General features: G+C 42.0%; 1 long non-coding RNA gene across 1 annotated transcript; it reads left to right on the forward strand.

Annotated features, from left to right (window-relative positions):
* The first annotated feature begins 134783 nt into the window (after positions 1-134783).
* LOC149452346 (uncharacterized) lies at positions 134784-148234 on the forward strand. Its single transcript, XR_016314883.1, has 2 exons — positions 134784-135346; positions 145765-148234. It is a non-coding gene; the product is annotated as an uncharacterized LOC149452346 (long non-coding RNA).
* The last annotated feature ends 140124 nt before the right edge of the window (positions 148235-288358 follow it).

Raw genomic sequence — 288358 nt, forward strand, 5'->3', positions numbered from 1 at the left:
CTCATACTGTTCGTCTCCTTCTCTTCTACGTGCTCCTCCCCTCTTCTTTTCTCTTTCTGTCCTTTTCTTTTCTGGTTTCTTTTCCTCTCTCACGTGGAATAGCAGGTCTCTTCCTCTAGCCGTTTACTCTTACTATCTTCTCGGTCCTCCCCCTTTTTTTTTTTTTTTTTCTTGTCTCCCTTCCCTCCCCCCCCCCCCCCCCCCCCCCCCCCCCCGGGCGCTGCATCTGCATCTTTGGTCACTCGCAATACTGATTGGTAAACATGCCATCCCCCACCTCAGTCTTGAGACCAAGGTCCCTGAAAATCCTCTCACTCAACACCAAGGGTCTGAACACACCCGAAAAGCGCTCCATGTTGCTCTCATATCTGCATAAACAAAAGGCAGATGTAGTCTTCCTTCAAGAGACGCACTTTCGTCAGGACTCTATTCCCAAGCTTTTTAATTTCCACTTTCCCATAGTCCACCATGCCACTAACCCTCTGGCCAAGTCGAAAGGGGTAGCTATTTTACTCGCTAGACATCTTCCTTTTACTATGTCAGAATCCCTTGCTGACCCTGAAGGCAGGTACTTATTCATAAAGGGTTCATTCGCCAATAGACCCGTCACATTTGCTAATGTGTACGCCCCTAATACCAAGCAGGTCTCTTTCACGCGCTCAATAACTGACACCCTAGCTGCTTTCCATTCGGGTGTTCTGATCTTAGGGGGCGATTTGAATGTCCCACTAAATCCTCTGCTAGACTCCTCCTCCGGAAGTTCCTTTTTACCGTTTAAGGCCCTCAAACAAATAAACATACAATTACAACACTTACAACTGCACGACTCCTGGAGAACTCTCTACCCCACGGTGAAAGACTACACATTTTATTCCGCACCACATAATAAGTACTCCAGGATAGACTATCTTTTTCTGTCGCAATCAGATCTCCCGCTACTCCATGCCGCTTCTATTGAAACAATGGTTCTTTCCGACCACCATCCCATTACCATGACTTTACGGTTCCCAGATACCTACACACGCTCGAAATATTGGCGCCTAGACGCCTCCCTTCTTGCAGACTCTGCAATCGAACAAGAGATCCGCACCAATCTGGTTGAATACTTTTCCTTCAATTGCTCCCCTGATACCTCCCCACTCACGCAGTGGGAGGCTCATAAGTGTGTCATTCGGGGCGTCCTCATAGCAGCTGCGTCGAAGCGTAAAAGAGATAGACAAGAGCGTTTGAGACGCCTCACAGATAAGATCCATTCATTAGAGAGGGCACATAAGCGTTCTCTGGCTGCGTCGACCCTATCCGAACTTACGTGTACACGTTCACAGCTTCTTACAGAATTGGGGAAGGTGGTTAAGAAACGGTTCATTCTCTCTCAAAAACTATACTATGAATTTGCTAACAAGAGCGGAAAGTTCCTTGCCAGAGCTCTCCGCGAGAAACGATCCAGTATGACGGTCCATAAAATTAGAGGTCCCGATGGCACCATGGCCACATCTAATCCTGATATTGCTGCCCATTTTGAACACTTTTATAGATCCTTATACAACCTTCCTTCTGAACGCCCACCTCCGCACATTGACGAATCCAGGGCCTCTTTGATTTCTGAATTTCTCCAGATCCACGGTCCGTCGGCTCTCTCGGAAGACCTGGCCAACTCTCTGGAAGCGGATCTGACCCTGAATGAGCTGCAGTGTGCTTTGAAGCAGACAAAACCTGGTAAGAGTCCGGGTCCCGACGGCTTCTCCGCAGCCTATTATAAATCCTTCTTGGATATCTTAGGCACCCCCTTTCTTTTGGCGTTTAATACTTTCTCCAAATCCCCCCTACCTCAACATCGTCTTTTGGAGGCCCACATAACGGTTATCCCCAAGGGTGATAAAGATAACACGCAGGTATCCAACTACAGACCCATCTCCCTGCTGAACGTGGACGTTAAGTTATTTGCGAAGATCCTGGCTAATAGACTTCTCCCCCTGCTCCCCTCCTTGATCAATTTGGATCAGGTTGGATTCATACCGGGAAGGGAAGCAAGGGACAATACCATTAAGGCCCTTAACCTTCACCATTGGATGTGCAAATCTAACACTTCTGGTTTTTTCCTTTCCCTGGATGCAGAGAAGGCCTTTGATAGAATTGCATGGGACTATTTGCAAGCGTCTCTGGTGTCCCTGGGTTTGGGGGAGAAGATGCTCAACTTCATCATGACCCTGTACACAGGCCCCACCGCTCGAGTCAGGGTCAATGGACATCTGTCAAACTCTTTTTCCTTAGGAAACGGAACACGTCAGGGTTGCCCCCTTTCCCCACTCTTGTTTGTCCTATCCCTTGAGCCCCTATTACGCAAAATCCGCTCGAACTCCGACATCAAAGGGGTCAGGGTATTGGACAGGGAATACAAGCTCGCTGCTTACGCGGACGACATCCTTCTCTTCCTTGCTGATCCGCACACCACTTTGCCTAATTTGCTAAAAGATTTTGCCCTCTTTCGATTCTTGTCTAACTTTAAAATCAACTTCTCCAAATCTTTCGCCCTTAACATATCCCTGCCCCCAGAATTCGTCTCTTTCTGTGAATCTCGTTTCCCGTTTCGTTGGGAAAAGGATTCCCTTTCATATCTCGGTGTACAACTTACCCGCAACCTCGATGACCTCTATGCAAAAAACTTCCTTCCCGCTCTCCGTTCTCTCCAAGAGGACCTCCATAAATGGCATCGTCCTTGTTTCTCTTGGTTTGGAAGGGCAGCAATAATCAAAATGAACATACTCCCACGCCTCCTCTATCTTTTTCAAACGCTGCCAATCCACGTACCTGTTGCTTTTTTTACATCTTGTAAAACAATCTGCTCACAATTCCTATGGAACCATAAGCGTCCGCGTATTGCTTTTTCCCAACTGACTCTCCCTAAACTTAGAGGTGGGATTGGGCTCCCTGATCTTCACCGGTACTACTGGGCATGCCACCTTACACGCATAGTGGACTGGCATGTTCATTCTACCTCTAAGGATTGGGTCCGCCTAGAAAATGCCTTCTCACCCTCACCCCTGGCATCGATTCCATGGTTCCTGCCAAAGCATACACCTCAAGAGCTCCTCACCCACCCTTTAGTGGGGCCCAGTTTAAATATTCTCCGCCTGAACTGTAAAACGGCATCTATCTCTGAGTCACCGAACTCCTTAACCTCCATTCGTCTCAATCCTGACTTCCCCCCAGGCATGCACAAGTCATTCCTATCTGAGCATTGGCCTCATGACCAGATTTTGGTTAAACACTTTATCCGCGATGGCAAAGTAAAATCATTCCGCGAACTGCTTGATAGCCTAGATAGCCGGGATTTTCCTTTCTGGGCCTATCTGCAGATAAGACACTTCTTGCTCTCACACAAACTGTTCCATAACTGGACTCGTCCCCTCACTCCTTTTGAATCCCTATGCTCTAGAGCTGAACCGCGCAAACATTTGATCTTGGAGATTTACCCTCTCCTTGTTGAGAGTAGGGCTTATGATTCTTTACCCGCCTGCCGTGCTTGGAACAGAGACCTGGGAAACAGCTTGACGGACGCCGATTGGGACCTAATATTCATGCATACTCATAAATGCTCCCTCAATGTTTCGACTCAGGAAAACGGTTATAAACTGGCTTCAAGATGGTACCGAACCCCGTCGAGAATCTCTCGTTTCAACCCTTCCGTCCCCAACAGCTGTTGGAGATGTGGAACTTCGGATGGGTCCTTTCTCCACATTTGGTGGTCTTGTTCCAGTATCCAACCATTTTGGCAGGAGGTCCACAGGCTTGTAGTGTCTGTGACCACCTTGTCCCTAGCTTTCTCTCCTGAGCAGTTTCTTCTCCATCACTCCTCCCTGCCCAGGGGACAATATCTCAAATCTTTAGCCATGCATATGGTCAACGCAGCCAGACTCTGTCTTCCCACTCTTTGGGGCTCCACCCGCCCTCCCCCCATACGCGATTGGCTGCTCCGTGTGGGTAAAATTGCGGAAATGGAAGAACTGATTGCGACTGCACTCGATTCCCCCACTAAATTCTCCCATACTTGGGCCTGCTGGACTCACTTTAAAACCACTCCTACGTACCGGTCCTTTATGGACCATCCAACCAACACGCCTGATTGAATACTAACCTCCATTGTATGTTACTTCACACTTTAGCTCATTCGGTAGGCGACTTCCTCACCTTCAGGGCTTTATCCCCACCTACCTGCTCCGGTTAATAGACTTATGCTCGAATCCACCCATAGAAGACCCTTGGTGTTGACGACAATACGAACCCAGTTCGCCCCCCCCCCCTTCTCCCTCCCCCCCCCCTTTTTTTTTTTTTTTTCTCTTCTATCTCTCTCTTTTCTTGTTCTCCTTTTCTTTCGTCTTATCTTCCTGTTACACGCCCAGTCAACCACTGGGTTCCTCTTTAGAGAACTTTAGGCATGCCATTGTCATACTTATCCTATTTACATCAGCGACCCTCACGACGATCTAATCTTACTTACAGGCACCTTCACTCTAGTAAAACAACTAGCTTCGTCCTTAACGGTTGTGCTGCATCTACACTGCCTCCTTCTGCGACGCTCCAATGAGAATTACATACTAAGGTGGTCCAACGCGATAACATTCCCATGCACACTACTATACTGCCTGAGTATTTCAGACTTCCCCGTCGTGGACTGGCACAACCATGTTTCATATGTGGTTCTTTGTAAGAATATTCCTACTATTTCCCGGTATGCACTGCCTAATGTTGTATATGACTATCATTCGCATTTCTTTTGTATTATTATGTAATAAACGTTTTTTTTTGGTAAAAAAAAAAAAAAAATCCCCCATTATTATCATTGTCCCAACCCTTGCAGCCCTTTCTATCTGTGAAAAGATCTGAGTCTCCACCTCCTCATTAACACTGGGAGGCCTATAACAAACTCCAATGATTACCTTTGTAGTACGCACCCCCATGTGCATTTCCACCCATAATACTTCAGCCTCATCACACTCTCCATAAACTAGGTCCTCTTTCACACTTGCTCTGTGATCACTTCTCACATAGAGACAGACACCACCACCTTTCCTATTCACCCTGTCTCTCTGAAAGAAGAGAACATCAAGAGCCAGGAATATTAATGGCCCAGGCATGTGAAGAATGGAGCCAAGATTCAGCAATACCAATTAAATCATAGTTTTCTTAATGCACCAAAGCTTCAAACCCACCTATTTTGCTTGGCAGACTTCTGGCATTGGTGAACAAACACTTTAAAATAATGATACCTTTTTCACATGTGTTTTGCATATTTTTTATTTTCATACAAATTGTATTGTTGTTTTGTAACATGGGGACCTACTTATCATCTGCCATAGCCTTCCCCCATCTTTCCCCGAATAATTATTACTATTAATAATTATTATTCATTTTATCTTAGAAAAGAAGGGTTTATAAGCCAATCCAGAAAATTATACATTCATTTCTCTACAAATTGCCACCCATCTGGGCTGATACAAACAACGCACAATATGCAATGTTCTAGGACAATTGTCAGTCATTGATAGCCAAAAGGGTCCCATTGGGACTTGTAAATGTAAGGCCAGTAACAATAAAGGAAGAGAGAAAACAAAAGCCAAAGTAAAACGTTTTGTCAGACCTGGTATCAGAGACTACCATGACCTGTGTGGAGGGACGAGCACCTTCCAATGTTCAGCAGGCAATAAGGGGGAACACCCCCCATGGCCTTTAGCTTACTATATCTGATAATGGGGAAAGAAACATAAAGGGAAAGGAATGAAGAAGAGAGGGAAGAAGGAAAAAGTGAAAAGAGAGACAGAAGAAGAATAGAGAGAGAGAGGGGGAGAGAGAGAGGACGCAGGGAGGAGGAACCAGTGGGCAGCCAGGCGCAGGATATAAGATGGGTACTTTTTATAGATTCTGCATGTTGTCCACCAACCAGCCTAAGACAGTACTGAGAGATTTCATCCAAGGATCCCAAGTTTTTCATAGTAGGCTATCCCATCATGAAGAATAGTGGTCAGATGTTCATTGACCATTATCCAGGTCAGCTTGACCTTCAGGAGGGCAAGGGAGACCGTGGGGGACCTCCAGGAGCGTGCAATGGATATTCTGGCCACAGTAACTATAAATGCAAACAGGCATCTCACATATTCGGGTATGCCCTCCACCGGCTTTCCCAGCAGGGCCTGATGTGGAGATTTGATAAGATTAACATGTGTAAGTGAATATATAAAGTTTTATATGTGCAAATCCAGAATCGCTTTACTTTGTTACAGGTCCACCACATATGGAGAACCTTTCCCTTCTGTCCGCAGCCATGGAAACAACTGGAGGAGGCCCCCTGAACAAAAGATGCCAAGCGGTAGGGTACCAAATACCACCACAAGAAAACCTTATAATTGGCTTAGATCAATGAAGTATTGATATCATTTTTGGAATTGAGCTGCGCCAATTTATTTCACTCCTCCACCTCTAATACTTCCCCCAGGTCTTGTTCCCATCATTCCATGTAGGGTAATTTGGTGGGATCCTCTTGTAAGATAGTGTATATCATGGATATATGACCAGTGTGCTTATCCAGAGTTCTACAGAAATTTTCCATTGGAGTGAATGAGGACAGGTGACTGGTGCATCTAAGAGTATGGAGAAAGTGGGTTATTTGTGAGAGGCGATATAGCTCCTTAGTGGGGAGGTGTCTCCTGAAATACTATCGCCAACCGAAGAAAACCTTTATTTGTCCACCATTCAAAAACGGAGGGGCTGAGTACCGGGGGAAATGCCGGATTGCCCAATAAAGGGGCTAAGGGAGTGTGGGGGGATTTAAAGCCATGCTTACTCGCCAATCTATCCCATAAGGAGAGGGAAAACGATAACGTGGCACACAAAATTGCAGGTCTGTCCATGGCTTTCAGCTACATCCAGGGCTGGACTGACAACTCATGGGGCCCCCCTGGGCAACAGGGGATCATGGGGCCCCTGTGTCCTCACCCACACTCAAACCACACCCAAAAAAGCCTATAAAAGGTAACAGGGGCATCTCATGGGGCTCCCTACTAACCCTGGGCCCTCAAGCATTGCCCGAGAGCCCGAATGGTCAGTCCACCCCTGGCCACATCATTTGGCTGACCAGGATATTAGGGACATGGGATGATTCCAAATGCATCCACAGGGGTCCAGAAATGTTTAGAATGATAGTGGATCAATAGGACCAATTGGGCAGCATAGAAATATCTAGATAGGCCTGGGACCCCCAATCCCCCCATCAATCTTGAAGCAAAAAGCATATGTCTGTTCACCCTGGGTCTCTTATTTCACCATATGAATTTTAATATCTTCTGCTGGAAAATACGTAAGTCAGACATGTTTATCATTATCGGCAAAGTACGAAACAAGTACAGAATTTTAGGCAAAGTGTTCATTGAGTACAACCTACCGAACCATGAGGGGGGATGGAGGGCCCATTTGCAAAGATTGTCCTGCAGTTTTTTATATAGGGGAGGATAATTTTGTTGATACAGAGTGTCCACGGAAGCGTGTCCGCTTGCCATTTAAAAGAGAAGCTTTGTTGTAAGGAATCATAATTAATAAAAATATTTAAAATTAAAAAATTGAACATATGTAATTATAAATATATTGATGGTTCAAAAAATATGTCACATTTACTGGCACCCAAATGAATCATGATGACTCAATATTGAAAGCCATAAATGTCAAAAATTCAAAAACCCATTAAATAGATAGCAAACCTTTCTGACTAAATATCAAAGTTAGACACACAGGATAATAATAAAATACAACAAAACTTAAATTTCAACTATTAGTAATGCAAAAAGAACAATTTCTAGAGCTGAAACTAGCTGGATATATCTGCTCAAGAGTTATACACCGTGCGGTTTTAATATTGAGTGGGACATTAACTGTTTCATTAATAATAGTTGAAGTTTCAGTTTGTTTTTTTAATTTTAAATATTTTTTATTATTTATAGTTTTTATTTTAAAATTTTATTCTATTTTATCATTGAGGTACCTGTTTTGTTTTTCAACACTAGATGGCGCCTTAATATAGTATTAGTCAGCTTTAGCAGACTGGCTTATTAGTGAACATATGGTTAACACTTGCTTTATAGTTTGTAACCACTTTGTGGAGCTACGATTTGGTTCTTCACACCCATAGTGGTTCACTATTGGTGTTTGGTTTTTCCAACATTAGATGGCACTATCTTTATTTTTCAATTGATTGACTGATTAATCAGCTTGCAGGTATATCTCCTGCACTCTTCTGCAATTTGTGGCCAACCATTGTGATCCTCTGGGGCTTCAGGTCCTATATAATGAACATGGAAAGGAGTGTGGGCGTGCCCCTGACGTAATTTATGATGAAATGTGTAGGGCGGAGCCACGTACACACATTACAACGCATGCACGACCAGCTGCCGCCCATTTTGGATGCTGGAGGAATTTGATCTTTTTATTTGTATATGCTCATTTATCTCTACTATCCTGTGAGTGCCACCATATTTGAAATAAATGTTATTCTAAGGATTTTACACTATGTGGAGCAATCTTCTTTTGCATGTTTTATACCACGTGTTTGGGTCCCAATTGGAGCGATATAGCTACCTTAACTAGGGATCATTGTAGGAGGATCTTTGGCATTTCTCCCTTGGGGATCGAGATGAAGATTTGGCTTTCCAGCCTTCCAGGTTGTTATACAAAATAATAGAAAATATGGTAGTGTGACAAGAGCAACACCACCCAAAAGAAAAGTGGTTACTTAAAGATCCACGCGGAGTAATATAAGTTCAATAGTTACAAAGAGTACTTTATTTGATCACATAGATCATAGGGAGGTTAAACACAAGCACGGTGAACATATCAAACAAATAAAATCATTTAAAAGCACTTGGCGTCCTCATTTCTGGGTGGTTTTGGCACATAGGGAACCATATAAGGCAATGGGGTTTTCTAGCTATATGATCCTAGATTTCCAAATAATTCAATCTTGTATTTAGATTAGCCATGTATTCTTCAGACGTATTCTTGGTATAAGCCAGGATATGTAGAATAGCTTCCTGGTGAGTGGAAACTAGAACAAAAAGATATGGTGAAAAAAAACTTAAATAGCACATAAATCGCACCATAGCTGCCCCATGCAAAGATTAACTAGTACTTTCATTACCTTCTCAGTAACTTGGCTCCATATAAGCTCTATAAGTCTAAACAGCAACTGGGTTCTGACGAAGTCCGCGGTGATTGGTGGATGAAACGCGCCAACGTAATGACGTCACTACGCTCGGCGTCTTCATAGGGTGCGGTGCCCACAAGGAGGGAAGGAGCGGCGTTGCTACAGCTCCATGCTAGGAAGGCACGAGGCTTTGAAAAATTACCATAAGGCTACTATTCCAGCAGTCCGCACATGGCAATTCTAAATAGAGCATACCTTCCACCGGTGGCAAGTTATTTTTGCTTATTTGGCTCAGTTAGCGGCAGTTGCTGTTTAGACTTATAGAGCTTATATGGAGTCTATAGGGAATGCTATATGTGCCTAGTACCCCTGTTTTTTCAGGGCATTTTTTGGAAATCCTCTCTGGAGGAATATATATACTCTATGTCACACAGGTGCTGTACGCTGTGATATAGTTATATCCTTAAGGAACCGCTTTACTATCTCAGTTTGAGCAATTTTTGGAAACCCTTCACTGGGTATATAGATTCAGGTATACAGTGCCTGTTATATATATAATACTCTTTTTGAAAATTCATGTATTGAGACTACCTGGCTTCCCACTTATATATACACTACTGAACAAGCAGAAAGGACCTGATCTTATTTCAAGTCGACGCAAAGTCCTCTTGATCTTCATTGATGGTAATATATACCTTTATTTTGTTGTTTTTTATTATTCAGGGATTCTGCTTGATGTTTATGATCTATATATTTTTATATATATCTCTAGAATCACCTGTTATTGTGGACTTTGTTTCACCTGGGGTGGTTACCCAGGAAGTCTCTACATTCATCATGCTGGTATGACAGCCAAGTTACTGAGAAGGTAATGAAAGTACTAGTTCATCTTTGCATGGGGCAGCTATGGTGCGATTTATGTGCTATTTAAGTTTTTTATCACCATATCTTTTTGTTCTAGTTTCCACTCACCAGGAAGCTATTCTACATATCCTGGCTTATACCAAGAATACTTCTGAAGAATACATGGCTAATCTAAATACAAGATTGAATTATATGGAAATCTAGGATCATATAGCTAGAAAATCCCATTGCCTTATATGGTTCCCTATGTGCCAAAACCACCCAGAAATGAGGACGCCAAGTGCTTTTAAATGATTTTATTTGTTTGATATGTTCACCGTGCTTGTGTTTAACCTCCCTATGATCTATGTGATCAAATAAAGTACTCTTTGTAACTATTGAACTTATATTACTCCGCGTGGATCTTTAAGTAACCACTTTTCTTTTGGGTGGTGTTGCTCTTGTCACACTACCATATTTTCTATTATGCATTTCCCGGTTTATAAATCCACACTTCTATGATAAGTGAGTCGGAGATAGTACTAGGACACAAATTATTTGTGTTATTACAGGTGGCTTTTTTCTTTTCTATTTTTGTGACATGTTATACAACATAGCACGATTTGCCACTCTTAACAGGGGATCATATCTCTCTGGTAAGCCTTTCATTTGAGTGGCTGGTGACACATCAGCTATGCTTGGATTTTTAAAAAATTGGATGAGGAAATTAATGCTAGTAAAACTAAATTGATTCCCTATAAGGACGATTCTGAATATACAAAACAATCTGAAAGTTTAAAAACTGCCCTGATAAAGGAGGGGTCTAATCAGGGGACAAATAAGAACAAATATAACAGGGATTTCAATGATTACAAGGATAATGTTGTTTTCAAGTGGAAACTAGATAGACTTTACAATTCTTGTGGTTCCAATGGAGACAGGGCCCCCCGTGGGTAATGCAAGCCTCAATATCGTCTCTGTGGCTCCTATCCCCTAAGTAAGAGGTTGGGATAGAGATGGGGGGACCTATCAATCTTTCCCTAAGGGTCATGATCAAGAGAGAGTTTATCAGCATTTACCCAATAGAGACTATCACCCTATAAGTTGGGGCAGTCATAATAGGAATTGTCCTTTTGGTCAATCAAATGAACACTCATTCCAACTATCCACACACTCCCAGTAGCAATGGGGATTGGTGTCACCCCCCCACCCCCCCCACCCAGAAGCAAGGGGTGGGTGAATGCAAGTAACCATAGAAATCCAACTTCAGAGGGGTATAATATAGGGACTTTTAATAGATTTACTCCGTTGGTAGGTGATGATAGGGACACGGAGCAGAAGGTTATAAGAAATCACCCATTATCTTCAGGCAATTTCAGACATCAGAGGAATCCTGATGGTGGTGTTGGATATCAGAATCAAGGTTTTCATTCAGCTACAAGACCGGGATACTAAAGAGGCTGAAAATTTGCCCCTCCTCATAATTTAAATACATTTCAAACATTTACCGACATTCAAAGGTATACAAGGAAGCATAATATTAAAAGATACCTAACTACTAATCCAGTTAGAAACCAGCCATGCATCTATTCCCAATTTGTTCACTCTAATTTGTCTAATGTCTCATTGTTTAACCCCCCAGGCAATGCACCTTCTAACATTTCAGATTTTCAGGATTTATTCCTCCAAAGATCTTGAATCAGTAAGGAATAAAAATTGTAAACCCCATAAAGACATTAGTTTAGGAATGGAAACCCTTTGTACTAGAAAAGATATAGTTATTCGTCCCACAGACAAGGGGTGGTGTGATCGTAATACTTGATAAGACAGCATATGACAATGAAATGGCCAGAATATTATCAGATGAAGATACTTATATGGTACTTAGGGGTAATCCTGAACTGCAATATAAAAAAGAGCTTAAGTCATAGTGGAGAAGGGATATAAAGTTGGCATTTTGTATAAAAAAGAGAAGGAATATCTTATACCATCTGCTCCCAGATTACCTGTAGTTTATTGCTTGCCAAAAATACATAAAACTATGGAAAAACCCCCGGGTAGGCCCATCATTAGTTGTATAGATTGCATCACAGCTCGAGCAGGTAAATACATTGATCATTTCTTACAGCCTTTGGTGGTGAGTGCACCATCATATTTAAAAGACCCTAAACATGTAATTAATGTATTAGAAGGAATTAACTTGAACTCGAGCTATTTGTTAGCAGCCGCTGATGTATCTTCTTTGTATACATCAATATTCCATCAATTGGGTTTTGAAGCAGTGGAATTCTTTAGGAGAAAGGATGGGTCTATTCCGGAATTACAGAAAGCTTTCGTAATGGACCTACTCCAGTTTCGTATGACTCATAACCATTTCTGGCATGGGGGTTCATATTATTTGCAAAAGAAGGGCGTGGCCATGGGGGCCAAATTTGCACCTAGCATGACCAACCTCTTCATGGCTAAGTGGGAGGAGAATGTGATTCTGTGCAATCTGAGGCCGGAATTAATATTCTGGAGGCGTTTTAATGATTTATATCCTTCACATTTGGGAGGGAGATGTGAATTCTTTGAATTCATTTCTGAGTTTTCTTAATAACAACCAAAGGAGTATAATTTTCAGCCATGAAGTAAGTTCTAGTTCAGTACATTTTCTTGATTTAACGATATCTATAGTTAATGGAAGGTTCACTACTTCCACCTTTGTTAAGAAAACGGATAGGAATAGCTATATCCCTCTTGATTCGTGCCATCACCCTTCATGGTTGTCAGCAGTGCTCAAAAGACAATTTTTGCATCTTAGACATAATTGCACCTTCAGAGACGAATATGAAAGAGAAGCCCTGATATTGAAATCAAGGTTTCTAGATAAGGGATACAAAGCAGAAGACTTAGAAAAACTGATATGTGAGATAGGTCGTTAGAATCATGACAATTTTATTAAGGATAAAGAAGTTGTTCAGGGTAGTTTCGATCGCTTTAGTTTTGCATTTTTCACTACCTTATTTAGTCAACATTATGATGTTAAAAACATCATTCGAAAACATTGTTCCATTCTAAAGAATGACTGCATTTTAGGTTCTATCTTACCCAAAAGTCCTAAAGTCATCTTTAGGGGTGCAGGTAAACTTAGGAATAAAGTAGCACCAAATGTACCAGATCCACCCATTAGGCCAGTGTTTTTTGCCAACTTGGAGGGTTATAATCTATGCAGAAAGTGCAAAGCTTGCCAGATAAACACCTTTAGAGTTAGGACAATGACTGAATTTACTGGTACACAGACTGGCACAGCATATAAGATATCATTCATATCATGTGCAACTAGACATGTAGATTACATGTTGAAATGTCCATGTGGTTTGGAATATGTAGGTCATACAACACATGCCCTCCATGTTTGTTTAATCAAACATACAGTATTGCTAATATAAAGAAGGGCTTCAAGGAACACAGTGTATCTAAGCACTATGCTTTGAAACATAATAATAACTCTGAGGGTACTAGCTTTAATGCCTTGGAGAAATATATCCCAGATTGGTGAGGTAGTAACGCAAAAAGAACAAATTCTAGAGCTGAAACTATCTGGATATATAGGCTCAAGAGTTATGCACTGTGGGGTCTTAATATTGAGTGGGACATTAACTGTTTCATTAATAATAGCTGAAGTTTCAGTTTGTTGTATTTTATTATTATCTTTTGTGTCTAACTTTGATCTTTGGTCAGAGAAGATTGCTATCTATTTAGTGGGTTTTTGAATTTTTGATACATTTATGGCTTTCAATATTGAGTTGTCATGATTCATTTGGGTGCCAGTGAATGTGACATTTTTTGAACCATCAGCATATTTATAATTACATATGTTAGATTTCTTTTTTTTTTTAAATATCTTTTATTTATATATATATATATATATATATATATATATATACAGTTGCAAGAAAAAGTATGTGAACCCCTTGGGATTACGTGGAGTTTTGCATGAATTGGGCATAAAATGTGCTCTGAACGTCATCTAAGTCACAACAATAGAAGAACACAGTCTGCTGAACATAATACTACACAAACATTAGATGTTGCCATGGTTTAATTGCACATAACATGTAAACATTCACAGTGCAGGGAGGAAAAAGTATGTGAGGCCCTAGCTTAATGACTTCTCCCAGAGCTAATTGGAGCGAGCCAACCTTGACTCCAATCAGTGTGATGATATTGGATGTGTTGCTGACAGCTGTCCTGCCCTTAAAAAACACATACCTGTTTTGGGTTTACTGGTTTCAAGAAGCACTGTCTGATGTGAACCATGACTCGCAGAAAAGAGCTCTCAGAAGACCTACGATCAAGAAATGTTGACTTGCATGAAGCTGGAAAGGGTTACAAAAGTATCTCCAAAAGCCTTGATGTTCATGTGTCCACAGTAAGACAGACTGTCTACAAATGGAGAAAGTTTAGCACTGTTGCTACTCTCCCTAGGCGTGGTCGTCCTGTAAAAATGGCTGCAAGAGCACAGCGCAGAATGCTGCATGAGGTAAAGAAGAATCCCAGAGTGTCAGCTAAAGACCTACAGAAATCTCTGGTACATGCTAACATTTTTGTTGACACATCTACAATAAGGAAAACATTAAACAAGAATGGAGTACATGGGAGGACACCACGGAGGAAGCCATTGCTGTCCAAAAAGAATATTGCAGCACGTTTGAAGTTTGCAAAAGAGCACCTGGATGTTCCACAGCACTACTGGCAAAATATACTGTGGACAGATGAAACCAAGATGGAGTTGTTTGGAAAGAACACACAACACTATGTGTGGAGAAAAAAAGGCACAGCACACCAACATCCAAACCTCATCCCCACTGTAAAACATGGCGGAGGGAGCATCATGGTTTGGGGCTGCTTTGCTGCCTCAGGGCCTGGACGGATTGTTGTCATTGATGGGAAAATTAATTCCAGAGTTTATCAAGACATTTTGTAGGAAAACGTACGACCATCTGTCCGCCAACTGAAGCTCCGCAGAGGATGGGTGATGCAACAGGACAATGACCCAAAGCATACAAGTAATTCAACAAAACAATGGCTGCAACAGCACAGAATACGTCTTCTGGAGTGGCCCAGTCAGAGTCCTGACCTCAACCCGATTGAAATGCTGTGGCATGACCTTAAGAGAGCGATTCACACCAGACATCTCAAGAATATTGCTACACTGAAACAGTTTTGTGAAGAGGAGTGGTCTAAAATTACTCCAGATCGTTGTGCAGGTCTGATCTGCAACTACAGGAAATGTTTGGTTGAGGTTATTGCTGCCAAAGGAGGGTCAACCAGTTATTAGGTCCAAAGGTTCACATACTTTTTCCTCCCTGCACTGTGAATGTTTACATGTTATGTGCAATTAAACCATGGCAACATCTAATGTTTGTGTAGTATTACGTTCAGCAGACTGTGTTCTTCTATTGTTGTGACTTAGATGACGTTCAGAGCACATTTTATGCCCAATTCATGCAAAACTCCACGTAATCCCAAGGGGTTCACATACTTTTTCTTGCAACTGTATATATATATATATATATATATATATATATATATATATATATATATAGTTACAATTTTACTCTATTTTCATTGAGGCACCTGTTTTGTTTTTCAACACTAGATGGTGCCTTGATGTAGTATTTAGTCAGCTTTATCAGGCTGGCTTATTAGTGAACATATGTTTAACACTTGCTTTATAGTTTGTAACCACTAGGTGGAGCTACCATTTGGTTCTTCACACCCATAGTGGTTCACTATTGGTGTTTGGTTTTTCCAACATTAGATGGCGCTATCTTTATTTTTCAATTGATTGACTGATTAATTAGCTTGCAAGTGTATCTCCTGATCTCTTCTGCAATTTGTGGCCAATCATTGTGATCCTCTGGGGCTTCAGGTCCTATATAATGAACGTGGAAAGGCATGTGGGCGTGCTGATGACATCATTTATGATGAAACGCATAGGGAGGAGCCACATACACACACTACCATGCATGTGTGTCCGGCCGGTGGCCATTTTGGATGCTGGAGGAGTTGGATCTTTTCATTTGTATATGCTCATTTATGTCTACTATCATGTGAGTGCAACCATATTTGAAATAAATGTTATTCTAAGCATTTTACACTATGTGGAGCAATCTTCTTTTGCATGTTTTATACCACGTGTTTGGGTCCCAATTGGAGCGATATAGCTACCTTAACTAGGGATCAATGTAGGAGGATCTTTGGCATTTCTCCCTTGGGGATCGAGATGAAGATTCGGCTTTCCAGCCTTCCAGGTTGTTTTACAACATAGCGCGACTGACCACTCTTAACCACTTGCCTACAGGGCCCTTATACCCCCTTCCTGCCCAGGCCAATTTCCAGCTTTCAACGCTGTTGCACTTTGAATGTCATGCAACACTGTACCTATATGAAATTTTTATAATTTTTTTGTGACAGATAGAGCTTTCTTTTGGTGGTATTTAATCATCACTGTGTTTTTTATTTTTTCTTAAACAAACCAAAAACCACTGAAAATTTAGAAAAAAAACGTTTTTTCTTAGTTTTTGTTATAAAATTTTGTAAATAAGTGATTTTTCTCCTTCACTGATGTGCGCTAATGAGGCTGCACTGATGGGCACTAATAGGTGGCACTGATGGGCACTAATGAGGAGGCACTGGTAGGTAGCACTGATGGGCACTGAAAGGCAGCACTCATATATGGCACTGATAGGCGGCACTGATATGTGGCACTGATAGGCGGCACTGACTGTCAGCACTGACGGGCACTGATAGGCGGCACTGACTGGCACTGATAGGCGGCTTTGACTGGCACTGATAGGTGGCACTGATTGGCAGCACTGATAGGTGGCACTGACTGGCACTGAGGGCGACACTGAAAGGCAGCTCAGATGGGCACTGATATGTGGCACTGAAATGTGGCACTGATGTGGCACTGGCAGGTGGCATGGATGAGCACTGAGAGCTGGCACTGATGGACACTGACAGGTGGCACTGCTGGGGCTACACAGATCATCAGGGTACACTGATCATCAGTGCTCTGAAGATCAGTGTACATGTCCCTTCCGAGGAATGCCAATTACCGACTCTCCTCTCCTCACGAGCTGTCAGCGTGACAGCTCGTGGGGAGAGAAATGCCGATAACCGGCATTTCCCTGTTTACATGTGATCAGCTGTGATTGGACACAGCTGATCACATGACCGGGCCAACATCTTGGGCTCTTTCCGTTGATTGGTGATCCGCTGTGTCCGAGGGACACAGCACATCGCCGATTGCCACGCTGCACGCTCCCGGAACGAGAGAACCACCTTGCATCCATCATTTTACTATATGGGGGGCGGGAGGCGGTTAACAGGTTGCCATATCTCTCTGGTTAGCCTTTCATGTGAGTGGATGATGACACATCAGCTATCCTTGGATTTTTCCTGTTTCATCACGGCCTTTGAGGAATCTTCTCTTTATTTGAAATGTTATGATGGACATTTTTTTCACAATTTTTTTTCATTATTGTTTATAATTTTGTTAAACGCTGCACTTTATATGTACACTAATTGACATGGTAAAGCCTGTAATTTTTTAGATTTCCTTTCATTTTATATTGCACCAACAAGATTTTAAACATACATTAGGTTTCATAAAATGTACACTTTACCATGGTCATACAATTCAAATATATACAGTATAGTGGGAATTGTGCTGGCAATTTTTTATAGTATACTCTTTTGCAGGGTTTAGTAATGTCCAGGCATGAAGAAGCTAATCGAATAAATATGTATGAAATTTTAATTGCAAGTTTACAATTATGAACTTGCTTAATTTGTTTGGTCTTTAATGGCAACTGAGTTGTTTAAGATTCCCAATTATAAAAACTTTTAATTAGGTCTACAATAAACTGTTTACACTGGTATTGCTTTTTTTCTTTTTTTACCAAAGCAGATTAAAAAGCAATATTAAAAAACAAAAACTGGAATTACCAGTGCTGTGTACTGTTCATTACATCACATAAATTAAACTACCAATAGATGACACACTGGGCTTGAATTACAAAAAATGTAGAGTGTAAAATTTGGTGCAGCTGTGCATGGTAGCCAATCAGCCTCTAAAGTCAGCTTGTTCAATTAAGCTTGGGGGAAACAAAAATGAAAGCTTTCTGGTTTTTATGCCAAGCTGCCCCAGATTTTGCACGCTCCAGTTTTAGTAAATCAACCTCATTGTGACTGCTTTGAAGGTACCCCATTAACTCCAGAAGATAGAAAAGACCCAGGGAGATGGTGCAGTAAAGTCCACCAACCATGTATTGTCTTCATGATTCCGTTTTTTTTTTTTTGTGGGGAGTTTTTAACGATTTGCACAAGAGTTGGGGCGTTTGACAAGAGTTGGAAAAACAGTCAAGTGTGAACGAGCCCATAGGCTTAGCTATAAGAAATTTCTTGTGTTTCCATATGTGTGTCTGGTCTTAATCATGAAAAAAAAAGAGTGAATAACAAGTGGTAGCCAATGTGACTACATACAAGTCTAGGTACACGCCTAAGCATTTTTCAAAAACGCACTACAGTCCATTTAACATGATTCCCTATGGGATATGTTCACATCTCCGTGTTTCCACCCTGTGCATTTTTTGGAAAGGGTCAGGGACTTTTTTTAAACACAGGACGTTGCATTTTGGTTCAATAAACTTTAATGGTGAAACTGCAGAAATGCATGTAGTGCGTTTTTGATGCGTTTTGCTTTTTATTCTGCCCAGCAACAAGTTGGAAAAAACAGCAAAACGCTTCAAAAATGCAAAAAGCGATTAACCAATTAAACGGAATAGGTGTGAACCTAGTCTTAAGCATTATATGAGGAAATACATAATATCCTTATACTTTTTTCCTTTTATTCTTGTATGTATTATTTTTTCTTCCTGCTTGGTGCTGAACATGAAATATTGTAGGGAAAAAAGAGCACATGAGTTTCAGCTTGGAATTGAAGCATAATGTTTACATTTGGATATGTAAATGTTTGTATGCATCTAGTTACATAGTTACTCTGGCTGAAAAAAGACAAAAGTCCATGCAGTTCAACCATTAAAAAAAAAGTTATAATCCTATACCCACAGTTGATCCAGAGGAAGGAAAAAAAAAACCAGCAACGCATGATCCAATTTTCTCCTGCAGGGAAAGAAATCCCTTCCTGAGAGCCAATCGGATATTCCCTGGATCAACTTTACCTATAAATGTTAGTAACCAGTTATATTGTGTGTATCTAGGAAAGAATCCAAGCCTTTTTTAAAGCAATATACTGAGCTGGCCAGAAACAACTCTTGAGGGAGTCTATTCCACATTTTCACAGCTCTTACTGTGAAGAAACCTTTCCTTATTTGGAAATTTGAATTTCTTATTGTGAAGAAACCTTTCCGTGTTTGGAGATTACATTTATTTTCCTCCAGATGTAAAGAGTGCCTCCTTGTCCTCTGTGATGACCTCAGGGTGAAGAGCTCTACACCGAGTTCACTATATGAACCACTGATGTATTTATACATGCTGATCATATCCCCCCTTAATCTCCTCTTCTCAAGAGAGAATACATTCATTTCATCTAATCTTTCCTCATAGCTGAGCTCCTCCATGCCTCTTATTACTTTGGTTGCCCTTCTCTGTACTTTCTGCAGTTCCCCAATGTTCTTTTTGTGAATTGGTGCCCAAAACTGAACTACATATTCCAGATGAGGTCTTACTAATGATTTGTACAGGGGTAATATGATATCCCTCTCTTTCTCTCTGGAGTCTGTACCTCTTTTAATACAAGAGAAGATTTTGCTCGCTTTAGAAACTGCAGCTTGGCATTGCATGCTATTATTAAGCTTGAGATCTACCAGAACTCCCAGATCCTTCTCCACCACTGATTCCCCCAATTGTACCCCCCCCCCCCAGTATGCATGATGCATGCATATTCTTAGCCCCAAGTGCTAATCTACAGGTGCTCTAAATCTGTTTTCAATCCTAGATTGCTCTGTTTACATTTATTATTCAAATATTAAGTAATGTGGGCACATTTCTTTGTTTGCTGCTCCCTGCTCTTGGGAGAGGTGTGCATTTGCTTTGAGAATTTTGAACAATGGGATATGATGGGCCACATTGTTTGGCACTTTGTTGAAACTACAGATTCAAGTAGGCATCTGGCTTTTGGAGTAATTTCTGTGAATTTTAGAGTTTTTAAAATTCTGAAATCTGCAGCTCCACAACAGCTGGAGTGCATGAGGTTGTCCGTTTACAATGTGATTAGCTGTCAATGGACACAGCTGATCACATGGTAAAGGGTCACAGTGATTGGGCCTTTACTGCAATACAAAGGACACAGCAATCACAGAGGGCACCCGATGCATGCCCTGTGGGTGCGCAGGAGGAGAGGATCTAGGAGGACGTCTATAAACACTCTCCCAGGACTAGCCAACCAACCATGCTGTAGCCATCACTGCCTGCAATCCAGTGTTGCATCATTTCCTCAATGCGCTGCATGATCCGTTTTTCAGCTATACAGTGGTCAGCAAGAGGTTGAAAAATTAGATATAGAAAGATATATACATATAGAGATAGATATGACATATGATATACTGTATATAAACATACAGTTATAGGTACAGAAATGTAGCTGTAGAGAGAGAGAGAACAGGAGATACACATATTTATGGGCCTGTGTATGCCACATACAGTATGAGTGTGCCATTGCTTCGTCTGCCTGAGCAGGTATTTGTGGATTTGTAGAGACATGTCTCAATCTATTCCCCCTCCTTTTCTTCCTCAGGTTAGTACACTAATATAATTAAACACAAGCATTTACATTGGGTCATTAAAATACTCAGCACCTTACATAATCTTCATTCATGTGAAGCCTAGCACTCAAGGAGCTTACATTATTTAATTATTGGTCCACACATACAGTACATACATACTTTGGCTACTATAGACAAAAGGAAATGATCCCATCAGCATGTCTTTAGAGTATAGGAGGAAACTTGAAAATCAGGCTAATATAACCATGGAACTATACAGAGATCATACATTTTTTTCAGAAACATTGTGTCAAAACACTGCAAAATATAAAATGAAATGATTAAGGTATTACTACAACCTGGCCAAGGGTAAGTTAAATGCAGGAAACCCTACTCCCAACCAGGGCTGCTGTTAGAAACGACGTGGCCCCTTAAAGCCAACCTGACAGCCCCCCCCCCAAAAAAAAAAAACACATTTTAATATGTTTTAGGTATTATTTATTTTACTTATACTTATTACAGGTACTTTCATGGCGCCATCAACTTACGCAGTACTTTACTTATATATTGTACATTCACATCAGTCCCTAACCCTAAAGGGGCATACAGTATAAGGTCCCTAATGCACATTCATACACATACAAGGGCCAATTTAGACAGGAGCCAATTAACCTACCAGCATGTCTTTGGAGTGAGGGAGGAAACTGGAGAACCCAGAGGAAACCCATGCAGGCACAGAGAGAACATGCAAAATCCAGGCAGGTGATGTCGTGGTTGGGATTCAAACTAACAACCCTAGTACTGCCAGGCAAAAGTGCTAGCCATTTAGCCACTGTGCTGCCTGGTAGTAATGAGTGATTGGTGTTCATTCATGAAAGGAAGGGGCTGGTAAATGTGACATATTTACCAGACCCTTCCTCTACTCTCCATCCTGAAGGATCCTATTGTGTGCTTGCAGCTGTCAGTGGGAAGGAGAGGAGGGAAGCTGGCAGCACTGTGGTGGTACACAGGGTAGTTTGGGAAACAGGGAGAAATGTATGGTGCACAGGGAGGGTGATTGGTGCGGTGGGGGCAATTACTGGCACTGATCCCCTGTATGGTTCTCTCTGCGGCAGCTGAAAGCCAGTGGGAGGGAGAGCAGAAAAAAAATAGTTTTCAGCTGCTGCAGAGAGAGCCATACAGGGGATCAGTTCCAGTAATTACCCCCCCCCCCCCCCCCACCACGCCAATCACCCTCCCTGCCCACATTTGATTCACCCAGCTGCCTGGGCCCTTTACATGAGGACTGGTAGTATCCCCTTATCCAAGGCCCTGCTCCCAACATTCACTCACTATTTAGTGCCTGGAGTCCAGTGTTGCATCCTCTCCTCAATGCACTGCATAATCCTATTTTCATGCTGCATGTTTAGTTTTAGTGCTAGAAAATTTAAAATATGGGTGATTTGATTCCTACTTCATGTGGTCTGTAATTTCAAAAATAAATCTTTGTGCAGGGAAGAGGTGGTGTCTTGTGGTGCAACATTGGATTTCAGACACAAATGAAAAAGTGAAGTGAACGGGATTGGGAGCAGGAGGTTTGTGTTTCACTTACTCTTGGACACCTTTTAGCAATAATCCAGAAACATAGACTATGCTATTAAAGAGACACTGAAAAATACATTAGCACTATATAAGCATCTTGTCATGGAAATAACTGTTCAACACAGGCAATGTGCAATAGATTAGCATACAGAGGGGACATGTTACGCATGTGTCACCACTGCGTGCAGCACTTTTTTTTTCAGTGCCTCTCATGAAACCTGTCTGAGTATTGAGGGACCTCCAGGATCCGAGAGCTGAGGGTTCATTTTCACTGCAGCAATCAGGTCACTCTAAATCGTGACATAATGATTGCAAATGTTTCTGGTGAGCACCGTTCACTTGTTTAAACAGGATTGCCTGGTGTAAACAAATATTCATAATGTTTTGTTTTTTTCAGCCAAAGATTACATTACCTTATAAACAGATAATGTATGTATATGCATATATTTGTGAATTACTCTCTGTGATATTTTTATTGTATTTATAGATATGAAAGCAGAGCAAGTTTACAAGTTTACTGTTTTAAATTCAGCTGATTACATAGGCCTAGGCCTGGACTGGGGAAAAAAAAAGCCCCTGGCATTTTAGACTGAACAGCCAATTTCCGAGGGGGGGGGGGGAGGTGCAAGGGCATTGTCAGGGACAGTTGGTGATGGAATATTCATGGAGTCGGTTCTCCGCACAGTAATATTAAGGGGCACTGTATTGATTGTAGTGCCCCTTTACAGCACAGTGCCCCCTATAATTTCAAAGAGATGGCCCAATCTAGCAAAGAGACCACCATCCAGCAAAGAGACATCCCAATCCACAAAGCGATGGGATGTCTCTTTGCTGGACAGGAATGTCTCTTTGCTGAATGGGAATGTCCCTTCTTGGACTGGGCTGTCTCTTTGCTGGATTGGGATGTCTCTTTGCTGGACCCAACTAAATAAAGAGACAGCCCAATCCAGCAAAGAGACATCTTATCCAGCAAAGAGCCCAATCCACCCCCGCTACAGACCTGTCAGTGTGCCCGCCTGGGAAGGAGAGAGGCTGATATTGTCCCTTCAGTGCAGCTGTGTGCAGCGGCAGGCCGAGGAGGTGTCTTTGTGTCCTCATCGGCTGTTCACTAGAGCCATCACTGCCACTCTTCCAGTCGGCCCTACTTTAGGCATAGCGGGAGGTGAGTGGTGGACACGGTCTGTGTTAGCTCTGTCCAGGCTGTGGTCACTGCTTACCTCCTGTTGTGCAGCCGGACATCAACAGGCTGCTCTTCTAAAGCCTGGCAGCCCCAGCAAATGCCCGGTGTGCCCAATGGCCAGGCATAGGCCCATGGTGTATTCAGGTCTGTAAAATACTATACACTGTACTGATCTGACTGCAGCATTTTTTACAGCAGTGAGCATTGTCCCTGAGGATTCTGCATGTTATGTTTTTAGGCTGTCTAGAGTAGGTATTGCCATCCCATGTGATCCAATAGTCCACAGTAAGCACTTAGGAAAGCTGATGACTGTGTAAAACCACAGCACACTAAGCAGTTATCAAACTGAATATTCCATGCAGATAGAACCCAAGATGCCACTAATAGTAGATAGGGACAAGCCAGTGGTGACATGTGGTTCTGGGTCTCAGAAATAGATTATCTCCATCAGATGAGGATGGCAGAAACTGGATGCTGGACTGATATAAGATGTGGGATCATGTGGATGAATGGCCGGATGGCCAGCAGCATAAGTGGATGTAAATGTGGATACCAGTGCAGACAGACCACTGATGTATGGCCGATCCTCAAGGACGTCACACTGGAAATGACGTCAGCAACTTGAGTGGATGTTACTGACTAGAAATGGATGTGTTGGACCACAAGCTAAGCAGAAGCTAGAACTGAGGCTTGGGCTGTTGTCAAGATTATGCATTTTGGGCGTGGCCCTTTGTCAAATCATGTGGCTTTAGATGGCCAACCAGTATTAAATGTGGAACTGAGCCAGGAAGGGATTAACATTAAAAACAATAAAAAGCACCCTAAAAAGAACCACATTACACAAATTAAAAAAGAGAAAATAAGTAAAAGTGGCAATAAGGTGCAAGAAGTCATACATGGATGGACTAAAGCCTTTTCAAGTATAAGTGTGTGTGTTCGTGTGTATGTGTATATATACAGTGTTCAGCATAAGTGAGTACACCCCAACAGATTTGTCAGAAAACCTTTTACTTTTCTTTCAGAATCAACATTTTCTATGGGACACTCTACTACAAAATACTCCCACAAATGAGGGCCATTAATTGAAAACAAGATTTGTTAATTTGCACACACAAAATAAAGTATTTTTCCTAACAACTTAATTCAAGATCATGTTGCAAAAATGAATACACCCCAATGAAAGTCTTAGGAGCAAAGCTATATTTTAGACAACAAAAGCCTAATTAACAAGAATTCAATTACAGGTGAGTCTAATTATTCATTAAACAGGTGCCCAGCAGACAGTTGATTATAAAAGGATGTTACTTAATAAAGAACACCCCTCCCATTTCATGCTGTCAGCAATGGCACCACATGGAAAAGAAATGTCAAAAGGCCTGAGAGAATATAATTTCTTTACACAAGAAAGGTGAAGGCTACAAGAAGATCAGCAAAGGTTTACTTATCAGTCAGAATACTGTAGCAAAAGTGATACAAAAATGTAGCTGCAACCATATCACAGAGATGTCCAGGCCACCCACAGATGTTAACACCTTGACAGGATTGTCCTCTGAGGAGAAGGGTTGAAGAAAGTCGCCATAAAAGTTCACTGCAGTTAGCTAAAGAAGTAGAAAGCCAACCTGGGGCAATTGTTTCCTGTGACACAATACGGCGTACTCTGCAGAGGAACAGCATGCATGGGTTTCATCCACAAATCTAGCCTCTCCTAAAGCCCATGCACAAAAAAGCCCGCCTAGAATTTGCCAGGGCCCATGCTGAAAAAGAAGACTGCTGAGACTCTGTACTCTGGAGTGATGACACCAAGATAAATGTTTTTGGAACTGATACCTTCAAAACTGTATAACGTCGCAAAGGTGAGGAGTACAAAGGAAAATGCATGGTGCCTACAGTGAAACATGGTGATGGCAGTGTTCTTCAGTGGGGCTACATGAGTGCTTCTGGTGTAGGGGAGCTGCATTTCATTGATGGTATCATATGCACTGCTCTACATTAAAAGAGAAGATGCTACCATCACTCCATGTTCTTGATCGTTGTGCACTTTTCCAACATGACAATGATCCAAAACACACATCTAAGGCCACTGCTGCATTTCTGAAGAAGGACAGGGTGAAAGTGATTAAGTGGCCAAGTATGTCTCCTGAAAGAGGTCGTTCTTGAAGAATGGAAAAAGATCGATGTTGCAATATGTCACCAACTTGTTCATTCCATGCCTAGAAGACTTGGCGGTGTCCTTAAAATTCATGGAGTCGTTTTTGTTGTGGGGTGTATTCATTTTGCACCAACTAATTTGAGTAAAACGGAAAATTTTGTAATCTAAATTATATTGTTAGCCTTACTGTCATGTAATGAGAGAAACAAATGTTCTATAAAACTATATATATATATTGTACATTCACATCAGCCCCTAACCCTCAAGAGGCACACAATCTAAGGTCCCATCTCACATTCACACATACACATACTAGGGTCAATTTAGACAGGAACCAATTAACCTACCAACATGTCTTTGGAGTGTGGGAGGAAATTGGAGTACCTGGAGGAAACCCACTCAGGCAGAGAGAGAACATGCAAACTCCAGGCAGGTGGTGCTGTAGTTGGGATTCAAACCAATGACCTTAGTACTGTCATGGGGAAGTCCTAACCATTTAGCCACTGTGCTGCGCGCAAATCACTTTTGTTAAATGAATTTCAAATATTATTAATGAGAACCTTTTATGTTATCCCAGGCTGATAGCTACAATATATATATATATATATATATATATATATATATACACACACACATACATAAAAAATATATCCCAGAAGCGTTGTATACAAAGCCAAAAAAGGGGGAAGGGGAAAGGAAAAAAACACATATTATCTCCTCATAGGATCTGTTGTTCCTTATACATATAAACTGATAGTAGAGCAAAAAAAGGATAGTGTTCCTATAAGGGGATATGTGAATAAAAATTGTTAAAGAGAGCCAACAATCTCATAAGAGATTTATGCACATATTATTATTATTATACAGTATTTATAGAGCGCCAACAGTTCACTCAGCGCTGTACATTACAAAGGGGGACAGAACATGAGACAGTACAGTAACAATACAATGCGATACACGAGGGGTTCGAGGGCCCTGCTCTTTCGAGCTTACACACACACACGCACAGTGAGATACACCTAGTGGGAGGTGTCATATAAAGCATTATGATTAGAGATGAGCGAATCAAACATGACGAAGTGGAATTCGTTCCGAAGATTTGGAAAAATTCTATTCGCGACGAATCCGAAGATTAGCAAACTTCGGATGCACGAATCGAATTTTCCCAAAAATGGCGGCGACATGTGTGGCGACGGAGAAAATGGACAGAGAAGATGGGGCTGGGATCTCTGGGAAGGCGCGCAGACAAGGCGCGCTGACCCATAATGCATTCATGACATGTGATTGCATTAGCCAATCAGCAGCCAGCCAGCACTGTGTAATGGTGGAGCTATAAATCGCGGCCATCTTAGAATTCTCCATTAGCCTCCGGTCATTCAAGAGAGACAGACCTGTGTGTATTAAGGGACAGAGTTAGGGCCACAGAGACTTTAGGGCCACAGAATCGTTACTCAGGGACACAGAATCGTTACTCAGGGACACAGAATCGTTACTCAGGGACACAGCTATCAAAGAATCGAAAATTTAAAGTGACATACACCCTTTTTTTTTGGTGGCTGTCGTGCACAGTTGGTGCTGCAGTTTGCCGATTGTGCAAAATAAACGGACTTTTTGCTTCACAACCACTATTGTACGTTCATAGAGTTAAATCCATTTACAAGCCGGGTGGCGGTAATATTTTTTGGGTGATTAGTGCATTCCAGTGACATAAACGTACAGTTTCCAGCCAACGGCAAGCTGCAATTGACCGATTGTGCTAAATAAACTGACTTTCTGCTTCACAACCACTATTGTACGTTCAAAGAGTTAGATCCATTTACACGCCGGGTGGCGGTAATATTTTTTGGGTGATTAGTGCATTCCAGTGACATAAACGTACAGTTTCCAGCCAACGGCAAGCTGCAATTGACCGATTGTGCTAAATAAACTGACTTTCTGCTTCACAACCACTATTGTACGTTCAAAGAGTTAAATCCATATACACGCTGGGTGGCGGTAATATTTTTTGGGTGATTAGTGCATTCCAGTGACATAAACGTACAGTTTCCAGCCAACGGCAAGCTGCAATTGACCGATTGTGCTAAATAAACTGACTTTCTGCTTCACAACCACTATTGTACGTTCAAAGAGTTAGATCCATTTACACGCCGGCTGGCGGTAATATTTTTTGGGTGATTAGTGCATTCCAGTGACATAAACGTACAGTTTCCAGCCAACGGCAAGCTGCAATTGACCGATTGTGCTAAATAAACGGACTTTCTGCTTCACAACCACTATTGTACGTTCAAAGAGTTAAATCCATTTACACGCCGGCTGGCGGTAATATTTTTTGGGCGATTAGTGCATTCCAGTGACAGAAACGTACAGTTTCCAGCCAACGGCAAGCTGCAATTGACCGATTGTGTACAATAAACTGACTTTCTGCTTCACAACCACTATTGTACGTTCAAAGAGTTAGATCCATTTACACGCCGGGTGGCGGTAATATTTTTTGGGTGATTAGTGCATTCCAGTGACATAAACGTACAGTTTCCAGCCAACGGCAAGCTGCAATTGACCGATTGTGCTAAATAAACTGACTTTCTGCTTCACAACCACTATTGTATGTTCAAAGAGTTAGATCCATTTACACGCCGGGTGGCGGTAATATTTTTTGGGTGATTAGTGCATTCCAGTGACATAAACGTACAGTTTCCAGCCAACGGCAAGCTGCAATTGACCGATTGTGCTAAATAAACTGACTTTCTGCTTCACAACCACTATTGTACGTTCAAAGAGTTAAATCCGGTTTTATTTTTGGGGTGCTTATTGAATTAAAGAGTATGTCAGACAACACGCAGAGGAGTGGCAGAGGAGGCAATGTTTCAGGAGCGAGCAGGCGTGGCAGCAGAGGAAGGGGTCGAGGCAGCACTAGTCGCAGCCAGAGGCCAGTGCTCCCGGTGTCATCCAGCGGTCGTGTCTCCACCGACAACCCTGCCGTCATCGATTGGTTGACTCGGTCGTCTTCCTCTTCCCAGGTCACCTCTGACACCTACAGCCAATGGTCGGTGGGTACGTCAGACACAACCGTTAGTTGGCATGGCCCGGGAGCAAGCCCACTGAAATCACGTGTCCTCGACCTGCCCCTGTCCTTTGGTGTTCCCTCACCAAGCAAAGTATCGCATGCTGTGGGCTCAGCCCCACTGTACAGTGAGGAAGAGCTAACAGAGGGCGGTCAGGAACGGGGGGAGACATCCGCCTCTTCAGCAGCCAGGCGAAGAAATACTGGCGAGGAGAGTGGCTCGGTAGCCGGTCTAGAGACAGGTCTGTCTCCTGACCCACACGCAGCCGAGGGGGCTAGTAGTGATGCGGAGACCCTAATTGATGATGATGAGGCTGATCGCACTTGGCAGCCTCGTCGTCATCAGGCTATTGCTTCCGCATCATCAGGAGAAGAGGGTGCCAGCTTGGCAGCGAGCAAAACAGTCGGTGGGTTGCCCAGGAGGCAGCAGGGTCGCAGCAGTGTCAGTGGAGCCAAACAGCCACGGAGTAGAGCACCAGCTCCACTGCAGCCTACCACCACGGCCAGTAGTGGTGCCGGTGTGCACGGAGAAAGTAGCAGTCAGCCAGTAAGGAGTAGTGGGGGCAAAGTTTCCTACTCGGCGGTGTGGCAATTTTTTGTCAAGCCGCCTGAGGAAGTAAACGTAGCCGTATGTCGACTATGTGGCCAGAAAGTCAAGCGTGGCCAGGGGGCCAATGTTGGGACTACAGCGTTGCGTCAGCATATGCAGCGTCGCCATTCGGTGGCCTGGGAAAACTGTGATAAAGATACGGCGGTTCTGCCTGCCCCAGCCCCCGCTCCATCACCCGCTCCGTTACTTGCTCCGTCACCCGACGTCAATCGCCCTCTATCAGCCAGTCAAGGCTCCAACACCTCTGCTGAGGGGAGTTGTCGCTCGTTGGCATCTTCCGCTCGTTCAGATGCTCCTTCTCCTGCTACTCCTCTTCACGGATTCCGTCAGCAGTCTTTCTTGGAATCCGTTTCCAAGAGACAACAGTTTGCGAGCACGCACCCGACGGTGCAGAAGCTGAACGTCCTCCTGTCCAAGTTGCTGGTGCTGCAGTCCCTCCCTTTCCAAGTGGTGGACTCAGCACCTTTCCGAGAAATGATGGCTTGTGCCGAGCCGCGGTGGAGAGTGCCAAGCCGTCATTTCTTCGCCAAAAAGGCAGTGCCAGCCCTGCATTCACATGTAGAAGAGATGGTGGGCCAGTCTTTGAGCATGTCGGTCTCTGCCAAAGTGCACGGCAGCGCCGACGTGTGGAGCTGTAACTACGGTCAGGGACAGTACATGTCATTTACGGCCCACTGGGTGAACGTGGTGCCGGCACAGCCGCACCAGCAACTTGGACAGGTCACGCCGCTTTTGCCTCCACGTTTGCACGTCCTTGGTCCAGCAAAGATGTCCGCCTCTACCACCTCTTCTTCCGCCGTGTCCTCAGCCGCCACCCCCGTGCCAAGTCCCATTACCCGACCGGCATATCACATGTGCAGGGCGCAACGGTGTCACGCTGTGCTGCACCTGGTATGCCTTGGCGAACGTAGTCACACAGGGGAGGAACTTCTGAGTGTAATGAACAGAGAAATCGACAGATGGCTGTCTCCGCGCAAACTGAAAATAGGAACCATGTTGACCGACAACGGAAAGAACATGGTGTCTGCTCTGCGTCAAGGAAGGTTGTGCCACGTGCCATGCATGGCTCACGTGTTCAATCTGGTTGTCAAGCGGTTCCTAAAATCCACCATCCCACTGCAAGAAATCCTTAAAATGTCACGTAAACTTTGCATGCATTTCATCCATTCCTACACCGCAAAGCACACCCTCCTTGAGCTGCAGCGGCAGAACGGAATTCCACAGCATCGCCTGATCTGCGACGTTGCAACAAGGTGGAATTCAACCCTACATATGTTAGACCGCCTTTACGAACAGCGAAAGGCCATCACCGATTTCCTGATGTTACAAGCGGATAAAGGTACTCCCCTGTGTAACTTAGATGTCAGCCATTGGCAGCTCATGCGTGACACCTGCCGCTTGCTCAGGCCCTTTGAGGAGGCCACGCTATTCGTGAGTCAGCAGGACTATGGGATGAACAACGTCATTCCTCTGTTGCACGTCCTGGAACAAATGCTGTTAACAATGGCTGGTCAGGGTGCGGTAGACGTGGCGCACAGATCTCAACGCCACATGACCCCTGTGGAGGCAGGACAGGAAGAAGAGGAGGAGGTAGAGGAGGACATTGGTGCTCAGGAATTATTGAGTGAAATGGGTGGTTTTTCCACTCAGCGGACAGGAGTGGAGGAGCAGGAGCATCTGGTAGAGGAGGAGGAGGAGACAGAGGACCTAGACGCACCGTGGCAGTATGCTGTGGAGATGGAGGCAGGGAGTCCCTCGCATTCCTTGGCACAAATGGCCCATAGCATGCTCGGTTGCTTGCGTAGTGACAGCCGAATAATAACCATCAGACAGAGGGATGACTTTTGGCTGTCCACCTTGTTGGACCCTCGCTACCGTTCAAAAATGGTGGCCTTTTTCACACCTGCTGAGAGGGAGGCCTTGATAGTCGTCTCCCCACACTGCTGCTGGGGGGACTTTTTAACCTAGGCCTTTGTATGGCCTTCAATTGAAGCTGCTTCCGCTCCGCCACTCTGCCATTGGACTCTTGATAGTCGTCTCCCCACGCTGCTGCTGGGGGGACTTTTTAACATAGGCCTCTGTATGGCCTTTAATTGAAGCTGCTTACGCTCCGCCACTCTGCCATGGGCCTCTTGGGTATCCCAGAAGCTGCTCAGCGGGTCAGGGCAATAAAGCTCCCGGTTCGCAGGTTGTTCCGTCTTATGGATGGAAGTACGACGGTATATGATCTTCTTCGCACCCACGGCATCACCTCATAGAATCTCTGCATTGCATCTGCAATCACAACGCTGACTTCCCGGATCGCCACTCAGCCATTGGACTCTTGATAGTCGTCTCCCCACACTGCTGCTGGGGGGACTTTTTAACCTAGGCCTGTGTATGGCCTTCAATTGAAGCTGCTTCCGCTCCGCCACTCTGCCATTGGACTCTTGATAGTCGTCTCCCCACGCTGCTGCTGGGGGGACTTTTTAACATAGGCCTCTGTATGGCCTTTAATTGAAGCTGCTTACGCTCCGCCACTCTGCCATGGGCCTCTTGGGTATCCCAGAAGCTGCTCAGCGGGTCAGGGCAATAAAGCTCCCGGTTCGCAGGTTGTTCCGTCTTATGGATGGAAGTACGACGGTATATGATCTTCTTCGCACCCACGGCATCACCTCATAGAATCTCTGCATTGCATCTGCAATCACAATGCTGACTTCCCGGATCGCCACTCAGCCATTGGACTCTTGATAGTCGTCTCCCCACACTGCTGCTGGGGGGACTTTTTAACCTAGGCCTGTGTATGGCCTTCAATTGAAGCTGCTTCCGCTCCGCCACTCTGCCATTGGACTCTTGATAGTCGTCTCCCCACGCTGCTGCTGGGGGGACTTTTTAACATAGGCCTCTGTATGGCCTTTAATTGAAGCTGCTTACGCTCCGCCACTCTGCCATGGGCCTCTTGGGTATCCCAGAAGCTGCTCAGCGGGTCAGGGCAATAAAGCTCCCGGTTCGCAGGTTGTTCCGTCTTATGGATGGAAGTACGACGGTATATGATCTTCTTCGCACCCACGGCATCACCTCATAGAATCTCTGCATTGCATCTGCAATCACAACGCTGACTTCCCGGATCGCCACTCAGCCATTGGACTCTTGATAGTCGTCTCCCCACACTGCTGCTGGGGGGACTTTTTAACCTAGGCCTGTGTATGGCCTTAAATTGAAGCTGCTTCCGCTCCGCCACTCTGCCATTGGACTCTTGATAGTCGTCTCCCCACGCTGCTGCTGGGGGGACTTTTTAACCTAGGCCTGTGTATGGCCTTCAATTTAAGCTGCTTACGCTTCGCCACTCTGCCATGGGCCCCTGTACCGCCTCCTCTTGCTGCTGCCAGGTCCAGAGTGTGTCATGGGTCCCTGTACGGCCTCCCATTGCTGCTGACTTCATCGCCAGACTCTGCCATGTGCCACTTTCAGGTCTCCTTACACTGTTGGTGGGTTCCATTTTGTCATAGGGTGCTGTATGGCCTTCCATTGCTGCTGCCTCCACCGCCACCCTGCGCCATGTGCCTCTGTCGTCTGCTCACGCTGCTGACGGCTTTCGCTTTTTAACCTAGGCCTGTGTATGGCTTCAGAATAATGCTGCCTACACCGCCACCCTGCGCCATGTGCCTCTGTCGTCTGCTCATGCTGCTGCCAGGTCCATACTGATTCATGGCCCCCTGTACCGGCTCCTCATGAACGTGGTTCAGCGGGTTTGCATCACTTAACGGCAAATCGTTGACAAACGCTGGGACGTTCAGTGTTGTGCGCATTAAGCCAGACACCAAAGGGCAGCACAGACCTGTTATTACTCGCTCAAGCATGGCTGAACAAAACCAGTCTCTACCACAAATTGGACCCAGACCTGCCCAGGGTCTCGTAAGTAGATTGCACGGAGGAGTAGAGTTCGTTATTGGAATTAACTGTGAGGGACTTTTAAACCTAGGCCTGTGTATGGCCTTCAATTGAAGCTGCTTCTGCTCCGCCACTCTGCCATTGGACTCTTGATAGTCGTCTCCCCACACTGCTGCTGGGGGGACTTTTTAACATAGGCCTCTGTATGGCCTTCAATTTTAGCTGCTTACGCTCTGCCACTCTGCCATGGGCCCCTGTACCGCCTCCTCATGCTGCTGCCAGGCCCGTAATCTGCCATGGGCCCCCGTACCGACTCCTCATGCTGCTGCCAGGCCCGTAATCTGTCATGGGCCCCCGTACCGCCTCCTCATGCTGCTGCCAGGTCCAGAGTGTGTCATGGGTCCCTGTACGGCCTCCCATTGCTGCTGTCTCCATCGCCACACTCTGCCATGTGCCACTTTCAGGTCTCCTCACACTGCTGGTGGGTTCCATTTTGTCATAGGGTGCTGTATGGCCTCCCATTGCTGCTGCCTCCACCGCCACACTGTGGCTCCACACTCTGGTTTTGGCCCCGTGACTGCCCAAATGAGTGAAGTGTGCGGTGATTCTAAGATCGACGGCACTCATCTGCATGTCATACTGACTGACAGTATTATTTCTCTTCCCCAGCAGACTCCAAGGGCATTTAAATTAAAGGTACAGTGTTCTGCACTAATATAAAGGCTCTCTGAAGCCTAGAAACACCCTTTTTATAAGTTAAATTTGCAGCGAATTTATTCGGCTCGAAGCGAATTTATTCGGCGAATTCGGCGAATCAGCCGAACCGAATTTTTGAATAATTCGCTCATCTCTAATTATGATGTTTAAATAAGTAAATGCATGTCCGATCCACACATCCTTAAAACATATTTCTATAAAACACAATGCACCTCCAAGTCTTCATTAAGGCCTTTGGGGGGACAAGGTTGTCAGCTTATAAATCCAGAAGGTTTCCCTTCTGCATAATAAGGCATATCTCCCATTAGCAGTCAGGGAATCTCTAGGTATACACTTAATGGCAACTACATTTAGTAGACCAACTTTTTTTTATTGTAATGAGAAGCAAAGTGACAAGGTATACTGTGCTTATTAAGGCCTTCTTTAACCACTTGCCTACCGGGCACTTCCCCACTGATAGTTGAATGTGAAAAGAATTGCCGGCAACAAATTTTTTTTTAATAAATTGCGTGAGATTCTCCACCATCCAAACCAAGCCTTCAGGGTCTGGTATGGATTTTGAGGGGAACCCCCATGCCAAAATAAAAAAAAAGGGGCACTCATTACTCATTTACATGAGGAGTGTGGTATCTAAGTTCCTTGTGATTGTTAGAGGGCTTCCACATTCTGATATGCCCCCATCTGCAGACCCCTACAACTACTAGACCAGAGTTTTGGGGAAGAGGCCCTTTTCCTCTTCAACAAGGTGTAATCCTTATGCTGAGGGGATTTTGTCCTGGTATAGTTCAGGAGGCCTGTTGCATGCTTGGATAAGGTTCTGGTGGGGTTTTTTTTGGAAAATCATGCTTTATTATTTTTTGCATGGGGTCCCCCCTTAAAATCCATACTAGGGCCAAAGGTCTGGTATAAAAGTTGGGGGAATTTTGTTTTCAGAAGAGCCTGGTATGAATAATGGGGGGAAAGGGGGGGGGGGTACACATGCTGTTTTTTTTTTTTTTGTGGGGATCTGGAATAAAGGTTTGGTATAGATTAAAGTAATCCCCAACTGCTTTGCTTTTCTAAACAGAATAAAGTGCCTTAGAGCTATCTTTTTGCCAGCAATTTAAGGATAGACTTTTCTTCGTAAATGTCAATTTTGCTCTAGTAGGTAGTGTTGGGCTGAATGTTCGACTTGAACACATGAATAATACGGGGGTTCAGTGGGCTGTTTGCCTGTCGTACCCCACAATGCACTACATCCTGACAGTGCATTGTGATTGGCCAAAGCAATGCACCCGTCACGTACCTCACTTGTGAGCCTGATGGCAGGAGGAAGGCCTCTTGTACAGCTCCGGTTCAAGGGCCACTGAAGGTGGAACAGCAACCAGAAGAGCACGGCGGGGTATGAGTGCCTGTTCGGTCCTGTAGTCTGTGCAGGGATTGCTGGCACTTTGCTGGTAGATGGGATGGATGGACCCGCTGCCGGCAGAGCAGGCTGGCAACAGAGTAGGCAGGGAAGCAGGCTGGTAGCAGACTGTATGCAGGGTCAGACAAGCCGGGTCGGTAACAGATGAGCGGAGCACACATGAACAGTAAACAGGAGAATAGTCAGGTCACAAGCCAGGGTCAGTGTTGGTGGGAGCAGATCAGGCAGAATCAGATGGTAGAGGCAGAGTCCAAGAAGCAAGCTGGGGTCAATCACAGGTAATCAGTCACAGGAACAGGATCAGGCACAGGAATACAGGAGGGGGAGCTGCAAATCAGACAGCACAGGCTAATAGTGCTGCTGAGATTAAATAGTCTGATTGGCGCCAACATTAGCAACGGGCTGTTGTGTGTGCATGTGCGCATGCGTGAAAGCAAATGCACACGACTATGAGCAGCAGAACAGGCCCTCGCACATCTGCGCCTGCGCCGCTGTGCATTATGGCTTTGGCCATTCACAGCACAGGATGATGTCACGGGATATTTAAGAATTGTCATCGTGGCTCAGCTGTCAGATGGCTGGAGCCAGCGCCTGGAGCGGAGCAGGTTTGTTTAATTTTTTTTTTTTTTTTCGGGGTGGTGGTGCGGGCATTGTCATTGATGTTGGATCTACTTTCGGGGGGACATATTTATTTATTTTTTAAAGACTGTCTCCTGCCTTTTTTTACACTACACTTTTTTTTGTTTTTGTGAATGAGTACCACATTCACATAGGAGGGGTGGGGTCTGGTGGGGCCATCTTGTTAAAGGGGGCTTCCAGATTCCGATAAGCCCCCGCCCACAGACCCCCACACTCACAGCCCAGGGTTGTGGGGAAGAGGCCCTTGTCCCCATGGTATGGATTTTGGGGGGTCCCCCATGCCATTTTTTTTTTAATTTTGGAGTGGGGGTTCCCCTCAAAATTCATACCAGACCCAAAGGGCTTGGGATGGGAGAGAGGACCCCACAACGTTTTTTTTTTAACTTCTTTTAATTGTCGGGCAATATCGGCAATTCTTTTTACATTCAGCTGTCAGTGGGGAAGCCAGTTGACAGCTGAAACAATAATGAATGTTTCACTACTAAAATACCACATGACTTAATAATATAACTCATGCAGTATTTTAGTAAGTGAGCGGTATCTTACCACATACTCAGATGTGGTAAGATACAACTCAGTAAATTGTTTGTGTTCAAAGTTCGTGGTCGAACATTCTGTAGGTTCTAATGTTTTACCACGAGCTGAAAACAGGGGGGTGTTTGGCACATCACTAGTAGTAGATTGTATAAATTTTATAGATGTGATACTTCATAGGCAGGGTCAGGTCAGGGGGTCCCTAAGCATGTTCTTCAATGCAATCGTACATCACTAATGGATTTAGGTGTCACTAAAATATCTGTTCTTTGCCAAAAATAGAATTTAACCACTTGCCGACTGCCCCATAGCAGATGTACTGCTACATGGTGGCTGTGCAAAATCACTTACTGTATATAAATGCGATTTTGCACTTCCTGATAATGGACTGTGCAAAGCCAGTGCAGTGCAGCACACATAAGAAACAGACAGAACACAGCTCTGCCTATGTAAACAAGGCAGAGCTGTGTCCTGTCAGCGGTGATGTGCTGGATATTCTTTCCCTGCAAAGCAGAGAATAGAATCCAGTACATTACCTAGTGAAAACAGCACACACAGTACACATTACACATAGCTAGGTACGCAGCTAACCCCTTGATCACCCTAGATATTTAACCCTTTCCCAGCCAGAGTCATTAGTACAGGGACCGTGTATATTTTTAGCACTGATCACTGTATTACTGTCACTGGTTACCACAAAGTGTCAGTGTCAGATTGTCCACCGCAATATCGCAGTCCCGCTATAAGTCACTGATCGATGCCAATACTAGTATAAAAAAAAAACCTCCAGTATATATACCATAGTTTGTAGATGCTATAACTTGTGTGCAAACCAATCAATATATTTTTTTACCAACAATATGTAGCAGAATACTTATTGGCATAAATTCGATTTTTTTTAAATATGTTCATTAGATATGTTTTATAGCAGAAAGTAAAAAAAAAAATAGTTTTTTTTCAAAATGTTTGGTCTTTGCCACCAAAAGAAAGCTCTATCTGTGGGAAACAAATGACATAAAATTTCATTTATGTACAGCATAGCATGATCATGTAATTGTCAGGTAAAATAATGCAGTGCCGTATAACAAAAAATGACCTGGTCAGGAAAGGGGGGTCAAGTGGTTAAAAACTGTTTCTTTGCTTTGTTAAATGTCCTTCAGGGCAGTGCTCAACCCCCTGTGCCATCTAGCATATCAGCTTAGAAAAGTATAATTATTGTTTGTAACTCCTATTTTGTCTACTATTGACTTAATTGTGGTTCAAATTCAGCCCCCAAACTTTAGTCATGTTCACCTAACCTGCCGTGAACCAAACCTAGGTATATCTGGCTCATCGCTAAACAGCAACTACAGCTTTTGCTGATACACACAAAAAGATTGGGTTGGGTCCTGACCTGTGAACACAGGTGGGTATACAAGAATATATAGCTGACCACACTGCAATTCACATTATTAAAATACAATCTAGCACTATATAGTAACTTACTTTTGCTACACAGATTGTAAACTCTCACTAATCTACTCCAACACACATGGACAAATAGCTTCTAGACATCCACCTTTTTAACACATAACAAAGTCCCCATTATTGTACCTTCTAAGCCAGCTGACATAAGTTGAAAGCAGGGGTTGACTGACAACTCATGGGGCCCTGGGCAATAGGGGATCATGGGGCCCCTGTGTCCTTGCCCAAACTCAAAAAAGCCTATGAAAAAGGAACCAGGGGCATCTCATGGGACCCCCTACTGACCCCGGGCCCTCGGGCAGTGCCCGAGTTTCCAAATGGTCAGTCCTCCCCTGGTTGAAAGGCCAAGTAGTTATGACCTGAGGAAGGGGAAAGCCCCCGAAATATGTCATCATGGTGATCAGCCTCTTTCCTTTGGTTTAACATGGCATCAGTGCTCTCCTAGACTTCTGTCACCAGCCAATGTTCGGGTGCTCTTCTGCCAGGTGTATAACACCACATTCGGTTCCAGGACATGTGACTTCCAGTGGCGAATGGTGGCAGTAAACACGAACATCATTCTTAGCAGCAAGATACTGAGTTAGTTGCTCCATACTGTCCGGGACCTCAGAGCTGGTCGCAATCGTGCACAGGTCTGCGCATGCGCGGTATGGCCGGCCGCACTAGCGTGCGAGCATTGGGACCTGGGCACCTGCAACGGCAGCGGCAGTCACGCATGCGCACTCGCGATCGTGGACGCACACCTGGCACCAATCAGGGCGCAGGTCGCCCTATGTAAAACAGGACAGGTCTGTGTTCTAATTGCCGTATGGTCTTACCTGTATCCTGTGTTTCCTGTATTGAGATTGCCTTGTTGCCGACCCTGCTTGACCCTGATTTGCTGATTGTCTCCTGTTCTGATCCCTGGCTTGTCTGACTATTCTCCTGTTTAATCCTGCACGCTCCGATCTCCTGTTACCGAACCCGGCTTGTGACCCGTTTATCCTTCTGTCTACTGTTTTGGTACCGTTCTGCCTCCACCGTTACCGGCTCGGCCCGCCCGACTCTGCTCTCGTTACCTCCTCACATCAGGCTCTCACCTGCTATACACCTCCGGTGGTGCTTCTACCACAGCTGGGTGAACCCAGGGGTCGCGACCTGGTCTCAGCCTGCTCCAAGTCCATCCCCACCATCAGGGGCCCTGGTGAACAAGCAGGTTGGGACTTAGATTCCGCGCCTTGGGGGATTTCCGTCTGTGGAACGCTAGAGGCTACCGCCGGCAAGGACATAACAGAACCATACGGCCATGACAGAGTCTGGAGGAGGACCTTCTCCCTGGGAAGAGATGTGCCAACACCTGGTGGGACTCACACAGGCCATGAAAACGCTGGAAGAAGGATATAAGCATCTGGAGGGACAGGTTCAGAGCTTGGCCACACTTGCCCCACAACATCAGACGCGGTGAGTGCCACGGGCTCAGCTGGACCTTCCACTGGAGCAGCATTTTCCATCCCTCCACCAGAACTGTGAGTGCCAACCCCTGAGCTGTTCAATGAGGATCGAGGAAAGTTCAGGGCTTTCCAGAACTCCTGCCAGCTAAATTTTGATCTGCAACCCCGGACCTTCTCATCTGAATCTGTGAAGGTAAGATTTATTATATCCTTGTTGCAGGGTGAGCCCCAGGGATAGGCTCATCGCCTGATGGAGACTCGCCACCCACACCTAAACTCTGTTGCCACCTTCTTCAAGGCAATGGCGCAGCTTTATGATGACCCGCATCAAGCTGCCTCGGCTGAGGCAGCCCTCTATTCCCTACAGCAGGGACACTGGGCTGCAGAGAATTATGCAGCTGAGTTTAGGCGTTGGAGTGGAGACACTCAGTGGAATGACGCAGCCTTGCGCCATCAATTCCGGTTGGGATTGTCTGACCCGCTAAAGGACGAATTGGCAAGAATAGGAGTCCCTGACTCCTTGGAAGACCTAATAGACCGGGCCATCCAGATCGATCGCAGGTTGTGGGAAAGGACACAGGAGAGGTCCAGCCAGGGGCAAAGAACCTCATGGATGCTGCCAAATGTACCAGTCTTGCCAAGGGTCAGTGTCAGCAATCGGAGTCCAGAACCGTCAGAGGGGGCTGAGCCCATGCAGCTCGGTCTGATGCGGTCTTCCCTCTCTATGGAGGAATGTCAGAGACGTTGATCGAACAATCTATGCCTATACTGCGGAGCAGCGGGTCACATGGTGCGCTCCTGTCCTGAAAAGTACAGTAAGTCCTCAGAAAGAAACTAATATATCAGGGATTGGGAATTGTTAGCCATCAAGGCAGCATTAGAAGAATGGCGCTATCTATTAGAGGGAGCCCTACATCCCATTTTGGTCTATACCGACCATAAAAACCTTGAGTATCTGAAGACAGCTAAACACCTCTGTCCACGCCAGGCCAGATGGGCACTATTCTTTGCGAGGTTTAACCTACATATCACCTACCGTCATGGGTCTAGAAACACAAAACCAGATGCTCTCTCCCGGATGTTTGAGGACCCTAGAGAGACACCTCAACCAGATACCATCTTACTGGCAGGTAGCTTCTTATTGCTCCAGTCTGAGCTGTTGTCCAAACTGCAGGCTGCCTCCACCCGGGTTCTTATCTACCTGGAATCTCATTACAGAGCAAGGAAGGTCTCTTTTTGGAGAAGGGAACAGATCCTGGTACCCAAGGAGGCTCAGTCCCTGGTTTTAGGCTATTGCAATGACCATCCACTGGCGGGTCACGTTGGGATACACAAAACCTTAGAATTGGCATGACACACATTTTGGTGGCCAAATATGGCCAAAGATTGTGAAGCGTACGTTAAATCTTGCCCTATCTGCAATCAAAATAAACCCACCAGAGACAGGACTTGGGGCCTGCTGCGACCCTTGCTAATACCTGACCGGCCCTGGAGTATGATCTCCTTAGATTTTATCATGGAAATGCCACCTTTGCAGGATCACACCGTGATCTTTGTAGTGGTAGACCGTCTTTCTAAGATGTCCCACTTCCTTCCACTAGTAAAGACACCATCCGCCTCCGAAACGGCACAGGTTTTCATTAAGGAGATAGTGAGACTTCACGGAGTGCCAAAGGATGTTGTTTTGGAACGGGGAGTTCAATTCACGTCCAAATTCTGGAAGGCGTTATGTGAGGGGTTGGAGATAAAGTTATCGTTTTCTTCAGTGTTTCACCCTGTGGTGGTTTATGTAATAATTTATTCTAATTATGTAGGGTGGTGTCCTTTCCCTTAAACAAAATATTGCAGTGCCTCCAGCCGTTAAAATACGGCAAATATTTAATGAATCAATAATTTGGACACCTTAATAATTTGATCACCACTTAATAATATACCTTGAGTTCTTTTTAGCCATTATGATTTCGTACCATATACACAAAAATTGCCTTTTTAATAAATAAAGAAATACATTTATTTATGTACAAAAATTATATATATATTAATACAAACGCAAAAGACTGGTGATAAATGTATACTTGTACATACAATCAAAAATATAATATACTAATTCTATATACCAAACAACAGATATAGGTAATGGTAAAGATTAAGATTTAAATTTTGTTATAAGTGATAACCTTGTAGTGCTTCAGGAAGTATTTCTATCATTCCGTGGCCATAGGAATGTCAGAAAATCTTCTCTGATAAAATGGCACTATAACCAACTACAAATTAATTAATTCTGCAAGATCTATAATTTCAATCGTAAATCAAATCATTTTTAGCAATAATCATATATATATATATATATATATATATATATATATCTTAATATATCTAAACACCCAATACAAATGCTATCAGTCTATGAAAAATAGGAAATATAAGATACAATATAAACTCTTAGCAGTCTCACCACTCCCCAGAACCTTGAGTTTGAGGATTCCCCCAGTGGGTTGTAGTTGGGGCCTTCAAATGGTCCTCAAGACAAAATAGCAGCTGGACTCCTTCAGCAAAATGGCCACAGGGAGCAAGTGAGAGATAGTGCAGTGGGTTGCAGTTTTTAGGACAAGTGTAGGAGTGTAGAGGTTCAGAAGTTTAGACGTTTAGTAGAAGTTTTTCAGAAGTTTTAAAAGATTGAGAAGTAGTATTAGAAGATATTTAAGTTTTTCATTGTCTTTTTCTCTGGGACTTTGTTTGATCACCTGGAGGCATTTCAATAGTGGTGTGTGTTTCATTGTTCTTCCAAGTTTCTCCCACTCATTGGGTTTTTGTCATCTATGAGAAGGTCACTTGAATTCCAACCAAGAAAGGTTAACCCCTCACAGACAGCTGGGCTTCTTACTTTTGGAATAAAATCATATTTTTAATGAATAGTCCCCCAAAAGTCACTACAACCCACAGACTAACGGGCAGACAGAGCGGACCAATCAGACACTCGAACAATATCTGAGATGTTACACATCATTTCTGCAAGACGACTGGCTGACACTTCTGCCAATGGCGGAATTCGCCTACAATAATGCGAACCATTCTGCCACCAATCAATCCCCATTCTTCGCCAACTATGGGTTCCACCCTACTTTCCTGCCAGACCTGGTTCCAGAAAACTCAGTCCCAGCAACCCAGGAGACCCTAAATTTCTTCACAAGATAAACTATTACAGGAAACAATGGCTAGAGCCCAGGAAGATAGTAAGAAGTTGTTTGGCAGGAGAAGAAAGGGGGAATTGGTCATACACCCCAGGGATCAGGTTTGGTTGTCTACAACCAACCTAAAACTGGCATGTCCGTCAAGGAAATTGGCACCCAAATTTGTGGGGCCTTTCCAAGTAGAACGTAAGGTCAATGAAGTGGCATTTAAACTAGCACTTCTCGAATCCCTTAAAATACATCTGGTTTTCCATGTGTCGCTGCTGAAACCTGCAGTACCAGATCCCTTTTTAGATCACAGATCTAGACCCCCAGAGGCCACAGACATTGATGGGGAAGAGGAATTTGAGGTAGAGGCAATTATGGACTGCAGGAAAAGGGGTGATCAAATGCAATACCTAATCAAGTGGAAAGGCTATGGGCCAGAGGAGAATTCGTGGGAACCTGCTCAAAATGTCCATACTCCCTGATTGATGCGCGAATTCCTTCGCAACCAGCCTCAAAGGGGGAAATGGGTGGGCATCCGGAGGCTGGGTGGGGCAATGTCAGGGACCTTGGAGCTGGCAGCGATCGTGCATGGGTAAGGCCGGCCGGACTAGCGTGCAAGCATTGGGACCTGGGCACCTGCAACGGCAGCGGCGGTCGCGCATGCGCACTCATGATCGCGGACGCACGCCTGGCACCAATCAGGGCGCAGGTCGCCCTATTTAAAACAGGACAGGTCTGTGTTCTAATTGCCGTATGGTCTTACCTGTATCCTGTGTTTCCTGTATTGAGATTGCCTTGTTGCCGACCCTGCTTGACCCTGATTTGCTGATTGTCTCCTGTTCTGATCCCTGGTTTGTCTGACCATTCTCATGTTTAATCCTGCACGTTCCGATCTCCTGTTACCGAACCCGGCTTGTGACCCATTTATCCTTCTGTCTACTGTTTTGGTACCATTCTGCCTCCACCGTTACCGACCCGGCCTGCCCGACTCTGCTCTCGCTACCTCCTCACATCAGGCTCTCAGCTGCTATACACCTCCGGTTCTACAACAGCTGGGTGAACCCCGGGGTCGCAACCTGGTCTCGGCCTGCTCCAAGTCCATCCCCACCATCAGGGGCCCTGGTGAACAAGCAGGTTGGGACATAGATTCCGCGCCTTGGGGGATTCCGGTCTGTGGAAAGCTAGAGGCTACCGCTGGCAGGGACATAACACATACTGGCCAGCAAAAATGTAATGTTATCATCTCTGGAGTCACAGTAACTCCAGCAGTCCCAGTCAATCACTTGAGCTTTCAGCCTATTCATCTTAAAGTGAATCAGGGTGAATTCTCAGTTTTTAGTAATTTCATGTAAGGGTGGCAGTTAATTTAATGGCACTTTTCCACTGTTGTGCTTTGCCTGTATTTTTTCTTTTACAATGGATTTTTTTATAGAATAGACAACGTCAGAGTAACAGTCAGAAACAAGAGCACTGACCAACAACAAATAAAACTTACAAGTTTTCTGGTGAATAGTACAAAAAATGCACAGAAGTATAGACAAGTGCAGCATATGAAGAGATAAAATAAAGCATCACAATTTGCAAAAATGGTGGGCAATTAGAGACCAAAGAATTGGTACACAACGATCAAAGATCAGCACACGATCCGCCTACAAAAGGCAGGAAAGGTGGAACACAGAGCCTCACCTGATGTACACTGGCATTCTGTATCCAGGACCCCCGAGGAAGTCCAACAGATAGATACGGTATTGCTGATGCAGTTCTTTTATTTACAAAAGAAAAAAGGTTATAATGAGCACAAATATCATGAAGACAAACAGAACAAATAGGAAGGGAAAGAAAGAGGGAGAAAAAAAAAGAGAGAAAAAGAAAAAGGGTTCCAGAGGATGCAGCGAAAAAAGTCTCATATCGATAAAAGGGTCTGATCAAATCTAGACGGTTGGGCTACATCAAGCCAGGGACGCCAGATCTGTAAAAACTTTGGATGAGTGTCTAACAACATCAGTTTCTCATTAACCATTATAAAATTCATCCGATTTTTGACTGCTTCGAAGCTGAGGAGGGGGGGTCTTCCAAGCCCTCACAATCATTAGTTTGGTAGGCATAACTAGATGCGATGCCAGCTGCCGCTCAGAACGGAGTAGGTCCACTAATGGTTTAAATAGTAATGCTTCATATGGGTTACATTTAATGTTTGTGTGAAACATAGTGCGAAGAAGGGCATAAACCCTAATCCACAGTCGGCAAACCTTGGGGCATGTCCACCAAATATGGGCCATGGTTCCTGAAAGTATTAAATAAAATATAACTGAATCCATTTTGTATACACTAATACAAGATGCTAGATGTTTGTACACTCTAACAAAACTGTCTATGCCAGCTTCATGTAGAAAAAAGTGTTTTTGCAAACTTTACAAAAAAGGAGATAAGCTTTACTCTCATTTCTGAAAAATTGTAACCACAGCTTGGGCGCTGGGTCAGATTATAGTCATGGTCTGGGCGTTAGACCAGATATGGTGTGACAGATAAGGCAGAAGAGTGCAAATGCAAACCTCATACACATAATTGTTGAGTTAAGGTAAAAATAAAGTACATGTATTTGATTGGATGGTCTGAGGGTGTGTTTGCCCAGAGACTACAGTATAAAAACCCTGATGTTATGCCAATAAAACTAAAGTGTATTGCAATCGCAACTGAGGTAACTTGAGTGCATTCAGTTTCCGAGATCTCGTAGCTGTGTCCAGGTGTGACCATTGGTATCTTGAGGGGGCACCCAAGGAACAGGAAAAGACCACCTACCTACTTGCAGTGTCTATTTGCTGACAACCCCGGAAGCAAATCGGGGAATATGCGGGGATAAAACGGGCCAAACGGGCACGCATGTAATACCATCTGTAAAGGACCTTATAGGCATTTTCTAATATAATTACATTCCTCGAACATTTGCTTGGATCATGATCTGCCAGTCTTGCTGATCCAGACTCCTCCCGAGTTTTGATTGCCATTGCTGATGATAAGAGCGAACCGGGGGCGTTCTGTAAGAAATATGTGCAAAGTAAACAAGAGAGATGAAGCCCAGGGCATGGGGTCTATGTCTGCAAAAAACTTTCAAAAGGGGTCAGCCCATAGGATCCTGAATGCGCATGTATTAATGTATTGATAAAGTGATGGAGTTGAAGGTAGCCAAAGTGCTCCCGCAATGGGATATTGTAAGAAGAAAGCATAGTAGGTGAGTATCTGGGTGGGAGAAAGCAAAGAATGTATGACGTGGAAGCAATGAGCTGGCCACCATGTAAGCTGTCCGGGATTGTCAAGGCCTGGGAGAAATAATGGGTTATGGAGCAAACATAGTAAAGGCAAAGGCAGATGGGGAGAAATGAGACCAGCATAATATTTAATAGAATCCCAAAGTCGAAGTGTGTGCATCAACATCGGGCTGAGGGGTGAAAGGTGATGAATAGGAGGAAGCCACAGCAAAGAAGAGAGTTGTATCGGGTGAGAATCCATCAGATCTACAGTAGCCCAAAAGGGGATATTGCAGGATGCGTGAAGATGAGCTAGGGGAGCAATATTAGCCGCTAAATAGTAAGACTGAAGATTCGGGACGGACAACCCTCCTGCAGTCTTACAGGCAAATAAAATCTGTTTGTTAACTCTAGGTCAAGAGGAGCCCCAGATAAAAGACAGAAGTTTCCACTGATGAATGCGTAATATATGTGAAGGGACAGGGACCGGTAAAACTCAAAACACGTACAATAATTTAGGGAGATAAGTGATACAAATCGCATTAATTCTACTGAACCATGAAAGGGGAAAATGAGTCCAGGAGGACAACATCTCTGTCAAATCCTTATAAACAGAGGGGAAGTAAGCCCGATAAAGTCCCTCATAAGACGGGGTGAGCTTAATCCCCAAATACAACAAGGATGAGAGCCATTGAAAAGGGAAAGAATGCTTTTGGGTCACCAACAATACGGTGAAAGGGTTACAAACATGGCCCTAGATTTGGCAGGATTGACGTGAAGGCCCGAAGGAGCAGCAAAGGAATCCAAAACCAAGAGTAGATTTGGCAGAGTGACCCCCGGATTCATAACTGACTACAATATATCATCAGCAAACAGGGAAAACTTATGTTGAGAGCCGGCAAAATCCAGTCCCTTAATATCAGGATGCATACAAATAGCTTCTGTCAGGGCTTCCAAAGCCAAAATGAATAGTATAGGGGAAAGCGGGCAACCCTGTCTAGTACCCCTACCAATCGGGAACATTGAAGACTCGAATCCATAATATTTAAGTTTTGCTTTGGGGCACGTATATAGCGACGAATTCCAACACAAGAACGAGGGACTGAAACCAAAATGGTGAAGGACCGACATGAGGTAAAGCCAGGATAAAGTGTCAAAAGCCTTATTGATGTCCAAGGATAAAAGCAGCATATCAATTTTGCGAATATGAGCCAACTGTTGCAACTGCAGAACTCATTTGATGGTGTCCTCCGCTTCTCTATGGGGGACAAAACCCCCCTGATCCTTTTTGATCAGCCGAGAAAGAAAGTAATTCAAACGAGTGGCTAAAATTTTACTTAGAATTTTCATGTCAATGTTAATAAGGGAAATTGACATATAATTCACCCAAGAAGAATAGTCTCGATCAGGTTTCAGGATCATAACCACATTAGCAGTCAGCGAATTGGAGGAAAAAGCCGAACCACTCTTCACCATGTTGAACATAGCGGAAAGGTGAGGAGCAAGCACATCAGCTAATTTCTTGTAATACAAAGCCGTGTATCCATCTGGGCCTGGGCGCTTGCTCGACTTCAAATCAGCAATACAATGTAAGACTTCTGATATTTGAATATCCCAGTCTATCAAGTCTTTATGGGCCTGAGTCAAAGTGGGCAAAGACAGGTGAGACAAGAAATAGGAAATAGCCTGGGGATCAGCCCGTGTGTCACAAGTTAGCTTGCAGCCTCTTGTGTGTTTATTCTTACCTCCTTGCTGCTCTTGATTCCTTTACATGTGTGTTTGTCTGTGCTCACCTGTGGGCATCATCTGCTATTCCCTGTGTTTTATGTCCTTCCATTTCATCACTTCCTGGGCCTCCTTCTAGCTGGCTTGTCTATTTAAGACATGCTCAGTCTGTCCCACTTTGCCTGAACAACTTTGTGTTGTTGGAGCTCCCGTGTGTTTCCTGTGTATCCTGTATACCGACCCAGGCTTCGTTACTGACCTTGCTAGTTTCCTGTATTGTCTATCTGTGTACCGACCCCGGCTTTATTCCTGACCTTGCTAATTTTCCGCCTGTCCTGACCTCGGCTTGCCCATTGGATTCCCTGTGTCTTCTCCCTTGCACCCTGCTCCCACTAGCAGTCTCCTCCACCTCAGCTGGGTGTACCTGGGGGCTGCAACCTGAGCCGATATAGAAGCTAGCTGCGATTCAAGCTGACGCTGTTTGTGTTGTCTCTCCCTCCTGCGCCTCATAGCTGTCTGAATAATATGGCCCTGAAGGACATCCTTGTAAGCTTCCCACAGCATCACTGAAGAGGAGACAGAACCCGAGTTAAGTTGAAAATATTCTTAGGATTTGCGCAGAAGATCTGCCTGAACCTCCTTCAGTGAAAGCAGGGAGTCATTCATAATCCAAATGGAGTAGGAAGGCTTACAGAGGAGAGATCAATAAACCTCCAATATAGGGTCGTGACCAGACCACGGTACCATGAGAATAGAAATGGAGCGTACAAGGGAGAGATGTTTACGTAACACAAAGGCGTGGTCAGTTCTAGAGTGGGAATGATGAGGATGAGAATAATGGGTGTAGTCTTTCCCCCCCGGGGTGAATTTCGCACCATACTTCTACCAAGTCCTGGGTTTGTAAAGTATGGGTAAAAGATTTAGCTGCAGCGGAAGGATTAGAGTCCTCCGGGGGGTACTTATCAAGGGTAGGAATTAAGACTGTATTGGAATCCCCCGCCACCAGAAGAGTAGCCCGCTGATGAGTTGCAAGAAGGGAGCAGACATGCGATGAAAAGGGTCCAGGATTGACAATGGGAGCATAATAGTTCAAAATTGTAACATCTACATTCTGAATCAAGCCTTGTAACAAAAGATACCTACCATTTGGGTCAGCAATGCCCTTCACACAAACAAATGGGGTATTTTTGTGGAAAGCAATAAGGACTCCTCTTTGTTTAGTAGGGCCAGTAGCTTGAAAAACCTGAGGAAAGCATGCATCAAAATACTTTGGGTTGGAAGTGGTAGTGTAAGGGACCGCCCGGCGGTACTACTAGCACTCCACTGAATAGGCGTCCCCAGCGCACGGAGTCTAAGTCCCAGGGTGCTTGTTCACCAGGGCCCCTGATGGTGGGGATGGACTTGGAGCTCCCTGAGACCAGGTCGTGACTACCGGGTGCGTCCGTCAGTGGTAGTAGTATGCGCAAGGGGCTCCCACGGGGAAGAGTCTGATGTGAGGAGGTCAGAAGACCCCACTGCACGGGATGGATGGATGGATGAGCAGGGTCAGACGGGCCGGGTCGGTAACAGAGAGGGCGGCAAGGTACAAGGCAGCGGGCATAGAATGGTCGGGTCACACGCCAGGTCAGCAACAGCAGGTCAAATCCAATAGGGGGCATTCAGGAGAGAGGTCAGGCAAAGCAAGGGTCAGAACAGGCGAAAACAGCAAGGTCAGGTTCAATCCGGGTCAATAACTTACAGGGTACAGGTTCACAGGATTCAGAATGCAGGAAAGACCAGAAGGCACTGAATGACAGCTCAGGGTCGTTTAAATATCCCGCCCTGCGCTGCCATTGGTGCCCAGCGGGCGGCCGCGGCTTCTACTGCGCATGCGCGAACTCGAACGCCGCGGCCGGCCCGGAACCAGTGCTCGAGTCCCTGCGCCGGGCGGCATACTGCGCCTGCGCCGGGACCAACGCGGCGGGGATCGAGGGGATCCCTGACAGGTAGAAAAATGAGTTTCCTGCAGACAGGCGATATCCACCTGGCGAGCCCAGAGAAACTTGAATATTTTCACCCGTTTTTGAGGGCAGTTCATTCCCTGAACATTCAGGGATAACCAGTTCAAAAGACATGGCAACCGAAAAGGAAGAAAAGCACCTCCGTCACGATCCCTGGAAACCCTGAAAAAAATTGGTGAAAACACAAAATACACAAGACAAGAGACCAGGGAGAGAAAAAAAGACAGGAAAGAAGAAAAAAAGCAAGAAACCATCAGGTATACATGTAATATTCATTTTACACAATAAGATCAGTACGAATAGCGTAACAACCAACTGTGGGGGATAAACCCACATAAAGGCTGAGAAGTGGGCAGGACAGCTGTCTAGACCACTCACCAGCTCGAAGGGGGACGCGGTAGTCCACCGAAACCACTCGGATTAACTAAAACAGGAAAATGTTTAGCAAACAACTTAGGCTAATTAACTCCATGATCAAGCTGTCTACAAATATTATTAATATTATACAGGATTTATATAGCGCCAAAAGTTAGCTCAGTGCTTTACAATATAACGGTAGACAATACAGCAACAATACAGTTCAATACAAGAGGGATTTGAGGGCCCTGCTCCTTGGAGCTTACAATCTAGGAGGGAGGGGCTAGTGGTACAAATGGTAGTAACTGTGGGGGATGAACTGGTTGGCAGAATAGAAGGTTCCAGTATTAGCTGAGGGCAGGATAGGCTTCCCTGAAGATATAGGTTTTCAGAGATCGCCTAAAAGTGAGCAGAGTAGGTGATAGTCTAATAAATTGGAGTAGAGAGTTCCAGAGGATGGGGGAAGCTCTGGAGAAGTCTTGGAGATGAGCATGGGAGGAGGAGACAAGGGAGCTAGAGAGTAGGAGGTCTTGGCTATAGGAGCTACGATCGGTTAGCAATACAGAGGTGGGGAAACTCCAGGACAGTCAGGGGCATGAGTCCACTCATGGGCCAGCTCGATAAACAGAGTCTCGCCCATGGCAGGAGACCCACATCCAATCCACCCCCGATCAGCAGCATGAATAGATATATCCAAATAGACCTAACACAGCCACAGAGCCGTAGACCTCAGTAAAGGAGGTGATATATCACATCGCCACTCAGGAGCTGGGAGTCAGCTAAAAAAAAGAAAAAGGAGCACCTATGGGCAATGTCGCCAACATTTAAAAAAAATGGAAAAATGTGAGCGCCCAACTGGATACAGAGTGTCAGCTTGTGGAGACTTCCTGGAAACGTTGAGCCTCCAGAGATCGAAGAGCTTGAGTGTTACTTTGACTTGTAGGAGGTGACTTGCTCGAGGACTGGGAGCCCCGCAAACGTGCAGGGACTGCAGTCTCCTCAGCCTGGGCTTGTGTCAGTTCCAATTTCAGTTCCTGAAAATGGTGGCGAAGATCCGTAGGAGAAGAAGCCTGAAACTGACGACCTTGATAGGAGAAAGAGAGCTTGAATGGAAAACCCCATCTGTATTTGATATCAGCGGACTGTAGACTTTGAAGGTAGGGCCTTAGGGTACAACGTTTAGCTATCGTGACTGGAGACAACTGAAGAGTGTTACCCTGGAATTCCAAAGTTGTTTGATTCCGAGCCACCTGTAGTAGGCGCTCTTTAGTACGGTAAAAGTGGAACTTAATGATAATGTCCCTGGTAGGGCCTTCAGTGGGTTTAGGGGCTAAAGCTCTGTAGATACGGATCTCAGGAGCCAGTTCTTAAAAGACAGCGGTAGCAGTGCCCTATAAGTTAGTAATCACTTCCAGAACCCCTTGGATGCAGAGATTATCTCTACGGGCCCTGTTCTCAACATCTTCCAATTTATCTTTTAAAGTATCCAACTCAACATGCAAATCCTCCACTTCCTGTTCGTGACCTTCCAAAACTTGAGTCACCAGACCCATATGTTGTTCTAGTTGATGAGCACAATTGCCCAGTTACTTTAGACCTTTTACCAGATCAGAGGACAGCTTGCGAGAGGCAGTTGTAATCTCTTCCCGCACAATGGAACAGAATTTATGCAATAAAGCTTCAGGATTGTGTTCAAATGCGCTGGTTAAATTAGAGGGAAGCTGATGCTGACTGTCCCCACAAGAGTCACTTGTAAGCCTCGTGGTGTCATCGGGTTCAGGGGGGTTGGGCGCCATCCTACTGAGTCTGCTTGCTGAACCTGGTGTTTAGGCTTTGAGCGCGGGGTGCATCTTGAGGCATAAGCTGGGTGCTACGCACGTACCTCCGGCTTTTTGTATCTGTACGGGAGGGTGTAGAAGCCCGATATGCTGAGGTGGATGTTCCAGTGGCATGGACCAGGGGAATTAAGTGACCATCAACCCTGTCTACACGCGTGCGTCCCCCAACGGGACTTCTTTTACATAGGGATAATCTTAATGGGACAGTTCATGTGTCCCAATATAGGCTTCAAATTGTAGAAAGGATTATCACAGCAAAAAAAAAATTAAAGGGTTTGGGGTAGGTGTAGGCCGCTCCACAGAGCCTCTGGGCCAGGCTGGTCTTAATCTCCCGCTGGGAGAGCTCACGGACTCCTCAGTGTGCAGGCCTCAGCAGGGTTCCAGGCCCCAGCACAAGTTTTAGGGGCAGTAAAGGGCACCATGTTCCCCCAGATGTGAGCTCACCTGCCCTGGGTGCTGTACAGGCCGGGTCCAGGCCTCGTATAGGCTGCAACAGGCTTCATAGGCCTCAGTAAGCTTCGATCCCCCGAATCCGCGGATGGGGGTCGGTCTGGTCTGGGTCCCTCCTCCAGTGAGAAGTTGAGGTCTGCGGGGTCCCTGATGTCGATGGATCCCAAGCTGGCGGTCACTGCTCCTGGAGATAGTGCCGACTGGGTCCGGGCCTCGCGCAGGCCGTGATAGTCCTTGTAGGCCGCGATCCGCTGGAGCATCAGGCGGGGACCAATGCGGCCCTAATCCGCCCACTGGACAGCTACTACTGTCTGTAGGGGTCCCCAATGTCAGTGGGACCCCTTTGTTCGTAGGATGGAGGCAACTTCTAGGGAGAGGCATCGGAGCTCTCTCCCCATACATCTGCTCCAGTCGCCATCTTGAACACACCTGTGCCTGTATTTTTTAAAGAAACCAAACCACAGATAAACAGAAAAGTCCGCATAAATACGTTTCATATATGAAACGATGTGGGTTTTTAGTGGACCATTGTATAAACCCATGCCAATTGAAAGTAAGATACATTAAATCTATAAAGGTTAACCTCTTGCCGTCCGCCTGCTGTTTATAAACGGCAGGGCGGTGGCACTCCAGGGGCGGGTTGCCGTTCATAAACAGCACCCGCCTTTTCTAGCTGTGCGCGCTCCCTGGGAGCGCGCACCACCGCGATCCGGTGCCCGCTGTGTCCTCCGGACACAGTGAAACACCGATCGTCGGACGGGACCTCTGTACGAGGTCCCGATCATGTGATCACTGATTGGCGAATCAGTGATCACATGCAAAGTAGTAAGCAAGATGTCACTTGTGACATCTTTGCTTACTACGTGTGAAATCTGTGAATGATCACAGAGGTCACATGGTACAAGGCTATTCACAACAGCCTTGTACCATGTGACAAGCTGTGACCAATCACAGCTCACTCAGTATTTCTCAATGACTGCAAGAATGCAGACAGAGAGAAAGAGAAATAATTGCTTTTACATCCTATTTGGGTGTAAAAGCAATCAGTGCAAAAAAAAAATCTTCACCACCCCCCACAAGTAGTACAGTGTCACCATGGTGACACTGTACTGCTAGGGTGACAGTATGTAAAAAAAAAAAATAAAAATAAAAAATAATAATATAAAAAAATAAAATAAAAATGTAAAAAAAAATGTTTAAAAATTATAATTTTTGGTTATAAACTAATTTGGATTTTTTTTTTTTTACTAAAAAAATAACGGAATAAATTTTGGCCAAGATTTATGATGAAATATTATTTATTTGCAAAATTTTATTTAAAAAAAACACTTTTTTTCAAAATTTTTGGACTTTTTCATTTACATAGTAAAAAAATAAAAATCCCAGCGGTGAATAAATACCACCAAAATAAAGCTATATCTGTCTCAAAAAAATGGTAAAAAATTCATATGGGTACAGTATTGCATGACCACGCAATTGTCATTCAAAGTGTGATAGCGCTGAAAGCTGAAAATTGCCCTGGACAGGAAGGGGGTAAAAGTGTCCAGACAGGAAGTGGTTAAGCACACAAAACACACACTTTAGGAAAAGAAGCAGTGGAAATTGACAATAATTTGTCCATTATTAACCAGACAGTTGGTGCTTTTTTAACCAGAACTTATAGTGATGGCTGGATCTGTGTACCTGAAAAGTACTTACACAGCTTCTGCTGAGCAGATTCCAGTATCTTAGAGAATGTCCATAAATCAATATGTGAAAGTCCAATATACAGTATATAATCCTTGTGTGAAAAAATATGTAACACCGTGAGCAATCCACCACCAAATAAATAAAATGCACTCACCAGAGCTAAGTGCTGATCAAATTATAGACCAGCCTTAGCGCTTTTGCTCTGGGAGCGAAGAAAACACGAACCTCCAGACTTTAGGTGCAATACTCTGCAGTGATAAATTCCAGCTGGAAGACACCCCTCTGTAGTATAGGCAGGTAATAAGGAGGAACACTCTGCAGCCACTCTCCCATGAGTGGGCAATCACCACAGCTCCATGTACATCGGGACCACAAATAAGGTGTCTAGCCGACACCAGCATCGATCACATAGGCAGGAAACAAAGCCGAAGCTCCGCTCAATTCAGCTGTCTCCTGACAATCTCAGGGAGCGTCCTGACATCAGCATCCGACTAGCCATGCCCCGAGAATGCTATCTAATTCTGACAAGCTTTGAATAGGATTTAGAAAATGGTGATTTCAAAATCAAAGATTCTTGTGTCTTTTTTTTCTGAACTGGTTTTGGGAGAATCTGCTTATGGAGGTTTTAGTGTATCCTACTATTGACCCAGAGTTACGGCTTACATGTGAGCCCAGTTAGGCAGAAGAATAGGCTTTCAAACATAGCTAAAATCACTCTGCACACTCCCTGAACTCTATAGAAGCACCGTCGCTCCCAGTTTTTTCTTAGTTGTGCAGCCCTACTTACTGACCAAAGCCCATCAAAGATTTGTTAGCCTAGTTAATATATGTAACTTTTGGATGGTATCTCTGTGTAAATTATTACAGCATTTGTATCCTGGACAATTTGGATGGAAACAGGCTAGCTGAACCAGAAAACTCAAAAGAAGAACAAAAACAGAAAGCTTGGGGGCAGTGTTGCTTAATATTGGCATGTATGGCACCTGTAGCGATGAGAGAATCTGAGTTAAATAGGCAGACAGGTTTAGTGAACACATTTAAAAATCAGAACATTGAAAACCTTTAATGTGAAACCCATTGAGGTCAATAGGGAGGAGAATTTTGAAAATAAATTCTTTCCATTTTTAAAGCTAATAGGTAAGGGATTACCAAACAAAGGACATGGGTAGCTGGGCACTGCAGGGGAGAAATGTATCAATAAAAAAAAAAATCTTTCAAAACCTACCATTCAGTAGGGAACAGCTCTTTTAGAAAGGCTTAAAGGACAACATTAGAAATACAAAATTCCATTGAAAAACATGCTTGGCAGATGCCTTACACCTAACTTTGAAGTGGTGCATTTGTAGAAGTGGCATTTGGAAAGAAAACAAATATACTGTTAAATTAAAATTCTTTGCTTGCTTGTTTTATTCTATAAAAAATGCCACTTGGATCCCTGAAATCAAACAAAAAAGTTTAAAATAATACAGTTTCTTAGAAGGGGAGCAACTGTTTTAATAAGGGTAAAGAGCAACATTAAAAATGAAGTTCTTGTGGCTCCATTCACATCTAGGCGTCATCATGATTTTGCCCACAATCCCAAAACGTTCTTCAAAACTGACAAATTGCATTATGCTTGTTGAAGTAGAAATTAATTTTCAATGGCACTTAAACACGGGTGTGATTCTGCGGCTAATGTTGCAGCATAATGAATCGTGCAACAATGGTGGCAGTATCACACCCAAGTTTAGATGCCATTGAAAATGAATGGTACCTGAACAAGCATGGTGCGAGTCATTGTCCCACCTTGTCCTCATTCTCAAGTAAGAGCAAATGAACAGATTCTAGCTAACAACTGTCTAAAACAGCCTAGATATAACAGCAAGTATCAAACTGGCTATTATGGGCACTAAATTTTTAGTCCCACCATCTTTTCACTTTTAAATTATAGAATAAAATATATATGAAAAAGATGTAATCAGAAAATTGGATATCTGAGAAACAATGATCTAGGTTTAGAAGTAAGAAAGAGCTATACATTGTCAATGCCAAATAGGCCAATTTACACTGTTTTAATGAAAAAAGTGAAAAAGAATTTATTATTGAAAGAGGTAACAAAAGCTTTGCATTTAGCAAAAGAGATTGGTGATGCATATTAATCTAAAGCTTAACTTCATTTGAGTATTTCTACAGAGATTCCAGAGAAAATAAGTTATATAATCCTTTTTTAATCAAAGAACATTTTTATAGAACTAAACCAAGAATATGACCAGGAAGTACTAGAATATTTTTCTTATTTTAAGAATTGTACTTTTGTGAAATTGACATTGAAAGAAAAAAATCTTAAATACATTTCAAAAGAAGTCTGTGTAGGCTTCACACAAATTGGAGCCGTTTTGTAAGACTTGTGTGGCATCCTCATCAAGCTGTTGCCATGCCTTTAGAACCATTTACAACTTAAGAATTTCTTTATTTGATGATTTCTTTACATAAATTGATAATAGGTTGATAAATGTGAAATGTTTCCATGCTGTACTTTTGAAGTTTTTACCGATTATATCATTTTTTACAGCCGAAAGGTGTATGCCACCAGGACCAATTTTCTAATCCAAAAGAATGAAGTGAAGTTTGACTTAAGGAAAATGTTAGAGCATAGCAGTTAGTGAGTAAATTAGGACTCACACAGGCGCTGAGGTCCATACAGCATTAGTGAGGCATTTGTTTACATGTCTGGAGCCACCAGGAGCTGCAGGCAGGCAGCCTATGTTGGTGAATGGAAATGCAGTGGCTGTATAGACACATCAGCACATCAGAGTCTGACAGGTACACAGGGATGCCAACAGTGTGCACATGGGGCTATACACCCACCCCTGCACATCTGTCAGACTCAAATGTGCAGGTGTTTTTTACAGTGGCCACATCTCCATTAACTAACATAGACTGCCTACACACAGCCCCAGGCAGCTCCAAATGCTTAAACAAATGCCTCATTTACACTGTACATGCCTCAACACTGAAGTGAATGAAGCCAAATTTACTTGCTAACTGCTATTTTGTAACAGTCTATCTACTTCAACCAAAATTAGACACCTCCAACAGTTAGCCCATTTAATTACAAAATGGATTTATTTGATCCATGCTTATGTCCATCAGAAAAAGATTTTACCTTTTTTTCCACTGTCTGACATTTCTTTTCATTAAGGATAAATGGCTCTTACAAGAAGCATCTATCCACAATATTACTTGGTCAGTCCATTGGATTGTCATACAGATATTTTTGCTCATCTTTGAAAGTTGTTTTCAGTTTAATGTATACCAGATGTGTTTATACTCTGTTGTGCACACAGTTCTTAATTACAGGAATACTAGTACAAACTGGGAAAAAACTAGGGATGCAGCACCTAGCCTCCCTTTTTAGACCAAATCAAAAAATTAGAAAACCTACGTAAATCCTACCTACTATATCCTTATCTGAACAGATATTGAAATGCAGAAAAGATCTAAGTACAGCTTTCTTTTGGCTTATGAAAACTATCTTACAGTTAATGTATTACTCTAAAGCAATAGGACTAGGGGGCGCATGCGCGGCCGGCTCCTGTATGGACGTGGAGTAACACTGCTCCGTCCATAAGCCAGACCCGACACGGCACACACCGGCTCTGAGGGACAACAACCCCACAGCACATTAGGGCAGAGGTGTACAACCCTCCCTACCTATGCCACGCCGACGGAAAACCCCGGGACAGCCCGGGAAACTGACTCTCTTCTTCCCTGCAATCCAGGCAGGGATCCAAGATGGCGCCGGCTGTCGGAACGGAGCTGACAAGCAGGGAGAGGATGACAGGGCACAGCACACAGATCCCAGGCTGCAGTATCCACTCTACCCAGGGGACCCTGGTGAGTCTTCTCCTCCCCTGACACCCACATCAGGCAGCCCAGCTAAGTCCAGACCACGGCTGGACACTGACAATATATCCATGTGCCAAACCCTCATCCATCCATCCCCTCAGCATCCCAATGATCTCCCAATAATTGAGTCGTTCCCGGTGTCTGACCAACCTATCTCGGAGATCTGCATGAAAAATATGCTCCTCTCACTAAGGCAGACGCTACATAGCGATTTGACAGCATCGCTAGCCCAAATCACTACCGTGATTCAGAACCATGACCACAGACTGCGCCATATTGAGACACGGATGGGGGAAATCATTACTGCCCACAATGACATAATTGATGCACACGCTGACCATACCTCAGACATCGAACAAATTAACCTAAAGCTGGCGGACCTGGAGGACCGCTCAAGACGCAGCAACATCAAATTTAGAGGTATTCCTGAACACATCACCAACGAGGCACTACTACCCTTTATACAACAATACATGAAATCTCTTATACCGTCTCTCTCAGATATAGAGATCGCAATTGACCGCGCTCATAGAATACCCAAGCCATCTTTCCTGTCAGCATCAATCCCTAGGGATGTTCTGGCGCGGATCCACTTTTACCATATAAAGGAGAAAATAATGTCAGCAGCCAGAAACCCTCCACCACTATCACCATCTTACTCAAATATCAAGTTATACGCAGACCTTTCTAAAACTACACTCCTTAACCGTAAAAAACTGGTTACTATCACCAAAGCCCTGCGGAATCACAGTATCGCATACCAATGGGGATTCCCCACAAAAATAACGGTCAGACACCAGGGAAGAACCTACACTATTAGAAACCTAGAAGCGGGCAATGAATTATTGAAAACGTGGAACATAATACCCACAGACCCCCAACAATCTTCTTCCTGCGATGCTCATCAAATGGAAGCAGGCTGAACATAACATTAGTACCTCATCCATCTTCCAACTACATACTTCCGTCACTCATCTCTACGACGTCCCATTATATCAAGATCTGGCGATCGGCCCGATTAAGGAAAATTATTTGGTTACAGAATACTGTTTGGCACGACCCTATAGATGGTCAATGCTTGTTTTCACCCCCCAGTTTTGAAGTTGAAGTAGCATACCATGCTACCCATGTTTCTTGCATTTTTTGCAAGCCTTTTTTAACCGTACCCGCACCCTTCCCTTCATGCACCATCAGTCAAATAGACATATCACCGGTTTCACTACCTCTACCGAATGCATCAAGAATACAGCTTCTGAATCCCCGCATAAGCCAACTTTGCATGACCCAGACCATGACAATCTATCTACTCAAACTATATCCGCTCAACGTAGATCAACGCGTTCAACGCTTTAAATACCAACTCGACCACCTTACACACCGAACAGAAAATATACACTATGATTAACATAACATCTCTAAACGTACGTGGTCTACACTCCCCTTCCAAAAGATCGATGCTTCAAAAGGAAATTCGGACATCCCTTGCGGACATAATTTTTATACAAGAAACTCACTTCGCAACATCCAAGACCCCCAAACTACAACTGCATCGATTTTCTACCATGTATATGGCCACCAATCCCAAGAAGCATAATGGCGTTCTTACAGCAATTAAGGACACAGTACAATTCAGCCATGTTTCGGAAGTAGCTGACCCCCAAGGTCGCTACCATATTCTGATCTGTAAAATTAATGACACTCTCTACACCCTAGTGAATGTTTATGGTCCAAACAACAATCAGACCCAGTTTCATTGGAAACTCTATAACATCATTTCCTCCAAAAAACAAGGCAGACTCATCATTGGCGGAGACTTTAATATTATCGGCAACCCTCTCCTGGACTCATCCTCTAAGAACAGATCCTCAAAACAAAACTTCAACCGTTTCCTGTTCGACCACGATCTTTATGACATCTGGAGGTGTCAACACAGCACCGAAAAAGACTACTCCTATTACTCCCCTGCCCACATGTCCTACTCCAGGATTGATTTCTTTATCACAGATAAGTGGACTTTACAACATCATCCAACGTCATCCAACATTGGCACCATCACATGGTCAGATCACGCTCCAATCAACATACTCCTGGACGACTCTCACCGTTCAGCGCTTCCTCCCATATGGAGACTGAACTCTACTATATTGAAGAATCCAGAAAATTTAAAACATGTATTAGATGCTCATAACCTATTTTTTTATCTAAATAACACACCTGACATCTCTATAACCACACTTTGGCCCGCCTATAAAGCATATATGCGAGGTATTCTCATACAACTCAACTCTCGAATTAACAAACAGAGATCTAAACAAATCGACCAACTCCTAGCTTCTATAAAACTAAACGAACAACTTAACAAACAAAACCCCAACACCACCACTTCTACATCCCTCACCTTGGATAGAAATCAGCTCCGATCCCTCTTACTGTACAAATATGACCTTAATCTTCAAAAATCGAAATCACAATTTTACTCCCTAGGAAATAAAGCAAATTCTCTCCTGACAAAAATAATTAAACAAAAACGCCTCAAATCCAAAATTCCCTCTATATTACACCCAAATACCCGTACCTCACTCACAAATCCTAAAGACATAGCCGATGCTTTCGCAACCTACTACCAAACCTTATACAACATCAGAGATGATCCAGACACACATCAACCAACAACAGAGTCCATACAAAAATTCTTAATCTCCACTAATTTACCCCAGCTCTCTCCATCACAACTTACCTCCATCTCCACTTCATTCTCTCCCAGGGAAATTGAGGATTCTATAAAAACCCTACCCTTACACAAGTCCCCAGGGAATGATGGCTTTACCAACGAATACTACAAAGCACTTGCTCCTCACCTTACGCCATACCTAGCTACTCTTTTTAACCATGCTGCATCCGCAGGTACATTTCCCAGTGAAATGCTCCAATCCATAATCACCACTATCCCCAAACCCGGCAAGGACCCCCAACTAGTTCAAAATTATAGACCGATCTCACTGCTGAATACAGATATAAAGCTCTACGCCAAATTGGTTGCCCGAAGACTGCTTCCCTACCTGCCGATGCTAATCCACCCAGACCAGGTAGGATTTGTCCCAGGTCGCCAAGCACCCGACGCAACAAGAAGACTCATCTCCCTTATCCACACACTAGAAAATAACAAACAACCCGCTTTACTTCTATCCCTTGATGCTGAAAAAGCATTTGACCGAATACAATGGCACTTTATGACACTTACACTCCAAAAGTTTGGAATCTCGGATTGGATGATATCGGCAATCCTTGCCCTCTACTCAAACCCATCAGCGAGAGTACTAACCAATGGCACACTTTCACAGACCTTTCATATCTCCAACGGAACCAGACAAGGCTGTCCCCTATCACCCATAATTTTCACCCTTCTTATTGAACCTTTAGCTTCTAAACTTAGAGAGGACGCGAAGTTCACAGGGATCACCCATCTCAAAAAAGAACACAAAATAAGCTTATTTGCTGATGACATAATATTAATGGTTACAAACCCATACAAATCACTCCAAACGATCCAATCTCATCTCCTACAATACTCAGAAGTATCATACTACAAACTTAACGCACCCAAATCATCTATCTTAAACCTCAACATATCTACTAAGCTTCAGAAAATACTTAAGCACCGCTTTCCCTTCTCTTGGGAACACCAAAGCATCCCTTATCTAGGCATTAAACTTACCACGTCAACAGATCAGCTCTATGCCTGAAATCATAAACGACTACTTGATTCTATCCCACAAGAACTTAAAACCCTACGTACATCCACATTATCGAAGCTAGGGAGAGTGGCCACTCTAAAAATGTGCATACTACCTAAAATTCTTTATACCTTCCGCACACTCCCTATACCCATTCCCAATATTTTCTTCTCCAAGATACAATCAGCTATCTCCAAATTCCTCTGGAACTCGAAGAAACCTAGGTGTACAACGAACTTACTTATACGCCCAATCTCTAGAGGAGGAGCAGGTCTCCCACATTTAAAATCATACTATAGCGCAGTACTTCTAGATCAACTCTATTTTTGGTGGCATCCAACTAACGAAAAAGCGTGGACTACTATGGAAACACTCCCACACCTTTCGACATCACCACGTGATATCCTGTTCTTACCACAATCCTCCCAACCCAAAATTATACACAAACATCCTTGCGTCCAAGCTTCCATACAAGCCTGGTACAACCTTTTATCAAAGACCTCCTCAGAATCAAAGGCAATCCTCACCCCAATCACAATACTTCATTATATCACTCCCTCTTTGAACCTTCTACAATGGGAAAAGCAAAACATATCTCATATACAAGACCTTTATACAAACCACAAACTAGATTCCTTTCTAACTATTCAACAGAAATTTCACCTTCCTAACAAAGAAATGTTTACTTATTTAAGAATAGCTCACTCCCTAAAAAGGACGAATATCCCTCTTCTCTTGAAAATACCTACAACTACATATCTGTTCCTCACCAAACCACAATACCCTAAGAAAGGAATATCGACCTTTTACAGGCTCATAACCAGTACATTGTTTCCCCTTAAAACCACTTCTTTATCCAACTGGGAAAAAATCCTCTCCCACCCAATACAACCCCACACATGGGAAAAAACTTTTACTATCACACACAGAGTGTCCAGATGTAGCTCCCACTGGGAATCTTACATAAAAATTTTGCACCAATGGTATCTCACACCTCTCAAACTCGCATTATTTTATCCCCAACATTCACCCGCTTGCTGGAGAAATTGTGGAGAAACAGGTTCAACCCTTCATATTCTTTGGTCCTGCAAATCCCTAAGATCGTTCTGGAACAGTGTGTTTCAACTGATCTCTACCATTGCTGGGGCCCAAGTGGCTCCAGACCCAGCCCTCGCTCTCCTACACATAGGAATCGAAAATTTTAGCATCGCATCCCGTACTATCATCATCCATATATTAGCAGCCGCCAAACTCAATGTCACTAGACTCTGGAATTCTTCCAAAACCCCTTCTCTCTCTACCCTTATAACGGATCTGAACTTTCAGTGCGATATGGAAAGAAGATCAGCCTTTACTAATGACGCCTCTCACCATAAATTTTCCAAACAATGGTCCTTATGGCTACACAACCCCAATTGCTCTATAAAATGATAACATAATCACAAACGAATAACATTACGACCCTATGTCCTAGACTGGTGCTTTCCCCCCCCCCCTCCCCCCAACCTCTGCCTCCCCCCTCCCTACCCTATTCCAACTTATAAAACGTTTCTCCTCTACCTAACGGCTCACACTGAACAAATGACACGTTGATACACTGGCTAATTGTTTATATACCCCTGACCAATTGGTGGGGTTGTATCTCTTATCTCTTACTCCCTCATTTAAGTATGTATATATTCTATGGTGAACCGTACTGATCTTTGTTTTGTATTGTGTAAAATCTTTCAATAAAAATCATTTGAAATAAAGCAATAGGACTAGCAAACTCCTTGCTTCTGAAATAAAAAATGGACAGTTAAAAAGAATAATATTTTATGTTACATAAATCTTAAGTTAAATTATTCAATCCTTATGATATTGATAATCAATTTCAAAATTACTACAGCTCTCCAAAGACCCTAAATCCAAACCTGGCTGCTCCTCAGCCTATACAGGCCTTCATTCCTAAATTTGTGCATACTCTTAATTTGTTCTCCATAGAAGATAGCGTTGTAGCTCAGATGAATAGGTCAATCCCTGATCTGGAAATCAACAAGTTCATACAATAATTACCCAATAATACATCCTCAGGTATTGCCAGTTTCTTAGCTGAGTATTACAAAAACTTCTCAAGTGTACTTACCCCATATTTAACTTCATTCTACAATAGGACTGCATTCTCAGGTCACCTCCATAAAGAAATGTTACAAGCTGTAATAGTCACATTACCAAACAGGGGAAGGAGCCCAACAATCTTTGAAACTTCAGGCCAATCTTCTTTCTTAATTATGACCTTAAAAATGTACAGGTATGTAAAAATTCTTGCCAATCGCCTTAATGCTATAACTCCACTTCTTGTTGGGCTTGGTCAATCAGTTGGTACCAGGTGAATAATACATTTAATTGGATATGTGTATAGACTCATAGAACACTTTCTTTGCTCCTGACTCTTCAAAAATGTTGTCATCTTTGTTTTTAGTTTTTATTGTTGTGATTATGCCATTTTATATCAGACCATCTGATCGAGTATACTCTTCTAATAACCTTTCTAGCATCTTTTATATTACAAACAGTACCTCTCAGTAGCTCTGTTGATTTTCTCTTTACTAGTAGAAGCATTCAATGTCACAATAAGAACCAATTCCTAAATTTATTGTAATACTATAGATGGTTACACCTAAATAAATTGTACTATTTGACAACGACATTATCCTTTCCTTGACTAAACTGGCTCATTTTTTACAGGCAGTGTAGGACTCTATGTGAACTAGGAGCCCCTGTTAATCTTAGTAAAACAGGAATTGCTAATTATACTGAAATACAAACTATCATGTGTGGGTTGCCCTGTGACCTTTAACCACCTCAAGTCCAGACATTTTCAACCCCGTCTAGTCAAGACCAAATTTCAGCTTTCAGCATTGTCATAATTTGAATGGCAGTTACTCAGGCATGCAACACTGTACCTGAATGTTTTTTTTTTCTTTTTGAGACAGTGCTTTCTATTGGTGATATTTATTCATCACTGAGTTTTTTTTTTTACTATATAAACAAAAAGTACTGAAAATTTTGAAAAACACATTTTTGTTATAACATTTTGCAAATCAATAATCTTTCTTCATAATTTTAGGCCAAAATGTATTCTACTTTTTTTGCAAAAATAATCCAAAACAGTGTATATTTTTTAGTCTTTGTGAAAATTATAGAGTGTACACACTATGGTATATACTGTATATTTGAAAATCGATCAGTCTTGTGCTGACTACTTATCTTACTTCTTGAGGTCCTAAAATAACAGGACAGTAAAAATACCCCAAATTACCCCTTTTTTGACAGTAGACAGTCCAAGTTATTTGATAAGAGGCATGATGATTTTTTTTGAAGTTGTAATTTTTTGTCAGTTTTTTGGAAACTGAAGACATGTTAAATAATTTTTTTTTTTCGCAAAGTTGTTGCTTTAACAGGTTATTTATTTCCTACAGCATAGGCTTAATTACAATTAAACCCCAAACACATTATTTTATGCCTCAGGAGTATGGGGATACCACATGAGACTTTTGTTTTTCCGCCTAGATGAATAGAGGGGTCCAAAATCCAAAGAGCGCCTTCAAGCTTTTTACATAATGCATCTAATATCCTGACTACCTATCACATTTTTGGAGGCCCTGGAGCATCAGGAAAGTGGACACACCTACACATGCCCCTATTTTGGAAAGAGAACACTCCAAGGTATTTTTTGAAAGACATGATAAGCCTCTTGAAAATTAAATTTTTTGCCACAAGTTTTTGGAAAATGTAGGAAAGAAAACGAAAATGTGTTCTGACAAACAGCATAGACAAACTTAAAAATGCACCCCAAAATACAGTCTGCTGCTCCTGTGAGTGTGGCAATACAACAAGTGTGAGACTTTTTCACAGCCTACTCAGAGAGGGGCTCAAAATCCAAGGAGCACCTTTCCAGATTTCTGGTGGCATACATCTAATATCATTACTACCTACCACACTTTTGGGGGCCCTGGAGCACTAGGACAATAGACATACCCACAAAATGACCCAGTTGTTGGTAGTACACACCCTAAGGTATTTTGTAAAAGGCATGGTGAGTCATTTCAAGGCTTCATTTGTTGCCACAAGGTTTTGGAAAATGTAGAAATAAAATAAAAATATATTTTTTTTAGACAAAGTTGTCAATTTAATAATATTTTTTCTTACACACTTAGAAGTACACCCCAAAACACATTCTGAGTATGGCGATACCACATGTGTGAGACTTTTTCACAGCCTAACCACAAAAAGAGGCCCAAAATCCAAGGAGCACCTTAAGGCATTCTAAGGGCATGAACTATGCATCTAATTTACTGACTACCTATGATATATGATCAGCTGGTATGGGATATGGTGATGATCAGCATGCTGTTATGAGGTATGGTGGGGATCAGGACACTGCTATGCTGTATGGCAGTGTTCAGGATGCTGTTATGGGGTATGGCATAATTTGCATGCTGGTATGAGGTATGGCAGAAATTAGGATGCTGGTATGGTGTATGGCAGTATGGCAGTTTTACTGGCAGCACTCGTGACATCCAAATTTTGATTTGGAACTGAACAAACCCCACATATCTAGGGCTGGATGGAAAGCAGTTAAAATAGTGATATCCACTGTACCATTTTAGGACACTACCTACTGAATTCTTACTTAAAGTGAAACGTTGCCCTAAAAGGGATGTACCACTTTGTGGTACATCCCTTTTCCCTCCCCAGCCCCCACCAAATTATAATTATTTTTGGGAGTGGTTACCTAGTTTTGATGGTATTTGAAGTTCACCCCCCTTGCTTTGCTTGCAGCCTTCTGGGATGTGTGCAGTGGGAAGCTGGCTGTGAAGCCGCAAGTTACAGTCAGCTTTCCTTAGTAAATATGCTGGTGCCAGGGACCTAAAGGCCTGAATCACCACCACAACGTGATTCTACCCATCTACTATCAACAATATGATTACTATAACCTCGCTAAATGTCCGGGGCCTCAACTCCCCCTTCAAAAGATCTTTACTCTCAAGAGAAATGCGCTCCATACAACCTGATATTCTATTTCTACAGGAGACCCACTTTGCGTCATCCAAAATTCCTAAACTCAACATTCTCCACTTCTCCAAAATGTACATGGCAACAAATCCCAAAAATAAAAATGGCGTCATTACAGCCATAAAAGACTCCCTACAATTCCAACTCATTTCTGAAACATCAGACCCACAGGGACGCTACCACATACTAATCTGCAAAATCAATGGTACCCCATACACACTAGTGAATGTCTATGGTCCCAACACCAACCAACTCCAATTTTTCAACAAACTTAATTCCATCATCGCTCAACATAGATAAGGCAGAATACTCATCGGCGGAGATTTTAACATTGGCAACCCTCTTCTGGACTCCTCATCCAAAAAAAGATCTTCAAAACAGTCCCTTAACCAATTCCTTCACTCCAATAACCTTTACGATATCTGGATATGTCAACACAGTACAGAAAAGGACTATACTTATTACTCTCCATCCCACTTACCCTACTCCAGAATCGACCTCTTCATCACTGACAAGTGGACCCTACAACACATCACTTCCTCCAAGATCGGAACTATCAGATGGTCAGACCATGCTCCAATCACCATCTCCCTTGATGGCAAACAACATTCCAAGATCCCCCGAATATGGCGTTTGAACGCGACCTTGTTGAAAAAAAATACTACAAACAACAAATACTAGATGCCCACAAGACATTTTTTTAACTTAACGATACACCTGATATTTCCATATCCATTCTCTGGTCAACCTATAAAGCATACATGAGAGGTATTTTGATACAACTAAATGCCCGAATTACCAAAAATAGAACCCAACAAATAGACGAACTCCTCGCCTCAATTAAAACAAAGAAAAAAAAAAATCGCCAGACCAAGTAACCTCCGCATCCCTCACAGCAGACAGAAACAAACTAAGATCCCTCCTACTATACAAATATGATCTAAATCTCCAAAAAATTAAAGCCAAATTCTACTCATTAGGTAACAAAGCCAGTTCACTATTATCCACAACAATAAAACAAAAACGTTTAAAATCCAAAATAGGAGGGAGCATGCGCGGCCGGCACTGATGGACGCTCTGATCTGAGAGCTCCGTCCACCCGCCAGCACTAACCCAGCACACACCGGCCCAGGGAGATAACAACCCCAAGGTGTCATCCCTGAAGCTTGCCCGCACCTCTCCAAGCATGCCCCGCCGACGGAAAACCCCGGAACAGCCGGGTAAACTGACTCACTTCTTCCCGGCCGTCATGCCGGGAATCCAAGATGGCACCGGCAGTAGCGTCCAGGGAGGCAGCAGGAGGCCTGAGGGGGACAACAATGACCAGCAAACAGATGCCAGGCTGCGGCACTCACTTTATCCAGGGGACCCTGGTGAGTTGTCACCCCCATTGTCCCCCACAACTAGTAGCCCAGCCAAGTCTCAGCCACGACTAGACCATGACTTTGAACCCTCACTTCAGGCCCTAAACCTTCCGCCTATGCCACCCCACGCACGCAGTATTGCCCGACATTGATTCGTTTCCAGTGTCGGATCAGCCGCTGACGGAAATCTCTATGAAGGGTATGCTGACATCACTGCGTCAAACATTATATAATGATATCTCCACATCGCTGAGTCAAATTACTGCTGCGGTACAGCGACAGGAAAGCAGAATTCGCCATATTGAAAGTAACATGGGTGACGTAATAATAGCACACAATGATTTGATCGATGCTCACGCTGACCACACATCTGACATCGAACAAATTAACCTAAAATTGGCTGACCTGGAAGATCGATCAAGACGCAACAACATTAAATTTAGAGGGATCCCCGAATCAGTCACTAATGAGACACTATTACCCTACTTACAGCAATATATCAAATTCCTTATCCCATCAATTCCTGACCTGGAGCTAGCAATTGATCATGCTCACCGCTTGCCAAAACCAACATTTTTGTCAGCATCTATTCCAAGAGATGTATTAGCCCATATACATTTCTACCATGTTAAAGAAAGAATCATGATGGCTGCCAGGAGTCCGCCCCCGGTTCCGCCATCACATGCTAATCTCCGACTATACGTGGATTTATCTAAAGCCACACTCCTCAATAGAAAAAAAATGATTTCCATAACCAAAGCTCTGAGAAACCACGGTATATCATACCAATGGGGTTTCCCCACAAAGCTCACAATACGGCACCTTGGTAGAATATTTACGATGAAAACCCTGGAAGCACGCCTGGACCTACTTAAAGCCTGGAACATCCTTCCCGCGGATGCACAAGGAACTGCATCTGCCTCCATTCAACATATGGAGGCATCATAACCAGGAAGCGGCACACTTTCTTCTTACACAATCGTACTCTTCTCCCTAGAGGCCTTTTTTTTTCTCCAACATACCATTTTCTGGCGATCGGCCAAAACTCGATGTTACCTGTTCAACATTTTTCTAATTGGCATGACCCCTTCGGTGGTCAAAGCCTGCTCTCACCCCCCAGTTCCCAAGTAGCAATGGATACTACTTGGTCTACTTGCATTTCTTGCAAGTATTTTTTTACTGTTTCTTGTATCCTTACCTTCCCCCTGTTGAGGCACCTTCAGACACGCACCTACAACTCCAGCTTTGAATACCCCGCACATGTATGGAACGCTCATCCTAATTCTCCAATCGAGCCTAACTCAAACTACAACAGCTTTACCGCCCTCTCTCTCATAGGAATACCTGTTAACCTATGATCCCTTCAAATAACGCTCCGACTAATTGTGAACCCAGAGAAAATACGTACCAATGATTAATATCACGTCTCTCAACGTACGAGGCCTAAACTCTCTGTTCAAGAGATCGATGCTAGCCAAAGAAGCCCGGAAATCCCAAGCCGACATACTCTTCATACAAGAATCACACTTCGCTACGGGAAAAACTCCCAAATTATTTCTTCACCGCTTCACCCAAATATTTTTGGCAACCAACATCCAAAAGAAGAATGGAGTTCTTACTGCCATTAACGATTCTGTTTCATGCCTCATCATCTCGCAAACAGCCGATCCACAAGGGCGCTACCACATCCTTGTATGCCAGCTTAACGACATAACCTACACCTTAGTGAACGTCTACGGACCAAACTGCAAGCAGATGCACTTCTATCATAAGCTCCACAAAGTCGTTGCCCGCCATAAACAAGGTAGACTTATTATTGGTGGTGACTTTAACATCCTGAACAACCCACATCTAGACTCATCCTCCAGCCAAAGACCCACTAAACTCAACTTTAATCAATTTCTGCATAACCATGACCTGTATGACATTTGGAGATGCCATCACGGTACTGAAAGAGACTACACTTACTATTCCCCGCCTCATCTGTCATATTCTAGAATCGATTTTTTTGTGACTGACAAATGGACCCTACAACACGTAACGTCGTCCAAAATCGGCACTATAACTTGGTCTGACCACGCTCCAATCAATATATCCTTGGACAGCAATCAACGCTCGGCAATCCCGCCCATATGGAGACTGAACTCTGCAATTCTGAAGAATCCAGAGAACCAGAAACATCTGCTAGAAGCCCATAATCTCTTTTTTGACATAAATTCCACCCCTGATATCTCTATCACTACACTCTGGTCAACATACAAAAGCTTACATGAGAGGTATCCTCATACAGCTGAATTCCCGTATTAACAGACAAAGATCCCAACAAATTGACCAACTACTAAACTCCATTCAATCGAATGAAGAGATCAACAAAAAGAACCCAACTCCCTCCACTGCCACGGCCCTAAACCGAGACAGAAACAAATTACGCACCATCTTACTCCATTACTACGATATTAACCTTCAAAAAATGAAATCCAAATTTTATGCTCTTGGTAACAAGGCAAACTCTCTTTTAAACAAAACCATTAAGCAAAAACGCCTTAAGACCAAAATCTCCACAGTCCAGCACCCCACCACACACACTCCGTTAACAAACCCACAGGATATAGCCTGGAATATTATAAACAAGTGAAATGAAAACTATCTACATAAAGAAAGCTTAGTGGAGCTGGGTTTTCTGTATAATTTAGTCTTGATTTTATGATCTTCTCCTAATTGTATCTCCAGATTCAAAAATGTCACCTGGTGGGGGTCACATTCGCTAGTGAACTTTAAGTTATACTCATTCTGAGCAAGACTAGCCTTCCGTGTTGCATCAGTCCATAGTATGAGGACATCATTGAAATATTGACAATATCCTGGACAGGTACATCGACAACGCCCCCTCTCTGCTTAAAAGTCATGCCTCCCAATCTCCCAGATAAACATTTGCATATGCTGGGGCACACTTGATGCACATGGCTGTCCCCTGAGTTTGACAAAAATACTGATTGTTAAAGATTAATTTATTGTGAGTAAGCAAAAAATGGAGCAACTCCAATAACAAATCCATTGTGTGCTTGCTTATGTAAAGCATGTATACTGGGGACTTTATTGATTACCTGCAATCCCTTGGAATGTGATAGAAATGAATATAATGCTTCTATGTCCAAGGCTAGCAACACTGTGTTGTCAGGAACCTTCAAATCATGTAATAATGATAACAAATGTAGGGTAGCCTGCACATATGAAAGACAATTGGTCAAAAATGGCTGGAGGATCCGGTGATTATTTCCCAAAATAATGGGAAATAATCACAGCTTCACAAAAATACTGAATGGATGTTGTTCATAAAAATGGTTATACTGTTATAAGCAACATAGTAGTGTGTAAAAATAAATAGATAAAAAAAATTATAAATCCCGAGCACCTTCTCAGAGTAGTACAGTGTCACTATGGTAAATAGGGGTAAACAGTGTCACTAAAGTAATAAAAAAGACATTTCTTTTTTAAGATTGAAGAAAAAATAATGTTTTTTTTTTTAAATATTGTCATCAGTAAGTGTACCACACCACCACTTTCCTACAGACTAAATATCATACACTGATTTGGGTTAATTTTACTAAAGAAATGTAGCCGTGTTAAGTTTGGCCTAAATTTATGAAGATAAATTATTTATTTACAAAATTTTATAGCAGAAACAAAGAATAATGCCTTTTTTCAAAAATGTTTGGTCTTTTTTTCATTTCTTTAGCAAAAAAAAAAACCCCAGGGGTGGTTAAATACCAGCAAAAAAAAAACCCTCTTTGTGTGAAAAAAATATAAAATTGTAATTTGGGTATGGTGTTAATGTCATGCTCTCCCCCTAAAGCAGGTATTCAGACACTATAGCTGGCTTCTGTGTTCTTCACTGATAGCAGCTCCCTTTCCCATAAGGCAAGCATGACTACCAGTATTAATTTGCCGCCAGGACTTCCACACAATGCTATAGTGCCTGGCTACCATGCCAGGACAGGTGCAAACTGAGCACAGCAAACAGGTACTTGCAGTTGGCAGACAGGCAGAGTGGTTCACTGGCAGTTCTGGTAAAAGGCAGGCAAGGTTCAGAATAGTCAGGGTCAAATCCATAGTCAAAAGGCAAGCAGCGTTCAGAGTCAATATCTGACCTGAGGTTGTCACTGAGGGAATCCAAACTAGCAGCCACAGGAACAGGGCAGACAAAAAGGGAGCTTGGAGCACGTGTAACAAAGGCAATATCACAAGCATTAGACTGCAGGCTTCGCTAGCTTAAATCAGGTTTGGTCTCCATCCAGAGATTGGCCACATCAATCACCTTGTAGGTGGTCAGACAGACAGGAAGAATGTATCACAGCCAAAATCAGGATGCTGGAATGAGATTAGCTGATGTGATGGAGCAGGAGCTCTACATGCTCCTAACAGTTGCATGACTGAGTAATTGGCATTCAGAGTGTGACAGTGCTGAAAGCTCAAAATTGGTCTGAGCAGGAAGGGAATGAAAGTGTTCAGTATTAAAGTGGTTAATAATGCTGTTTTTAACTAAAAGTGTACTTATCATTTAAGCCGATATTTGCCAGATTAGAACTCTGTTCAATGTCGAAAAGAAGAGAGAACTTTTAAAATTTGCGTGTATATACTTATTATTGAGTTCACAGTATCATATGAAAGAAATATACTACTCAAATAACACTGTATGATGTAATAATTAGGTCTTTAATTGTCTTGGACCCAGAGCTCAAATGATTTAACTTCAGCACATAAGCAAATAAATGTTCAACACAATCATAAAAATACCCATGCTAAATATCATAAATAATTGCTGGGTCATTGGTACTTAGGAAATGAAGGTTACTTTCATTTGTTACAAAGCTCTAAAAAGGATGAGTCTTTGAGTCTTCCTTTTTTCCTGAGCAGAAACATGGCAAAGAGACAGGTTTAAATTTATGCTTGTAATGATTGCTACGTGCCCCATTAAGACCACCTCTAAGTGAACTTAATTTGCTGCAGAAAAATGTACATGTCGACTTACTTTTCAAGATACTTTATTGTGCATCCTGCGCAGCTGTGCCTAACTGATTAAACCCTTGCAAAATTTAAATAGGAAAGCCATTATGTCGGCAGAATTATCTCCATTTGTCATTTATACATTTCCCGTGCAACTTGCGGAGTTTTGTGCTGCAATCTCTGCAATGATTCATTAACAATGCACAATTATGTACTTGCACATTTATTGCTTGTTTTCCTTTTTTGTAATTGTTCCCTTTGACCTTTGTTACAACTGTTGTAAAAATGTGTTTTAATCCCAGTAAGATGAAGAAATGTTAAACCTTAACTTTTATATTGCTTTTTAATGCTATCTGACTGTATTCACTGAAAGCCCAATTAGCCCGTTAATATATGAGGACATGAATGTAATTACCGTTAAGGTTGACCAAACTCATATCTCTACCAGATGTTAAAGGGGACATAGAGCAAATAATCTAACTGCAGATTTATCTAGTAAAGCAGAGCTGGCATAAAAAAGAAAAAAATACCTTTAAAAAAGAAGCACTGGCTCCATCCATCACAGAACAAAAAAATTAAAGCAAAATCAACCAAGTACAATTAATATTTCACAAAAGAATGACCAAAGGATAACTTTACATATATACTCTGTAACCCGAGTTGTTACAATGGTTTATTGTACTTTGTCTATTGTCATTGTTTCTTGCACAATTATGTATTCTGAATATGCCCAAAGCATGTAAGGCTTCATGCACATGGACATCTAGAAGCTGCAAGGTCTCCTAGCATAAAATCCTAAGTGCTTTCCCATACCTGGGGAACCGCAGGTGCTGCACACAGCTGCCAATGCAAGTGAATGTCTGTACATGGCCTTATTTTGCATAAATGCAGATGACCGCTGAAGTTTACCAGTGCATTCAGCATGCATTCCCAAAATGTTCCACTTTCCCATTTTGGGGAACACATCATTCACACATGTGAAGATAAATGCAGATGCGGAAGCCATCAGGGTTACATAAGTATGGTCGCATACAGTCATTCACATGCATGGGTGACTGTATGTGGCACCTGCAACTCCCCAGGCGCTGGGCACTTTGCAGCCTCTAGACATCTGTGCATGAAGTCTAAAGTTAACAGAACCCTAAAATGTAGGGGCCAGGGGCAGACTGACAACTCATGAAGCCCCCGGGAAATAGGGGATAATGGAGCCCCTGTGTCCTTGCCCAAACACAAAAAAGCCTATAAAAGGTACCAGGGGCATCTCATGGGGCCCCCTACTGACCCCGGGCCCTCAGGCAGAGCCCGAGTTTCCAAATGGTCAGTCCGCCCCTGGTAGGGGCAGATTATTTAATGATACCCATCTGTCTTTAACAACTTTCATTACTATGCTGAAAGAGAATTAATCACAGTGGTGGCAATCTGATTTTTCATTCTTAAATCACTTCACAGGCAAACCTATAAACTATCTATATTACATCCTGCTTTAGCTCCATTTACTTTATCTGAGGGTGACTATGAATGGAGAACCATTTGCATGAACCCCTGCAACACTGGAAAGTTACCACAGAGGTATGGGGGAAGAGGACAAAAGATCCTCTTTAATGCATAACTTATTATGCATAGCTAATATTCCAAAATATTTTCACTATTTTAAGTATTTCTCTTAATTATCCTGATAACAAGGACCTCAGCATGTCATAGGTTTTTATGTAGGTTAGTGCTGTACAGTTGATAAACAAGTGCAATATATTTTCCCCTTTGCCAAAGTGCCTTTGTTCCCATTTTAAGAGCCTCATCCCAGTATCCCATCCGAATGAAGATGTGGAAGTTTGTGAGGGGTACTTATTTGAATTTGGAAGTCCCTTTATAATATGTTGGCCAGTATTTTGGCCCAGGCTTTGTTTATAAAAAAAACCCAGCAGAGAATCATGGATGATGTCATTGACCAATAATCATATTTGGTCAATGATGTCATGCATGATCCCTGGATGGTTTATATAAAAACTTAAACTAGCCAGGGATCTGTCATATAGCAGCAGTAGTGCTACCACAGATAGTTAAGACTCCCAGCTGGTTTGCTTACAGACATCAGCCAGGAATTCATGTGGGAAAACTGAACAAATATGGTTAGTTTGTTTGATGGTTCATTCACCCAGTTTTGTTCAATCCCAACCTAAAGCTCACCCCTACTGATGATCACCTTAAGAGTAAAAGTAAATAAATGTAGGTAATCTGTTAAAATCCTAAATAAAAAAATTGACCTAAAACTAATATCCAATTAATCTGCCTCAGTACGAACATTAAGGGGTGTGTTTATCTACATGTACATTCGTTCTGTGTGAAATGGGGAAAAAAAAACAACATTTGGGAAAAAATGCCCTTTAGGCTATTTGCTCTTCTGAACCAATGCTCTTTTATTATGGTAAGTAAAAATTACTGCATTATGGTCACTAGATCTAAGGAGCATAGGAAATACATACGTCTTTGTAACAAGAAATGCAATGTAGCAATTCTTTAGGATGCTACAGGGAATTGGCAAACACATTTAGGAAAATAGTCACCTGAGCCTTCTGTCTAATTTGTCCTTTTGTTGCTGCTAACAAACTGTGTTGCCACTGGCCAATTTTTACCCACCCAAACCTAACGGCTGCCACTATAACTTTTATTTATTTATTTTGTAAAACAGCAGCATGAGCCTTCTATGTCTTCATTATGGTCTATTTTATTTTACTTCAAAGTGTGTTGCATTGTCCAATTTCTACTTAACTATATTTGAAGGATTAGGGGTCAGTGACACATATTCAGTAATCTTACATATTGGGTCAAATTACATTGAATAGTAATAGAAATAAATTTGGGTATGCTCACCAATTCTCCTGTCTGAAATACCATTAAAAACCCCCAAATTATCAATTAAACACCACAATCAGTTTCTCGATAAAAACACAGAGGTGATCAAAAACCACTGAAATAAAGCTCTTTTTGTGTAAAAAAAATGACATAAATTTAATTTATGTACAGCGTTGCATGACCGCGCGATTGTCAGTTAAAGTACACAGTTCCATATCACAAAAAATGGCCTGGTCATGAAGGGGGGGGAGCTGAAGTGGTTAATAAACTGTGTATTATTGTAATGTTCTAGGCTGGTGTGCCCTCATGTTGTTGTTTTGTAGCGCTGTAAACTAATTTGAATTGCCTTCTGTTGACAAAATAGCCATGCTACTCTCCTCATATACCCTTTATGCTTGGCCAATAAAGTAACAAATTAAGTCAAAGCAATTACCAATTAAAGTAGTAAAAATTGCAAAAGTCTGTAACCAATTAGAAAAATGGAGTTAAACATCACCTTCATTACCTTTCTAACATTTTTCCTTTTTTTCTTATGAATGTTAAATGTTTTTTAGAAAAATGTTAATGTATTTAGTGCACTGTAGCCCTACTCCAGGAAAAGCCACAATTTATTTTCACACCTGAAGATGACACACCTCACTCACCCAGCACTTACTAATACACATGTTTCAAAGAATTTATTAGACCAAGCGTTGCCTAAATAAAGAGATGATGAACAAGTAATAAAACAATTATGTTACTCTGAGAGAAGCGGTTAAACACCTGCATTATTTTGACTGTTCATAATTAAAAAAATTTAATTGCTTTTACATAGCAACAGTATATACTGTAAAGATTGCCCTAACCTTTTGTAACAGTCCCTGTTTTATCCCAATGGCCAGTAAATGATGAGAAAGAAAAAAAACCTGTTGGGGCCATTGAAGAAAGCACAACAGTTCCCACCAGACAACAAATTAACTTTTGTCTCTTACCAGACCTAGGGTACCCTATTCTGGATCTCCAGACATGTGCTTCAATTCAGTTCAAGGTCACTTTTTCAATCCGGCTAAGACAGTCCCTCTTTTCCTTTCTTCAATCACAAACTCCCCCTATATAAGTATGGGATTTTTTAGCAAAATGTGAAAAGCATCATTAAAAATGTGAAGTAGTTTTTATTACATAATATCTAAATAATATAAAACATGATATATTCCACCTTCCACACAGTATTGTTACAGAAATTGTATACAACGTGTCATATAAGTAGTACCTTAGTACCTATATTGAGTACCCGACGGAGACACAGATCCTTCTTCAGGGGTGACTATGCATACAATATGCAAACCAAATCAAAATAAATGACTGTGGTGCAAACATGCCTGATGTAAATTAATTAATTAGCCCCCTATGGGGTGTTACAGCTGCCCTTAAAAAGTGAAAGTGACACTTGTATATGAACTGATAGTGAATAGATATGTGCTGTACTTAAATATAATAAGAATACACTTTACAAACCCAAAGGGATAACAAAATAGTGGTAGTTTGTGAAGATTACCTGAAGATGCCGCCAGGCGAAGTGTGTATAGAAGAACAAACATGATTCTGTCATATCCGGGTTTTGATGACGTCACGTTCGGCCGGGACAGAAGCTTGGAATGCACGTTGGCCATCTTAATTGAATACACAGGTGATACATGCTGGTGCCGGCTTCTCAGGCACTGATTCAAGGAAAGTGTATCAAGTTTGTTTTAACTCTTGCTGTGGCATTATTAAATACTACACTTAGAACGGTTTTTGTGATTCCTTTGAGTGTTATGGTATAAACGGCAAAGATTACCTATCTCAATCCCTCCAATTATCGTTTAGGGAATATATTGGCAAATTTACATAAGTCCTACTGGCTATCCAACTATGAAGTGTGGGTGATGGTGACCATACATGGAGGAACCTCCAGAGTATATCTTGGTTTATAAAACACAATGCAATATATGACCACTGTAATGGGGTCATATAGGTCTGGTGAGTGAGCTATTCATCTGCCTTTGCACCGAGGTGTTGACACATGGATCTTTATGTCAACAATATTGAGTTTTAAGAAGAACTCTCACTTTTTGAGTTTATTCAGCACATGGTGGAAGCACAAGGACTTTTATGAAAATAGGAGTATATAGTTATTGATGTTATGAATTGCAGCATAATCATTGATTGGTGTTCATTCACAGACTACCACTATTTAGTTATCCTTTTGGGTTTGTAGGTTGAATTCATATTATATTTAAGTACAGAGCCTATCTATTCACTATCAGTCATGCATACGATATGACCAGATCTGTAGCTAGATTAAAAGTTTAGGTTTTTATACAAAAATATTTCTTCACATATGAACAATACAGCTGAAGTTTAATGGTACTCACAGCTCAATCAAGATAAGGAATTGTTGAAAGCAGCATGACCAAATAACTCCAAATTAGAATACCCCTGCTCAAAAATAAAGGAGTAGGAATGGGTCTCCACGTCCCCCTGGGAATTACAGCAGATAAGCACTGGGACTGCCTAGAAACCAGCAAAGGGGAGAGAAACAGAAGGTATGGCTTGTCTATGTCTATTATATATAAAAAAAAAGATATGGCAAAAAAAGTATTTTTCTCTTTCCCCCTTTTTTTGGGGGGTCACCCCTGAAGAAGGAGCTGTGTCTCTGAAACGTGTTGGGTACTTAATATAGAGTCTCTGCTTATATTACACATTGTTGTATACTATTTCTGTAACAATGCTGTAAAGAAGATGGAACATATCATGTTTTATATTTTTTAGATTTTATGTTATAAAGACTACTTACAATTTTGAATGTTGTTTTTCACATTTGCCTAAAAAATCCCATACTCATATAAGGGGAGTTTGTGATTGAATTTTGTAATACGGATTTTGGCAAACATATAGCAAACCTTCCACAATTTTTTCTCTTTTCCTTCCTTGCAAGCAATAGGAGTGCTTTGTAGAACAGTCTAATCTCACCAGGCATCCAAATCATACCTCATACCTTCCCAAGGAGAAGGTTCCCATTTCTGAGGCAAAGTCCTTTGTGATTAGCAATGTCTCTGAGGTGTCACCCTATTTGTGGTAAATGATAGCAGGGATCAATTCAGCCAGCAACTCTTTATGTAGATACATACACTATATTGCTAAAAGTATTGGGACGTCTGCCTTTACACGCACATAAACTTTAATGGCACTCCAGTCTTAGTCCGTAGGGTTCAATATTGAGTTGGCCCACCCTTTGCAGCTATAAAAGCATCAAATATTCTGGGAAGGTTGTCCACAAGGTTTAGGAGTATGTCTATGGGAATGCTTAACCATTCTTCCAGAAGTGCATTTATGAGGTCAGGCACTGATGTCAGACGAGAAGGCCTGGCTCAAAGTCTCCTCTTTAATTCATCCCAAAGGTGTTCTATCAGGTTGAGATCAGGCCAGTCAAGTTCCTCCACCCCAAACTCGCTCATCCATGTCTTTATGAACCTTGCTTTGTGCACTGGTGCGCAGTCATGTTGGAATAGGAAGGGACCGTCCCCAAACTCTTCCCACAAGTTGGGAGCATGAAATTGTCTCAAATGTCTTGGTATGCTGGCACCTTAAGATTTCCCTTCACTGGAACTAAGGGGCCAAACCCAACCCCTGAAAATCAACCCCACACCACAATCCCCCCTCCACCAAACTTTACAATTGGTACAATGCAGTCAGGCAGGTACTGTTCTCCTAGCAACTGCCAAACCCAGACATGTCCATTGGATTGCCAGATAGAGAAGCGTGAGTCATCACTCCAGAGAACACATATCCACTGCTCTAGAGTCCAGTGGCGGCATGCTTTACACTACTGCATGTAACGCTTTGCACTGCACTTGGTGTAGAAGCAGTCTGCATGACTAGGTGCTTGATTTTATACACCTGTGACCATGGAGGTGATTGGAACACTTGAATCCAATGATTTGGAGGGTTGTCCCAATACTTTAGGCAATATAGTGTATATCTGGCCATCCCAGCTGCTGACTTCTGACATACTCTATCACTTTCCTTGTACTTACTTTTTTATGACAACAGTAGCACCCACCTCTGGCTCTTTTTGGACATTGTCCTTGCCTACGCTGCTGCCTTTTAATAGAGCAGCACTTTACTCCACCCCAGAAGATTCAGCCCAAGGCTTAGCCCTATGACTGGCAAACCCATGAGTAAATCTCCCCCCAGTTCTTGAACGATCCTGTTCAATGGGATCATAACCACTTACATAGTTGGTTTCATCAAGATGCATCAAATTTCATAACCACAAGCTTCTCCTGCACACCTGTGTCTCGGTACACAAAATGGTTCCTGAAACCAACCTTAAATTTTACCATTCCAATTTTCCCTTCCATCCCTGAACCCATTTGCATTGATAGTGTTCTAGCTGAAATTGTCATCAGTGCCTCATCTAAACCTGCCACCTTGTATTCCTCTGATACTACCCATTGCCCCAATTTCCAAATAAGTAAAATACAGTTTTCACAATACTATCTCTGTGAGGTTACATTAATTACTTCTTACCTATACAGCACATGAGTTTGATTCCTGAATGGCTATTTCAGTGCTCAAGTTACCACCAGCCCCTGTAGCAGAGCTTCTTTGCTGAGCTGCCATCCTGGCTGACACCTCACCACCTTCTTTCTGTGGCTGCTCTCCTATATAATATGCTGCTCAAAGCCTTTATTACTACCTGCTCAACTCATCTGACTTGACCACCCTATAGGTAAGCCTCCTTCCTTCTCCACATGTCCTTTCATTAACCCTATTCTGTCTTCTGTTTAATGAGGCAGCCCCTACACTCAGCTTATTAATGTCTCGAGGTCTTACTAGTTGACAACAGTACTGCTGTTGCTTGCAGTGCAACCAGAGGAATTAAAATCTTTGTTCAAGGCATCTAAATGCTTTCACAAACAAAATATGCATGTATAAAGAAATCTTGTGACACCTATCTTCAATGGAAGAATCATAGTATAAAAATTGTACAAAACAGGATTTTTCTTAATCATTAGATAATTTGAATATGCTATTGTTTCCCCTAAATGAACTTTGCTGAATTGTTGACAAGACAAATAACCAAAAGGCACATCTTCTTTAAAAAAAACCCTCCCTTTTTACTGAATAATATTCAAATTTAAAACTAAACTGAACAACATATATTCAGCAGAACTTTAGAATAAAGGTCAAATTCACATGAATGGATGTGACTTGAAAATATACAACTGTTTCAGCGATTTCTAGGTTGCAAATGCCACCTTTTGATGTGCATGATGTAGAAACACATTCTGTGATTTGATGAGATGGCATTTCTTCTTAGAACATATCAAATTTGAAGAATAACAGTGGAAACAAAAAGCAAATATTTGACTTCTGTCATTTAATCTGAAGGCGACCCCAGAAAGTGGGCCAGCCATATAGATTTAAGATGAAAGAAAATGGGAGCACTTTTGCCTTCTGATAAAATTATAACCATTTTTTCCCATGTCTGAAATGTCTATATGAACTTTAAAGGTGTCAGAATCTAAAAAAAATTGTGAACTATACAGTACTTGGGATTTATATATCTGATATGAAAATATGCTCTAGGGCTTTATTGCCATGTGTTCAAAAACATGCCTGGTTGAATAACCAAATCTACAAAACTGAAAAAATATCTGAATACTAATTGGAAAGATTTTGCTTTTCTGTATTTTTACTCCAAATCAACCATAAGAGGCAACTCCTAAATTAAAAAGGGTTACACAACTCTAGCCCAGGGGTATTCAATTAAAATTCACAGAGGTCCAGTCAGTAAAATTTTATTCCAGCAGAGGTCCGAATAGCATGTTTGTGCAATGGGTCAGATCCTTCCCATCACATCCCCCCTCTCTTCTTAGGCTAGGTTCACATCTCTGTGGCTGGGGAACTTGTGTGAAATCACATGCGTTCCCAACTGACAGAGAAATGCGCTACACTTTAGCAGATGCATGGGAGTGCCTTTAATTCTTAATAGCACCTCCACACATAAAACACTACATGATAACCCTTTAAAAGTGACCTACTTCCGGTTCCGGCGCCACATTCACTAGTCGCGGGACATGCGGCTCTAGACACTCCTGCATATTAAGCCAGCTCCCTGCTCCTGGGACATACACTTAATGGCATAAAAGTGCCCCCCAATCTTTACCCGAACCTCTCTGCATGGACCGGTATCTGCTGCCGGCTCCACCTGACTCCCCCTCCTGCAGCCAAGATGGCCGACATCAGCAGCAGCATGGACACAGGGTCAGGTATGGCAGAGACAAAGGCACTGACTGCAGCAACACCAGCGCACTCTGACACTCACAGCTCTACAGAGCAGTATGAAAAAATAGCACAAGCTGTTGCTTCTTTATTTTTACCTACTATTACTCAGGCTGTGGACAGAGCAGTATCTCTGGGAATAGAACAGTTTAGAAAGGATTTGGGAGAACATGCTAAACGTATAACTGAAGTGGAACATCGCCTTTCAGACTTAGAAGACGAGGTCCAGTCTTTGCAAGCGGGCGCTCTTCATTCCAAATGCACACAACAAAGCATTCTAGAAAAACTTGACGACCTAGAAAATTGCGTGCGCAGAAATAATCTGTGTGTCGTAGGCCTCCCAGAATCCTACAACTCAGGCGCCCTCTTAGAGATATGCTCCATGCGTATTCCCGCAGCACGAGGTATACCCGCACCTTGTCAAGTGGAGAGAGCGCACCGCCTAGGGGCACCCTCAAATAATCGACTCACACCACGCACTATGTTTGTCAAATACCTTACCCATCTCCGGTCCGGTAGTTGTATATAAATGGCCGGACGGTGGCACTGCAGGATTGGGTGGCCGTTTATAGACGGCCTCCCCGCACCCTGCTTGTGCACACTCCCTGGGAGCGCGCAGCACCACGATCACGGACACAGTGAAACACCGATCATCGGACGGGACCTCTGTACGAGGTCCCGATCATGTGATCACTGATTGGCCAATCAGTGATCACATGCAAAGTAGTAAGCAAGATGTCATTTGTTACTACACTCCAGGATCTAGCGACCATCTCTCTTGATGCCGAAAAGGCTTTTGACAATGTTAATTTCACATGGCTGTACTTAGCTTTACTGAAATTTGGTTTTGCAGGCCCATTCACGCACTTGATCCAAGCAATGTCTTCGGCACTAGTAGCTCAAGTAATAGCGGCAGGCCGCATATCCAATCCCATGCAACTCCACATATGGAGCCTGGAACCATTAGCTCACTTCCTAATGTTTAATTCCCACCTTCATGGAATTCCAATTGGCCAACAAGAATTGCAATTCGCAGACGATATATTATTTTCAACTCTAATTCACCCCTAGATCTGCCCTATATCCCCGATACATTTTCAGATTTCCGCCATTGTTCAGGACTCCACATACATTTTACTAAAATTCTTCTGCTATATCAAGCTCGCCCTCCCACGTGGACCCAAAATCCACTTTTCAAACTTGCTACAAGTCACATCACATATCTTGGCATGAAAATAGGGAAACTTGCCTCGTCTCTATACACGCTCAATTATACACCAACAATCAATAAAATTATAGGAGAACTGGAGGTGTGGAAAGATCTACCATTATCGCTTTTGGGAAGGTCTCACCTCTTTAAGATGGTGAGCTTCCCGAAACTCTTATATCATCATCACACTATACCCCTCCTGCTAAGGCATAGTGACATAACAAAACTAAACAAGGCGATCTCCAAATTTCTATGGAGTGGACGACGCACTACACAAGTTGTTTCTTCCATGGAGTGAAGGGGGATCTGGATTCCCCAACATACGAATTTATAATCTCTTGTTTATTACATATCCACCTTGACTGGCTTACCCAGTCATCCAGATACTCCAGCTATCAACTTAAGTCCACTATGGTCCATCCATTTAATCTCACGGCCCTTTTACATTCAAATGTAAATTCACTCCCATCCCATCCAAAACATAACTCTCTCATACCTAAAACTCTCATCACATGGAGGGAACTCAGACACAAGCTAGGAGTTTCCCCATGGCTTTCTCAATTTCTTCCTATTCACCACAACCCTTCCTTTCTTCTTCCACAACTACATGCAGCTTATGAAACATAGGTTACACATGATCTCATTTTTGTAAAGCAACTGTTTGATACTTCTTCTGGATCTCCTAAGCCTCTTCATTACATCTTGCAAACCTTCAACTTACCCTCCCATCACTTTCTTTATATTCTACAAGTGTGGATTTATGTCAATTCAATTGCTCCAATCAAATCTACCAGATTTCGCACAATTATAATAGATGTATTGGTATGAATAAAAATTGTCCACGTGTAAGTGGTACCCCATATGGAAAAAGGATGACACCCAGTCCCAAACTATCTTGCCACTGCTCCCCATGTAGACTGGGCATCCGAGGGGCTCCACATGAGTATCTTTTCCCTCGTAATTCTGAAACTTATATGTATAGCCTATTGCCCTCTCACAGGTCTTATACATCTTGGCCCCATATCTGGCATGCTTGCTGGGGAGAAATTGTTTGCATACAAGGCAGCCAGAAAAACTAATGAGAAACTCATCAACACAGATGTTTTGCTGGGGAGTATAGACATCTGCAAATTTGTGGTTAAGGTGATTTTTTGGGGGGCTGAATTTTGTGGAACTGGTCAAATTCAGGGTCACCCGGAGGACGACAGAGTGTATTGTCGTTGAAATGGACAAATCGCATTATATTCTCATATCTATGCCTGGCCATGGAAACCGAGAACACGAGCATATAATGAATTGGGTCTATGGACCAATACAACCGCAATTTTTTTTTTACTTAGTAATGCCCATGTTGAGGATTACACCCAAAAAAACGTTAAGTTCGGAAACCGTAATAGGTTTCCATGAAAATGGTCTGGCAATGTTTGAATTTGGGTTGAAGGCAAAAAATTGTTGTGCATATAAATTGCTTTGATCCACAATCAATGCATCCAGATCTTTCTGTGAAAAACGGCTCAAAAAAATCAAGGGGAGTAGTTAAATTTGCTGTTTCCACCTGAATTCTGGGTTGGGGCAGTGAATGGTGGAAGTATGGGTGATGCAGAGTTTGTGGCCTGCCAATAAGGATTTGCAAGCACATACGGGAGGACACTAGGGGCTCTATGGGTCAGTGTGTGAATTCTTGGTGGCTATGGGACACTACTTGTGCTAGCCACTGCACCAGCTTGTACTGCATTTACAGGACTTGCCATGTCACCAAGTGATACTGGAGTGCTGGTATGTGAAAGACCAGGATGTACTAGGCCACTGGTGCTCACCAGTTCACCAAAAGGTATAGCGGCACTAGTACTAGCACTCTTCTGTATATGAGAATCATCATGCAATTGTAACATCTCTGCAGCCTGGGAAGGGTGTTGGGTACACCTGAGCAGGGACCCCTTCCCCATCATCTGAGCTATCTGTCAGGGTGCCGCTGCTATCGACAGGTTCGTATTCTGAAGCAGATCCTGTCAGTGAGTCTTCCGCTTTGCTCTCATCTGACATGCTCAGAATCCTGTAGGCTTCTTCACTAGAGTACCTTTTGTTGGACATTTTGGCCACTGAATTTATGGGTACCTAGTGCAACTCACTGGAAAAAGAGCACCTGGCTGTCAGGGACTGCTGGAACCACTATAACAAAACCTACCTACAAGTGCTAACAGAGATCAGGCTTGATTCTGCGAACACTGTGGTTTTGTGTGAAATGTATCAAGTGATAGTGTCAGGGCTCCAGGGTATGACCAGAGGTATGTGAACTGACGCAGGGAAACGCAGGCTTCAGATATGTTATAAACAATATAATTTATTAACACTAACAATACATAAACGCAGTGCAATACTAAAACATAACACAGTGCAAACGAACCAAACCAAACCACCCACAGATAACAATACATACAATGCAAGCGTCGTCAGGCAGGCCGGGTCAATAACAATCGGGCAGGTAGGAACAGGAGGAGCAGGCAGAGAGTAGTCAGGTCACGAGCCGGGTACAGCAACGGGCAGGTAGGTACAGGGGGTCAGGCAGAGAATGGTCGGGGTCACAAGCCAGGGATCAAACAGGAGAAGTCAGCAGAGGTCCGGATCAGGCAGGGTCGGCAACGAATCAGTCAGACAGGAACAGGAACAGGGATGCAGGTAACAAGATACAGGGGCCCAGGAAAAACACACACCAAGGCACAGACTGAAGGTCTGGCCATCCCTTAAATACACCTGCATAATCAGCTTCAGGTGTTTGGCTGGCTGCAGGGTTGAGTCTGATTGCTGAGAGCACCTGCTGCCCAGCCCTGGTACTGCAGCCCACAAGGCAGGTGAGTCCCATCATTTACCAAAATAGTGAAGTTGGTATATGGTATTTATGATCTACTGGTTGAGGCAGAGTGACAGCGGCTTTAAAATAGGGACGCATCCATATTAAGCGCAGGAGGATATTTACTATCTTATGAGTCCCACCATTACTGGCAAGTCCATTCCTGACAGTACCCCCCCTCAAGGAGCGGCCTCAGGACGCTCCAAACAGTCAAAATGTTCCACCGCCCGGGTCTGGTAACTGGCGGGATATCAAAGACTGGCACATCGGGCTGGACTCCGGGCAGCGGCACAACGGGCTGGACTCCGGCCAGCGGCACATCGGGCTGGACTCCAGGAAGCGGCACAACGGGCTGGACTCCGGGCAGTGGCACATCGGGCTGGACTCCGGGCAGCGGCACATCGGGCTGGACTCCGGGCAGCGGCACATCGGGCAGGACTCCGGGCAGCGGCACATCGGGCAGGACTCCGGGCAGCGGCACACCGGGCAGGACTCCGGGCAGCGGCACACCGGGCAGGACTCCGGGCAGCGGCACACCGGGCAGGACTCCGGGCAGCGGCACACCGGGCAGGACTCCGGGCAGCGGCACACCGGGCAGGACTCCGGGCAGCAACACACCGGGCAGGACTCCGGGCAGCGGCACACTGGGCAGGACTCCGGGCAGCAACACACCGGGCAGGACTCCGGGCAGCGGCACACCGGGCTGGACACCGGATCACCAGGCGGAGCAGCAGGCACCGGGCCACCAGGCGGAGCAGCAGGCGCCGGGCCCCCAGGCGGAGCAGCAGGCGCCGGGCCCCCAGGCGGAGCGGCAGGCGCCGGGCTCCCCGGTGGAGCAGCAGGCACCGGGCCACCAGGCGGAGTGACAGGCATCGGGCCCCCAGGCGGAGCGGCGGGCACCGGGCCCCCAGGAGGGGCGACAGGCATCGGCCCCCAGGCGGAGCGACAGGCATCGGGCCCCCAGGCGGAGCGGCGGGCACCGGGCCCCCAGGTGGGGTGGCGGGCACCGGGCCCCCAGGCGAGGTGGCGGGCACCAGGCCCCCAGGTGGGGCGGCGGGCACCGAGCCCCCAGGAGGGGCGGTGGGCACCAGGCCCCCGGGCGGGGCGGCGGGCGCCGGGCCCCCAGGAGGGGCGACAGGCATCGGGCCCCCAGGCGGAGCGGTGGGCACCAGGCCCCCAGGAGGGGCGACAGGCATCGGGCCCCCAGGCGGGGTGGCAGGCACCGGGCCCCCAGGAGGGACGGCAGGCACCGGGCCCCCAGGCGGAGCGGCAGGCACCGGGCCCCCAGGCGGAGCGGCAGGCACCGGGCCCCCAGGCACGACAACGGGCATCGGGTCACCAGGCATCAGGTCATTTGGCTCGCCAGCGGGCACCGCGTCATCTGGCAAGGCAGTGGGCACCGAGTCACCAGGCACGACAGTGGGTTCCGAGTCAACTGGCATGACCACGGGCACTGGGTCAGACATTGGGTCGTCTGGCTCGACAGCGGGCATCGGGTCACCAGGCATCAGGTCATTTGGCTCGACAGCGGGCACCGCGTCATCTGGCAAGGCAGTGGGCACCGAATCACCAGGCACGATAGTGGGCTCTGAGTCAATTGGCACGACAACGGGCACCGGGTCATCAGGTACCGGATCGTCTGGATCGACAGCGGGCACCGGGTCATCTGGCGTTGGATCGTCTGGCTCGACAGCGGGCATCGGGTCACCAGGCACGACAGTGGGCTCCGAGTCAACTGGCATGACCGCGGGCACTGGGTCAGACATTGAATCGTCTGGCCCGACAGCGGGCATCGGGTCACCAGGCATGACAGCGGGCACTGGGTCATCAGGCATGGGATTGTCTGGCTCGACAGCGGGCATCGGGTCACCAGGTATGACAGCGGGCACTGGGTCACCAGGCATCAGGTCATTTGGCTCGCCAGCAGGCACCGCGTCATCTGGCAAGGCAGTGGGCACCGAGTCACCAGGCACGACAGTGGGCTCCGAGTCAACTGGCATGACCGCGGGCACTGGGTCAGACATTGGATCGTCTGGCCCGACAGCGGGCATCGGGTCACCAGGCATGACAGCGGGCACTGGGTCATCAGGCATTGGATCGTCTGGCTCGACAGTGGGCATCGGGTCACCAGGCATGACAGCGGGCACTGGGTCATCAGGTACCGGATCGTCTGGATCGACAGCGGGCATCGAGTCAACTGGCCTAATAGGATCATCAGGCTGGATCAGTTCATCAGGCTGGGTAGAAACATCATGCTGGGTGGAGGCATCAGTCTGAATGGAGGCATCAGGCTGAATGGAGGCATCAGGCTGAATGGAGGCATCAGGCTGGGTAGAGGCATCAGGCTGGGTAGAGGCATCAGGCTGGGTAGAGGCATCAGGCTGAATTGTGGGCGCCGAGGCACCAGGCTGCACCACGGAAGGCAGGTTCTCAGATGGGAGGCTGACCGGTTTGGATACTGGCAGGATGGTATTGGTTGGAAAGAACTTTCGCCTTTTCCTGGTTTTAGTTACCGGAGCACTGTAAGTAAGCGCAGGTTTATAAACGGATGGAGCAGCTGGAGACAGAGAAGAGCTGGAGGATGGAACAGGGGAGAAAACAGTTGCTACAGAGGGCTTCTTTACAGGGTTAAAGGCAGGATAGGTGCAGCGAGTGGGAACAGGGTACTGACATGCGGTAGATAGCAGGGTATACTGGGCTGTAACTGGAGGTGCTGTTGGGAATGCAGGAATAGAGCTTTGAAGAAATAGATGAGAAGCAGGACTGGGTTTTTGCAAGCTGACTGAGGCTGGGTGTAACAAATCTGACCATGTCTGCAGTACGGGTTGAACAAAGCTCCGCTTACACAAAGCCTGTCTGGTCAAAGACTGCACTGCGTTTATACAATCCCTTAATATCTGTGGTGAACATGCAGCATAATGCTCCAAGAAGCAATCCACATCATCCTCTAATAACCATACCAGGGACTCTACCTGGTCTGCACTAAATGGTGGCAAAAAGTCATTCCTGCTTTCAGGGGTACCAGATGAAGCCAACGCTACACAAACCTGAATCAAAGGTTGCACCTCAGAGAACTCTGTGCCCTGATCTACTAGAACATGAGCGATCCGTATACATTCTAGCAGTTGATCCCGGGTATACTCCCTCAGAGCCTGATAAGCATATTCTCTGTCATCAAAAACCAGCAGCGACAAATACACAACCTCATCAAGATCCATCCTTCCCAGCAACAAGCCAAGATGGCTTCCCTGTGCAGCCACTTCTGGTCAGGATTGGCCTTGGTGTAATGTCAGGGCTCCAGGGTATGACCAGAGGTATGTGAACTGACGCAGGGAAACGCAGGCTTCAGATATGTTATAAACAATATAATTTATTAACACTAACAATACATAAACGCAGTGCAATACTAAAACATAACACAGTGCAAACGAACCAAACCAAACCATCCACAGGTAACAATACATACAATGCAAGCGTCGTCAGGCAGGCCGGGTCAATAACAATCGGGCAGGTAGGAACAGGAGGAGCAGGCAGAGAGTAGTCAGGTCACGAGCCAGGGATCAAACAGGAGAAGCCAGCAGAGGTCCGGATCAGGCAGGGTCGGCAACGAATCAGTCAGACAGGAACAGGGATGCAGGTAACAAGATACAGGGGCCCAGGAAAAACACACACCAAGGCACAGACTGCAGGTCTGGACATCCCTTAAATACACCTGCATAATCAGCTTCAGGTGTTTGGCTGGCTGCAGGTTTGAGTCTGATTGCTGAGAGCACCCGCTGGCCAGCCCTGGTACTGCAGCCCACAAGGCAGGTGAGTCCCACCATTACTGGCAAGTCCATTCCTGACAGATAGTGACCTACTGACACTGCACTTGCTGGTGGAGAAGGGGGGGGTATGCGTAGGGGCTAAACAGGGTGCTGGCAGGTGCTGATCCTGCTAACACTGCATTTTTAGGGACACTATGCTAATGTGAACGCTGGTATAGTGCTGATATGATCAAAGATATTGATCGGTTCAGACACTATTCTAGCAATGGACGTTTATTGTGTATGTAAGTGTGTTCCTGGCAATTAAGGGGTTAAATGTGATGAGTGATGTAGTGACGGGCAATGTGACGCAATCTGTGAGGGACACTAACTGACTCTAACTGATGCTAACGCTAGCTGAAGTCGCCGGTGATGCTAATACAGTCATCAGTAAAAAAAATCTGTACACTGTACTAATGACACTGGTGACAGGACAGTGAAGGGGTTAACGGCGGGGGGTGGAGATCAGGGGGTTAAATGTGTCCTAAAAAAGTGTTTTACCTGTAAAAACGTAGTGTTACTCACGTGGATCTGATTTCTTCTCTCTCTGGGACAGAATGTGCCCAGAAACAGAAAATTGCATCATTTCCTGTACCTGTGTAATTGTAAACACATGGACAGAAAGATCTATGATAGGGCACAGATCAATCATCAGATCCAGGCCAAACATCACTGGCCTGAATCTGATGATTGAGCTCTTGGGCACCAAATCACGGCTCCGGCCCGCAGTCACCATGGGAGCACGGATCACGTATATATACTGTACCTGATTTTGCACACGTGTGCCGCCCTGTAGCAGGATTTTTGCTATAGGGAGGGCGGAACCGGTTAACCACTTCAAGTCCGGACACTTTTACCATCTTCCTGCCCAGGCCAATTTTCAGCTTTCAGTGCTATCACACTTTCAATGACAACTGCGTGGTCATGCAACACTGTACCCATGTGAATGTTTTAGCATTTTTTTGAGACAGATAAAACTTTATTTTGGTGGTATTTATTCACCACTGGGATTTGTATTGTTTTTGCTAAATAAATGAAAAGTCCAAAAATTTTGAAAAAAAGTGTTTTTCTTATAAAATTTTTCAAATAAATGATCTTTCTTCATAAATCTTAGCCAAAATATATTCACTTATCTTTTTAGTAAAAACAAATAACCCAAATTAGTTTAGAACCAAAAATTATAATTTACATTTTTTTTTTTACATTTCTATTTATTTTTTTATATTATTTATGTTTTTTTTGTTTAACATACTGTCACCTTAGCAGTACACTGTCACCATAGTGACACTGTACTACTTATGGGGGGTGATGAAGATTTTTTTTTTTTGACACATTGCTTTTACTCCCATAAAGGCTTTAAGAGCAATCATTTCTCCTTCTCTCTGACTGCATTCTTGCAGCCATTGAGAAATACTGTGAGAGCTGTGATTGGTCACAGCTGGTCACATGGTACAAGGATGTTGTGAATAGCCTTGTACCATGTGACCTCTGTGATCATTCACAGATTTCACTAGTAGTAAACAATGATGTCAGCAAGTGACATCTTGCTTACTACTATTAATGTGATCAATGATTGGCCAATCAGTGATCACATGATCTGGACCTCACACAGAGGAACATGGATCACGGTGCTGCATGCTCCCAGGGAGCGCGCAAAGGCTGTAAATGAGGGCGCCGCACTGCTACCGCCTGACTTTTATGTACATGGGCCAGATGGGAAGTGGTTAAAGGTCTTAAAAAATTTTCCATCTAAAAATATGTTAACAATGCCTTTGATGTTAACCCATCAATGATCATGCCATCCAGCTTGAGATCCTGGGTGACATCATTGACTAAATATGGTTATATCTGGTAAATTACATCACTCAAGATCATCAGCTGGCTTTTTTTAAAACAGCAGCTGGCTGGGGATCTGTCCTTTTGCAGCTGTAGTGTGGTGGATTGATATTTTCGTGTAGCAGGTCATAATTGTTGGGTGACGGGACATCGTGCTGGCAAAATATCATGATTAATGCTGGGTCTACATAACTGGATAACATTATGGATATATACAGTATGTGGAAGCCAAGTGGGTCAGCCCTAACATCCAGCTTCAACAAATTTGCATCCATGGGGATCCAAACTTGTGTGCTGAGATTAATTGAGTTGTTATAAACATTAATCAGTGCTAGCTTCTGTAGAATTTCCAATAGATTTGATATAATCTAATTCCTCAAAAGTGATAAGTAAAACAATTTAATACAGGTTGAAAATCAATAATGCAGTCTGTGAGAAAAAGTTCAATAAAATAAAGTCAAATCTTTCACCAAGTGTTCAAGGTGTCCAATAAACTTGGAGGCTCACCAGAATTCATAGACCCCTTAATTACATATAGGTCAGAAAAGCTTTTCTCCAAAGAAATGAGAATGTCAAATCGAATATCCACCTCCTCATTCCAGCCGAAATGGTTCCTATTTTGGGTTTCCACTCCACTTTATCTCTATTTTAACCACTTGCCCTCCAGAGGATTTACCCCCTTACTGACCAGGCCATTTTTTGCAATTTGGCACTGCATGCTTTAACTGACAATTGCGTGGTCATGTGACACTGTACATAAATCAAATTTATATAATTTTTTCTCACAAATAGAGCTTTCTTTTGGTGGTATTTGATCACCTCTGCATTTTTTATTTTTTGTGCTATAAGCAAAAAACCCCGACAATTTTGGGAAAAAAAAAAATGTTTTTTACTTTGCTATAAAACGTATCCAGTAAAAAAATTTTAAAACATCAAATTTCTTTATAAATTTAGGCCGAAATGTATTCTGCTACATGTCTTTGCTAAAAAAAATCCCACTACATGTAAATTAATTGGTTTACATGAAAGTTATAGCGTTTACAAATGGCAGTATATGTACTGGAATTTTTTTTATACTAGTAATGGAGGCGATCAACAACTTATAACAGGACTGCAAGACTGCAGCAGGCATGCTGACATTGGGGGGGAACTGACTAACTGCCACTGACATCCCCAGTGACACTAATACAGTGATCAGTGCTATTAAAAAGCACTGACACTATACAAATGACACTGGGCAGGAAGGGGTTAACATCTGGAGTGATCAAAGGGTTAACTGTGTGCTGTGTGTTGTGTTTTACTAGGGAGACATGCTGTTTTGTTTCTCTCTGGTGTGCAGAGAGATACAAAACAGCATGTCCATGCTAACAGGAGAGAGACCTGTGTTATTTGCACACAGGTCTCTCCCCTGTCAACTTTACTCAACGATTGCCGAGTGCCGGCCAGGAATCGCTAGTTGCCAATAGTGGCTCAGGTAGGGCGGCGCACGTGCACCTCCCCTAACTGGAGATGCAAATCACGTATGTACAGTCAGGTCCATAAATATTGGGACATGGACACAATTCTAACATTTTTGGCTCTATACACCACCACAATGGATTTGAAATGAAACGAACAAGATGTGCTTTAACTGCAGACTGTCAGCTTTAATTTGAGGGTATTTACATCCAAATCAGGTGAACGGTGTAGGAATTACAACAGTTTGCATATGTGCCTCCCACTTGTTAAGAGACCAAAAGTAATGGGACAGAATAATAATCATAAATCAAACTTTCACTTTTTAATACTTGGGTGCAAATCCTTTGCAGTCAATTACAGCCTGAAGTGTGGAACGCATAGACATCACCAGACGCTGGGTTTCATCCCTGGTGATGCTCTGCCAGGCCTCTACTGCAACTGTCTTCAGTTCCTGCTTGTTCTTGGGGCATTTTCCCTTCAGTTTTGTCTTCAGCAAGTGAAATGCATGCTCAATCGGATTCAGGTCAGGTGATTGACTTGGCCATTGCATAACATTCCACTTCTTTCCCTTAAAAAACTCTTTGGTTGCTTTTGCAGTATGCTTTGGGTCATTGTCCATCTGCACTGTGAAGCGGCGTCCAATGAGTTGTGAAGCCTTTGGCTGAATATGAGCAGATAATATTGCCCGAAACACTTCACAATTCATCCTGCTGCTTTTGTCAGCAGTCACATCATCAATAAATACAAGAGAACCAGTTCCATTGGCAGCCATACATGCCCACGCCATGACACTACCACCACCATGCTTCACTGATGAGGTGATATGCTTAGGATCATGAGCAGTTCCTTTCCTTCTCCATACTCTTCTCTTCCCATCACTCTGGTACAAGTTGATCTTGGTCTCATCTGTCCATAGGATGTTGTTCCAGAACTGTGAAGGCTTTTTTAGATGTCGTTTGGCAAACTCTAATCTGGCCTTCCTGTTTTTGAGGCTCACCAATGGTTTACGTCTTGTGGTGAACCCTCTGTATTCACTCTGGTGAAGTCTTCTCTTGATTGTTGACTTTGACACACATACACCTACCTCCTGGAGAGTGTTCTTGATCTGGCCAACTGTTGTGAAGGGTGTTTTCTTCACCAGGGAAAGAATTCTTCAGTCATCCACCACAGTTGTTTTCCGTGGTCTTCCGGGTCTTTTGGTGTTGCTGAGCTCACCGGTGCGTTCCTTCTTTTTAAGAACGTTCCAAACAGTTGTTTTGGCCACGCCTAATGTTTTTGCTATCTCTCTGATGGGTTTGTTTTGTTTTTTCAGCCTAATGATGGCTTTCTTCACTGATAGTGACAGGTCTTTGGATCTCATCTTGAGAGTTGACAGCAACAGATTCCAAATGCAAATAGCACACTTGAAATGAACTCTGGACCTTTTATCTGCTCATTGTAATTGGGATAATGAGGGAATAAGACACAGCTGGCCATGGAACAGCTGAGAAGCCAATTGTCCCATTACTTTTGGTCCCTTAACAAGTAGAAGGCACATATGCAAACTGTTGTAATTCCTACACAGTTCACCTGATTTGGATGTAAATACCCTCAAATTAAAGCTGACAGTCTGCAGTTAAAGCACATCTTGTTCGTTTCATTTCAAATCCATTGTGGTGGTGTATAGAGCCAAAAATGTTAGAATTGTGTCCATGTCCCAATATTTATGGACCTGACTGTATGTGATTTTGCGCAGCCCTGCCACCCTGTAGCAGTACTTCTGCTATAGGGCTGCGGGAAAGTTGATAATCCTGTGACTGAAAGTGCATATTAGAAGGAAAATAATATCCCCATAGTGTAGTATCTTATACATCAAGGTGCATCAGCATTATGGTTGCCTTCAAAGGGCTGGTTGTATCTGTAAAACTATATATATTTATCCAGGGGTGTGCTATGTCCACATCTCACTTCCACCTCTCCTCAGCTCTAACCTCTGCACCACTCTTCCCCATTCCCAACCTCTGCGCATATCTCCCAACACAGCCTTCACTCATCTCATCTCACCTACCCGGACCGGCTCTAGTATCTTCCAACAGTGTATGTGTCTCTCTTTCTCAGTTCTCCTGGGCACAGATGGGGAATACAGTGCAACTTAACATGTGATGCCCCATCCCATGCCATGAGTGCAGGGTAGGTAGGGATCTTGAGAGCTTCTGAGAGGAAAGCTGTCCTTGTAAACACAAAAGGCTTCTGTGTTTACAAGTGACAGTGCTGATCAGGGAGTGGAGGGTAAGAGCTGGAGTTGGCAGAACAAAGCTCCATCACTTTCCAGCTGTAAAAAGCCCTGGGTGTGAGGGCCACATGAAATGGCCTGGCAGACCAGATTCGGCCTGCAGACCTTGTGTTTGACACGTGTTATACTACAATAACCCCAAACCTTGTTGGTTTTGTACTCACTTTTAAACTCCATTTCTTTCAAAATTTCCTTATGAATTAGTCAAATAGGGTGCTTCCCAGATAGAGAGGACTCTTTAGTATCTCCAAGTCAAAATAAGCATCATACATAGGCACCCCTTCACTAGTCCTTCCACATCACACAGGGACCTCCTCACTCTTTTTCAAAATACAGCAGATCCAAAAATACACTTGCACCAGTTTTAAAGAAGACTCATAGTGTAGTACATTGGACAATCAGGAATAATGCAAGACTACATTTACATACTGTATTACTACATACAATTTTAAAATTATGTGATATTACTGCAGCTCAGCAGATGCAAATAAGTGAGTCAAAACTGCATTCTAATTGAGAGTACTGCATTTTTAAACCAAGAACCAAAGGTATATATAAAAGGCTCACCTTACAAAAGTGACTGCCTACTTTTACAAAGTGAGTCATAAACACATTAAAGAGTGCTGTGTCTTTAAGCCAATCACTGGTGGTATCTATAAAAGGCTAATCAGAAATTATTCACCACTACTTTCAAAAAGTGAGTTAAAAACAGACATGTGCAGAATCAAAAAATGTGTTTTGTTTCGGATAAATTTGTCATGTTAATAATTTTGTTTAATAGATTCAGATTTAATTTCGTATAGTTTCATTTATTCATTTTAAAATGAGTTCCCAATTTTCACCTGTCAGTGGGTTTCCCCACTGACAGCTGAATGTAAACAAAATAATGTCAGCAATTTAAAATAAAGGAATAAAAAAAGTGGTTAAGAAAACATGGCATGGGGTCCCCCCAAAATCTATACCAGACCCTTATCTGAGCATGCAGCCCAGCAGGTTTGGAAAGGGGGGGATGAGTGAGCCCCTCTCCTGCTGAACCATACCAGGTCACATACCCGCAACATGATCCTAGACTGTGGTTCTTGGGGTCTGCAGATGGGAGGATTATCAGAATTTTGAAGCCCCCTTTAACAAAGGGGCCCCCCAAATCCAGCCCCCCCACCCATTTGGGTAAATAACGGTTGCAATCTGTTGGCTTGAAATACGTTATGGAAAATAAAGAGTCATTCTTCCAAAATATAATTAAATCCAAAAAATGTAATTCATCTCTATTGTACTGACAATCCAATTTGATATTATTTGGATTATGGTTTAGCTTATCCAAAAACTTAATCAGTTCTACCTCAGGACCTGCCCAGATTAAGAACAGGTCATCAATAAATCTTTTGTATAGCAAAATCTGTTTATGGCCATGGTTGAAGACATATCTGTCTTCCCATTCCACCATAAACAGATTGGCTATACTTGGCGCAAAACGTGCGCTCATCGCAACACCTTTTATTTGGGGAAAAAAGTCCCCATTATACCAGAAGTAATTGTGAGCAAGACAAAATTCCAAAGACTTCCTCAAAAAATACTTCTGGGTATATGGAATGTCCTCTCTTCTACTCAATGCCCAATTAAGGGCCAATAACGCATCTTCATGTTGAATGATGGTATAAAAGGATGAAACATCCGCTGTTACCAGGAAAACTTTAGGGATATTTCTAAGGTTAACTTCCTACAAAAGCTATAAGAGCTTTTTTAGATTTATTTATTTATATAAATGTTACTCACAAGATCATGAAATATTGCTTCCCCTTTAAAATCATGATGATGTCTGTTCTGATTTATCCGTGATGTCACTTCTGGTTGGCACGTTTCTTCATGAGACTTATTCAGCTTTTATTAACCCCTTCATGACAAAAGTTAAAAAAAACCTTAACACATGATCCCAGTTTTGCAACTTTGGCATGTGTTAGTAAGACTATTTAGCGTATCCAGGTGAATTATAACTTTTTCTTTCCAGGACAAATTGGGCCTTCATTTGGTGGCAAATGTTAATGTACACAAGTAAGTAATAGTACATTCAAAAAAAATATGCTGCATATTTCTTGCCATTACCATGACCCACTACCACCGTTTGTTATGATACCACATACAGTATGTGTTTATTATTTGTTGCTTGTACCTACAGTAGGGCTGAGAAATAACTGTGAGCATTTTACTTTTATTCTACCTAAACACACAGACTGTGACTCTGACAGTAAACAGCTTCATCAACAACCTCCTGATATGCTTTAATCACCCCTCAAGCAGCAAAAAAAATACAATTAATTGGGAGAATTGTTCAAAATGTATTAGCTACAATGTACATTTGCTACTAGAATTTAAAAAAAACACTGATGACATAGAAGTGTAAAATTATCCAGTATAAAGGCAATTTTAAATAGCAAGATTATGTCCAATTTACCAGAGACAAAGACTACAGACTGGGGCTTTACTACGAGATATTAAAATAGTGCAGAGGATACAGCAGTCTAAAATTGGCCAGCAGCAGAATCATTTTAATTAGGGCCATCAGCTGTCAGACAGACTGTGCTAAACCTTAAGGCTCTTATGCAAAAACAAGCATGTTTTCAGGCATGGGAGAATGCATACGCTTACCCGCATAGAAATGTGGACACAATGGCATGCACAAGGAGGTAAAGGTGCATCTACCACAGACACTGGCGCCTAGTGACCTATTTAAACCTAGTTTATTGTTGAATAGTCTTTCAGCTTGAGTTCCTGTTATTTTTTATCTTGAATGTGCTTAATCCTGTTATTGGCCAGCCTTTCATCTCACCTGCTTCTAGATAACCCTTACTTTTTTATAATTGCTGCTTACCTTTATTACAGACTTTTCCTGGACTATTGATCAAGATTTTGTCTTTTGATTTGAGGTTCACTACTTGCACATTGCCAACCTTTGCTTATCTCTGACTTTGATCCTGTATATGATTTGGTGCCTTCCTGTTCAGCTGTTACAGAACTCTGCTTCTGACCTGGCTCTACTCTCTACTGGATTTGGTAAAGTCCAGGTGCCTTTACCACCATGAGTTTGCTTTCCTAATACCAGTGCTCCCAAGTTCAAGCCATTGATTCCAGCTCCTGGCACCTGCACCCTTCCATCGTCTAAACAGCCCCAGCTGCAGCTTCCATAGGTGCTTGGACAGAAATTGTGCATGAGGCCACCCTCATCATTTGGAGCTTCTCATACAGGTATGAGACAATGTAAATAGCAATTTTTGATCAAAATTTAAAAGGGACAAAGGTAAGGGGTTTAACTATAAGAATTAAAAGACTTCAGGTGATACAGCAAAAACTGTAAAATTGACCAGCAGCAGGATAATTTGAAATGGCAAGGCTGGACTTCTCTGTAATGATTAGGACACTGTAGAAAATACAACATAAAACTGACCAGAAACTGGGTAGTTTTAATCAGGCATTCCTGCAGGTATTTGACTACAGGAGAAAAACTGGCCAAGAGCAAGACAAATTTAAATAGGAAGGCTAGGCTGAATTTACTAAAGACAAGGATAACAGGCTGTGATTTCACAACAATAACTAGAAAAGCTACAATTTCTGGGGAAATTGTGTGAAGTGTTCTTGCCTCCACCAGTGGTCTACAACTGGAGTGGGTGGAGTAACTGGGTGGAGTGATTGAGTAACTGTTGTGTGGTTGGAGTGGCTGGAGTAACTGTGAAAAGGTTTTGTCAGCTCCCACTCTAGTTTTGAACATTCCGCCATTCATTCCTATGGGACCAATTTCACCACAAAAATGCCAATATTTTGTGAACCATTCAGCAAAATGTTCCACAAAGTAATAGCACACCAATCGGGAACAATCCGCATGTTTTGGTATATTACTATCTATGTAGTGTAAAAACTGTGGGAGGAGTTAGGGTGGTAAATTTGGCTATAATAATAAGAATATATATGTGAGATAACAGTAAGTGGTCTTGCCATGCAAGAACACTTAATTAAAATACTGCATAGGATACAGCAATGTAAAACTTACCAGCAGAAGGGCAATTTCAATTGGGGTAACAGGTCTAACTGGTGTATGTCTAAATTGTATTTTAAAAACACAAAACCACACAATCACTTCTAGCACTTAGAGTTCTCCATGAAGCCTCAATGTACAACACACCATCAGTAGCAATTGAAATGATGTCCTTTGGGTAATCTTTGTCGGTGCAGCCCTCCTCAGATTGGGGATTCTAACAGATAACTGTAAAAGAGCTCAGAGGAGGGTGCAAATGCCTAGTGCATTACTGAAAGTTTAATGTGTTTAACAAATTTACAGCAAAATGGATGCTCACACAGGTACAAAATGTATTTCACTATGGGAGTCGTGTGACTTGACACACAAGTTGATATGTTTTGGGTGACGCACCCCCTTTTTCAGAACTAAAACACCCAGCGCAACCATCGCCATATATATACTCCACTCAAAACAAAGCTAAATTGTAAATTATAAAAAGAATATACATCCATCTAAATCACCAATTGAATGCCCATAAATCCTCAAGGGATGCAATTGTGTCATAATGTAAGAAATAAAATATAATAAATAGGTAATGTAAATATATATGGAGGTCTGCACCATACCTCCTACATTGTGGCCATCACAGATGTCCCTGCACCATACCTCCTACATTGTGGCCATCACAGATGTCCCAGCGACTCAAACCTCATCCCCAATTGAAAATGACTGACAGCAGGCCCAGACTAGCCATAGGGCCACCTGGATTTTAGGGGCGGCCGGGCGGCACATAGAGGAACTAGACCGTGCATTTCTCAGTTCCTCTATGAGCTGCCCGATCATCACTCCTATCCATCTCCTGCATGCCATGGGCTCTTGTATGCTCCGGCTGTGGCCTCCCCCCCCCATCTCCTGCAGCACTGTGGGGGATCTGTCAGCATATTCTGTCCCCAGTGTTGACAGTCCCCGCCCACCACAGATGGGAGAGGAGAGAGAAAGCTGGTTCTACCCCTCCTCCTCCACCCTCTCCTTCTGTGTCTGCCCCACCCACACTCCCCACTAGCCTTGTGTTCTCTACCCCCTTCTTTCTTTCTTTTGCTCTCTCTACTGTTTCCCTCCTTCTTTCTTTCCCTCCTCCTTTCTTTTCCTCTTTCTTTCCCTCTTTATTTTCCTCTTTCCATCTTTCCCTCCTTCCTTTCCCTCCTTCTCTTTCCCTCCTTCCTTCTCCTCCTTCCTTCTTTCCCTCCTTCCTTTCCCTCCTTCCTTCCTTTCTCTCCATCCTTCTTTCTTTCCACCATTCCTTCTTTCCCTCTTTCATTCTTTCACTCCTTCTTTCTCTCCTTCTTGGAAGTGCACTGAAAGTGCAAATGCTCTAGATCTGAGAGGAACATGCAAAGAAAATTTTAAAAATAGCATTTTTGCTTGCACATAATTGTATGATAGAAATCAGCAGAGCTTCCCAGTATTTTAGACCTAGAGAAACTGAAGTGCACAGCCTATTTGCCTTTAGTTTATCAACCCCCTTTGTTTCTTTTTTTCTCAACGGAAATATAAAATAATGATACAATTCATTGCATGGATGCTTTCTAAAAAGCTTGAAAAATATTTGAACACATAGTAAGAAGAGAGTGCTCCAGATCTGGTGCAATAACCTTTAATAAAATGTTAAAGACAAACAGATGCAATGTTGCACTCACATGTTAAGTACTTGTGACAGGCACGTCAATTGAAACACCACTGCTTCAAGCACTGAGCTGGTGGATGTTTAAGCCATCTTCAAAAGTGATCAAGGAAACATTTCTGGGATGTTGACTTGACAAAGGAGGCCATGCCTCCGAAAAGCATTGTCTTGGCAACCACCGATCCAGTCCACCCCCTGTCAGTTGTCAGCCTAGGCAGATTGAGGAGCATGGTGTTGTTTGTTCAGTCTTCAACCACAGCCAGCAGGACACTAACACATGAGTGGGGTCACCCCAGGTGGATCAACATCCTGGGAGTATTACCTTGATCACTTGGGAAGACGGCTCATACATCCACCAGCTCAGCGCTGACACAGAGTTTTGAAGCAGCAGTCTTTCAATTGACATGCCTGTCACAAGCACTTAACATGTGAGTGCAGCATTGCATCTGTCTGTTTTAAACATTTTAGTAAATGTTGCTGCACCAGATCCGGAGCGCTCTCTTTGTATTATGTTTTTACAGCTGCCTATTCCCATGGGTTTTGTGAGAATTGCGAGACTCAAGCCATCACCTTTAAAACCAATATAAGACTAGTATTTTGCACCTTGACCATTGGACTTAGGTGACAGTTGATGCTAGTGCAACCGCTGGCCTCTTTTTTCTTGAAAAATCATTGTCTGATTGTTAGGGGTCATGCCAGATTGCACTGTTTTCAGGCAATGTATGGCAACCCTTAGAGTAGACAAACCTGTAAAATATGAGAAGCTCACTTAGATCCATTTATGTTAAATAAATTAGGCAGATCATAAAATGTACTAAACTAGCAAAATTACTTACACAGCAATCATAATAAAGTAATGATTTTAAATGTACAATATTTGTAATCAGATCACATCAACTTTGAGAAGAGATGCTAAAAGTAACACATGGGCTTGTGATTTTCTTTGAAATGTTGTTAAAATGTCATTAAACTCAAAGCAATAAATGTGTACATCTTTAGCTGTGCCAAATGTCAGGCTATTCTAAATATGAAAACTGAGAGTGGCTGTGCATTAATTAAAAGCACACTGCTAATTTGTTGTTTCATTATACCAAAAAAGATGTTAAAAAAAAACGTAAAGATGTTGTAAAAAAAAAGTTATTACAATGGTGACATTTCCTGTATAGGAATTAAAGTGAAACTGTACCTTTGTCTATGCCTATGCACCACTAAGAGGGAAGAAGCAACCTTTTAAAAGTTTACACAAACAAATGGTTCTTTCCCCACCGCATGTGACATTGCTGGGTCCAACACCAAGCACAAGTGTTGTCACATGAGACAAAAAGAGTGAGTTGCATGATACACATTGCTGTGTATTTCTCTTCCTTAGCAATGGTGAATGGAGTGGAAGGAGGTAATGGTAAGGTAAGTATAAAGTGCTGCAACAGAAAACAGATTATTCAGAGATCTCCAAGCATGTTTTACTAGAGAGCTAAATAATGGTAGGACGATTTAAAGCAATGCTGGTTGAAAAATTAGTTGCAAAGAAAAATTTCTATTTTTACATGGAAGTTCACTTCTGGAATGCCCTACACAATGGGGTTTAAAAGCATTGTATATACTTTACTGGTTTAAAATACTTAGGCATGCAAACATCTCAACTTACTGAAATCACTTCTGTTGCACATTGCAAGCTGAACAGTACTTCAGCTCTATGCTGAAAATCCCAGTAAGCTGAATAACCATAAGTAGATACTGTATGCTAGCATAGGCTGTATGATACTTTAAAAGAATAGTGGGTGGGAGCCATTCAGAAATAATGTTAATAGCTAAAGCCATTTTTATGGAACGACTTTGACTTGGATGAGATATTCGCCTTGAGCTGTTTTTGAAAAATCTTGTTTGCGGGGTTAAGTCGAGCTCATGAATCACTGGGATGCTTGCAATTGGCTTTTTTTCTTAACAATGGTCTCAGGTTACAGCACTGTTTACAGTCATAGAAATGTGTTCATTAATTATTGATAATAGCTAAAGAATAGGAAACCATAGCAACTAAATAGCTTTCAAGTTTATTAGGTTGAAAATAGAGATGCTGAGAATGGGATCCACTGTTGAATTTGCTGATGTAGATTCTGCTTAAGCTGGCAAAGTTTCTCTTTCTTTCTGATTGAATAAACTTAATAGACTACAAAAACCATGGTTGTATGTATTTTACAGTAACTAATATGTTCTTTAGTCAGAATAAATATATAAAGGCCTTTAAAGGTGCACTATGGTAATTTTAGGTTGATTTTATTCTGAATTTTGTTATGTTTCCAAATTTTAAATGGGTGTTTTATATCTTTTCAACCCCTTCCCAACACGGTCTCCCAGCCTACTAAGTGGATCGAAATGCCAGAAGGCATTCCAATCTTGTGACTGCTGTGATGGCTGTCACACGATCAGAAAGCTCCCAATACCACTCATTACTGTGCTGGGAGCATGCAGAGGCCACATACTGTATATGCTCCAGGTTGGCGGTAAGTGGTTAATCTTTAATTAATCTGTAAACAATACATAATTCCACTCTGATGCTGCTTTATAACTCATTCTGGGTTTTCTAAAGAGAGCATTAGCATCTCTCTTTGGTATTGTCTCTTACTGATAGAACCTTTCTATAAGGGACATGCAGGAAATATTTAGGTACTCAACTTAAAAAAGAGGCATGCCCACTTTGTGTATCCTACAGGCCTGTTCTCACCCATTACCTCTGGTCATGCCAACGACAATATAACTTCTGAGACCAGATGCCCAATTTCATCTTTGGGGACACTCAAAGTTCCATCCCAAAAGATCCTCTATATTTAGTTAAATAAATATTAAAGATATTTAGTTATGGGTCGCCAACAGCCCAGCCTTTTTTAAATTGGCCTGAGAGACTCTCTTGTTGCTCGCAATAGATACATACAGTATACGTCTGTTGGTTGTACACAGAACCATACTCAAAAATGGACTTCATCCAATGGGCCAACAATCACGGACATCATGCATGAGCTGAAAATATTATTCTATAGATAGAGTGAAATAGTTCCATTTTGAGGCTGTATCTCTTTAACGTTTCATAAATAAATGGCAAGCATTCATTAACCTTGCCCTATCTAACTTGGAAGAAGACACCCTGATTTCCACTTTCCCTTTCTCAGAGACCTCCTGCCACCATCAAGTCATACTAGTAACTGGGTACTTCCTCAACCTGCCTACTCATCCAATAGTACATTTGAACCACATCACTCCAGCAGTCACATCTCTGACAATCAGGATGTTCCAGGATTTTGGTCTCTAACTTCCTTTCCATGGGTTATTGCTTATTAAAACTTTGGTAACTTCCCCTTCCCCTTTTTTCTTCCCGTATTCCCTTCTCATTCTTTCCATTCATATACCGGTTTCCCTCCCCCCTTTCCTTGATACCCTTGCTACAGTACACTTGCTTGAAAATTGTAATCTCACTAAAAGAACCCCAGGGCCTCTCTGACCAACTGGGTTGGCTGCGACCCCTCCCATGTCTCTTGCCCTATTGGAACACTATATAAAATGTCTGTGTTAATCCTGAAGACTGTATTGAGTATTGCGAATATGTTTGTATATGTGAAATAATTGCTTTGCTATGTCATTTCTAATTATTTTCAGCACCGTCATTATATTTACTGTGGTTTTATATATTTGTAATCTCAATAAACACAGAGGCATTAGTCCAACTGTTTCTATAAGGTTGTTTGTGTGTTGTATCACAAAATGCAGTGTATATTAGATTAGGATTTATCTAAATGGAAAATGCCACACATACAAAAAAAGTCTATCACTGTAAAAGTGCTACCCTATGAAGAAACCACAGAAAATGCAGAGTATAACAGGGGAAACTGTAAATGTTTAAACATTTAGTAAGAAAATGCAGCAGTATATGCCAAAAAAACTCTTAGTGAGTGCCCTTTGTTTTGTTCTATGAAGAATACTATCAGACCTACCGGTAAAAGCCCTCATGCCTTCTCCTTTTCCAATCATGTATAATTCACAAGCAAGTGCTGCTTGAGTGTGCAGGCAGAATCGAGTGTATACTCAAAATGTATTCCTTTCTGCATAATTATTAAGTGTACTGTATATCATCATTCTTCTCTGCATGCACACCACTGCAATATCTGCAATATAAAAAATTATAGCCATATCAATATATTTGCAGATGCTTTGCTAAAACAAAATGAGACTTAAGACTTGATTACATCAGTTTAGACTAGAAATAGTTACCTCATTAAAGTAAGATCCTCTACCCAGGGGCGGACTGACCATTTGGGAACTGGGGCACTGCCCGAGGGTCCGGGGTCAGTTGGGGGCCTCATGAGATGCCCCTCGTACCTTTCATAGGCTTTTTTGGGTGTGGTTTGAGTGTGGGTGAGGACACAGGGGCCCCATGATCCCCTATTGCCCGGGGGCCCCATGAGTTGTCAGTCCGCCCCTGCCTCTACCACAAGGAGGCTCTCGGTGACAGCAAGCAAGTTGTGCCTTACAAAAGAGAAAGACTGGAGCAATAAAAGTCTGTTTCCATCCTGGACATGATGATAATGCAAGAGTGGCTAAGCCTATTTCCTGAGCAATATCTTGAGGTGAGCAATACTAAGACTAAATGCAGAATTTAAGAGGCAATAGAAAGAGAGCAGTGATAAACCTGGCTTCTTGTAAATGACCTGCTTATTAGAGAGGAAGCGTTCAGGTTTGGTAAACTAGTGGAGTGTGACCCAGACAGTGTATGTGAAGAGTTTCTGGAAGATGTTATTGCAAGGCTTTAACACTGCATTTATTGTGTAATGCTAAAATTGCACCCTGCTGACTTTTCCCATAAATTTTTACATATTCCGATGAAGTGTTGGCAGTGCTTAGGTTCCCCATCAAGCAAGCAGTGAGATCATTCATTGCATACAAAGAGAGGCAGTAGAACCTAAGAATTATCAGTTTTGAGGCATGCAGTGTATCCACTTGTCTCTATATCCTGGACATAAAGTACTTCTTGACCTAGAAAGAGAGTGGAATGAACTGTTAGTGCAAATCCAAAATATCACATAAAGTACCGTTTTCTTACAAGCACAGTCAACTTGTGCATGCTGGAGAAATCAAAACCTCAATTGCTCCTTTACAGTTGAAATGAGGCAAATGCAGAAAAACATGTTTTCTCGATCTCTGCTGTCTTTATGCTATGAACTGAAAGTTTGTCATCTGTCTGAACATATGCAATTCAAGAAAATAAGAATCATCCAGGAAAGGCAGTTTCGAGAGGGCAGGGAGAATTTGGTTCTTAGTGATGCAAAAATTTCCAGAAGACATACACTCATTGGCCACTTTTTTAGGTACACCTGTTCTGGTACCAAAAAGCTTTTATTAGAAAGGTTTTAGAGCATAAAATGCATAAACAGTAAAAATAGCATGGTTCAAAATATAGTATATCAGAGTGGTTAACCCTTGCAGGGGTACATGAATAATTGAAAAAACACATCAATGTCAAAAAGTTGCTTGAAGCCAAAGTACTACACTGAAGTTCAGTAGAAATCACAGAAAAATCAAAGGTGGAAAACATGGCATGGGTTGTGCAACTTAACCCTTATTAATGCATGTTTAGGTGAGCGGTTGGGTGGCAGGAGCCCCAAGAGAGTTCCTTCACAAACCTCGAGTGGGGGAGGCCTGCACAGTTTCCACAGAAGGTTATAGGGGGTCAGGGATCTTTCACCACAGGGAATAAGTAGCTATAAGGTATGCCCCTCTAATGCCTGGGAGGGGCAGTAATAGAGTACCTGATCAAAAATGGAGCAGCCTTGTAGTGAAGCGAGAGACTGGCCGGTAGTCAAGCCACGGCTGCCAAATTGAGAGAAATTTGTTGTGTTTGTCCTCAAGCACCGCCATCAATTTTTCATTTATAGAGAATCCCTGGATCCTGCATCTGACTTCCTCAAAATTTAGAGAAGGTGACTTCCACACTTCGCTATATTTTGTTTTTCCATAAATAACGACAAAGTGAGGATGCGAGACCGCCGCAGTACATGGTGTTTAGTGGTCTATGGAGAAGGGATTCACCCGGATTTTTCCGGATCTTAAATTGTGTGACTGAGTAGATCAAGTTATATACTCTGGAGCATAAGTGATGAGCTACTGGGCAGGACCACCCGATATGAAACATGGTCCCTTCAGCTTTGACGCCTCCAAAGCAAAGTGGGCTATAGCTGGGAATGTATTTCACTATGCATGCCGGGGTGATATACCACCTTGTTAGGACCTTATATGCATTCTCTAGAGTTTGTATATTTCGGGAGCATTTTAAGATCGTCTGCCAGATCTGAGTCCAATCTTTGGATTAGAGGAGTGAGAACGTGGTGCAATTGCAAGTAGCAGAATAATTCCTTAGGAGGAATATAATGATTTTCCCTGAATTGTGTAAAAGTGCAGAGGTCTTTCACCGTCAACATAGTATGGACTGTCATAAAACCATTAGAGATCACCATGAAAAAGCAGGTTTATCAGTTATCCCTGGGGGGAACAAGGGGCAACCAAACAGTTGTAATAGTGGCAAATGAGGTGACATCAAACCAGCAGAATATTTGCAGCTGTCCCAAACTCCCAGAGTGTGGGCTAAAACCAGATTATGAAGTTTGGGTATTATTGTCAGTGGAAGCCAGGGAAGAGAGGGCAAAGGGATAGGATGGGAGTCCATAGTATTCATCATAGCCCAAAGGGGCAAGTCAGTGCCTGAGAAGTATTGAGTCAAATGAGTTACTGGTATTTGATCCACAAGATAATAATGTTGGATATGTGGAACCCCAAGGTACTCACAAATTTTAGGGTGGTATAGTAAGTGGCAGGCCAAGCGTGGGTGCGCCGAGGCTCAAATTAAGTGACTCCATGTGAGTAAACATATGTTGTAGATTTTGGAGCAAGGGTGGAATGTTAGCTTGGTAGAGAGTAACATGGATTGTGTGATAGATATACTTAAGTAAGGAAGTATGGTCACCCACTGAATTGGGATTTGATCTGCGTCTGAATAGCAGCCAGGAGAGTCATATTTAGTGCAGTAGACTTAGATTGGTTAACACGTATGTCTGAAAGTGTGGCAAATTGTCAGAGAAGTGTTGTCAGGTTTGGGAGGGAGGTGAGAGGTGACTTAAGGTATAACAGGATATCATTTGCACACAATGATGCTTTATGGTGGATGCCAGCTAACTCCAGACAATTGATGTCAGCGTGATTGTGAATGCGGATGGCCAGAGGTTTGAATACAAGCATGAAAAGGATTGGTGAAAGTGGGCAGCCTTGTGTAGTGTCCTCTCGTATAGGAAATAGTGGGGACGCAACCCGTTGGTATCGGACCATCATTGAAAGGGAGTTGTAGAGAGCGGAAACCCACCTTAGGAAGTCTTCTCCCAACCTCCACCTCTGCAAAACCAAGCATAGGTACAACCAGTACAAGGTGTTGAAAGCTTTACTCATGTCAAGTTAAAACAGCATGAGCTCCTGTGAGAGTTGGATAGTGATTGAGTAAGATAGTACATCTAATATTGTCCAAGGCTTGCCGACACAGTATGAAACCCACCTGATCCTTGTGGATCAAGGTTGGTATCAGCTGATTCAGGTGGGTAGCTAAAGTCTTTGGCAATATTTTGACATGGACATTGAGAAGAGATATGGGGAGGTAGTTTGACCATGTTTGGCCATCTCTTCCAGGTTTTGGGATCATCACGATGTGTGCTTTCAACATGTCAGCTGATAGTTGGTCTCCATTTTTAATCTGGTTGAAAGACTGTGTCAATATAGGGGCAACAATATTGGTGAACGTTTTATAAAACAATGCTGTGAAGCCATTGGGGCCTGTGCGCTTGCATGTTTTTAAATCTATTATAGTGCTCCTTACTTCAGCCTCAGTGATATCCGCTCCCAACATTGTTCTCTGGTTCTCTGTGATCTGCAGGACTGGGGCCTCATTCAGTAAAATTGACAGCTTGGCAATATGGTAGTGGAACTCATCTACAATATGTTTGGGGCTAGAGGTGCATATGTTTCACCAAGTTTTTAAAGTGTAGAAATGCTGCCTGGGTGTGAACAAACCTAGATTGTTGGCAAGCATGGAGCCAATCTTGTTCCCATTGGTGTAAAATGTCTGGCCTGACCAACACAGCTGACATGCAGCCTCATCCGAAAGGTAGAGATCAGTATGGAGCTTCTCAACCCTCTGCCTATTTTGGTAGCAGCTTCCAGTTCCTTTTCCAGAGTAGCCTTGTGTTGTTGTTGTTCCCTACGTCATCATGAAGCCAACTGAATGAGGGTGAGAGAAGATACAGAATGACTGTTATTGTGAAAAACATTCTAGATAATGTATTTTGATATCCTCCACCACTTGTGAGAAAGAGAGAAGGAAATAGTTAAGACTCTGCAAAGGTGCTCACAATGGGTGCAAAGGGGCGTTGTACTATGCGATCATCGGGTCATGATCTGAACAGGGAACTGTGGGAATGATTGTGGCAGAAATATGAGGAAGAAAGATAGGGGGCACAAAGATGATCAATATCGCAGTGACAAGAGTGCCAATGAGAGAAGTAAGTATAATCTTTGGACGTGGGATGAAACTTGTGCCAGGTGTCCCCTTAAATTGGGAGGCTTAGGCATTGTGGCAAATGTCAAGGAGGGTGGGGAAGAGGTAAGTGAGCCTGTTGGTGACTTGTCCATAGAGGAATTGAGAACCAAATTGGAGTATCCCCAAAGAAGCATGGGACCCTTTTGGTGAGCTTGCAACACTGAGAGTAGCTGAGAGAGAAATTATGTTAGCCTCTGGTTTGTAGGTACACCTGTTAAATTGCTTGGAAACACAAATTTCTAATCAGCCAATCACATTGCAGCAAGTCAATGCATTTAGGCATCTAGATGTTGAGAAGACTACTTGCTGAAATTCAAACTTAGCATCAGAATGGGAATTTAAGTGACCTTGAATGTGGTATGATTGCTGGTATGACGAAACGCGTTAGAGTGTGGCTATCCGGTGACGTCACCATGCATGCCGACTCTCGGCTCTGGACCACGTGATCGCAACAATGCCATCTTGGTTGCAGGCAGGCTGGTGAGATGCTGGATAGAGTTCGCTGTACTCTTGTGTAACAAACGCTGTTTTATTACTATTCATTGTGAGTGCGGTTTTAAGGGGGGAATTAATTGGAATAAATCTGAAAACGTTATTTGCACTATGACGATTATCTTTTTTACCTACATGGTTACTGTGGAGTATTACGGATATCTATAAGTTGTAACTCAGTGGTGGAGTGCTGGTTATAAACAGATATGCTGGTTCTTCACCAGTATCTGGTGAGTGTGTATTTTGATGGGGTGTTAAAGCACTGAATGTCACATTGGTGAAGGAAGATACCATAACTTAATTTATTGAGGATCATATTGGAATATATATGGACTTTTGTGAATGGACTTTATGAGGGTTTACAGTTGTGACCAAAATTATTCAACCCCCAATGCTGTAAAGGGGTTTAGGGACTATAGTGTACATTTGGAATTGTATTCAGAATCAAATCCTACAAGGACGTTGTAACTACCCAAATGCAACTAAAATGACATCAATTGTTTATGTAATACAGTAGTAAATGGTTCTTATGTGGTTTCTTCATTGCCACAATTATTCAACCCCTTAAAGACTACCACTCTGAAGAACAGAGGTTCATACAGGTGCTTTCCATCAGGTATTGAAAACACCTGTGGATGTCACCGAGCAGCAATCAAGCATAATAAGCACCAATTAGGCAGCTTTAAAATGACTGTGATACTCAGCTCCTTCTAGACATTTACTGGTGTGGTTACAAACATGGTGAAGGCAAGAGAATGGTCCAGGAAGACAAGAGAAGAGGTGATTTCTCTTCACAGGAAGGGCAATGGCTATAAGAAGATTGCAAAGATGTTAAACATACCAAGAGACACCTTAGGAAGCATCATTCGCAAATTCAAGGCAAAGGGCACTGTTGAAACGCTACCTGGTCGTGGCAGAAAGAAGATGCTGACTTCGACTGCTGTGCGCTACCTGAAGCGTAGAGTGGAGAGAAGTCCCCGTGTGACTGCTGAGGAACTGAGAAAAGATTTGTCAGATGTGGGTACAGAAGTTTCAGCCCAGACAATAAGACGCACACTGCGTAATGAAGGCCTCCGTGCCAGAACTCCCAGGCGTACCCCCTTGCTGTCTCCAAAGAATAAGAAGAGTCGACTGCAGTATGCCAAAAGCCATGTGGACAAACCACAAAAGTTGTGGGATAGTGTTCTGTGGACTGATGAAACAAAATTAGAACTGTTTGGGCCCATGGATCAACGCTATGTTTGGAGGAGGAAGAACAAGGCCTATGATGAAAAGAACACCTTGCCTACTGTGAAGCATGGTGGAGGGTCAATCATGCTTTGGGGCTGTTTTGCTTCTGCAGGTACAGGGAAGCTTCAGCGTGTGCAAGGTACCATGAATTCTCTTCAGTACCAGGAGATATTGGATGGAAACGTGATGCAGTCCGTCACACACCTGAGGCTTGGGAGACGTTGGACCTTTCAACAGGACAATGATCCCAAGCATACCTCCAAGTCCACTAGAGCATGGTTGCAGAGGAAAGGCTGGAACATTTTGGAGTGGCCATCGCAGTCACCAGACTTAAATCCGATTGAGAACCTCTGGTGGGACTTAAAGAAAGCAGTTGCAGTGCGCAAGCCTAAGAATGTGACTGAACTGGAGGCCTTTGCCCATGAAGAATGGGCGAAGATACCCGTAGATCGCTGCAAGACACTTGTGTCAAGCTATGCTTCACGTTTAAAAGCTGTTATAACTGTAAAAGGATGCTGTACTAAGTACTAAGATTGAATGTCACTTGGGGGTTGAATAAAACTGATAATGCTGTGAGCACAGAAAAGACATTTGTGGTTATTTCATTATAACTGTTATGTTATATTTGTCTGACCTACAAGTGCCTCTTTAATGTAAATGTAAGCAAGATGACTGAATGATCAAAAGCAATGTCAAACTGGCCAAAACACTCAATTTCAGTGGGGGTTGAATAATTTTGGTCACAACTGTATATAATTATTTAATTAATTATATATTATTTGTGCACATGCACGGTGGTGGATTAATTTAATTAATGATATTTATTTATTTAATTCATTGATTTATTTTTTTAATTTAATTTAACCACTTGAGCTCCTGAGGATTTACCCCCTTAATGACCAGGTCTCTTTTTGCTACTCGGCGCTGCACTAATTCAACTGATAATTGTGCGGTCATGCAATGCTGCACCTAAACAAAATTTACGTCCTTTTTTTCACACAAATAGAGCTTTCTTTCGGTGGTATTTGATCACCTGTGCACTTTTTATTTTTCATGCTATAAACAAAAAAAGACCAAATATTTTGAAGAAAAACGATATTTTCTACTTTCAGCTATAAAAAATATCTAGTAAACTCAAAGTTAGTTATAAATTTAGGCCAAAACGTATTCTGCTACATGTTTTTGGTAAAAAAAAATCCCAATAAGTGTATATTGATTGCTTTGTGTAAAAGTTATAGCATCTACAAACTATGGTATAGATACTGCAATTTACGCCATTTTTTTGCGCTGCGCTAGTTTAACGGACAATTGTGCGGTCATGCAATATGGTACATAAATTAAATTTATGTCCTTTTTTTTAGCACAAATAGAGCATTATTTTGGTGGTATTTGATCATCTGTGTACTTTTTATTTTTGGTGCTATAATCAGAAAATTTTTGAAGAAAAATTTTTTTTTTTTTAAAAAACAATATTTTCTCATTTTGGTCATAAAAATTTCTAAAAAAACTAAAATTTTGTCATAAATTTAGGCCAAAATGTATTCTACTACATGTTTTTGGTTAAAAATCCCAATAAGTGTATATTGATTGCTTTTTGTGAAAGTTATAGCGTCTACAAACTATGGTATAGATAATAGAATTAAGATAGCTTTTACTTTCCGACTGTCCATCATATTTCTTGAGGTGCTAAAATACCAGGATAGTACAAACACCCTCAACTGATCCCTTTTCGGAAATTAGACACCCTAAGCTATCTGCTGAGAGGCATATTGAGTCCATGGAAGATTTTTTTTTCTCCACAAGTTTCTGGAAAATGACAATTTTTCTTTTTTTTTTTTTTAACACAAAGTTGTCATTTAAATGATTTATTTATCACACAAGCCATGGGTATATGTGGAATTACACCCCAAAATACATTCTGCTACTTCTACTGAGTATGGGGATACCACATGTGTGAGACTTTTTGGGAGCCTAGCCACATACAGGAGCCTGAAATCCAATGACCACTTTGAAAGTCTGAAGGTGCATAACTTCCTCATTACACTTCCTCACTACCTATCACAGTTTCGAAGGCCCTGACATGCCAGGATAGCCCCAAACCCCCCCAAATGACCCCTTTCTGGAAAGTAGACACCCCAAGGAATTTAAAAAGAGGCATGGTGAGTATTTTGCAGATCTCATTTTTTCTCACAAGGTTTTGAAATATAAGAAAAATAGAAAAAATATGTTTTTTTGTTTTTTTTCTTCATTTTCCAAAAACTTGTGGCAACAAATGAGATCTGCAAAATACTTACCGTGCTTTTATCAAATTCCTTGAGGCGTCTACTTTCCAAAAAGGGGTAATTTGGGAGGGGGGGGGGGGGTTAGGTGCTATCCTGGCATTTCAGGGCCTCCGAAACTGTGATAGTTAGTCTGGAAGTGTAATGAGGAAATAAAGCCCTTTAAAAGCCTGAAGGTGCTTATTGGATTTTGGGCTCCTGTACTTGGCTAGACTGCCAAAAAGTCTCTCATATGTGGTACCCCCATACTCGGGAGAAGTAGCAAAATGTATTTTGGGGAGTAATTCCACATATAACCATGGCATGTTTGAGCAGTAAATAATTTAATTGACAATTTTGTGTAAAAAAAATATATATATTTATTTTTGTCATTTTCCAAAAACTTGGTAAATGGTAAATGGTAAAAAAAATTAATTCTTCTATTGATTCAACATTCCTCTCAGCAAATAGTTTGGGGTGACTACTTTCCAAAAAGGGGTCATTTTGGGGGTGGGGGTGTTTTATGCCCAGCATTAGAAATTTATGCCACACATCATTCACTCTTCTAACCACCTGAAGACCAAGCCTTTTTGTTCACATGAAAAAAAATCAGTATTTTTTGCTAGGAAATTAATTTAAACCCCCAAACATTATATATTTTTTTAAAGCAGACACCCTATTGAATAAAATGGTGGGTACTACAATTTTTTATGGCACATAGTACTCACGCAGCGATTTTTCAAAAGCAATTTTTTTTTAAAAAAATACACTTTTTTTACTTTGAATGCACAAAAACACAATATATTGGCCAATTTTTTGGTAAATATAAAAGATAATGATATACTAAGTAAATAGATACCAAACATGACATGCTTTAAAACTGCGCATGCCCCGTTCAATGGCGACAAACTGCAAACATTTTTAATATCCATAGGCAGCTCTTTAAAAGCCTTTAAAAGCCACCATTTTAGATTTACAGAGGAGGTCTAGTGTTAGAATTACTGCCCTTGATCTGACGTTCACGGCAATACCTCACATGCATGGTGCAACTGCTGTTTACAAAACGGCACAGGGTCAAGGCTTGTGCACACAGGTGTGCGCGCATGGGAGGGGCAATTTTTTTTTTTTTTAGTTATTTTGATTTTTTTTTTATTATTCTTACATTGTACCTTTCGTTTTTTTTTTTTTTTGATCACTTTTAATGCTATAACAGGGAATGCAAATAACCCCTATAACTTCAATGGGCATTGTCATATATTCTTTTTTGAGAAATCTGAGGTCTATCAGACTCTAGATATCTCCTCTGCCCTTACATTATCAAATCAAACCAAAATTGGTGTGATCAGATGCTTTCCCAATTTACAAATGGCGCTGTTTATATCCTGCGAAACTGAAGTGATGAAATGCTTGTAGCTTCCGAATTCTTAGACTATAGAGATGATTGGCACCATTCTGGTCTCCAATCAGCTCTATGGTCAGCTGGCAGAAACACCGGCTGCATTCTCAGGTTCCCCTGATGGCACGGGACTGCCCGAGAAGGCCGTGGAAGGCAGCGGGGGAGGGGGGACATCATCTCCCACTGCTTGTAAAAGCAATCTTGCAGCTAATTAGCCACTAGGATTGCTTTTACATGAAAGCCGATAACCGGCTGAAAAAAAAGACACCAGGATGATTCCTGCAGCTGTAGGCATCATCCTGGTTTAAACATTCAAATCCAGTGATGTACCAGTATATCGCTGGTCCTTGTTGGTTATATGCTATGTTCTTTTTTTTTTTTGTATGCAGTCTGTGGACTGAATGAAAAAATTAGAAGAAATCTCTGCCAGAAAAAGTGTGTGGTATGCCCACCATTAGAATATACTGCCCTGCATCCACCCACTTCTAATGGTGGGCACACATTAGATCACGCTTTGCTACAAGCGCCAGTTCCAAGATTGAATAAATGTCTAAATAGTGGCACGCTTGAATAAAAATTGTCCATGTATAAGTGGTACCCCATATGGAGAAATGATGACACCAAGTCTCAAACTATCTTGCCACTGCTCCCCATGTAGTCTGGGCATCCGGGCGGGCTCCACGTGACTATCTTTTCCCTCGTAAATCCAAAACTTATAAGTATAGCCTGTTGTCCTCTCACAGGTCTTCTACATCTTGACCCCATATCTGGCACGCTTGCAGGGGAGAAATTGTTTGAATGCAAGGTTAAGGTGATTTGCGAGGGGCTGAATTTTGTGGAGCCAGTCAAATACAGGGTCACCCCGAGGATGACAGAGTGTATTGTCGTTGAAATGCATAAAACACATTATACTCTCATATCTATGCCTGGCCATGGCAGCAGAGAACACGGTATATGATGAATCGGGTCTGCAGACCAATACAACCGCAATTCATTTCTTTTAGTAATGCCCATGTTGAGGGTTAGGCCCCAAAAAATGTAAATTTGAAAACCGTAATGAGTTTCCATGCAAATGGTCTGGCAAGGTTTGAATTTGGGTTGGCGGCGATAAATTGTTGTGCATATAAACTGCTTTGATCCACAATCAACGCATACAGATATTCCGTGAAAAACAGCTCCAAAAATTAAAGAGGTATGTGAAAGACCAAGATGTACTAGACCGCTGGTACTCGTCAGTTCACCAAAAGGTAGAGCGGCACTAGTACTGACACTCTGCTGCATATGAGAGTCATCAAAATTTACCAGCAAGTGCTAACAGAGATCAGGCCTGATTCTGCAAACACTGCGGTTTTGTGTGCAATGAATCAAGTGACAGTGACCTACTGACACTGCACTTGCTGGGGGAGAAGGGGGGGTAAGCGTAGGGGCTAAACACAGGTGTTGGCAGGTGCCGGGGCTGATCCTGCTAATGCTGCATTTTTGGGGACGCTATACTAATGTGAACGCTGGTATAGTGCTGACCTGATCAAAGATATTGACCCGTTCAGACACTATACTAGCAATGGAGGTTTATTGTACATGAGCGTGCTCCTGGCAATCAAGGGGTTAAATGTGATGACTGGTGCACTGACGGGCAATCTGATGCTATCTGGGAGGGATGTGAAAACCACGGAAGCGCGAATCACGTATATATATATATATATATATATATATATATATATATATATATATATATATATATGTGTGTGTGTGATTTTGCGTACCCATGCCGCCCTGTAGCAGTATTTCTGCTGTAGGGTGGTCAGGAAGCGGTTACAGAAGAGGTTTGTGTTACGGCGCTGCGTTACTTTAACTGACAATTGCGTGGTCATGCAACACTGCACCCAAATTAAATTTACATCCTTTTTTTCCCACAAATTGAGCTTTCTTTCGGTGGTATTTGATCGCCTGTGCGTTTTTAATTTTTTGCGCAATAAAAAAAAAAGGCTGACAATTTTGAGAAAAAAAAACCCAATATTTTGGACTTATTGCTATAAAACATGTCCAGTAAAAAAAATTAAAAAATCAAATTTTGTCACAAATTTCATCCAAAATGCATTCTGCGACATGTCTTTGCTAAAAAAAAATCCCAATATCTGTAAATTAATTGGTTTACATGAAAGTTATAGCGTTTACAAATGGCGGGAAAGATACTGGGATTTTTAATTTTCTTATACTAATAATGGCGGCGATCAGCGACTTATGGCAGGACTGCGTGACTGTGGCGGACATTTTGACACTGGGGGGGAACTGACTTGGGGCAATGACATCCCCAGTGACACCAATACAGTGATCAGTGAAAAAAAAACCCACTGACACTGTACTAATGACACTGGGGAGGAAGGGGTTTTCATTTTTAGTGTTAACTGTGTGAGGGGAGTGTTTTACTAGGGGACGGGGATGTGTGCTGGACGGGGACAGGCTGATCGAGAGAGAGAAACTCTTCTCTCCCTCTTCAGCTTGTCATGAGCTGACAGGCAACTGACAGATAGCAGGGCTGTGTATAAACAATGCAGCCCTGCTCTTTGTCAGTGATCACCGCTAATCGCGTGGAAACGGCCGGTAATGACCGGCCGTGACCCAGCGGAGGAGACCAGCTGCTGACAGCCGCGGGACAGGTAGGGCGCGCGCGCCCCCTACCTGTTTTGCAAAACCACGTTTTAAAACGTGGTTTTGCGCAGCCGTGCCGCCCTGCAAACGTACTAATGCAGTGGCTGGGGCTGAAGAAGTTAATCAATTTTTGAGGTGTGGGTTGCGCTATTATTTGTGTTGTTTATTTATTTACTTATTTATCACAAAGTGTGTTTATTAAATAAACATCTCTGGTGAAAAACAATAAATGGTGACAATTCCAATATTGACAATAAAGTGATCCACAAATGGTGATTTCCAGTGTGATAAGGTTATGCGCTCACCTCCTTATAAGCCTATAAAAAGGCTTATACCGCTTTTTGTTCACAAATGGAACTCTGTGTATTGTGTTGCACCGTGTAAACAGTGGTGGGTATCCCTTAGGTGCTTGCCAATGCTCCTCTGCTCATAAGCCAATATCCCTCCAGGGATCTCTCACTCCCTCTGCCATTGCTTATCTCCTCCTCCTCAGATTTTCCTCAGTATCATACCATAAGAAACAAATAGGAATATAGTGCCTTATCCTTTGAGATTGAAATTTTATTATGTGCCCAAAAATATGCACTCACATTGTAAAATTGTTAAAACAGCTTGATAAAATGATAATCTGTAGCTGTGTGAGCTGCACACAGTGCATACTCACCGTCCACGGGTGTTTAGAGTGACGTTGTAGCCCCTTCCCTATGCGTTACGCCACCGGTCACGTGGCTTCATCAGGGGGTTGTGATTCAGGTTGAACCTGCAGTTTATCCTTACTCCCTAATTGCCACTATGTTAGGATGGTACGATTCCCTGCAGGGAGAAAAAACAGCCAGATCTATTAGTAAAAGCAGCCCCTAGATGTTAACCCCTTCCCAGCCTGTGTCATTAGTATAGTGACAATTCACAGCATTAGCACTGATCACTCTGGTAGTGTCACCTCCCAGCCAGCATCTGCTAGCACCAGATTATCTGCCACATTATCACAGTCCCACTATAAGTTGCTGATCACCACCATAACCAGTATAATGTCCTAGCTGCGTAAATTCCAGTATAAATACCATAGTTTGTGGACTCTATAACTTTCACACTAACCAAATAATATACATTCATTGGGATTTTTTACTAAAGACATGTAGCAGGTCGCATTTTGGCCTAAATGTATGAAGAAATTTTATTTTTTCATTGGATATGTTTTATAACAGAAAGTAGAAATTGTGGAGATGAATGGATCATTTTCTTTTTTTGTTTGCAAACTATTTTTTATTGGAGACTATAAAAGTAATACAAGTGACCCAAAGGATCGGCATCCGTTACTTACAAAATAACATAAGTAATATGAATTTTCCATCAAGAAATAAAGTGAGTCAATATACAAAGAAGTAGCCAGTTAGCAATGTATCCATTCCAAAATTTGGTTGTATAGATAGAGATTAATTCAAAGGAAAACGACAATACATGCAAGTGATAACGGTGAGTACAGCTTGGAACTTAAAAATATAATCACAGATTATTCATTATCATAGAAAATAGGAATGGGGGGACTTGCACATGCTCCATTTGGTATCGAAATGGTGCATGGTATCAAATATAGGATTTATTTACTAAAGCTGAAGAGTGCAAAATCAGGCTCACTTCTGCATAGAAACCAATCAGCTTCTAACCTCAATTGAACAAGTTCAATTAAGCTTTGACAAAAAAACATGAAAGCTAATTGGTTTCTATTCAGAAGTGAGCCTGATTTTGCACTCTCCAGATTTAGTAAAGAAACCCCATAGTGTATGCATTCCATAAGCATAATGGAATCAACTCGATCAATATTAAGAGAGAATGGGACTAAGATGAATTTCCATTGTAGGGCTATAGACCAGATAGTGGCAACACAAATAGTGTGAATTAGACATTGTTCATGCTGAGTAGCCTCGGGAATAGGGTCAAAAAACACATACAGGGAGTTAATTGGGTAGAGTGGACCAAAAGTTTTATAGCCATGTCAGAAATATTATGCCAAATTGGTTGTAATATTGACCAGGTCCAAAACATATGGTAAAGTGTGCCTTGAGTTGAACAACTTCAAAAACAAAAAGGTGAAGAATTAGGGAAGATAGCAGGAATACACACTGGGGTATAATACCATCTTGAGAGCAGTTTAATTGCTGTCTCTCTAACAGGGAGAGAATGCGTACAAGCAAGAAGGTTATCTATCATTGTATCCCAATCTTGTGGATTACAATGTAAAGTACAGTCCCCTTCCCTTTTTGTTTTATAAGAGTGGGTGTCAGGGGTAGTGGTATCATTTAGTAAACTATAAATATCAAAGATCAGGCCTTTACCTCTAGGAGTGGAACTACAGATGCGTTCATAGAACGTTTTGGAGGAAGGAGGAGTAAGGGCATATTTAAAAGCATAAAAATGTCTAATTTGAATATAACGTAAGCATTCCTGTTGGGGAATGGTCTTCATTTGTTGTGACTTTGCAAAGGAGGTGAAAGTTGTGCCATCTTGTAATGCTCCTAGTGTAACCAGGTGATTAGCTTTCCATCAAGAAACTGTTGGTCTGATGGGAAGTCTGTAGGGAAAGCAGGATTATCGAAGAAAGAAGTCAAAGGGGAAATCAAAGAAGCTAGACCAAATTTAGTTTTATAGGAGGACCAGAGTTGAAGAGTATGGGAGACTAATGTATTATAGGGGGGCAAGATATAGAGGATGACCAATAGGCCAGGTAAATAATAGGGATATATTGAGTTGGTCTCAAATTGAATCCATGAAACCTTTGAAGAGACAATCTGCCACTGGCCTATTTGTGTAAATCTAGCTGATAGAAAATAGAACCAAAAATTTGGAAGAAGGAGCCCTCCCTGACATTAGGAAAGATACAGTATTTGTCTAAACGATTTAGGGTGTTTGTCCTGCCAGATAAATTTGTTAATATTACTCTGCAATTTGTCTACGAACTTTTTAAGTATTATAATAGAAAGAACTCAAAATAAGTATAATAGTTTAGGTAGTATGTTCATTTTAACTGCTGTAATTCTTCATAAAAATGATATAGGGAAAGATTTCCATAATATAAGGGCATTACGAATGTGTTTAACACAAGGGAGATAATTAATTTGAAAAAAAGATGAAATATTGGGGGTTAAATGTACTCCAAGATAGGAAAGTGACTGAAAGGACCAGTGGAAGGGAAATTGCTTCTATAGAGTTTTGCATTGTGGCAGAGGCATATTAAGAGGCATTAAAGAGGATTTAGAAAGATTGTCATAAAGGCAAGAAATTTCAGCAAATCCATTCAGAACTTTCAATAGATTCAGTATATATATTGGGACGAGTGATAAAAAGCATATAGACAAACTTTGAATTGCTGATGACCTTTACAGCACCCATTAATATCTGGGTGCAAATTGATAGTGATGGCCAGGGGTTCTATAGCAAGGGCAAACAATAGAGGAGAAAGAAGACAACCTTGGTGTGTGCCCCTGCCCAATGCGAACAATTCCAAATTCCAACCTGGTGTGCGTATTCCAGTTTTGGGAGAATTAAACGAATCATGGTAGCCATGAAGAAATTTTCCCTTAAATCCAAACCACTGTAACAAGGCATTCAGATAAGGCCAAAGAACACTGTCAAATGCCTTATTGATATCAAGACTAAGTAATAATACCTGTTTTGAGGATACATTGGCATCCTGTATAACATTTGAGACCAATCTGATGTTATTTGTGATTAATCTACTTGGTATAAACCCTGATTGAGCAGGAGAGGGTGAAGTTGAAATAATAGAGGCCAATCTATCTGCCAAAATTTTCAAATAGTTATTAATGACCGATATAGGCCTATCATTTTGGGGAGGTAGATGGTCCTTAATTGGCTTTGGGAGAAGAGACATGTTGGCTAGCAACATCTCTTCAGGGAATAAGTTACCTTCCATAATATGATTAAATAAAGTTAAAAACGTAGGGGCAAGTATGATAATAAATCTGCTCTCAGGGTCATGATAAATGTGTTGCAAATCAAAAGAAATTGAATGAAGAATAAAGAAGGCTACTCCTCTACTTTTTTAAGAAAACAGGGTGTAGAAAGCCTGGTTAAAGGATTTATAAAAAAAACTGTGGATCATTATGCATAGAAAAGTGTGTCTCCTGCAGCATTAGTACTTTAGCTCCTAAACATTTATAATGTAGAAAAGCTTTCTTACATTTATGAGGGGAATTAAATCCCTGAATGTTATGTGAAATACAAGAGATAGTCATGATAACCTACTATAAATAAAGTTTAACATATAGCAGGGCAGGGTGTGTCACCAAAGTCTTCAAAGCACAGCCATCCCAGATCCAAAGCAAACAGACAAAAAAGTGCTTGAGGGCCAACCAGGATCTATAGATTATTAACAGAGTCGAAGAGGAGCCACCTTAAATGACATTATACATGTTAAATTATAGCCATATAGATTATGTGATATCCAACCAGTAGTAATATCAAAATGGAAAGCTTCAAAGGAGACCAAAAAGAACAATTGAACTAAGTAACAAAAAATAAACCTCAAAAAAGAGGTAATGCAAAATAGAATAAACCTATATAGAAGTATATTAGGGACATGTAAAACATTAAACCTGAAAAGTAAACCATAAACCAAGGGACCAAATAGTCCCGAACGTTACCCAATCAGAGGTGTCCACAGAAAGAAAACCGCTATGGGCCATCAAAACCCATGATAAAGTATACCAGATAATCCATCTGTGGACACCATTCTTGGGTTGGAGCAAGTTGGGGGACATTGCATCAGCACCCATGGGTCGAAAACCACCAGAGTTTATATATATTTATATATATATATCAGTGCCAGTATAATGCCTGATATCAAAACAACATATTAATATTTGTATAGACTCAGAGATCCTGGGTAAGGGAAGTAAGAGCTATATTGATAGTTATCCCTGAGTGGCGTGACTATATATGACCGCAAAATATACCACCAGACCATAGCTAAAGTGCAATGACCTTAATGAACAAATGAGTTCACCATTTAGCTGAAGAGAAAAAATATATAAAAGGAAAATTTTTATGTTGTTTTTCCAGAGAAAAAGTCAGCAAGCCTCATGATGAACTTTTCTTCTGTCTTGCCAAGGAGAAGGAGTGTTCCATATTGGTGACAGACGAGGTGTAGAAGGAGGCCAAGGAACTGCGTCAGCTTCCAGAAGGCCTAGTTTGATGAGAATGTCCTTCCCTTCCAGCAAAGTAGTGTCCACATAGGTGGTTCCATTGTGAGGGGCTGTCAGCTTGAAAGGGAATCCTCAATGGTAGCGGATTCTTGCTGTTGTGAGGACAGATGTGACTTCCTTAATTTTGCATCTGCAGTCAAGTGTGGCTGGAGAAATATCAAAATAAATTTGAAGAGCATGACCATCCAAAGAGAGAGAATTCCTGGCAGTCCTAAGGATGTTTTCATTTACCAGAAAGTCTTTCATACATAATATGATGTCTCTAGGAGGTTTACCAGGTGGCAGTTTAGGACGTAATGCTCTATGAATCCTATCATACAGAAATAATGAGCTGTCGTGGTCAGGCAACAAAGATGAAAATAGTTTTTGCATGGCTGGGGTTAATTCTGTGATGGTTTCTGGAACCCCTCTGATATCCAAATTGTTGCGCCAATTCCTGTTATCCTCCACTTAAGCTTGGAGCAGGGTGAAAGCATTAGAAAGGGGTTCATGCTCTCTAGAAAGCTTATTATAGGAATGGGTCATTTTCTTATGCCAGTCAAAGCCTAAGACTAACTAAGCCTAACCCATATAGCTATACAGTTAGGTCCATATATATTTGGACACAGGCAAAATTTTCATACTTTTGGCTCTGTATGCCACCAAAATAAATTAAAATGGAACAGTACAAATGAATTTGAAGTGCAGAATTTCAGCTTCAATTCAAGGGGTTAGACATAAATATCAAATACAAATTTTAGGAACTGCAACCATTTTTATACACAGTCCCTCCATTTTCAGGGGCTCATATGTAATTTGACAAATTAATATAATCATAAATAAAATGTATATTTTTATTATTTTTGAGAATCCTTTACCGGATATGACTGACTGAAATCTGGAACCCATGAACATTACCAAAGACTGGGTTTCTTCCTTTCTGATGCTTTGCTAGGCTCTAACTGCAGCTGTCTTCAGTTGTCCTTTGTTTGTGGGTCTTTCTGCCTTTAGTTTTGACTTCAGCAAGTGAAATGCATGCTCAATTGGGTTGAGATCAGGTGATTGATTTGGCCATTGCAGAATATTCCACTTCTTTTCCTTCAAAAGCTCCTGGGTTGCTTTTGCAGTGTGTTTTGGATCATTGTCCATCTGTACTGTGAAGCGCAGTCCAATCAACTTTACTGCATTTGGCTGAATCTGGGCTGACAGTATATCTCTAAACACTGCAGAATTCAGCCAGAGAGGTAATGGAATATTTAACTTTACCTATAAATGTTAGTATCCAGTTATATTCTGTATATCTAAGAAAGAATCCAGGCCTTTTTTAAAGCAATCCACTGAGCTGGCCAGAACCAACTCTTGAGGGAGTCCATTCCACATTTTCACAGCTCTCACTGTGAAGAAACCTTTCTGTATTTGGAGATTACATTTATTTTCCTCCAGGCACAAAGAGTGCCCCCTTGTCCTCTGTGATGACTTCAGGGTGAATTGCTCTATACCAAGTTCACTATATGAACTACTGATGTATTTATACATGTTGATCATATCCCCCCTTAATCTCCTCTTCTCAAGAGAGAATACATTCAGTTCCTCTAATCTTTCCTCATAGCTGAGCTCCTCAATGCCTCTTATCAGTTTGGTTGCCCTTCTCTGTACTTTCTTCAGTTCCCCAATGTTCTTTTTGTGAATTGGTGCCCAAAACTGAACTGCATATTCAATATGAGGTCTTACTAATGATTTTTATAGGGGTAAAATGATACCTCTCTCTTTGGAGTCTATAATGCAAGATAGGAATTTGTTCACTTTAAAAACCGTAGCTTGGCATTGCATGCCATTATTAAGCTTGTGATCTACCAGAACTCCCAGATCCTTCTCCACCATTGATTCCCCCAATTGTACCTCCCCCGTATGTATGTATGATGCATGCATATTCTTAGCCTCAAGTGCATAACCTTACATTTATCAACATTAAACCTCCTTTGCCACATAGTTGCCCAATTAAACAGTGCATTGAGGTCGGCTTGTAACTTGGAGACATCCTGTAAGGATGTTATTCCACTTGGTATTTTTAATCCCAGGGTCTATATCATTTATAAATATATTAAAAAGTAAGGATCCCAACACTGAACCTTGGGGTACACCACTGACAACCCTAGACCATTCAGAGTATGAATCATTAACCACTACACTTTGAATACAATTTTTTAGCCAGTTTTCTATCCATTTACATACAGATTTTTCCAAGCCCATAGAATTTACCTTACACACTAGCCATGTGTGGGGAACTGTGTCAAACTTTTTAGCAAAATCCAAGTATTCCATGTCCACCGCCACCCCTCTGTCCAAGATTTTGCTCATCTCCTCATAAAAATATATCAGATTTGGACAACTTCTGTCTTTCATGAATCCATGCTGTCTGATGCTTAAAATATTTTTTTCCAGCAAAAACTCATCTATGTCGTCTTTTATTAAACTCTCCAGTATCTTCCCAACTATAGAAGTTAAAGTAACAGGTCTGTAATTACTTGGTAAAGATTTGGTCCCCTTTTTAAATATTGGCACCACATTGGCCTTACGCCAATCCAGTGGTAATATGCCAGTCATTAAAGAGTCCCTAAAAATTAGAAACAATGTACATAAGGTGTTTAGATTAGAAAAGGATGTTGATCTATGGATAAACTTAATATATGTGCAAACTTATTCTTTAATGAATAAACATGAAATTCATAAAGTGTTTGTGTATTTTACGTTTGTTTATTAGTGAATGAGTTTGCACATACACCAAAGTGCATTTGATCATAAAGTACATTCCATTATAGATAAATAAATAGCATGATTTAAGCAAAAAATAAGTGTGCTTAAAACCATATAGAATGTCAATACTGTTAGATAAAATGTCCAAACATATGTACTCATACTCTCGGGTCTTTTGTGTAAATTCAAAGTCCAGCGTATCCACGTGTATACCACTGTAATATGTCAAATTAATTTCTGTGCCTCTTCTCCACCAATTTCACCTTCTTTGTAATTTCTACCATCATGCAAATATTGTCCTCACCTCCAACAATTGACCCAACACACGTTCATGTCTATGTGAACTTTTACCCTTTAAGAAAACCAAAGCATTTTAAAGCAATAAGGAGATAGAAAAAAAGAAAAGTTGTTTTAGACAGCCGGGTGCTTTCTGGAGGGTATAGCTGATATGTTTTCTCCTTGCTTCGTGGCCCATCAGCTCTCTTCTGTTTCTGTACACAATATAGAAAAAACTGGGTTGCAGATTCTGCTTCTTTGTCTTCCTACATTGCACTTTCAAAGTGAAAAAGGTTGGCTTCAAAGGCAGGACTTATCATGGCATAAGGTTTAGCAATCTTTAGTGACAACTAAACCTGCTTCTGAAGTAAAACAATGTAAAGATATCATGAGAAATTATCATCATCTGCAGTTTAATGATGCACACTGCAGTTTAATTATTAAGGGAACATGCAGCTTGCTGCGCAGTGGAGAACAATGAGTCTACAACATTGATTATTTACTCTGTGAGCTATTTTAGCACTTGTGACTGGGTAAGGAACCATGTTCTCAACGGTGCAGTTCCACATTTTAATAAACTCTACACATCATTTCCCTGTTAAGAAAATGCTGAATGATTCTAAATATACCAGCCCACACAAACTTTAGTTGAAAGATACAAGATGGGCTTCAAAAAACATCTATAATTAGTGAGCAAACTTGACATTTTCAGTGTTTGAATAAGACAAGTTAGAAAGGCAAGCATAACCAGTGGTTCAGCATTGCACTTATTTTTCTTTTTTAATCTTTGCCAAGAATAAATTGGAAGACAAACAAACCTTTAGCAAAAGGTTGTGAAAAAGTTTATAAATCACTTTGATCAGTAGTTTATTTTCTTTATATATAACATTTATAAGTATCCTCTGGCACAGGCCCCAGTGAATGTTAACAGGTGCATTCACTCACTGCACATTCACCATATATTGTGGAATATATGTACTCAGCAAAATAGAGAGAATATCCAAAACAAGTTAGAAACTGTTTAACAGCAGACTTAGCATTAGAGTATTCTTTCCTGTTAAGTAAATGCATGCTAAGTAACTTGTTGTTATTACACTTTGTAGGAATTTATTACCTCTCAGAGATGCAGTTTGTTCCCTGATAGTCTTTATCTACTTTTCTACTTTTCTTATCAGAGAAATACTTCCTCCTGCTTGTAGCAGACATACAATCATCTTAGCCTAGACATAGTAACTTGCCTATTGCAGTATATTGGGATATGTTAAGAATGTATTCATGCAGACTTGTAAAACTACTGAAAACTCCATTTGAAGGAGGAACATCAATTTTAAAATGTTATAATTACATGTCAGGTTCAGCCATAGTTTTAATCCATTGCTATAGCAGAGGTTAATTCTTATAGACAAAGTTTATTTTTAGACTACTTTTAAAGGTCAAGATGAAGGTAAGACACCTTACATAGTTAGTATGGCTGAAAAAAAACAAAAGTCCATCCAGTTCAAACATAAAAAAAAAAGTTATAATCCTATACCCACAGTTGATCCAGAGGAAGGCAAAAAAAAACTCAGCAAAGCATGATCCAATTTGCTCCTGCTGGGAAAAACATTCCTTCCTGATCCCCTGAGAGGCAATTGGATATTCCCTGGATCAACTTTACCTATAAATGTTGGTTGCAGAGCAGGGGCGGACTGACAACTCATGGGGCCCCCAGGCAATAGGGGATCATGGGGCCCCTGTGTCCTTGCCCAAACTCAAAAAAGCCTATGAAAAAGGTACCAAGGGCATCTCATGGGGCCCCCTACTGATCTCTGGCCTTCGGGCAGTGCCCAAGTTTCCAAATGGTCAGTCCGCCCCTGTTGCAGAGTCAAGTAGAAAAATTATCCGCCTAGTTCAGCTCACTCAGAATCCTAAAAAGAACCCAAACTGTTCAAAATGTGTTAAAAATTAAAATAAGGACTTGCTTAAAATTTGCTAAGAGCAACAGCATAGAGGGATATCTCTCTTCTACTTTCTCCACCTATCTGTTACAAGAAAATGATCAAATGACAACTGTGAAGAGTGGAGAGACATGACATCCAGCTCTAATGTCTCTAAAGTAGAAAAGGCTACTGAAACACAACAATTCTAATGCAAATATGTATATGGCTTTATGCTACATTAATCATGTTCATAAATTACATGCCAAAGCTAAATATGGATAGTACCTGCATCACATATTGCCACTAGTGATAAATAAACTTTCAAAGTTCAATAAGCCGGACTTAAGCAGAACACATTGTGAAAAAATTATGAATATCAAGCATACAGTAGTTGCAAGTGTTATCAAATAGAATGTCAAATGTGAACCAAATTTTTTTTATTTTTTTCTGTTCTTTTTCAAAGACAATTTGCAAGCTTAGAGGAAAAAAAACAAAAAAAACAACCAGTAGTACTGCCATGTAATTTTACCATATGTTGGAGAGCAACTCTTAAAAAGGCCTGAAGCGCAATATTAAAAATACACATTCCTTTAAAATATATGTGGGGGGGCTTAATCCTAAATTCAAAAAGCTACATCTGTATGAGGTATTAAATCAAAAGTGACATTTACAAAACAAACAATAAAGAATACCATGTATATTGCCGCTAGATGATATTTCCTGGCCACGTTATTCTTTTGGTAACTAAAGCAGTTGGGGATTTCCCTCAACATCTATACCAGACTCTTATTTTAGATGATGTATACATCCGGACGTCCGGCGAGACGGACGTGTCTCGGCGAGCTCCTGCTCCCCCGGCCCCAATCCGCTGCCATCTGGGCGGCAGCGGACCCTGACGGGGGCCCCACGACCCTCCGGTCCCTGTTCGCCAGCCAGGGAAGGCCACTGGACATTTCTCCCGGAGCTCCGGGACTTGCGGCCTACCCGGCACCTGAAGCCGCGGCCTCGATTTCTGGCGCGGCCGACCAGGATCGCCGGACATCAGCCCGGACTACTGCCACTCCGCTCCTCGGTCCCCGCCGATCAGGGGATCACCCCTGCGCCCCTACCGCTGCCATCAGGGCCCATCCGGGCCCCTGTGTCTGCTGCCGAGGTCCCCACCAACACCCACAGTCACTCCGTCCCTCCAGCGGAGCTCCGGCGGTTCGCAGCAGCCTGAGGCCTACCGCGGCACCCGAAGCCGCGGTGTTTCCTGCCAGCCGTGGCTGGAATCGCGGCGGGAATTGCGGCCGCGGCGGGACGCCTCCGCTGCTCCGGGAAGCTACCACCACCACCAACGGTCCTGCTAACCCAGGAGGGATCCACCGACGCTCCAGGACACCAGGTACTTCACCAGGGGCGCCCACTACCCACCAGGGAGCCCAACCACCATCACACCGCCAGCCTCCAGGGACTCACTCACTCAGGGATCCCACCATCCACCTGAAACCCCAAACCACCAGGGACCCTAAGCCACTATCCCTCCAGGGATCGCTACTACCCCACCAGGGATAGCACGGCCACCATCCCACCGGGGATCCCCTGCCCACCACCCCACCTGGGATTACCAGCCAGCCACCACACCAGGGAACGCTCGCCCAGCACCCTGATTTCCGGCACGCTATTCCCTCTGGCGACGCCCCGGCGACTAATGGCCCACCACGACCCTTGAAGCTGCGGTCTCTCCTACCGGCCGCAACAGATCACGGTTGAGCACAAACCACGCAGGGCCGACGATCGCTACCGCAATGCCCCGCTCGACTCTGATGACGATCCTTCAACACCTTCAGCGCCTCACGACGCCGAGCCCTCAGCACCCGACGCCTGGCCTCAACAACCCCAGTCACCGAGCCGCCAGCATCACCAGTCGCCGTGCCTACCATCACCCCCAGCCATCGCACCCTACGACCCCTCCACTAGCCGAACCACCGTACCCACTGAAGACATGCCACAGCACCCATGGTCGCCAGCTTACTGCACCCACAGACTGCTGCCAACCAGCTGCCGCCCTCCACCCTCACTCTACCCCTACAGAAGGACTCAAATGACTCTCCCATGGTAACACAGATTCCCCACACACCTTGCCCTGACCTGTATCCCTTCACCTCCCCTGACCCAACTGTCACCGCACCCACCCCAACATGCCTCCTGCACTCCTCCTCCTCATTTTCCTCTCCACCATCCCAAAAATCGCCTCCCTCTACCCGCCTACCCCCCCAAAACAGCTCTACATTGCCCCTTCACTACTCCCCTCTCCCCACTACGGCACTCACCACCTCCTCCTGCTACTCCACTCCCCCGTCGACCCACGTGCCACCACTATCAGACCCACACGCTCCTACACTTCCCATTCCCATGCCACCTTCCTCACCCTTCTCCTTCTCCTATCTGCTGGGGACATCTCCCCGAACCCTGGCCCCTCGCCACCTCACCCCTCCTCTAGGGACCCCCCTGCTCCCGCCAGCTGCCGTAACCCCCTCAACCTCATATCTGTGCCCCTTCTCCCCGCATCCATCCCCCCTCTCTCGGTTGCACTCCTGAACGCCCGCTCGGTCTGCAACAAACTTACTGCCATCCATGACCTCTTTATCTCCCGCTCCCTTAACCTCCTAGCCATCACCGAAACCTGGGTACAGGCCACTGACTCCACCTCCCCTGCGGCACTCTCCTATGGAGGTCTCGTCTGGTCCCATTCACCAAGACTGAGCGGTCACAAAGGTGGTGGGGTCGGCCTGCTCCTATCACCGCTGAGCACCTTCCAGGTCCTCCCTAATCCTCCCTCCCTAACTTTCTCCTCCTTCGAGGCTCACTGCATCCGGCTCTTCTCACCCACCCCCCTAAGGATCGCAGTGATCTACAGGCCTCCCGGATCCATACCCCGCTTCCTGGATGACTTCGCTGCCTGGCTTCCCTTCTTCCTCTCCTCTGAGCTACCAACCATCATCCTCGGGGACTTCAATATCCCCATCAATGACAACAGCCCGGCTACTTCCCAATTCCTCCACCTAACCTCCTCCTTCGCGCTCACACAGCACACTCAATCCTCCACCCACATCATTGGGAACACCCTGGACCTCGTCTTCTCCCACCTCTGTACCCTCAACCAGTTCTCTAACACCCCCTTCCCTCTCTCCGACCACCACCTCCTCACGTTCTCCATCTCCCCTTCCCCTAACTCCCCCCCCCAGAGCGCCAAACCATCACCAGCCGCAACCTTCGCAACCTGAACCCGGCCCCCCTCCACTCAGCTGCCGACCGCCTACACGACAGAATCCTTCCACTGTCTTGTCCTGACCTAGCCACTAACACGTACAACGACTCACTATCAGCTACCCTAGACTCTCTGGCACCCCTAACCACACGCTACATCAAACCCAGACCGCTCCAACCATGGCAGAACGACCACACTAAATGCCTCAAACGTCGCAGTCGTGCGCTGGAGAGACTATGGCGCAAAACCAGGTCCCCCCGTTCATTCTCCCTCTACAAATCTGCCTTCCTCACTTACACCTCCTCCCTCCACGCCGCCAAGCAGGCTTACTTCGTAAACCTGATTAACACCCTCTCCTCCTGCCCTCGCCGACTCTTCTCCACCTTCAACTCCCTGCTCTCTCCCCCCCCTCCTCCACTCAGTACCTCACTCACCGCCCACGAGATTGCCACTCATTTCCACAATAAAATTGATGCTATCCGTCAGGACATAGTCAACTCGCAATCTACCTCCCCACCTAGCCTCCCCCCCCCTATCTCCCCCTCATCTCTTCCCTCCTCTGACCTCGCAACCGCACTGCCCCCCTCCACACCCAAGACCCCGCTTACCGTAACCCCACCAGCTCTGCACTCCTTCAGCCCCGCTACCACTGAGGAAGTCACCAGGGTCTTCTCTGAAGCCCGCCTCACTACCTGCCCCCTAGACCCTATCCCCTCTCGACTCCTCCAGTCACCCCCCTCTTCCCTCATCTGCTCCCTCACCCACATCTTCAATCTCTCCCTCTCTACCGGCGTATTCCCCTCCCCCCTAAAGCATGCGCACATCACCCCCATACTCAAAAAGCCCTCCCTGGACCCCTCTGACCCAAACAACCTCAGACCCATCTCCCTGCTGCCACTCACTTCCAAACTCCTGGAGCGCTTAGTCTACAACCGCCTAAGCGCCCACCTAACTGACAACAACCTCCTTGATCCACTACAGTCCGGCTTCCGTCCCCTACACTCCACCGAAACCGCCCTCCTCAAAATCACCAACGACCTACTTACCGCCAAAGCCAAAGGCGACTACTCTGTCCTCCTCCTCCTGGACCTCTCCGCGGCCTTCGACACAGTTGACCACCCCCTCCTCCTTAATAAACTATTCTCCCTTGGCGTCAGAGACACCGCTCTCTCCTGGTTCTCCTCTTACCTATCCCGACGCTCCTTCAGCGTTTCCTACAATGGTGCCACCTCCCCTTCCCTCCCCCTCTCTGTTGGGGTCCCCCAGGGCTCTGTCCTTGGACCCCTTCTCTTCTCCATCTACACCTCCTCCCTTGGCAAACTCATACACTCCCACGGCTTCAACTACCATCTCTATGCTGATGACACTCAAATTTACCTCTCCACCCCTCACCTCACCTCCACTTTCTCCGCCCGCATCACTCACCTCCTAAACGACATCTCTGACTGGATGTCGCTCCATTTCCTCAAACTCAACCTCTCCAAAACCGAGCTTCTCGTCTTCCCTCCTGCCCGCGCCCCCCCCCCATCCTATCCATCACTACTAACATCACCACCATCAATCCCGCCCCGCAAGCCAAAGTCCTTGGGGTCATTCTGGACTCTAACCTCTCCTTCCAACCTCATGTCAAATCACTGACAAACACATGCAGGCTCCACCTCCGCAATATCGCCAAAATACGCACCTTCCTTACCCCAGACACCGCTAAACTACTTGTGCACTCCCTGATTATCTCACGCCTTGACTACTGCAACTCCCTCCTCACCGGCCTACCCCAGTGCAAACTCTCCCCGCTTCAGACCATCCTGAACTCAGCTGCCAGACTCATCCACCTCACCAGCCGCTCCACCTCTGCCACCCCCCTCTGCCTCTCCCTCCACTGGCTCCCTATCGCCCAACGCATCAAATTCAAACTACTCACTCTGACCTACAAAGCCATTCACAACACTGCCCCTAACTACCTCACCGACCTGATTCCCAAGTACCACCCTACCCGTACCCTTCGCTCTTCACAGGACCTCCTTCTATCTTGCTCCCTGGTCTCCTCCTCACACGCACGTCTGCAAGACTTCTCCAGGTCCTCCCCCATCCTCTGGAACTCACTACCCCAATCCATCAGACTGTCACCTTCCCTCCTCACCTTCAGGCGCTCCCTGAAAACCCACCTCTTCAGGGAAGCCTACCCCACCCTCACCTAACTGCTGCTCTCCTTCATTCCTCCTACCACTCCATCCCCCACAGCCACTTCCTCCTGTACCACTACCCCCTCCCTCCCAGATTGTAAGCTCGAAAGAGTAGGGCCCTCTTACCCCTCGTGTGCTGTTCGTAGCTGCTGTAATGTTTCATGTATTGTCCCCCCCTCTATTGTACAGCGCTGAGCAAACCCTTTGGCGCTATATAAACTCAATGTAATGTAATAATGTAATAATGTATGAATAGCAAAGGGAGACACCACAAAAATAAAATAAGGATTGGGATTCACCCTAAAAATGCATGTAAGACCTTTATTCTTGATAAGGGCCTGGTGCAGATTTTAAAGGGGACCCTATTAAAGAAAAAAATGGGGCACTCCCCAAAATTCATACCTGAACCTTATCTAAGCATGTAGCCTGGCTGTTCAGAAAAGGGGAAAATGCATTGTTCCCCTGAATCATACCTGGCCACATGTCCTCAACATAAGGAGGGTATCTTGAGGGGGAGGCTGGCACAACACCTTTTGCAATATTGATGAGAACAAGAGTCTCCTAACTCTGGCCCAGAAGAATTGGTGGCTTGTGGGGGGGGGGGGGGCAGCAGGATCTGGAACTGTCCTTTAAGCCAAGATATCCCCCCAAAGGGTGAATAGTACCTCTAATATTCAAAAAATTCTGGTAAGGATTTTAGATTGACCCACAATTTTTCCACTAGAGGTACCCTTTTAAAATCCATACCAGATCCCGATCCGGAATATCATCACCCAGCTTCACCCACTGTGTTGCATCACTGGTTCATGTGACTTGAACCCTGAAGAAGTAAAATGAACAAGTGATGCAACGTGTCAGACGTAGCCGGGTGATGTAATTTCTGGTCCGGTGACCCTATAGTGATACATGTAATGCTGTTTAGGAGTCTGTGACTCTATTTGAATATGTGAGTGCATTTGTATTGTTAGTTTAACTAACTGGTGAATAAATATACTGCATCATGGAACCACTTTACTCTTTCTGAGTATTAGCTCAGTCTGGTAGTACTTCTTTTGATGGTATTTTAAAAGGACCCGCAGCTGTTTCTCCCACCTGAACAAAGGTTCCCAGGAGCATTGGATCACAAATTCTATGTATTGGAACAAACATATTTAGACTGGTATCTTTATATTGGTCTAATTTGAAGGTGAGAAAACATTTGTGATGGTGGTGGCACACACTTGTGAAGTGCATTGGTAAATCATGTGCAAGAGCACATATAATGGTTGAAAGGATTAAGTGGAATATAGCTGAATCCATTTTGTATACACTAATACAAGATGCTAGTTTAATATATATATATGAGATGTGTGCACACTAACAAAACTGTCTATCTCAGCTTCATGTAGAAATGAGTGTTTTTGCAAACCCTTACAAAAAAGCAGATAAGGTTTATTCTCACTTCTGAAAAGTTTTAACCACAACTTGGGTGTTAGGTCAGATTAGAGCCATGGTCTGGGCGTTGGGTCAGATTACAGCCATGGCCTGGGCGATAGAGGAGATATGGTATGATAGATAAAGCAGAAGAGTGAAAATGCAAACCTCATACAAATAATTGTTGAGTTAAGGTAAAATAATGTACATGTATTTGATTGGAAGATCTGAGGGTGTGTTTGCCTAAAGACTACAGTATAATAACCCTGATGTTATGCCAATAAAACTGAAGTGTTTGCAATCGCAACTGAGGTGACTTGAGTGCATTCACTTTCCGAGATCTCGTAGCTGTGTCCAGGTGTGACCGTTGGTATCTTGAGGGGGCCCCCACGGAACAGGAAAAAGACCACATGCCTACTTTCAGTGGTGTCAGAAAGTGGGATAATTGCCAAGGTAAGTGAGAGTTTTATTTTTTAATGCTTTCTTTACCGAGGTAATTATTCTGAACTTCAGGGAAATTTGGTGGTTGGAGTTTTAGGAGCGAGACTAAGGGATTCTCGGCTCGGGGAATAATACCAGGACACACCTGGCACAGCACTTTGTATTATTTGTAAAAAGTGTGTTATTGTTGTTTTTTTTGTCTTGTTTGTTAGTTTACTAATTTACTGCTATGGGTAATTCCTCAGGTAAGGAGGAAGGACCTCGTCATGTGCCGCCACAAAAGTTGATTAAGTTGTTTAGAAAAACTAGAAAGCTGAGGGGAAAGAACACATCTACCTTAAATGAAACTTGTAAAGAATATGTAGCAAGGGTATCCCCTTATGATATTTATTATGTTAATCCCTGGGTGGATAATTTAGTGGGATGGTCAAAAAGACTGGGTGGAGCTAGTTTTCCTTGTGAAGGGGGAAATGACACTATGTGTATGGATATGATTAGAGGAATGTGTTTGCATGAACAGCCTCAGGTAGGTATCTGGGGGACTGGAAATCCAGATTGGGACAAGAATTATATGTATGAAGGGGGTAAGAATTGGTTGAAGTATGCACCAGGCTATAAGACTCTAATTGTAGCAAATGATTTCACACCACCACCGCCATACAAACACAGCGAGGCACGTCCTGCCCCTACAGCTCCACATGCAGCCCCATTATACCCAGCACTCCCACAGGTAAAACAAGTAGATGAAGATGAAGAGGTTCTTATTGCTGCTTCCCAGATATATACAGGGGAGTCAGAAGAATCTAGCTCAGATGGGGAAACTGGGAGTGTTAGTCAAAGGGATACTGAGAGGGGTAAAGGGAAAGTAAAGAGGAAGACAAAGAAGGTAGAAAAGAGTGATAGAATTCTTAGGTCAGCAGAAAGTAACAAGGGGGAAGTTAAAGATGAGACAGCTGAGCTAGATATGATGAATTCACATAATGCACAACTCAAGTAAAACCTGGTAAGGTGGTGGGTGGAGCCTGACGATGGCGGCGGCGGAGAGCTCGAGCTAGGAGCTCTCGCACGAGCCCTCTCTGACCGACCCCCCCTCTATTCGGTCTTAATTCCCCCCAGCGGTATGGAGCCCTAGTTGGCAAAGAAATACCTCGGCCTGGGGGGCTTTCTTCAATGGGCAGCGGTGCGCGGATGAAGCCGGAGAGTAGTGGAGAGAGACTGGGACGCTGAGCCTGGTTGCCGGGAGACGAGGAGGCGCGACCGGGGCACGTGACCAGCCGCGGTGCATCCCTGGGAAGCAGGGACGCCGGCCGGCCTAAGGCGGACAGGGGGAAGGAGAGGCGTGGGAAATTGGAAGCCGGCTGTCTCCCCGATGTGATAGGGAGACGCTCACTGCTGCCTATACCCCCCTACCTATCTGGATGTCCGCACCTGGACCTGGTGGAGCCAGGAATACCAGGATTCCCATCCTGCCTCCTTGGGTCGAACCCTAAGGAGGAAAAGAAGAAGAGAGGAAAAAGGAAAGGAAAAGAAGAGGGAAAGAAAAATAACACATCATCGGAAACCCTGAGAAATCCCCCCTCCCAGGATTGAGCAGTAGCGATGGCCCCCCGTACAAGCATGGAGCTACCGTCTTGAGAAGGGAAGGGTGAGTGAGAACTACTGGAGACTTATTGTGTTGCTGTGTTGTGGATCCCAGAGTGACATAGGAGACCAGGAGGTGAAAGGGGAGGGGAGGATTTCCAGGGGTAAGAAGAGAAGAAGAGAGGAGGCTCAGGTGTCCTAGGAAAATAAAACATAAAAAATTGCAAGTTTGTCTGGTACAGAAATTATAAAGGAGAGGTACAATCCCATCTTGAAGATATAGAAGGAAAAAAAAAAAAAAAAAAAAAAAAATTTTAATAACAGAAATTTCACAGAGGATATGAAGAATAAGGGTCCCAAGGCAGCAGGGCCCAAAGGGTCTCAAACAGGAACAATAAAGAAATTTACATCATATGGAAATATTACGCCAGAAAGGGCCCAGGGCACAAGCACAAAAGGGGAAATGGACATTAGTTCAGGTAATAGTCCGAGGTTATCATTGGGCATGAATAGCAGCTGCAGCCAACAAATAGAGGACGGTTCGGGAAAAAGAAAATCAGATGGGGAACTACAAGCACCAAACAAGAAGGAGATGATAGAAATGTTTCAGAACCTGGAAAAAATGATAAAACATGAAATGACAGCTATTCGCAATGACCTAGGGCACCTGCTTTCAAGAATAGAAGAAACAGAGGAGAAAGTTAAAATTCAAGCTCAAAACTTCGATAACTTAAGGAAAAAAATAAACCAACTGGAAAACATTCAGAAAAAATTGATCTATAGGATGGAAGCCCAAGAAAATAAAGAAAGAAGGTGTAACCTTAGGGTACGAGGAATTCCAGAGACTGCAAAAGGCGAAACACTATATGAACTAGTGAAAAAAATCTTTAACTCCATAAGAGATAGACCTGAAACAGACGGGATCAAGTTAGACGGAGTGTTTAGAATAGGAAAGCTCAAACAGGCTAATGAGAAGGAAAGACCGAGAGACATAATTGTACAGTTCCAAAAATTTGGGGTCAAAGATGAGATTTGGAAGAAGACCAAAGGAAGATCATTAATTAAGTATAGAGATTTGACTATCCAAATTTATGCAGACTTAACAGCAGAGACCCTATGGAGAAGGAGATCCCTGAGACCCCTGTTGGAGCAAATGAGGAAACAGAATGTGCAGTATAGATGGGGTATCTCAGCATCTCTGATTGGCTGGAAAAACGGGGTCACAGCCTACTTGAGATTTCCGGAGGAACTAAGGGTCTTTTGCGAGAGACTGGATTTGCAAAGAATTGAGATGGCGGGGTGGGAAGAAGAAGAAGAAGATAAAGGAGATACAGATGTTACGAGGAAAGAGGACTGGCAGCGGGTCGGGGGGAGGGGGAGGGAGATTTTGGGGTTGGGGAGGGAAGGGAGGGAGAATTAAGTAGAAATTATGTGTTTTTTTTTTTTTTTTTTTTTCTCTCTCTCCTGCTTCCGTCTCTCGCCCCTGATCTCTCCCCTCCGGATGTTGAGGTCCCTCAGAACATTCTGGTGAAGGGAGGGAAGTTAAGATTCTTCTTGAGCCTGGACGTTAGAGAGAAGAGATCTGGGGGGGTCGGAGGAGAGGAGAGCCGTCCATGGGCGGAGCTTACGCCCTAAGTCTTAAATCAAAGGTGGAAATAGATCCACAAATGATTTGTAGGCAGTTTATAAGCCTAAAAACGGGTAGGGGAAAAAAAAGAGAGGGGGGGAGGGAGGGGGAGTGGGAGATGGGGGTCGGGTGGGAGGATGAGGGGGGAGGGGAGGTGGGGTTAAAATGTTGCACGATAGAAGGGCCTAATAGAAAGAGGTTTATTAGAAGAAAGATAGACAGATTTAAGAAGGATGGAAGAAATACAGGTTATAACATATAATGTGAATGGGTTGAACTGTCCTGGGAAAAGATTTAAGTTGTTTAAAGAGCTACACCACAGGGCATCGTCAGTTGTATTTTTACAGGAAACACATTTTGAGATAGAGTCAAATGTGAAATTAAAATCAAAATATTATCCAACATGGTATTATGCTGACTCCCCAATTAAAAGAGCAAAAGGGGTGGCAATAGGGTTGGCAAAGAACATGAGATTCGAGCTGGAGGATAGAAGAACTGATCCGGAGGGGAGATTCCTATTTTTGAAAGGTAAATTACAGGGAATCGAGTGTACTTTAGCCAATATATATTGCCCCAACAAAAAGCCGGAGATCTACTTGAAGGGGCTGTTGAAAAAACTGATGGACTTTAAAAAAGGGCATTTGATAGTAGCAGGAGACTTAAATCTCTGCATGGATCCCCAAAAGGATGCAACCTCCCCTGTGCGGAGAGAGGGGGGTGGGTCTCTGAGAGCTTTGAAGAAGGCGATCCACGAGTACCAGCTGGTGGACACTTGGAGAATAATGCATATGAGAGACAGAGACTACACCTTCTTCTCTAAGGCACATGAGATATATTCGAGGTTGGATTATATTTTGATAAATCATCAACTCATAGAGCTATTGGTTAAAATAGAAATAGAGATGAGTACGTTCTCGGATCATGCCCCTGTCACAATGAAAATAGGATGGGGAAGACGGTGGACGGGAGGTTTAGGATGGAGGTTAAATGAGGCCCTTCTTTTGGATGAGGACATAGCTCAGAAGATTGGGGAAGAGATCAAGCTATATTTTAAGGAGAATGAGACAGAGGAAGTATCAACAGCCACAGTTTGGGAAAGTCACAAGGCATATATAAGAGGTATCCTGATTGCGATGGGAGCAAGGAAGAAAAGAGAAAGAAGAGAGAGGGTTAGTGGGCTCCTAAAAGAAATCCTGGATCTAGAGCAGATACAAAAGAAGAAAATAACAAGAGAAATAAGACAGAAGTTAATGGATAAAAAAGATGAATTAGAGAGATTGATGGACGAAGAGAGGAGAAGAGTATATAACAAAGTACTAAATGAAAGATATAGATGGGGCGACAGACCAGGAAAATATTTAATGAGAGCTCTGAATAAAAAGAAAAATAGAAACTATATAGAAAGGATAAAAAATTCTAAAGGAGAATTGGTTTATTCAACCAAAGGGATTATTAAAGTATTCACGGAATACTATAGAAAACTGTATAATATTAGCCCCCATGGCCCTTTAAAGGAAAATGTAAAGGATATTAATGAAAAAAGGATGATATATTTAAAAAATGCAGGATTACCAAAGTTAAGTGAAATACAATTGAATGCCCTGGATGCGGAAATTTCCCAGGATGAAATAAAAGTAGCATTAAAAAGTACAGGGGGTGGAAAAAGTCCAGGCCCGGATGGGTATACAGTTAAGTACTATAAAAAATACAGTGAAATATTGTTACCTAAGCTGAAGAAGTATATGAATGAACTGGGAGGAGGGATGGAGGGTAGAGGAGAATCTCTTCAGGCCCATGTTGTACTCATTCAAAAGGAGGGAAAAGACCCTTCCCAGTGTTCTAGTTATAGACCAATTTCACTATTGAACATCGATACTAAGTTGTACGCAAAGGTCCTAGCAAATAGGCTGAAAGATCTAATGCCTGAATGGATTCACGGAGATCAGGTGGGCTTTGTCCCAGGGAGAGAGGGTAGAGACAATGGGTTGAGAACTCTGATGCTCATTCAGAAAAGTAGAAAAGGGAAGGCCCCGGTGGTACTACTGTCGATTGATGCCGAGAAGGCGTTCGATAGAGTGGACTGGGCCTTCATGATGGACAACTTAGAAGTGTTGGGGATTGGAGAGAGAATGCGGGAGTGGATAGGTAAACTATATAGAGAGCCCACCGCAATTATCACGGTAAATGGGGAGAGGTCGGAATCCATTGGAATGTCCAATGGAACAAGACAGGGCTGCCCACTGTCCCCCTTGCTGTTTGTTCTGTCATTGGAACCCCTCCTGTCTACGATAAGAAATAGTGGAGCGGTAAAGGGAATCCAGATAGGAAATATAGAACATAAAGTTGCGGCCTTCGCGGACGACCTATTGTTTTATGTAGACAACCCTCGAATAACATTACCTAATATAATAAAGATCTTGAAGGAATATGGCGATTTATCAAATTTAAAAATTAATCCAACAAAAACAGAGATCTTGAACATTAATGTACCAAAGAGTGAAAAGGAAAAGCTACAAAAAGAGTTCCCCTTTACATGGAGAGAAAAAGATTTAAAATACCTAGGAATAAAACTGGCTATCTCATATAAACAGCTGTATAGATTAAATTATATTTCTTTATTAAATGAGACCAAGGAAGAACTAAAAATATTAGAAGGAGGAAACCCATCATGGATAGGACGTATAAACCTAGTTAAAATGGTAATCATACCTAAAATACTGTATAGATTCCAAATGGTCCCAATTAAACTCCCAGAGGCCTTTTTTAAGATAATGAAAAAAATGTTAATAAGATATATTTGGAGGAATAAAAAACCAAGAATAGCATACGAAATATTGAGTAGAACTAAAGAGAAAGGGGGAATGGGATTACCTGATGTCAAGAGATACTATAAAGCAGTAATTTTAGCAAGAATTTATGATTGGACATTCAACCACAAGGGGAAGAGTTGGGTACAAATTGAAAACGAATTGAGTGGGATTAGTCTGAGTAAGATGATATGGGTCCCAGCACATTTTAGAAGAATTAAAGAAAGCACAAGTATTTACACCTTAAATGTCTTAAGGGAATGGGATAATTTACACAAAAATAGGAAATGGGAATTCAATTCTATATTAATGCCTCTCGTAAATTCCGATTATTTCCCCCCAGGAAAGGATGAGATATCAGGTAGATGGTTTAAAAGGGAAGATATCCAACTGAGAGATGTATTGGATGAGGGGGAATTGAGACCATTTAAAGAATTAAAAGAGAAGAAGGGAGAAAGTTTTATTGGAATAGACGAGTGGAAATATCATCAGTTAAAATGTTTTATTGGAAAACTACCAAAACCCCTGAGATTAAAAAAGGATTGGAATAGGTTTGAAAGGTTGTTAGAAACACGTAGAGATGGGAAACACGGTATTGCTAAAGTTTATAGAATACTCACAGAATTAGACACAGACACAAAGTTAATTTTTATAACGAAATGGGAAAGAGATATGGAGGTGGTGTTGGATGAGGACCAACAGAACAAGATGTATAGATTGATACACGAGAATGTTTGTATGAGAGACGTGGAGATTAATTATAAATGTTTGACACGATGGCATATTACACCGAGTATTGAGCACAAGATGAGGAGGGAGAATTCTAAAATGTGTTGGAGAGGTTGCGGGGAGGAGGGCACGGTGTTTCACATATGGTGGCAATGTCCGAAAATTCAGGCTTTCTGGAAGACAATAGTGAACTCAATAGAAATAATAACTGGAAATGACATAGGGCTGGACCCAACGATGTGTCTTCTACATAATGCTGGGATCTCAGTAAATAAATATAAAGAATCAGGCATATGGTACTATCTAAACGCTGCAAAGGGGTTGATACCCAAGTTCTGGCAAAAAACAGAGGTGCCGAAGGAGGAGGATTGGATCAACAGAGTAAATCAGATAAGTAGAATGGAAAGATCTTACTATATGCAGGAAGATAGGATGGGAATATACTATACAAGATGGGAAAAATGGGAAAACTCAGGAATGAAAGAGAAGTATAGAAAACTATAAATTAAGATACTATTGTGCCTCGAGAGAGTATAGAACGTGCTAAGTGGAGGGAGGGGGAAGGGGGGCGGGAAAGGGCAGGGAGGGGAGGGAAAGAAAAGATTTATTAGAAGGGGTAAGGTAGAAATGTATGGGATATTTATATGTATTGTTACCTCTTCTTTTGGAATTTTTTGTAATAATATGAAAAACTAATAAATATTTAAAAAAAAAAAAAAAAAAAAAAAAAAGATATGATGAATTCAGCCTTTCCATTCATGATGATTGGGGAGCAGCTGATTTTAAAGGCAATAGATCCCAAGGAGCTGGATGCTATAGTACAGGGATGCCCTAATCCAAGGAAATCCCCGGGTGGGGCGGTATCCTGGCTAAAAAGGACATGTGTAGGAAGGAACTATACAATGGAAGATTGCAGGTTGATAATTGAGAAAGTATTGGGAGATATTACAGGAGAGTTTGAATGGGAAAATTGTAAAATTTTTAATAATGAAGATGGAGCTGGTTACAAAAAGTGGGACCCATCACAGGGAGTAGATCAGTATTCTTTACGTACTAGAGCACAATGGGATGCTGCATGGGAGGAGGTGACATGTGAATTGTTTAGGCTATACAAACAAAGGAAATCATTTGCTCCAATAGTAGCATGTCGACAAAATGTCACGTAGACTGCTACTGACTTTATTAAAAGGTTTAAGAAAGTCTGGTTGGAGGAAGGGGGAATGGATCTGATTGGTAGAGAGTGTGGATCACTTTTTATCCAATCTTGGATGAATGGGGCACTACCATATGTTAGTTTAGCATGTAGACAATTGTATGATGGTTGGGAAGATAAATCTGCACTAGATTTTGAAAAATGGATTCTTAGTAAAGATGCAGCAGGAATTTTTGAGAAGGGAACAAAGAAGCCCCAAGTACAGGCACTGGCACATAGGGATGACTGGGAGGACAGACCCAGGGAGCGGCGTCAGTACCAGCGCCGGCCCTTTAAACGGGTCTTACGATGTTACAATTGTGGGGAGGAGGGGCATTTCCGTCGGGAGTGTACTGCTCCAGGAGTACAGTTTCAGAGAAGGGAGCCCACGGATGAGGAGAGACAGTTTGATGAGGTGAGAAGGGAACAGGCAGCCGCCAATAGGCGAGGTCAACAACAGTATCCTCAGGGACAACGCCCCAGGTACAATGTGGACTGGACTAATAAAAATAAATAGGGAGGCCAGGGTCCGCTCGAGCATGCTTCTTCAACAGTGCCTTTGTTTCCATCTTTTAGTTGTTCCGATTCATTTTCGGAAAATCCCATGATTACACTTACAGTGGGTGAAGTCCCCTGCACTTTTTTAGTAGATACAGGGGCTACTGCCTCAACATTAAATAAGGAATTTTTAAAACAATGGCATTGTAAGTATGGGACCCCCCTGGATATTTACTCGAGTAACACTCGATCAATAGGGATCGAGGGAAAGGAAACCCCCACTTGCATTACACCTCCCCTCCCGGTACAAGCAAAAGATGGACAGGTCTGGTATCATAAATTTCATGTGCTCCCGCATTGTCCTGTGTCCCTATTGGGCCGAGATTTGTTAGCTGACCTTAAAGTCGTGATGTCTATCACGGAGGAAGGTATGCTATTGGACACACCTTTCTTAATCTGTCCAGCTATGGATCATGATTTAAATAAGCTCCCTGAAAACCTATGGACTAAGAACACAATGGATGCAGGCCTCATTGACTGCACACCGTATAAAGCCACCCTTAAAACCAGGAACCCTGTTTATCATAAACAATACCCACTGTCCAAAGAAAAAATAGACGGACTTAAACCTATTGTGGAGGATTTTAAAAGGAGGGGAATACTGAAGCTGGTAGTATCCCCCTACAATACTCCCATTAATCCGGTAAAAAAGCCCAATGGTGAGTGGAGAATAGTACAAGATCTCAGGGCGATTAACGATCTGGTCATTCCTATTGCCCCTGTAGTCCCAGATATAACAACTTTGGTAAATGCTATACCTGCCAACGCCACACATTTACCCGGAGACACAGGTATTGTTTACTTTTTGTCAAAAACAATGCCCATCCCGGTCCAGGGCATGCCGGGGTGTCTCCAAGCTTTGTCTGTGTGTGCCTTGGCTGTGGAAATGGCATCTATCATAGTTTTGGGAAACCCATTGCTGCAAAAACTGCAGGGCAACTGCATAATCGAGCAGATCTATCTATGGTAATGTTGTCCACTCCATCCCTACTGTCAAATGAGCTTTTAGGTACACTGCAGGCACAAGCCTCTGAGAGTGAAGTTGATTTTTGGGCTAGCAGAGGTTTGACACAAGACAAACATGGTCTTATGTCAAAAGAGGGGATTGTAGGACTTCCACAGGCAGCTGCTGTATTATTCATTCAAAATTTTCATGGTGTAGGTCATAAGGGAAAACAGTTAGTGGAGAAAGAAATGCGCAAACAGTTTTGTGTATGGTTTCTCCATGATTTGGTGGAGGAAACATTGGGAAGGTGCCTTACTTGTTTACAAAACAACCCTGGGCATGGCCAGCATGAGAAACATGAACATTTAACACCCCCTGAGGCACCATTCACACATCTACAGATAGATTTTACACATCTCCCTAAATCAAAAGAAGGAGATAAGTTGTTGGTGGTAGTAGACAGATTTTCAGGTTGGCCAGAAGCTTTCCCATGTAGGAATGAAACAGCAGAGACAGTGGTCAAGGTTTTGTGTAAGGAAATCATCCCTAGATGGGGTTGTCCTTTGTTCATAGAAAGCGATCAGGGACCAGCTTTTACTGCAGCAGTGACTCAGGGAGTCTCAAAGGCTTTGAGTATTCAATGGAAGCTCCATATTCCTTATCACCCTCAGAGTTCTGGAGTAGTGGAAAGAATGAATAGAACACTTAAGGATAAATTAGTGAAAGCCACAGGAGGGACTCTGAAGAATTGGCCAGCTGTGTTACCTGCTATACTAGCTGAAATAAGGATGACACCTCATAAACGGAGTAAGTTGTCTCCCTTTGAGATACTAATGGGCAGACCATTCCCTACCCCTTGGACTAGACAGCAACCCCCTCTGTGGCAGAAAGGAGATTTAGAGGTGATACAGGCAGAATATGTAAAAGCATTGTGTGAAAAGCTGAATAGGGAATATTGTGATGTTGCCGCCTCCTTTCCATTACCTGCAGATCAACCAACCCACCCCTTCGAGGTAGGTGATCAAGTGGTGATCCGAAGACTGGATCCAAGGGTGAGACCCCGGTTTGGAGAACCTACAGTGATCGTGGCCATTACACGTACAGCTGTTCTTACTGAAGGATCAGGCACCTGGATCCATGCATCAAGAGTCAAAAGGATTTCCCAAGATGAGAGACACAAGCAAGCTGATCAACCAACAGAAGAAGGAGCCAAGAACTTTGCTACCCAACCTATTGGATCCCCATGAGGACTGGATGAACTTGATTATTATCTTATCAATAGTGACTATTATCATCGTCCCACTCTGGTTTCTATTGGAGAATTCATATGATAGAAAGGGGCCAGTGGTTCAAAAACCCTCTGGGAGTTCAGGATGGGTGGGGGATCGTACCTTATCACAACCAAATGAGAATAAGTCATGTACTACATTAATATGGAATAGCCCATCTGAATCACATATGGTAAAAGGAGCTAACCAAACATATACCCATCTGATACCTTTTAAAGGTCAATGTAAAATAGACATTAGTACTACACATAACTTTACATGTTGCATTATGGATGAGTGTAGTCAGGCACTAACTTGTAAATGGAATGAAGGTTTTCTGTTATATGTTCAGAAGGGAAGCAAAGTGGTTGCTAATTTTGGGTGTACCATGCCTGTAAAAAGACAAAAGAGGTCTACAACTGAAAATATGTCATTACTGAAGTTTAAATATAAGTATGCTAAATTCTCAGGGTTTAAAAGTTGTTGGGTTTGTAGCATGCTCCACCCTGAAACTATGAGCATACCCATATATGCAGTACCCCTAAATGTCACAAGTATGTTGGAGGGTAACCTGAGTATTATATTAACTAATGTTACCACCCAACCTAAATTTGAGGTATTGGGGGTTGTTATGAAACCCAAATGGTGTTTTCATCTGGGTAAGGGGTCGAGAGAAGGGGAAGAGTTTTGCAGTAAATCTGAATTAAATATTACTGGGAAGGAACCTACAGGTGGTCATTTTATACAAATAAATACAACTGAGGGAGAATGGGAGAATTATATTAAAAAAATAATTGACCAAAAAGATCACCCGAAACATTACGGATTAGGACGAGGTTTTATTAATTTAGCCCTAGTGGGTTACCCTGACTCCAATGTAAGCAAAGGATGGAAAAGCCAATCAGTAGCTTTTACTCAGGGAGTCCAGGTGTGCTGTGGGAAAGTTTGTTACCCATGGATTCCCAGGGATCAGGAGGGTTGGTGCTATTTGGCCACTTTGGTACCAGTGATGGATGTTATAGGAGGAAAACATAGTGATGCCCTATTGGCCAGTAATCATCCCTGGTATCCTCTGAAACATAGATATAAGAGAGATTTGTTCAAGGTAGAAGACCAGGCTTGGTCATGGTTTCCTACATGGACTGGATGGGGAATAGAGTTAATGAGGAGACTTAATAACTACTCACTTATTATGGATCAAATAATAAATGAAACACAAGCTGAAATAAGTCTTATTAACGTAGAATTACGGGCCTTAAGAAAACAAGTGCTTATTAATGAGATGAAGGTAGAACAAATTGGTGCAGCACTGACTGGGCTTTGTGAATCCACCACTGATTATAAGTGCTGTACCTGGGTACACAATACAACCGCTGAAATACCAGATTACTATGAAATGATTAATAAGCATAGGGTAAAGGTGGAGGATCTCCAAGCTGAAGCTAGAGCTATAGCTGAGGATGGGTGGAATCCCTTTAAGGGCATAGGAGATGGTTCTTGGTTTAGGAACATATTCAGCAGCTTTAGAAAATTGATCTCCCTCATGATTATGTTTTTCTTATTGATTTTTATGGGATATCTGTTATACCGAATGATCATGTGTATCAAAATGAGAATTAATGAGAAGGAAAGGGAGGAAATGTTTTTGCTTCAACAATATGAGGAAATGCATGGGATTGAGACGATAGGGAGAGTAAGTCAATGAAAAGTGTTATCACTATGTGATAAAAGAGGGGACTGAAAGGATTAAGTGGAATATAGCTGAATCCATTTTGTATACACTAATACAAGATGCTAGTTTAATATATATATATGAGATGTGTGCACACTAACAAAACTGTCTATCTCAGCTTCATGTAGAAATGAGTGTTTTTGCAAACCCTTACAAAAAAGCAGATAAGGTTTACTCTCACTTCTGAAAAGTTTTAACCACAACTTGGGTGTTAGGTCAGATTAGAGCCATGGTCTGGGCGTTGGGTCAGATTACAGCCATGGCCTGGGCGATAGAGCAGATATGGTATGATAGATAAAGCAGAAGAGTGAAAATGCAAACCTCATACAAATAATTGTTGAGTTAAGGTAAAATAATGTACATGTATTTGATTGGAAAGTCTGAGGGTGTGTTTGCCTAAAGACTACAGTATAATAACCCTGATGTTATGCCAATAAAACTGAAGTGTTTGCAATCGCAACTGAGGTGACTTGAGTGCATTCACTTTCCGAGATCTCGTAGCTGTGTCCAGGTGTGACCGTTGGTATCTTGAGGGGGCCCCCACGGAACAGGAAAAAGACCACCTACCTACTTTCAATGGTAAAGAGATTATCTGAGCATTGGCACATCAACAATTTATGAGGATCACCATTCATAGATATTAGGTTTTTTGGACTTATTTTGGAGGTTTACACTTATTTACTATACAGTCACTGTTTTATGAGTCAATGTAAAGCACCTGGGCTGGATGGCATACACTCACAGGTCCTTAAGGAATTGAGCTCTGTAATTTCAAAGCCATTGTTTCTAATTTTTAGGGACTCTTTAATGACTAGCATAGTACCACTGAATTGACATAAGGTCAATGTAATGCCAATATTTAAAAAGGGGTCAAAATATTTACCAAGTAATTATAGACCTGTTAGTTTAACTTCTATAGTTGGGAAGATACTGGAGAGTTTAATAAAAGACCACATAGATGAGTTCTTGCTGTAAAAAATATTTTAAGCAACAGACAGCAGGGATTCATGAAAGACAGCAGTTGTCAAACAAATCTGATTTCTTTTTATGATGGGGTGAACAAAACCTTGGACAGAGGGGTGGCGGTGGACGTGGTATACTTGGATTTTGCAAAAGCGTTTGACACAGTTCCCCACACATGGCTAATGTGTTATGTAAAGTCTACGGGCTTGGAAAATCCATATGTAAATGGATGGAGAATTAGCTAAAAGATCGTACTCAAAGAGTAGTGGTTAATGATTCATACTCTGAATGGTCTGGGGTCATCAGTGGTGTACCCCAAGGTTCAGTGTTGGGACTCTTACTTTTTAATAAATTTATAAACAATATAAGGTCTGAGATTATTAATACCATTTCAGTCTTTGCAGATGACACCAAGCCGTGCAGTGGAATAACGTCCTTATAGGATGTTTTCAACTTACAAACCAACCTCAATGCACTGTTTAATTGGGCAACTATGTGGCAAGTGAGGTTTAATGTTGATAAATATAAGGTTATGCATTTGGGGGCTAAGAATATGCATGCATCATACATACTGGGGGGGGGGGTACAACTGGTGGAGTCAATGGTGGAGAAGGATATGGGGGTTCTGGTAGATCACAAGCTTAATAATGGCATTCTATGCCAAGCTGCAGTTTCTAAAGCAAGCAAAATACTCTCTTGTATTAAAAGAGGTATAGACTCCAGAGAGAGATATCATATTACCCCTGTACAAATCATTAGTAACACCTCATCTGGAATATGCAGTTCAGTTTTAGGGGCACATGCGCAGCTGGGAACATTGATGGCCGCATCCCTGTGAGCTCCGTACATCCCCCGACCTAAGAGACTCACCCACGGTGCACCCCTGCTCCATATTTGTCCCTGGGTGAGTCACAGTAGCAGGGCACCCAGCGCGCCAGACCTCAGTTCTATAATGGGGAAGATAGGGTGCTGGAAGCCCCCCTCCCCTCCGCCACGTGAGCCGCGGCCGTCACCGCTGCAGCGCTTTCTTCACAGGCCGCAATCCTCGGCCTCAATTTCAACAGGGATCCCACAGACCAGCTCCGATGGGCCCCCAGTGGCGGCAGGAGGTACTACACCTGCTGCCTCCACAATGCAGTTCAGTTTTGGACACCAGTTCACAAAAAGAACATTGGGGTACTGTAGAAAGAACAGAGAAGGGCAACTAAACTGATAAGAGGGAAGGAGGAGATCAGCTATGAGGAAAGATTAGAGGAACTGAATTTATTCTGTTGAGAAGAGGAGATTAAGGGGGGATATGATCAACATGTATAAATACATCAGTGGTCATCACAGAGGACAAGGGGGCACACTTTACGTCTGGAGGAAAAGAAAGTTAATCTCCAAACACGGAAAGGTTTCTTCACAGTGGAGAGCTGTGAAAATGTGGAATAGACTCCCTCAAGAGTTGGTTCTGGCCAGCTCAGTGGATTGCTTCAAAAAAGGCCTGGATTGTTGTTTAGATACAGAGAATATAACTGGATACTAACATTTATAGGTGAAGTTGATCCAGGGAATATCCGATTACCTCTCGGGGGATCAGGAAGGAATTTTTTTTTCCCAGCAGGAGCAAATTGGATAGTGCTTTGCTGGGTTTTTTTTTGCCTTCCTCTGGATCAACTGTGGGTATAGGATAATAACTTTTTTTTTTAAATGGTTGAACTGGATGGACTTTTGTCTTTTTTCATCCAGACTAACTATATGTTTGGTTTGCTAAATTTGTAAAAAGATTATATAGGAATAATGGAGATGTGTTAGCAGCTCAGATCTATTTATACACCTTTGTTCATTTATTGGATGTTGGAAAACATTTTTGATGCTTGCAGCAGCTTTGTTATTTTTTTTAGTTTATATTTTATTTGTAGTTTCCTGTAGTTTCCAAAAAAAGAAAAAACAATCCCCTGTAAGGCAATGGCATAATGTGCTAGTATACATAGCATACTAGCGCATTATGAAATACTTACCTTAGAATGAAGCCTTCCAGCGGTGCATTGCTACCGTTGATAGTGTTTCAATCTTCACTCAGTCTGCCTACAAGGTTCGCAGGCTTGAATGGCTGAGCTGTGATGAAGTCACTCTTGTGCATGCGCTCGGGAGGATCGTCGCGGTTATGCTGTTCTTTCAGGATGCATGCACCGGGGACATCAACAGCTGCTAAAAGAGCAAATATCTCCTAAACATTTTACCTACAGGTACACTTTATTATAAGCTTACTCGTAGGTTAAAATCACAAAGTGCACTTTACTGCTACTTTAACCACTAGCATACAGGGCACTTATACCCCCTTCCTGCCCAGGCCAATTTCCAGCTTTCAGCGCTGTCACACTTTGAACGACAATTGTGCGGTCATGCAACACTGTACCCATATGACATTTTTTACATTTTTTTGAGACAGATAGAGCTTTCTTTTGGTGGTATTTAATCACCTCTGGGATTTTTATTTTTTCTTAAACAAACCAAAAACCACTGAAAATTTTGAAAAAAAAAACATTTTTTCTTAGTTTTTGTTATACAATTTTGTAAATAAGTGATTTTTCTCCTTCACTGATGTGCGCTAATGAGGCTGAAGTGATGGGCACTGATAGGCTGCACTGATGGACACTGATAGGTGGCACTGATGGACACTGATGAGGAGGCACTGGTAGGTTGCACTGATGGGCATTGACAGGCATCACTGATACATGACACTGATAGGTGGCACTGATAGGCGGCACTAACTGGCACTGATAGGCGGCACTGACTGGCACTGATAGGCGACACTGACTGGCACTGATAGGCGACACTGACTGGCAGCACTGATATGTTACACTGACTGGCACTGATGGGTGACATTGAAAGGCAGCTCAAACAGGCACTGATATGTGGCATTGATGTACACTGGTATGCACTGATATATGGCATTGATGTGGCACTGATGGGCACTGGCACGTGGCACTGATGAGCACTGACTGCTCGAACTGATGGACACTGACAGGTGGCACTTCTGGGGCCACACTGATTATCAGGGCACACTGATAATGGCACTTCATTTTTCCCCATTTCACAAAAAGGCACAATTTAAAATTTGTAAATATTTGTTATTTATTAACTAAATACAGTTTTAACTTTTATATTTAGCAGGAATTTTGTAAATTTTGCCATGTACTGTATGTATCCAATAATAATGATTTCAGTGTATTTTTAGTTAAAAGTTTGTTTTGAAAAACATTTGAGCAAATATCACGGCACCTAAAAAAATCAGTAGTACCTTCCTTTTATTCTACTGGTCCTATGCTTTCAGAAAATATATGGTTTTGGGGGGGAATTACACAAACTCTGAAAGCTGTAAAAGAAAAACACTATGGAAAATTTTCAAAAATGGCCTGGCTACCTGAGTTTAAAAGTAGAGTGCAGGGCCTGGCAGCTAAAGGGTTAAAGGATATTGCACACGGACATTTACCATATAGCAAAGCAGTGCCAATTAGCAGGCATACATGGCATGGAGATAGAACATATGGATATTGCATGCAGACATTTCCCCGTCTGCAACTTCCCCACAGTATATAGGGTACGCTCTGATGTGAATGTATAATAAATATGTAAATTGCTGTGTATATTGATGGTGCTATGTAAGTACCTGTAGTAAATAATATACTGTATATATACAGTATATATGTCATTAGGCACACACATGCTTGCACTGCATTAGCAACATTGAAGCAACATAGCTCAGAAGCAACATGCAGCTGGCAATATAGATTGTTTTATTGTTACACATATCATTTATTTCTTTTACGTTCATTTTTGCACAAAAGGATTTGTACAGGAATTGCTTATAGTGGTTTAATATTTAACAAACAGTCTGTTTAACTAGATGAACTGGATTTCCTTTCTTTCATGAAACTGGTTTGATGGACTTAGTAAACACCTAATAACCTAAGCAAAATATCCAAACTCCCTAAGCTCCCTTTGACTTCAGTGTGATTCAGATTCGGCACCTAAACTTCAGAAATGTTTGCCAAACCCATCTTGAACTCAAACAAGGTACATTCTCCTCATCCCTAGACATGTTCCACTTTGCCCCATCAATAGGCAAAATCTAATACTTTTCTCCACAGATGTTAAAAAAGCATTTGACTGTCAACTGAGATTTAATGGAAGTCCTAGGCATCCTATGCTCACACAGATCCTATTTATTCCAACACATCCACAAGGATCAAACCCATTCAATATTCGCAAAGGAACCCAACAAGGGTGCCCACTGCTTCTTTTAACAATTTTGCTGCCAGGTCCATATGGCATACGGACCTACAGCACTGCTTCTAGTTGGCCAGGTCTGTATGCCATACGGACCTACATTCCTCTTCTGCTATAAGCTCATGTTCACTTCAGTGCCTATGAAGTTTTCATCAGACGCTGCTGAACAAACCGATAGCTCTGATCAGTAGCTGACAAGCTAGAGAGCTATTTATCTAAAGTCTGACTGTGCTGTGTCACCCGCCGTGCCACCTGCCTTTGCTGTAATCTAAATTGCCCCCCACCCTCCTGTAAATATCCCTTTCCCTGGACTTCCCCTTCACTACTCTGATTCTCCCCCAGCACTTACCCCAGCCCTCACAAACCCTGATCCTTCTGTGGCTGCCCTGCACTGCATCTGTCTCTGCCCTCTTGCAGACTTTGTGTCGACCAATCAAAATAGATCCCCCTTGCTGCTCCAAGCCCCTTCAGTGTCCCCCACCTCCCTGATCGCTGGGCGCTCCCTCCCTGAAGCTGCTAGCCGGCTTTCCCTTCTCCTTGTCTCACCAGCTGCAGCCGCTGACAGATTGCTGTTTACCAGCCCCCTTCCAATCCTAAGAATGGGGGGGGGGCTGGTAACCATGCCCACTTCCTATCCTGAAGGAATACAGCAAGTGACCACTATAGATTGCACCTGTATTCTTTCATCACTGGCACATAGTAAACTGTATTTACTATGTGTCAGTTTGTGAATGAAATATAGTAAATGCTATTTACTATGTTTCATTTTATAAATGAATTAAAAGTCTATACAGACTCATATCTCATTCATCTTCAGTGCAGCTCAGGCTGCAGAAAAAGGGACTGTGCATCCTTGAGTGGGTAAACACAGCCCTCCATGAGCATACACTTTAGCACATCCCATTGAATGAGGTCTTAGTAGGAATTTAGCAGGAATTTTGTAAGTTATGTTGTAGTTTTGTGTGCAAATAAGGATTTTAGTGGGTTTTTTTTAGCGGAAATTGTAATTTGATAAACATTTGAGCAACTATTGCGGTGCCTAAAAAAATCAGCATCACCTTCTTTAGTCTAGAGGGGGTATAATACCAACGGGTTAAAACTTTAAGGGCCATCTCATGAACTGAGAGAGACCTAGAACCCCTCCGTATATTATCCACATGGAGTCCTCTTCTGAAAATGTAATACTGCAATCAGCCTCCCATTTCTGTCTATATAAGGGGGGTGAGGAAAAGATGGCATTCAAAAAGGAGCTATATAAATCTGAAATAAGACCCCTACACCAGAGTCACGACTGATACGTTCAAAATAAGTGATTGGGGACAAAGGTGTCAGTCCAAAATGAGAACTAAAAAAAGTGTCTTATTTGCCGATATCGATAATATTCCAGTAGCAGAATATTAAAAAGCATCCGTAACATATCGAAGGAAATATAAGTCCCACCCCTCTGAAATTTGTTAATCTAATAAGAGCTTAATCATACTGTGGAGATGAAAATGCTGTGACAAAATTTGGATGACCGAAAAATATTGAACCCAGTGGAATAGGAGAGGTAAGACCCAATTTAAATTTATAACGGGACCAGAGTGTCAAAGAGTGAATGACAATCGTATTATAGTTCCACAACGAGCGAGGGGAAATATTTGTCCTTAATAAACCCGGTAAATAAAACAGGTGTATAGACAGATTCAAATCTGACCCAGGGAATCCGGGAGTTAATAGTCGCCCAATGCGCCAGTTGAGAAAATTGGGCAGATAGGTAACAAAGCCAAAAATTGGGAAGGCCTAAGCCCCCTATGCGTTGTGATTTATGTAGAAGAGATGAGGTAAAACGTGGGCGTCTATTATGCCAGATAAAGTTATTAATCGCTCATTGAAAACGATCGAGAAATGTTTTGGAGACCGATATTGGGAGCGCTTGAAATAAAGGTGTTTAGTTAAAACATGCATTTTCACAGCCGTAACTTTACCCAAAAATGAGATAGGGTACCTATGCCAAATCTTAAGCAAGGTATACAGACGAGACACACATGGTGGGTAATTGGCTACAAACAGCCCAGAGTCCTTGGGCGTAAGATAAATATCCAGGTATAGGATCCGGTCCATGGCCCAACTGAATGGGAAAAAACCATGGAGGGTCTCCTCTAAGTGCTCAGCAACATTAATAGGCATGATGACAGATTTAGTAAAATGACAGTGAGACCTGATATGGATGCAAAATCATTCAACAATGTGCATAAATTAGGCAATTATACTAATGGTTAGTAAGAAAGAGCATGACATCATCAGCGTACATACATAACTTGAATTGTGAGACCAAAAGTGAGTACCCCGAGATATCAGGGTGCGACCTTATAGCAATAGCCAAGGGTTCCAAAACAAAACGCGAACAGTAAGGGCGAGAGTGGGCAACCCTGTCAGGGGCCTCTGTCCAAAGTAAAAAAATCATAATTACACCCAGGGAGTCTGATCCTTGTTTGGGGGGAATTGTATAGGGCCCGTACACTCAAAAGAAATTAAATAGCTGAAGCCCAAGTTCTGCAACAGTGAAGACAAATAGGGCCAGAGGACACTATCAAAGGCCTTATTAATGTCTAGACTCAATAACAACAACTCCTTATAATGCAGGTTTGCATCTTGTATCACATTTAAAGTGAGAAGTACAGTTGCAAGAAAAAGTATGTGAACCCCTTGGGATTACGTGGAGTTTTGCATGAATTGGGCATAAAATGTGCTCTGAACGTCATCTAAGTCACAACAATAGAAGAACACAGTCTGCTGAACATAATACTACACAAACATTAGATGTTGCCATGGTTTAATTGCACATAACATGTAAACATTCACAGTGCAGGGAGGAAAAAGTATGTGAACCTTTGGACTTAATAACTGGTTGACCCTCCTTTGGCAGCAATAACCTCAACCAAACCTTTCCTGTAGTTGCAGATCAGACCTGCACAACGATCTGGAGTAATTTTGGACCACTCCTCTTCACAAAACTGTTTCAGTGTAGCAATATTCTTGGGATGTCTGGTGTGAATCGCTCTCTTAAGGTCATGCCACAGCTTTTTAATCGGGTTGAGGTCAGGACTCTGACTGGGCCACTCCAGAAGGTGTATTAAGTGCTGTTGCAGCCATTGTTTTGTTGAATTACTTGTATGCTTTGGGTCATTGTCCTGTTGCATCACCCATCCTCTGCGGAGCTTCAGTTGGCGGACAGATGGTCGTACGTTTTCCTGCAAAATGTCTTGATAAACTCTGGAATTCATTTTCCCATCAATGACAACAATCCGTCCAGGCCCTGAGGCAGCAAAGCAGCCCCAAACCATGATGCTCCCTCCGCCATGTTTTACAATGGGGATGAGGTTTTGATGTTGGTGTGCTGTGCCTTTTTTTCTCCACACATAGTGTTGTGTGTTTTTTCCAAACAACTCAATCTTGGTTTCATCTGTCCACAGTATATTTTGCCAGTAGTGCTGTGGAATATCCAGGTGCTCTTTTGCAAACTTCAAACGTGCTGCAATATTCTTTTTGGACAGCAATGGCTTCCTCCGTGGTGTCCTCCCATGTATTCCATTCTTGTTTAATGTTTTCCTTATTGTAGATGTGTCAACATAAATGTTAGCATGTGCCAGAGATTTCTGTAGGTCTTTAGCTGGCACTCTGGGATTCTTCTTTACCTCATGCAGCATTCTGCGCTGTGCTCTTGCAGTCATTTTTACAGGACGACCACGCCTAGGGAGAGTAGCAACAGTGCTAAACATTCTCCATTTGTAGACAGTCTGTCTTACCGTGGACGCATTGAACATCAAGGCTTTTGGAGATACTTTTGTAACCCTTTCCAGCTTCATGCAAGTCAACAATTCTTGATGGTAGGTCTTCTGAGAGCTCTTTTCTGCAAGGCATGGTTCACATCAGACAGTGCTTCTTGAAACCAGTAAACCCAAAACAGGTGTGTGTTTTTTAAGGGCAGGACAGCTGTCAGCAACACATCCAATATCATCACACTGATTGGAGTCAAGGTTGGCTCACTCCTGGCTCCAATTAGCTCTGGGAGAAGTCATTAAGCTAGGGCCTCACATACTTTTTCCTCCCTGCACTGTGAATGTTTACATGTTATGTGCAATTAAACCATGGCAACATCTAATGTTTGTGTAGTATTATGTTCAGCAGACTGTGTTCTTCTATTGTTGTGACTTAGATGACGTTCAGAGCACATTTTATGCCCAATTCATGCAAAACTCCATGTAATCCCAAGGCGTTCACATACTTTTTCTTGCAACTGTATATTATCTGTGATAAGCCTATCAGGAATTAATCTCGATTGGTCAGGTGAGACTAAGGAGGAGATAATAGGGGTCAATCTACCTGCCAAGATCCAGCTAAATATCTTTAAATCATTATTCATAACAGAAATGGGTCTATAGTTTTGTGATAAAAGGTGATCTTTTAAAGGTTTAGGCAACAGGGACATGTTAGACAAAAGCATCTCATCGGGAAACCTGCTACCCTGTAAAACTTCATTGAACATAGACACCAAAAGAAGGGACTAATAGAGGGGCAAAATGCTTGTAATAACTGGTTGAGAACCCATCGGGACCCAGTGCTGTGGAGCTTTTCAGTGTGCTAATCACTCATGTAATTTCCTCCAGCATGCAAGGAGCATTAAGGGATGATATCTAAGAGGGTGTAAGAGCAGGGAGAGGCAAGGAATCAAGTCACAAAACTTCTAGGGGAGGGGAATTCGCTTGTGGAGAAACCAATAAGGAGGAGTAAAACTCTTTGAAAAGTGCCAAAACTTTTTGGGGCAAAGAGGAAACATTACCATACTTGTTACGTAGTTTGTATAGATGTGGGGGGTGTATCGAGTGGTTAAGTTTCCATGCGAACATAGTCGACGCTGAATTGCTGTGTAATAAAAAAGAATCCTTAGACCAACGTAAAGCCTTTTCAGTTTTTTGGGATAGTAGGGTATTCAATTCTAAACACTTTTGTAATATCAGGCCCCTATTCAGGAGGGACGGGTTACCTATATGAGTTCTATAATGCATTTCCAATTCCCTAGTGAGCCTCTTAATATGTTTCCAGTGGTCTTTATTGCTGGCTGCGACTATAGAAATAAGGCGGCCTCGAAGAACTACCTTGTGGGCCACCCACAACGTAGCCAGGGAGGTATCAGGAGTATTATTCAGCTGAAAATATTCCTGGGTGGAAGTACATAGCTATTTCTTGACGGGAGCTAGCATCTGTAAGCATAGAGTTGTTCAATCGCCAAGAGTAGGGAGTAGAGGCTAGGCCTATAAAGGCAATATACAACGCCACAATATTATGATCAGACCATGAACACATGCGTATTCCCGCTTTCGTGGAGTTGGCTAAAAGGAACAATATATGTAATCCAACCTAGCATAAGAGTCATGCAGATGGGAATAAAATGTATAATCCCTAGCTCCCACATTATGCACCCTCCAGGAGTCGACAAGCAGAAATGATTCTAATCTTTTAGTAAGATATTTAGGGAAGGTCCGGGAAGAAAGTGAGGAAGAAGTTCTATCCAGTAAAGGGTTGGCTACCAAGTTAAAGTCGCCGCCTACCAATAAATGAGGGGACATGAACTTATCAAGAACCTCAAAAAATTCGCTGGAGCAGAATTTGGAGCATAAACATTGGCTACTGTAAGTTCACGTCCCAAAAGGGTGCCCTTGATAATAATGAACCTGCTCTCAGGGTCTCGATATACCTGTTTTACCTCCAAGGGAAACAAGTTATGAAGGAAGGTCGCTACCCCCCTGCTTTTGGTGGAGTGTATGGTGTAAAATACTTGCTTATATGATCTGTAGAAAAAAGTAGGATATTTGGCATCTGCGAAATGGGTGTGTTGTAGAATAATCTTCGTCCCTAGTTTGCTGTATTGGAGGAAGGCTGTTTTGCGCTTATTTGGTGAATTAAAACCCTGAACATTATGTAGGATACAGTGATTCACCATGTTTAAATAAAAGAAAAAGAGCATTGGACAACATTATCATATTAATAAGATCTGTATCAAACAAATTTGGTCTAAAAGATAGAGTATCCAGTGAGCAACCTGAAGGGTGAAGTCTGACTTTATCATTTTATGAACTATCCATACCACAAAAGTGTGGCAAGGAGATCCACAAAATTGTGATGTACCAACATAAAAAAAACAGAATATAAAGCAGCAGAAACAAGGCCCAAAAGGCTCCATATAGTTAAAGAGATCAAAACAAACCATGGATCAGGTAGGTGAAATAACTCACAGGAAAAAACAGAGCACCATAATTTTAAAGAGCAGACAGGGCCCAAACCCCATCGCCACAAGACACAGAAAGCAGAGTGGTCACTTCACAACAGGGCAGTGACACCTCTGACCATGCCTGGCAATCGAGTTGGGTAGCACAGCAACTGTATTCACAGATTCAACCTGCAGACCAAAAATGAAGGGTCTAATAACCCACATAAAACATGTTGCACGACAAGGTATCTAGGAGGTTAACCCAAGATTAGCAGACACAGCTTTTAATAAAGCGTCACTGGAATGTCCCAATAAGTAATCAAAATGGGGGATCGCAAACTGAAGCACGAATCCTCATCATCCTGCCTCATTTCTGACTCTTCTCCTGTCACGCCATGATGATTACAAGATAGACATTGAGATGTTCTTGCCCCTCAAGAGGAGTAGTAGCCGTATATGTGCTTCCATTATGTGGAATAATCAACTTAAAGGAAAACCCCCAATTGTAGCGAAATCGAGCTGATGATAAAGCAGATGTGATCTCCCGCATTTTCCGGCATTTCTCCAACGTGGCCTGAAAAACATCTGGGAAAATTTGCAGAGCTGAGCCCTCCAAGGACATCACAGGGGTGTTGCGAGCAGCCCTAGGAATGTCCTCTCTAATCAGGAAATTTTTCATACACAGAATAATATACTAGGAGGTTTATCAACAGGGGGCTTTGGACGCAGCTCTCTATGTATACGGCCACATGTAAACGCCTTAGAGTCCTGGTCAGGAAGAAGAGTCTTGAACAACTTAGTTACAGCATGTGAAAGATCCGTTACAGCCTCAGGGACCCCACGGATATGCAGCTTATTCCTACGATTATGGTTATCGAGATCCTCTACCTGCACCTGTACCTGTGCAAAGGCAGCCTGTAAGAGGTTGTGATCCCTGGAAAGCTCGCCATAGGCCAGGCTGAGCTCATCATGCTTTGTTTCCAAGCAATCTGTTCTGGACCCAAGTGCGACTATTTCCTGAGAAAGAACATTGGTGCTTTTATGTAGTTCTGACTGGAATTTAGCAGCCAATTTAGTATACATAGTCTCCAGATAAAATTCTAAGTCCCCCTTTGTAAGCTGCTGCGAATACTCACTATCCTGTGCAAATGGATGGGCTGCTGTATCCTTTGTAAAACGGGATGCGAATGCTCCGTCAGCGCCATCTTGTGACATGCTGCAGAGTTCCTGTGTCCTTAGTAGGTAATTTGTAAGGGATTTCTGAACTGTCCCCTTACTCTTTTTTTTGGTTGATGGCATGCAGGATGGTCTCCTGGAGCTGATCAGCTGATCATAATGTAAAACGAGGGAGAGAATAGCCCCAGGGAGCCAGTAAAGACCGAAGCAGGGATGGAGCTCCTGCTACATGCGGTTGTCCTCCGTGGCGCCACGCATGCGCCCCCCAGAGCTCAATTCTTCAAGGACTCGTGGGTGTAATATTGGATTGGACTGATACAACTTAATATTTTGCACTTTTGTGCACTGATACTGTATGATTTTAAAGCTTATGTTTTCACATTTTGAGGAGTTAGCGCATTACATTTTTGTGTAATTAATTTGAGTGAGAGTACACTTGATCAATGAGTGCAGCAATCTCCTCCTTCCTTTATTGCATTTGGGGTGTAGCAGCGCACAAGCCTTTACTATTTATATACACTAATTTGGGTTATTTTTTACTAAATAAAAGTAGCAGAATACATTTGGCCTAAATTTCATTTATTTAGCAACAAATAAAAAAAGCAGTTGTGATAAAATACCACCAAAAGAAAGTTCTGTTTCTATGAACAAAATAATAAAAATTCAGTTTGGTTACAGTGTTGCATGATCACACAATTGTCATTCAAAGTGTGACAGCGATGCGAGCTGAAAATTGGCCTGGGCAGGAAGGGCTGAAAGGGCCCCATATTTAAGTGGTTAAGCTTTGGTGCAAGCAGGCTAAACCAGGATCTCACACTTTGGTCCTGCTCCCAAATGGCTCACATTAACAGACATGATAAAGGACCCTATACAGTATATACCTCTTTAAGATTTTGGAGGATTCTGCAACTCTGCCATTTTCTAACTTCTCTTCCTCATTCAGGGTTTCATTCACACCCCCTAACTTTCATTGAGACAGTGTGCACTAAACAGGACTCATCATACATAGTGTTCGGTTCATGGTCGAATGCAAGTCTATGGAACTCGAACTTTTAAATTCAAAAGTGCCCATTTTCCAGGTTTATATGCAAGTTACTGGCCATAAAAGTGGTATGGGGACTCGGATACAGCCCTGAGGGACATGAAACAGTAAAAAAAATTTTTTCAAAACGCACAGTTTTTAAAAAGGGCAGTCATTTTTCATTGCCTTAAGTAAAAAAAAGAAAAGAAAAATTAATTTAAATATCATGCCTGGGGCCCCCCCCTAAACTACCTGCAAGTTTGCATATCTGTACAATGTATAGAACCTGCTGCAGTAGGTCTGACATTTAAAAAAAAAAGAGTACATTTTTATAAAAAAAAAATAAGGGGGCGTGTCCAAGATGGCGACCGGAGCAGCCGCATAACCGAGAGCTCTGCTGCCTCTCTGCTTTTATCCGCAGACATCCTGGGGGTAGCCAGCTCCCACATACACTGGAGGCCCCACTAACTTGACCTGCTGCCTGGAGTAGGGGGTCGAGCTGGCTGCTGCCTGGAATGGGGAGTTGAGCTGGTCTGATCCACCTCCGGAATGCCGGAAATCTGCGGCCTACTGCAGCCTCCATGTGGCCTGGACCCAACCTGTAGTCTATCCTGGGTGCCACTGTCCTGCTTCCCAGAGCCCGGAGTGGTAAGCCGCTGCCTGGGGGAAGTCCCTACCAGCCATCTGGCCCTCAATCCGATTCTGGGTATCTGAGGCATGCTGAGGCCTGAATACCTGAGAAGCCTGTGCTCTCACCCCTAAGGTGGTGCAATTCCTACTATGCCTAGGCCCTTATAAGTTTTCTCTGTTACCAAGGGGGGAATGTCTGAGCAGTCTATACACCCCCCTGAATATCTGTCATCCTACGCTGCAAAGCGCCCCAGGTGTAGACGACTCTACTCCCCACCTGGTTCTGCTACTGGTCTTAGAATCCTGCAGTGGCCTGTGTGGTCTGAGCCTTTGGACTTAGTGAGGGGCACCAACCCTACTTGTGGCACATATCTACCCTCCACCCTTGGAGAGATAGTATCTTGGGAATTCCTCAGGAGACGTTTTTCATCTACATATGTTCAGCTTTGTTTATTCTAGTATACTAGTATACTGCATACAGTTTTGTGTTTTCTTCTCGGGATTCAGCCTGGGTGATCGCAACTCTCTTTTTGAAAAAACCTACTTTATGGCCCCCCTTGATCTGCTGGAACATTTGGGGCCTCAGCTCCCCTGTGAAGTGCTCCTAGGTCTTCCAATTTCTCAAAGCCTATAATCCACACATTTCTATTTTGCAAGAAACCTACTTGACGGGCCGTAGAGTGCTGGGCCTAAAGAGAGCTTGGGTCAGTCTCTACTACAAAGCCATATACTCTTCCTATGACCAAGGAGTTAGTGCCCTTATTCAGAAATCATTGCCTTTCACTCTCCTCTATCTCAGGCTGGATCCCTAGGAGTGTATGTTTTGATTCATGTGATGATCAACTGCTTTGAAATGGTAATTGTTGGCATATATCTTCAGCCTCTTGCTTCCGCACGTTAGCTGGCTGCTTTGGCCCCGCTCCTGGCCTCATATCCCACACCCCGTGTTCTTCTTGCTGGTAATTTTAACCTTACTCTAGATCATAATGTAGACAAACTATATCCTGAAGCCAGTGGGGAGTTGGCCAAGTGGGCTGGGCTTTACCAGTTCATGGACGTGTGGATGTGGAAAAATCCTGAGACCAGGGCCTATACAGTACCTTCCACTCAGTAACACATAACAATGTCTAGAATAGATCTTTGCTAAGTTACACCTCCACTCTTAGCGAGGGTTTGGGAAATCTCCATCCTTCCATGAGGGATATCTGATCATGCTCCACTTCTCCTGAGCTTGAGTATCTCAGATGCTCACCGCAAATTGGCATTTATGAGTCAGAGTAAACAAATGAGCAGAGCTAGCGTCACCGCTAGCTAGCTTCAATAAAGGATTTTTTTTCAAAAGTCTGGTCTCTATTTTTTTCTCAATTCTTTTTTTCCAGATACTTATTTATTGAAATTTTAAACAAATACAGTTACAAAGGAGTTAACAAGAAAAACAAGACAAGTTCACAGTTATATAAATGGTTGATGTAGTATTTGACAATTCCTACATAAAATGGGGGTAAAGTCTACAAAGTGTTAGTTATGTTATGTGGGAACCATTACTTTCAAGTTCGAGTACAACTAAGAACCTGGGGAAAGAAATGGGGAAAGGAAAAGAGGCTAGGAAATACAGGAACAACTGTAGAAACTAAGTTGAACATTATACCAGTAAAAGTATTATTGTATACTTTACAATGGGTGAGCTATCAGAATTGAACTGTACATTTTGGATTGTGTGACCATAAAGACCAGAAATGGGTAAATTTGGTGTAAGAAAGGTTGTTGAGGGCAAATCTCTTTTCCATATCACACCGGAAATTTAGATCACTAATTACCATAGCTACAGATGGTGATGTGAGCAACTTCCACAACCTGGTAATATTATTTTTGGCTGCATATAATATATGGATTATGATACAACGTGAGTTACGGGGGCATATTTCCAGACCAGTATGAAATAGTGCTAGTGTGGGATCAGGGCTCACTATGATTCCTGTTACTTCGGAAATTACAGTAAAAACACTTTCAGAAGGATTTTAGTGATTTACAAGACCATAATAGGTGTAGAAGAGAACTTATTTCTTCACACTTGCGCCAGCATTGCGGAGAACAGGTGGAGTCAATTTTTGATAATCTGACAAGTGTTAAGTACCATTGGTGGAGGAGTTTTAGATAAGATTTCCAATGTGTAGTGCAACGTGATGATTTATATGTAAGAATGAAGGCTTTGCGCCAGGTTTTGTCTGGAATTGTCTGGGAAAATATCAGTTCCCAGTTTCTTAAGGACGTTGTTCTTAGATTAAATTTGAAATCAATAATGTGAGAATAGAACAAGGAAATCTCTCTTCCTGGATATTTAGGATTGTTGAAATATTGGAACACTGGGGTCGGAAAAGTAGTGGTAGATGGAATGTTTTTAAATTGTATTCAGTGGATAATCCTCGTATGAGTAAAAAGTTCCGAAGAGGGTAGAGAGAATTTGTTTTGAAAAGAGTGGAAGGGGGCTAGTTTATTGGCTATATAAAGGTCTAGTAAAGAGTGGACACCACATTTTTGCTATAAGGTTAGGTAAGATATGGCATTAACAAATATAGGGTATTGATGGGAATTGGTATTGATTTGGATTCAGGGAAAGCGGGGGATAGTAGCGTAGACAAGGCTTCTAAAGGTGCTTTGATGGATGGTTGTAGGATGGGTGCATGTGATCTATCGAGCGTAGGATGAGGAGATTCTGTGGTGAAAGTGGGTGGAACAGTGAGGATTCCATGGAGGACCAGGTTTTTTTTAGTTGAATGCCACCAAAATTAGATTTGGTCAAGAAGTGTAGCTAAATAGTGTGAGTGTAGATGTGGGAGGCCCACCCCACCTCTATTATGTGGACAAATTAATAAATTAGTAGCACATCTAGCACGTTGGATTGCCAAAGCAATTGAGCAAATTGGCTCTGGACATTACAGAAAAAAATGGAGGGTAGCAATATAAGAAGGTCCGAAAGATGTAAAGTAATTTGGGTAAGAAACATTTTCAGGGCTGCAATCCAGCCCACTTTAGATATATGCTCGGAGAGAATGCTTGGCCATATGCTCAGAGAGAATGGAGTTCCTTTGGTAGGGATTGAAGGAATGATTTATGTTTCAAAAAGTTGAGTGGTTGAGGGGGTCAAATTAATCCCTAGAGATGGGATTGAATGGTTGGCCCATATAAATGGGAATTTTTTTAGTGAGAAGCTGTTGAGTTTTCAGGGGTGTGTGCAAGTTTAGAATCAGAGATTTATTTTTATTTAGTTTATAGTAGGAAATGTATGCGTATGTATTAAGAATAATTTGAATTAAGGGGAGTGATTGGGAATTATTGGTAATCATTAAGATGATATCGTCTGCGAATAGACTGATTTGTGCTCGGTACCTTGATATTTAATGCCAGTAAATAAAGATTCCTCTCTAAATCTGGAGGCAAGGGGCTCAATAAGTAGTGCAAATACAATAGGGGATAAGGGGCAGCCTTGCCTGGTACCATTTGTGATATCAAATGGCTTGGATAGTACACCATCAGCAAGGACTCAGTAACCTGTAAGAAATCAGTAACCTGTAATACCATATTTTTGCAGTACTGCTTGCATAAAGCCCCAGTGTATGGGGTCAAACTCTCCTCTCCCTGGATGCAGAGAAGGCGTTTATTGAGTTTCTAGTCAATAGATTAAGGAGAGTAATTTTATAGTGGTGTCTGAGGCCTGGCGCCCCGGTAGGAACACTACTTGATCTGGGTGTATAAAAAAAAAGGGAGCAATCTACGGGTTATTAACTTTGTGAATAATTTCACATCCGTATTTATGAGAGATATAGGTCTGTAGTTTTGTACTAATTGGGGGTCTTTGCCTGGTTTAGGAATTGTTATAATAGATTGTAACATCTCTTTAGGTAAAGAACCAGAGGATGCAGCACAGTTGAAAAGGTTTGTTAGATGTGGGGAGAGGATATTAGCAGAATATTTATAGTATTCAATGATATAGCCGTTCCCCCTTGGAGATTTGTTAAGTAGGAGAGTTTTAATTACAGATTCAATTTCTGTGGAGGAGAACGGTTCTGAGATGACTTGGATTTGGGATGGAGAAAGAGCAGGGAGATTAACTGAGTGTAAAAAATGTTGTATGGAGGTGGTAGACGGTTGAGTGGTCTCCTTGTCATCCTTAAGATTTTAAAGAGATTGGTAAAAATGAGCAAAGGCGTAGGCTATGTCTAGGGGATTAGCTACAGGAGAATTTGAAATGGGGTTGACGGACTGAGTTTATTTTAGTTTTAAGGCATTGTTGTTACACTGATCTGGCTATAAGGGATCCAGCTTTGTTTCCTAATGAGAAGTATTTTGCTTTCATTCTCTGTAAGTTGAGGTCATATTTAAATAGCAGTAGGGAACAGAGTTTACTTCTATCTGCAAGTAATGAAGCAAAGTTAACAGGACTGCATTCGTTTTATTTTTCTTTCATTTTAATAGAAGCTAAAACCTCTTCAACCTGGTGCCTCCTCTGGCTGGTACCTGAGAGTTCATCTTTATAAGAATCCCTCTCATATATGCTTTGTAAGTAGCCCATAAAACATTTATAGTAATATCAGGTGTGTTATTTGTTTTAAAAAAGAAGGAGTGGGCTTCTGTAATGATTTTCCAATGATTAGAGTGTCAGGAATCTAGGAATGACCAGAAAGGTGTGGACTGACACAGGGAAACGCAGGTTTCAGGTATAGTATAATAATACAGTTTATTATTAGCCACCCAGATATATATATATATAAACACACAGTGAACAAACCAACCTTCCACTAATCTTAGTAGGTGCAGGAACACAGGCGTAGTCAGGGCTGGAGAGGTGGAACAGTCAGGCCGGCCATAGGGTTCTGTAATGACCGTTTGGTGGTACCTCTAGTGGTCCCCAGGACAGGATTCCCCAGGGCGCGGATTCTAAGTCCCAGTCTGCTTATTCACCAGGGCCCCTGATGGTGGGGATGGACTTGGAGCAGACAGGAACCAGGTCGCGGCCCCTGAGTACACCTGCTAGTGGTAGAGAGATCCGCCAGAGGTATGTGCAGGTACGGCTGGATCCGTGCAGGATGGATGGATAGCAGAGTAGTTAGCATGGTCAGACGGGCCAAGTCAGCAATGTGCGGGCAGCAAGGTACCAAAGGAGCAGGCAGAGAATGGTCAAGGCCACAAGCCGGGTTCAGTAACTCACGGGCAGCACGGTACAGGGTATCAGGCAGAAGGATGGTCAGGCAAGCCAGGGGTTCAACATGAGACGGTCAGCAGAGGTCAGGATCAAGCCGGGTCAGCAACGAAGCAGGAACACAAGATACCAGGTACAGAGGCTCATGGGAAAACATACACCAAGGCCCAGATCACAGGCCTGGTCATGCCTTAAATACACCTTTCTGCAATCAGCCCCAGGTTTGGCTGATTGCACGTGTGAGCTTCTGGCTGCTGAGAGCACCCGCTGGTCAGCTCTGGTACTGCAGCCCACACGGCAGATGAGTCCCACCACCAGTGCTGAGTCCATTCATGACATAGGGTCTGTTAGTAAGGTAGAGTTTAGTCTCCAGGGGCATGTAATAGAGGGTTTTCTAGGGATGCCAACTGTGATGCTTATTGGAGCATAATCTGACCATGTAATTTTGCCTATCTTTGATGATGAAATATGTTGTAGAGTCCATTTACTGTATCCGAGAGGAAAAAGTCTATCCTGGAGTGTGAAAGTTGGGAGGGAGCGTAGTATGAATAGTCTCTTTCTGCCCCATGCTGGCATCTCCACACATCATAGAGATCGCTGGTGTGTAAAATGTGATTCAAAGAGTGTTTGGGGGGTTGTTTGCCTGATGACGTGTCCATGTGGACATTTACAACTATATTGAAGTCTTCTCCTATAATTAAGTGGCCCTTCTTGTGTGATGAAATCAAGGCTGGATTTGGTTTGGATTTGGTCCATATATATTGACTAGGGTGTATTGGATATTGTTAAAGATGCAGACCAAGATATGGAAGCAGCCCTGGGGGTCTGCAAATTAAGAGTTTATATGAGAGTTCACCGTATCTTTTATTGCCGTCATAACTCCATTCTTCTTTTTGGGGTTTGAAGCTAGGTATATGGTAGGAAAATGTTTCATAGTGAAGTGGGGAGTTTTTGTAGTAGCAGAGTGCGTTTCCTGGATGAAGATGATATCCGCTTGGAGTGAATGAGCTTCTTTGACGATTGATGATCTTTTGTATGGGGAGTTAAGTCCCCGAATATTAAGGGATATTATTTTAAGTGCCATATTTGTTGAGGCATAGAGATTGGTCAAAGGATCTACTTCAAGTGGTTTTAGAGGAGTCACATTATGCATGAGAGGCATTTCAATATTTATGATGGTATTTAGTTTGAGGTGGGGGTGGTAAGTTGAAGGTCTTAGGAGGAATGGTAAGGTCATGCATGAGTGATTTCCATGGTCTAGATTGCCATAAATTTAGTAGAAAATATAGGAGTATGTGAGACTGGTAGTACCAACGTAAAACACAAAACAAAGAAAATAAATAGCAGGTTGTCATGGTGGTATACACCTTTTATTCTTGGAATTACATGGATGAGGCCGTGGCATTCCATGCTACAAGTATTAGAATGGTTTTAAGCAGGATTACTGAAGGAATGTTAGACCACAATCAGGTCCAGTCCACTTCCATATGGTGAGGTTGGTTTGGAGTGCGCTGATGGTTGTCTACAGGTAAGATATTCCATTCCTTGAGTAGGTCAATATGTGCTCCAGACTTCTAATTGTGAAAGACTTGCCCTGTTGTTTGATTGTGAGTTTAGTGGGGAAACCCCACTGGTATCCTATGCCATTATTGCGTGGGGCTTTTGTCTGTTAAGTAGTGTAGCTTTAGACAGGTCAGCATATAGTTTAACACCTGTGTGAGATGCAGGGAGTGCTGTTGGGTTCCTCGCTGCAGCGAAAAGTTTCTCTTTGATATGGTAAAAGTGTATTTGCGCCAGTACGTCTCTAGGGGATGATGCGGGTAGACCCTACAAGTACCCCTTACTCATTCACAAGGGGGGGCAGCATCAGGGTGCCCCCCTTAATTAAAGGGGTACCCTGATGCTAATGACCCCCCCTGCCCAAAGTCCCCCACAACTGTTGGGCAAAGGTTGTGGGGAAGAGGCCCTTGTCCCCATGTCGAGGGCACATGGCCTGGTAAGGCACACAGAGGGGGGGTGCTCATTCATCCCCCCCCCACCTTTCCTGGCCTGCCAGGCCTGTGCTCAGATCAAGGGTGTGGTAGGAATTTAGGGGGGACCCTATGCTTTTTTCCCCCTTTTTTGGGAGGTGGGTTCCCCTTAAAAGTCCTACTAGGCTTAAAGGGCCTGGTATGGCTTTTAGGGGGATCCCCAAGGACTTGTTAAAAAATTAAAAAATTACTGTAGGTTTCCACCTAACATTCCTACCAGACCCATTTTTTAATGTATTTTTTGTGTTATAATTTTTTTGGGGGGGAGTATTCTCCCCTCTGTCTTATATAGTGTGGGGTGGTTACTTTGTACTGTGAGAGCGCAGTTCATTTTAGGGTGCTTGGTGGGCGAACAGTTGGTCATGCCTTCACACTGTAATCCTTAGTTATGCTTGATGAGTACAGGATTGGACCCTGCTCTAAAAATTCAAATCATATGCACCTGTCACACAGGTGTGGACAAATTGGGCCATGGGTGTTGGAGGTGCCTGAACACTGTAACCGCTCACAGTTACTCTTGCTGGGCGCAGGAATGTTAACATTTTTAGAAAATTTGTAAAAAATATTGAAATTAGATGCCCCTGTCAAACAGGTGCAGAAAAAGTGGGCCTTGGGTGTTGTTGGTGCTCTAAACTAAAAATATTGTTGGAAGCTAGCATAATCAGGATTCAGGAAAGGGTTAGGCAGCATAGGCAGTCTTCAACGTATCCCAGATCCCTAACAATTTAATCAGTTATCAGGGGCTTGATAGCTGCTGTTGATCCAGGGCTGATTCATTTTGCTAAACGTCAGCTGGTCAACAGAGTCTGTGGACAGACGCATTCTTTTATCAATCACAAAACCTCCAGCAGCACTGAATGTCCATTCCAAAAGCACACTTGGTGTAGGACTGGCCAGTAGCTCAATAGAATATTGAGCAAGTTCTGGCCAGTGATCTATCCTCAAGACCCAGTAACTCAGTGGATCCTCAGTTGGAAAGGTCTCCAAGTCTGCTCTTGCCCCTAGATAATGCTGCACCATATGATGCAGACACTGCAGATGAATGCTTAAACCTAACAGCCCTGGGTACAGAGAACTACAGAATTGTTTAAAGGCATTGGTCTGCCATCTGTCTTCTCCACCAATCTTCCTTTGACCAAACAAAGCCTCAGAAACACATTTTCCAGGAAATGGTAAACTCCCAATGTCTGGAAAGGTGTTACACAAAATTTTCTTTAAGGCATCTGTAAGATGTTTCATCTTCTGTTCCCTCTGTGAAGGCAGGTTGAGCTCTGCAGCTTTACCCTTGTAACATGGGTCAAGAAGAGTTGCCAACTAGTAATGATCCCTCTCCTTTATACCATGAATCCTTGGGTCCTTTTGCAAGCTTTGCAGAATCAGGTAGCCCATGCAGTATAAGTTTGAGGGGGCATGAGATTCAGAGTCCTCTGGGACACTGTCAGGAACTACCTTCTCCCTGCCATGTACTACTCCTGGCTGGGTTTCTAGAGACTTAAAACTATCTCTTGAAGACTGCTATATGTTATCCTCTACTTCCATGCTGCCACAACCCTCCTCCTCCTCTTCCTCCTGTCTGTTCTGCTGCCCCGCAAGGATGGTATCTGCATAAATGGGGCCTTGAGAGAAAAGTAAGTCCTCTTCTTCCTCCTGCTATTCTGCCTCAAGTGCCCTGTCCATGATTCCACACAGTGTGTGCTCCAACAGAAAGACTAGGGATAGTGTCATTGATGCATGCATTGTCGCAGCTCACAATCCTTGTGACCTCCTCAAATGGTGACAGGACAGTGTATGCATCCTTTATCAGCAGCCACTGGCATGGAGAAAAGGAGCCAAGCACCCCTGAGCCTGTCCTTGTGCCATACTCACACAGGTACTCATTGATGGCCCTCTGCTGTGTGTGCAGCTTCTGTAGCATTGCCAATGTTGAGTTCCACCTGGTGGGTATGTCATAAATGAGGCGGTTGGAGGGCCGGTTGAATTCACGTTGAAAGACAGTCAGCCGAACACTGGCTGTGTAGGACCACCGGAAAGGGCCACAGACTTTTCTGGCCTGCCTCCAGAAGATCTTGGAAGACTGGGTACCTGTTCAAGAAATGCTGCACCACCAAATTCAGGATGTGTGTCAAGCGCGGAACACGTGTCAAGTGTCCCTGTTGGAGGGTGGAGAGAAGGTTGGTGCCATTGACACATATAGCCATTCCCGGCTCAAGCTGCCATGGCGTAAACAACCTCTCAGCACTGCTGGTTCAGAGGACAATTCAGCAGAAGAGGCCATAGAGGAAGAGACGGGGGTGTAGTAGACAGATGTAGCAGACAGATGTGGCATGGAGGCAGAACAAGCTCCAGCACTGAACCCTGTCCTGCATTCTTCTCAGATGCCAGCAGAGTTACCCAGTGTGCCATGAAGGAAATGTAAAGTCTCTGACCATGCCTGCTGGACCTGGTATCAGCAGTAATGTGGACCTTACTGCTGACTGCCCTGTCCAACGAGGCCAAAACATTGCCTTTCACATGATGGTACAGTGCTGGTATGACCTTACATGAAAACACATGTATTTTTGGAACATGCCACTGTGGTACAGCACATTGCGCAAATTCACTGAAGGGGGCAGAGGCCGCCAGATATAGTTACATAGTTAGTCTGGCTGAAAAAAGACAAAAGTCCATCCAGGTCAACCATTTAAAAAAAAAAAGAAAAAAAAGTTATAATCCTATACCCACAGTTGATCCAGAGGAAGACAAAAAAAGCCCCAGCAAAGCACGATCCAATTTGATCCTGCAGGGAAAAAATTCCTTGCTGATCCCCCGAGAGGCAATCGGATATTACCTGGATCAACTTTACCTATAAATGGTAGTATCCAGTTATATTCTGTGTATTTAGGAAATAATCCAGGCCTTTTTTAAAGCAATCCACTGAGCTGGCCAGAACCAACTCTTGAGGGAGTCTATTCCACATTTTCTCACTGTGAAGAAACCTTTCTGTGTTTGGAGATTGAATTTCTTTTCCTCCAGACATACAGAGTGCCCCCTAGTCTTCTATGATGACTTCAGGGTGAATAGCTCTACACCAAGTTCACTATATGAACCACTGATGTATTTATACATGTTGATCATATCCCCCTTAATCTCCTCTTCTCAAGAAAGAATACATTCAGTTCCTCTAATCTTTCCTCATAGCTGAGCTCCTTCATACCTCTTATCAGTTTGGTTGCCATTGTCTATACTTTCTCTAGTTCCCCAATGTTCTTTTTGTGAATTGATACCCAAAACTGAACTGCATATTCCATATGAGGTCTCACTAATGATTTGTAGAGGGGTAAAATGATATCTCTCTCTCTGAAGTCTATATCTCTTTTAATACAAGAGAGGATTTTGCTAGCTTTAGAAACTGCAGCTTGGCATTGCATTCCATTATTAAGCTTGTGGTCTACCAGAACTCCCAGATCCTTCTCCACCATTTATTCCCCCAGTTGTACACCCCCCCCCCCCCCAGTATGTATGATGCATGCATATTCTTAGCCCCCAAGTGCATAACCTTACATTTATCAACATTAAACCTCATTTGCCACATAGTTGCCCAATTAAACAGTGCATTGATTTCAGCTTGTAAGTTGAAGACATCCTTTAAGGACATTATTCCACTGCACAGCTTGGTGTCATCTGCAAAGATTGAAATGGTATTTTTAATCTCAGATCCTATATCATTTATAAATGTATTAAAAATTAAGGGTTCCAGCACTGAACCTTGGAGTACACCACTGATAACCCTAGACCATTCATTAACAACTATGGTACTATGCCAGTCATTAAAGAGTCCCTAAAAATTAGAAACAATGGCTTTGAAATGAAAGAGTTCAATTCTTTAAGGACCCATGGGTGTATTCCATCCAGTCCAGGTGCTTTATTCATCTTTATTCTGTCTAAATATTTTTTGAATCATATCATTTGTGAGCCAATGTGGATCATCTGGAGCTGTGTCAATACCATGCCCATTATGGACAAGAGCTCTCCCATGCTCCTTTGTATACACAGAGCTGAAGAAGCTATTTAATAAATTTGCCTTCTATTTGTCCCCAGTCTTCCACTCTAGATTATTTTGTAAAGGGCTTACATGCTCTGACTGGACCATTTTACTATTAATATATTTGAAGAATTATTTGGGGTTGGTCCTGCTATCTTTTGCAATCTGACGTTCGTTTTAAATTTTTGCAGTCATTATTTCCTTTTTGCCTATTCTGCTATACTCTTTGCATTGTTTAAACGATGATAGCGTTCCTTCATTTTTTTAGCCTTTTAAACTTGTTGTCCATGGGAATATATGTTCACATACAGTCTTTTTAAAGAACTCCCATTTCTGTGTTGTGTTCATTGATGTAAATATTCCCTCCCAGTCTAAATCTTGGAGAGCAGCTCTCAGCCTTGGAAAATTAGCTCTCTTAAAATTGAGTGTTTTTATTTTTCCTGTATGTGCTTGCTGTTCACAGCTAACAATAAATGAAATCATGTTATGCTCACTGCTACCCAGATGTTCCTTTTATATGGACATTCGTAATAAGCTCTGCATGGTTTGAGATTACCAGGTCCAGCAGAGCATCATTCTTAGTTGGGCCTCTATGAACTGTACCATAAAATTGTCCTGTAGTAGGTTTACAAAATGTTTGCCCTTTAACCATTCCTGCTGTACCATTACTCCAGTCAATTTCCGGGTAGTTAAAATCCCCCATTATTATCATTGTCCCAGCCCTTGCAACCCTTTCGATCTGTGCAAGGAGCTGAGTCTCCACCTCCTCATTAACACTGGGAGGCCTATAACAAACTCCAATGATTACCTTTGTAGTACGCACCCTCATGTGCAGTTCCACCCATAATACTTCAGCCTCACCACACTCTCAATCAACTAGGTCCTCTTTCACATTCGCTCTGAGATCACTTCTCACATAGAGACAGACACCACCACCTTTCCCATTTACCCTGTCTCTCCGAAAGAGAACATAGCCAGGAATATTAATGGCCCAGTCATGTGAAGAATGGAGCCAAGATTCAGCAATACCAATTATAGTTCTCTTCATGCACCAAAGCTTCCAACTCAGCTATATTGCTTGGCAGACTTCTGACATGGGTGAACAAACACTTTAATCCATTGACACCTTGTTCACACGTGTTTTGCATATTTTTTATTTTCATACAAGTGGTACCAATCTCACTGGTTGTTTGTAACATGGGAACCTTTTTATCATTTGTCATAGCCTTCCCCCCATCTTTCCCCATTCCACCCACCAATAAATACTGACCCCTGTATGATCTGTCTACCCCTTTATAATCTAATTCTCTCTCCCCCCTCAATCCTAGTTTAAATACTCCTCCAGCCTTCCAATAAACCTCTCCCCCAGCACAGCAGACCCCCTTCCATTTAGGTGCAAACCATCTCTAGCATATAGGTTGCACCCCAATGAAAAGTCAGCCCAATGCTCTAGAAACCCAAATCCTTCCTTTTTACACCAGGTCTTTAGCCATGCATTGAGTTCTCTAATCTCCCCCTGTCTTTCCTGAGTTGCACATGGCACAGCTAATATTTCAGAGAATATCACTTTGGAGGGCCTTCCCTTCACCTTACAGCCTAGTTCTTTAAATTGATTTTTAAGGAGCCTCCACCTTCGATGTATTCTGTAATTGGTTCCAACATGGACCAGGACAGCTGGGTCATGCTCAGCCCCTCCCAGAAATTTATCAACCCAGTCCACCACATGCCGAACCGTGGCACCAGAGAGACAGCAAACCATTCGGTTGAGGCAATCCTGGCAACAAATTATTCTATAAGTCCTTCTGATTATAGAATCCCCTAATACCACCAACTGTCTAGGCCTTCCTGCACTACACTCCCCATCTCTCCCAGATGGTCTGCCCTCCCAGCTGTTAGGGATAGCAGTGACATACAGGGCTGCCACCCCTGAGCTTGCCACCCCCACATCTTAACCCAACTTGGCGAATAAGTTTGGGTGCACAAACCCAGGGCCAGCTTTTCTTTTCTGTGAGCTCCTATGATTCCATCTTGTTACAGTAACCCATCTTCCTACCTGATAATCCTGATTAGCCCCTCCGCCCTCCACATCAATCGCATTAGCTACCTGCTCAGAGAGCAGAAGACCCCTTTCAAGGTTATCGGTTCTGCCCAGTGTTGCAGCTTGCTCCTCCAGATCTCTAACACAAGTTTCCAGAAGGGCAACCGTCGCAGCAGTATCCATCCTGGAGCTGTTGCTCCATTGCTGCATACATGCAAACTGTGCACTGCACAAAACCTTCCAGCCTGCTAGCACACATTATCCCAGTTACAATATTAATAAGAAATATCAGCTGTCACTTACAGGTTAGTAGACTCCTGTTATAATCTCTGCTTTTTTTAACTCCACTTATTAAATGTCCACTTAGTCAAAGGTCCAGCAAGCAAAATACAGGCAAGCTCAAAAATGAGAAAGCTCAGAGTGAGCTCTACAGCAAGTTATATAGGACCTGTATCACCTGTAACCAATTAACCACTCCCCTTAATTAGCAGACTGAAGGAAGTTAATGAAAGGAAGTAAAAAAAATGCTATTTAAAAAGTGACAGAAAAAGTGATTTAAAAAGTAAAAGCTTTTAGCAAGACCCAAAGAAGAAGAAAAAACAACTACAAGCCAGCAGTCAAAAATAAAACTTTTTCACTCTCCACTCAAATTTCCCACTCTTTTTAGTTATCAGTCAGCAAAAATATGCGAGTTGGAAAGGCAGCAGTTGTAACGTTAGCAATGTGGCCAAGCTAGCATTTATACACTGAGCGTGTGGATGGATGAGGCAGTTTTTTTTTTACAGTTCAGCAGCTAGGGTAGCAAAGTTTGCCTGGTGAAATCAACAGGTGGTGTACTGCTAGCAGATTGGGTGCAAGGACCTGTTTCACCTATTGCTATACCATCACCCCTCTCTGTGAAGGCTGCTCAGAAGACTTGATGTATTATAGTAGAGGTAGGGATCCCTGATGTGGGTCTTGTCATGCATGTGGTGCCCAAGCAGCTGGTGTTTTGGCCACTCTTGAAAAATGAAGCAGAAGAGCTGTAAAAAAACACTGATACCACTGCTCTACAACATCGCACTACACTGACTATACTGTCTCCTGACACACCACTAACTAATCTCACCTAACTAACTCCACCAACACACTACACAAGGCTGCTGTGTAAGCAGCCTTACATAGTGTAGCATGTTCCATGATTGGCCAAAGTCACCGAGACGTTGGCCAATCATGGCTCTCACAATGAATTCAGCTGTGGATTGGCCAAAGCATTGGACCTGACCTAAGGTCAGGTTCATTGCTTTAGCCAATCACAATGCATTGTGAGAACTCTGTTCATTGTGGGGCGCTGCGGTCATACAGGCCGCCAAACACCCATACTGTTCATGAGTTTGTCGAGTACACCCAATGTTTGAGTCAAACTTATGTTCCACTGGAACATAAAGCCCATCACTAATCATACATATTATATGTAATATTCACTACCAATGAAGAGTAACAACCTTTTTTACAGAAATAGGAAAGAGACTAGGTGAGGAGCCAAAATGCTCTGGATTCAGTTTGAGCATTGAGACTACCTTTTTTCACAAAAAAGAATACTATATTTTAAACACAGGAGTCTGTCTGTCAGATTTATACACAATCCCAGTGGCTTCAGCCACTGGATTGTGTATAAACCCCCCTACTGTCAGGTCACTATGGCGTATAGACCTGGCAGTGAAAATGTATGGTAAGGAGCTGCCTCACCTCAATGGGCAGGGCATGGAATAGTTTAAAAAAAAAGGTGCCAATTCACAGTCAATGAGCTTTTAGAGACTAATTTGCTTGAATTTCAGGCCATTCAAAGGAATGCAAGGAGAAGATTGGTAATAATGTGTCAATGGTCATTTAAACATCGCATATTGCTTGATCATTCCACAAAAGCAGAAGCGCTGAAGAAATTTTGCCTGTTCAAGGAGCTGATTTTGGTGCTGTTTGGGGAACTGCAATGTTTTCTTGAGGTCACCATACAGCGTAGTTATGCTATTCCACCAAGGACAAAGTTGTTGGTTGTCCTCCACATTCTTTTAAAGGCCTCATTTTAGATGGTTGCTAAACAGGAATAGTAAAAAAACTCAAAACTCAGCTGTTCTCAATAAAACAATTAATATCAACTTCAATATTGTGGCCACTAGGGTGTAAGGTACGGAGCTCATGAATCCATCTCATTTCCAATTGGGATACTGCTCTTCTCTTATGTAATCCACTCCAGTGTGGTTTTACTAGGTCAATGCCAATGAATTTTAATGATGTATGATCCTTATTATGGACACGCCTGTAATGATTACAGTAGATGATGAGTGTTCCTTGCACCCACGTTTCACAAACTGTTCCCGTGAAACTGGCTATTCGGACATTGCTCTGACCATACACACTGAGAACCATGGAAAAATGGCGCCCGCGTGCGCATTGAGTTTTGATCTCCTTCAAAATGACTATTGTGTAGTACGCATGCACCATCTATATACCATTTCTCATATATAGATTTTTTAGATTATTTTTAAATTTTCATCATAACATTACCATTGTTTATTTACTGTACAAAACCTTCACTATTTGTCCCTGCATAATTGGCTATTTAGACATCGCTCTGACCTCCTTCAAAATGGAGACTGTGTAATACGCATGCACCAGATCCTATTTAAGTGAATAGCGGATGGCGCGGTGTGATTGGCGACCCCCCTCTGAAGACGTGCGTGTGCATGATACGCGGCAGGAGGAGCCACATTACACCGTGATGTCACGCCACCGGAGCAACGTGGCGGCCATCTTTGAAAGCGGACGGTCAGTCCTTTTTGCTCACTGAATATTTTTTCTACTACTTGATGCATCATTTTAATTTGCCTCATTAAACTACTTTTCATTTAATCTACTACACTATGGGCGTATCTTTGTTCTAATCCCCTGGGGGAGCCTTCAATTCTCAGATACACTGCCTCAGGATGAACCCCTGTATCCAGAGAGGAAATCTCTCACCCGGGGAGCAATACCGGTTTAACCCCTTAAGGGGAACTCTAGTGGACGTGGATCACCTGTAAAGCCCCAAGGATTCTGTCTGATGACCAACCTTCCCTTAGAGGGAAGACTACCCAGTTCCTGACTCCCCTTGATAACACCTGGAATATTGATATGAGGTGCATTTTATATGCGCGTCCAGTGAGTGTGCATTACTTACATTATCACTGCACGGACACCGGTTCCAGAATAACAAGAGCACTCGAGTCACCTTTTTGAACTGTCTTATTCACTTTTTGAACTGTTTTATTCTTATTTATGAACTTCATATTGGAAACGTATTTACAGATTTATTTATTTATATTTTCTAAGCGCTGCACCCCCTTTTTTACAGTACATTTTATAAGGTTTTTTTGGTTACCTTTGTGCTTAGCGGCTTTTATTATATTTTAGGGCGATCACTATTTTATTTATATATTTCAGATGTACAGTATTTGTTCCTGTCATTTTGCCAGATTTTAGGAGACGTTTTTTGTGTATATACAAGCAGATGCATAATGTGCTACATAAACCCCTCCAAACATAAAACAATGTACATGCATATCACAATGGCCTAATCCCTCATTAGAACATATGTCATACATGGTGGAAATACTTCACTTTTTCACATATATCTTTTGAAGATAGTTTTTACAAAATGTTTTGAAAGACAAAAGCATTATTACATGTTTGATTATATAACCCTTAATTAAAAAAAGACCACAGAAACCATCAATTTACTCCAGCCATATTAGTAGGCCAAGCATTGTTAGGCCTGAAATGTGCAGATCAACTGTATTTACAGGTCTTGTGCTATATACAAAATGAACTTAGGTGTCACATCACAATTAGACACACACCCCTAAACATCTCATTATCCTAATGATGAGAAGATGTTTAGGATCAACTATATCTAGGATAAATCTGAATGATGTGTCCTCACTATCAACATAGAAAAAATTTTGGTTGTAGTAGTCTTAAAGTATAACTAAAGGTACAACTTTTTTAGTTTTAGATAGAGTACAGAGGGATTAGAACACCTGTGAATTGACAGAACCTAAGTCATATATATAGAACAGCACATATGTATGCGTACAGAATCAGTACAAGTTCAGTGTTGACTGACTGTTTATTGAAATACACGGTGGGGGTTTTATACTGAATGTGCAACAGATACGTGGAGCATAGCATGATACAGACTGATATTAGCGTATACAACGGTTGACACCTTGTGTAATCAATTAAATAACAGATACTGGACAGATAACAGATACACACTCCCAAAATACTCCCAAGAGGGATAAGTACATTCCAAAGAGGGGGGGGGGAGCAGAAGTGTATTTCACAAAAATGGTTATAACATAAGTTCCTGGAATCTTAAACTCTCTAACTTACTAAAGTTATATAAAATGGCGCTCTCTTAAGCTAAGCTTGTCACAATAGTGTCCCTCCTCATGTCCATACATTGGACTAAGAGCAATCCAAAGTACTTTCTTGACAGGATCGGGGTTAGATGTCCCTAATCTACAGAGGTATCCCACATCTTTATGGCAGTAAATGTTCCCCTGGAAGATTGAGGAGGTTACTTCAAATTGAAGAGTGAGCTTCAATTACACCGATGGATGCAATGCAATAGGGATCAGTTTAGGAGGTGCTCATTGAGGCAGCGTGAAGGATTGTGTCATTGATAATAGATTAAGAATACACTGCTAAAAGCAGCAAAAAGCAATCAGACAACAAACCCCAATAATCAGTCTCCCAACAACTTGTCTTAAGAGTCCCATATCAGATAACCATCCAAATAACCAATGCCACCAACTACCAAGGTGCAAGGTCCCCAGTGATGTTTCTCGGGATGTTGGAGTAAGTGATGTTTCCACAAGAAAATAACAATTCTACAGGTAGTTTAACATGTCTAATATTGTTGGGATGAAGTACAATGCTATTACAAATAATTTAATTATATACTACAGTACATGTCCTGTCAGGACTGCAGAGGGTCTTAATACCTGGAGGAATTGTGGTTGAAGCAGCTTTGACAGAGAGAGAGAGAGTTGTTGACATCTCTCTATATGACTGGAGTCACAAGTCACCTTATAACATACATCACCTTGAGTAATATTAAGGGTCCTTATACTTGTCATATTTTCCCAATGTTTAGGGGGTTTGGACAATCCCTGTAATACACGTAAAGGATAATATGTGAACATATGTCTTCAGACTCAACAGCTGTGTCATTCTATAACAACTGCATACTGCTTGGATGAAAATTATAAAAACAAAAAAAAACAAAAAACAAAATCATCAGCTAGATCAAAAACTATAACACAGCTGGCTGCAGATGGCATCAATCCTAACGGTGTGTAGAAATCACACAATGAGTATGTCAACTATTACTCTCACATCATAGACCATACATCAAGTTTTTTTCAGAGCTTTAGATTTTATTTTTGTAGAAAGAAAAGTTATAATTTATCCCATTCATCTAGGCTCCTTTAAGTATTATGGCAGTTGTAATATATACACCTCATCTTAATATAAAATTATCCCTTATCTCAGATTTTTCCTAATAACCTGTATTCCATTTCCTATAGAAACAAAGGTTATATTGACCAATCATAATATAGCTATGTCATTAACCACTTCCCGACCGGCCGTTGCATATAAACGGCCGGACGGTGGCATGCAGGGTCGGGTGGCCGTCTATAAACGGCCTCCCCGCACCCTGCTTGTGCGCACTCCCTGGGAGCGCACAGCACCGCGATCCGGTGCCCGCTGTGTCCTTCGGACACAGTGAAACACCGATCGTCGGACGGGACCTCTCTACGAGGTCCCGATCATGTGATCACTGATTGGCCAATCAGTGATCACATGCAAAGTAGTAAGCAAGATGTCACTTGTGACATCATTGCTTACTACGTGTCAAATCTGTGAATGATCACAGAGGTCACATGGTACAAGCCTATTCACAACAGGCTTGTACCATGTGACAAGCTGTGACCAATCACAGCTCAGTCAGTACTTCTCAATGAGTGCATGAATGCACACAGAGAGAAAGAGAAATGATTGCTTTTACACCCTATATGGGTGTAAAAGCAATGTGTAAAAAAAAAAAAAAATCTTCATCACCCCCCACAAGTAGTACAGTGTCACCATGGTGACACTGTACTGCTAGGGTGACAGTATGTAAAAAAAATAAAAAATATTAATATAAAAAAATAAAATAAAAATGTAAAAAAAATGTTTAAAAATTATAATTTTTGTTATAAACTAATTTGGATTTTTTTTTTTACTAAAAAGATAACGGAATAAATTTTGGCAAAGATTTATGATGAAATATTATTTATTTGCAAAATTTTATAAAAAAAACACTTTTTTTCAAAATGTTTGGACATTTCATTTACATAGCAAAAAAAATACAAATCCCAGTGGTGAATAAATACCACCAAAATAAAGCTTTATCTGTCTCAAAAAAATGGTAAAAAATTAATTTGGGTACAGTGTTGCATGACCGCGCAATTGTCATTCAAAGTGTGATAGCGCTAAAAGCTGAAAATTGCCCTGGTCAGGAAGGGGGTAAAAGTGTCCGGTCTGGAAGTGGTTAATAAAATTGTTAATACCATTTCAGAAATTAATACTCAAGTGATATTCTCAATATCGTGCCATAATTTCAATCACACAGACACATCTCCTTAAAGGAGGATGCTTTACTTTATAAAAATAGTTTTTCCTTTTCAAGCGCACTGTTTTCACTGTTAAGAATATTTAATGAGCTCATATTAAAGTCAGTATCACATAACCCTTTCATTCAAATGCACTTTAGCAAAGATATTTTGGAACTCAATAACCACTTCATTTTACCATAATTAGAAAATAGATTCAAATTAACTGAGATCACATTAAACCAGCACATTCACAAAAGCCTTTCTACAAGAAAACACAAAAACAAAGTGTTATAATAACTTCTGAAAACATATCTACATATCAGAGCACTCTATATAATCATATTATACTTAACATTTCATATAACCCATACACAACATTTTCCCACATTCCACTGTCCTCACTTCTTCTAACCATGCTAACCATGCTCTTCAGCGCTCAAACACACAAACAAACAACAGCATGGTAGGAGTGAAAGCTGTGTACATTTGTCACCTATTTCTCACAACCTGCCCCCTGGATCCTGTCCCCTCACAACTACTATGGTCACCCTCTTCTTATGTCCTTTGCTCCCTTACTCACATCTTCAATCTCTCCCTCTCTAATGGTGCCTTCCCCACCCCTCTAAAGCATGCACACATCACTCCTATAATTAAAAAGCCTTCCCTGGACCCCATCAACCTGAACAACTTCTCCCATCTCCCTGCTCCCTTTACCTCTAATCTCTTAGAACGCTTAGTCTACAATTACCTGAGCTCCTACCTCACCGACAACAACCTTCTTGACCCTTCACAATCTGGTTTTCTCTCACTACACTCCACTGAAACTGCCCTACTAAAACTCACTAATGATTTACTAACTGCTAAAACCAATGGCCACTACTCTGTACTCTTACTACTTGACCTCTATGTGGCTTTTGATAATGTTGACCATCCCCTCCTCCTCAAAAAACTCCACTCTCTTGGCCTCCGAGACTCTGCTTTCTCCTAGTTCTCCTACTAACTATCGCAACGCTCCTTCAGCGTTACCTATACCTATGTCTCCTCCTCTCCACTCCCTCTTTCTGTAGGGGTCCCTCAAGGTTCTGTCCTTGGATCCCTTCTCTTCTCCATCTACACCTCCTCTCTTGGTCACTTGATAAACTCCCATGGTTTTAAGTACCATCTCTATACTCATGACACACAAATCTATCTTTCTACTTCTCACCTCACCCCTTCAGTCTCCTCTCGCATTATCGGCATGGATGTTACTCCACTTCCTCAAACTCAATCTTTCCAAAACTGAGCTCATACTATTCCCTCCATCCCATGCCCCCTCCCCTGACATCTCCATCAAGATCAATAACACAACCATCAGTCCCTCCCCTCATGCCAGGGTACTAGGTGTAATCCTAGACTCCCATATGTCCTTTCAGCCCCAAATCCAATCACTGTCCAAATCTTGTAAACTTCACCTCCGCAACATCTCCAAGATATGCCCATTCTTAACCTCTGAAACTACTAAGCAACTTATTCACTCCCTTGTTATCTCTTGCCTTGACTATTGTAACGCCCTTCTCATTGGCCTACCTCATTGCAGGCAATCCCCTCTTCAGTCTCTCATGAATGCTGCTTACTAAACGTTTCATATCTGCCACCCCTTCAGAGGCATAGCTGGGGGGGGGGGCAGGGGAGGGGTACATATGTACCCGGGCGACAAGGTACAGGGGCGCCAAAATGAGGTCACAAGATCACTGCAGCGGCTGCAGCAGACTTGTCATCTGATACGTCTGCCATCCACAGTGAGTTATGAGAGGAGAGAGGAGCCGGCGGGGAGAGGAGCGGAGAGGAGGGCAGTGAGCCGGGCATATGCCGGAGGGGACGAGGGGAGAGCCGAGCCGGGTGAGTAGTGCCATGGATGAAGGGGGGGGGGAATGTGATTGGGACAGGGGGGTGTCTACAGGGACCATATGAATCGGAGGGGTGTCATGAGGTGGCCATTTGTCCCCAGCTGCAAAATATCCTAGCTACACCTCTGCGATAGACAAGACAAGGTCAGGACGGGTGGAAATCAAGCACAGTCAGTGGACGAAGCCAGGGTCGGTACACGTAGTCAGATACAGGATACAGGAGTAGCAACAGACAGGAGCTCAGAGAAATAAGAAGTTGCTCAGGCAAAGTGGGCTAGACTGAGCATGTCTTATATAGACAAGCAAACTAGGATGGGGGCCAGGAAGTGATGGAAGGGAAGGAAATAGAACCCAGAGAATGGCAGATGACGCCTATAGGTGAGCACAGACAAGCCACGCATGTGAAAGGAATCAGGAACAGCACTGCAGCAAGGAGGTAAGAATACACAAACAAGAAACTGCAGGCTAACTTGTGACATCAATATTCATTGAAACATTCTTTAAAATAATCATCCTTACTTAATAACAGTTTTACATCAACTTGCACATACCCTAAAATTTTGTTCGACATTTATGCTACTAATGTTACTTTATTATTACCTTCATAATCAGTTGCCCAAAGCTTAGGGTCTATCTCTAGTAGGTCTGGGTTGAGGTTCTCCTCAGATTGGATAATAAAAAATCCTTCCCCTAACTCGGTGGCCAGCCAGGTCAGGAGGACACCTATTCTCCCTGAGACAACCTCAATACCATCCTCAGTAAATGTAATTAGCACTTTCAATTTGGTGAAATAATTACTTCTATAATTCTAGATTCTTTCTCTGTTGCTATTATTTTAGCTTTTTCACAAATCATCTTAGTCATCTCTGCTCTGCAATGTTGACAATAATCTGGTCAACATCAAAAGGGTAGCATGAGTAAGAGGTGCTAACAATTTTAAGTTGTTTTAAAAATTCTCCTGGTTTCAGTCTGAAGTCAGAAAGGTTTTTAAGTACAGTATTTCTGCGGTGTGAAAGGGTCATGCTACGTTACTGGGGAAATTGTTGATGGTTGCTTATAATTTTCAGAGGGTCCTGTCACCTGTTGGGTCCTTATTGGGCATATAGGTAATGCAGGGTACAGGGCAGTAGCTTTACTTTTTTTCTCAAGTTCATCTGGGTCTCTCTCCCAGTCATACTTGAGATCACTCAAGCTCACTACATCCAAATGTGACTTATGTTGCTTGCCCTATTATTACTGAAATACTCTATACCCAAGTATTTCTACTTAAGCAAAAATCATGTATATTTTTTCTATATCTGACTTTCTTTCAACAGCTTTTTCCATGGTTTAGGATTAAAGGTACCAGCAATAGTAATAGGATTTGTCCACCTAGATGTCCACTCATTAATCAAGTACAGACAATTTGTGACTGACGGGCCAAACTTCTTTTCCATAAAAGCATCGGGCCTTGCCGGGAATGTTTCCCCATTGGATAGTTTACTACCCATAATCATGGCAACAACAAAGATAGTCTACCTCTTTACAGAGTATCAAAATACGGTTGATTAAAAGGCTTACTGTATCAATAGTTATTGAAAACAGCAGTCAACAAATGTATCACAAACAATAACATCATCTCAGAGATCTAGGTGGAACAAAGCCTGGCAAAGAAAGTATGTAAGAAATAGGTTCAAAAAGTGAAACTTACTAGTGCTGTTTAGCCAATAGACACAAGACAAGCTTAACGCAGAAACAAGAGTAAGCAAAAAGGTTAGCTTACCAGGCGCCTTTAGGTGTTTGCGCAAAGATAGTTAATGGCCCTCTTATGGCTGCTCCAAAAATTCTGTTCACTCCTGGCAGCTGGCTAGCCAATTTGACTTGACAGAACTTAAGTCATACATATACTGTAGACACGTACAGAATGAGTCCAACTTCAGTGTAGACTGTTTATTGAAATACAAGGTGGGGTTTTTATACTGTATGTGAAACAGATACGTGGAGCATAGCATGATACAGACTGGTATTAGATTATACAACGGTTGACATCTTGTGTAATTAATTAGATAGATAACAGATACTGGAGAGATAACAGATACAAACTCCCAAAACACTCCCAAGAGGGAGACATACATTCCAAAGGGGGAGAATGAGTGTATTTAACAAAAATGGTTATAACATAAGTTCCTGGAATCTTAAAAAAACTCTCTAACTTACTAAAGATATATAAATGGCTGTCTCTTAAGCTAAGCTTGGCACAGCACCTGTTAGGTTTTTATTGATGTCTGTTTTCCTGTTAGGGTGATTTACCATTGCTGTTTGTCTTGTTTACTGTTATCATTGAAAGTGAAAGTAAAAGAAAATCGCACATTGTGGGTAAAGAGTAATAGATGGGAAATCATCCAATGGGGACACTACAGAAGTTGGACTCAGCTGATCACAGATTGCAGTAAAGGAAAGGAGCAATCACGGGAGTCCTTTACCATGTGATCAGCTGTGTAAATACACTTGTCATTTATCAGCAGTTCTTTCCTCATGCTGTCAAAGAGGACAGTTGGTAACCGGTGATTGTGACAGGGGATGTTAATACTGATAATCAGGGCACTGATCATCGGTGCAGCACAATCAGTGCCCAGCATTGCTGCCTATCAGTGCTATTTAGTGCTGCCTGTCAGTGCCCATCAGTGCTGCCTATCAGTGCCCATCAGTGCTAACTGGTAAATAAAGTGCAGCGCTGAAAATAGATAGTGTAAACTATGATTAATAAAATCAAAGTTCGTTCCAAATTATTCATTCATTCGACTGAATCTTGTAAATGACACCACTGGAAATCACCACAACAGCAAGTATAGGACTGCGCATAGGAAATGCGCATAAATATGTATATAACCGCCAGATGGGATCTAAACAGCAGGCAGATGGTGAGATTCCCTCAAAAGATAAGATCATCAAGCTTGGGTGAAGTGTAACTCTGCTGGGTCCAGAGGTCTCCTTTAGGGATGTGTGGGTATTCAGCCTGGATACAGGGCTCCCTCCTCTGGATACTGGATGTTATTAGGAATTGCTCCTTAAGCAAGATGGCCGCTGGACCTCCTTGTGGTCTTGGCGGCGATGACGTCACACGCTGGCAGCTCCTCCTGAGGCCTTTCCTGCTAAGGCACATCGTCAGAGGGGGGGCTAACAGTGTTAGCCTCCCCTCTGCTATTTTTTAAGGTTATTGTGATTTCCTTTGAGTGTTCTAGCTGCTATCTTTTTAGACTACCATACATTCACCAGTGCTAACTATCAGTGCACATCAGTGCTGCATATCAGTGCCACCTATCAGTGCCTATCAGTCCATCAGTGACGCCTAAACGTGCAGCTTCATTAGTGCCACCTATTGTACAGCCTCAGCAGTGCCGTCTCATCAGTGCCCATCAGTGCAGCCTATCAATGTCCATCAGTGCCGTCTCATCAGTGACCATCAGTGCCGTCTCATCAGTGCACATCAGTGAAGGAGAAAAATTACTATAAATTTTGTAACGGAAACTAAGAGACTATTTTTTCGAAACTTTCGGTCCTTTTTTTCTTTGTTTAGCAAAAACAAACATGGAGGGTTAGAACACCCATCAGTTTTTTTTTTTTTTTTTTTCGAGGGGGGTCCTTTGGGTCCCATTGTGGAGATTTCCCCTCTGATATCATCCCATAATGTAGGATTTTCTTGTCCTTTCACTCTCAATGATCAGGAGAAACTGTACTAACAGAGAGTGAATCTCCCTAATGAGGACACAGCCAGCAATAAAAACAGACAGGTGTTCAAATCCCTCTCCACTCTATTGAAAATAAATAAATAAATAAAAATTGCCTTCACCATCAATGGCCTTTAAATGACCCTCAAACCTTTCACAATATTCTATTTGAGCTTGGTGGAATCTCTCACTCTGCTGCTGGTCACAAAATGAGTTGTTCTCAGTCAAGATTTTGTGTGTGACATGTGGTATTCCCACGTCATATGTCCATCAGTAGAATGTAAGATACCAAGTTGTTATTCACATCTGCTGTAGTTGTTTGTACGCTGGCATCAGTTGGTTTAGAACCTGAGGTTGATGGCAAAAGGTTGACTATTTCGACACTTACATTGGGTTCATGTTCTGTAAAATGACTGATGTCCTCATTCTTTTCAGTTGGAGTGAAGGCAATATCAGGAAAATCTGCTGGTTCTGAAAACAGTAGGAGGGTTCCTAAATCTTGAGGGTTATCGGCAATATACCAAGCACAAATTACTTACAAATTGGTCCATCTCCTCCCCTTCTTGAAAACTCACCCAAGTCTTTGATCAGTCCAGGACATGTTCACCTATAGGAAAATATTGCAAAACCAGCATTGTATTCTGAAAGAGGGGGAGTGCCCCTTGGCAGCATACAGTAGAGCAGACTGCAAGATCCCAGCATCAACATTGTTAGTGTGGATGTAGTGATTTGTCATAATTTATGCATTCAACCTGAAGGCTGAAAGAAGAAATAAATGTGTCTAGGATAGGGTATCACTCAGTGCAATCTCCTTATACAGAACAAGTATGTATATTACCCAAATTCATACCCCGGTCACCAGTGTATTTATATTAGGAGTTTGCAAGCTCTTAGTTCAAACACAGCGGATCAGATGTTGGTAAAATGGTTAAGCAATCTGTATACTCTCTTCTTGGTGCAGTAATGTCCAGAAAGACAAGATGGAGTTGATTTAGTAAAAGCAAATAGATTGTGTATTTTGCAAGTGCAGTTGTACTCTGCAAGTGGTGTTGCTCCAGGGCTTAGTAAATGAGGGTTAAGTGTCACTTTACAGAGAAGAAACAATAACATGAAAGGAAAAGTACAAACTAAATAGTTGTTGAACATCATTGGATGGTATAAATCAGCAGAGCTGTCTCTCATTTTCTAAACTTTTGAGCAACTGCACTTGCAAAGTGCACAGTCTACTTTCCGTTAGTAAATCAAGACATGTATTCTGTCTTGCCAGTACTATCACCATGTATTCATCTTGTCTTTCCAAGATTTAATGCACAGAAAAAAGGTAAGTTAGCACTGGATGGATCGAAAAACACCACAGGACAGTCTGTTGGGGCGGTGTCACCTGGGCAGACAAGTTAAAGACAAGACAAGTTAAAGTGGTAGTAAAATCTTTTTTTCATGCTTTACCTAGAGGTAAGACTTTATTAAGGCTTACCTGTAGGTACTGTAAATATCTCCTAAACGCACCATTTTGGAAATATTTACTGTAGCAGCGGCATTGAAGTCACTGGCGCATGCACACTGCACTTTTAATAGATGGCGTGTTGTCCATTGAGAGAGCCGTGCTGCGGCATGTGCATGACAGTGCTGGAGGACTTAGTTCTCAGGTAAGTCTTTCATAATGTGCTAGTATTCAATGTACTAGCACATTATGCTCTTGCAGGGAAAAGATTTTTTTTTATTTATTTTTTGCGATTTACTACCTCTTTAACCACTAGCCTACAGGGCACTTATACCCCCTTCCTGCCCAGGCCAATTTCCAGCTTTCAGAGCTGTTGCACTTTGAATGACAATTGCGCGGTCATGCAAGACTGTACCCATATGAAATTTGTATCATTTTTTGTGACAGATAGATCTTTATAAAATTTTGTAAATAAGTGATTTTTCTCCTTCATTGATGTGCTCTAATAAGGCTGCACTGATGGGAACTGATAGGCTGCACTGATGGGCACTGATAGGTGGCACTGATGGGCACTGATGAGGAGGCACTGGTAGGTGGCACTGATGGGCATTGACAGGCATCACTGATGGGCACTGAAAGGCAGCACTCATATATGGCACTGATAGGTGCCACGGATAGGCGGCACTGACTGGCATTGTTAGGTGGCACTGACTGCCACTGTTAGGCTGCACTGATAGGCGGCACAGACAGACACTGATAAGCGGCTCTGATGCACACTGATAGGCGGCACTGACTGGCACTGATAGGCGGCACTGACTGGCACTGATGAGTGACACTGAAAGGCAGCTCAGATGTGCACTAAAATGTGGCATTGATGTGGCACTGATGGGCACTGAAATGAGGCACTGATGGGCACTGGCAGGTGGCATGGATGAGCACTGAGAGCTGGCACTGATGGACACTGACAGATGGCATTGATGGACACTGACAGGTGGCGCTGCTGGGGTTACACAGATCATCAGGGCACACTGATCATCAGTGCTCTGATGATCTGTGTACATGTCCCCTCCGAGGAATGCTGATTACAGGCTCTCCTCTCCTCACGAGCTGTCAGCGTGACAGCTCGAGAGGAGAGAAATGCCGATAACTGGCATTTCCCTATTTACATGTGATCAGCTGTGATTGGGCACAGCTGATCACATGACTGAGCCGACATCTTCGGCTCTTTCTGTTGATCGGTGATCCCCTGTGTCAGAGGGACACAGCGCACCGCCGATCGCTGCGCTGAGCGCTTCCGGAGCCGCACATGCGCGATTGGAATGGGAGGACGTCATATGACATCTACCCAGAACGAGAGAACCGCTTTGCATCCGTCATTTTACTATATAGAGGTCAGGAGGTGATTAAACATATAAGATTTACATTATACAGTATATGTAGAAGGTGACATTTACTTGACAAAAAATCCAGACATTTTTAATAATGTTTTCTAATGTCATTACATATAATCGGACTTTCCTTCCTGTCCAATGCCATTTTATTCTTTGTATCCCTTGATGTCTTGATGACTTTTTTCACATGATCCTCACTATGGGGTGCTACTCCAACTGAATTCTCTCCCATTGTTTTTTTCCAAAGCTCATCTGCTTTCAGCATGTGGGGACCCAGCAACTTCTCATATACAGGAACTAAATTTTTGACTAACGCCAAATGTTCGGCATATGTAAACTTCATATTGCATTGGTGACCATCTGAGCATTTTGTCTTGTCAAGGGAAGTGTGTATTCTCTTCATACTGCTGTCACTAGAGGTTTCATGCTGTCTGCTTTTCTTTGGTTTTGCTGGAGGTGTTTTCCTGTAACCAGCACTGCTGTCATTCAATTGCTGATCACCACAGGGCACGTTAGTTTTGTCTGTAGCCTCATCATCTGTTTCTGTACTGATATCTACATAATGAATTTGAGTAGGAGCTGAACAATATTTTTTTTGTTTTAACTAGTTAGTAAACGTTAGTAAGACCTCATCAGGAATATGCAGTTCAATTTTGGGCACCAATTTGCAAAAAGAACACAGACTTGAGAAAGTGCAGAGAAGGACAACCAAACTGATAAGAGGCATGGAGGAGCTCAACTATGAGGAAAAATTAGAGGAACTGAATTTATTCTCTCATGAGAAGAGGAGATTAAGGGGGGGGTATGATCAACATGTATAAATACATGGGTGGTTCATATAGTGAACTCAGTGTAGAGTTATTCACCTTGAGGTCATCACAGAGGACAAGGGGGCACTCTTTATGTCTGGAGGAAAAGAAATTTAATGTCCAAGTATGGAAAGGCTTCTTCACAGTAAGAGCTGTGAAATTGTGGAATAAACTCCCCAAGAGTTGGTTCTGGTCAGCTTAGTGGATTGCTTTAAAAAGGCCTGGATTGTTTCTTAGATACACAGAATATAACTGGATATTAACATTTATAGGTAAAGTTGATCCGTGGAATATCCGATTGCCTCTCGGGGGATCAGGAAGGATTTTTTTCCCCTGCAGAAGCAAATAACTTTTTTTATGGTTGAACTGGATGGACTTTTGTCTTTTTTTCAGCCAGACTAACTATGTAACTAGTGGTTCTTTCTGAATCTCATACTTCTCCACTCTCCAACATGGAAATTTGTGAAATAAATATCTGTCCACAAATGTAGATGACATTACTAACATGTTTACTTGTTTGGATTTACCATTTTCAGAGATTTATACTAACCTTGTTTTGTTTCTTCCAGATGAACCAGAGTTTGTGGGAGACCCGCTGATTCCAGGACTTGTGACTCCTTTGACAGCTTTGTCTTTGGGGCAATATAAACAATACAAAAAATGTTTAAAGCTGAATTCCAACTTTTGTTCACTAGAAATTAACGAAATTATTAATGCCAGCATAGCTCATAGCTCTGTACCATGTTGCTTTGTTGTCTGCAGATCCCGCAATAATCTGGGTTTAGTTGCTGCTTTTTGTCATGTGACACACTGCATATCCTGTTGATAGACTCTTTTCCTTCCACAGCCACCTCTTGCAGTGTTCCGAGTCTCTACACTCCCTGTTGTAGCTCTTCAGACTCTGTAAATTATGTAATTTCCTTACAGCATTCAGTCCTGCCCAGTCACAGGGACAGAAAAAGTCCAAACCTCCCTAGTCCCACCTCACAGATCACAGCATTATTCAAAAAGGAAACACCTTCATATAATATACACAGCCTGTTGTGAAAGATAGGTGTGCTGATGTTGGGCGGGATTGAATAGATAGCCCTGGTTCACATTAGCGCAATATGAATGTCATGTAACTTCCAGTGTGACTATCATTCCTATGCAAATTTGATGGATCATTGTTTTTTTTAAATCCTTACCTCTCCTCCCTGGTCATCCTTGCTGCCTAAAAACTTCTTCCCGAGCACATTCCATTTACACCTGAGTGTAGCGGAAAAGTATGTTCCTGATCGTGTTTTTTGCATGTTTTTAAAGCAGAAACGTGAAATGCACATAGGGCAGCCCATCCACTTAAATGGGCTGTCCTACGTGCAACAAATTCCCTAGCACTAGAGCATTTTCAGTTGTGGAGAGTCACTTTTTTTTTTAGTGTGTGTTTTGTTGCATGGCAAAAAATGCATCTGCTAACTGTAATCGAGGTGCTAATAAAAATTAGACTGCATTTACATCTGCATGTTTCCAAATATCTGACAACCCACACAGAAAACATATGCTTTTTCTTGGAAAACATATGCTTTTTCTTGCGTGTTGCCCTACACTTGGAAACGTGCAGATGCATACGAATGGTAACTCAAGCAAGAAATGCACAGCAATGCACACAGCTGAAATGGTAATGCAAGCATGACACACATTGACACGTGTTTTCAAAATCCATGGCAAAGCATGCTTTTTCTTGCCGGTTGCTGTGTGTTATGAAACGTGAAGATGCGAACGAGTGGTAATGCAAGTGCACTGCACATTGCCATGCATTTTCTAAAAGCACGGCAAAGCACACATTTAATTGCAGGTTGTTGTGCATTTGGAAATGCACATATCCAAATGAATGGATAAAATGGGTAAACGAGCGCTAGATTAAAATATACTAAAAATATACTCAAAAGCAGCTGGCATAAAAAGGTATAACCTCCAACCTTCAAGAATAATCAAAAACATCTGGAATGACAGCAATGCTGTGACAGTATACATGGATCAAAACAGCTTTACAGTAAAGATGGCCTCTAGCCTTCCTCATGGCTCATATGGTATCTGGCTTGGCTCCTCCCTGATGCATTTCGTGCACTTGCACGTTTTCAAAGGGATCAAGCCATAGCCAGAAATTTGTATATATACTATTCCGCGCATGCTCGAAGCCGCGGTGTGACGTCATATCCAGGGGCGGACTGACCATTTGGAAACTCGGGCACTGCCCGAGGGCCTGCGGTCAGTAGAGGGCCCCCTGTTACCTTTTTCATAGGCTTTTTTGAGTTTGGGCAAAGACACAGGGGCCCCATGATCCCCTATTGCCCGGGGGCCCCATGAGTTGTCAGTCCGCCCCTGGTCATATCAATTTCCGTGCATGCGCGGTACGCTATGCGGCAGCCATTTTCTGGAAGCCTTCCATGCTAGGTGTAGATATAATGATAGAATGCATGCACGGTAAGCATCTCAGCGGCCATTTTAAGGAAGCCCAGACAACTCACAGTGGGGAAAAATGACAGGGAACACACAGGAGAAGATGCATATACTAATCTATGCAAAGTCTCAAGAATCTATTAGTATTCAAGCGAACACAAATAGGGAAGTCATTATGATCGTCCAGGCAGATGGACTGCCATATGTTCATCAACACCATATTTCACCCTCAGAGTATTAAGCATATATATATATGCAAATCAGTCCTCCATTTTCTTATAGTTTGATTGCTGACAAATATGAGGGTGAATAAGTCTCCATTTTGTTAGAGACCAAAAAGTATACTACCATGTTAATAACTGTGGATACTAATATATCAATGATGTTGATATGAGTATGAATGGTTTAAAATACATAAGGATTAGCATTAGACTCCTCTATATTAATAATTATAAAACATATCAATGTACAATGGTTCCAATAAAACAATAATAAAACCAGATGTGCAGTACATAAAATAAAATATTGCCTACCCAAGATTCATAAAGATTCTACCAACCCACCAGGGAGGCCCATTGTGAGCAGGATAGGTTCCCTATGCTCAAGTTTGCCCCCAGTTTGGCCAATTTGTTTATGTCAAGATGGGAAGAAGACATCATTTATGTTAGAAATTGGCCTGATTTGGTATTTTATAAGCTATATATAGATGATATTTTACTACTCTGGCAGGGTGATGAATTCTCATTAAATCATTTTTTTTACCACACGGAATTTTAATAACCTCATTATTAAGCTCACTTATCAATATGATTACAATGAAATCATTTTTTTTAGATCTCACTCTTTTTAATCAGGGTACTGGGATTTTTATCAAAACTTTTTTTAAGACAACAGATAAGAATAGCTATATACCCCTGGATAGTTGTCACCATCCCAAATGGCTAAACAACATTCCGAGGGGTCAATTTCTTAAAATACGCAGAAATTGTAAAAGAAAGGAGGACTATATCTCACAAGCGAATGTCCTCAAAGATTTTTAGAAAAGGGTTATGCTCCAGCAATCCTGGATAAAGAAATTGAAACCATTGGAAACCTGGATAGAGATGAACTTTTTTTCTGTAAAAGTACCTCAAATACTGAAAGATTTTGCCCGTTCATTACAAATTTCTCCATAGAATATAAAGAGGTAGCTATAATCATTAAGAAAAACTGGAACATATTGAAGAATGATCCAGTTTTAGGTCATACCTTGCCAGATCACCCTGAAATAACTTACCGCAAAGTACCTTCATTAAGACATACCCTGGCACTCAATGTGGTTAATTCCCCGAAGGAAGTAACTTTTGATTTTGGACTTAAAGGCTTTTATCCATGCAATAGGTGTATGCTGTGCTTACACAATGGACTACATAAGAGACCAATACACTCCTTCCACTCTAGTGTAACTCAAAAAGAGTATTAAATAAAATCCCTTATAACATGCAATAGTACACGTTATCTATTTATTAGAATGCTCTTGCACTAAACAATACATAGGAAGAACTACGAGAAGATTGGGAGACAGATTAAGAGAACATTACATTACATTATTACATTACATTGAGTTTATATAGCGCCAAAGGGTTTGCTCAGCGCTGTACAATAGAGGGGGGGACAATACATGAAACATTACAGCAGCTACGAACAGCACACGAGGGGTAAGAGGGCCCTACTCTTTCGAGCTTACAATCTGGGAGATCTGTATAATATAAAAAAAAGGATTTAAAGAGCATTCCCTTTCAAAACATTTTCGTGACCACCATAATAGGCATCCATCATGCCTCAAGTTTACGGGGATAGAAATCTTAAAGAAGCACTGGCGAGGCACACATAAACGCAGGACTGTTTCCATGATGGAAACAAAATAGATATTTGAACTACAGTCACTTATACCACAGAACCTGAATGTCGATCTTGATATAAATTGTTTTATCGACACAAGTTAATGGGTTAATAGTCATGGGTGTTTTATTATTGAATACAGAGGGTTGATAGTCCAGTATATTTTAATAACCCTCCTTTTTGTTTTATTTATATATTTTTTAGTATTGTTTATGGATGCTTCTACGTCATCTCTTTTACACCTTTTCTTTTATCATTTTCTATGTTGTTTTTTAGTACTTAGCCTTGTTTTTTGCTATCCCAGTACCTTCAGATTGAATTTTAGTTTTTAGTTTTTAAAAATTGTAATTTTTAGTTTTTAATTTTTCATTGTTTTTTCTTGTATTTTAATAAAGACATATATATGTATTTTTTAGCTCTTTTATTCAATATTTTTTACATTTTATTATTTACAATTTTGAGTTTTTTTATTGTGATCTAAGTGAGCTTAATATGAACTCTTAATTATATGTATTAAATGTACTTTATGTTTTATACTTTTATTTTATGTACTGCACATCTCGTTTTATTATTGTTTTAATGGAACCATTGTACATTGATATGTTTTATAATTATTAATACAGAGGGGTCTGATGCTAATCCTTATGTATTTTAAACCATTCATACTCATATCAACGTCATTGATATATTAGTATCCACAGTTATTAACGTGGTAGTATACTTTTTGGTCTCTAACAAAATGGAGACTTATTCACCCTCATAGTTGTCAGCAATCTAACTATAAGAAAATGGAGGACTGATTTGCATATATATATATATATGCTTAATACTCCGAGGGTGAAATATGGTGCTGATGAACATATGCCAGGCCATCTGTCTGGATGATCATAATGACTTCCCTATTTGTGTCCACTTGAATACTAATAGATTCTTGAGACTTTGCATAGATTAGGATATGCATCTTTCCCTGTGTGTTCCCTGTCATTTTTCCTCATTGTGAGTTGTCTGGGCTTCCTTAAAATGGCTGCCGAGATGCTTTCCGCGCATGCGCAGAAACCAATATGGCATTCTATCATTATATCTATACTTAGCATGGAAGGCTTCCAGAAAATGGCTGCCGCATTGCGTACCGCGCATGCACGGAAATCGATATGATGTCACACGGCGGCTCCGCGCATGTGCGGAATATATACAAATTTCTGGCTAAGGCTTGATCCCTTTGAAAATGTGCAAGTGCACGAAATGCATCAGGGAGGAGCCAAGCCAGATACCTTATGAGCCATGAGGAAGGCTCATATGGTATATGCACCAAGGTACCAGCTAGCCGACAACCCTGAGACGTCCCTGGAAACGTGATACTCAGCCTAGAAGGGGTATAATACCATCAGGTTAATACTTTGAGAGCCGTCTCCTGAACTGAAAGAGATATAGAGCTTTTACGTATATTTTCCACCATGGAGTCCCAGTCCTCTTCCGAAAAAGTGACATCACTGTCCGCCTCCCTCTGTCTATATAAGGGCGGGGTGAGGAGTAGTTAGTTACAAAAAGAAGACAATATAAATCCGAAATAAGACCCCTGCCCCTAGGAGAGTCATGGCTAATACGTTTGAAAAATGTAGTCGGGGATGAAGGTGTCAGATCAAAATGTGTATGGAAAAAGTGTCTTATTTGCCTATAAATCCCGGAGCAGGATTTCAAAAAGTGTACGTAGCCTCTCAAAAGTAATATAAGTCCCTCCTCTTTGAAAGTCAGATAATCTGATAAAGGAATGATCATACCACCAACGAAACGCCTGTGGAGACGAGAATGCTATAATAAATCTCGGGTCTCCAAAAAATGATGAACCCGGTGGGACAGAAGAGACAAGATTTAGTTTAAATTTATAATGGGACCAAAGCACCAAGGAGTGGGCAACAATAGAAGTATGGGTCAACAACATGCGAGGGGGAATTTTTGTCCATAATATACCAGGCAAATACAACGGACGTATAGATTGAGATTCAAATCTGATCCAAGGGACTTGGGAATTAATAGTCGCCCATTGCGATAGTTGTGCGAAGCGGGCCAACAGTTAATAGAGCCATGAATTGGGAAAACTAAGGCCACCCACCCTGTGCGATTGGTAAAGGATTGATGAAGTAAAACAACGTAATTTGTTATGCCAAATAAAATTATTAATCACACGTTGAAAACGATTTAGAAATGTTTTCGAGACCGAGATTGGGAGTGCTCAAAACAATTATAATAATTTTAGCAAAACATTCATCTTCACTGCCGTGACTAAAAATGAGATAGGGTATCCCTACCAGATCTTTAACAAAGTAGAAAGGCGTGACACACATGGTGGGTAATTAACTGCAAATACTCTCGAGTATCTGGGAGTAAGATAGACACCTAGACAGGAGATCTGATCTGTGGCCCAACGAAATATGAAAGAGCTACAGAGAGATGCACCCAGGGAACCAGTAACAATAATAGGCATAACAACTGATTTGGTAAAATTTACAGTGAGGCCCGATATGGATGCAAATTAATTCAATAATGTGCATAAATTCGGCAGTGATACTAATGGGTTAGTAAAGAAAAGTATGACATCATCTGCATACATACACAATTTAAATTGCGATACCAAGAGGGGATACCCCGAGATGTTTGGGTGTGTTCTTATAGCAATCGCCAAGGATTCCAAAATTAGCGCAAATAGTAAGGGTGAAAGTGGACAGCCCTGTCGGGTGCCCCTGCCCAGCGTAAAAAATTCTGAGTTGCAGCCTGGGAGTCTAATTCTTGTTTGGGGGGAGGCATACAAAGCATGTACACCAGACAGAAATTTGTCGTGGAAGCCCATCTTCTGAAACAGTGAGAACATATAGGGCCAGAGGACACTATCGAAGGCCTTATTAATGTCCAGGCTTAGTAACAACACTTCCTTAGAATGTAGGTTAACATCTTTAATAACATTTAATGTGAGACGTATATATTATCTGTGATAAGACTATCCAGAATAAACCCGATTGGTAAGGTGAGACCAAAGAGGAGATAATAGGAGTCAGTCTATTTGCCAAAATACAACTGAATATTTTAAGATCGTTGTTCATCACTGAGATGGATCTATAGTTTTGAGGTAGATGATGATCTTTTAGGGGTTTAGGTAACAGGGACATGTTAGATAACAGCATCTCCTCAGGAAGCTTCCCACCCTGCAAATTATCATTGAACAATGACAGCAAAAAAGGAGCCAACACAGGAGCAAAATGTTTATAGTAACTAGCTGTAAACCCATCTGGGCCCGGTGCTGTGGAAGTTCGCAGTGCACTAATCGCACAGGTTATCTCCTCCAGGGGCATTAATGGAGCATATCTGACAGGGTGTAAGAACATGGAGGGGCAGAGAATCAAGCGATGAACCATCTGGAGGGGTGGAAGTCATTTGTGTGGGAGCTAATAGGGTGGAATAAAATTGTTCAAAAATACCCAATACTTCATGAGGTAAAGAGGAGATGGTACCATTTTTAGTTCGTAACTTATATATATGTGGAGGCCGTATAGAATGGTTCAGTTTCCGTGCAAACATAGTAGACGCAGAGTTACTATGTAATAAGAAAGAGGCCATCGTAAAGCTTTTTCAGTTTTCTGGGATAGTAAAACATTCAGTTCTAGCCTCTTTTGCGATATCAGCTTTTTGTTAAGGAGAGAAGGATTGCCAACATGAGTTCTATAATGCGTTTCTAACTCCTGGGTACGTTTCTAAACTCCCTGTTCCTAGATGATGCCATGGATATAAGGCGGCCTCTTAGGACCGCCTTATGGGCCACCCACAGAGTAGCCAGGGAAATATCAGGAATGGCATTCAACTGAAAGTATTCTTGGATAGAGGTAACTACTTCCTGACAAGAATTAGCATCTGTAAGCATAGAATTGTTTAATCTCCAAAACTAGGGGTAGGTGCTAGACCTATGAAAGTGATAGAGAGTGCCACTATGTTATGATCCGACCAAGTGCATATATGTATGCACGCCTTCCTGGAGTATGGAGGAGCAATAGATATAATCCAGCCTAGCGTAAGAGTCATGTGGGTGGGAGTAAAAAGAATAATCCCTCGCTCCCACATTATGTGCCCTCCAGGAGTCTACCAGTTGGAATGTTTCTAGTTTTTTAGTGAGGGATTTTGGAAAGGCCGGGGAAGAAGGTGAGGATGAACTTCTGTCTAGAAGGGGGTTAGCTACCAAGTTAAAGTCACCTCCTACCAGTAAATGGGGGAATAAGAACTTATCAAGAACTGTAAAAAAATGTGAAAAAAAGGATGCTTGCTCCACATTCGGTGCATAAACATTGGCTATCATGAGTGCACGACCCGATAGGGTGCCTTTAATAATGATAAATCTGCTTTCAGGGTCACAATAAACATGTTGAACGTCAAAGGGGAATGAGTTGTGGAGAAAAAAAAACGCCTCTACTTTTAGTAGAATGTAAGGTGTAAAACCCCTGCTTGTAGGTTCTGTGGAAATATGTGGGGTGTTTAGCGGCTGCGAAATGAGTTTCCTGTAATAAAATAATCTTTGCCTCTAGGCGCCTATACTGGAGGAAGGCCGTTTTGCCCCGCCACCGTAAAACATGGGGAGCGGAGCGGCTTCTCCACGTCTGGGCAGTGACATCTCCGACCATGCTCGGTGACAGGTTGGGGTCACGTGTCAAGGAATTGCATGAAATCAGCATGCGGGCTGTAAATAAAGGGTTCTAAGAATCATGTAAGGAAATGTTTTTGCACGTCCAAATATCTAAAGGATTAATCAAAATTAACAAACATATCTGAAAATGATAAAGCTGAAGCATGTCTCAATATCTTTTCAATATAATGAATTATATGCAAATGTGCAAAGATGCTTTCAACCCGGATCTTGTCTGACTCTCCTTCTTTCCCTTCGTGGAGATGGAGTGTTCCAGATAGGAGATGCCCGAGGGGTGGGAGGTGGATGTTGAGGTGAAGGAGCGTCTGCCAGGCCAGAATTTCTCACCCCTCGAGAGGAGATGTAGCTGTGTATGTGCTGCCATTGTGTGGAACTATCAACTTAAAGGGAAAGCCCCACTTGTAGCGGATGCGAGCCGAGAAAAGGGCAGATGTGATTTCCTTCATTTTTCTGCGCTTCTCCAACGTAGCAGGTGAGACATCCGGAAAGACTTGCAGTGTTGTACCTTCGAAAGAAATCATGGCGGTATTACGAGCAGCCCTGAGTATATCTTCTTTGCTCAGGAAACCTTTCATACATAGAACAATGTCCCAAGGCGGTTTATCGTTAGGGGGTTTTGGCCGTAAAGCTCTATGGATACGGTCACATGCAATGGATTTAGATGCAATGGAATGGGCCGTGGTCCGGAAGGAAAGACTTAAACAATTTGGATGTAGCTTGTGAAAGATCAGCCACCGTTTCTGGAACTCCCCGAATGTGCAAATTATTCCTGTAATTGCGATTATCGAGATCCTCCACCTGTGCCTGCAATTGTGCAAATTCCGTTTGTAAATGGTCATGATCTCTGGAGAGCACATCATAAGCCAAGCTGAGCTCATCCTGTTTTGTTTTTAACCTCCTTAGTGGTATGATTATTTCAGATTTTTGGTGCTGAAAGCGGTACCATTATTTTGCATGGAAATATGTAGTTTTTTTATTGTAGGCTGTAATATTTAGGAATAACTCACTGAAATCTGTCCGAACAAGAGTCTATTAAACTTCCCGGGTAGGATAAAATTTGAAACACAAAATCATAAATTATAATTTAATAAATAATCATAAAAAATAATAATATAATAATATTACATTTAATTCAATAATATAATCAAACCAAAAACACTGAAATTTGAAATATAGAGCCAAGTTTGCACATCGCTGAGCAAAGTCGCAAAATTGTTTTCAGTGTCTGATGACAAATTTCTCCACGAATCATTATCACTCAATTCTACTCATTATCACTCAAGTGGTTCTGATTTACTATCGCTGTTCTCTAGCTGATCTAAACCCGCTTTTGACCTAAAGGGACACTTTTTAGACGTCATGGACTTTTCTAAGTTTCCAGGCAGAAAGAACATTCAAAATGCAGGCAGGGGACAGGACAGAGCACTAGGGACAAAATGTATGTGAAATGGGTTGAAACAGCAATGTTTTACTATGTAAAATCGTTTTGAAAAAAATGAAATTTTTTTTAAATTTTCAAATTTCCCGCCGGCGGCGCCCGTACATCCCGACGTCACAGGGATCGGAACACAGTAGCCGGATGCCGGCATCAGCCGGAGGAGATGGCCGGGGACGCTGCAGGGGACACATCACGGGAGCGAAGGACAAGGTAAGTGCTGCAGGGACTCCCTATGCAGCGCTGCATGGTAAGCCCGAGTGTAGCTCGGGGTTACCGCTTTTGGTACAGACATTTTACCCCGAGCTACACTCGGGAATACCGTTAGGGAGGTTAAACGGTCGGTCTAGAGCCCAACGCAGCTATTTCCTGAAAGAGGACGTTTGTACTCTTGTGGAGTTAGCTGGAGAGGCGACGGAGCTCTGGATTATATGGCCGCTCTGGTCGCCATCTTGGGCACGCCCCCCGCAAAAGCGCTCATTTTCTTGTGGATTGGCATATGTTCAGAAACCGGCAGATGCAAATAAATGGTAGTGCAAGCGCGTGTGTTTTCAGTACACATGATGAAGCTTGCACTTTCTTGTGGGTTGCCATGGGTTTTGAAAAGTGCGATTTTAAATGCCTAACAAATCACGCGCTATTTGTGCAGGCTGCCACGGGTTCAGAGACATGCAGAGGTGAATGAATGGTAATGCGAAACGCACGGCGCAGTGTGTGTCTGCTTGTGGATTGCTGTGCATTTAGAAATACGCATATGTAAATGAATGGCAATGCAACGCGATGTACATTAGTGTGTGTTTTGAAACGGATGCTGCTGTGCTTTCAGAAACATGCAGATGCAAATGAATGGCAATGCAAGCAATCCACGCTTTGACCCGCATTTTTTTTAAATGCATGTCAATGCAAATGTTTTTTGTGCGAGTTGCAGTGCATTCAGAAACATGCAGATACAAATGAATGGTAACACAAACGTGAGGCACATTGCCAGGCGTTTTTTAAATGCATGGCAAAGCGTGCGTTTTCTTGTGAAATGGCATACGTTCAGAAACATACAGATGCAAACAAATGGTAATGCAGGCATGCTGCAGGTTGCCGCGTATGTTCGAAATGCACGGCAAAATATGCGTTTTCTTGTAGATTGGTGCACATTTCTGAGAGTGATTTGTTAAATGCATTCTTCAACTACAATGTAATAACAAAGCTGAGCATAGTTAGGTTGACAAGTGCAAAGTAAGTTTATTTTTCCTGGAGTAAACACCTTCACAGTGATCATTTAGTGCACTTACAGTTAGAATTCCCAGTTGAGTGAGGTGATTTTTTTTCCTTTGCCTTTTCTTGTATTAATCACTTGGGTGCCTAATAATGAAAAAAAGTTTACACAATTATAACTTACTTCTAAAATCAATTTACACATACAGTATTTGAACCAATCTATTAAAGTATTCTATGCTAAAGACCATTTAAAGTCACATAGTTTAGGATTTGAAGGGATCTATCATGACTTACCTACATTACATTCTTTCTTGTTCCTGGCAAATTTTGGGATGTACCATCTATTGCACACAATAGAATCTTGTTAGTATGAATATGAACAACTGCATATGTACATTAGGTATGCTTTAAAATACATACTTGCTTTGTTTTAGAAATGCAGGTGATATAGGTTCCATGTTTTTGTCCAGTTTAAAAAGAAATATTAAAATGCTTACAAGGAGCAGATAACCAATCACATGCAGCTTTCATTACAATCAAAACAGTATTTTACAATTATGTAATTAGAATACATGTTCACATTAACAAAAGCATGTACATATCTCTCTCTGCTGATGAAAACTCTATATCAAAACTGGATGTTTTGAATTTAAAAAAAAAAATCATATATTCATTATTTGTAAGATTAAACGTAATTTTGGGTTAGCGAGTTTGCTTTTTCTATACCATATAAAACAATAGCACAACAAACATGTTGGGAATGTTTCAAAGTCGAAACAAGAACGGGCTGAACATTTACAAAGGGGATTTTTGTTCAAAGAAGCATGAGCCATGTTTGCCACAAGCATAGAAGGACACTGCTCATTTGTAAGGCCTCATGCACACAGGACATTTAAAAAATGCTCCTCATCCTGGCAGCAGTGTTTTGGCAGAAAAAATGCCTAACGCTTGTCAATGTGTAAACACTTTTGGCGCGTTTACAAGCGTCAAGTGCTTAGGCATTAATTAAATTTATTGGCCAGAATTATAATTTATTCTGGCCATTGAAATGAATGAATGCTTAAGCGCTATACGCGCCTAGTGTTAACATGTGTTTAGGAGTATCTACACGTATCAAGCATGTTTTCCTGCCAAAAACGCTGCTGCTCCTGGACACACTGGCCCTGGGTTTTTTTCCCTGCTGGTAAACACTACTGCTGCTAAAAGCTTCTTAAAGTCTGTTTGCATGGACACATAGGATAACGGGGTGGGGGGGGGCATTTGTAAGCTGTAAAAAAAAACGTGTGCCACAAGCACAGAAGCAGACTGCACAGAGAGGCTGTAATCTGAGGAAATAGCGCATTACCATTACCATTTGCTCAACAAGATCCAGGACATTTGCCTTTTCCTCCAAATATCAGCTATTGCTTCTTCTTCTTCTGCAAGGTCTCCCAGAAGTGTCCACCAGAAAAGAGGTAACACCTGTGGGATATGGCATCATCCGTTAAAATACCAATTGGTTTCATGAGATAAATACTGCACATTTCAATGGAATAACAAATACCTTATTTGACGAGTTTTGTTTTTCTTTTGATGAATGGCAAACATTTTTTTAAAAAGCTATGAGCTAGTTTACCATGAATAGTAAAGTTGTAGATAAAATTTTGTAAATTAAGCCCAATGTTGACAACAAATAGGCAATCATGACAATATATTTGCAACAAGTGGGCAATTGCATGGATTCACAAACAATAAATGGCAGTCATTACAATATGCAGATAACAAGAGGACAATTGTGACAATATTTGGGCAACAAAGGAACAATCATAATACTCACCTACAAACCGATCTCCTGCTTCACCTTAGCTTTCTGGTACCAATCACCTTCTCACCCTCTGTATACTGCATTGTGTAATAATACATTGAAATGAGGTTTATCACAATGTTTCATACCTTTATCCCTTCTCCCCCTTCTCCTTCAAATTCCATCTGCAACAATGATTTATAGCAAGGTAACATTGCATACATGTATACATAAAAATATAGTTTTTTGTATTCCCTTGTAATGTGTATGCATTTTAATTTTGTTATTTATACATTTTTTTGAAACATTTATGGACACTGTTTTGCCCAGTCTGATATAGCAATTTTTAGGCTTTGTTCACATGGGGTTTTAATCTATGCCCCATGCAGGGTCATGTTTTATCCTCAAAGCAATGCACAGGTGCTGTGTGCATCCCTGTGCCAGCAATCCCATAGCTTTCAATTAGGATTCAGCTGTTGCAGTGACACAGCCACTGTTCCCAATGTGACATCCATGTAAGTGCACAGCCCTAAATGCACTCAGGGTGAGTTCAGGGCTGTGCATCCCCATGGACGTTATATTAGGAACAGTGCCCATGTCCATGCAGCTTCTGTGTCCCAATTCACAGATCCCATAACTAGCACAGGGATCAGGAACAGCAACATCTGTGCATCCCTGTGGCAGTAAACACTGCCATGCACAAGGCATGGACTAAGGCCTAGTTCACACTGGCACTGAAAGCAGGTGTTTGAGGGGCATTTTTTAGTACTCCTCAAACTCCTATGCAACTGATACTATGGGCAGCACACAGTGCTGTTTACCTTATCAAAACATGAAGTGTTAAAATCACATTGCTTCAAAAACGAAGCCTGGAGTTAGGAGGCCTTTCAACACCTCCCATTCAAGTCTATGGTGATGCTCCACAATTGCACTGGCAGGCGTTTATGGGGCATTTGTGGTGCGGTTGCAGCACGTTAATAACATTACAGTTTATTAAAGGGATTTGTGGTGTGGTTTGAGCACTTGTAAAATGCTTATAAAACGCTTCAAGAACCACACAGGGCATTTTGGAGAGCATTTTTAATGCTTGAAAAAGCCATTCTAATGCCCATACTAAAGCTCATTAAAGCGTGTCTAATGCCTATACTAAAGCTATAGGAGTGTTTGGTAAGAGTTATAAATTTGGTCAAGTCTGAACAAGCCCTAAAATACAACATGTGAACGGGAACCTAATATAGATATTTGATTAGAAAGAACAAGGAACTTTTGATATTGATTATAGATTATAGTTAAAACATCTATTTAGGGTGAAATTGTGTTAGAAAGTTGATCCTTTCATTTGGGCATCAATTACCAAGGAAATCAAAGTTTAGTAAGATGTTGCATTATCAGAAAAACAAGGCTTAAGGTGGCAATTTCCTTTGAATAATGAATATAATGAGGCCCTATGAGAAATTAGAATGCGAGAAACTGCTACATTTCTCTTATTTTACAATATTTTAGAGCATTACAGAAAAGAAACCTAATAGAGAAAAAAATTATTCAATAAATAAACAATAAACAGAGTCCTTTCTAAGGATTATAGATAACATGGTTTTTCCATTAAAAAAAAAACATATATATATATATATATATATATATATATATATATATATATATATATATATATATAGATATGTTTTTAATACTGCTGCATTGTATCTAGACATAGGGGTTGATTTACTAAAACTGTAGCGTGCAAAATTTTGTGCGGCTGTGCATGGTAGCTTCTAACTTCAGCTTGTTCAATTAAGCTTTGACAATGAAACCTGGAAGCTGGTTGGTTTCATTGAAGATCTGTACCAGACTTTGCACTCTCCAGTTTTAGTAAATCAACCCCAAGTAATTGCCAAATAAGCCTTGGCTCACAGTTGTGTGGGCCATGCTGCCTGCATTTACACTGGCATGGCAGCCCATGCCAAGGTGCAAACACTTTTTTAAAAACACAGCCATAGGGAAATCGCATGGTCTTTTTGACTATGCAATTTCCCTGCGGCTCCCGCACTGGCAAATGCGCTGTGGGCTTAGCTGTGTGGGGCTGCCATTCAAAATGTCTCATAAGAGTAGCACAATTTGGCTGTGGGTGGTTGCGAGAGTGGGAACAGATGTAATTCCCAAACACGTAATCATCCTGCACAGTGTGAACCAGGGCTAATGGTCCAACTATGGTTTTGCTTCTTTATATACAGGTGAAACTCAAAAAATTAGACTGCAAGGTGCTTGAAGTCCAGTGTGAAGTTTCCACAGTCTGTGTTAATTTGGGGAGCCATCTCATCTGCTGATGTTGGTCCTCTGTGCTTCATTAAGTCCAGGGTCAACACAGCTGTCTACCAGGAGACTTTGGAGCACTTCATGCTTCCTTCCGCAGACAAGCTTTATGGGGATGCTGACTTAATTTTCCAGCAGGACTTGGCACCTGCCCACACTGCCAAAAGCACCAAAACCTGGTTCAATGACCATGGGATTACTGTGCTTGATTGGCCAGCAAACTCGCCTGACCTGAACCCCATAGAGAATCTATGGAGCATTGCCAAGAGAAAGTTGAGAGACATGAGACTGAACAATGCAGAAGAGCTGAAGGCCGCTATCGAAGCATGCTGGTCTTCCATAACATCTCAGCAGTGCCACAGGCTGATAGCTTCCATGCCACGCCGCATTGAGACAGTAATTGCTGCAAAAGGGGTCCAAACCAAGTACTGAGTACATATGCATGCTTATACTTTTCAGAAGTCCGATATTGTTCTATGTACAATCCTTGTTTTATTAATTGCATGTAATATTCTAATTTTCTGAGATTGTGGATTTGGGGTTTTCATGAGCTGTAAGCCATAATCATCACAATTATGACAAATCACGGCTTGAACTATCTTGCTTTGCATGTAATGAGTCTATCTCATATATTAGTTTCACCTTTTAAGTTGCATTACTGAAATAAATGAACTTTTGCACGATATTCTAATTTTTCGAGTTTCACCTGTATGCATCAGCTGTGGGCTGAGACCTTTTGTCCTTTTTCTTTTTTTCTCTTTTCCATTTGCTTGCATCTTCACTATTTTTCCAATCCATCTGTTTGGTACATATTTAAATATCCTACAACATTCCAGTATGATTTGATATCCATGCAAAAACGGTTTCTGTCTAATGCTAAAAATACTATAGTTTTTGGTACCCTCCACTATTGATGGTCTGAATACCCCCCTGTTTGGTTCGCTGTAGAACATTCAAACCTAAAGAAAGTTCCACCATGAACATCGAACTTGTAAATTAAAAAGTGCCCATTTTGAAGGCTTCTATGCAAGTTAGTGGCCATAAAAGGGGTATGGGGACTTTAGTACTGCCCTAAGGGACATGAATTAAAAAATATGTTTTTGTTTTTTTTCTTCATTTTACAAAAACTTGTGGCAACAAACGAGATCTGAAAAATACTCACCATGCTTCTTTCAGGAATCAAATTTCTTGGGGTTTCTACTTTCCAAAAAGGGGTAATTTGGGGGGGGGGGGGGCGGTTGGTGCTATCTTGGCATTTCAGGGCCTCCAAAACTGTGATAGGTAGTCAGGAAGTGTAATGAGGAAATAAAGCCCTTTAAAAGCCTGAAGGTGATTATTGGTTTTTGGGGTCCTGTACTTGGCTAGACTGCCAAAATGTATCTCACATGTGGTACCCCCATACTTAGGAGAAGTAGCAGAATTTATTTTTGGGAGTAATTCCACATATGCCTATGGCATGTGTGAGCAATAAATCATTTAAGTGACAATTTTGTGTAAAAAAAAAATATATATATCATTTTCTAAAAACTTGCGGTATAAAAATAAATTATTCTATTGAATCAACATGTCTCAGGAAATAGTTTGTGATGTCTACTTTCCAAAAAGGGGCCGTTTTGGTGGGTGGGGGCATTTTATGCCCAGCATTAGAAGTTTATGCCACGCATCACTCACTCTTCTAACCACCTGAAGACCAAGCCTTTTCTGACACTTTTTGTTCACATGAAAAAAATCAGTATTTTTGCTAGGAAATTAATTTAAACCCCCAAACATTATATATGTATTTTTTAAAGCAAACACCCTATTGAATAAAATGGTGGATACTGCAATTTTTTATGTCACATAGTACTCATGCAGCGATTTTTCAAACGCAATTTTAAAAAATACACTTTTTTAACTTTTAATACACAAAAACACAAAATATTGGCCAATTATTTGTTAAAATATAAAATTTGATGGTATGCCGAGTAAATAGATACCAAACATGATATGCTTTAAAACTGTGCATACCCCGTGCAATGGCGACAAACTGCATACGTTTTTAGTATCCATAGGCAACATTTTAAAAGCCTTTACAAGCTACCATTTTAGATTTAAAGAGGAGGTCTAGAGTTAGAATTGCTGCCCTTGATCTGACGTTCGTGGCGATACCTCACATGCATGGTGCAACTGCTGTTTACATACTGGCACAGGGTCAACGCTCGTTCACATAGGTGTGCGCGCGTGGGGAGGCGAGGGTGCTTTTTTATCTTTTTTTAAAGTTATTTTGATTTTTTTAATTATTTTTACACTGTCCGTTTCATTTTCTTTTATCACTTTTAATGCTATTAAATTGGAATGCAAATATCCCCTATAACTTCAAGGGGCATTGTGATATATTCTTTTTTCAGAAATCTGGGGTTTATCAGACTCTAGATCTCTCCTCTGCCCTTACATTATCTAATCAAACCAAAATCAGTGTGATCAGATGCTTTCCTAATTTACAAATGTCGCTGTTTATATCCTGCAAAACTGAAGTGATGAAATGCTCGTAGCTTCTGATTTCTTAGACTATAGAGATGATTTGTCACCATTCCAGTCTCCAATCAGCTCTATGGTCAGCTGGCAGAAACACCGGCTCAGGGGCAGACTGACAACTTATGGGGCCCCCGGGCAATAGGGGATCATGGGGCCCCTATGTCCCCGCCCACACTCAAATCACATCCAAAAAAGCCTATGAAAGGTACCAGTGGCATCTCATGAGGCCCCCTACTGACCCCGGGCCCTCGGTCACTGCCCGAGTTCCCAAATGGTCAGTCCGCCCCTGCACCGGCTGCATTCTCAGGTTCCCCCGATGGCATGGGACTGCCTGAAAAGGCAGTGGAAGGCAGCAGGGGAGGGGGGCATCAGTTAATTAGTCACTAGGATTGATTTTACATGAAAGCCAATCGCCGGCTGAAAAAAATTATACCAGGATGATGCCTGCAACTGTAGGCATCTTCCTGGTATAACCATTCAAACTCCAGGGATGTACCAGTATGTCGCTGGTCCTTGATGGGTATATAAGCTATGCTCTTTTTTTTTTGTATGCAGCCTGTGGGCTGAATGAAAAAAAGAGAAGAAATTTCTGCTAGAAAAAGTGTGTGGTATTCCCACCATTAGAATATACCGCCGTGCATCCACCCACTTCTAATGGTAGGCACACATTAGGTTGCACAGTGCCACATGCACGAGTTCCAAGATTGTACAAATGTCTAACTAGTGGCAAGATTGAATAAAAATTGTCCATGTATAAGTGGTACCCCATATGGAAAAAGGATGACACCATGTCCCACACTATCTTGCCACTACTCCCCACGTGTCTATCTTTTCCCTCGTGAATCCGAAACTTATATGTATAGCCTGTTGCCCTCTCACAGGTCTTCTACATCTTGACCCCATATCTGGTATGCTTGCAGGATAGAAATTGTTTGAATGCAAGGCGGTCAGAAAAATTAATGAGGGACTCGTCAATGAAGATTTTTTGCTGGGGAGTGTAGATATCTGCAAATTTTTGGTTAAGGTGATTTACGAGGGGCTGAATTTTGTGGAGCTGGTCAAATTCAGGGTCACCCCGAGGACGACAGAGTGTATTGTCGTTGAAATGCATAAAACACATTATACTCTCATATCTATGCCTGGCTATGGCAACAGAGAACACAGATATATGATGAATCGGGTCTGTGGACCAATACAAATGCAATTAATTTTTTTAGTAACGCCCATGTTGAGGATTAGGCCCCAAAAAAATTTAAATTCAGAAACCGTGATGGGTTTCCATGCGGATGGTCTGGCAAGGTTAGAATTTGGGTTGGCGGTGATAAATTGTTGTGCACATAAATTGCTTTGATCCACAATCAATGCATACAGATCTTCTGTGAAAAACAGCTCCAAAAAAATCAACGGTAGTAGTTAAATTTGCTGTTTGCACCTGAATTCCGGGTTGGTCAGTTAAATAGAGGGTGTTGTAGAGGGGGAAGTACGGGTGCTGCAGAATTTGTGGGATGCCAATCAGGATTTGCAAGCACATCCAGAAGAACACTAGGGGCTCTAAGGGCCTGTGTGCGAATTCCTGGATGGTTGCGGGACAATACTAGTGCTCGCCACCGCACCAGCGTGTACTGCACTTTTGGGACTCGCCACCTCACCAAGTGATACTGCAGTGCTGGTATGTGAAAAACCAGGATGTACTAGGCCGCTGGTGCTCGCCAGTTCACCAAAAGGTAGCATGGCACTAGTACTGGCACTCTGCAGCATATGAGAGTCATCAAAATTTACCAGCAAGTGCTAACAGAGATCAGGCCTGATTCTGCGAACACTGCGGTTTTGTGTGCAATGTATCAAGTGACAGTGACCTACTGACACTGCACTTGCTGGGGGAGAAGGGGGGGGGAGCGTAGGAGCTAAACGCAAGTGCAGGAAGGTGCCAGGGATGATCCCGCTAATTTTGGGGTTGCTATATTAATGTGAACACTGGTATAGTGCTGATCTGATCAAAGATATTGATCTGTTCAGACACTATACTAGCAATGAGGTTTATTGTGTATGACCGTGTTCCTGGCAATCAAGGGGTTAAATGTGGTTACTGGTGAATCTGACGCTATCTGTGATTTTGCGCACCCGTGCCGCCCTGTAGCAGACTTTCTGCTATAGGGCGGTCAGGAAGCTGTTACAGATGCGGTTTGTGTTATGGCGCTGCATTACTTTAACTGGCAATTGCACGGTCATGCAATGCTGCACCAAAATGAAATTTTTCATCCTTTTTTTCCTCACAAATAGAGCTTTCTTTCGGTGGTATTTGATCGCCTGTGTGTTTTTTATTTTTTTGCGCTTTAAAAAAAAGTCCGACAATTTTGAGAAAAAAAGCAATATTTTGGACTTTTTGCTATAAACATGTCCAGTAAAAAGAATTAAATATCAAATTTCATCATAAATTTAGACCAAAATGTATTCTGCGACATGTCTTTGCTAAAAAAAAATCCCAATACATGTAAATTAATTGGTTTACGTGAAAGTTATAACGTTTACAAATGGCGGTATAGATACTGTAATTTTTTTAATATACCAATAATGGCGGCAATCAATGACTTATGGTGGCAATCAGTGACTTATGATGGTGATCAGCGACTTATGGTGGGACTGCGGGACTCCCCAGTGACACCAATACAGTGATCAGTGCAAAAAAAACCCACTGACACTGTACTAATGGCACTGGGGAGGAAGGGGTTAACAGTAGAAGGCAATCAAAGGGTTATCTGCGTGAGGGGTGTGTTTCACTAGTGGGTGGCGGGTGTGTGCTTCACTGTAACACACTGATCCGGAAAGGCTGTGCTCAGCGATCCGGACCAGTTTGCTCAAACTGCTCAAACTGACAGGCAGAAGAGCTGCATTGTAAACAATTCAGCGTTCCTCCCCGTCAGTGTGTGCTGGAACTCGCCGGGATCCGGCAGGTAATAACCGGCCAGGACCCGGTGATTGACAGCGCTGGTAGGGTGGCCGCGCGCCTTGCGCACGCCCCCTATCCAAAATGCAAAATTATGTATATATACGTGATTTTGAGCAGCAGTGCCAACCTGCCGCTGTAAATGTACTGTGACTGGTGGTTAGGAAGTATTACAGTACATTGCAGATGGAACAGTGTATGCTGTGCTGGAAAGGTGCATTGGGGTGCCATTCAGAATGAACTGCATTGCAGTGTACAATTGTTTCACCAATGCAAATAACATGGTATCACAACAAACTGATGTAAACAGGTGCTTACAAAAATGTAGAGCACACATAGTAGATTTTCCAGCCTAAATTAAATCTTCTTTTTAAGTTTTGAAACATTTTTGTGCTGTAATGTAGGATTCAAAAAGGTTTCTTTGCAAATATTAAATTGCCCACTTTATACAATATCAGTGATCAGGGAAAAGAGACAATTGATTGCTAGTGTATAGCCCTGTAGGTAAATAAGATTTTTGTGGTTAGTCAAAGGCTTATTAGAAGCCTGGGATGAGTCAGCCTGGGAGTGAGGCAGTGAGGTTACCTCAGGACAGTCTGGGAGGCTCTACAGGTGAGGGCTTCTGAAGCCCTCCTGCCCTTCTAGGAACTGCTGGAACTTTAATGAAGAGGGGCAGAGCAGGGGAGGAGGCCCAGATTTGCAAGTTTAGGAGAACCTAGCCAATCCCCAGGCAAGAGGCCTGTAATGGTGACTAGGACAGCCCTTAAATGTGAGAGAACCTGATCAGCAGGAATTATTGAAATTCATTGCTATCAGCGATCATAATGTGTTAAAAAAAAAATCACTTCCCCAAAGCAGTACAATGTTACTATGGTAACATTATATTGCTCTGGTCAGTTTGTTAAAAAAATAAATAAAAAATGTAAGAAAAAAAGAAAAAAACTTGTAAAAACGTATTTTAAAAAAGGTTTTTTTTCGTACTGTCACCGGTCAGTGTCCCTGATCGCCACCACCCCAATTATATGATGACGCTGTACAGCACTGGTGACAGTATGTAAACAAATTTAAAAAATTGTGAATGTTTTTCTGATTTCTTCATTTTCTACAAAATGATGACAAAAAATTACAACTTCAAAAAACTCCTCATGTCTCTTACTAAATACTTTAGAATGTCTACATTCCAAAAAGGGGTCATTTGGGAGATATCTGTACTGTCCTGACATTTTTGGGCATTACAAAATGAGACAGGTCGTCAGTACATCAGGATTGATCGATTTTCGGATATATACCATAGTTTGTGGACCCTATAACTTTCCTACAGACTAAATATTAAACACTGATTTGGGTTATTCACACTATAGAAATGTAGCGGAATACATTTTGGCCTAAATTTATGAAGAACAATTATTTATTTGTAAAATGTTATAACAAAAACAAAGAAAACAGTTTTTTTTCCCAAATTTTTTGGTCTTTTTTAATAATTTAGCAAAAAAATAAAAAACCCAGTGGTGATTAAATGCCACCAAACAAAATCTCTATTTGTGTGACAAGAATCCTAAAAATTTCTTATAGGTTCCATGACCACGCAATTGTCATTCAAAATTCAACAGCATTGAAAGCTGAAAATTGGCCTGGTGGGAAAGGGGTGAAAGTGCCCGGTATTGCAGTGGTTAATAACAAAAAGGTCAAGTGTGAGCATGTAGGCCTTTTAGAGATAATTTAGAGTTGATTATTGGGGTGATTGGGGAAAGAGAAGGCAATGTATTAAATACAATCTTCAGCTCTGTGTATACAAAGGAAAATGGGGGAGTTCAAATCCATAATGTGGATAGCATTGACGTAGCCCTAAAAGAGCCACAATGACTCAAAATTTAAATGGCCAAGATACATTTAGACAAAATAAAGGCAAATAAAGCATCTGGTCCAGATGGATTACACCCCTTGGGCTCTCGAAGAGTTGAGCTCTGTTATTTCAAAGATTATTTGTCCATAAATATTTGTGAGTCTGTATACTCTTGTGTAGCACCCTTGTAGCTACCTTGATCTCTTGATAAATGATCTTGTCTTGAACATTGTTTCTCTTGAACCCTTTGCTCCTCCTATGATGCAAGAGACCACCCGGCGGAACCAGCAATCCACTGGTCAGGTGCTTCCAGAGCGCGGAATCTAAGTCCCGGAGCACTTGTTCACCGGGGCTACTGATGGTGGGGATGGACTTGGAGCACTCCGAGACCAGGTCGCGACTACTGGGCACACCCACCAATGGTAGAGGTATCCGCCGAGGGCTCCCACAGAGTAAGAGCCTGATGTGAAGAGGTCGGGTGATCCCGACGGGATGGATGGATGGCTGAGCAGGTGCAGGGTCAAACAAGCCGGGTCGGGAGCCATGGGGTCTGCGACAGTAGATCAGAACAAACAGGGGGCATCCAGGAGAGAGGTCAGGCAAGCCAAGGATTAGGGCAGGAGAGTACAGCAATGTCAAAGCAATCCGGGTCAGCAACTTATCCAAAATACAGGTACACAGATCAGGGAACAGAAAGGGACCAAACGGCAACCAGTGACAGCTCAGGCCGATTTAAATACCGCGCCCTGAGCTGTCATTGGTGCCCGGCACGCACCCATGTCACTCAGTGCACATGCGCGAGTTTGCCGCCGCGGCCGGCCCGGACCTAGTGCCCGCATCCCCACTGCGTCTGCGCCAGGACCATCTCCGCGGCGATCCCTGACACATGAACTTCCTATTTTACCCATGCACTTCCTGTTTGTCAGAATATTGTGCTCTCTCCAGCCAATATCTCACTCTTTCACTCCTGCTGCCATCTGCTGCTACTGGACTTCAGCTTGCTAACCTCCTAGTGGGGCAATCCTGAGGGAAACTTCAGAGGGAACAAGCTACTAGATGGTTCGATACATCTTTTCCCCTTTACTCAGGTTGGACAACCAATTTGCATGTCAGAGCTGTTGTGGATATCCACAAGAGTTTCCACTGGCTTTGCCCTGCCCAGGTTCATTAACTTTGGGTTTAAGGCAAGATCTTTCATGGAATGGTCAATAGAGCTTTCCAGCATCCCAGATAGCTCAGCAAGAAAAGACATCGCCAGACACAGCAGAGGTTGCAAGTTTGGACTCGGGTCCTGACAGACATACATAGTGCACACTGGATCTTGACATGCTCCCTGTGCCCAGCTGCCCATGTTTCCCATTTCACCTTCTACAGCAAGGTTAATACATCTTTTTTTTTTATTAACATTTTGCCTTTCCCTAACAAATGTCCCTTGTAGTAGCTTACCTGCACGTTCTGGCACTCTGCTTTCATTGAAATCAACCTTTTTCATAACCTGGCAGCCAGCATTTTCAGGAGACAACACAAAAATGGCAGTTCCAGTGTTTACTAATGACAAGTCTACTTCAATTCCTTTATTAATCCTAACATCTTTTATAATTTATAATTTACAATACATTGTTATTCTTTTTTCAACAGAATCCTTATTTACATTGCAATCTTTATTTTAGCAGGATCTTAAGTAAATATAGTTTTAATTGAGCACTATTTGTTCTATGTATGCTAGGCTTTAGGAACCAAGTTGGTAAACCAGCACTCACAAGGTTAATGATGAAGGCAGCTAAACCTCTCCTGTTTGAAAAACTTGATTAGTTTCCTTTCTTCTAATTGGGTATGTGATTCCACACTGAGAGATTGTATTATGTACATGCCACGTGGTGTAAACCTATTGACAACATGAAAGCAAAACAAGTGAACCTTGTTGATCACTGCAATAATGTCACCAGCTGATCCCATATTAAGAAAGAGCCTAGGGCGTCTTCCATTTGTACTGTGTGGCCTACAATGCAGCTTATATGCCAATCAAGCATGATGTATAGAGAATGGCAATCTGACCCTTAATTTGTAGATCTGCTCATCTGACAATAAATCTGACATATTCTTGTTGTGACTCCTCTCTGTTTTGACATTTGTTGGACTTTGCAATATATAACAGTCAAAGCTCCACTGGGTAGACAGATTTTGCAGCCTTAATGGAGCATTGGCATTTTCCTCTGTTGATCAATGGCTGAGTGAGTAAGCAAGATAAAAATGTATTGTGATGTTTAGTTGTCTTAGTAAAAGGTATAATACCTATAATCTCTTTATTGTATTCTGTTGTGACTTTACTATATATTGTACAAATATCTTCTTTTGTGTGGAAATAAGCTAATAAAATATGTTTTTGAATAAAAAGATAACACATGTTCATATATTTTATCGAAATCTGGTCCCTCATTTCTGAGCAAAACCTCCTTTACTTGGTAAAAAAAAACAGTTTTCTTTACCATTCAATGTTATATTTTAATGAAGTCATCAAATTTAAGTGCGGTACACTAACTCAGTAGGTATATTCATTTACAGTGTGTACAAAGTTTACATCATTTTGTAATGAGACTTCTTTAAGGCTGCACTTCATCAGCACTCTCTATGTCACTCTCCATTCATTTCCATCTCCAAATGTCTCTAACTTTTTCAAATTGCTGGTAAAGGTGCCAGGACTCTAGTATCAATCTATCTATCTATCTATCTATCTATCTATCTATCTATCTATCTATCTATCTATCTGCACATTTTTCATTTATTATTCATTATTTCAGATATGTTCTTTTATAAATGGTGGCACTCATATAGTTCATAAAATATCCCATCCATCCATATTTTTTTGAGACATGCTTTGGTGTAGTAGGCTTGATAAAACCATATATTTTAAATTAATGAAGTGGGAATTGGTCCCTCATTCTCATTTTCCCTGGTAAATTCAGGTCACCCAGGGGTGGACTGACCATTTGGAAACTCGGGCACTGCCCGAGGGCCCGGGGTCAGTAGGGGGTCCCATGAGATGCCCCTGGTACCTTTTTCATAGGCTTTTTTGAGTTTGGGCAAGGACACAGGGGCCCCATGATCCCCTATTGCCCAGGGGCCCCATGAGTTGTCATACCACTCTATGCCCACCTAGGCTTTACTGGCAATAGTACCAGCCATTTTGGCACTATGCATCTACACTCTGCATATTTGTCATTGCATAACTGAACTTACAATTCACAGAGATAAGCTGTTGTCTATGATGAGTTTTTAAAATACTTGCATGCTGGTAAAGGTATGTGCAAAACAAAAGGCAGATATAACAATATAGATATTAATCCACTATACATCCATTTGAAAAAGTGGAAAAACATATATTGAAAATATTCTAGTTCTTGAGATTCCTCCATCCCACAGACACCATCCAACAAATTTAGAAAAAATGGTTGTTTTCTGATATCAAAGGATCACAGACAATTAAGTAAAATATTAATTTTTTTTTATTATTAGACCAGATAAAAATAAATAGAGTGTTACATTCTTAATGTATACTATGAATGAACACTTGAAATTAAACCATTATTTATAGCTCAGACAAAAATCTGAGTCTATAGACAAATGTTGATGCATTTCACAGATGGAATCTGTTTCCCGAGGACAGGGTTATATTGTAGATATCAGAAACTAACTGTTCAGTGGACTAGACATCCAAGTGGGTGTTTTACATTTTTTCTTCTTTATGCTGCACAATTTTCTCAGTAAACTGCAGTAGTGTAGGGCAGGGCTGCATATTTATTCTAATGAAAATGGAACCAGTGACAGTGAATAGTTTATATGCCCAGGGGCGGATTGACCATTCGAGCATTCGGGCACTGCCCGAGGACCCGGGGTAAGTAGGGGGCCCCATGAAATGCCCCTGGTACCTTTTATAGGCTTTTTTGAGTGTGCTTTGAGTATGGGCAAGGACACAGGGGTCCCATGATCCCCTATTGCCCGGGGGCCTCATGAGTTGTCAGTCCACCCCTGTATATGTCTCAATATTAAATATGATTATATACAATGAAAATGCTGATTTTTTTGTTGTTTTATATTTGTATATTTACAGTGTTCTATAAATGTATTCTAGATGGATGTCTAAAGCAATGAATAGGTCATTTCTGATATCTACACTATAACCGTGTCTCATGGAGGCAGAATTCAGCCATTAAGCACAAAATGGGTAATAAAATAAGGGTTGTTGTCTGTGGTATACTTTAGATATAATCACTGTCTAATTCCAAATCTTTATACATTTTTTATACATTTAAAGCTGGACTCCATACAAGGGTATAAAATACACAAATTCATGCAGCTCCATAATGATTAATACATCATTACATGTATTTTTCCAAATGCAAACTGTATAAGTACCCTAATTTGACTTAGTATCAGATTCCTTGCAATTCCCTGTTTAACAGCATTTAGGGAAGAAAGTCAGCATACAAAGCCTTCCAGTTGTGCTGCAGTGTAGGGTGCATGTTGATTGGAGGAGACAGCAAAGTGGAAGAGAGAAAAGCTTACTTGTGTGCTGTTTTTGCTTTCATGTTCCAGTCACATGGTGGATTAAGCTCTGCAAGTGTTATTCAACTGCAGCAGAGAAAATGTGGTTCTTATGTTTCACTAGATGGGATAGCTGTGTGCCAGAGCTGTGTAAATTTCAAGACTGGATGGACAGATATACAAATCATTTGGCAGGTATAAGAGCTCTCATAGATACAGTATATTTAATGTATGTGTTTGTTTGTCTGTATTGTTCTGTTTGCCTAGAGTTCAGCTTTAAGAATGAGTTTTCATGAGTAACAATTTGTTTTATCTGAACTATTAATAGAATTTTAATTATTAATGTTAATTATTTTATTGAAATGCCAGTAATTCCTTGATGCCACAATTAAGGTTCCAGATATTAACCTAACATTTATATGACTGAAACCTTTATTGGCAGTACTTTAATTTCTTGTGTACCAAAATATTATCAATTCACAATTTTCTATTTATTTGTCACAATGTTTAACCTATAAAGTGGATGTAAACCTCAAACATTAAATGTGAACAAAGCATACCCATCTATAGTCTGTACTTGTCTCAACTGAAGTGGTTGTAAGGGTAAAAGGTTTTTTTACCCTAAAAACTCACCTGAGCCTGATCTCGATCCTGTGCACGTCTGCAGCACCTCTTCTGCTCTCCCCCCTTTCTCACAGTCTTGGCTGGAAGGAGAGGATTCCATTTACTCCTGCTGCTGTCAATCAAAATCTGTGAACAGAGAGTGGGGGTGGGTCAAGCTAGACGCTCATGTCTGAATAGACGCAAACAGCCCGACTCAGGATCAAGTATGCAGAAGTTCCCCCATAGGTAGTGGTTTCCTTCGGGGGTGCTGGGTGGGGGAGCCAGGAGCACCCCAGGGGGGCCCCCAGAGGATCAGGGCTGCTCTGTGCAAAACCATTGCACTGAGCAGGTAAGTATAACATGTTTATTATTTTATTGAAAAAAATGAAGCTTTACAATCACTTTAACCTCACTGGAGGTATTCCCGAGTGTAGCTTGGGGTAAAGTTTCAGCACCACAAGCGGTAACCCCGAGATACACTCAGGAATACCCTGCAGCATTGCTCCGGGATCTCTTCTGCACTTACCTTGTCCTGCACCACTCCCGCGATGTCCCTCCTGCAGTGTCTCCGGCAATGTCCTCTGGCCAATGCCGACATCTGTCTTCCGAGTTCCGTTCCCTGCGACATCAGGACGTACGGGGACGGAACTGGTGGGAAATTTAAAAATGTGAAAAAGTGCATTCACTAAATACACTAAAATCACATAGTAAAACATTACTGTATCAAAGCATTTCACATACACTTTGTCCCTAGTGCTTTGTCCTGTGCCCTGCCTGCACTTTTACCGTTCTTTCTTCCTGGAAACTGAGAAACGTCCATGGCGTCCAAAAAGCGTCCCTTTAGGTCAAAAACTGTTTTAGACCAGCTAGAGAACACAGATAGTAAATTAGAACTACTTGCAGAATTGAGTGATAATGATTTGTGGGGAATCAGACACTGAAAATAATTTTGCGCTATATTTCAAATTTCTGTTTTTTTGGTTTGATTATATTATTGAATTAAATTTATTATTATTATTTTTTATGATTGTTTATTAAATTATAATTTATGACTTTGTGTTTTAAATTTTAACATACCCGGGATGTTTACTAGACTCTTGTTCGGACAGATTTCAGTGAGTTATTCCTAAAAATTACAGGCCTACAATAAAAAAAATACATATTTCCATGCAAAAAAATTTACCGCTTTGAGCACAGAAATACTGATATAATCATACCGCTAGGGAGGCTACAAACACTAGGTGTCATCTCTGCCTGCTGCCTCTTTCCTGTGCTATCAGCATATATTACTTCTGACATGTTTTTTTGACACCAAGAGGAAAAAAAAGGTGACAAGAGGAACCTCCAGCACACAGCCTGTGATTGGCAGCCACAGCTCTGTTTATGGTATGTGAAGGACGCAGATAAACAGGTACAACCTTTGTAGGAGGATTTGTTTAATCTCTGTGTATTACCTGAGGCCAGTCACTTCACTGGGTATATGAAAGGCTTTACAAACACTTTAACACAAAAAAAATTATGAGTGTAAAAATATATACTAACCCTATATTGTGCCTGCATGCTCACAGTATATGGCTACAAGTGCTGCATAGACTGTTAAAAAAACTGTGAAGTGTCTTTTCACATATGTCTGTGAAGTTGCTATTGTTAGACAAGTATAAATATTCATACGTATTCATTGAATTATGAATAGCCCATTTATCGACAAAGAAACATTTGTAGTCACTTTCTAAGAAATAAGCACATGATGATTACCAGTGCAGTGCCCCAGCTAGCCCTGTATGTTCACATGCAGATTTATAGACCAGTTCATGCTATTACGTTGCTTAGACAAGAATATCCTGTAATTAAACATATACATTAAATGTAATTGCAACTGTACACTCAGTATATAGTATTTACAGTTTCAGTTTTCAATGGTAGGTTTAGTTTAGCCACTTGAGTACTAGCTTGTAATACCTGGTAATTACCAAGCCATTTTTCTGTGATGTCATAGTATGACTGGGAGTATGACTTACTTGCTCAAGCAATACTGTATCCAGATTATTAAATATATATATATTATTTTTAGACAGATATAGCTTTCTTTTGAGGGTATTTATTTACAACTGGGGTTTTTATTTTTTACTATAAATGAGAAAATGCCATGAGTTAAAAAAAACGGTTTCCTCATTTTCTTTTATAGAACATACACAATATGAAATTTAGGACAGTACAAAAGAAACAAAATTACCCCTTTTTGGAAAGTAGACATACCAAGGTGATCACATTTTTTCCATCATTTTTGGAAATGGAGAAACCTGCTGGTGCTGAAGTGGTTAAACATGGAGCTTGGTAATACTGCACTAGATACTTTAATGCACAAATCATACACAGAGGGAGGCAAAAGAGCAGGTCATATACAATGGGAAGATTGAGATGAAGGAGTTAATGCGGAGATATTATATACAGTAGTTACATGGTTAGCCAGGTTGAAAAATGACACAAGTCCATCTAGTTCAACCAACAGAAAAAAACACCATATACCAACAGTTGATCCAGAAGAAGGCAATAGAAAGCAATAAAGCATGATCCAATTTGCTCCAGTGAAAAAAAATAAATCCTTCCAAATGCCCCGAGAGGCAATCATATATTCCTTGGATCAACGATCCATGGTGTTATTACCTATAAATGTTAATATTCAGTTATATTTTTTGTATTTAGAAATGCATTCAGCCCTTTTTAAAACAACCTACTGAGCAAGCCAGAACTAGTTCTTGAAGAAGGCTCTTTTCCTGATGCCCCCTTGTCCTCTGTAATGATCTGAAAGTGAATAGCTCCACACAAAGTTCCCTATACGGACCACTTATAGAAATCTACATGGCGATCATATCCACCCTTAATTGCCTTTTCTCAAGAGAGAATACATTCAGATCATTTAATCGTTCCTCATAGATGAGCTCATCTATGCCTCTGGATGCCATTTGCTGGATGAGGAAGATGAAGAGTTTAATATACAGGTCACAAACAGGGACAAGGTGGAGATCAGATGTACAGGAGAAAGGGGGGGGGGGTGTTAAAGGGTTAAAGCATTGAACAGGCAGCTGCTCTAATCTATTAATTTTCCATCCATAAATTAATATGATTCCTCTCCTTTCTTTGTTGTAAGAGGAAGTGGAGACATCAACAATGTAAAGAATAATGTGCTCACATTTGTGATAACTGTGATTCACCATTGAAGTGGTTACATTGCACAGAGCAACTCAGATCAGCGCTGTGCACTACGGGGGAGGAAAATGAAGTGTCTGAGACAAACTTTAGGGTATAGCTTAAGAATTTTCATTTTGTAAGCAGTGTGGAAAAAGACGTAAGCTAAATGGATGCATAGGCGATAGAACCAGTGGAGACAGAACTTGTCTCAGATGCATTTTAACAATTCCCCCTGTGTCTGTGAACTGAGACATCTAGGGACAGATAGATCACTGCCTTGCCAGTGCCGACTTGAATGACAGCACTCATCTCCATCAAGCACCTGCTGCCAGAGATGAGCACTGTCAATCAGACCTTATTCAATATTAGTCTACTTCTGAGAAGCAAGGGCAGGCAGCTACTGGGAAAAAAAGGGGTATTATCAACTATGCTAGCTCAGCAACTGCAAATGGACCGGAACAAGAATAAGTACTAAATACAATTGGTCCTGTTTGTGATTTACCACAGATTTGTAATCAGTGATGATACTTTTTAAGTCTTCAAAGGCTCTATCTGTCTGTCAGATGCCTTTGTGTGAATTAGTAAATGCAGAACAAAAATAAAGAACACTAGATCCTGAACCCTTGCTTTTATTGAATAGTCTACTGCATACAAACGAATTAAGTGTAGTTTGACGTTTGCTAATATTACAGAGGGAAAAGAGCTAATCAAGATGCCTGTGAGGTAAGAGATGCTAAGGCAAAACATTAATTAGTGGATAAAACCAGCTATAAGTGACTTTGAGCAAGCCTGTGAGAAAAACTAAAAGGTCAACTGCTTCAGTTTGGAGCATTCTCTACATTAACCAAATAACAAATGTCATGCAGTGTATGTTGGCTCTGCTCACTGAAAGCTACAGGGGACAAAATGAATATTCCTTGGCTTTTACCTCCTTTCAAGAAATGTGCTTCTATCATGTCAACCCAAATTTGCTCTATATTAATTATTTGCAGGTGCAGTATAATAAGCTCTTGGGATATCAGGCTACTGTTCTTCCCAGTTTTTTTCCCTCCATCAGTTTTAATATTTTTCCACAAGGTCACGTACATGAATCAGATACACATAAAGAAGAATGAGTGGCCCCATGGTGGGGTTAATGTTTTTTGAGATGCTGCAAACATTCTTTATGTGTGGTGACCCTTGTGACATCATCTCTCAGTGGCTCATACATCAAAATTAAATGATAAGCTCTCCTGGGAATTCCAGTGATTGCAAAAACCTATGCAGAGTGTTATGAGGCTGCATGGGGAAATGGAAATACATCGGTTATCCTTGTATTTTCTTAAAGTAATTGAAATAGCTGTGCTTATGAAGTAAAAAAGTGCTGAACATGCAGGCTGAATTACAACATACGGTATTCACTGCCTTTATTTTGACATCAGCAAAGCTCAGCATGACCACCATCATTGTTAGCTAGAAATAAACGAATCCATTTTTTGGTTCACACACTGTAATAGGATGTTTAGTTGTAAAACATCACAGACGACTGTCTCATAACTGGGAGAAGCCTCCTTGAGGCATTACTATGAGATTGGTGCTGAGTTTGGGGTAAAGAGAAAACAGGAAATTTCACAGAAAATATCTGCAGACAAAGACTAAAGATTTTAAGCGCTGTACCCACACTAGATTCATGTTTTTGTTAATTTTTAGGAGCAAAGAAAACACATTTTGTACAAAAATAAAAATATAAGCTTCTTAATCATAACAATAATCCAAACAATAAAGTTTTGTTTTTATAACAAATATACAGGACATTAAAAATATATACATAGGGATTCATGTATAAAAAAATTTGCCTTGCGAAGGTGTAAGCATTTATGCAAAAGTTGCAAACAATACGTGTAATGTCTGTAATATATAAGTAATGTCAGTTTCTATTTGTTACCTTTTGCAGAGTGAGCATTTAGCCAGTATTAATGAACACTTGACCAATAGAGAAAATAACCTAACACTATAAACTAAAAAAATGCATTTACATAGGAGTTCATGTATAAAGAAATGTGTATTGCGAATGCGTAAGCATTTATGCAAAAGTCACAAACAATACGTGTGAAGTTTGTAATATATATGTAATGTCAGTTTATATTTGTTACCTTTTGCAGAGTGAACATTTAACCAGAAGTATTAATAAACACTTGACCAATAGAGAAAATAACCTAATACTATAAACTAAGAACATTCAACCAGAAGAGGTAATAATATGAGGGAAACCTCTGTCTTCACGCTGTAAAAAGTGTATGGAGATTCATGCTCTCTTTCTGTCCTACTATGTGGTATATGTATTTTTTATTACATTATTTATTTAGTGTTGTGTAGCACTAAATTTGGGAGCAACACCCAGTAGGGTAATCTTTTATTAATGGTGTTTTTGGATGTTTTTTCAGTGCTGTGGTTTTGTGATTAATACCCAATAGGGTATAGCACTATTATTATTTTGTTATATCTTTTTAGGATAAATTTACATCACTGAAATTTGAGGAGCAATACACAGTAGGATATAAAGTTACTTATTGCTTTAATGCATTTAGATTTTGTTTTTATTTCTTTAGCACAATGTGGATAGGAGGGTATATCAGTTTATGCAGGGCTGGACTTTTTGTAATCTCCAGCAAGAATTAGAAGGTTGCATAATATATTATATTTCATTTTTGAATGTTTGAGAAAACTATCAGCTATTGTCCTATATATTGTATATTATTTGAGAGCACAGCTTACTTATATTGATTATTACTCTCTTGGTGACTATATATACTGTATATACAGTATGTATTTATCGCTTTTAATTATACTCCTCTTCTGATTTGAAAAAATAATATAATATAATAATTATATACACACACACATTTGATTAGTGTTTTTTTTTTAGTTTTTTGAAGTACATAATAATAATAGTATATTGATACACATAATTTAACTCTTGGTGCTGAGCGTACGCAAATATGCGGCCTCTCGGTGCATGGCCGTTGGCATAGAGGGGTTGTATATTTAAACAATGTAAACAAAACATGTGCCAAGCATTCGCGCCCTGCGTTCTCCCGACCAGGGGCGGACTGACAACTCATGTTGCCCCTGGGCAATATGGGATCATGGGGCTCCTGTGTCCTTGCCCAAACTCAAAAAAGACTATGAAAAAGGTACCAGGGGCATCTCATGGGGCCCCATACTGACCCCGGGCCCTCGGGCAGTGCCCGAGTTTCCAAATTGTCAGTCCGCCCCTGCTCCTGACTCATTTACCGGCACCTCACGGGAAGGTCCCGATTGCTACTTGCGGTTGTGAGCTTTCCGATCATGTGACCATCATGATAACCAATCACAGCAGTCACATGACCCTAAACCCCACCTCCCAACATCACAAACCCCTTAAAGGGCCTGGAGGTGCTGACCCCAAGGGGTTAATTTTCAATACTTTTTGAAATAAGCGTCACACTAATTTATATTATTATTTCATTACATGTGGGGACACACTGGGGTTGATTTACTAAAGTTAAATATACTGTGCACTTGAAGTGCACCTGCAAGTACAGTTGCTTTAGATCTGAGGGGAAGCTATGAAATGAGGCGAAACTCTGCTGATTTTTTTCATCCAATCATGTGCAAGCAAGAATGCAGTTTTTTTAATTTTCCTTGCATGTACCCTTCAGATCAAGAGCAACTAAACTTTCAGTGCACTTGTAGCATGCACAGCGTGTGTGCCTTTAGTAAATCAACCCCACAGAGTGTAGGCAGCTATTTCCTTGACAATGATTTTCAATTATATGGTAGCACATAAATAGACTCTCTTTGCTTTACTCTTTTTTGTCCTGCTTACCATTTTCAGTGTGGTCAGGTAGAGACCATCAGTGTGGTACATAAGAAGAGGAAAAAGAGTGCCTTTCCATGAGTGTGGCCTTCATCTTCTGGTACAACCCAGCCTGCTCTCGCTCTTGTTTAAGGGCCAGTTCACACTACATGCTTTTCAGTTGCTTTTTTTTCTACATCCAAAGCACACAGAAAGTAGGTTACAAGGTTGTCAATGTCATAGTTCACATCAGTGCTTGCAGTTTCAGTGTGTTCCAGTTGCAGAAAAAGAAGTAGAACATGCTGCATTTTTTCTGCACAGAACTGTAGTGGAACGTGGTAAAACACATAAAAAATGCACTGAAATGCACCAACATGCACTGTCCCTATTTCAATTGAAGAAAAAGAGAGGGGAAAGAACGCACCGGAACACGTCAAAAATGCACCGGAACGCATCAAGACTGCTCATGCAAAAATGCATCAGGAACGCATCTGGACTGCGTTTCTATAGTGTGATCTAGCCCTAAGGTTAAGCTAAAATAGCATTGTCATGGCATGATGAGTCCAGTGGCTCTTCCAGCCCTGCAGGTCTCACCCAGGATACACACAAAGTTCCAAGTAAGTGTTGGCATCTCTGCTTCCCTGAGTTCAAAGAGTAACAAAGGATAAAGAGTGCTGAGCCTGCGGTGTGGACCTAATACCAGACTAACATGTCTGATGATATTGCCGCTGAAACCGCTCTAAGGACAAAGGAGGCTGGGAGCCAGCAAGTCATGGCCCTTCATGGACAAATAGTTAATGACCCTGTGAGTTCTCCAACCACTTAAGCCAGCAGACTCCAGGCACAACATCAAGAATGCAGCCCTGCAAAAGAGTATAGGGCACCACAGCCCTCCTTACCAAGGAGGCCCGAAGTCCATCATCGCCATCTTTATTTCTGGCTCTGGAGGCACCTTTATCCAAGCCATTCACTTCTGCCTTGCACCTGGCTTCACCAGAGGAAGAAGAAGGTCAATCATCCTCCTTGAAAAGGCTAAGCAGAGTTCAAGTGTCTCTTGGGTCCAGTCATTCATTAGGGTAGAAGGCACAGAACAGGATGACCCAGATGACTGCCTTTCAAATTCAGAACATACTTCACATTTTCAAGGCACAGCCTTCCATTCAACCCGATGGTTCAAGAGGAGTGGCAACAGTGGTATGAAGTTTTTCATTAGTAAGCATCTGCAAAATTATACCCTATCCAGGAGGAAAACACCACTTCTCTGTTGAAGATAATGGCACTGCCACATGCTAATGCACTTAACATGCATTGCAGTAACACACATTACAGCACTGCACTCCACTGAAAAGATATGGACAATACTAAACTAACTGCTAAATACCCTATGAAAAGCGACTACGTGGGATCACTTTTCAGAGAAGCGGCTGTTATCTGCACATGCAAACAAGCCCTAATTCTCATGTTTGACAGGCAGCTCTGTATACTAATCAGCATCCCTATGCTAAGCGCTATTTCAAGAGCTGTCAATGGTTAGTTTTGCCTTCCTCTTCATAGGAGGTCAAGGCTCAGGTGAGAGCTCTCGGCTAGTTTGACCCACTTTACATTTCAAGACTCAAGACTATTTTGCCAGAATTAGAAACTTCAAGAGCTGGTAGAAGAGTGTGCAAAGGCACCTTTCTGAAGAAAGAACAGCCATGATCCATTTTGTTCCTTTCAACCCCTACAGGAGTTTTGTTGAGAGGACCCCCCCAGGCTAGTGTGGTTGATTCGGGGCACAGATAGTAAAGCCCATTTTTGGGATCTGTGGGTACCTTTTATGATAAAACGTGTTACTTTTGGTGGGTCAGACATCGCCCTCTAGAATTATTCTTCATCCAGACCAAAGTAAAATTTTCTGCTACAGAGGTAGATGTCCTTTTCTGTACATCAATAATATGACTGCAAAGGGCATTGATTCGAAGTTCTCCCTCACAGACTTTATTCTCTTCGGTGTCTCTACGGAGAAGACTGAAGATTCAACTGCTAAGTTTAAAGAAACTGAGTCTCAGTGGGGGATTGACATCTCCAGTTTAAATACCTTCCTTCATAGCTCTCCACCCCACAGATGACCTTTGCGTAGGCCCTAATCTCTGTGTAGCCCCTCTGAGGAAATGGGGTGCTTTGCATCCATCACTACTTGGATGGTATTCTACTTTTGGCCCAGAGCCCAGATCACTTACTAGTTCAAAAGGGTATTTCATCCAGCCAACAAAGAAACACAGCACATGCACTATACTACCTGCTGGCGGACTCAGTCGATCTCCTCTCTGGATCAGTCACACAACAACATCTGGCTACAGACATCTCACCCTCTTACCCATGAGCCTTTTTTTAAATTCTAAGATGTGAGTTACTACTTATCTTTCTATTAACCTCTTGCCGTCCGCCTGCTGTTTATAAACGGCAGGGCGGTGGCAGTCCAAGGTCGGGTTGCCGTTCCTAAACGGCACCCGCCTTTTCTAGCTGTGCGCGCTCCCTAGGAGCGCGCACCACCGCGATCCGTGTCCTCCGGACACAGTGAAACACCGATCGTCGGACAGGACCTCTGTACGAGGTCCCGGTCATGTGATCACTGATTGGCGAATCAGTGATCACATGCAAAGTAGTAAGCAAGATGTCACTTGTGACATCATTGCTTACTACGTGTGAAATCTGTGAATGATCACAGAGGTCACATGGTACAAGGCTATTCACAACAGCCTTGTACCATGTGACAAGCTGTGACCAATCACAGCTCACTCAGTATTTCTCAATGACTGCAAGAATGCAGACAGAGAGAAAGAGAAATGATTGCTTTTACATCCTATATGGGTGTAAAAGCAATCAGTGTAAAAAAAAAAAAAAAAAATCTTCATCACCCCCCACAAGTAGTACAGTGTCACCATGGTACTGTACTGCTAGGGTGACAGTATGTAAAAATAAAAAATAAAAATAAAAAATAATATTAAAAAAAATAAAATAAAAATGTAAAAAAAAATGTTTAAAAATTATAATGTTTGGTTATAAACTAATTTGGATTTTTTTTTTTTACTAAAAAGATAACGGAATAAATTTTGGCCAAGATTTAGGATGAAATATTATTTATTTGCAAAATTTTATAAAAAAAAACACTTTTTTTCAAAATTTTTGGACTTTTTCATTTACATAGTAAAAAAAATAAAAATCCCAGCGGTGAATAAATACCACCAAAATAAAGCTTTATCTGTCTCAAAAAAATGGTAAAAAATTCATATGGGTACAGTATTGCATGACCGCGCAATTGTCATTCAAAGTGTGATAGCGCTGAAAGCTGAAAATTGCCCTGGACAGGAAGGGGGTAAAAGTGTCCAGACAGGAAGTGGTTAAAGACCTTCGCAGTACACACTTAGAGATGCTGTGTTTCTTTGTTTCCCTCCTGCAGAGTTATGCTTCGCTCCTACGCAGCTTGTGCCTACTGGACTACCTTCACCCCTGCCCATTTGGAACTCATCAAACATACATGGACTGCCACACCATGCGCCTGTTATCCCTTTTGTACTTCATCCGGCCAGCCTGAGCAGTTTTGGCTGGATTGGAGGTGTCAAAACAGTGGGAGCAGACCCATCTAGTCATCAATACGGAAGCCCAGTTCAATGCTCAAGTGAGTACTTTTCTGCTCCTTCTCAGAATAGGACAAATTAGCAGGGATCATCTTTGGAATGTAGTATCTTTGTCGGTTTTGTCAAGCTTCCCAATTCAGGGGTCTCCTGGAAACGATGATGTCTTGCATCCCTATGCTACCCTGGGCACCCTGGATTCTTTGCTCATTACAAAGAATTTCCTTTTTGCAACACAGAAGTCGGCACTTGAGTTGATTCAAAGTGCTTCTCCTCAGATATGCAGGAGTCTCTGGTTATGGGTGTGACAGGGGGATCACGGGATCCCGTATAGTAGGTTCATTATCTCTGACTATTGTCACCTTTGATGCCTGTTCTACAGGACGGATTGCCACCTGCAGTTACTATGTGCGTTGTCACTTTACATTCAAGCTTGACTGGTTATTCTGCATGAAGTTAGCACAGGTTCAGTGTCATGTATTTGGAAATAAAGGAAACATAACAGCAGAGGCTGCAGGTGCCCAGGATGGCAAAAGGGACTGTGGCGCCAGGTGTTTTTGGTTCCCAATGAATGGGTCTTTAATCGAAAAGATCTGTCCATATCACTCAAGTATCGAGCCTCCCTCAGTTGATGCTGTTTGCATTGCCATCCTTTTACAAGGTGCCTCTCATGATACCCTCACCCATTGGTGGAGGAAGTGGGTGCTCACTCAGCCAAGGAATAGTTGCCTAGCAAATGTCTTTCCTCTACTGCCTTTGGTCATGAAGTTCCAGGGGGGACTGTTGTCAGTTTTCCGAGAGTAGCCTGCAGGTCTGGGTTTTACCCTAGCCATGAAACTGAGGTCTGGACCGAGCACCTCAGCTACCAGTGTTTCCACAACACCTGGCCCAGGATGGACTGGAAATTGAGAGGGAAGGATTAGGGCCATCCTCTTTCAGTGGTAAATCCTGCAGTGTTTCATGAAGGATGCCAACAAATACCATTTACTCCGAAGTCTGAAACAAGTTCACATTCTTTGCAGCTGAGCAGGATTTTGATCCTAGCAACCCTGTGGCTGCCCAGTTGCTATATTTTCCTCACACAGATCTGGATTAGGGGCTCAGCCTAGTTCTGTAAGGGCTCAAATTTCAGCCATTTCAGCTTCATCAGGGAATATGAGCATGTGAAGGGCCAGGGGAGCGTTTCAGGAGGTTTGTCCTGAGACTTTGCCTGAGGAGGAAAAACATTTTCCCTGTGGGAATTTATTCTGTCACTGGATTTCCTTACCAGGTCACCGTTTGCAGCAATAGAAAGGCGTCTTCAGTAGGACATCACTCGAGAAGCAGTGTCCCTCGATAACTTCAGGGGGCAGAGTTTTGGGCCTGCAAGAGCTTCAAGCTACAGAGTCTTACATCTTCTTTCTTCTGAATATGTTGGGGCCTATGCCTATTCTCGGGCTCCCAACTCCTCAGGTGACAGAGCCTTAGGACTGCTAGCTTCTCTGTCACCTGAGGAGGTGGGAGCCCGAGAATATCACCAGGGGGAGCCTTTAATTCCCAGATACACTGCCTCAGGACGAACCCCTGTATCCAGAAAGGGAATCTCCCACTCAGGGAGCAATACCGGTTTAACCCCTTAAGGGGAACTCTGGTGGACGTGGATCACCTATAAAGCCCCAAGGATCCTGTCTGATGACCAACCATCCCTTAGAGGGAAGACTACCCAGTTCCTGACTCCCCTTGATGACACCTGGAATATTGATAAAAAGGCGAATTTTATATGCACATCCGGTGAGTGCGCATTACTTACATTATCACTGCACTGACACCGGTTCCAGAATAGCAAGAGCACAAGAGTCACCTTTTGAATGGTTTTATTCACTTTTTAAACTGTTTTATTCATATTTATGAATTTATATTGGAAACATATTTACAGTTGTATTTTTCATAAGCGCTGCACCCCCTTTTTACAGTACATTTTATAAGGTATTTTTTGGTTACCTTTGTGCACAGCGGCTTTTATTGTATTTTAGAGCGCTCACATTTTTATCTATATATATGGGAGACATATATTGCCCAGTAGAGGTTTTGATGATACCTTAGTGTTCCTTTGTAGGCAAATACAGTCCTTCATAACTACTGGAGAGCGCTGAAACATGGGATTGACATGGGATTCCTCAATCATTATCCAACAGTTTTATGACTCTAAGCTCAAGCATGACTGCCTCTGCTAGTGTTGTCTCCCCCCCAGACTTTGCTTTTGCTGTATCTTATCTTTGTTTTTTTTCTTCCCATCCCATACATCTCTTCCAACATTCTGCTAAATCTTTGTTTCAGTACTGCTTAGACCTAAAGAAGGGGACATTCCCCGAAAGCTTGTCCTCAAAATTGTATGTTAGTGCAAATAAAAAAAGTATCATGTCAGTACTCAATTGTTCCTGTTGCAAATGCACTAATACGGCTACAATCACCTCATGTATTATTGTTAATTTATGTAGAACAATCAAACCCACACAAGTAGTACTAGTGCTTTCTTATGAGTTATTCTGCACTTATTATCGCACTTAAGCCTCTGTCCTTTTCAGGATTTGGATTGGCCCTTCCATTCTATGAATCCAGATCCTGTTTGTATTATCTTCAGCTCCTTATTCTATTTTCATGTGTCTATTTGCTCTTTGTTATGACTACCAAAGGTTATATAACTCTCTCTGTACCAGAGGTCATTGAGGTCTAGATGCCAAGACAAAATTTAGCAATGGCATTATGCATTGATTAACATGACTATAACTCTGAGACTAATCTGCCTACCTAAAAATGTAAAACATTTGAAATAACTTATTTGGTATAATACATACAAATCTAAATATATAAAACTTTTTTTAATACTGTAATTTTCTTGTTCAATATGTTTTATTAAAGTTCTTAAACATCTATTTTTGTTCTACTTTGGATTTTGGCATGCATCTGTCAGCAGATCGTTTTAGCAACAGTGTATTGTGAAAAGTATCTCTTAAATGCTCCATTCATAGAAGCTGTACTATAGCTTTTATGGATGCAATGCTCTTTGTGAATAGAGGAGGCAGACCTTTCATTCATCAGCCCATCCAACATTTATAGAACACTTTTAATTCATATTATCTATAGTACAGCTAATGTCATTGACCTACAGGAGACCTAATGGAATTTCCTTTGGGCAAGGTTTATATGACATATAATAAATGTGAATTGGAATCACTCAACTTTTTCCATCCTAATTCAAGTTATGTGGTTACTTCAATGAAGTGAAAGACAAATCCAATACATTTAAACAAGTGCATTTAGTGGTGACACTTCCTAGATTTGTGGATCTATTTAAGATTTCTCTATCATGTTCTGAAATACCCCTTGTGTCGTCAAAAGTTATTGCAGTATTAGCTATCTGACAGGGTGGTTGACAGATTTCCTGCATCCTCTGTGTTAGCAAAAGTTTATTGTAATGATATATCATCAGTATTATACACCACACATTGCACAAAAGCATTTTGTTTTGACAAAGCTGATAAATAACATTTGATGAGTTTTACTGTATTTTTAAAGAAATATGGTCAAAAAGCAACAATGCTTGCTTTTCTTTTTAGAATCAGCTTTACATTTTAGGCACGGATACTCAAACTAAATGAAATTTCTAGTGCTTCTAAGCATTAAATAAAGAACGATTCCTATGTTGATCAAATCAAACCAAATTTCAAATTTCTAAATTCGAATTATCTTTGTTAACAGCCACATGATTCTAAACATTAAACTGACATTGGAAGGAGAAAGGGTGGATCTATACCAAAAAATAGACACAAATTGAGTATATATTTATTTACCAGAATTGATGAGCTTTGGTTGTACCATTGATTAGACCTGAAATGAAGTCTGAATGGGAGAATGGCAAACATATTTGAGCACTGACTGGTAAAGCAATCAATTACCAGTAACAGAAATTCTGAGGTCTGAACTGTGGTCAAATGGCGTATAAAGGCCAATTATGAGGGTTTTCTTATGTTCAAAAAACTGGGTTCCCAGCAGTCTTTTGTCAGCATGGGTTAGAGGAGAGATGGAATAGATAGGAAGAGATCAAGGAGTGTTTTCAGGGAAAGAAAATTGCTGCTATACTACCATCCAGTACTGCATAACAGTGCTATATTTTTTCAGTCAGTCATATACACAGTAAACTAGTACAGCTCATCCCCCGAAGACCTCATTCTGATGAAACCGTCGGGAGTGGCTTGCATGTGACATCATACGCTCTAAGCGATCAACGTTTTTCCGTCCTTTGGGAGCTTTCAGCCTGCTACTTTTATGGTTTTTATTAAGGCTTGCTGTTTTTTGAATAGGCGTTGCTGGAAACCGTTTGTTTATTTTGGAAACTCAATGAATGATGTGAAACCCTCTTTACCATGGAAGGTTTTTTTTTATCTTTTACTGTTGATGGATTTCTGCTTCTGTGCTGAGTTGATAGTACCTGTGGAGGAGTTTCATGCACCATTGAACCATTTATAATATGATTGTCCACCATTTCTGGTGAGAGGTGACAGACAGCAGGGTGTACCTGGTGTTGGTGTTTATCACATCACTTCACATATGAAAGTGATTGGTTGCAAATTTGTAGATTACTTTCCTTTCAGCACTTTAATATTTGACTTATCTGATTTAAATGTTCAATATGGACTTATGCACATATTCTAATAATAATTCTTTGGACTTTATGCACTTTAATCTTCTTTATACACTTTATATTGAGCAGATGATTTATTTAAGTACTTGCACTTTATTTATTTTTGAATGTTTATCTAATATTGGTTAGCTCTGCTTTTTTGAGTTTAACATATAGAGGATTGGTATCACAATCACATAAGTAGCTGCTTGTACCTTCTTGGGTTTGTTTCTAGTGCGTATATACTGCATTTTTTTCACCATATACACAGTAAGTGTGTGCTTTAAAGACCTGGAGTTGATAAGGGCAGATCACAGAGTGTTTGCAGTGGGAGATAGTTGTTGCTATACTTTCATACAGCTACAGAATACTGCTATATTTGCAGTCATTTACAGTGAGTGTGTGTTGGAGGAGACTTGGAGTAAACAATGAGAGATCAGTAAGAGAGGGTATTTGCAGGCATAGATAGTTGCTGCTATATTACCACTGGAGCAAGCAGTCTGTATTCTTCACCAGGCAGTGGAAGCTAATGTGAACCTCAGCATTTTCAGCCCTTGCAAAAGCCAGTGAATGCCTTGACATTACAGCTCTAACCTCTGCTGCACCCAGAGTCTCTTCTGCCCCTTTCCCTGCAAGAACAGCTTTCTAATGCGCCTGCAGTCTCTGCTGCACCCACAGCCTCAGCATCTACTGCACCCATAGAGTCTCCTGCATTCACAGTCTGAATCTCACCATCTTTTTGACCATATGCTACACAAGACCCATAGTTGGAATCTCCATTGCACCATCTTTACACTTGCAGCTTAAAGCCCCATTTACACTTGTGAATGTGGTCATTACAGAATACAAATAGGAGACCCAGTGAGGGTTCCCAGTGATTGGTTGTGGGTGATAGCACTGAAAGCAAAGAGAGACTGACAGCTTCTGAAGCTGCCTATATAATGTGTATAGCGTTAGTTGGATCTGGACACTCAGAATACCACACATAAGAACCTGTCATATATAGCACATAAATGGCAAAAAATGGCAAAACATAATATTTAGCACATATATGTCAGAAAGTTTGCCAAAGATCAGGGACAGAATGCACAAGTATAAACAAGATCATTGACTGGATATACTTCCAGTCAGGGAGCATACATGCCACTAACTATTCTGCCCATCATTTCTTCATAAATCCATGTCAGCCCAGTATGGTGTTTTTCACACATCATTTACTTTCCAGTAGTGATGCTGGTGTAGCCTACTGTAGTCCCTGTTCACTTGCGTTGGCTGCCCAGACTCTGCCCCTGTTTAGCCCCTTCCCGTGTAATGGAGAATTTGAGCCTGACACACGCACACATGTCAGGTGCCTTTCCAATCCAACTGCCTGCATCATCTAGGTGAGTCAGCTTGTATCTTCTCAATTGCATCTCCTGTTTTAGTCCAACTCACTTTTCTCTTTCAGCTAGGATTTCAACAAACACTTAGGGAGAGATTTACTAAAACTGGTGTACTCAGAATCTGGTACAGCTGTGCATGGTAACCAATCAACTTCTAACTTCAGCTTGTTCAATTAGGCTTTGACAATAAAACCTGGAAGCTGATTGGTTTCTATGCAGAGCTGCATCAGATTTTGCACCATGTAGTTTCAGTAAATAACCCCCTTTATGTCTACCATTGCCAGCTGAATCAGTAGCTTCATTTTGCCTGTCTCTTCTACAGTTTCTCCCTTCTTTCTGTTTCTGCCATACAAACTTTATTCTCATTACTCATAGCTGTAAACCCCACATGGACTTGGTCTGCACTTTTTTTGTTCTCTGCTCCAGTGTTCCTTCATTTAAGCTGCAGCCTACTCACATATTGGGTCCATATAGTTAAGAATAGGACCCACTTTGCAAGAATGTCATATTGTTTATGGATTGTTTGAACTGGTTTTTATATTTCTCATTTGCAGTGCATTGGTGTTTGTTTATCCTTATTATTATTACCACTTCTATTATTAGTATTTTATTTATTTTATTTTTGTGTGCTTGTGTTGTACTGTTGCTTGAACAAGGACACATTCAGTTTTTCTTCTTTTTCTATGCTGTTGTTTTTGTGTTGCCCTTTTGCCTTAATACTAACATGTTGTCTTTCTTCTTCTTGGTTTTTATACTTCTTAGTCAAGCACTGTATGTCCTTTTTTGGCTCCAATAATAATGCATTAAGGCAATTGTACTTTGATATATTTATAGTTTTTAACACATTTTAAGGGTTCTCTATATTTTATTTATTGTCTTGTTTTTATCCCTGATTAAGGGGGACAGCTGAGCCCCCAAAACAAGTTGGCTGTTGCAAAACAAAAATATTTTTAAAAGTCTGTGCACTCCCATCCTCTCAAAACTTCAACAAACTCCACTGGGGGTTCAGCAATATCCCACAGTTGGTGAACAGCCTCTAGGACCTCAAACCATCCATTGCGTTAAAACACATTTGCATAAGATTCAGTGCTGTTACATCACAAAGATAACACAACAAACAGCCTAAACATATCTACTAAGCATGTGATTGAAAGGATTGGTGGTTTTCCACTGCTTTTCTTGAAGTTGCATTGGCACATGGCCCCATGGAAGTGCTCAGCTGTTACAATCCCTGTCATAAGCCTATTTGCCTTGAAAATTGCCAGAATTTATTACTAAGATTAGCCCCCATAGACACTAACAGTGTTTTGATTTAAAGTGTTACTAAACCCACAACAGTAAAATCAATCTGTATATGCTGTAAAGCATGCTTGTTATACTCACTGTGGAAGCTAAGGGGTTAATCCTCTGCATTGTGTAAAAATGCCATTTAATCCTGACTTCTCTGCTCCTCCTCTTGGTCAAATGTCCACGTCATATCTTCTGATAAGACAGACTGCACTGTAGCTATTCTGCACCTGCTCAGTTTAGTGTGTATTTCTAGAGAGGTTTTTCTTTTCTTGGGAGAGTACACGTGATCAGCAAAGGGAAAATCAGCACTGTCCAGATGGAGGTAAGAGGTTTTGCATCATCCTAGAGAAGAAAGAAAACTCCAACAAGCTTTAACCAGTGCTCTGCTGAACACTGATAGAAGTCACAAGACTGCTCCAACTGCTGATGAGAAAAGGTATTTAGCAGTTTATATTTACTAAAATTTACTAAAATAATTGCACTTCCTTGTTCTGTGTACTGTGGGAGATCCGATATAGTGAATGCAGGGTCCTGGGTTTAGTAACACATTAAATTTTAGAGATTTCTGAATTCACATTTCACAAAGCTCCACATGAAACAATCCCAGACACATTTACTCACCCCTACTCACCACCAGGGATTTGTTGCAAACAGACTAATCTGTGTCATAAATGTCTTGCTGTAAGCATATTTGCCATTGTGCTGCTACTTAATAACTATCCTAGTTCTATCCTGGAATGCCATGTAATATCAGGTCCCAGAAGTGTGTTATTTTGTCTGATCGTTTTTCTTTCTTAGGTCAAAGTTTAATTTATTTTTGCATCTCATTAAAATGGTTTGCACAATTACTTATTACTTTTTCTGAAACTGGCTGTTGTTGGTACATTATTTTATGCTAAGATATTGTCTCTCTATGCAAACATATAAAACATTAATCACCGTGTGATGGAATAACATTAAAGAGAGTGCATTGCTCTAAAGATATTTCATACTTCCCACATTTGGAAAAGACCATGTGCATCGTTTACATAATTTCTTGAACAATGTCCTGTAGATGGACAAGAGCTGAAACGTGCTATGTATGGAGCAAAAAATGTCCATCAATAGCATTAACAAGGTAGTTTTTTTTCCTTCTGAAATATACTATTATTATCTGATCCTGCCAGTAAATCTCTATTTTCAACTTCCTTTAACAGGCCAATCTGTCTGGCAAGTGTTGGTTGCAGTTAATACAAACCACATACCATTGGCAAGAAGTTCATACAATGGTCAACTTTTCCTTACATGGTTTAAACCTGTTTCCCCAATAGAAAATAGCTTATTACTGTAAATTTTTAAAACATGTTAACTGGAGGGACTTTCATTTGTTTGTCTCCTACTTAACTATATGTCTTTCTAAAACTACCCTGTCCACATGACCTTGATAGCTTGCAGTCATAGAAGAAATTAGAAAAGTGCAACATACTTTTATTACCTATTATGCATCCTGCCAGTAGATATCTTGTTTTTCACTTCCTTTAACAGGCCATTCTTTCTGACAAAAGTGTCAGTTACAGTTGAAACAAAAAACATTGGTGAGGAGCAGGGGCGGACTGTCAACTCATGGGGCCCCCGGGCAATGGGGGATCATGCTGTAGCTTAAACTTTTTTTTCCAATAGAAAAATAGCCTTTATGTGACACTGGTGTGGAATTTCCCTCAGTTTGAAGCGTTTGTGTTAGTTCATGAAATTTTGAACACACTAAAGTTTCATCAACACTTACATTTCTACTGATGGTTACCTTGTTTGTGTGGAATTATTTATTTATTTTTATTTATTTCAGGTACTTATATAGCACCACCAATTTACACAGTGCTTTACACATATATATACTGTATGTTCACATCAGTCCCTAACCCTCAAGGGGTGTACAATCTAGGGTCCCTAACTTACATTCATACATACACATACTAGGGCCAATTTAGACAGGAGTTAATTAACCTACCAGCATGTCTTTGGAGTGCAGGAGGAAACTGGAGTACCTGGAGGAAACCCACGCAAGCACAGGGAGAACATTCAAACTCCAGGCAGGTGGTGCCATGGCTGGGATTTGAACCAACGACCCTGGTACTGCCAGGCGGAAGTGCTAACCATTTAGCCACTGTGCTGCCCAATTATGTATCCTTTTTGAGATTCATTGTACCCTATGAGTAAACCCTCATTTGCACTTGCATCCCATTTTGTATGTTTTTCTTTTGGGATGTGTACACTGCTCAAAAAAAAAAAAAAAAAAGGAACACTTTTTAATCAGAGTATAGCATCAAGTCAATTAAACTCCTGGGATATTGATCTGGTCAGTTAAGTAGCAGAAGGGTTTGTTAAACAGTTTTAGTTTCTTTGGTGTTAATGAAATTATCAGGTGTACTAGATGGGCAACAATGAGACGACCCCAAAAACAGAAATGGTTTTACAGATGGAGGCCACTGACATTTTTTCCCTACTCATCTTCTCTGGTTGTTTTTCACTTGTTTTGAATTTGGCTAAGGTCGGTGTCACTACTGGTAGCATGAGGCAATACCTGGACCCTACAGAGGTTTCACAGGCAGTCCAACGCCTCCACGATGGCACATCAATATGTACCATTGCCAGAAGGTTTGCTGTGTCTCCCAGCACAGTCTCAGGAGCATGGAGGGGAGTCCAGGTGACAGGCAGTTACTCTAAGAGAGCTGGACACGGCCATAGAAGGTCCTTAACCAATCAGCAGGACCGATATCTGCTCCTTTGTGCAAGGAGGAACAGGATGAGAACTGTCAGAGCCCTACCAAAATGACGTCCAGCCTTCCACTGGTGTGAATGTCTCTGACCACACAATCAGAAACAGACTTCATGAAGGTGGCCTGAGGCCCCAGCACTGTCCAGCACCATAGAGCTTGATTGGCGTTTTCCATTGAACACCAGAATTGGCAGGTCCACCACCTTGTGCTTTTCACAGATGAGAGCAGGTTCACCCTGAGCATATGTGACAGACATGAAAGGGTCTTGAGAAGCCAAGGAGAACATTATGCTGCCTGTAATATTATTATTATAAAGGATTTATGTAGCGCCAACAGTTTGCTCAGCGCTTTACAATATAATGGGAGACAATACAGCAACAGTACAGTTCAATACAAGAGGGATAGGAGGGCCCTGCTCCTTGGAGCTTACAATCTAGGAGGGAGCGGCTAGTGGTAAAAAAGGTAGTAACTGTGGGGGATGGACTGGTTGGAAGAGTAGAAGATTCCATTATTAGCTGAGGGCAGGATAGGCTCTCCCTGAAGAGATAGGTTTTCAGAGATCACCTAAAAGTGAGCAGAGTAGGCGATAGTCTGATAAATTGGGGTAGAGAGTTCCAGAGGATGGGAGAAGCTCTGGAGAAGTCCTGGAGACGAGTATGGGAGGATGAGACAAGGGAGCTAGGGAGCAGGAGGTCTTGCGAGGAGCGGAGAGTACGGTTTGGGTGATATTTAGAGACAAGATCGTTGATGTAATTTGGTGCTGAGTTATAAATGGCTTTATACATTATTGTTAATGTTTTGAATTGGGCAATGGGAAGCCAGTGGAGGGATTGGCAGAGAGGGGTGGCAGATACAGAATAATTAGTAAGGTGGATGAGTCTGGCAGCAGCATTCATGATAGACTGAAGAGGGGATAACCTGTGATGAGGTAGGCCAATGAGGAGGGAGTTACAATAGTCAAGGCGAGATATAACAAGGGAGTGAATAAGTTGCTTAGTGATTTCCGAGGTTAGGAACAAGCGTATCTTAGAGATGTTGTGGAGGTGAAGTCTACAAGATTTGGACACCGATTGGATTTGGGACTGAAAGGACAGATGGGAGTCTAGGATTACACCTAGTACCCTGGCAAGAGGGGAGGGACTGATGATTGTGTTTTTGATCTTGATGGAGAAGTCAGGGGAGGGGGCACGGGCTGGGGGGAATACTAAGAGCTCAGTTTTTGAAAGATTGAGTTTGAGGAAGTGGAGTGACATCCATGCCGATATATCACTTAGTAGGTTAGTAATGCAAGAGGAGACTGAAGGGGTGAGGTGAGGGGTAGAAAGATAGATTTGTGTGTCATCAGCATAGGAATGGTACTTAAAGCCATGGGAGTTTATCAAGTGACCAAGGGAGGAGGTGTAGATGGAGAAGAGAAGGGGTCCAAGGACAGAACCTTGAGGGATCCCTACAGAGAGAGGGAGTGAAGAGGAGGAGGCAGCGTTATAGGTAACGCTGAAGGAGCGCTGCGATAGGTAGGAGGAGAACCAGGAGAGAGCAGAGTCTTGGAGGCCAAGAGAGTAGAGTTTTTTGAGGAGGAGGGGATGGTCAATGCTGTAGAGAGGTCGAGTAGTAAGAGTTCGCAGTAGTGGCCATTGGTTTTAGCTGTTAGTAGATCGTTAGTGAGTTTTAGTAGGGCAGTTTCAGTGGAGTGTAGTGAGTGAAAGCCAGACTGTAAAGGGTCAAGAAGGTTGTTGTCGGTGAGGTAGGAGCTCAGGCAATTGCAGACTAAGTGTTCTAGGAGTTTAGAGGTAAATGGCAGCAGGGAGATGGGTCTTAAGTTGTTCAGGTTGGTGGGGTCCAGGGAGGGCTTTTTAAGTATGGGAGTGATGCGCATGCTTTAGAGGGGAGCGGAGGGGAAGGCACCATTAGAGAGGGAGAGATTGAAGATGTGAGTGAGGGAGCATAGGATGGAAGAAGAGGGTGACCATAGTAGTTGTGAGGGGACAGGTTCCAGGGGGCAGGTAGTGAGATGGGCTTCTGAGAAAACCTTAGTGACCTCTTCGGTAGTAGCAAGGTCAAAAAAGGAAAGTGTTGACGGTGGTTTAGTATAAGGTATGCTAAATGGGATGGATGTCTGTGCAGTGGCAATGCCCCTACGAATTGCATCAATCTTGTTTATGAAATGATTTGCAATCTCATGAGCAGTGAGTGAGGTACTGGGTGGAGGTGGAGCTGGAGAAAGTAGAGAGTTAAAAGTAGAGAAGAGACAACGAGGACTGGATGACAAGGTATTAATAAGAGTGACAAAGTAGGCTTGTTTGGCAGCATGAAGGGAGGAAGTGTATGTTAAGAAAGCAGATTTATATAGGGTGAATGCTTGTTGAGATTTGGTTTTACGCCACAATCGCTCCAGCACATGGCTATGACATTTAATATTTCTGGTGTCATCAGTCTGCCAAGGTTGTAACGGTCGGGGCCTGATGCTTCGTGTTGTTAGAGGAGCAAGTGAGTCTAATGTGGATGAAAGCGAACTGTTGTTGACAGCAGTGGCCAGGTCAGGGCAGGACAGGGGAGATATTATGTCATAGAATTGGTCAGTTGCAGAGTGGAAAGGAACAGTTTTTAAGTTGTGAAGGTTTCTACGGGTAATTGTTTGCTGCTTGGAGGGATAGGTGTTTAAAGATGAGGACACTGTGAAGGTAATGAGATTGTGATCAGAGAGAGGAAAGGCGGTGTTTTTGAGGTTGTAGGGAGTGCAAAGATGGGAGAAAAGAAGGTCTAATGTATTCCCATCAGAGTGATTGGAGGACTGTATACATTGTGCTAATGCAAAAGATGAGGTTAAGTTGAAGAGTTGGGATGTAGCCAGGTTGTTAACATTAATAGGGATGTTAAAATCTCCAAGAAGGTTTTTCTTGTCTTTTTTCCTTTTATACAGCTGGTGCATTTCATTGTTTGATCACATTGACTAATTTTTATTCCACTTGCATAATCATTCACAGTTAATTTCTTTAAAATGTCAGGACTTCTGTGTTTAAGTCATCTGTACCACGTGCAAATGCAATTTTAATGTTTTTCCTCCTTGGCAGTATTAACCACCTTATTGCACTTCAGCCGATACAGTTCATCTATAATTTTAGCCTTTGCAAGTAAGACATCCCCTTTTGTGATGTTACAACTGTCATCTTGGAATGTCACTACATTGACTTGTTTTGTGAGCTTCTTCACTGACAAAAAATTAGTTTCAAGAGCAGGAACATACAGGAGAGTTTTCTCAGGTATCTTTCTGTGACACTCTGGGAAATAGGACAGTAAAGAAAACCATCTCCTTCTGATTCCATTATACGCCCATAAACTGTGATGATTTTATTTCTGTTTTATGCTGTTCAATAAAGGTGAATGAAAAAATTTCTATCATTTGTCATGGGACTTGTAGCTCCTGAATCAATACACCATGCTTGCAAAGAAGAGGTACAACTTTTGGATTGAAAAACATATTCATATCTGAAGAAAAATCACTTTCTTTCTTCACACATTTGGCCTTTTGTAGTTTAATTTTTTTTTCTTTTGCATTCTAGCATTTCAGATTCTGCAATCTGCTTTTAAATGATCTTGTTTCTTGCACACAAAGCATTCACATTTCTTGTTGCATGTTACTCTTTTTATTCCTATTTTTTGTCTTTAACCACTTGCCCTCCTAAGGATTTACCCCCCCCCCCCCTTTCTGACCAGGCCATTTTTTGCATTATGGCGCTGCGACAATTGCACAGTCATGCAATGCTGCACCCAAATTAAATTTATGTCCTTTTTCGTTCCCACAAATTGAGCTTTCTTTCAGTGGTATTTGATCAACTGTGCGGTTTTTATTTTTTGCGCTATAAAAAAAAGAGAGACCGACAATTTTGAGAAAAAAACAATCTTTTTGATTTTTTGCTATTAAACATCTCCAGTAAAAAAATTTAAAAAATAAAATTTTGTCATAAATTTAGGCCAAAATGTATTCTGCTACATGTCTTTGCTAAACAAAATCCCATTACGTGTAAATTAATTGGTTTACATGACAGTTATAGCGTTTACAAATGGCTATATATATACTGGGCTTTTTTGTTCTAAATATTTTTACTAGTAATGGCAGCGATCAGCGACTTACAGCGGGACTGCGGCGGACATTCTGACACTGGGGGGAACTGACTTGGTGTCACTGACATCCCCAGTGACACCAATACAGTGATCAGTGCTAAACAAAAAAGCACTGACACTGTACTAATGGCACTGGGCAGGAAGGGGTTAACATGAAGGGCGATCAAAGGGTTAACTGTGTGCTGTTTTAAACTGTGCTTTGTCAGTGTACTTTTTTGTAATCACACTGCTTTGCATGGCTGTGCTGTGCACAGCCATATAAAGCAGTGTGCACGAGCCAACATGAAGAAGAATTGTTTTGTTTACTAAAGTTCTCCTCCCCATAGGAGATCCTCAGAGATCACCACGCGCTGGCAAGTAATCACAAATATATATATGTGATTTTGCGCACCCATGCCACCCTGTAGCAGTATTTCTGCTATAGGGTGGTTGGTAGGCAGTTAAAATAGACTCGTTGACAAAGCACTGTCACTATCAATGCATTCTGTTCTATGCTTATATTCATCTATAAGCTTTCCCTTAACATATTCCAATGTCAGTTCATCATTTGGACATGCATCAACTTCTGTGAAAAGCATGTCATAACTTTCTGGTAAACCACTAAGTGATAGTGCTGCAACATGAAATGCTTTTATTTTTTCTCCTATACCTCTCATTCAACCATTTCCAAAGTGTGCCTTATGTAATCCTGCATATCATGGCATTTCATTAGCTTTATTTAGTATAGCTTTCTAATCAAATAAAGTTTATTGCAAAGATTAGCTGGTTCATGTGCCTTTTGTAATCCTTCCCACATTTCTTTAGCAGTTTCACACTTACATGTATGTAAGAATTGATCATCTTCCATGCTAAGAGAGATTGTGCTTTGAGATTTCTGGTCTTTCTCTATCAACTCATCTGAAGAGTGTTCTGGGATGACTTAATTTATACATTTCCACATACCTTCTCTTATTAGCAGCATTTTCATCTTGAATTTCCAAGACTGGTAGTTCTGGTTTGCCGGATTTGCAAATGAAAGTTTTGCAGCAACTGTTCCTGGCCAATTTCTTTTAAATCTGTTTCTGTTTTCTTTCTGTTGCTGTATCTTGCACTTATTAGCTGTAGCTGGCTATGACTGGGAGTCTAGGCCCATAACCTTTTAGAGATTCTGTATATAGCCCTACAGAACAGAAAGTGCACAGTCCACATGTGCTTGTCTCTTCTTCACTGCAAATAGGAAACAGGACATAGGGGTTGATTTACTAAAGCCAAATATCGGGGTTGATTTACTAAAGCCAAATATAGGGGTTGATTTAATAAAGGCAAATATACTGTGCACTGCAAGTGCATTTGCTCCGGAACTTAGTAAATGAGGTAAAGCTTCACTTTGTAAATAATACCCAATCACATACAAGGAAAATAAAAACTGCGTTTTTGTTTGCACATGACAAGATGATAGAAATCAGCAGAGCTTCCCTTCATTTCAGAGCTTCCCCTCAGTTCTAGAGCAACTACACTTCAAGTGCAGCTGCCTTCAATAAATCAACCCAATTCTGTGCACTGCAAGTGCTCCAGAGCTTAGTAAATGAGGCAAAACTTCACTTTGCAAATAATACCCAATCACATGCAAGGAAAATAAAAACAGCATTTTTGTTGCATACGATTGAGTGATAGAAATCAGTAGAGCTTCCCTTCATTTCAGAGTTTCCCCTCAAATCTAAAGCAACTGCACTTGGACTGCATTTGCATTGTACTTGCAGGTGCACTTGCAGCACACAAACTATATGCCTTTAGTAAAGCAACCCTATAGAGTTTATTATAAATGCAGCTACACACTTATAAACACTGCCATCTACTGGTTGAAGAATATATCTCTACTGAATACTGATGTAGTTGTTGCACAAAATATATGAACACTGTATTCCAACAGCTACAGACAGACAGGATCATGTCATTTTTTATTCATTCCACAGTTCCATTTGAATTCAAAACTGCATCACCACTTAATAGGTCCTTGGCCCAGAACAAGATGGATCCTATAAATTGTGACAGAAAGATGGGCTGTTACAGTATTAAGGAAATATATGACACTGGGAGAGCCAGTTCTGTTAAGGAAAGAGTGTCACAAGAAACCCAGTGGAGAATATTGACAGCAGGTGAGATTGTACTCAAAAGGAAGAGAATGTTCTTAATAGGGCCTTCTGTGTGTATGACCCAGAGCTGCTGGGGTGATGACTGAAGTGGGTATTCAATGTGTGGGTGCCCAGGCTGCTGTGTCACCCCTGCTCTTAAGGCAGTGTCACAAGCAGGACTATATAAAACTGGTTGTTGGATACCTAGAGGACATGTGTGTATAGGCCCATTTGTGGTAAAATCAAAAAAGATTCATTTGGCGGTAAACCCTAAGCAGGGGTTATACACTCAGAGCTGAGAGACTAAATGTGGTTTTGGCCTGTATGTTCCTGAAATAAACCCCATGGGATGGAAATGCAGTTTTTTGCTACACCATTAATGAGTAAACATGGTCAGGGGGTACTCTGATGTGTGTGGACTGACTCAGTGCAAGCTCACCCTGCTGCTGCTGATTTTGCAATATGCACATGCTTTTTCAGGCCAGTGACTCAATAAGGAATGAAGTAAAGAGAACCACAGCCACCTATGTGATAATAAAATGTGAATAAACTCAAGCATTTACTATGGTGAATACAAAATTATATATATATATATATATATATATATATATATATATATATATATATATATGAATACTGTAGCCGCGAGTGCACACAACCCATGTCTCAGTGGGCTAAAATAATGAATATTAACAATGCAAAATTGCTGTGCTACATCTAAAAATGCACACACCTCTGAAATATATAAGCAAAGAATGGTGATAGTAAAAAATAATGACACCAAAAAAAGAAATAAAATAACAAAATAATTATATAGTCCCCCCTCAAAAAATTTAAACAATATTTAAAAAAATATATAAATTATATATCACAGTTCAAATGTTTGTGTTCTCTTGTGAACCGTCCTTAGGATAACAACCGCCTTGTGAATCTGTTAAGGAATTCCAGTGCAAAACATCCTCCACCATATATCTGCTCACCTCCAGCAGTGTGACCTCACATTATAAAATGTTTTGGTCTGACTGCGCTTTTGGTCCCAAATGTGTGGACTCTGAAGATCAAATAGCTGAATAATAGCTCCAAAGGATGCTCCCTCCAGATAACTGCCTCAGGCTCAGCCGTGTTCCTCTTAAAACAAAAACTCACAATAGTGCTTTACCCTTTAAAACTTTTATTGCACATTTAAATATAAGAAATGCACTCACGTTCCATGTATGGAACTATCCAGTAATGTATTAATTAGGCACAAGATGGCAGTATTATCCCCAGCAGTATAAAAATAGTCCAGGCTCCAAACAGTCACTATCCGAAGTGCATTTGCAAGGCAATTCATGGGCCCTAAATATAACTGTAATTGCCTGAAGATATGACAGTCCTGGAGTTATGTGTAGAAAACTATTACTGCTATTTCGATGAATGGTAACGTTGTGACGTCATGAGCACACTCCTCTCCAACGCATTTTGCCACAGACCACATGACTTTATCAAGGGGATCCTAAGCCACCTATGTATTTTAATGTCTGCATTTTATACATGTATAGTTAGTCTAGCTGAAAAAAGAGAAAAATCCATTCAGTTCAACCATTAAAATAAAAAAAAGTTATAATCCTATACCCACAGTTGATCCAGAGGAAGGCAAAAAAACCCCAGCAAAGCATGATCCAATTTTCACCTGCTGGGAAAAAAAAAATTCCTTCCTGATGCCCGGAGAGTCAATCGGCTATTCCCTGGATCAACTTTACCTATAAATGTCAGTATGCAGTTATATTATGTGTATCTAGGAAAGAATCCAGGACTTTTTAAAGCAATCCACAGAGCTGGCCAGAACCAACTCTTGAGGGAGTCTATTCCACATTTTCACAGCTCTCACTGTGAAGAAACCTTTCCGTGTTTGGAGATTACATTTCTTTTCCTCCAGACGTAAAGAGTGCCCCTTGTCCTCTGTGATGATCTCAGGGTGAATAGCTCTACATCGAGTTCATTACAAGAATCACTGATGTATTTACACATGTTGATCATTTCCCCCCTAAATCTCTTCTTCTCAAGAGAGAATACATTCAGTTCCTCTAATATTAACTCATAGCTGAGCTCCTCCATGCCTCTTATCAGTTTGGGGAACTGGAGAAAGTAAAGAGGGCAACCAATGTTCTTTTTGTGAATTGGTGCCCAAAACTTAACTTTGTATTCCAGATGAGTTCTTAATAATGATTTGTACAGGGGTAAAATTATATCTCTTTCTCTGGAGTCTATACATCTTATAATACAGATGGGATTTTGCTTGTGTTACAAACCGCAGCTTGGCATTGCATGCCATTATTAAGCTTGTGATCTCCCAGATCCTTCTCCACTATTGATTCCCCCAGTTGTCTCCTCCCTAGTATGTATGATGCATGCATATTCGTAGCCCCCAAGTGCATAACCTTACATTTATCAACATTAAACCTCATTTGCCACATAGTTGCCCAATTAAACAGTGCATTGAGGTCAGCTTGTAAATTGAAGATATCCTGTAAGGACATCATTCCACTGCATAGCTTGGTATCATCTGCAAAGACTGAAATGGTATTTTTATTCACAGACCCTGTATAGTTTATAAATATATTAAAAAGTAAGGGTCCCAACACTAAACCTTGGGGTATACCACTGACATCCCTAGACCATTCAGAGTATGAATCATTAACTACTACTCTCTGAATATGATCTTTTAGCCAGTTTTCTATCCATTTACATGCAGATTTTTCCAAGCCTGTAGACTTCACCTTACACATTAGCCATGTGCTGGGAACTGTATCAAACGTTTTAGCAAAATCCAAGTATACCACGTCCACTGCCACCCCTCTATCCAAGGATTTGCTCACCTCCTCATAAAAAGAAATCAGATTTGTTTGACAACGTCTGTCTTTCATGAATCCATGCTGTCTGTTGCTTAAAATATTTTTTTCCAGCAAGAACTCATCTATGTGGTCTTTTATTAAACTCTCCAGTATCTTCCCAACTATATAATTGAAACTAACAGGTCTATAATTACTTGGTAAAGATTTTGAACCCTTTTTAAATACTGGCACCACATTGGCGTTACGCCAATCCAGTGGTAATATGCCAGTCATTAACCACCTCCTGTCCGGCCATTGTATATAAACGGCCGGACGGTGACAGTGCAGGGTCGGGTGGCTGTTTATAAATGGCCTCCCCGCCCCTTGCTTGTGCGCGCTCCCTGGGAGCACACAGCACCGCAGTCTGGTGCCCGCTGTGTCCTCCGGACACAGTGGAACACCAATCGTCGGACGGGACCTCTGTGCGAAGTCCCAATCATGTGATCACTGATTGGCCAATCAGTGATCACATGCAGAGTAGTAAGCAAGATGTCACTTCTGACATCATTGCTTACTACGTGTGAAATCTGTGAATGATCACAGAGGTCACATGGTACAAGCCTATTCACAACAGCCTTGTACCATGTGACAAGCTGTGACCAATCACAGCTCACACAGTAGTTCTCAATGGCTGCAAGAATGCAGCCAGAGATAAGGAGAAATGATTGCTTTTACAGCCTACAGTGTACAAAAAAAAAATCTTTATCACCCCCCACAAGTAGTACAGTGTCACCATGGTAACACTGTACTGCTAGGGTGACAGTATGTAAGAAAAAAAAATAAAAAATAAAAATGTAGAAAAAAATGTTTAGAAATTATAATTTTTGGTTATAAACTAATTTGGGTTATTTTTTTTTTTTTACTAAAAAGATAACCGAATAAATTTTGGCCAAGATTTATGATGAAATATTATTTATTTGCAACATTTTATAAGGAAAACACTTTTTTTTTAATTTTTGGACTTTTTCATTTACATAGCAAAAAAAAAATTTAAATCCCAGTGGTGAATAAATACCACCAAAATAAAGCTTTATCTGTCTCAAAAAATGCTAAAAAATGTGTTGCATGACCGCGCAATTGTCATTCAAAGTGTGATAGCATTGAAAGCTGAAAATTGGCCTGGACAGGAAGGGGGTGAAAGTGTCCGGACATGAAGTGGTTAAAGAGTCCCAAAAAATTAGAAACAATGGCTTTGAAATGACAGAGCTCAATTCTTTAAGGACCCGTGGGTGTATGCCATCCGGTCCAGGTGCTTTATTCACCTTCTATATATTTTTATTCATATCAATTGTGAGCCAATGTGGATTATCTGGAGCTGTGTCAATACCATGCTCATTATGAACAAGAGCCCTCCCATGCTCCTTTTTATACACATAGCTGAAGAAGGTATTTAATACATTTTGCCTTCTCTTCGTCCCCAGTCATCCACTCTAGATTATTTTGTAAAGGGCCTACATGCTCAGACTGGACCTTTTTACTATTAATATACTTGAAGAATTTTGGGGGGTTGGTCCTGCTATCTCTTGCAATATGTCGTTTGTTTTCAATTTTTTTGGCCTTTATTTCCTTTATGCATATTCTGTTATGCTCTTTGTAATGTTTAAACGATGATAGTGTTCCTTCATTTTTATATTTAATAAAATCTCTTTTCTTATCATCTATAGCTTTTTTAACTTTGGCCGTAAGCCACATAGGTTTGATTTGTAGCCTTTTAAACTTGTTGCCCATGGGATATATTTTGCAGTCTGTTCATATACAGTCTTTTTGAAGAACTCCCATTTATGTGTTGTGTTCATTGATGCCAATATTCCCTCCCAGACTAAGTCTTGGAGAGCAGCTCTCAGCCTTGGAAAATTAGCTCTCTTAAAATTGAGCATTTTTATTTTTCTTGTATGTGCTTGCTGTTTACAGCTAACAATAAATGAAATCATGTTATGGCCACTGCTACCCAGATGTTTTTTTATATGGACATTCGTAATAAGCTCTGCATGGTTTGAGATTACCAGGTCCAGCAGAGCATCATTCCTAGGTGGAGCCTATATATCTTAAATGTTTTTTTATTGTCCAAAAGTAGTCTCTTTCATGGCCATCTGTTCTTCATTATTTATCCATTTAACCTAGAGTACTTATTTAAACTAAGTATCTACATACCCCTTGTGTATTCAGTTATTTAAAGGGAATCAATTTATATTGCAAAACATGCAATTAATCTGCACTCTCCCAATGTGCCCATAAATCTCAGTAACCCATAAACACATAATGATATAATACTGTGTTTGGTGTTAAAATATATATTCGTATAATACTTTCCCAATGAGCATTAAAATAAAGATACAGTTGATGTAGTTTATTTAGATTATACATTCTGCATATATAATGATGCTTCAGGAATTGTATAGGTTTGATAACAAGACAATGTTTTCTGAGTCAAAAGGTTACTCAATTACCACAGAGACAGTACAATCTAACAAACTCTCGGTAGATCACCCAATCTACTAAAGAAAAACTGTTGCCAATAAAATCACATATTAACTGGTGTTTAGGAAACCTGTCCTTGAACAAGATTGATTTTCAGCCTACAATTCTCAGCTCTGTAATGAAAAGAAATGTTATTCTGATTTTAAATTATTTATAAAATGTTTAAATATCTCCCCTTAGCCTTGAATAGGCAATTATTCATACAGTTCTATAATTCTAGAAGTGTCCTTGTCCTGGTTCTGTATTTGTTGTATGTGACTTTAGATTCAAAATCCACTATGTGAAGAGATTCTATTCAGCACATTGTTCGGTATATTCTCAAAAACTGATGTTGTATGGACAATCTTCAGAAAGTGTTAACAATTTACATGGTTTGGAACAGAATAAATTAAAGTCGTTAACAGATTAGCAATTGCAGTTTTAAAAATAGTTTGGAACCCTAATGAGATTCTTGAATTTCTGCATAAATGGTTTTAAAACTGTGACCTAAACGCATAATAATTTAAGATTAGTATTTTTACCCCACCCCAAAAAAAAAATCCCCTTGCTAGATCAAGGAATGACTGCAACACAATGTTCATGAATAAAAGTTGTTTTGAGATCCACCTTCTATTCCTGGGCTTACACCATTTCAGAAGCACATGTTCATTTCTTGTTATATTAACAGACTTTTGCATTATCCCTAGCACTTTGTTTCTTACTGCAACCAATCAGTAGGGATAAGCTGGAATTAATCCCGTCATTAAAAAAAAAAAAAAAAACTAGCACAAAGGTTCAAGGCTGCCATTTCATGCGTTGTATATAAATGCATGTATAAGTTAGGCAGATGCATACATGAATACTTTTCAAACAAAAAAAGCTGCAATAACCACACTCTTAGAGAGGCATTAAGTTGTAAGCGCAATAGTGTATTGCTGCAGTTGATTCAGTTTTTGGGTATGATTGAGTCAATTTTTCTTTTTATCATTAAAAAACAAAACAGGATTTTTCAAAATAACATCTTGCAGATTTCATGTACTAAAACATGCATTTATTTACTGTAATAGAAATAAAGGGTGTTTTTTTACATAATACCTGCCCTAACCTGAGGAGCAGAGAATATCTTAACATTTAGCATAATACAATTATCAGCAACTGTAGAAAAAAAAGGATTTATTTTACAGAATATTTTGCTATTGTAGTCAAAAAAGCTCTGATTTTCAAAATCCAGTGTACTACTAAGGTCACTATTTGTTTTTGTATTGTTTTTCCAAAAGCTCGAGCTGTTTTAGTTCAAGTAAATGACTATTATTTCAACAATTCAGTTTATTACTCATGTCAGTACTTCTGAAAATCAAGGCCTGTTTTCAGAAACGTTCTTGCTGACTTGGTCAGAAAAGCTAATAATTTCTTCTCAAACTCAGAACACCTAAAAGTTGCCCTCATTCACAAACAAAAGAGATGCATACTCTCTAAAGCTACTGCTATTTTAGCCTCAAGACTTGACAAATCTCTTTCAAACTCTACTATACCAGAAGTATCCTTTTTTTTCTGAAAAAATATTTTTTTTTCCAAAATATGTACTGTATAGCTGTCAGTCTCTTTACTAAGTTCATGTAGAACAAGTTACATTTTAAAAAAAAGTTTTCTGCAACTATGTGCAGATGTAAGCCACACAGTTAACCATTTTATTGTAAATTCAGTACACTGAAATATGCACTTATAAAAAAGGGTTGTGGCTGTTGTAGACCCACTGGTTGACTATTTTACTCAAAGCTCTGTGTAGTAAAAGTGGTAAAATTTTTTGATTTTAAAAAAATCTTGATTTAACAAAATATTTTGCTGTTTCAGTCTACGTGCTAAGCCAGTGGTGGGCAACCTTTTTTTTCAACTGAGCCAAATCTCGCCAAAACCACGATTGAAATTTATTTTGAGAGCCACATTTTTAAAACTGAAAATACATCCCCCATATAGTAATTCATCCCCCATATAGTAATTCATCCCCCATATAGTAATTCATCCCCCATAGTAATTCATCCCCCATATAGGAATTCATCCCCCATATAGTAATTCATCCCCCATATAATAATTCATCCCCCATATAGTAATTCATCCCCCATATAATAATTCATCCCCCATATAGTAATTCATCCCCCATAGTAATTCATCCCCCATATAGTAATTCATCCCCCATAGTAATTAATCCCCCCTATAGTAATTCATCCCCCATAGTAATTCATCCCCCATATAGTAATTCATCCCCCCTATAGTAATTCATCCCCCATATAGTAATTCATCCCCCATAGTAATTCATCCCCCATAGTAATTCATCCCCCATATAGTAATTCATCCCCCATATAGTAATTCATCGCCCATAGTAATTCATCCCCCCTATAGTAATTCATCCCCCATAGTAATTCATCCCCCATATAGTAATTCATCCCCCATAGTAATTCATCCCCCATATAGTAATTCATCCCCCATAGTAATTCATCCCCCATATAGTAATTCATCCCCCATATAATAATTCATCCCCCATATAGTAATTCATCCCCCATATAATAATTCATCCCCCATATTATAATTCATCCCCCATATTGTAATTCATCCCCCATATAGTAATTCATCCCCCATAGTAATTAATCCCCCATATAGTAATTCATCCCCCATATAGTAATTCATCCCCCCTATAGTAATTCATCCCCCATAGTAATTCATCCCCCATATAGTAATTCATCCCCCCTATAGTAATTCATCCCCCATATAGTAATTCATCCCCCATAGTAATTCATCCCCCATATAGTAATTCATCCCCCATATAGTAATTCATCCCCCCTATAGTAATTCATTTCCCCCTATAGTAATTCATCCCCCATATTGTGTCAATTCACTTACCTTTGCTCCGCGCGTTCCTCTCGCCGTGTTCCCGCGCCGTTCCGGTCTTCAGGGCGGACTGTGAGAGGAGTTCGTCACGCTGCCCCGCCTACATCCTGACAGCCAATGTTTGCCACGCTCCGCAGGCCGGATTAAAAGGTCTGCCGGGCTGTAGTTTGCCCATTCCTGGGCTAGCTGCAGAGTCCTGACTTTTGGGGCGGCCGCCCAAGAGGAGGGAGGGGAGCGGGCGCCCGGCACACAGAAGAGCCGCATTGAAGTGTGTAAAGAGCCGCATGTGGCTCGCGAGCCGCGGCTTGCCGACCACTGTGCTAAGCAGTCTCTCTCTGCATAAAGAGGGATAATTACTAAAACTGGAACACTGAATCTGGTGCAGCTGTGCATAGTAACCAATCAGCTTCTAGCTTGCTCAATTAAGCTTTGGCAATAAAACCTAGAAGCTGATTGGTTACTATGCACAGCTTCACTAGATTCTGTGTGAACCAGTTTTAGTTACATAGTTAATCTGGTTGAAAAAAAACACTAATCCATCCTGTTCAACCAAGAACTTAAAAAAAAAAAAACATACACACACAATTAGAAAACCTTCATATACACTATCATACTCCCACAGTTGATCCACTGAAAAAAAAAAATAAAGCATGATCCAATTTGCTCCAGTGGGGGAAAAAATTCCTTCCTGATCCCCTGAGAGGGAATTGGATACTCCCTGGATCAACTTTACCTATAAATGTTAGTATCCAGTTATATTCTGTGCATATAGAAAGGAATTCCAGGTTTTTTTTAAAGCAATCTACTGAGCTGGCCAGAACCAACTCTTGAGGGAGTCTATTCCACATCTTCACTGCATTTACTGCGAAGAAATCTTTCCATATTTGGAGAGTTATCCCTTTGATTGTCCCAGATGTTTAACACCTTCCCACCAGTGTCATTAGCACAGTGTCAGTGCACATTTTTTAGCATTAATCACTGTATTAATGTCACTGGTTCCCACAAAGTGTCAGTGTAAAAATGTCCACTCCAATATCACTATCCCACTATAAATTTCTGATCGTCGCCATTAATAATATGAAAAACAATTCCAGTATTTATCCTATAGTTTGTAGATGCTATACCTTTTGCACAAACCAATCAATATACACATACTGGGATTTTTTTTTACCAAACATATGTAGCAGAATACATAATTGCCTGAATTTATGAAGAAATGTGTTTTTACATTTTTTTATTGGTTGTTTTATAGCAGAAAACAGAAAATATAGTTTTTTTTGTCAAAATTGATGGTATTTTTTATAGCACACAATATAAAAAAGTGTTGATCAAATACCACTCCTGAGGAAGTCACATGACACGTGACGCACCGTGTTGGATGGAAGCGTGGTGGCATCACTTCTGCTGGAAGTCGCCATTTTGAGTTCTCTGTATTTACATGCTGTGTATGGGCCATACATCCCGTTATTCTTGTGTCAATTTACATACTTCTTTTACTATTATTAAACAATTTTGCACTATGGGAAGCTATTTGTTCTTCATCCTATGAGTGATTCTGGCATTTATTGTTGACCATATCTTCTAGAGGACATCTACCTGCCACTGACACCCGGAGCATACTTAAAAGGCTGGAGAGGCCGTGGCTATACATCTAGTGCTGTTTGACCTATTTTATATAGGTCAAAAAAGGAAGTGGATGAACACTGTGGTGAAAAGATATTTCTGAAGAGTCACTTTTTAGATTTGGGGACTGATGTGATATATACTTATGGACTGCAATTTAATTTTGTACTTGTTTCACATTTTCACTTGAGATGTGTTTGATGGTCAGCTGGATGTTTATTTAATATTTTTTCACATCTATTATGTTTTAGCATAATAGTGAGTGCACTTAAAATTTGTACATTTCTTTATACATATCATCTGCACATTACTTTTGGGTGAGGTTATTCATGTATTTTTGGGAGGATGGTCAGTTGGGTGTTTGCTGATATTTTTTTCCCATTTTGATGGATTAAGGGATATATTTTGTGCATTTATTCTTTGGATTCAATGTTATTAGTTTGTGTTATTTATATATTTCTTGTGTAGATTGGAGGGTGAGATTAAGGTTTTATTAGCAGTGTCACACTAAATTCATTTTTTCTTTTTGGCACTGTATGTGGGGGCACATTTTGGTGTAAGCAGCAGCTCTTCTGTAGTTTGCTTTCTTGGCAGCGCATGAGCTTCAATCCTTGATTTTACTAAAAGAAAGTTCTATTTGTGGGAAAAAAAAATTACGCAAACTTAATTTATGTATAGTGTTGCATGACCTTGCAATTGTCAGTTAAAATAACGCAGTGCCATATCGCAAAAATGGCCTAGTCAGGAAGGGGGGTAAATCTTTTGAAGGTCCAGTAAAGTGTTTGTTCACCAATGCCAGAAATCTGCCAAGCAACATTGGGGGGTTGGAAGCTTTGGTTCATAAAGAGAACTATAATTTAATTGCCATTGTGGAATCTTGGCCTCATTCATCACATGATTGATCCACATGATTGGCTATGCTCTCTTTTGGAGAGTAAAACAGACAGGTGGTGGTGTCTGTCTCTAAGTGAAAGAGGACCTAGCTGATGGAGAGTGTTATAGGCCACCCTGTGTCAATGAGGAGGTGGAGTCTCAGCTCCTTGCACAGATACATAGAAAGGGCTGCAAGGGCTGGCACAGTGTTAATGAAGGGGGATTTTACCTATCCTGAAGTTAAAGGGCACACATTTATAAACCTATTCCAAGACTATTTTATGGTACAGTTCATAGAGGCCCCAACTAGAAATGATGCTTTGTTGGACCTGGTAATCTCAAACCATGCTGAACTTATTGCTAATGTTCATATAAAAGAACATCTGGGTAGCAGTGACCATAACCCAATTATATTTAATGTTAACTGTAAACAGCAAGCACATACTGGAAAGATAAAAACTCTTAAATTTAAGAGAGCAAATTTTCCAAGCCTGAGGGCTGCTCTCCAAGACTTAAACTGTGAGGGAATATTGACATTGAAAAACACAGAACACTAAAAAGAATTCTGCAAAATGACTGAAAACACTGCAAAATATATTCCCATGGGAGCTAAGTTTAAAATGCTAAGAATTGACCCTATATGGACCATGGCCAAAGTTAAAAAAGCTACAATAATAATAAAAGATCCTATACTCTTAATTATATATATATATATATATATAAAATCATAATTTAAACAAAGAATAAAACAGAATATGTAAAAAACAAATCAGTTTTGCAAAAATTAAAAAACAACATATTGCAAAAGAGAGTAGGACAACCCTCCAAAAAAATTCTTAATTAGTAGTAAAAAAGTCAGGTCTGAGCATGTAGGTCCTTTGCAAAATGATCTGGAGTGGGTGACTGGGGACAAAGAGAAGGTACATTAAATAAATACCTTTTTCAGATCTGTGTATACAAAGGAGCATAGGGGAACTCAAGTCCATAATGAAGATGATGTTAACATAGCCTACATTGAACCACTATGGCTAAAAATTGATATGGTGCACAAATATTTAGGCAGAATAAAGGTGAATAAAGCCCCTGGACCAGATGACCTATACCCATGGGTCCTAAAAGAACTGAGCTCTGTCACTTTAAAGCCATAGTTTCTAATGTTTAGGGACACTTTACTGACTGGCATAGGACCACTGGATTGGTGTAAGGCCAACGTGGTGCCCCTTCTTTGCTTTCTTCCAGTAATATCAAGATTCCCCGATCTTTAGAGGGCTGCACCTAAGCGAGTGACTGTCGCTGTGGTCCTGGGATGCAAACGGACTTGAGCGCTTGTGTTGTGTATTTTCTTTTGATAATGTGGTGCAAGGGCGGACTGACAACTCATGGGGCCCCTGAGCAATAAGGGATCATGGGGCCCCTGTGTCCTTGCCCAAACTCAAAAAAGCCTATGAAAAAGGTACCAGGGGCATCTCATGGGGAACCCTACTGACCCCGGTCCCTCGGGCAGTGCCCGAGTTTCCAAATGGTCAGTCCGCCCCTGATGTGATGCATATATTTAAAAGGGGATCAAGGTCTTTACCAAGTAACTACAGACTTGTTAGTTTAATCTCTATAGTTATTTAGGAAGATACTGGAGAATTTGAATAAGGACCACAGAGTTTTTTCGTTAGAAAAATATTTTAAGCAACAGACAGCATAGATTCATGAACGACAGAAGAATCAAACAAATCTGATTTCTTTTTATAAGGAGGCAAGAAAAAACTTAGACAAAAGAGTGGCTGTGGATATTGTATACTTGGATTTAGCAAAAAGCGTTTTACACAGTTCCCCATTCACAGCTAATGTGTAAGGTAAAGTCTACAGGTCTGGAAAAATCAGCTAGTAAATTGATAGAAAACTGGATAAAAGACCGTATTCAGAAAGTAATGGTTAATGTTTCATACTCTGAATGGTCTAGGGTTATTAGTGGTGTACCCCAAGGTTCAGTGTTGGGACCATTGCTTTTTAATATATTTATAAATGATTAATGGTCTGGCATTAACATTACCATTTTAGTCTTTGTAGATGACACCACGCTATACAGTGGAATAATGTCCTTACAGGATGTCTCCAGCAAGTCAACCTCAATGTACTGTTTAATTGAACAACTATGTGGTTTAACTAGTTGCCGACCACAGATAGCCGAATGATGGCTGCACTGCGGCTGGCCAGTTCTGAGAGGGCACCATATGACGCCCTCCCAGAACGCGCTCTCCTACACTCCCCTGGGGGCGTGCACCTGGCGACCTCCATGATCGCTGTGTCCTACTGACACAGCTGCTCATGTGATGTGGTAAAAGGCCAATCACAGTGGCCTTTTACCACGTGATCAGACGTGTCCAATGACATGCTGATCTCCGGGAAATGCAATCGCCGTTCTCTGCTGTACTTTCCTCACACTGTCAGAGTGTGAGGAAAGTACTGCCGAGAACCGGCAGTTGTCAGAGCAAGGATAGGCACCGAACACCAGGGCACTGATGATCAGTACCCTGATGATCGGTGCCCAGCAGTGCCACCCACCAGTTTTGCCCACCTGTGCCCATCAGTGCCGCCCACCTGTGCCCATTAGTGCCACCCATCTGTGTCCATCAGTGTCACCCACCTGTGTCCATCAGTGCCCAGCAGTGCTGCCAGTAAGTGCCACCCAGCAGTGCTGCCAGTCATTGCCCAGCAGTTGTGTCAGTCAGTGCCCAACAGTTGCACCAGTCAGTGCCCAGCAGTGCCACCAGTCAGTGCCCAGTAGTGCCGCCAGTCAGTGCCCAGCAGTGCCACCAGTCAGTGCCGACTATCAGTAGCCATCATCAGTGCCAGCTCATCAGTGCTGCCTATCAGTGCCACCTATCCGTGCCACCTCATCAGTGCTGCCTATCAGTGCCCATCAGTGCTGCCCATCAGTCCTGCCTATCAGTGCCCATCAGTGCTGCCTATCAGTGCAGCCTCATCAACGCACATCAGTGAATGAGAAAAATTACCTGTTTGCTAGATTTTATAATAGAAACAAACGTTTTTTTTTTTTTCAAATTTTTGCTCTTTTTTTGTTTATAGCGCAAAAAGTAAAACACCCAGTGGCAAGTAAATACCACCAAAAGAAAGCTCTATATGTGAGAAAAAACTGATAAAAAATTCATATCGGTATAATGTTGCATGACCACGTAATTGTCATTCAAAGTGTGACAGCGCTGAAAGCTGAAAATTGGCCTGGTAAGGAAGGCGGTATAAGTGCCTGGTAGGCAAGTGGTTAATGTTAATAAATTTAAAGTTCTGCATTTGGAGGCTAAACATATGCATGTATCATACATACTAGGGGGAATACAAATGGGGGAATTAATGGTGGAGAAAGATCTGGGTGTTCTGGTAGATCCTAGATTTATTATTAGCATGCATAGCATGCATTAATAGCATGCATAGTGTCAAGCTACAGTTTACAAAGTGAGCAAAATCCTTTCTTGTTTAAAAATAGGTATAGATTGAGAGACAGAGACATCATGTTGTCCCTGTACAAATCATTTGTAATACCTCATCCAGAGTATGCACTTCAGTTTTGGGCACCAGTTCACAAGACAGATAATGGGGAACGGGAGAAAGTACAGAGAAGGACAACCAAACTGATGAGACATGGGGAATGATTTACTAAAACTGGGGAGTGCAAAATCTGGTATAGCTGTGCATGGTATTGAATCAGCTTTTAACTTCAGCTTGTTCAATTTACTTTGACAACAAAAAACCTGGAAGCTGATTGGTTACTATGCAGAACTGCACCAGATTTTACACTTTCTAGTTTTTGGAAATCAACCCCTTGGAGGAGCTCAGCTATGAGGAAAGGTTAGTTGAACTGAATGTATTGCCTCTTGAGAAGAGGAGATTAAGGGGGGGATATGATCAACATGTATAAATACATAAATGATCCATATAGGGAACTTGATGTAGAGTTATTCACTGTAAGGTCATCACAAAGGACAAAGGGTCACTCTTTACATCTGGAGGAAAAGAGATTTAATTTCCAAATATGAAAATGTTTCTTCACAGTAAAATCTGTGAAAATGTGGAATAGACTCGCTCAAGAGCTGGTTCTGGTCAGTTCAGTGGATTGTTTTCAAAATTGATTCTTTCCTAAATTCACAAAATATAAAAAGATACTAATTTTCTTGTTCAAACACTTTATTGTTTTTCAAAGGCAAAGAAAGACAGGTTTAGGGCAATCCATATATGTTTACAGATATAAATGAGAACAGGCAAAAACGTTGTCCTATAGAAATGAGTGGTAAACATATAAAAACACGTTACATGGAACCACTGAAAAACATGGAGAGATACAACATTATAAAGGAAGGCAGGATTCGGATATGCTTTAGATAGGGGGCTCTGCTCCCAGTAACCATATGAGGGTTCCATATGAGGCAGTAAAAATGGGACAGAATGGAGTAGAATAGAGGGGGGAAGTAAGAGAGACTGAAGAAGGATAGAAGAAGGGGAGAGAGAACGTGTGACTTCTAGGAGGGAGTAGAGAATCTCGAGACCATATCAATGTATAGCATGACGTATTGGATAGCGACAAAAGGAAGGAAAGGAGCAATGAGTCGTCAATGTCCGGTGGACGGAAATGCTCCACCCATGGGATCCAGATCAACAAAAACCTAGGAAAGGCATCTAGGATGGTAGCTTCCACCTTGGCATGAATAATAACCTGCGTAACCTTGGTCCTAACTGCTATAATGCACAGAGAAGGAGACTTCCATGATTTGGCTATAATCTGTTTAGCTGCTGTGGTGACTTGCAAGAGGAGTTTAAATTGAGGCTTGGAAATGTTGGAAGGGCGCAGATTTAGGAGGGCTACAATTGGGTCGGGTGTTATTGGTTTCATAAAGAGCCTGGATAACATATGAAAGACTTCGGCCCAAAAGGCTTGGGGTAATGGGCAGGTCCACGAGACATGAAAATAAGTTCCTACCATTGCACAACCCTGAAAACATTCAGAAGGATAGTTGGGGGTATATTTAGCAATCCTCGCCGGGATCAAGTACCATCGGGTCAAAACTTTATAGTTAGTCTCCAGGGCTACTATGTTTTGTGAAGAGGACTTGGTAGCAGACCAGATGCGGTCCCAATCTGCAGGGTCCAATTGATGGCTCAGATCTATCTCCCATCTATTGACATAAGAGGGACATAGTGAGGACTCAGGAGTAGAGAGGAGGGTGTACATATCAGAGATAAGGCCTCGCCTATGCGGATCTCTATCACAACACCGTTCAAAGGAGGACATCGAACGAGCCAAACGGGGTTGGACAGTATACGGTGTGTAAAAATGTTGCAGCTGGAGGTATCTAAAGATTTCTGTCGCTGGTAAAGAGTGCAACTCGCGGAGGGAAGGAAAAGATTTGAAGCCTCTATTGGTCACAAAATGGTCGGTATGGAGAAGGTTGGCTGACGACCAGTGTCTGAAGGATCGTGGGGAGGACCAGGTTGGGGGGAAGACCGAGTTTTGAAGATAGGAAAGCAGGGGGTTATGTGGAGACTGGAGGGAGTAGCAGGTTTTTAGCTTATCCCAGAGAGAGACATAGTGGGATATTAAAGGGTTACAAAGCAGATGGCGATCCAATGGCCTCAGCCATAAGAGATTAGCAGTTGAGAGCGGGTCACAATCTATCGATTCAAGGATGACCCACTGGAGGATTTTGTGAGTCGCATGATATTTAGGCATTTGTGCAAGATGCGCTGCTTGGTAATATTTAGTGAAATCTGGGAGGCCTAGGCCACCTCTGAGCTTAGATTTGTGTATGGTGGAACAAGGTATCCAAGGACGAATGGTGCCCCAAACATGGGTGTATACGCATCATTGCAGAATACAGAGATAATGTGCAGGTACTGATATGGGTAGAGCTCTAAACAGGTAAAGTATTTTAGAGAGAATGGACATTTTCACAACAGTGATCCTGCCCATCCAGGCCAATGGTAAGGAAGACCATTTAGTCATAAGAATAGTAAGGTGGGTCAACATAGGTAAGTAGCTGGCTGCATGAAGATCTGATAAGCTAGAAGTTAGTTTAATGCCTAGGAAGGGGATTGAGAGCTGTGACCAAGAAAAAGGTAGAACCTGTTGTAAGTGAGCCAGGTCCTGGGGAGGTAGGGAGACATTGAGTGCTATTGATTTATGGGGGTTGACGTGAAGGTCGGAAATAAAGCCAAAATCCTCAAGGAGCCGGAGAAGGGTTGGAGCGGAGGTCAAAGGGGAGGTGAGAAAGAGGAGCATGTCATCTGTGAAAAGGCAAAGCTTATGGTGGGAAACTCCTATCTCAAGACCTCGTATGTCTGGGTTAGCTCTTATCAGAAGGGCCAAAGGTTCTATGGCCAGGGCAAAGAGCAAGGGAGAAAGTGGGCAACCTTGGCGAGTGCCATGCAAGATTGGGAATGGTTCCGACTTGTGCCCCAAGTATCTGACTCTAGCCGATGGTACACAATATAAGAAGAAGATCCATGACAAAAAGTGGGGTCCAAAGCCCCAGTGACGTAGGACATAGTCAATGTATGGCCATGAGACCATATGAAAAGCTTTCCTGATATCTAGGGACAAGAAGCAGGTGGGGATGTTGCTGGAAAGGGCTAAATGAGTGTCATTTGGTCATTGTGGATGAGGGAGCCAATGAACGGGTTAAGACGGGTGGAGAGGATTTTCGCAAGGAATTTAATATCCATATTAAGGAGGGAGATTGGCCTATAGTTTGACCAGATTGAATCGTCTGAGTTGAGTTTCAGGATCATAAAGATATTAGCTGTTACTGTTTCAGGGTTAAAAGACTGTCTGGTTAGGATAGCGTTAAAGGCATTTGTTAAAACTGGGGAGAGAAGGTGGGCAAATTTTTTGTAGTAAGCAGTGGAAAAGCCATCAGCACATGGATGTTTACATAGTTTCAGGGCCCTGATGGTGTTCAGGGTTTCAGTTGAGGTGATTGGTTGTTCAAGAACTTTCAGTTGGTGATCTGACAGATTTGGAAAAGGAAGGTAGGCTAAGAGAGCTTCAGCGCGGGGCTGATCAAAGGAATCCGTTGGGAAATACAGCTGTGACAGGTGTACAGAAAACTTGTAAGATACATACTGGGTTACTAATGAAATTGCCCTGGGTTAGGCGCAATCAGATCGGTTTAGTAGCTTGATCAAGTCTGGGAAGCGCAAGGGCTTGGAATATGTCAGGCTTGTTCGCTTTGGTATAATATTTATGCTGGGACCTATGAAGAGAAAGTGGGAAGCTCCATCTGTAGCCGATACCATGTTGCTGAAGGACCTGAATGTGGGATTTCATTGCTCTGCATTTAGCAATTATTGTGGGGCATAAGTCCTGAAACAGCTGATAAGTGTGGCCTTGGAACGTCATGGAACCTGCCGAGTGGGCTGCCTGTAGGAGCTTTTCCTTTGTACAAAAAAAGTGAAGTTTGGTGATGATATCGTGTGGTGGGCCATCTGGACGATGTGGGGCCAGTGCTCTATGGACTCTATCCATCTCTAGGCATTCTATGGGTATTCTATGGGTATTGCCGGGGCCAGCTCTTTAAATAGGGCCGTGACTGTGGATAGAACATCCATGACTCTGGAAGGCCGTTTATTTGATTTGAACAATGGGCCCGTTTTTCAAAATTCTCCAAATGGGAGTGCAGGGTCACGTTCTCATCACGCAGGAGTTCAAGTTCATCTGATTGGGTTTGGAGAGAGGTATCAAGGTCATTGACCCGGTGTTCAAGGTTAGAGGTGCGTTTCCCCAATTCGTGGATTTCCTTAGATAGCTTGTCAGTAATGCAGTCGGAAGTTTGTTTCAGGGCTTTGTGCAGCATCTTTTCAAACTGCTTGAGAAGGTCAGGAAAAGAAAGATTAGAGGTGGGAGCATGTAGGGGGGTCCCCAGGTCAGAGTCAGACTCACCATCAGATGTGCAGTGTGAACTGGATCAAGCAGCCTGTAGTGCAGCATAGGGCTGTTCCTGTGTCTGTGCATGAGATGCAGGGATGGCCACCATCTTGAAAGAGGCCCGTGCTAGAGCCTCCTTAATCAGCTTAATATGCGGCCATGTCTGGTGCTTAGCCACTCCCCAGACCATTGTGACAGGTGCCAGGGGGGTTGCCACGGAGACCGGATTAGTTAAGGGACAGGGGCAGGCCAGGAGCGGTCTCCGGGAGGCTGCTTTCCCCTCAATGCAGCAGAATCTCAGGTGGACATGTCGGTTTCGGCAGCCCCAAGCATTCGCACCCAAAAAGATACAAATTTTCATAGGAGAAGTTGATCCAGGGAATATCCAATTGCATTTAGGGCAGGGGTGGGCAACTGTGGCCCTCCAGTTGTTGTAGAACTACAAGTCCCATGACGCATTGCAAAAATGACAGTTACAAGCATGACTCCCAAAGGCAGAAGCAGGATGGGACTTTCTAGTTCACCAACAGCTGGAGGGCCACAGTTGCCCACACCTGCTCTAGGGGCATCAGGAAGAGTTTTTTGCCTTCCTCTGGATTATCTGTGGGTATAAGATTGTGCATATAGAGGTTTTCCATTTGTGTGTCTGTGTGTCTGTGTGTTTTTCAGAACAAGCTTTCAGAGTGCTAACCTCTTCCCAGGGTAAGCTGTACTGTTGTACAAGGTTTTAGCAAAATGTTAAGTAGGACAATCTCAGACACACACATACACAGAATAGAAAATACAGAGTTCAAGGCGAGAATGGTCATATAACTGTTGGATAATGATTTTTAAAATTGTGGTCCATATTTAGTGCATTATTGCTTGAGACAAATAGAATTATCATTCATAGCTCTTTTTTTTTGTTTTTGGTTTAAGAGCCAAAACATTCACGTCTTCCATCAAGTGGTTTGTTTGTGGGAAATGATTGGAGTAAGGCCAATGTGGTGCCAAAATTTAAAAAGGGGTCAAAATCTTTACCAAGTAATTATAGACCTGTTAGTTTAACTTCTATAGTTGGGAAGATACTGGAGAGTTTAATAAAAGACCACATAGATAAGTTCTTGCTGGAAAAAAATATTTTAAGCAAGAGACAGCATGGATTCATGAAAGACAGAAGTTGTCAAACAAATCTGATTTCTGTTTATGAGGGGGTGAGCAAAACCTTGGACAGAGGGGTGGCGGTGGAATACTTGGATTTTGCAAAAGAGTTTGACACAGTTCTCCACACACGGCTAATGTGTAAGGTAAAGTCTATGGGCTTGGAAAAATCTGTATGTAAATGGATAGAAAACTGGCTAAAAGGTCATATTCAAAGAGTAGTGGTTAATGATTCATACTCTGAATTGTCTGGGGTCATCAGTGGTGTACCCCAGGGTTCAGTGTTGGGGCCCTTACTTTTTAATATATTTACAAATGATATAGGGTCTGAGATTAAAAATCCCATTTCAGTCTTTGCAGATGACACCAAGCTGTGCAGTGGAATAACGTCTATACAGGATGTCTTCAATTTACAAGCTGACCTCAATGCACTGTTTAATTGGGCAACTATGTGCAAATGAAATTTAATGTTGATAAATGTAAGGTTAAGCACTTGGGGGCTAAGAATATGCATGCATCATACATACTAGGGGGAGTACAACTTGGGGAATCAATGGTGGAGAAGGATCTGGGAGTTCTGGTAGATTACAAGCTTAATAATGACATGCAATGCCAAGCTGCGGTTTCTAAAGTGAGCAAAATCCTCTCCCTTATGTGTTTTTAGAATTTCTATGTAGTAAAAATATTTGATTAACTTTAATTAATCAACCTTAAAAATCCATTTTTGAATAATCTGGGTTTTCCATGGTTTCATTATTTGCAGTATGGTATTATTCCTTGCTGAAAGTAGGCTTGAGTTACAAAATAAAAGTTCTCTCCTAGAAGCACAAAGAAGTGGTAATTCTGCTACTATGATAGAAGCCGAAAGCTAAATGTTGCCTATTTATGTCAACATGTCTCAAAGAGCATGTTTACAAATAAGAAAGCAAAACAAACAATCTACTATGATATAAGTGTAACTAAACCCAGGACCCTGCATTCACTATATCTGGTCTCAGGACATGGAAGTGCAATTATTTTAGTAAATATAAACTGCTAAATACAGTACCTTTTCTCATCAGCAGTTAGAGCCGTCTTGTGATTTCTATCCATGTTCAGCAGAGCATAGGTTAAAGCTTGTAGGAGGAGTTTTATTTCTGCTCTAGGAGGATGCAAAACCCCTGACCTCTGACTGGACAGTGCTGATTGGCCCTATGCTGATCACATGCACTCTCCCAAGGAAAAAAAACAACCTCTCTAGCAATGCACACCGAACTGAGCATGTGCAGAATGGCTATGGTTCAGTCTGTGTTATCAGGAGATAAGGTGTGGAAATTTGAACAAGAAGAGGAGCATAGAAGCCAGGATCAAATGGCCTTTTTTACACAATACGGAGGATTAACCCCTTAGGTTCCACAGTGAGTACAATAAGCATGCTTTACTGCATATACAGACTGATTTTACTGTTGTGGGTTTAGTAACACTTTAATGTTTGAGGGAAAGTAATGTGCTCACAAGAAACTATTAATAAATCAAAACTTCAAAGTAATATTTTGTATCTGTGGATCCCTTCCCAGACTGGGCACACATGGACCCACTGACCATAGGCGCACACTATATAAAAGGTCATTGGTAAATAAAGGTTCTTCTTCTTAACAAATTGTGATCACACTGGTTCTACTATTGCTAATGGTTTGTTGAAATATCTAGATGATTATAAAATAGACTGCAGTGTACAAGTTTATGGCAATGCTGCCAGTATGTGTGAGAATCATAAAAGCATGTTTGCTTTTATTAAAAAAAAAAAAAAATTACATTAGCAGAAATGAGAATGTAGAGCAAATGCCACAAAAGCCTTCAGAATTGAAAATAATTTCTTTAGTCTGCCATTGATATGTTGAAAGAGCTTCATTGAGACAAAGATAGTGTTGTTTTCAGAATGTGGAAAAGTAAAAACTACTAAAAAAAAGTAGTAACAAGGAAGATTACCATTAGGAATGGTCATGTAAAGGGTGAGAAATGTTAGAGTAAAGGCTAAGTTCACTTTTTTTTTTCTAACTTACAGCTCCCCGATGTACTCTTATACCATTAATGTACCTCTGTTGCAGAAAAGAAAAAGCTTTATCTATATTCTAGGACATACATTACCTCAGCCGCTGCTTTCTTCTATAGAAAACTCCTCAGTGACTTCCGGGTATATACCCTTTAGGACAGGAAAACTGTTAGGCTACATTCACTCAGACGTTTGTATGTGACAGCAGCTAAATGACATAATCTGCACTTGAATAAATTGAAATATTTCCTGCAGACAGTTATGGTTTATTAATGAGATTAGCTGAATTTGTGTGCGTTTAGGCATATCAGCATATTCAGGCTTTTTTTTCTCAATACCCCATTCTTGGGTGGAATATCATACCTCAGGCGCCTCCTCTTTCACTTTGTTGGTAATTTTCTGAGCGAGGAGCTAGAGCTGTGTAATTGAAATGAACCAAAGAGCAAAACTGGTGCTTATCCTCTCAAGTGTACCTACTTGAGAGGATAAGACGATTATGAGCTGGTTCCCATGCAAGGCACTACTTATAAAAATGCACAGATCTAAACTGCATGGTGCTATGGTACCATGCGATTTGGTGATAACAAACACACTACATTGTATTCTGTGCTTGGGGTGCTGTTAACAATTAATTGGCACCCATATACAGATCGCAAAGGCAGTGTGGTCACCTGCAGTGTGGAAAACATACATGGAATGTGCCATTTCCACATTGCATTTTGGCCTTGAGGCAGATAGAGAGGCAAATGAAGCGAACATGTGTACATCCCCTAACAATCCAGCATCTAACTAGGGGATATATTGTCCTGATGTATGAGAAAATCTTACAAATTTACCAGAATGTCAGTGTCCACCTTTGACAACCTATTAACTACAAAGAATGAATACCAACACGAGGATGTATGAGAACCAACCAACATACGAAGAAATACCAACATTTCAGGACAAAAAGGGGAAGTGTGTCATTTTCTGATGCTAAACATACTTCAGCTACTTAGCTAAAAGCAATGCCCACTTAGCTGCAGATAGCTGTATATGGTTGACTGTGGATGTAGCTGTTTCCTTCTTTTTCATAAATGCAGCCAAGCTGTTTACAGCTAAACTTTGATTACTTTGCAGTGTGTGAGTCCAGTTGCTTTTAGAAAAGTCTTCCGAATGCAGCTAAACTCTAATTTAGCCATTCAAGTGAATGTAGCCTTAGTAGTGTGAAGAAGTATTTTATCAGCTGACCTCATTAAAACACACTCTTCACTTGTCCTCTCCCTCCAGGAGATTGTCCCACCTCTTTTTTTAATACTTCTCCAACACCATTTTCCCTGAATACATAGCCAGTGTCTTCCTATGCTGATCGGTCATTTGGTACCTTACCTTCTTCTTACATACAATGTTAACCATTTGCCTATGGGGCACTTTTACCCCCTTCCTGCCCAGACCAATTTATAGGCTTTCAGCGCTGTCACACTTTAAATGACAATTGCGTGGTCATGCAACAGTGTACCCATATGAAATGTTTATCTTTTTTTTTTACACACATAGAGCTTTCTTTTGGTGTTAGTTAATCACCACTGGGTGTTTTATATTTTATAAAACAAACAAAAAAAGATTGAATTTTTTTTTCAAGTTTTCTTTGTTTCTATTATACAATTTGGCAAACAGGTAATTTTTCTCTTTCACTGATGTACGATGACGAGGCTGCACTGATAGGCATTGATAGGGAGCACTGATAGGCAGCACTTATGGGCACTGATGAGGTGGCACTGATAGGCAGCACTGATGAGGCAGCACTGATGGGCATTGATGAGGAGGCACTAATGAGACAGCACTGATAGGTGAAACTGATGGGCACAGATAGATGGCACTGATGGGCACTAATAGGCAGCACTAAAGGGCACTGATAGGCTGCACTGACTGGTGGCACTGATAGGCAGCAATGACTAGCAACACTGATAGACAGCACTAACGGGCACAGTTTGGCAGCACTGATGGGCTCCCAGAACTGGACGACCGCGCTGTAGTCATCATTCGGCTATAGCATGGTCAAGAAGTGGTTAATTTGGCAGCATGTGTAGGAGCTGAGAGATCACATAACATAACTTGTTGAACAGAGTTGTAGTACTGAAAACAGAAGACATATGTCCCTGGCAGTCTGTAAGACTCACCATACACTATACCATTTGATTGTACAATCTCCTTTAGATCTACCATCAACTATGTAGTGCAAGGGCTTGCCTGATTGGATACAGATTTGATAGAGAGGTGTGCCCTCCTATTAGATAGTTTTTATAAACCTACAGGAGATTATACAGAAATTGTAAAATCAGATTGTACAATGTATGGCCACCTTTTATATGTCTAAAATAAACTAGTCGTGCTCGAGGTGCCATTAATTTTTAACCCCAAATGAAACATACAATCAGTTTTGCCACATGCAAAAATGAGCAACAAATGCAGCAAAATACACAGTAAAAAACATGCAAATGTCAACATGCAAAAATGCCCCATGAGCTACTCTGCCAAGTTTTTCACTTGTAGGGCAGCCAATTGAAATCAATGGGCTTCCCTAGACATGTCATGGGAAAAATGCATACAAAGTGCACCGGGTGAATGGGGCCTGAAAATAAGATTGGTGTGTTTACAGGAACAGTGACAGCTTATGCTGACCATACATTATACAATTTTCTGTTCAATTTCTGCCCAATTTCCTTTAGATTTACCTTCAACTATGTAGCGCAAGGGCTCGCATAATTGGATACAATTGAAAGTGTTGTTTAGGTTTGACCTCATATTATATGGTTTTTGGTAAATCTAAAACAAAATATTCAAGAAAATTGTATAATGTATGGCCAGCCTTAGTGTCTCTGCCCACTCCCTCCTATGTACTTGCGTAGAGGTGGCCATACACTGTGCAATCTGATTGTACAATCTCTGTACAATTTCCTTTAGATTTACCAAAACTATGGAATAGGAGGACCCACCTGAACAATCTATTCAATTTGTATCAAATCATGCATGATGATGGTAGATCTAAAGGAGATTGTGCAATCAGATTGAACAGTGTATGGTCACTTTACATCGAAGAAGTAGGAAAGTGGGTGTAACAAAAAGTTGTGGAATGACCATGAGGGAGGTGTGGTCCAGAGAGGTAACATGCCCTGTTCTGTTATGCAGTAAGGCAGTGCATGATGGGAAATGAGGTTTCCTGGATGGTCGCATGATGCTACAGAAAGTCAGGGCTCCGAATGCATTTTTTAAAATTCTGAACAGAGAGGTGGAAATCAAAGCCTGCCATGGACTAGGTAAGTGAGAGATAAGCATATAGCGATGGCTTGGGCAGAAAAGATATTAGAAAAGGCTTCTATTTATTGATAAAAGCCAAATTCTGCCTGAAAAGGTGAACTCAGCCTTAAATTATCTTTACTACCCAAAGGAACTCAAGATTCATGCCTACTCTAGTAAACATAGAAAATATTTTTATTTGCTACTGATTAATAAAACCACGTCAACACTTGCTGAGATAATTTTTCCTATTAGCAGTCACATACTGGTGTCTCATTCGCAATGATTTTACAGTGGCAGCTAAAACAAATCCTCTGCTGCTTATGAGCTTTTGGGCACATACAAGGAAAATCTAGACCCCTTAATGGAAAATGGCCAATAGTAGATTGTACAGCCACAAAGCAATATCAATGTTGAACAACATGAATACATCACAGCATACTGTAAGAAATGTAATAATATATATAGACCTTTTTGTTAAAGAAGTTTCAAAATATGTAAATTCTGTGGAGAATTTATTTTGATTCTAAAGGAAAGAAACTACAGCAAAGAAAGGTCATTCTGAAAGATAAGCATTAAAAAAAACAAAAAAAAAAAAAAACACAACTACTCTGAAGCACCATGGACCAAGATTATTTGTTTCACTTTTGCTTATTAAGCAATGAATATGACATCATGTGTAAAAAAAATAATGAACTAGTGGAGGCATTTTTAGTTAAAAAAAAAAGACAAGCAATGTTCATATTTAAGCTTTATACCTTGAGAGCTTTCCTGTTAAATCAAAAAAGGTGATATCTCCTTCTGTACTGAGCCCATGTTCCCTGATGAAATTGTAGCAGAACATAGGTTAGAAACTGTTTTCTGTACCTTAAATGTTGAAATGATTCTGAAGTGACTTGGCTTCTTTTTTGAAAGCTAAAGTGATCATAATATGTTTGTGTTTTACCTTCTACGTACTAAGTTAAAGGATAACTCCACTATCATAAAGAAAAAAATGTAAATAAAAATAGGAAATTAAAATTTTTATATATATATATATATATATATATATATATATATACATACACAGGGGTTTTTTTTCAGCGGGAACACCTCAAGCACTGAATGTATGTAATGGCAGAGAGTGCTGCACTGTAATTCTGTGCTGTAAATTTCAATGTAATATGGCAAACTGAAGACTTTCTGTACACAGTTACTGTACGAAACGCCTCTAGAAATATAATTTTTTACTTTTATGATTTGGCTCTCGCTTTCCTCATTAGAACACTGCAAATGCATCAGCTGATCAAATCATTGCCATTCAATATCAGAAAGCTAAAGCTGAATCAAAGCTAAAATCAAGACTAAATAAAAATTGCATGCAATGTCAGACTACCAGCATAGTTAATTTAATAATTTTATTTGCATAAGCATCCCATGTGTTGAAAAATCACTGGACTTCTGAACAAAATCCCCTCTTTTTTTTTCTTTTTTGTTTTGCACAAGCTTTATTTGAAGTGTACAAAGTATACACTGTGCGATTTGGCCCTGTGCACTGCAATAAAATGCAGCATGTCTGTTTCCTGTGTGTCCCTGTGGTGGCAGATGTTTGACCATGCGGTAAAACATCTGTTGCCTCATATAATTACATAGTTAGTCTGGCTGAAAAAAAGACAAAAGTCCATCCAGTTCCACCAAAAACAACAAAAAAAAGTTATAACCCTGTACCACCAGTTGATCCAGAGGTAAAAGTAAAAGTAAAAAAAAAAACAAAAAACGCAAAGCATGATCCAATTTGCTCCTGCAGGGGAAAAAATTCCTTCCTGATCCCCTGAGAGGCAAAGGGATTGTGTGATTTGGCCCTCAAAAACATATATTCAGGATTATATTTTTATAAAAATATTTAGACTATTGCCTGTTGATTTTATTATTTTCCTGCAATTAAACTTTGAGAACAGTTGCAATATATAGGATAGATTTTCCCATGTTCCACTCAAATATTTTTCCTTTATTTTTTTCCCTCCAGGCCAGTGCAAAGTTTAAAATCACAAATCAGCTTAATTTCACATGAGATATGAACTAATTTAAAGTGAACATTATCTCCTCTACATCCTAATTGTATCAAGGCACTCGTTGCATGGGTGTCATAAAAGTGCTGCATAAATGATGACAAAAATAATGCCTATAAATAGTTAAGATTTGACTCTAATTATCCCAAATTATGAACTCTCTAGTCTGCAATTATTTTTGATCACTAATTCATGCAAGACTCTGAGCATCTTTTAGGCAAGTTATTTGCAATTAACCTCCACCGGACACTGGACACATTTACCCCCTTCCTACTCAGGCAAAGTTTCAGATTTGAGCACTGTCACACTTTGAAAATTACTCAATTGTGTTTTAAATTTTTCTAAATAAATGAAAAAAATGTTTTTCCTTAGTTTCTGTTGTAACATTTTGCAAATAGGTAAATTTTCTTCTTCTCTAATGTGCGCTGTTGAGGCTGCACTGATGGGCACTTATAAGTTGCACTGATGGGCACTGAGGAGGCTGCACTGATGAGACGGCAGTGATGGGCACTGATGAGGCTGCATTGCAGGGCCAGTGTCAGGGAAGAAAGTGAAGAAATCCGGGCAAATGCGCCAATTCCCAATATGACCATGCTAATTTACGCAAAAATGTGAGCATGTACATAGGCGCACGGCACGCAGTGCACATCCATGGGCACAATGGCGCATCGGCACACACAAGGCGTAATAGTTGCTCGTGCCCAGTGGACTTTATAAGGACTGCATCTCCTTGCAATAATTGCTGGATTATTGTCAGCCTCCTGTTCCTGTGCGAGTTGCCCTGCTGATTACCCATTACCGACCCGGCTTGACCCTAACCTGCTCTTGCTTCTCTCCTGGTTCAGCTTGTTTTTCAGATCTGCCCCTGCCTATTCTTAATTGATGACTTGTGCATGACCCTGGCTTGCTCCTGACTATGCTCCTGTCTTCACTCCTGATTTATGTCCTGCTCCTCCCATCTGTCAATATCCACCAGTCTTCTAGAGAGTCCGCTGCTGTATCCTCTCTACCCACGGGTATCATCTCATCGGGTATCACCAAGGAACTACATCATTGGCAACCCATGCTTCTTTGGGCACTGCACCTTCTGGTACCACCTTCAGGGGTGCTTTGCACTTAGCTGTAAGGGGAGCCCTCTCGTTACCTCAGCCTCTGGTCAGGTATGTGACAGCCAAATCTAGCCAGTCTGATGTGGGGGGAATGAAAAAATGTCATGGGGGGCAGAGGATAGGAGGTCAACAGGGGAGCATACAGGGGGCAGTGTACAAGGGGTCAGCAGGGTAAAGGATGTATAATATGTTCCTAAAGGGAAACTTGATAATATGGAAACATCGACAATATTAAACCCTTCTCGCTGCCACCTTCCAACCCTTTAAGAGCTTCTAAATGGCAGGAGGACGAGGCGGGAATTCGGTTCATGTGACCGCTGTGATTGGCTGTCACAGCGGTCACATGATCAGAAAGCTCCTGATCACAAGTTTGCATCAGGAGCTTTCTGGGCCCTGCCAGTAAGTGTGCTGAGAGCATGCAGGGAGCGCTGTCAGCATAGAAAAGTGTTTACATAGGGCCTGCATATATGCAGCTTCTTGGCATTAAAACCCACCTGCAGAGAGGCTACATATATGCATACCATCGGAGGGAAGAGGTTAACAATACTCATAACAAGTAATCTGCTTTGCTTTACAATTAAAAAGTCAAGACAGCATGACAAAATGTGAGCAAGACTATGATTATGAAATACGTTGGGCACCCTGAGATGGAACAGAAAATTTCTGTGGCTGGCCAGTAAGGGAATGGAACAGAATCTTCACCTGCTATATACTGTACAATGCACAAATATACCACAGTCCTTGTACCCACAAAATACGCATTACTGTGCCACAACCGACAGCCGCACAGACACAAATACGCCTCAGGACAGAAGATCATATATATTTTTTATTTAAATGTTTCCATCATGTATAAAAAGCTAAAACAATGTTTTTATGCATACAAAAAGGATATTTGTCTTAGGCACTGATCAACTTCTACACAACCAGCCTTTAGGAAAATTTCCACTTAATCAGCATCATCGGCTGTGATCAGTGTATTCTGTTGGCAGGGAAGTCTCACAGCTGTAAGATCACAATACTTCAGTGGCAGTGAGTCCGCCATTCACCTCGAATGTGAAGATCGGGGAATCAGCTATTTTTCTTTCTTTCAGCCTGCTGGATTATGATTAATGTATGGACTGCCTTACTAAGCCTCCTTTAAAGAAGAACTTTATTAAAACCATCAACTTTTGAGACAATGAACACCCTGGTCATGTCTATGAACAGCATAATGTATAGAGTACAGGGGGCAGAAGTAAGTGTTAAAACGACACAGTTTATGGAGTGCAGCAGTCAGGATGAGTGCCACGTTCACATTAGAGTCCCCTTTAATTTTCGTGTGTCCAAAATCCCACCTTACTTTAGTGTCCCCAGAGTTTACCACCTTACATCAAAGTCTGCAAAGTCTCCCCTTACAGCAGAGTCCCCCTTACACCAGAATCCGGTTTAGTCCACCCTTACATCAGAATTTATCAGAATGCCCCTTACTTCAGAGCTTGGCAGAGTACTCTATTACATCAGAATCCAGTGGAGTGCCCATTACATCAGAGGCTGGCAGAATGCCCCCTTACATCAGAATATAGTAGCATGACTCCCTACATCAGAATCCAGTGGCGTGCCCCCTTATATCAGAGCCTGGAAGAGTTCCCCCTTACATCAGAATCTGGCAGAATGCTCCCTTACATCAGAACTCAGTGGAGTGCCCCTTTACATCAGAATCCGATGGAGTGCCCCCTTACATCAGAATCCAGCAGAGTGACCCCCTACATCAGAATCTGTCAGAGTTCACCTTACATCAGAGCCTGGCAGAGTGCCCCCCCTTACATCAGAATCTAGCAGAGTGCCCCCTTACATCACAATCCAGGTGAAAGCCCCCTTATATCAGAATCCATTGGAGTGCCTCCTTACATCAGAGTCCAGCTGAGTGTCCCCTTACATCACAGTCCAACAGAGTACCCCCTACATCAGATTGCAGTTGTCCCTAAGTGCTAACTGGAAATAAAATCAACTGGGCAAGTTTGTGAAGCTTCTGGAACAAGGAAGAAAGTAACGGGACAGATGGGGGAGAGAAGTGAGGGAGATGGGGAGATCACTCACCCAGGCTGGGATCTGTAGGCTCAGGCAGAGGCATCAGTCTTGCTTGCAGCCACGATGGATCTTCCAGATGCTGTACTTTGTTAAAATGGACAATCAAGATGGAGTCAGATTATTGTCATCTATGCATACATGAACTGTTCTATCACTTCTCTCCTTTATCTTTCATAAAAACTCTTGATATTTTCTGTTCTGAATTCTGCTTGGTGTTCCATATCTTGTTGTTGTATAGTGGGACAGCTGTGGTCTCCTATTTCTGAGAAGTGGCTGGCTGGACATATCTGACCATTTCCCAGAAACACTAATTAGGAATATTTCTGAGAAATTACCACTCTGTCAAAAAGTCCCTTAGCCTCCTTTGACGTAATTATAGTTTGATTTACTTAGAGTTGTTTAGAGTTAGCATGACATGTAACCTTTATGATATCCAAAATATTAATTAATAACATATGTATATTCAGATGAATCTTGCATAAGATTTGGTATTATGCCCACCATAGAACACAATTGCGTAAGAACTGTATAAAAAGACCTGTCTGTATCTTCATATTATCGTCATTGTGTGGCTGTGTGCAATGACGGTCCGATGTGCACATTGTAATTCTTCATCAGTAAACCTATATCAGATGAAATGCAACTTGATTGGCGTGGATGTCCTTTATTGTAAAGGTCTACTTAACAACTTAAATCTCCCACCCATGCATTTCCTTTCTCATGCACAGCAACCCACCCCAGCACCCTCCCAGGCCCAGCCATGCTGCACTGATGGGGCTGCACTGATGAGACTGCACTGATGATCAGGACACTGTGTACCACTGTAAAATACTGTACTCACTGTTCCCCTCAGAGTACAAGATTTCCTTCCCTCACATATGGTCTCTGTGTGAGGGAAGGAGAGCCATTGCCAGGCAAAGACATGTTATGTTTACATCTCTAATCACTTGTGATTGGACACAGCGATCATGTGGTAAAGGGCTGCTGTGATTGGCCCTTTACTCTGATCTGTGATCCACTGTATCCAAGGTGCACAGTGATTATGGCAAGTTCCCAATACATGCCTCAAGGGAGAATGGCTGTGAGGCCGTATATCGCTTAAAGCAAGGGTGGGAGGTGGTTAACCTGATTTCGCTTGTAGTACTGAAACTGTGGTACACCGGGGTAAAAATATATTGTGCTCCTGTCAAAAATATCTCCACAAAATAGACTGGTCTCAGTAACATGCTTCTTAGCAAAATCTGTGTAGCAGAACAAGCTTTTCCCTTAGCTTTCTATAGGCACCATTTTCTGCAAAGATGTTGAGATTTTAACACCTCTACCCCTACAAATAAAAAATAATTACATAACTTTGGTGGTACTTTATTTGGTCAAATTTTTTGCCACAAAATATAATAGAATCTGTGCAAATCTCTCCTGGGGCAAATTATAGATGATATACTTATCAGTAATTCAGTGTAAGGTATTTTCAAATGTGAATAGATCTCTCTTCCATTGTGATAAGGAAGCTACCTATTTTAAAGCATTGCACTTTGCTTTAGACATACTGTATGTGTCAGTGGAAGGATGCTGAAAATTCAGCTGTGCTTTTTATGCCTTCTTTCATTTCACAGCCTAATTATCAATAATGGTCATGGTAGCATATGTCCATTTTTTTTACCCCTAGAAAATTGACATTGGTCCATGGCAAACTGCTAATAATCGTAATAATAATAATAATAATACAGTCATGTTTCAAGGGTTTTTTTTCAATGAAGTCCCTGACATTTTTAGTACATGATTTTTATTTTAATGAAAATATACAAGGCAAAAGACAAAACAAGCTGTCCAACTATTCAGTGAACAGAGTAAACAAATGTATCCATAGTTACCAGAATGGTACATGCTGTATTACCTTGAATCTTACTGAAGGAAAACACTTTGAATGATATAACCCAGAGCCCTTCAAAAACAATCCTACATTTAAAAATGACTATTTTAGCTCATATTTAAGTTGAAAAGCACAGATATTAACACATTTTTCTTTAAGTAACAAAGCCGTTTATTTTATGAAAAAGTAGTTGATGTCAGGGAGACAAGGAAATTGTATTTATTTATTTACTGGTGTATTTATTAAGAGCCATAGAAACAGTCCTATTTTAATACCACTGCATAATTAGTATACACCAGAACAATATCAATATTGAATTGCTGCTTGCTCAAATCAGAGATATTACTGTAGAAGGGATTTTTATTGGTATTTCTGCTAACCATCTCACATGGAATGTACCCTTTTTAGATTTTCGCAAACATCATCTGGGTCTGTGTAAAATAAATGTTACTATTACCTACTGATAATGGGCAATCTTAAAGTTTTTTTTTTAAATAACAAACATGTCATACTTGCCTGCTCAATGATTTTGCACAGAGCAGCCCTGAACCTCCTGTTCTTGGGTCCTATGCCAGGGCTCCTTCCCCCTTGCTAAGTGCCCACCATAGCCTCATGCTGTAAGGGCACTCATGCAAGCTCACATCTGGGCCAGCCCTATGTGTCCATAGACACAGAGTGTGGCCTGGCCCCGGCCCCTGCTCTTTCCTCATTGACTGCAATAGACAGCAGCAGGAGCCAGTCTCTGAGACTATGAGGAGGAAGAGAGCCAAGAGAGCAGCTGCTCTCGTGCACAGCACTGGATTGAGATCAGGCTCATTTAAGTATAGGGGGGGGGGTTTGGGGGGAGCTGCATTAAGAAGATTTTTTTAACCTTAATACAGAGAATGCATTAAGGTAAAAAAACCCTTCAGCCTTTAAAACCACTTTAGGGAAAAAATATCTAACTAGAAAACTGAAAATTAGGGAAGGAATATTACTGCCAATAATATACAAGTGAAGACCTTGATACATCTGAAAATATACTCATGTAAATAACAATAACACAGTTGTAAGAACTATTGCTCATGCACCCTATGTTACAGAGAATAAAGTTTGGCAAATGTCAAGACTTTGGAAATAATACTTCAGTAATTTTTGAACTAGTATCCAATTTTAATATTCTCAGGGGGACTGCAGAGGCATAACAAAAACTACAGCTTTTGCATCCAGATCTTGCATCATCTCAGGATGATGCATATTTTAAACTGGGGATCCTATATATCTCATACAAAATCCTTAAAGTGAAAGTGTATAAAATAACGTCCTTAGGCCCCCTCCCCAAACAAAAAGACATCCAGAGCATTTATTAAGAAACAATATTTCAGAGAGGAGCAACTCATCTTTCTCAAGGCAATTAGGATAAGCAAACTGAAGGTAAAAATAGCCCTGCGTCCCACAAATTAAATCTACACCCACCATTTTGACAACATGAACCAATATGTATAAAACATTTAACAAACATCAATCTAAAACCTTGATTTATTCCCCAACCTTAGGCAAGAGTAATATCACAATTCAATAAACCTCTGGAGATGCTATACTATTACTTTTAGGAGACCCATTGATATCTATGTTTGGTAGGAAACTGTTTCCATCTGTCTCCTTTACATGTGTTTTAGTATTGATTTTGCTGCCATTTTTTAATATAATCAGGTCTAAAAATTCAACTTTTTCCTGACTCCATGTAGATGTAAATGTTAACCCATATATATTATTATTATTGTTATTATTATTATTAATGTCTTCTATGAACCCTTTAAATGATTCCTCATTACCTCTCCATATGTCTATCACATCATCTATGAAGCGCCTGTAAAATGCCAATTCCCTCTTCTTATTTCTATAAATATCCTCTGATTCCCACTTGGCCATTACCAAATTGGCTACTCCAAGAGCATATTTTTCTTCCATGGCTATGCCTTTTGTTTGAGCATAGTACCTGCTGTTCTTCATTGCCAATTTTAAGCAATCAAGGACAAACCTCTTCTGGTGCCCCTTCAGTGTATTATTGCCCATCTTACGGCTTCAATTCCATCTTCCTGTTAAATACTAGTGTATAGACTATTAACATCCATTGTGAACTGAATGAAGTTATTCTTTCAAGTCAGATCTTTCAATATTTTTATTAAATCACCACTGTCTTTAAGATAGGCAGGTTGTTTTATCACTTTCTCCACTTTCTGGAGAAAAAATTGTATTCACCTATCCGGCTAAATGCTTAGTTTATGCTGCTCACTGCTCAGGCTCCCTGGTGGTTTTTCTTTTCTCTTGTGTATTTTTGGAATGTACTATATAACAGCCATTTTTGGGTTATCAGGAATTAAATACCCTGTCTCCTTTTTATTTAATATTCCCTTATTATTTCCTTTTTTAATCAATTATTTCAGTTGTGCCAAAGCTTTTTTCATTGGGTTATTAGGTAGGACCATATACAGGTGAAACTCAAAAAATTAGAATACCGTGCAAAAGTTTATTTATTTCAGTATTGCAACTTAAAAGGTGAAACTAATATATGAGATAGACTCATTACATGCAAAGCAAGATAGTTCAAGCTGTGATTTGTCATAATTGTGATGATTATGGCTTACAGCTCATGAAAACCCCAAATCCACAATCTCAGAAAATTAGAATATTACATGCAATCAATAAAACAAGGATTGTACATAGAACAATATCGGACCTCTGAAAAGTATAAGCATGCATATGTACTCAGTACTTGGTTTGGACCCCTTTTGCAGCAATTACTGCCTCAATGCGGCATGGCATGGAAGCTATCAGCCTGTGGCACTGCTGAGGTGTTATGGAAGACCAGGATGCTTCAATAGCGGCCTTCAGCTCTTCTGCATTGTTCGGTCTCATGTCTCATCTTTCTCTTGGCAATGCCCCATAGATTCTCTATGGGGTTCAGGTCAGGCGAGTTTGCTGGTCAATCAAGCACAGTAATCCCACGGTCATTGAACCAGGTTTTGGTGCTTTTGGCAGTGTGGGCAGGTGCCAAGTCCTGCTGGAAAATGAAGTCAGCATCCCCATAAAGCTCGTCTGCGGAAGGAAGCAGGAAGTGCTCTAAAATTTCCTGGTAGACGGCTGCATATGACATGGCTCCCCAAATCAACACAGACTGTGGAAACTTCACACTGAACTTCAAGCATCTTGCAGTGTGTGCCTCTCCATTCTTCCTCCATACTCTGGGTCCTTGGTTTCCAAATGAGTTGCTCTCATCAGAAAAGAGGACTTTGGACCACTGAGCAACAGACCAGGTCTGTTTTTCTTTAGCCCAGGTAAGACGCTTCTGACGTTGTTTGTTGTTCAGGAGCGTCTTGACAAGAGGAATACGACATGGCCGCAGAAGCACACATCAGCCTCAGTGTGGTGCCAGATGGCCTTTATAAGGAGGCTCATCACTTTCTCAAGTTGCTGGATGATCTCTAGCTCCCTGTGCCCTGTTCCTGTTTCCTGTGATTTTGACCAGTGATTTCCTGGACCTGCCTACTCTGCTTTACCCCTGATCTGACCTCGGCTTGGCTTACGGATACTCTCTCGCTCCTCTGTGTATGACCTTGGCTTGCCCATCTGACTATGTCTGCTCTGATGCCCACCTGGTACCTGACCTTGGCTTGAATCGACTGCCCAGTAAACCTCTAAATCCCAGAAGGGCTTGCATACCACACACAGGTGCCTCCTGTCTGCAGACCTATCTCCGTGCACCAGCTGTGCTTCTGAGTGGACCACCAACCAGCACTCCTACAGGCGACCTGTGCAACTTTGGGCCTGACTCCCACTGTCCCACCCTCAGGGGAGTCCGGAACGTAGCCACAAGGGAAACCCTCTCTCCATTGGCCTCCATCACCAGGTACGTGATAGTATCATACAGCCAGTATGTCTGAGGCTGAGAGAGGAGCTTCCGCACAAGAGGCCCTGTGCCAACAAATGACTGTACTTACCCAAGCAGTGAAGGATCTACAGCCAGGATACTTCCAGCTAGAAGGGCATTTTCACTCCCTCTTTTCTTCCACGGACCAGGATCCCTCCGCCAATTCCAACCCAGTAGCCGCACCTGCCAGTCAGTCTCCTGCCACCTCTCCTGCTAAAGTGTTGCCACCTCCGGAACCCAGAGTTCCTACTCCTGAACATTTTCTCGGGGATCGACGTAATTTCAGAGCTTTCAAGAATGCCTGTGAATTATAATTTGCTCTGCAACCCAGGACCTTTTCTCTGGAAGTGGTCAAGGTCGGGTTCATCATCGCCCTCTTGTCTGAAGAACCTCAGTCTTGGGCACATGGTCTTCTTGAACAAAAGAGCCCAGCACTCCATTCAGTGAGTGAATTCTTTGAAACCATGGCTGCCCTCTACGACGATCCCCAGAGGACCTCCACTGCTGAGTCCGTCCTCCATGCTCTACTACAAGGTTGGCGGCCTGTGGAGGACTACATAGTGGAGTTCCGTAAATGGTCTGCAGACTCCGGTTGGAATGATGCAGCATTGAAGTACCAGTTCCGCCTAGGCCTGTCCGAGTCCCTCAAGGATGAGTTAACTAGGGAGGAAGCTCCCTCCTCCTTGGAGAACCTTAACCTGCTCGCTACCCAGTTGGATTGGTGTCTACGGGAAAGAAGCGCGGAGCCTACTCAGACCTTTTGGCACACTTGGGTTCTGCCAAAAGTTCCAGGACCAACAGCTCCTGCCCTTGCTCTGCAACCCATCAACACTTCGGAGGTAGAACCTATGCAAATCGGCCTTCTCCGACCTGCCCTAACTCCGGAAGAAAGGCTATGCAGACAGCAAGGCAACCTGTCTTTACTGTGGGGCCACAGGCCACTTCCTGCAAAACTGTGCAGTACGACCAAGTAAGTCCAGCCAGCCCCATCCTTCGTACCTTCAGCTATCTGGGACTTTAACCACCCATGTCATTCTCCCCATGTCATTGCAGGTAGCTGGAAGGTACGTCAAGTTGCGGGCAGTCATTGACTTGGGAGCTTGTAGCTGTTTCTTAGACATCCAATTGGCCAAGGACTTACACATCCCTCTTCTGCCTAAGAAACAGAGACTTGACGTTTTACTTGCGGATGACACTACTCCGAGTTCTGGACCTGTTACCCAGAAAACCATTCCTATTCTTGCAACCACCGACTCCGGCCATCAGGAGTTTATTCGTTTTGACGTGATCAGATCCCCCATGTTTCCAGCCATCCTAGGAATACCCTGGTTGCAAGCCCACAACCCACAGATCAATTGGCCCAAGAAGGAAATCATCTTTTCTTCAGAATATTGTCTACAACACTGTGGTGCTCCTGCTCTCACCAATTCTTTTGTATGTCTCTCAGTCCAACCTCCACCAGAGGCCAGTCAATCAGTTCCCTCTACCTACCACGACTTCTTTGACGTATTTGATAAGAAGAAGGCCGACACATTGCCTTCTCATCGGTCTTACTATTGCCCAATTGAGTTACTCCCAGGGGCAGAAATACCATTTGGGCAAATTTTTCCATTGTCCGAACTTGAACTGGAAGCCCTCCAGCACTATCTAGATGAGAATCTCGCTAAAGGATTCATCTGCCCCTCTTTCTCTCCTGCCGGGGCCGGTATTTTCTTTGAAGAAGAAAAGGATCGGTCTCTCAGACCTTGCATTGACTACAGGGAACTTAATAAAATTACCATTAAAAACCGGTATCCTCTTCCTCTGGTGCCCGAGTTGTTTCAGAGATTTTGAACAGCCCAAGTGTTCACTAAATTGGACTTTCGGGGGGCCTACAATTTAGTCTGTATAAGAGAGGGCGATGAGTGGAAGACCGCCTTCAGAATGCGCTTCGGACATTTTGAGTACCTAGTGATGCCATTTGGGCTATGTAATGCCCCTGCTACGTTTCAACACTTTGTGAACGACATCTTTAGAGAGTACCTTGACGTTTTTGTGATTGTCTACCTGGACGATATCCTAATTTTCTCTACCTCACTAGAACTCCATCGTGATCACGTTAGGAAAGTGCTAAACACTCTAAGGATGCATGGCTTGTACGTCAAGGCGGAGAAGTGTGAGTTTGAGAAGCAGTCCATCCAGTTCCTGGGGCTCATAATTTCCACCATGAGGATCTCCATGGACCCTCAGAAAGTATATGCTATCCTGGATTGGCCTGCACTTTCAGACATAAAAGGGTCCAAAGATTCGTGGGTTTTGCCAACTTGTATTGGAAATTTACTAAGGGCTTTTCCACAATCATTGCCCCTATTACTCAACTCACCTGCCCGCATATACGTTTTTGCTGGAGCAAGGAAGCTCAAAAAGCGTTTGAGCAATTAAAAGATCAGTTCACCTCCGCTCCTGTGTTACAGCATCCAGAGCCAACACTCCCCTTCATCCTGGAGGTGGACGCATCTGAAGTTGCTACAGGAGCCGTACTCTCCCAGCGCCAGGGCCCAAAGGCTCTGCTTCACCCAATAGCCTTTTGTTCTAGAAAACTGAGCCAAGCCGAAAGGAACTACAATGTGGTTGATAGGGAACTTTTAGTGATTAAGATAGCCTTCGAAGAATGGAGATATCTCTTGGAAGGAGCCAGCCACCCAATTATGATTTTCACAGATCATAAAAATCTGGAGTATCTAAGGTCCGCCAAGCGCCTAAGACCTTGACAGGCTAGATGGGCTTTATATTTCTCCAGGTTTAACTTCCACATAACCTACCGCCCAGGATCCAAGAACGGGAAGGCAGATGCCATTTCCCGCATGTTCCTGGACTCAGAGGAGCCTTCTCCCCCCAACACCATTTTGTCGGCCCAAAATTTTTTGCTGATCCAACCCAGCCTAAAGTCTTCGATCAAGCAAGCCTCTGCACTATGTCATGAACCCGAACAAGATTCGCTTAGAAGGCAGGATGGTCTTCTTTGGCACAAGGATAAAATCTTTGTACCCCAAGAAGTGAGGTCTCAAGTTTTCAGACCATCAACTGGCTGGACACTTTGGAGCCCATAAGACAATGGAACTAATCCAGCGATCCTTCTGGTGGCCAAACTTGAATCATGACTGTAGAGCTTATGTGAAGTCGTGCTCAGTGTCTCTGCGGAACAAGGGAGACAAATCCAAGGCCTGGGGGTTGCTGAGGCCCCTGCCCATTCCTGATCGTCCCTGGGAGATGGTCACAATGGACTTCATTGTGGATTTGCCGCCCTTGAAGGGGTTTACTACCATTCTGGTAGTAGTGGATCGGCTATTCAAGATGGCCCACTTTTTACCAATGGTGGGTACTCCATCTGCACCAGAGACTGCACTAACCTTCATCAAAGAGATTGTCAAGTTACATGGTCTGCCCAGTAATATCATCTCAGTCCGAGGGGTGCAGTTTACGTCCAGGTTCTGGAGAGCCCTCTGCAAGGCCCTGAAGGTGGAACTCTGCTTATCGTCCACCTACCATCCCCAGAGTAACGGGCAAATGGAGCGAACGAACCAGACTTTGAAGCAATATTTACGGTGCTTCTCTGCTTTTTCTCAGGATGATTGGGATTCCCTACTCCCATTGGCAGAATTTGCCTACAACAATTCAGTCCATTCTGCTACAAACCAGTCGCCATTTCGGGCCAATTATGGATTCCACCCTTCCTTCATACTTGACACCATTCCTGAAGCTTCGGTACAGGACAGACTCTCCATGCTACAGAACAACTGTAAAGTCCTCCGAGAGTCTATACTGAAATCCCAGGCTGATTATAAGAAACACTATGACAGGAAACGGAGAGGAAGCCCTCCTATGAAGATTGGAGACAAAGTTTGGCTATCAACTGCCAAGCTAAAACTCCCATGCCCATCACGTAAGTTGGGTCCAAAGTACATTGGCCCTTTCAAGATCAAGAGGGATATCAATCCAGTAGCGTTTGAGCTGTTCCTTCTGGAATCATACAAGATCAACCCAGTTTTCCACGTCTCCCTAATTAAGCCAACTGTTCCTGATCCTCTTCTAGGGAGAGTAGAACCACCTCCTCCGCTGATAACAGTTGGGGAGGAGACGGAATACGAGGTTGAAGCAATTCTGGACTGCAGCAGATGGGGAAGACAAATCCAGTACCTGGTCAGATGGAAGGGGTACCCACCTGAAGAAAGTTCCTGGGAATCAAAAGGCAATGTACATGCCCCCAGGCTTCTCAAAGAATTTTGTACCAAGTATCCTGAAAAGATGGCCCAGGTGGGCATCCGGAGGCTGCCCTTTAGGGGGGGGGGCACTGTCAGTGTCCTGTCCACGGCAGAGGTTCTGGAAGATCTGGCATTTCTGCCAGTACTCTGCATGGCCGCAAAAGCACACGTCAGCCTCAGTTTGGTGCCAGACGGCCTTTATAATGAGGATCATCACTTTCTTAAGTTGCTGGATGATCTCTAGCTCCCCGTGCCCTGTTCCTGTTACCTGTGATTTTGACCCATGGTTTCCTGTTACTGACTCGGCTTGCTCCTGGACCTGTCTACTCTGCTTTACCCCTGATCTGACCTCGACTCGGCTCGGCTTACGGATACTCTCTCTCTCCTCTGTGTATGACCTTGGCTATCCCATCTGACTACGTCTGGTCTGATTCCCACCTGGTACCTGCCCTTGTCTTGAACCTACTACCCAGTAAACCTTTAAATCCAAGAAGGGCTTGCATACCACGCACAGGTGCCTCATGTCTGCAGACCTATCTCTGTGCACCAGCTGTGCTTCTGACCTGTGCAACTTTGGGCCTGACTCCCGCTGTCCCACTCTCAGGGGAGTCCGGAACGTAGCCTCAAGGGAAGCCCTCTCTCCATTGGAATCCATCACCAGGTACATGATACCTGACGTCTTGGAGGTCCTTCAGAAGGGTTTGTAGCTGCTTCAGATGCTCATATCTATCCCTGGCAGAAATCCAATCCCAGCAGAAGCTGATTGCCAACCACTACATCTGTGAAACAACATGTACTGAAACTCAATATTGGCCTTGCTGCAGAGGCTGCACCAGCAGCAGTGTACTATAAATCAATACCTGTATAATTAAGTATTAGAACAGGCTCTGGAAAGCTAGGGTTAATTTCATTGTGTCAGTGGCTAATCATTTAGGACACATGCAGCATTTTGAAAACTTCTGAAGAGGCAACTAAAATTTGGAGCCATGGCAGTGCAGCAATTAGTGCTACAATCCCTCTCATGTTCTTGTTAGAGCACACACTCTGTTGCCTAATATTCTGGGCATTGGAGGTGCAGTAGTGGAAGGAAGAGTAGGATGTGCTACTGTCTTAGATTCAGCAGAATTCTTTGCTGACTGTCTGCATTGCTGACAAGCAGAGGTAACGGATGGATGACAAGCAATGCAAAGTAGAGGAGGAAGGTTGGGATGCTGGAGGTGAGGAAAAGGAGGAAATGGGGCAGCTTTCAAAGGGAGCATTTTGCCTCTTACAAACCCCAGGTGTTGGGGTGGGTGGGATAAGATTATTGAAGACAGTGCTGTCCTAAGTGTCACAGATGATTCTGGGACCTCTTCAGCAGGCAATGTGCATTGCATGAGGCCTTTTATGATCAAACGTATGTGCATGGACCTCGGGATTAAGTTCATCAAACAAATGAACCACTATTGTGTGTCCAACCTATTGAATCCCTGATACAAGGGTAAAATTCCTGTCCTATTGCCACTATCCCAGAGGGAGCACAAAATGTGGAACTTTGAAGCGGTGCTGCAAAAGCACGAATTTCTTGATGAACAAAAACAGACAAGGGCGCACTCTCATGGTGCATTACCGT

Source organism: Staurois parvus, unplaced genomic scaffold (assembly GCF_062004578.1).
Source record: "Staurois parvus isolate SC_StPar_1 unplaced genomic scaffold, SC_StPar_1.0 ptg000476l, whole genome shotgun sequence".
Classification (NCBI taxonomy): Eukaryota; Metazoa; Chordata; class Amphibia; order Anura; family Ranidae; genus Staurois; species Staurois parvus.